The sequence below is a fragment of the Boleophthalmus pectinirostris genome, unplaced genomic scaffold, assembly GCF_026225935.1.
Source record: "Boleophthalmus pectinirostris isolate CB_2022bp ecotype Guang Dong unplaced genomic scaffold, ASM2622593v1 HiC_scaffold_12, whole genome shotgun sequence".
NCBI classification, from domain to species: Eukaryota; Metazoa; Chordata; class Actinopteri; order Gobiiformes; family Gobiidae; genus Boleophthalmus; species Boleophthalmus pectinirostris.
Window position 1 is genome coordinate 21,027,384 of NW_026571018.1, and position 288,358 is coordinate 21,315,741.

At 38.4% G+C, this 288,358-nt stretch overlaps 1 protein-coding gene across 1 annotated transcript; it reads left to right on the forward strand.

Annotated features, from left to right (window-relative positions):
- The first annotated feature begins 7,587 nt into the window (after positions 1–7,587).
- Positions 7,588–130,947, forward strand: pcdh1a (protocadherin 1a). The gene is made up of 4 exons (XM_020930318.2): positions 7,588–8,385; positions 9,741–11,924; positions 88,712–88,931; positions 130,568–130,947. Exons 1-4 carry the CDS (start codon positions 7,594–7,596, stop codon positions 130,945–130,947), a joined length of 3,576 nt encoding a protein of 1,191 aa, XP_020785977.1. The 5' UTR covers positions 7,588–7,593.
- Positions 130,948–288,358: the final 157,411 nt, after the last annotated feature.

The following is a 288,358-nucleotide window of genomic DNA, read 5'->3' on the forward strand; positions in this document are numbered from 1 at the left end:
TTATTTAGTTTTAAAAAAAAACATATTCAGAACTTTATTTCCTAAACATACACAAGACAGGCTTAATCACTGCCATCTAACATTTTTTAACCAACTCTAAAATTTCCTATTTCTCTTTCCAAAGTCTAAACTCTGTTCTAAACCACATGCTTTTTACTGTGACAGGATTGGCAATAGACATCTTGATTAAGAAGACACAAGCTGCTCATTGGCAAATTGAAAATTATGATTTGAATGAGTTTCTCTTTTGCATGTCTTTTGGATAAAGGTACCCTCTATTACTATACTTTTTCATTTTCCTCCACAAATCAATTCCGTACCAGAATTACTTACTTAAATTTAATATTCCTAAGTAATGACTACACTGTGGCACTTTGAGAGGCTTTGTTGAGCCTGTAAAGTGTGTCACTAGTGTAAGGCATTATTATTATTATTATTATTGACCATCCCTAGAAAATCCCATAGTATAAATGTATAATGGTACTTTAGATACTATGTCAGTCCCCTCAGTTTACTGACAGCAGCGGCCCATACCGCAAACACCACACATCTATATTTCAGCTGAAGCATCAGGAGAAGTGACAGGAGTCTTCAGGCTGTCTCTCCTCAGAGCCAGCACTAACTACAGAGGTCAGCAGCAGGTGAAGTGGCAGGTGAAGTGGCAGGTGAAGCGGCAGGTGAAGCGGCAGGTGAGGACACAGGGCCTGAGCGAGTTTCTCCTGCAGGTCCTGGGTCTGCTGTGAGTGAGGGCCATGCTGGGGATGACTCACAAAGCCACCTCCAGTCCATAATCTGCTCCGGTGCTAAGACCTGGCACCCCCGATGGTTCATATTAGCTGGGTACTGTCCAACTCTGTCCCTGGTGTCTGTCCTGAGATGTCTGTGTGGGTGAAGGATGGTTGCCATGACTACAGCATCCAAAAGCGTTACCACAAATGTCACTTAAGAAAAAGTAGTGCTTATTGAAATTGTATCATGTGAAACTAAAAGGTGATAGAATTATTCAAGCTAAAACAAAAAATCCTTAAAATACAAACAAAAAATTACAAATACTATGGAGTAAATGGTATATAATTTTTTGACTTTGAAACCAGTAGAGAATTAAAATGCCCATCAATGAGAATATCAAATATTGAAAGTACAAAACAGGTATGAAAAGTAGTAGTTACGTCTAACGTGCTGAAGTAAATGTAACACATGGCTAGCACCCCGTTTGGGAAGTTAAAAACTCTCTCCACATGAACTAGCAGGCAGTTTGGATGTCTTTGAGGGCCAAACGGTGGTGCAGGCTGCCCTCAGCTTTACTCTGTGTTTGAACCATCTGGAGCGATACGTGATCACAGCATGCAGTGATGGGCTGAGCGCAGCTATGATGCTTAGACATAAAGTTTTCTCTACGGATGTCTTCATTTTAGAAAGAAATACATTTCTAAGCATTAGAAGATGCCTAGGAGCAATTGCTGTTATAATGATTTTGTAAGAATGAAGTGTAACAGCGGAACTAATAGTTGTGTGGAATTATAGTGTGGAGTCGACTGATCAAACATAGCAGAGGGAGGAGGACTAGTGGAGTACTATCTGGAGCTGCGCCCTTAATTAAACTTGTGACTATTTGCTGTTTTTAGTGTACAGTTTTATTTAATTTCTTTTGAGAGCTATTGGCGTTGCAGTTATGTTCATCAGGATTCACTGGGCCCTCTAAACATCCAGAACTGGCATTTAAAAGAAGACTCAACTATAAACTGCCGAACAATAATGGGAGTTATGTATGTTTGTATGTCTAAACATCCAGATTACCAAATTTTTTCTCCCATATGACACTTTATTAACAAAAACTCTGTAGACTTTACAATTAAATGACCCATATTACGCTATTTTCACATGTATGTTACAGTGTTCCTCACCAAAAACATACCCGGAGTTGTGTTTTGTGTCATTCATACTTGTTTAACACACAAAAACTGCATATTTAGGATGAGTTCTTCTCTCAAACAGAAAACACTCCTTGTGATGTCATGTGGTAATACATGACAGTGCTCCTGTGTGTTTTAAACTCCATTCACCGTCAGTAGAATAATTTGGATGATTTCAGCCCTGAAATGACCAATCTCTGAACTAAAGGTAAGGAAGCAGTTAACTTGATAGCTTCCACTATATGACATCACAAGGTGGAACAGAGCGCTTTATGCTTTAGAGGTGTAGACGGCCTAATAATCAAGGATTACTTAAACAGGTGTGAATGAAACAAAACACAACTCTCTGTATGTTTTTGAAGAGATTCTAACGTGTCTTAAATCTCACAGGACTACATTTTTGTAATATAGGACCTTTAAGTAACAATGATTGTGAATAGCAGACACCACCAGCCCCTGTGTCCTCTTACGTTTGGTCCCACGTAGGCATAATCTCTCTCTTGACAGCAGCTGCTTGCATGACGGTCACTTGGACAATATGTGATAAACGAGCCGGACCACCAAAAAACCCACTCCTTGTTCTTCCCGTTTGGATGTTTTTGCTGAGTCGTGTATTAGAGCCCCCCTGAATCCGCTCGTAGTCTTATGGGTCTACCACACCATCTGGGATAGCAGATGATAACCAAGTTTTTTAGTGCAAAAGCGCTGAGATGCTGGAAATGTCATTCCTGGTTGTGTTCAGCAGTTCTAAATCATCCGTTTTGCTTCTCAGGTAGTGGACCTATAGCAGACACACAGAAAGTCTCTCATCCCTCTTGCTTTAAAAAACTCACCACAAGTTAGTCCCACTTTAAGCTGCTCTGAGAAGGGGGAAAGACATTTGATGCTGTCCAGGGTTTTTGATAAAATATTTCTGGGATCGCTCAGCTTTGCAGGTAACACCGCTAAGACCGGGTGTCAGTATACTCTTCAGATAAGGAATTCACACAGACTAATGGCTAAAACCTAGGATTTGAGAAGGAGCCTGAATTTTAATGTGTAAATGTAAACAAGACAAAAGAAAAAGAGAAAAAAACAAAAGAGCACAGAATTTGCTTTGGCTGCCAGGCACGGAGCCATCTGGAAGACAGGCATGAGGCCAACTGGAAGACATTAAGTCATGAGTGTCATCAACCATAACAATCATGTCACTACAATAGCATGCCCATTCATTCTCCAATCGGCTATAATGGGCAAGGGACAGTTGTGGGTAAACACTCCATTATGGCATTAAAAAGGTTTGTTTTTTAAAAGCATATGGTGGATACAGTCAGTTTTCAGGAAGAGAAACAATAAGTATTAGATTATGTAATTATTATACATGGCAAGAAATACTTAATTGAATTATGGTAAACAATTTGCCACCCTGTAACAATTATTTCATTTTTGTCATTCTTATACCTGAGATGATGTTGATAATGTGCAAAAGAAAATATGAAACAGGCATTTAATCAGCCTTTAAAATTAAATGAGGATCTGATTAACTTTAGTGTGTATTGGCAAGTCAGCTAAATATAAAGCATGTGAGGAGTATTCTAGCCTTGGAAATGGACTGTGAACACTATTTACAGCGTAATTGTATACAGACTAATTTTAAAGTAATACAATGTGATCTTATTTATGGCTTTTTAAAATGGGCCATACTCCGCTCATTTCTAATCTATGTTATAATGTAATTTCCTCATCAAAAACACACAAATCCTGCATATTTAAGCTGTGTTCTTCTCTCAGAAACCAGTAAACACTCTGTTCCTGTGAGGTGATGTTGTAATACAGGAAGTGCTTCACTGTGTATTTAAATTCCATATACTTTACTAGAATCATTTGGATCATATCAGCCCAAGAATTGCCAGTCTCTTCTGAACTAAAGATAAGTGGTAGTTTATGGTGTTGACATCACAAGGTGGAACAGAGCATTTTGAGCTTTAGAGATGTAGACACATTAGTAATAAAGGATTACTCAAACATGAGCGAATGAAACAACACAGCTCTGGGTATTTTTGAGGAGATAACATTATAACATGGGTTAAAGCTCACAAAAATCCATTTTGCGTAATATAGGATCTTTAAGAATTTTGTCAAATCCACTTTTTAAATTAAATGTACAAATCTGAATAGGTCTTTCTGTCTGTTTGTTTCCTATAACCGACCACTTTACCAGTACCACAAAATCAATAGCAGGTGTGTATGAGGAAGGTGTTTTTTTTTTTTTTTTTTTTTTTTAAATTCTATCCAGGGATAATCTTTTGGCTCCTGCTGCCCTTTCCTCTGTCACACATGAACACACAAAGCACACAGTCCCCATTTCCGCCACATTGACCACACACTCCCCCTGCAAATGTAAAAAGGACCACGTCGATAACTAAGCAATTAGTGCATCAATAACCAGCACTTCCATTTTTAATGTATTCACAAGAAATTGGATATTTTATTGGATTGGATTGGGGAATATTCAGGATTCATGACTCAACTTTTTCTACACACATTTGGTTTTGCAGTGCTTTGGAACATTGCTTCCTGTGATGCACAATGTACTCATTCAGGCTCAGTGATAATTTCACATATAGGCTGCCCCCATTGCACTCTTGCACATGTGTTAACTGTATTGTAGTGTGCAGTGTTGTCACTTGACCTGTCACCAACAATAACACATTTTGAAGTGTGATGTATTGCTTAAAAATACAGACAATAAATGATGATATTGTACTTAATTTTTGCCACTGACTCAAAAACCCAAGAACAAATTTACGCTACAAAAACTATTCTGAATGAACAATATTGTAAAAAAAAATAAAAATAAAAAAATGAATAAATAAATCATGAGCTGCAATAAATAAACAGCAGAATGAAACACTTTAGTACTTAAGTTGCATCTGTATGAGTCATAGTACAAAGAAAAAGTGTGCATGTTGTCGAACCCCCCAAAATATAGTTCCACCTTTCATATATTGAGAGAATACAGAATACCTGCATTAAAATGTAATTTGTGTCATATTCTGATACATGATCCAATCTGAGTACTGTATTCTGAATACATGGAATACTTTTACACTGAGTTGCATTTAGATAATAGTGTAAAGGTGCAACATAACATCTTATGTTTGTTTCACAATTTTTTATGCATTTTCTATCACTAATTGGAGATGGAAAAATCACACATGCCCTCACCACAAGAGCAGAGCTGTCTATTTTTATCACTGATTGGGTGCAGTTTGAAGCCTAAATTACACGATCAAATAATGTATTCCTTTGATTTTTAGAAAAGTAACTTTATTACGAATACCACCAAATGAAAAAGTAATGTACTGGAATACAATTACTGTACATGTATTCAGTTAATTCCAAACACTGAACGATATAGTATTTATCATGATAGACCTAGTTGTCACAATATTAAAATGTAAAACATGATTTTGATATTATTGAATGAGAATCTAGTTTTGATACTAATTTTAGCATCGTTTAGTACCTGGGTTTTGATACTTTTGATAACCCCAATAGTCATATATGAGGTAAATGGTCTTTAAAAGTACTCATTTGCATTTGCTTTCTTTGGAGCCTGGATGTATGGTGTATTTTAAGAGCATGGTGCGAAGTAGAAAAAGCCAGTAGGAGACATGCCTGGAAGATGCCTGAAGTATGTTCAGTTTCATAGTTAAAGTACCCGTGTGATCACAGTTGTTGTTGTGGTTTACCATTAAGAGCTACAGGGAGCTTGCAAATATGAACATAAGGTTGGAGAGCACATTGAGATTTAGTCAGATTTGCTAACAGTTTTAAATGTAAAGTATTTTAAAGCAGGAAACTCTATAGCAGTTAACTTCTCTCCCTTCTTTATTGAGACACTTGTCTTTCTGGCTACAGATATTATCTATTTTTTAATACATATAATTTTGCCAGACTTCAATTTGTCTAATAATCCTCACGGGACAATTGCCGTGCCAATGTGTTTAAATTTTTAAAGAAAAAAAAAGTTTAAATGCACGAGGTAACTTTTCTGCTAGGGGCTGCCATCTGCTGACTCATGGAGATCAAGATCAAGGCTTTGCATGAAATGTACCACAATACAGCAGTAAAAGCGTAATCCTACATACATTTTATTGCTCTAAAACCTTCAAAAATCTGAATCAGATTTATTTATTAATGACCACATAACAAGCAAAAATATCTCCTTAGAGACACACAGATGATGGACCTCCCACCAAAAATGTTCCATCATGTACCATTAACAGATGAAACAATATTCACTTAATTCACATTTAACACCTTCACGTAGGTAATAGGAGTAGTCAAAAGTACCCTATAGCATGACATATAACATTACAATGGATGCTTGAAAATACAAGCAGTGCAGCAAGTGGTTGAGCTGAAAATCAATAGAGAATTGATTGTAACATGCTGCTGTCTGTAGTGAAACATAAGACCAGAACAGTTGTGGACTTCACACTGCCCACGCAAATGAATGTTAAGATTTCTGCACCTTTTTATATCAAGTACAATACAACAGAAAAAGCCATCTATTGAATCATTGGTCATATTTAAAACAAGTATAAAATATAGCCGCCACATGTACCCAGAGAATTGAACCTTGATATTTAACCTCACTGTCTGTTCCCATTTTAATTACCAATAAAACTCAGCACTTTCTCTCACTCACACGGAGCACTCTCACACTGAGGAAATTATGGTTTAAATTGTTCCAGCATGAAAAAAGGCACATTTCTTTAGCTGTAGGGAATCCTGATCAAAGAAGACCGTCAAATAATGGCTTATAATTACAGAGTTGAAAGGTTCAAAATCAAACACAAAGATTAGAGTGTTTAAGTTAGCCAGTAGCAGGGGGTGCAGGGCGCTCTGTGTAGTGCATTGTTGCAGACTGATAATGGCTGAGTTGCACTATTTGCATGATGAGGAATAGCCTCATTGGCTTTATGGCCCTTAGTGCTGGAGCTTGTATTGTTCTGCCACCTCTGTAACGATAAAGCAGCTTTGGATGGCTCATTTCTGTCTTTATTTATACAGATTTGGTGAGGATATTCTGTAAACTATACATTATTTTAGGCTACATTAGTTTCCGCTAAATGTGCAGTGTAATATTCAAATAATGAGTCTCCCAGGCTATATGGGATCTCCAAGATTTTATATTACATTTTTATTTGATTAGGCAGCTGCAACAATCCACATCGGCCCTCAAGTTTGTTTTGTGCAAGCACACAAGATATAATTTCTTTTTCCAACAGAAATTTGTAAAGGCTGAGACATCCATTGAAGTTACTGAAGCTTAGGGATAAAACGGAAACCATGCTGTGTTATTGCAGTGATTGTATTTTTTTAAAGAATCCTCTTTCCCTTTGTTGTTCTTCTTGTTTAATTATTATGCGGCGCTCACAGGCTTGCTGTAGGTTGGTACAATGTATTGACAAATACAGTTAATTTTACTGCCTTAGCCCTAGTATATAATAAAATGAAGACAGACCTTTTTCTGTGGGTAAATTATTTGTTTAGCCTTCAGCACCAGCACAGTCCTGTTATTTCCCTCTTCATTTGTACTTAAATAATTACTATGAAGCATGATGTATTCCTTGGGCTCAGTGTTCTAACAGACACTTGTTATTTTGCAGGCAGACATTCTGATGACCTAATGGACCTCCAGTGTGGCCTTGTGCTGTGTGCGCTGCTGCTGCTGCGGGGAGCGGTCAGAGGCAGTATCCTGTACAGAGTGCCCGAAGAGCAGCCGCCCAACACCCTGATCGGCAGTTTGGCCGCAGACCAGGGCCTGCCAGACTCGGGGCATCTGTACAAACTGGAGGTGGGCGCCCCCTACCTGCGTGTGGATGGAAAGACAGGAGATATTTTCACCACTGAGATCCCCATAGACCGAGAGACGCTGAAGGACTGCCGCACTCTGCTCAAGGGGAAGCTGTGCTACTTGGAGTTTGAAGTGTCAGTGACTGACCTGATTCAGAACCAGAGCCCCAGACTCATCGAGGGACGCATCGAGGTGCAGGACATCAATGACAACACCCCGCAATTTCCCTCTTCTGTGCTCACCATCTCTGTGCCTGAAAACACCATGATGGGAGCGCTCTTCTCCATCCCTCTTGCCACCGACAGGGACTCGGAGAGAAACGGAGTGGCCGATTATGCCCTGACTGCAGGGCTGGACGCTGCCACTCTATTTGGTTTACAAGTGGCTGAGGACAGAGGAGAGAAGCTGCCACAGCTCATTGTTCTGGGCAACCTAGACCGGGAGCTAAAGGATTCCTATGATCTCACCATTAAAGCAGTGGATGGAGGGAACCCGCAGCGCTACAGCAGTGCCCTGCTCAGAGTGGTCGTGACTGATGCAAATGACAACTCTCCCAAGTTTGAAAAGTCTACTTATGAAGCTGAAGTCTCGGAGAACAGTCCAATGGGCCACTCTGTGCTGCAGGTAATACTGAAATACTTATAACTGCCCTAGCAGATGGCCTAGGGGTTGGGTTTGCAGTCTACATGCAGGGCAACTTGTCTTTTGAGTCATGACTCAACAGAGACAAATGTTGCTCTCCACTTCTCAGAACATTTCACCTTGTATGATTTAGTCCAGTGTAGCCTAGTAGCCAAAGAATAATATAACTGTAGTAATGACTCATTGAAATTGGAATTTTAATTAATTACTTTACATTTGACATAAATAACAAATACAAAAACAACAGTGAAAATTTGTATAAGGACTATTTTGTGTTAGAGCTGACCCAACTCAGTCTCGCAACGTGTGACAGACATACACAGCACAACATATAGCCTCAGAATCCCTAAACTATTCATCAGTATTCAGCTGTTGCTAAACCAAGGCCGCAGCTCTTGTTGACTCATGTGTCTGAATTTTAAATTGAGTAATGCACAGCTCTACATCTCTAATTTTAAAAAGGGACTTCTGCTTGAATTATTGAATTAAAGCATAACTGGTGCATGCGCCGCTTATCACTTATACTCTATTATAGTGGCAAAATGATGACAGACATATATGCGAGTGTGGGAGTAAAATCCTCTTGGGAGAATTTGAGCTGCCCAAATATCTTGCTTATACTTGCTATTGAACATTTCCACTAGGGCATTTAACCACATAAAAGGAAATCAGAGAGAAAAAAATGCAGACAGAAATAACAGTAGTTTTAAAATACACCTGTACATGAAAGCCAGTTCCCTGCTGAGTTCAGTTCAGATTTATCAATTCTGTTGCAAGACTTGACAAAGCTCTCTCACTTTCTGTATGTAATATTTAGAAGTCCAGTAGAATATGAAGTCAATGTCTCCTATAAATAAAACTAAATAAAACATACATGTTGTGTCAAACTACATCAAAAGATCAAGACTAGATTGAAAAAATATATACACACTGGGTCAGGTCTCTGGTAAAGGTGATTACACAATTGTATTTGTGGAGATAAACTTCTAGTTTCTAAAGTATGGCATTACGCTTCTGTCTCATTTGCTGTTGTATATGTTATTCTTATCTTAGAAATAAAAGAGTAATTGACCCTCAACCAGAAAATTTGCTCATTTAGTATCATAATCACTCAAGTTCCTACTTAATCAACTGTAAGTTTTGCTTTAGTCAGTATCTTAAAGAAAATAAAAAGCTATAAGGAAAAAGTTTGTCAGTGAAGAACAGTGAATAGGATTACATCATTGAAGGTGTCTTTAGATTATTTTGTCAAATTTAAAGTTTTATAAAATTCTTATTATTTTCTTGTGAATGTTTGATCTATCACCCCTAACCACACACCCTCATTCTGGTTCCAGGTCAAAGCAAACGACTCTGACATGGGCCCCAATGGAGAAATCGAGTACACCCTTCACCAGGCAGTGGACCCTGTTCCCAGGCTGCTGCGCATCGATCGCTCCAGTGGCGTAATCTATGTCAAAGGTCCACTGGACAGGGAGGAAATCAGCAGCTTGTCATTCTACGTGGTGGCCAAAGATAAGGGCCCTCAACCTAAGAGTTCTAAAACATTCGTCACCATCGAAGTGACTGACCAGAACGACAATGCTCCAGCCGTGGAGATTCGGGGAATTGGTTTGGTGACTCACAGTGAGGGGATGGCCAATATTTCCGAGGACATGCCAGTTGGTACGGCTGTGGCTTTGGTGCAAGTGTCCGACAAAGATGAAGGGGAGAATGCAGTGGTGACTTGTGTGGTCGCCGGAGATGTGCCATTTCAGTTGCGTCCGGCCAGTGATTCGTCCAGTGACAATAAGAGAAAATACTTCCTCCAAACCACTACTCCTCTTGATTATGAAAGAGTTCGAGACTACAGAGTTGAAATTGTGGCTGTCGACTCCGGAAACCCTGCTCTGTCAAGTACGAATTCTCTCAAAGTCCAAGTGACGGATGTGAACGATAATTCTCCAATATTTTCCCCGACGTTGTTCGAAGTGGAGTTTGCTGAAGAGAACCAGTCCGGTGAAAAGGTTTTGGATGTTACCGCCTCAGACGCAGACAGTGGCACTAATGCGGAGCTTGTCTATAACATTTTGGGAGACTCATCCATCAAAGGTCTGTTTGAAATCGATCCCAACACCGGAGAGGTGCGAGCCAGGAGCCCTCTAGATCGTGAACACAAAGAGAGGTATGAATTTAGAGTGACTGCTGCTGATAAGGGCTCCCCTGTGCACAAAGGGACAGCTACAGTTGTCATAAAAGTCCTCGACCGTAATGATAATGACCCCAAGTTCATGCTTAGTGGCTATAGCTTTTCAGTGTTGGAAAACATGCCTCCTCTCAGCCCGGTTGGCATGGTGACAGTCATGGATGTGGACAAAGGTGAAAATGCTCATATCCACCTCTCTGTGGAGCCAGATGGGGGGAAGTTTGTAGTGCAAAATGGAACAGGCACCATCCTCTCTAGCATTTCATTTGACAGAGAGAAAGAAAGTAGTTACACTTTTAGGCTTAAAGCAGTGGATGGAGGAGAGCCCCCTAGGTCCTCATATGTCGGAGTCACTATTAATGTTCTTGATGAAAATGATAATGATCCAGTTGTCACAAAGCCCTCTAATTCCTCTTTCCGGCGCTTGTCTCCGCTGGCTTCCCCTGATAGTCATGTAGAGATAGTGGAAGCTGAGGATTTGGACAATGGGCCTAATGCGGACTTGGTTTTTAGCATTGCTGGAGGTAATCCTTATCAGTTATTCCGCATCTCCCCCACCAGCGGAGAAATCACTCTAGCAAAAGAGATGACCCGAAAGCACGGCGGACTGCATCGCTTAGTAGTCCGAGTGAGTGACCGGGGAAAGCCAGCACGCCATGCCACTGCACTGGTGCACATCTATGTGAACGAGACCATTTCAAATGTCAGCTTAGTGGAGGCCTTGGTCGGGCACAGCCTTTACACTCCACTGGACAGAGACATTGCAGGTGATCCTGACAATGGATTTGCTGCACAGCGAAGCAATATTTTGTTTGGGAGTCTCGCTGGTGTGGCAGGTGTTGTCATGCTGATTTTGGTGGTTGTTTTTATCCGCCACCGCATTCAGAGAGAGACTAAGAGTGGCTACCAGGCAGGCAAGAAGGAGACAAAAGACTTGTATGCACCCAAGCAGGTACCCAAGAACACCAAAGGCAAACGAGGCAGAAAGGGGAAGCCCCAGAAGTCTACTAAACCACTGGGTGAGGACGAAGAAGTCAGTCTTCAAAAGAGTTTAAAGTTCAATCTAGATGGAGTCAACGATAGCCCGAGAATACACCTGCCCCTGACATATTCACCGGGCAGCCCCGACATAGGCCGGCATTACCGCTCCAACTCCCCCCTGCCCTCCATCCAACTGCAGGCCCAGTCGCCCTCAGCCTCTCAGAAGCACCAGGCCGTGCAGGACCTGCCCGCCGCCAACACCTTTGTCGGAACAGGAGGAGACGACAACTCCACTGGCTCAGACCAGTACTCCGATTACAGCTACAAGACAGGCACGCAGAAGTACAACAAGCAGGTAAGACTAGACACACAGTAGAGCGCAGACAAGCAGGCTCTCAGATTAAAGGCTTTTATATAGTACAGTGCATCTATTCTGGCTGTTAATATGTGATGTTTCCAAGGTGACATTTAATTTTTCTGTAATAACACAGACATACCACAGTCCTCATCCAATATCAGAAAGCAGAAATACAGTAATATATTAGCGCTCTCTCTGTTTCATGCCACAGTCTAATAATGAATAAATGCTTTCAAGGCTTATTCAAGCTTCAAACTTAGTTGATTTTACATCATTCATTTTCTATTCTACCTTTTGAAATATTATCTTACTGTAGTCTCTTTGTCTATACTGCTATTAGTTTGTATATATATTTTTTGTATTTTTATATTTTGAATACAAATACTAATATAAAAAATTACAGTCTCTAAGTTTTCTTCTTAGCAAAATGCCTGGAAAGTTTCCCATTTGAGTAGTTGGTAAAGTCTAGATGCAGCTGTCCTTGCTGCGTGTGTCCTGGGGTTAGCGGTAAACCCAGTGTTGAAGGTGCGCGCAGTGTTGCTCTGGTGCCTGACCCTTCGTCCTGTGATCTCTGCAGGTCACTTGCTCTTATCTCCCCGCTCCTTCTGCTCTTATCTCCTCTTATCACTACAACATTTGGCAAGGCTCAGATCGCCATGGAAACAGAAATATTAATAGACTCCCAGGGATTACGAACAGGAGATATTGTTGCGTCTAGGGATAGAGAGCTACTGTGTCTCTAGGTTTCTGTGTCATCCGACAGTGTATGCACGTGCATCCCTGACCGCATTAGTTTGTGTTTGGATGACTGTGTGCGAATTCCTCCTACATCTTGGCCTGTCCTACAGTTCTATAGTAGCAATTTGCATTGCACAGATAGGTAGGTGGGTTAGTTATGCTCTAGTATTTTCATATTTGCGTCAGTAATGTTGGCAGGTGAAAAATATGACATAATATTAAAATATACACACACATAGCCTTTTAGTAAATGAGTCTCCACTTTTCTCTAGTGCAAAGGAGAACATCTGCCTGATCTGCTGGGTGCTATAAGCTTTTAGCTAATACCGTACATATTTTGGCATAAGGTCTGTAGATGCTCGTTCATTTTTACTACTGTTGCTTTTCTCAGGGAACCAGACAAACTCAAACAGTTGGTTTCTAGAACTTTTATGTCGCACTGAAAATGGCAGTTCTCTGCTTAGATGCTATCACTTATGTATGCTCGTGTAATTTGTAACAAAAAATCAAGGCCAAGCTCTGTAGTTCTGCACTCCCCCTATAGTTTCATTATGTCTTCTTGAATAGCATCTTTTCATTATACTCAAAACCACTGCTGGCTTCATCCACAGCTAAGCAATCATGTCATTATTGATTATTTCTAACACTGCTGTATTCTTGTTGACAGTATTGTGTTCAAAAGCAGCTATGTGTTATAACAGCGACAGCAATTGTATGTCATCTGTTTTGGACCTTGACAAGTCAGACACTGCCTTTAAAGATGCTCCCATGTCACACCGTGCAAAGCAGCCTGACACCCCCCTGTGGATTTTACAGGCAAACTTTACACCAGAACAATTAGCAAAAATAGAAGTCGTAAAAATATACAGCTGTAAACACGTGTAGGTGTCTCTTTTTTCCAGAGGAGCAATGCACACAGTTGTTGGCTGGGGGTTTGAGCAGATGCCACCTGACAGCTGAGGTGATCACAGCCGTAGGTGGGTGGAGCTTATGTGGTACTGAACAGTCGCCAGTGTCTCTGTGATGGACAATATAAGGGACCGAAATGACTGCGAACCACGGGGTGTGCCTGGATCCCTGTGTGTAGTGCCAATCTAATGTGTTTGTCTGCTTAGAGAAAAAAAAGTATTCATTGTAAGCGTGGCCAGATGTAAGCTCTCAGCCTTTGTACGGGAACATAAATTCGTATGAGATGCAATGCGCATGATTGACAGCCGGTGCAAAAACACGGCCAGATGTTGGAAGTCGTGTGACATACCTCGGCAGATGTTGTCTCATGTATGGCATCCCCTCTCACATCGGGAAGAACAGATTGACCAAAATATATAATTAAAGGATCTGCCAAGTGAAGAGACAGATGTAAAGTGGCGCCCTCGCTTTAATTAACTGTGCTACATTCGAACAATGGCTTTCATTGGCAGCGTGGCGTGGAGGATCGGTTACTGCTATGCCTGTGATATCATTATTTACATCTAGTTGGGTCCGAGATGAGGGCTGCGGGGTTTCAAGTGCCCAAATGGTGTCGACTGTGAGAGAACCGTCCCTTTTCTGTTGATGCTGTTTACAGACCTGCAAAACAATAAACCTATGCTAATGGTATTGAATAATGCTACTCAAAATGCTATGGTCAGATTAGGATGTGGTTTCTCCAAGAATCCCGTAATGCAACATAGTGGTCAGAAAATTATTACTCTTTATAGTTTAAGATGTTTTATGAGCCTTTAAACCTTTATTGATGTACATATTCTTAGGTTATACATATGCAGTCACACTAGGCCTACAGGCTTAAGGGCTGGCCTGTGTAATGGTCTCATTATAATATAATAAGAAAATAAACTGTTCAAAAGGCTACAGAAGGAGCTGGGGCTTCATTTATAAAACTTAACATAGAATTCTTACTGAAAATATATGTAGGAACAAGACAAAACTTAGATTTGCTAGTTCCTTGTTTCTCTAAGCACAGATTCCCTTCTGTCTCATGTCTGAAACACACAGATTTAAAATTTTTGGACCAGACCACATTTTTACATTATTTTTACATCGTCTTTTCATAGGTCACAAACTTAACGTAGAATGTCATGTATATAACATTTTTGTAACATTTTTATAAATAAAACCCCTTATTACAAAATTCAGTGCAAGCTTTAAAACCAGGAACAAGGTGATATTTCCGCCCATTTGGACAGTATATTTGAACCTCAACCAAGCTGCTTACAGGCATGTCTGATGGATTTTCATAATATTGTGAATGGTGAATGCTGCCATCAGGATAGTTATTAAAATATATTGAGATAAATATTCCCTATATGTACATTGAAACTAAGCTAACCATGCAAACTAGTTCCCCAAAACAGTTTTCTATCCATCCTTATTGCTCCCTCAAGATCTTTATGATGTAATTTTCATTCTCCTGATTTAATAATCAATACTGTGTTAACTGTATAAACTGTATTAACTTGCTTGCGCTGTAGAATACTTTTGTTTACTTTCTCAGCTTATTCCAAGCGATAATTAAAGTCTAGTCACAGACATGTCATTGTGGAAAATATGTTTTCAATAAGGGCTTCTCATATGAAAGCTGTAAAATGAATGGGTCTGCTCATACCATTTGCACAGTGCGTGTGGGTACATGCGGCTGCACAGATCAGTTTAAGCCTGTTTACCATGTCAGGGTGTAACTGCAACTCTGAGCTACTTTAAAGTTATAGTATAGTTAAGTATAGACTACATCAACTCTTAATGACTCTGTAATAAGCAGGGGAATGAGAGGTGTGAAGTGTGAATATTGTACTGAAAATCAACCATTAATCAGGAACCCTAATCAATAATGAAAACACAAACAAGATATTACTTTACAGCGGTTGTGCTTGAGCTAATAATATAGAGCTGATTATAGGCATATTCCTATACAATGGCATCAGATTGCACTCAACCGTTTTCCATCTTGTTGTGCCTCCTTACCTGGAATTTAATCTATTCTCATTGTAAAATAGTCCCGTAAAGCCCTTGATGACTAAGTGGTGTTTAATAGCAATATACTCAAATTGATCTACCCGCAAAAGCAATTGGCACCTTCGTCTAGAAAAATCTATATTTGTTTGTTTCCTACTCATATTGTGGAATCAATTCAAAAAAGATTGTAATCTCCAAGGATGCAAGAAATTGTCAGCTGCATAATTGTTGTCAGAGTGCTTTGAATAGTGAGTGGTGAATACAGTGGTTTGGTGTCTATAGCCTGTCAGGCATTTAAAATAACAGACTCAAAAGTAAAGGAAAATACTGTAAGTCTGATCTGTGAAAATATGTCCCTTAACATGTCTGCTTTGACTTATTTTGTGATTTAAATCCTGTTGTTTATGGTCCATCAGCATTCACTACCTAAGTATTTGTCAAAATAAACTGAAATAATTTTTTAGTTGTTCATGGAAGTTAGATTTTCTGAGAAGAAAAAAGAAGAAAGAGCCAGGGCAGTTTTCCAGAACGCAGCCTTGGATTTCAGATGACGTCACATTTTATAGGCCGATAATAATATAAACAGATGAAGGGCAGCTAAAATGCTGTTCTTAAAATAGATGTTGTAATCTTGCCATGGTTTAGTCATTTGTTTAGTACATATTTCCATTAGAAAAGGGCCAATAGATTTAGTTCTTGTAATATTCAAATTTATGTTATATTAAAAAAGACACATTATATGCACATTATTAGATCAGCTCAGATTATAAATATATATTTTCTTTTTCAGTTAAAATAGCAAAATAAATTCTTCATTTGTGTAATCTTGTCCTAGTAATACAGTACCGCTATGGGTAGCTGATTTCAGCACCTTGGACAGCACCTTGTAATGGCAACTCCAGCCTCTCAAGAATATATCAAAGGTGAAATGATAAGACTTTCTTTTGACCAGGGGACACTTTTCCAATAATATTATGAATTCTAACAAGCTCTCGCTCTCTGTGTTTGAAAAGCTCAATAAAAAGACAGTGTTTTTGTATTCCATTGCCTGCCATTACCTTGAAAAACAGCAAAAAAAAAAAAGAATGGACCAGGGCAATTTTCAATTTTTTCCCCTCAAAAGTGAAGAAGCCCCCTTAGCAGGTGCAAATTTCCCAACAAACAAAACACGGAATGCTTGTGCCGTAGATTCAAACAAATGAGATGGGCAGCGAGCGTGATAGGGTGAGTGGCTCCTGAATAGACTTCCTTTCACAGCGCCTGCACCTGTTTAGGTAATATTGTAATTAAAGTGGGGACACTGGGAATTTTCCTTCGGGCCTTGGAAAGTCAAAGTAGTCTCAGGTGCATGCTATAATTCTGTTGCCGAGCCTGCATAGACATTTACATAAAGTGTGGACATTTTCAAAGGTATTTCATCAACGCTAGTGCTGCAGGGTGGAGGTATATTTACTGTAGATTGCTTTGCTTGGAGTAATTACTTTAGATACGAGTTTGATTTCTAACTGTATTCCACATTAACCTTTTATTATGACAAGATATTATCTATTTGCATTTATGTGTAAGCTGGAATACGTACCGCATCCCGATTATATTCTTACTTTTCTTCGACATGTCCTCTACCAAATTTACAGTCTTGGTCATTAATGGGACAATTCTCACTTTGTTGTCACATTCTCTCGGCTGCTTCCTGAGATGATTTGCTATAGCTTAAACATGATAAGCACGAGTCTGTGCACTTTTTACAGCCACTATTTTTCTTGTCCCCTCTCCCACCCCCTCTTTCGTCACCTATTGAACGTGTGATATTGCATGATGGTTGCTGCAGAAACCAGTGAGTCACATTAGGCCTTGGAGCTGATAATTAGCCCTGTTGGGTCCAAGAACTAGCACCTTTTTTCACACCACACTTAATGAGAAACCCACATTTGCCATCAACGCGACATGTCGTCTATGCAGCACAGGTCTACAGAAATAATTACACAATCATGAACTGTTATTTAGGTTTTGGTAAACTGCAGATAATAATGTGTAAACTGAGAAGTATTGTCTTAATATCATTTTTATTTACATAGACAACATATGCAGATATATAAGAATACAATGCACATTTGTATTCAGAAATATATCATGCCACAATATATAACATAATCACTTTTCTGGTGGATGCTTTTTTTTTTTTCATTGTATATGTTATAGTTCCGCCTGAAATCTTCCCCAGTATGACACTGAACATCTACCTTGCTCTTATTCAATTACAGGCTGAAGTAGGTATTGGAGCAAAACACTATTCATTCAACTATTCATCACAATTCTCAATAGCCACCTTTCAACCTTAAAGACATAATACTCGCACATACACATCTTATATCTCTTAATGCTGAAAGATAGTTTCATTCTTTGACCCCATCTCGCAATTTTCATTCCACCTGAATAACATCCTTGACCAATTACTGACCCTTACTGAAGATGACATTATGTTTTAGTTATAATTTATTTTCAGTCCACTCACACAGTCTGCACACGGCTAGTTAATTGATCAATATTCCACCATGTATCTCTGATTGACATAAACTCACATATTTGTACACAGTGCAACTCATGAAGCTATCTCTAAATATGGGATTAAGAAATGCCTAATAATACACCTGGCAGATGTATAACTTGGCATATACTTAGTCACAAATCCTTGCTTTTCCAGACGACACCCGATTTGTCACCCATTTCACCCTGTTTTTGTAGAAGCTCCATCATCATGACAAGATGCTCCTTTGTGTGAAGCGCCCATAGACAGAAATACCTGCGATTAAAATGTCACTATAAAAGTACATGCATGAGCCATGATATTCTTGTCCCAGTCTGGTGAATTCCAGAGACGGGAGCAACTATTTTCACACCGTCTTAATTAACCTGGCGCATTGTTAAGCAGAGCCCACACTTCATGAACTTTGCACATCCCTTTGAGTTTGGATTAGCCCAATTTGGCCCAAAAAGTGCTGCATTAGCTGTGCAGAGGTGTATTTTACAGACAAGGCCGCTGGCAAAATTTGTACTTGTTCTACACGGTGGTGACACATTATTCTCCTTTGCTCCTTTCCAACACCTTAAAATAACTTAAAATATAAGTGTCATCTACATTTCACCGAGGTGCAGGCAGAGCAAGCAGTGCAGCCCTATCTCTCTCTTCCTATCTCAGCATCCAATCTGCCAGGTTTTTTTTTCTCTTCTCGCGCTGAAACCCCCTCACACAGGGCTCTTTGTGCACCACATATTCGGCCCCAGTCACTGATTACTCAGGAAAAGCAGGCTACAAGCGAAGTAAGGTAAAATACATTGTCGACGCTGAAATAATTTACCAGCCCCATACTGCCTGTTGTGCTTACCGCTCCAAAGCATAATGCCATGATGCAACGTATTGTGCTGCCACTGTATTGTATGGAAACTATTTTTTCTTTCATTGCAGCCATTGCTTCTTATTCTTATCACTCTACATTCAAACATGTTTTTTTCATGATTCTTCGCTCTACGAGTTCTATTTAAATAACTCACTATAAGAGACTATATCTAAGAACAGTCTTTAAAAGGAATAGAGTATAATATAAATACATGTGCTCTTGTATAACAGTGCTGATGTTAAATATAAAATTACCTATTTGCACTGTGACTTGAACTAAATACTGATTTTCTAGTATTTCATGAATTCTTTTTATTATCTATGTGTACATCAGAACTGGCTGCTATTTTTGTATATAAAGAGATTTGTGTCTAGGAACAGCGTTGTCAGTGTTTGACAACATCTCGGAGCACCTGAAATGTCATGTAAACAAGACTCATTATCATAAACTCATCAAATGTCCTTTCATGAGACTAGCTCAAAAAGACTCACTTTGCCTTTGTGATATTATTGGTTACAGCAGTTTGTACATCTGAATATTTCTTCATAAACATCAACCTACTTAAAACAGCGTACCTGCAAATAAGATATAAAGATCACGGGTTCATTTGGGTGTTGGCTTCTTTTTACACTTACACATGTTGTATATATTTTAAAACTGTATGGCCATTTTTGCATGGACTAGAAGGTTTCTGATTCATGTCTGGACCCAAAAGTGTAGAATTGTTGTTGCCTTGCTATTAGAGATGTACCTATCCATTTTTTTTTTTTTTTGTTTCGATACTGATTCCAATACTATGGGTTTAGTTATCTGCCAATGCCAGATATTATCCAATGCTGATGCAGACTGAAAACAGCATTTATTTCCGTTAAACAAAATAATATAAGACAAAATGGATCCAAATGTATTATGTATTTCTCATGTAACTTTAGAACAACTTTGTGTAAACAAACTTGGACCGACTATGACCAGGAAATAATTTATTACATTGATTTATTATGTCCAATCAGGATATTGGCTGAACCAATATTTAGCAGCTGATATCCAATCTAGCCATTTTTGTAAATATCGGCACAGATATTCGATATTAGTACTGGATCAGTGCATCCCTACTTGCTATATTTTATATCATGCTGTCATGCTCTATTTGAACTGGTTATTAGTCTTTTGCGCTTGAGTTTGTTTGCCTATCTTCTCCCATCTAAACCTTACATCACACAATTTAATTTCAAAACAAATTTCATTTACAATACATCTTCCTCTGCATGGATTATTGCCTTCATTAAATTAGAAAAATATGATAATGGAACTTCACTTCAAAACAGACTAGCAAATAGATAAACCCCATAATAAACAATCTCCCTGGTTGTGTAGTTCGTGACATGGAGGCTCTGATAAGACACTAATAAGACGGGAGCTGTAATGAATGTATAGGACTTTGAAGTGCACTTGATGGAGCCAGGCCTCGTTGGATCAAACAGGGCCACTTCCACTGCAGGCAGCCTCCACTACATTTTAATTGGGAATCCTGCGCTATTGTGGAGCAGGCACAGAAGAGGGGGCAGAAAAGAAGGAACGCTGTGAACTTGTTAATCAAACTGTCTCAAGCTTTTTTAGCCTTCACAGAAATTGCATCCCTTATTAGAAGCACTATATGGGTTAATTATTTCATGGAAAGTTTTTGCAAACTCAAATGTGAAATTGTGATACAATACGGGCGATTGAAGTGGTTAACTGTGGCTTGTTGATCAAAACCTCACTGACCAATTAGTCAAGCAAAATCGGTTATGGCAACTTTTCTGTGTACTAGTAGTTGAAAAAATAAAATAAAAATTCTTGACATTGTGTGCACATACATATGATGAAGTATTTCTCCAATTGGAGATTGGATTGGTGGAATAACATTCACAGTTTGTAAAAGCAAACATTTGGTGTTTGATTGTTACACTTCTACATTTCTGATTCTGACACATTCAACTAGGGATGTACTGTATCAGTAACCAAAATATTGTGATATTGTATCGTCAAAAGTCTCACAATAATACCAAGGGTTATCACAATATTTTGAACCATAATCACAATCCTTTGCTTAAATACAGTGTTTTATTGTAACAATAGCTAATAAATATAGGCACCTTCTTATAACACTATCAATTTCAGTGCAGACAACATGAAGAAATTTCATTTATGTTAATTCTTGGAGTTATGCCAGTAATGATTTACATCAAACTTTTGTCAAGGTATTTTAAAACCAAAAAGTGGCCTGTCTACAATTCGGAGGGCCCCTCCAAAATATCTCAATAAATACCATACTGTGAGATGCATATCATGATGATATTGTATTGTGAAATTTGGATATGTCTACATTGTACAACAACGCAAACTAATATATATAACACAACATGTAGGAATAAGAATATTGAATCTTCCTGAATGCCACTTTGTGACCCTAAAGCATTGAAGTTAAAGCTTTGGCAGTTGTAATAAATGTGGATTTTAAAATGTTCAAGTAGCGTGTCTTTATGTTGACATAGGTGTGCACCCGAGCGCATGCTGTGGGAGCATTAAGCGGAATGACTGACATCAACAGGAAAGAGATGTAATCAGGGAAATTATTACTACCGGTGATGGAAGCCGGAGAAATTGCTGGCAGTACATCCTGAAATCATAAAAAGAAAGCTTTTGTAAAAGCTTTTCTAACATGTGTGGAAATTGCTTCATGGGGAAGGCACAAAGGTACATAACCTGCCAGCAGCTGTCCTCCGCAGAGAGTGGGCCTGATTGCTGATGAGGAGGTGCTCAGTGGAGAGGTGACAGGGTCAGCGCATTGGACAAAGGGGAGGGGGGCCCTTGGGTGCTGCACAGTGACACACACAGGCAAGATTCCTCTGACAAGAGAGCACACGTCCAGGGCTATGTCTGTCTCAAACAACAGGATATACAGGGAGGCGAGGCAGAAGGAGCGCCAAATAAAACAAAGCAAGTTCACCGAAAGGCTAGAGGCTAAACGGTGGCAGTCCGATTGTGCTCAGGCAGTGGTAGCCAGGCTTATTCTTATCATCACAATACTGCAGTGGGGATTCAGTTATAATTTTAAATCAGGTATGGACCTTTATTTGATCCTTCTTGTTTTTAAATGAGACCTGATCTTATCTTGTTATATACCTTCCTTTTTTATTTGATGCAGTTCTGTTTTTATAGAAGTTTAGTTCTGATTTACCTGGTGTAGACCTAATTTTGACCTGAGGTGGCCCCTGATGCAAAAACACAGGAGCTTTGTTCACATTCTCAGACTGCTATGTGCGTATGTGTTAATAAATCACTGATTTAAGAATAATTGGAGATCATTTTGAGATTATACAAAAGAAAGGATAGAAAGGTCATGCGATTTAAAAATGACTTGTGCCAAATATAAAAGTGCTACTGAAGGAATCGGCACTTGACTGAGCGGGTTAAATGAGAATTCCCAGCGCTCATTATGAAACCAGGTACATCCAGTTCTTGAGTGAGATTTTTTTTCTTTGTACTTTTTGATTGAAGGAGTCACACATCTTGCTAGAGTCTTGCTAGCGCACTTTTTCCCCATTAGTGAGAGAAGCCCTGGACTCCCAAGCCTTTTTCATTATTTTCTGCTGAAGCATTGCCTTTAAATACACTCTGCTTCTAATTTCATTTTGTTTGGGATGGCTGAACATGAAGACGGAACTGGCACCCGCCCCCCGCGGGACAATAATTAAATTAAAGCATCATAAAATATTCCTTACGCACACTCAAATCATTCACACATGTTTCCACCAACCATTTGGAATACATACAAAATAATGATAATTAAAAAGTGTCAAAACATTACAAGATAAGTATCGTAGTGGGCTGCTTTCTGCCCGACTTGCTGCACATCATTTCCGCTTCAGGACTGTCACGCGCGGTTACTTCAGTGAGCACTCGGAGTTGTCATGGGGAAGTGCCACTACAGCGTCAGCTTAGGCAGTGGTGCCAAAGAGACAGTTGCATCGTAGCTTACGCTCACATAAGATGGGGAGATGCTTGAAGGCTTTTGCATGATACTCGCCAGAAGTTTTGAGACTAATAACAAATAGTTTTCAGCTAAAGTTGACTGGCAGTGTTTGGTAATTCAAAACAACACTTTCTTGGCAGATTTTTAACAACTATAGGGTGTGTAAAGAGTATGTCAGCAAGCTTTATGTAATGTTTTTTTTATTATTATTATTTTATTTATGTAGTATTTAATGTTTATCCCCCCAAAATATCTTAATTTTAAATTAATATATTTAAAGGTGCACTATGCAACTTTTTGACTGGGGGTCCATCACCTGCTTGTTTCTACGGATATGCCATTGCTCTGCTTGGAATGTTCCACAGTATGACATTAAACAGCTCTGCCTTACATTTGTGGTTTTATAGCTCAAATATAACTAGAAAAAAAAAAAAAACAGGCATTCTGACTGTGAGGAGGTTGCCCCTCCACAGATCTGACCTGTAACTTGGTCTGGTTTGGTCTCCATGAAGATAGAAAGGTTTAATGCCATACTGTGGAACATTCCACGCCATTCCAAGTTAAATGCAATACTTTTGAACTTTTTCTGTAAAGCTATAGAATCAACATGGCAACACGCAAGTTCCAGGCCTTCAACCAGAAAAGTTTCATAGTTTACTGTACCTTGAATTTTTGAGTGGCGTCTAAGATCTTACAAACAGCTGAATAACTTAAGCTTACACTCATTGTAAAGAATGGCAGTGTATGTAGTGTATGATATCAGCTTGTTCATTATCAAAACGTAGCCAAGCTGTTTTTTTCTGGCAAACACTAAAGAAAGCAGGACTGTATTTTTTTCTTTTTGAGCATGAAGAAATGTATAGGAACTACTATTTTGTGCTGGTAAGCCATGTGTCAGTTGAAATAAAAGACTACAAAGACTTCCACTGTTTTTGTTGGTCTGGTATTCTCAGAGACTATTCAGCAGATGTGGCACTCTGTATTATTCATGTCTCGAGGTTTGGTCCTTTTTCTCACAAAAAAGAAAACAAACTTCTCAGTGAATCTTTAGTATCGCAACAGGGTATTTATATTTTATTCTATAGGTTAAATGAATCTTTTACCCGTTATAGACATCATATATTATTCAAATGCAAAAAAATGGAAGAAATGTGAGGAACAGCATTTTAGTTAACTAACTAATCTATTTGTATTCTTCACCTTAAAAAGTTTCAGAACCACTTTAGGTTACACTGCCAGATGGGTATAGATTATCTTATACTAAGGAGTAGGTGCTGGACATAGTGTTTGTTTGCTTGCTGGAGGTACAAAGCACTCATGGCAAAATTCTTGTTTAGTTAGTTGATTAGAAGCTATAGAAGTAAATTAGATATTTTGTTATTTAACAAAAATTTATACATTTTTTTGTGCAATCTCATTTACTGGTAATTGTCGTGCAGTTGCATTTACCTGTTCTTTGAGGTGATTTCTCCCTTGTTTGCAATGTTCAGTTTTCATTGTTCAGTTTCAGGTAAGCTCTGCTATGAGTATCTTAAATGTGCATTGTGGAGCTTTTCTGATAGAGGATTCACTACCTACTTCTCTGGAATGTTCCATGGTATGACATTAAACATATCCATCTAGCATTTTTTCATTGCAGGTGTTTCTGTGCTCAAAATTGTTGCACTTGCTTCTGTGAATAGAGGCTCCTTTCCACAGATCTGAGTTGTAATGTAGCTGTAATCTGCTTTGTTTCCCTGATAGAAAGTTTTAACCTATACTATTGTTGAGGAAAACGACCTTTTCCTCTTGTGTTGATTAGTTTCTGCTTAGATAAAAATACACTTGAAACAGAAATAAAGTTCAGATAATTTACTTATTCCAATATTAGAAGGTCATACTTGTACAAGGAGTCTGTGTCGACATTCTCATTCAGACACTCCATGTTTTACGCCTATACATTGACTTTTATACACAAACTATAGTGGGAGGCTACCGTGGTTTAGACTTAGCGCCTCTTCGTTGGTGCACAGCCCAGCCAGGCCTCTTGGCATGTTGCACAGTCCAATCAGGCTCCATCAGGGGTGTTATCTGGCTACCAAGTCATGACACCATCCCTATCAGTAGTTCTTGTCCTATTTAGTTAGTTTGCTATTAGATAGATTGGAATATCATGCATTTGTCTTGACATATATCAATGAGTCTCACAGCTGTGATCAGAGCCCTTATCTTCAAATGACCTAGGTACAAAAATGAACTATAAAAGTGAATATATAAAGAAGCCTAGTTATTTATCCTAACACTGTGAAACATTACATTTTCATGGAGACAAGCAGGTGGCGTACCCTCCACTTGAAATATGCACAGTGCACCTTTAATCGAGCAAAACATTTTCTATATTTACTTTGTCGAACTTTATTAGGGAAGTGCACATGACAGGTGGACATACCAACCAAAAATCCCCCTGCTCCTAAACATGCTTTGAAATCTTCGCCAGGCGCGCGTTACCTTGAGTTACAGTAGGCGGCTGTCAGCTTCATGATCTGGCGAAATATAAAAGATGGCACAGCTCGATAATCAAGGCTCAGGCAGGAAACTGTGGACTTCTTCTCCACTCAGCACTTCTGCACTCACTTGGCACCCTCTTCACACCACGCTGCCATTTGTGTTTCATGTCCACTTAAAACTACGAGCTCCCAAACAACCGGATACGTTTTATTTACTCTTAGATCAATCCGCTGTCCAGACGTGAAGGGACTGTGTGTCTTAAAAGTTCCCGCTGCTAAGGAAGTCCGGTGCTGTTTGAAGCATGGCGTGATCATTAGTATGCAAATGTGTGTTTTTATAGCCGAGTACATAACCCCCTGATCCCTATTAGCGCACATCTGGCACGGGGCTTTTGGGCGGAAGTTTCTGATAGGCTTGCGTTGTAAAATGTACAGTAAGTTTTTATGCCATTGTAAAATAGCAGAAGTAAGCAAATGCACCTTGTTTGATTCATGATGTAAGAAGACACACTGCAGAATGAGGAAGGTGTATTGTGTAACTTTGCAGGTAAATGGTGCGCTACATGGGGATGGTATTGCTTTGTCTGAAATGTGTCACAGTGTAGCATTAAACTTATCCATCTACCATTCATTCAGTTATGGGTATTTTTATTGCTCACAGAACATATACGCATAGAGCCAGTGGCCCATCCTTTGCACAGATCTGACTGGTATCTTATCATGTTCCCATGGAGATATTTAAGTTAAATACCATCCTGTGTAACATTCCAAACAAAGAGACAAAAATGTAGGCAGACCCTCCACCAGACAAGTTACAAAGTGCACCTTTAAAGTTAGACCTTATGAATATGTAACCTTGCAGAAGCAGAAATATAGCATACCTTTTGTATCTGTGACACTGAAAGCCTGAGTAAATGTGCACATACAGCGTTGATTGGCAGCATTGCTTGAAAATTATTTCATATTTTTAACTATTCACATTTTATTCAAAGCAGGCACCACTGAAAATGTAGATATATTGATTATAGCTCTTGGAATTCATTTGTCAAGGCAGTGATGGCTTTACGGTTTTGTTTTTTTAATAGATGTTTTTGGAAGGGAAGAGTATATATTAGTGTGTTAATATGAATCCATACATTTTATTTGCACTATTTCAAAGCATTTTCTCTGTAGTAAAGAAAAAAAAATATGGTTGATTATTTACTACTTGGAGATAGGAGTTTGCGACTCACTTGATAGCACATTAATCTCCGAACTCAATTGGTTCAAGAGCAGATCTACTATATCTTTATTGATCTGTGGTTTCTACACTTTCTACTCTGAAACTATGGTTAGTTCCCTTTTCTTATGTTTAACTTCTTGGTTGACTAAAGACGTGTCATACACATTGATCAATAAAATGGGTGTGATTATCCCTGGCAAAAGCTCTCAGAATTATTATAATCTTTCACAAAAGCTACTATATACATAGAGGAGCTAAAGCATCAGAAAAGTGTCAAGACAGACTCCATGCCCCTTTCCCCTTCCTGTTGTGGTTCATATAAATCCTTATAATCTTAACAAAATAATTAGTTGACTAATACAAAATTTGGTCAACTACAACACCATCAAATGAATGAATCACAGAAAGCATGTGTTAAATATATACAAAATAATAACCTAGTTTAAACCCAGAACAGGTTTTGTCATTAACTCTGGAGAGTTAATCCTATCTCAGATCCCATCTACTCAACCTACTCTTAGTAATTGGTTGATTTTTATAATTATTTACACTTGCTTGAACAGCACAAAGTGGACTCCAGTATAAAAGGGTGCAAGTATTGATCGGGAACATCTCTGATTAAAAAAAAAAGAAAAGAAATCCTAACTAGAGTTCCTGATCAGTCTGGTGGGGCGAGGGAGCGGCAGAGAGAGAGACCAAAGCCTCATGACTTCAATTAGCAGGCTGCCCTAATGAGCAACCCATTCATTGAACTTAGACATGCCCATTGATTTCTTCTATGGCAGCCCCTTTTTGTAGACAGCGGCTGGAGCGGCTCACTGCTGGACTGACAAGTGTGCATTGGATTATTGCCTAAAAGATGCTTATTTGATTCCATTCAGTTAATATATTTGGACAAATTTAGTGTGTTGGTCACTTACACCTTACACATTTAACTCTTGAAAAAAAAAGGAAAATACCTGAAGAGGTTATATATGTCAAGCATGCATGTTTGAGAATTGTAGCGATCTCTCCCGCTCTATTGGGACCCTCCTTACAGTTAGTTGTAAGATTCTGTGCAGTTCTCAGCCCAGACGCCTACGTCATCCATGTTCCTGCACAACAATTCTCCATAAATATACAAAAATATGATACAAACACAGCACAGCAACTTGACAAACCTGATGTAATGTGCAATAGCTTCATTAGCGGCATGCATGCTGATTGTGCTGTGATAGCGCAAAGGGGAAGCAAAGGGAAGGGAGACACAGAGTGTCCTCTTTCATTTTTAAATTATTTTTTTTTATGTTTGAAAATGGGCTTATAAACCACCTGAAGAACTTTCCACAAGATAGCAAAATTATTTTTGCAGTTACTTAAAAATCATGCCACATTGTTCTAGCTCCAGTCATACACTAAAGCAGAAAAGACATAATTTACTCATTTTGAAAGAGTGAATCAAAACACCTTGTAATCTCAGTTGATTTTCATATGAAACTCTGATCAATGACAAACATGTCTGAACTTTCTCTATTCACTATTGAAGTCATCAAAGTGGCCTACGTTTCAGCCTTGCACTTTGATGCTGGCTGCAAATAATTAAAAGGATGCATGTGATCTTTAGAAAGGGTCTCAGCGTGAATCAAACAGCCTGTGGGAGCCGGGGGTCCAAACATTCTCCTGTGGTTGGTGTGTGGGTGAGTGCCACATGAATTGGATCCCACTTGTGTGTAAAAATAAAAAAAATAAGTATTCCTTTAGGTTTTGCTGTGTTGAGGCTCAGCTCCCTGATGGCGTTGCCTTTAGCCGAGATATTATATCGCCGCACATCCTTACCTTCTGCCAGCCAGATTAGTGCTTTTATCAATAAGCAGCTTAGCACCAAAGTGTCCCTCAATATAATATGCCATGGTATTTTTTCTCTGCCTCTGCGTTAACTCCTGGGCCTCTCGTTTTCATGTCTTTGGCTCTGAAATGTTCTCATAACCTCACCATTTCCCCCTGCCTTAACTTTGGGTATTAACCTCTGCCTTAAAGAAAGTGCACGATATTATGCATTCCTCTTTGCAGGTCGCATTAGGAACCTAGAAGCAGCCCCAGAGGTCCACAGAGCTGTAGCCCCACCAGACACTCAACCCCATTAGAATCCAGCCGAGCTCCATAAAAGCCATTAACATCCATTAGGGAGGAACGGCCGTCCACACACACCTAAGACAGCCAGCAGCCACAAGGTGCACGGTTACACATGGAGCTAAACTTATCTCGCTTTCACATGTTGCCTTACAATAACCAAGTCATTTATAATAACGCCACAAAGTATGGGTGAGTTTCATGTGGCAGTGGATTTGCACTCAAATGGGTCATGTTAGGTTATTAGGTGACATAGGCCAGTCAGCTACTCTCCTTGTTTTTAGCATGGAAGGATGCACGCTATGAAAGTCTATGCTATTCTATTTTATTACAGTTCAGAGATCTGGTAGATCATCTGTCTGCCCCACCTATGTCAATGGTTAGCCAAGACATGTGCTGTTGTAATATCCTAAGTTTTTGTCATTATACACAATATATTATGATGTTTAAAGGACCTATATTATGCTGAATTGACTCTCTTGGGAGCTTTAAGCCATGAGAATGTTGTTACCTCCTCAAAAACATACCTGGATTAGCGATAGTTTTCAAATTTACAAGTACTTTTACCTTTAGATAAATAGAGATTGTCAATTCCAGGTTTGAAATCCAGTCCAATCCAAATGATTCTAGTGAAGGTGTAGTTTAAAAACATAAAGGAGCACTCCTTGTATGGTGCAACGAGTGTTTTCCCTTTGAGAGTAGAACCCATCTTAAATATGCAGACTTTGTGAATTAAACGTGTGAATGAACCAAAACACAACTCCAGGTATGTTTCTGATGAGTAAACAACATTATAACATAGATCAGGAAATAGTGTAACATGGGCCCTTTAAATTATAATTTATTTTTTTTTTTTCTTCTTCATCAAGTACTGAGGGAAAGCGTGCTTGTAACATTGCACTGATTTAAATGATCTGAATGTGATTGTTTGGGGACACACATTTGAAGACATCACATCATTAGCTGAAGTTGGCAAACCGATGCATAATCTTACATTGTAGCTGTAAATATAAATTAGCATAAGCCATTTCGAGATAGAACAAATCTCAGTTAAGATTTGGCTGCCATCTTTTCTTACTGAACACATACTTGAGCAAATGGCATCTCTTTTCACCCTTCTTCCACTCATACAATCGCACACAGCTGCATCGCAACTGCCGCTCATGTGATTACTGCTCCGCTTAGTGCATCTGATGAAAATGACCCAAATCTTTAAACGTGTGCATTTGTATTTATTTATTTATTACCGTGCATTTCGCAATCCTCTGAGTCAAAGGTGAATCCTCATATTGGTCTGAATATATTTATATATTTATTGCCAGTTCAGCAGTTAGTCTTAGTGCTTTGCTGATAATGTTCCACAATATGGCTTTAAACATAATTTTCTCCATGGAGACAAGCAGGTGACTGTCACGATAATTACTATATTGTCTTATTCAATATATGAAATCTAGAACTATATATTTTGGTGCTCAATATTTAGTAAAAGTGTTTTTTATTTTTTTTGTAATACCATAACATTTGAGCTGTTAAAGGTTTATCTGGTGCAGCTCTGGGCTTTTACTATACTATACTGTACATTTAAAAATGGTTTACAAGGATTATCTTGTATTATTGTTATGATCTCAGTGGCCTAATATAGTTTAAATATGATCATTTATCGCAGTGTATCTGTGTAGCAATATGCTTAAACATTTGTTATCATGACAGGCCTTGCTACCAGGCAGAGTTATAGGCCAGATCTGTGGAGAGATGACCCATTGCACCGTAAAGATATAAGGGAGTTTTGAGTAATTATTTTGAGCTGATATTGAAAAAATGCTAAATAAATGAAGTTAAATGCTGTATTGCAGAATGATCAAGGTAAAGGTAATCTCCATGGAAAAAAGCAGATGGCTCACCCTCCACTTGAAAAGTTATAGGTATAGATTACCATAATTGCACTTTAAAGATGCTTATTATTATTATGCAAAATTGACTCTTGTGAACTTTAAGTCATGTTAGAATGTTGTTACCTCCTCAAAACATACCTGGACTTTGGTTTTGTTTCATTCACAAATGCTTGCGTAATCTTTATTATTTGTCTGTCTACATTTGCAAAGCTGAAAATTTCCTGTTCCACCTTGTGACATCATGTAGTGGTAGTTTTCAAGTTAACAGGTACCTTTTACCTTTTGTCCAGTAGAAATGGGCAATTCCTGGCTGAAATTATCCAAATAATTAATAATAGTTTAAAAACACAGTGGAGCACTTCCTGTATTACCACATGACCTCACAAGCAGAATGTTCTAAACACATCTCCAGGTATGTTTTTGATAAGGAAATAACGTTAGAACATAGATCAGAAAATAATGTGATGTGGGCCCTTTAAATGAACCTCATACAAGGAGCTGTGTCATTCATTTTCCCCATACACAGGCTCTTTTGGGGAATTTGAGCACAGTTTAATGAAGTGCATCCAAACTGTGACAAATATGCATAGCAACTACATTCACTCACATCCACAGCATTGTACAGTAAGCCACACACAAGGCTTTAAACGCAGCCTAATGAATGCTTTTAATTAGCTGAGGGAAAACATTTCTTTTTTCTGACAAACGACTACAGCTTTTTATTTCATTTTAAAAATAAGAGGAAGCGTGCCTCTTGGTGGAAGACGAAACGTTTGCATGAGAAATATTTAATCATTTTTCAATCCAATTAGCATGTGTAAAGTTTTTATGATTGACTGGTGTTGATGCCCTGTTTTATTTGAAGATGTGAGCTACTGATTCACCTTAAATGAATATATATTGAGTTTTTGTTGTTGTTTGGCTTGTTTAAATGGTACATATCACGCTGTTTTCTGATCTGTGTTATAATGTTGGTGTTGTTTTGTTTCATTCACACACGCAAACACTCTGTTCCACCTTGTGAGGTCATGTGGTAATACAAGAAGTGTTCACCTGTGTTTTTATGCTCCATACACCTTCACTAGAATCATTTGGATAATTTCAGATCTAGAATTGCCAATCTGTACTGAACTAAAAGTAAAAGCTTGTAGTTTAATGTGAAAACTACCACTTTATGACATCGCAAGGTGGAACAGAGCATTTTGAGCTTTGGAAATAAAGACAGATGAGTAATAAAGGGTTTCTCAAATGTGTGGATTAAACGCAACACAACTCCAGGTATGTTTTTGATGAGGTAACTTTCTAAAATGGCTAAAAGCTCAAAGCGTCAATTTTTTTTGTGCTATGGAAGCTTTAAGGCCAGACAAAGATGTATTTTAACAGGGTGCTTTTTGCCCTAGTTTTCTAAACAATAGCACAATGGAGAGAATTAATCAAAATGACATTCTCAGGTCAAGGCGCTGCGCAACAAGTCAGTGAACACATCTACAAAGTTGACTCTTACTTCATCTTTAAATACCGCAACAGCAATTCACCACAACACCAACACACAAATAAAAATGTGACTTCCAATACAATTTCACAGTCTTCCTTTTTTCCTTATCAACGTAACAAAAATAATAACTGCCTTTCCGATATTAATTATACGCCACAGAGTCAAACCAAAATCCCTATTATTACTTATTGTATTGTTATAATATATTTCTATTTTAAGGTCAAGTAGTACAGGACAATAACACTGTAATTGGCTCAGCCACTGCTTTGTTTTCATCCTTAATGCTGAAGCAGTGGTATGATTTGACAGGGTTTTTGTTTTGTTTTTTGTTTTTGTTTTTTTATCATACCCTTTAAAATCAGAAAATACAGTATGACTAAAGTAATCTGTTTTGTCTCTTGCATGGCCTAGGTTTGTCAAAAATTAATGTCCAAATAGTCTCGATAATAGAAAACCACATGGCAAGATGAAAGGGAAAAAAAGGAAACAGTATTATTTTGAATTTAAAATTGCATTTCTAATATATACATGCTTTGTAATAACATATATGGTTTCAAAATTGATATTAATGAGTATCATGAGAAATTTTAGTCCTATTACAATCCAGAGAAAAAAAGACTGTGTGATTTGTGCTCTCTTTTAACCTACTGTTCGACTCATGTCTAAAATGTAGCTTCTTCGTAAAATTCATAAATTCAGCTTCAACACTGCAAAACCTAAAGGAATAGAATATATCAAAATCGTTGGAGTACACTCATAACGTAGCTATAGTAGTAGCAGTAAAAGCATGTGCTTTTTCTCCATTGTTATGATATAGGACACCTGATAGTGATGGGGCTCTTGTCTGTGTATGAGTTATACTAAGTGCTGCAGTGTTTTCCACATCAGTTTCAGATTACTGGAAAGACAGGTGAACCGACTCAGCCATAAAACCACCAGAGCTCCCATACATTTACATTATAGCCATCTCTCTTCTCACTTGGCTCTCTTCACACCTAAAATGTGTGCCTAGCTTTCACCGCAAACACATATTTTTACTTGTGAACTTTCTAAACTTGATATATTCACATGAAATAAAAAAGATGGAACACTTCTTAAATGCAGTGTCAAATCACCTTATATGACAAAGACTATAATGAATATAATTTACATCCAGACGCTGATCCGTCTGTGTTATATTCAAAATTTGATTGAGTTCAGCATCATTTGAAAAAGCCAGAGGAAGGAGACAGACTTCAATTTATATAAAAAAATGTTTTTTAACACAAACAAACCGTGAAGGCCAACTCGTTTCACATGAACCTTAACAGAGTTTAGCCGTTGATCTAAACTGAAAGAAAACTGTTGAAGTAAAAGAAGTGATCGGAATAAATTTAAAGTGCACATTTTTGAGATTACAAAAAATAAAAAAATTAAAAATTAAACTTCATGGGCACTGTGTATCTTTTCGTTTCATTGAATTTCATCCTTTCAGCCTTTTGTTAAATATATAATTGTTCAAATTGTAGTGATTATTTTGATAGTTCAAGCACATAAATGTTAATAACAAGTTAGCTAAAACAAAGTGAAACATCTGTGTTTGATTAGACTTTTTTATTCATATGCACAATAGATCAACATGGTGCCAATTGTTTTAGCCAGACACAAACTGTCTGAAACTTTTTTTGTGTGACTTGTTTGTTTTCAACTTAAAAAAAAAAAAAAAAAAAGGAAACAAAACAAACCAAAAATGAAAAGCTGTCACAAAAATATGTTGCTTACACTTAAAATGGTGGGTTTATTTTTTTTGGTGGAGGGTCTTTCAAATGCTTTTATCCATGGAGATGTTATTACTTTATCTGGAATGATTCACATTATGGCATTAAAACTTTCTATCGCCATGGAGACCAAACCAGGCCAAGTTACTGGTCAGGTCTGTGGAGAGACACCTGAGTGAGAATGCTTGGTTTTTTTAGGTATTGTTGAGCTATAAAACCACCTGCAGTTGAATAAATGCAAGGGAGATATGAAGCAGAAAAATGACATATTGATAGAAACGCAATTTAAGTAAATTAAATTGTCTTAAGAATTATTCATAATAAGTAACTTGTTTAGTTAGTCTCTTGAATAAAGGATTAAAAACAAAGAATTTGCCACCCTTCCACTGTATTATTTTTGTGAAATACCAGAAATAATAGTAAGTGCAGATGTCTTAATGATGATTGCATTGAGTGTCTGACTTCCTGAAACTGAGCTGAACATGACAAAAGTAGAACAAACTGTAGAGCCTTGTACTGTTGTAGTCTGTAGTATAACTTCTTTCCTTCCTGTCTCATGGTGACGACTTCATCACACGGGGGGCTGATTAACGCTATTTTCACTGAATAGAACAGTTGCTTTGTGTATGCTTCTCAAATCAACATTGTGAAATGCCATTAATCAAGTTGTACCAGCCTGCATAAATGAGCCAATTTCTCAAGATTAGTCCTGGCATTATCGTTTGACATAGGCTTTTGTTAAGTGGCAGTGTGCGTTTTGAACAGGAAATACTAAGTGATCAGGCATGCGGGAGAAAGATAGTGAAGGAGAATAGAGGACATTTTTTATATAAAATAAGCTAGTCGGGTAAGAAAGAAACTCCTGACTATTGGCATTATTTGGGACAGAATAGCTGGTCCAATAAGTGCAGGGGCAGCACAACCACCTCGCAAAGGTCCAGTAATTGCCAGCTTACCAATATATCACAGATAATTTAGGTTAATTACACACTGTGAAGGATGCCCTGCTACATTATCCACCAGGGACCAAACAGGCAATATGTCTTTCAGCTCTACCTCGCTTGCAAAGTGTTTTTTAACCTCCAGCAGAGCAGCTTTTCACTGAGGAAGCACCAAAACGGCGCTCATTACCGGGCGCAGGTTGGGGTAGACACTTGGGCCAATAAGAACTGATTTCTGCCCATGATGCGTCTATGTATGTGCTGCATCAGCAAACTGCCCTATTCAATGCGTATATAGTACAAAGCCAATTGAAAAAGAAAATGTTGGGCTGCTATATAAGAAATGGAAGAAATTGTGTAAACAGTGGAACACATGGAAGTATATGCAGCACACAGTAATATAGGAGTTGTAGATGAGATATATAGGCTTTTATCACAACAGATACGCCTTTTTCTAACAAACTAAAATGATAAATTCCTGTTACAATATTTTTTGTTGTGCAGTTTCAACTTTTTTGACATTGAAGGAATTAAAACTTTTGACTTTAAGGGTGCACTGCGCAACTTTTCTGAAGGAGGGTTTGCTACCTACGGTTACTGCTTTGCCTGGAATATTCCATGGTGTGACATTAAGCAAATCCATCTAGCATTTAGTCCAATGAGATTCATTTGGTCTTCCAATATTTTATGTTTATAGGTTTTTTTTTTCAGACCTTTATTCATTATGGTTGTTTCTATTGCTCAAAAATACAGTAATTCCTTTTGTGGAAAGGGCCGACTCTCCACAGATCTGAATTGCTCTGTAGCGTGGTACTGTAACCTGTTTGTCTCCCTTGTGATACATAGGTTTAATCTATACTGTGGAACATTCTAGACAAAGCAATAACATTTCCATGAAGACGAGCGGGTCCTCCATCACGCATTGCACCTTTAAGTAGTTGACTTTTTCATCACAATTTCGCATGTCTTTCCACATTTTATATTTTTACTTTGACAAATGCTAACATCACGAACATATCAACTTTCCATATCATCGCAACTTGCATTTCACACAATTAGACATATAGATATTAAACCGTACACAAGAAAGTCACACAGCTGCTGCATTATAATCGCCCTGTATCAAAAGCCGTCTGCTATTTAGAAAGAGAGCTTTGTAAGAGGCTACAATTGTGTCTGTATGCCTCATTACCTATTAATTTTTCCTCTGAGAGAGATGGTAATATCGCTGAGTGCCTTTGGGTATGTGATTCTACCCCAGGCTGTTGGTTGGCGCTGTTAGTGCGACATATATTCGATTAAGTTCACTGAGCATGTCCGCGCAGGCACACACAATACTGAAGTGTATTGTGGTGAGGTGGAGGAGCGACAGCAGTGAGTCCAGGTGCTGCCAGAGTTTGGAGACTATAGATGGAGATGGCTGGTTGGTTTAAGAACAGGCAGGGGATTACTGGGGTCCACATCCGTCCTTGCAGTTATGAAGGAGAAACAAACTGATCTGACAGTGACAAATGAAGCGTCTCCTCTCCCCCAACCACCACTTTTCTGCCTCTCGGTTTCGCTTTCACGCCCTCGCCTCTTTTCCACCAATTTCTTCATGAACATCTTCGGTTCTGGTCAGCGGCTCTTGCACCTGTGAGGTTTGTCTGGTGGAGGAGATTTGGGTTGAAGAGTAGAAGCAAAAGATATCATTTATCTATATGCACTCCTCTACTTTGCCAGTTGAACTACTGCTTAAATAAGGGCACATAGAAAATATATTCTAGGTTTTGGATAAAAAATGCACTCTTTTTTTTTTTTTTTTTTTTAATATATGAACTACTGCCCATAGTCAAATTTTTGGCTGTATAAAAATAACACTTGCTTATTGTCATAAACCATAAATAAATACAAGAAACTTAATGTAATCTTTAACCAGTCCATTATTGATTAAGACAATAAGTGACATTGCTTGGATCACCATAGTCTTGTAAAAACTTGAGGGAAACATAAGGGTACATATAAAGTTTTTGGATGTCTGATTGAAAAAATATGCACTCTTCTATTTTACTTGCTGAACTACTGTTTAAATAAGGGCACATGTAAAAGAGATTATAGTCTGATTGAAAAAACAAAACAAAACTATTATTAATTTTACAATAGAAAGGACAAATTGAAAAGATAAGACGTGACTTTATTAATCCCGAAGGCATTTATTGTGCCTGAAAAGCCATTAAAAGATAAAAGATGAAATTCCATTCTATAAAAAAATCTATAAAAGGGCTACAAAATCAACATCAGCTTGCATGAGTAAATGCAGCCCAAAAAGAAATTCTAGCTTTTTATTCTCAAAGTACAATTTATTGAAAAACAAAAAATAATCCATCGCATCTATATCTGTGTAATCCCTCAGTTGTCCAAGTAGGATCCATAGCAAAAAAAAAAAATTCTGTCAGCTGGACAAAAGTTTTTTGTTTTTTTTGAGTGAAGAGAATTTCACAGATCATCCAAGCAGCTTCTTCATTTCTGGTCACATTGCTGGTCGACACTGCCTTATATTTTACAAGATATGGACAAGTTTGACTGTAGGGTGGAACCTTCTTGGAGCTAATAAAACATGCGACAGCTCTCTGAAAGTAGCATGTCTCTGATTGGCTGATCCAAAGCTCTCCTCTCTTGCCCCACCTCTACGATTCTGCTTTTCTTGTGAAACACTGTGACCTGAAGTGGCCCGGATGTGTCTGAATACACCTCCATCCTGCTGTAATATTTGATCCATTTATTGGATCAACAGATCTTAGCATACCGTAATTACCTTTGCACTTGTGTTTCCTGTCACCTGTGAGACCAGCGCTGCATTTAAACACTTGGAATGGCCTTGCATGTTTCACACTTTTATTATGTTTGAGTGGAATTGTCCAGGTGCCATTAAGCAGGACTCAGTGAGGAGCAGGAAGGATGAAGGCATAGCTCAGCAGTGATTATTGTTGAGGTTTAATGACTGTCTTGCTCCTGTAATAGACCTTCTGGGGGGGCTGAAATGAGATGCCAAGCAGAGAAGACAATTAATTGCTTGGCTTGCTTTTGTCCCCACCCTCATTCCCTTGTGTATTGGTCTGAAACCTGATAAGATAAGGCTTAGGGCCACCCTAATACCTTAAAACACTCCACTGTCTTCATCTCTAATGTCCCGGTGCATTATGTCCATGATGAGCGGCAGAAATATTCCTGAAGTGTCCTGTGCATTTGTCATCATTTATTTCTCTGAGCTACACCAGCTTTGGCTATCTGATGTGTTTTGTTTGTGTTTTGTTTGTCAATTACAAATGTAACAGTCAGTTATGTGCATGCTGAAATTGCAATGCATACATTTACTGCACATAACAAAATATATATAAAAATATATAGTATATATATTTTTCAACACTGTTTTCTCCATCCTTTTACTATAGTTCTGGTGGTAACCCTAAGTTCACAGACCCTGTGTTGCTGTTTAAAGGAGAGTGATAGATTATTAATAATATGCAGATACTGAGATGACAGGTTGCCCTTTTCTTAAAAGCAGTGCTGATACGCATCATTTCTCCCATTTCACTAGAAGTCCAGAGAGTGGTTATGTATGCAGCTAGGAAGGATTAGCTGAATATTGTAGCAGCCCCTTAAGCTAATCGATGCAATTTAAATGTTTGGAAAAAAAGCTTGAGAGCCAGCAGTGACATGCATAATTCCCTCAAGTTTTTCAAAAGCTGATAAGTATCAAAACATCAGGTCTTCTCCGTTTCCAGACACACTATTAATTAGAAGTTTGTCTCTGAGGCAAGCGTAAATCCATATCTGAGTGCGTGCATGGTTGACCAGCGTTGGCAGAATTTGAAAACTTGCCTCACCTCTGAGCTTTTAGAAATCCCACTTAAATGTTTGTCCTTGTACATTTGCTAAGGCACATTTTTCTAATGATTATTTTCAGGCAGACACAGGAGAAGGAAATAGCTGGAAATGTCAGCGCCACATCCACTGTTAAGTGGAGGAGTAAACACATTGGGTGAAAAAGCCTGCAGTACACTCTGCTTATGAGCATTAAAAATGCATTGGTGTTCTAAATCATTATAATGCAAATTCCAGTCGGTTAAGCAGCAGTGCACTGCACACATTAGATGAGTGCAAATCCATCAGGCAGAGCTAAAAAAATTCTGTGTACCCAGAGTAATTGGAATAACAAATAGAAGGTTATATAATTCACATGTGGTCAATACTATGCAGACTCAAGTCCAAATGAATGGCAAAGTGTGCATGTTTACCACACACTCTCCTTCGGCCAGAGCCAATATTTAGAGCCATTATAAAAGAAGAAGTCTGATAATGGAGGTGAGATGAATTCTACAACCACAAATAAGTACTGCCAATCACTTAGGGCTACAATTAATAACAACATGGCCAGTTGCACAGTCCATTTTAATTCCAGCATGTATTGATACTGTACTGACCTCGCACAAAAGCATTGATCTAAATCCAATCTCTTTCTTCCTGCTTTATGTGTGTACAAACAAAGCAGTTAGAATAAAGACTTAAGTGTGACCATGTGGAATCGGAGCCTTGTATAAGGACTTGTGGGTCTGCTGCAGCTCACAGACAGAGAAAGCTTCTGTACGTCACATGAAATGTCAGCTGGACTTTGACAAGATACAACGCCACAATCCCCTTTGAGCTCCCACTGAGCCCCACACTGCTGTATAGTGCTCCCTTATTATAATCAAGCCCGCACGACTGACCCATGTCTTTGTGTGATAATAAAACTAATTATTTGCCACAAGAATTATTGTGCACCCAGCTGTCTTGAGGTCAGAATAACTGGCAGCCTTCATACACTATTAAACTGATTATACCGTGTCACTAGCCAAGAATTTGCAGCATGTTGGTATCGCTAAGCTAAGCAAATGCCATGGCTGTTATTTATGATTGTGCTATTATATTAGACACACCATATTTTATGCTATAAGTGATGTTTTTAGCAGTAGGTCATAGGGCAGCCTTCACTGAAATACACAAAACATCTGTAACTGAATTGATATTATTATTTTTTTTAATCACAACTTTGCATGCATCTGGCTCATGTTTTTGGATGCAGTAGTTTTTAGAGCACTCCCTCAGGCTGAGTATATAACCCCAGCCAGTGCCAAAAAGAAAGACTAAGAAGCAGCAGGAAGGAGGAATACTTGTGCACTTTAACTTCATCTTATTTTTAGCCATGTTTCGGAGGGAAGTTTGTCAACCTTTTTATCCACAAGATCAGTTATCCATTTTGAAGGGTTGAAATGGTGCACCTTTTTGAAACTATCTAGCCGCAGTACATCAGTCTAATTAGAGTAGCAGTGGTAGAGAGGTCCTCCCTGTTTTTGCCTTTGAAGTCTTGTTCACAGTTGGGCTTTACGTTCAACTATGGAAAGGTGCATAGGGCTTTCTTTCATAAATTTCTTACATAAATGCATGAGAAATGTGTGGGAGATTGTAGACTAAAAAAAATCAATAGTTGTCAACTTTTGAAAAGCCGTATTTGGTATTTGTGCTTTTTTGTATTCTATATAATTTACACACTGGCCTACACATTAGATTCAGTTACTAATGGTGCAGAAGTTCCAGTTAAACTAAGGAATAAAGTTGTTGAGATATATAGCCCTGACATGTTAATTACTAAATAAATTATCATTCAATACACGATAGATGGAATAATAATTTATTTTTATCGTGGATCATTTTTGCACTAATTGGACATTTTGGTTTATTTTTCTGTATTATGATACTATTTGAACTGTAGAAAGTTGAATTGTGACTCATTACAAACACAAACAAACTACTCAACTGTTGCATTCTGTCATTTATTTATTGTAGGTGATAGTTTTTAACATTTTAATATTACATTTAGAATATGTTTTGGGGCTAATCCTGCTTTATGGTTTAGTTTCAGTGATATCATTTGTATTTACTTCAAAATGTATCACAGTTCAAAATGTGGCTGGCAGTGGTTGGTAGTAAAAGTCTCTCTAGAAATGTAACCATGACGTGCATCAATCTTGCCACATCAAGTCAAATTAAATGAAACGCCTTGGGTCGGGATGGCGTCTGGCATAATATACACACTTAACATTTCACTACATCCTTTAAAAGCAGATGTTTTGCCATGGACCAAGAATCAAATAATCCAAATCTAAATGTGTAATCCTTCAGTCATCTAGGTAGGTTCCATTGCCAAAGAAAATTGATTCGTGTTAGGTCAAACTAGTTTAGAGTGAATAGTTTTGTCACTCATCCAAGAAGCTTTTTCAGTCCTGGCAGGTCATTGCCTTATATCTGTCTGAAGGGAGGAGCAATATTGAAGTGCATACCTTCCCCAGTGACTCATAAGGGGATTTCAGAATATTCTCTCTAAACAATTTGGTGTGTTTTCTGATTAAAAGTCCTATATTATGCAAAATTTACTCTTGTGAGCTTTAAGCCATGTTAGAATATTGTTACCTTATCAAAAACATACCTGGAGTTGTGTTTTGTTTCATTCACACATGTTTGAGTAATCCTTTTTTTAATTAGTTTATTACATTTCTAAAGTTGAAAATGCTCTGTTCCACCTTGCGATGTCACGAAGGGGTAGGTTTCCAGTTAACAGCTACTTTTTTGTTTCAATTCCAGGGCTGAAATTATCCAAATGATTCTAGTGAAGGTGTATGGAGTTTATAACACAATGGAGCATTTTCTGTATTACCACATGACATCACAAGGTTTAACTGAGTGTTTGAGAGAAGAACAAAATACAACTCCAGGTATGTTTGTGATGAGGAAACAACACTATAGCATAGCTCAGGAAATGCCACAATATGGGCCCTTTTAAATTAGATTACAGCTTTCTGAAATAATCATAACACCAGTGGCCTCAAATTCCACATTTTTAATTCACTTCTACTTTCTTTCTGGCCCATCCTAACTCTCGATTCGAACTCCAGCAGGTCTACTTTGTAATTACTCGATCAGTTAATTGCATATAGAAGCAGATGTATCTCATAATGTGGTTGGCCAATTGCATTTTCCTCTCTGTATTCACCAGCAGCTTTGTGAATTTGGCTTTGGGTTGCTTGCAGTGAGAGCCGTAGCAGATTGAGGATGGAGTGGAGAGTGCCAGCGCTCCTGCCTGGCCTCCCAGCTGCTGAGGAGTTGGGTGGCACAGCTGGCGCCTCTTTGCATCTGAGCCCTTCCTCTTACCCTCCGCTCATCCCGATTTTCATGGGTGCACAGTTTGAGCTTCGGGGGCTTCGGCAGAACAGGGCAAATGTCCAGCACCCGATCACGCTAACGCACTCGAAAAGATACGCCATCACACGCTACCGTAATATCAAGCAGTGGCTGTACCCAAGAGGTTTGAAGCAGGATCTATAGTGTACAGGTTTATAAGGGCTAACCTGATTAAGGCACTTTTTCACCCTGAACGCGCCCTCACAGGCAGCTCAGTGCAGGTTTGTATACCTAAGCCCACTGCAGGAAGAACGAGCTGTATTAGAGAAGAGGGAAATCACTATTTAGGGAGCTTCTCAAGTGCTTAAAGATGGAGTATATCTCACTCCATATTTCCTTCAAGTTTGATTACTCATTTGCAGGGGAAGTTTCTGTAGAATAAACTGGCACTCTGTCAATGTCACACACAGATTTTAATAGAAACCCAAATAAAACTATCCTCGTACTCGATTTTTATTATTAGGCCAAAAGAATTTGCAATTTCATAAAGAATCTTATGAATGTAATACTCAGCTACATTTCAGTTTAGTTTATTTTATAATTCAGTTTGTTTATTGATAAAATTATCCAAAAATTGATAGCTTTTCTGTGGATTTTTTTTACTGCATTTCCCTGAATTTTATTGAGCCAGAATACAAATTTATGTAAATGAATAATGCATATTTGAGCAGTTATAAACTGCATTTATGTACACTGGTGGATCATTTTCCAAATGCTCCAAAAGTTTGAGCTAAAAAATACATATTTGTGCCCTCTACATTGCCATCACCTTTGCAAAATCCTCCGCAATGTCCTTTAGCCCACCCAACCTTCACTGTCCTTGTTTTTCCTCTTATAAACCCTAAAAAATGTTAGAGACCACCTTGCATCAGCATTCACAGTGCAGCGTTATGTTTCTTTGACATGATGATAAAATTCACACTACATCATGTTTCGCTGCTTTAGGGCCATATGAGAGGCTGTGTGTCTCCACACACGGGCAAAGTGAATGCAGAGGTGTACAGTCTTTCACAGTCAATAATACTGTTTGCAGGAGGATTAGACTGTGGTTCAGGTGCTTTGGCAGGTCCATGACTTCTGTTTTCAGTTCTGTACAGAGAGAACACATGTATAGACTCACAAAATGCACTGGTTTGACTTGCTTGTTTCCATGGAGATTTTAATTGCTTTCCATGAAATGTTCCATGGTATGACATTAAACATATCCATGTAACATTTCTTCATTAGGGATCTTTCTATTTTGGAAAAAAAAAAAAAAAAAATCCTTCTATGAATGGGGGTGACTCTCCACAGATCTGAAATGTAATGTGCTGTAGTGCTGTAACTTGTCTCCCTTGTGATAGATAAGTTCAATCTGTTGAGCATTCTAGATAAAGCAAAAACACTTTCATGGAAACAAGTAGGTAGTGGACCCTTCACTAGAAATATTACGCATTTCACCTTTAAAGAATAAAATATAGTTGATAGTATTTAGTACACAGAGATTTTAAAAGGCACGCTCTATTTCAGCCTTCTCTTATCTTCTGTGTGAGATTGGCAGTAACATAATAATCAAGGGTGTTTTCAAAGTCAAAGTGAAGATAAAGAAAGCCATATAATAGTGGTTAAAGCAGTAAAGAAGATAATTCTCGTTTATACCCATGCTTCAGTTACTCAATTATGAAATGTTGACTGTGTATTTATATGAATGACAATAATTCATGTTGTTCCTGGCAGCTACAAGTTGCCAGTTGATGATTTGTGTTGTCACATTGCTATAAGGCATTTTGGCAAACACCTTGGCTGACAATTCGTAACTGTAGTGCACTTCACAATAGCTAGTGACACGAGCCTGACGATAGCTAAAGGCTCGGAGAGGATCTCTGTGGTTGAAGCGAGTAGTTGTCTCCGGGTTTGATTGAAAACATCTAAATTGTGCAAGAAAATATTCATAAACATCAAGCCTGTATGGTTTTGCTTTGGTATGTGGTGAGTTGAGTGACAGTTTTTAACAATGTCTCCAACTAACTATGAGTTTATATTTTGGAATTCAGCACAGCTATGATTTATGGTTTGAGTGACACTTTTGCTTCGTCAAATGCAAAATTATCTAAGTTTAATACACACAATAACACAACTGAGTAGAGATACATCAATCCAGCGTTTTTAGGTCTGATACCAATTCCGATACTGCAGCTTCAAGTATCCACTAATGCCCTATATCAACCAATACCAGTGCAGAGAGTGGAAACAACATTTATTTCCTTTATTGCAACAATTCATATGTCCATACGGGATATTGACTGAATCGATATTTGGAAGCCTATATCTGATCCAGCAAATAGTGTCAGTGCTGTTATCCGATACCAGTATTTGATCTTTACTACTGAGAAAGAACTGAGAAACCAAAAGCATCTCCACGGAGCAGAGCAGCTTTAAAGTTATTTCATCTTTACTTATTTACTTTTGAGGCTTACTCTCAAATCAGATGTTATTCATTGCAGTACAGGTATGTATATATAGACCTCAAAGGTTTGTCAAACTAGTCTTTATATCTAAGTGTATGCATATACACTTAGATATAAATATATATACCGCCTGACGGGGAGGACCTTTGCAATTTGACTAATAAGTTTAAGTACTTGCTCTTTTTGACAGTTGTTATTTCAACTCCATGATTTCCCATGCAGTGATGTTAATAACTTATATCTTTGTTATGAGAAGAAAGTAGGCTCACACCTGGCAGCTACATTACTCAAACGTATTATCCCAACTCTTCTTTGTATTAGTCACGTCGAGAGCTCCTGTCAGGCCTGCAGTGTTGCATGACTCCAGCGGGGGCACTTTTCGCACACCAATGATTAAAAAAGCAGCCTGCACCATCTAATATATAGGAGTGCACACAAGTAGGTATTGCTTTCTCCCCACGTGGCCTGTTGAAGTCAGGAGTGCTTACCAAAAGAAATGAAGTAGGTAATCTCCCCTTGAGCTTGGCGCATCAAAAAATCCACTCGATTTGTGAAGGCGATATACTTTATGTCAAAAATACACCTGAGCTATATTGTTATCTAAGGAGAGCTGCTTATGTGCTTCTCCCAGTTATGTGCTTCCTTTGACTATTTTCACCTTGTTAACTCCATGGCTGGCACAGTGTAGAGATGGATAAGTAAGCGCTACAGTATCTTAGGAATGCAGTGATTTTCAGCCCAGGTTTGACAATGCCTCCACCCCTGTGTATGGGAAAAGTGTGCATTTGTTAGTACTTCTGAATGTGTGAAATCAATGAGCTGGGAGTGTGCGATAAGCCTTACATTTGATTAGCGTCCTCCCGTAAAGCTTGCTCCTTTGATCTTGTGTTCTTTTTGCATTAAACATGTACTCAAATGTGATCCAACTCTGTGTAAGTTTCTTTAAACCCACTGATTATTGTCTGCATGACGAGTGTTCATAGAGGGACTTAGTGTACGCCTGCGGAGAGCACCTTGCATTTGGACTGCCAATCAACACGGTACAAAACACAATTACAGACCTTCACACTCTTAATCATACCTGGTTTACAATACCAATACTATCAAGATGCGAGCCATGTTTGGAGTAGAGCCTAGAATAATAATAGTCCTGAATAACCTTTTTTGCCTGGTAACTTTCTTTATCACTGTCTCAGGATCCACAACCCCAAAATTTTTACTGCAAACTTTTATTTGGTACTAATAATACCATCGCTTTTATTTTTATACCACTGTTGTACCAATTAACTGCCCTACCCTTTATGAATGAAATCTAATCTAAAAACCCCAGACTTAATAATAATCCATTCCCCTTATTTTTTTGCAAAATGTTTCATTAAAGACACACTTTTTGGTAACTTCTTTGGTGCAGGGCCTGCCAGATGCTTATGTACATGAAGATGTTATTGCTTTGCCTGTATGTTCCACAATATGGCTTAAAAACTATATATCTGTTTCTGTTTTTATTGCTGCTAATACGTAAAAAAACATGCATTCATATTAATAACCTCTCTAAAGACTTCACATACAACTTGGTCTGGTGTCGCTTGCTGTGCTCCACAGAGATAAAGTTTAATGCCATACCGTGCAACATTTTATGGAAAGCATTCAGCGATAACATCTGCATTGAAGCAAGCAGGTGGCAAACTCTCCACTAGTAAAGTTATATAGTGCACAATCAGAATTTAATTGTATTTTCAAGAGTCAGAATGGAGACTGTTTCTAAATAACAACATTTTTCTATAAAATTCCCAATGAGCACAGACGCAAATCTATATAAACTTGTGTACTATCTGAATAACTAACGCACAGAATCTTCAGACCTCAGCTATGCATTGCCTGGAGCCTGCACAATCAATGCAGGCGATGCTAGGCCAGAGTATTTGACTGTAAACTCAGCTGCATACGCTGATGTTTGAGAGCCTTTAGAAACACTGCATGTTCATTGATTTTCCATCGAGCTGTACTGTTACACAACATCAAAACAAAATAATGTAAAAATCCAATTTATTTCTCTGCCTAAACAAAACCCTCTTCTTAAACAACCACAATCAATCAACCTCTCCGCCTTATGCGAATCATTTAAGGACATTAGCATATGCATAGCACGCACCACTGAAGTCTATATTTTATTCTCATTTGCGATTACCACAGCGAGTCCTGTTGTGTGGAGCAGGGAGAGCTATCTGAAGCCAAATGTCATCCTGCTGGTGTAGAGATGCTGGCACGCGATAGCAGGACCAGATGATGCCTTTCATGTTTTTGATAAAGTTCTTTCTAATGACACAAAGATAGTCTCCGCGCCACGTGTCTTCGTATCATCATGCTATGTATTTTATTATCATACGCATTTGCAATTTGCTTTGATTCTGTGAATTTGTGTACGTAGCTCTCCAGCTGGGAGCTTGTTTGTGTCTTTCAGCCTGTCTGCATCGCTGTCGGAAACACTCATTGACTCAGAAACAATTACCCTTATGACTTCAATATAATTCAATTAATTTCCTTCATTTCACAAGTAATAACGCATAACACTGTTTCCTCTTTACTATGAAAGACGCCACACAAATCCACTGGCATTGGCTTTGGCGGTTCCGCTTTTCCCGAAGACACGCTGCTATAGAGAAGTCCTTAATCTTCTCCACTCATTTGGCATGATTTATGAGTTTGCAGTCAGACCTTACTTTGTTTAGCCAAATGTCCAGCAAGCGGATAATGGCTAAGTGAGCACAGCCAACTCAGTCGCTATGGTTACAGAATAGATCAGGAAGTAAATTGGCTCCCTAGTTTAAATTTAACATCTCTTTAATAATTATGCCACGACCTCTTTGTGGAGAACTGTACTAGCCTCCATCTCTGACATTTGGTCCAATACAGAGAAACGCTCACACAATGAAAATCTATACACAGTGACGTCGGCCTATTTATATGCAATACAATAGCCTATGAAATAAAAATATAATTTTAGTTAATACTGAGTGGCTGTATGTCTTAGTGATTGTCCATTGTGATTCAATTGCGGTAAAAAGCCGATTTTTACACAATATAATAGAGTTTTAGACACAAAAGAATAGGCTATTAGTTATATTAATATTACCTTGTGGTTTTATACTAGTTCTGATATGGATCAAGACCATTCTGAAACTATTCAAGAAAGTTCAAGAAAGGTCCAATTTTGTCTTATGTGATGATTTTTAGTATCTGTACTTGCTCGAGTAGATATAAATTAATATCTAATTTCGATGCTTTTAACAACCCTAATATAGGCCTGTCAGTATAGTTACAATATTGACTTATTTTCAATATATGAAAGCTGGAACAATATATTTAGTTCAGCCAAAATAAGCAATTCCAGGTATTTTGGGGTTATAAAATAATATAATAGGGTGTAACAAAAAAATGAGTCAGTGATATATCATGATAATACATTGCAGAATTCTGAAATCGATTAAAAATGCATCAGAATATATATTTTTTTAAAAATCATATAAAAATTCCTTAATTGCATTTACTGTTCTCATGTAAAAAAAACAACTTCATAAATAGTGTTTCATACAACGTTGTGCACTTCACTGTATTAAGTAATTATTGATAAATTGCAAAATACTTGTCCTTTGTTTTTGTATCAGGATATATTGTCATTTGTATCGTATTGTGAGACTCATGGCCATGCACACGCCTAATATTTAATGGATATGCTAATTATTTAACATAATATGTACTATGATGTGCTGATCTTATGCCATTTTTTTCAGAAAACATTAGAAGTAGTGTTTCTTTCTAGCAGACCTCCCTGAATGTTTCTGTCTGGAGGATATGATCGGAGGTTACACAGTGTCAGCGTGATGCCCCCTGGTTTTTACAGTGCGAGTAATGATCTCCTCCACTGCCGACTCCATCTCTCGCCTTGAGCTTTTTGTTACTGATTTTGTGTCTTGTAATTGATAGATTCTTTCTGTGGTATTTTTTGGCTGCTCGGTCAAAGTTTAGACCTTGCATTCTTGACATGCAGCCTACAAGAGATAAGAACAAAGGTTAACTCATCTTTTGTGGCTTTAGGCATTAGGATATGACAGTTAAGCCTTGTACGCATCAAAGTTTGGACTACCCTCTATCACTCAGCTTGTCAGCACGCATCCCGGGCCTTCTCATCTCAGAAATATGAAACGTTCCCTTCCTTGTTGCATTAGCATTTCATTGATGGTTTAGAAGCTGCTGTTAAGGTCCTTTGAGTGAAGTAAACAATTACCTGGTGTGCGTTGTTTATCAAAGATGAGACTAGGAATTAAGTGGTAAAACAAATATGTCAAACAAAGTAGAGCCCTAAAGGAAAACTAGGGGATAATAAAATGACAGGGCATGTTTGGGTTTCATTAAGACTGATATGAGATTGACTCGATGATGCTGATGTTTATGGGGGTGGTGACTGGATGCTACAGGCGTTTTAGTGTGGTGTTTAGTGTATTCGGTCTCCCCGGACTTTTGGACACTGCCGCTGGATCAACACTGTATAAGCAGAAAGACTTGTAATCCCATCCCTCTCTCTCTGAGCACTAATTAAGTGCTTTAGCGCTAATTGATTAGATTAGAGAGGTTACTGGTTGCATTGGATGTATAGGAAATTATCATAGCTTATTGGCAAATATAAGGAGGGGACTACTACAGGTAATACCTCAACACAATATTTGGAAATGTAATATAAATAAATATTAGGGGAAATAACAATTTTAAATATTTCCCATTCAGTTTAAATCTACATTTCTGCAGCCTTATTAGTGATAGTTATTTTCTGAATGTAAAATGTTTTTTATAATTAAGGAAAGTTGTACAAGTTATTGGAGACAACTGTTTTTTGCAAACTTATAACCATGAGTGTTTTGTTCTTTTTATTTGTTATGTTGTGATTTGAGACTATAAATAGCCATAACACTGTTAAAATTAAATTGGGAAAAATAACGTAATTTGCACATCTGTCAGAAAACGTGAAACATGTGAAGCAAATCTCTGCAATACAGCTGCTGAAAATACTTCTCATTCTGAATGTGTTAAAGTCCTGCATTTTAATGACAAGGTCAAGAAAGCAAAAAATAGTTGTTGTTGCAAAATTTATATAATTTTTTTGCGATTTGTTTATTCAATTCACTGTTCTGGTTTTAATAATGCATTTTAAGATGCCAGCCACATGTCGACCTTTGGGCTGTTCTTGGCTCCGGGCCCGGACTTGTGTGCTGCTCATGTTGTCCCACCTGGTCTGTGAAACTGGGTCATCTCAGTTCTGGGTGAGTCCACTCCAATTAGATTTACCACCTGTTTACGTCTGCTATAGCTGAATAGCTGTCCAGTAAACTTACATTGACCTTATCTTCCTTCATCCCAGGGCCACTACTACTACCCCCATGAAGGCAACCCATGTATTTTTAAACAAGTCTGACTCAGTGTGAAGGATTGCACTAGCAAATCACAGCCCAAAACGTGTGTCAAAGTGTACACAACATATAAAAGTACTTTACAGTTGCAGTGGCAAACACAGTCGGTAGAAGGAGCTGGGAGAGAGGCAGCGGATACTTGCTTGTTTATTATTTTATGTATGTGTGTTTCTGCTCCAAGTGAAAAGAAAGTAGCCGACACTGAGTGGGATGGGGTAAAGGTGAAGTTAGAGTCTAGTAAGAGATTCAGGGGGCGCGTGTTCACCTGGGGATTGGGGTCAGGAACAGAGAGCACCCACAGCGGTCCGGAGAGAGGCATGTGGGCTGGAGGAGGAGTGGGAGGAGGATGCAAGTGGAGCGTTTGAAATGGAGGGAGTTGCTAGGAGACCGAGCTGCTTTGAAAAGGGCACACTCGCACAGATCCTGCATAGGATTTGGCATCAGGAAAATTAGCAGCAACGATTATTAGTTGTTTACAAGGTGGGGAGAAAATACCACACGTTAGCATTTCTCTTTAGAAGTCAGATCAGCATATTTTATGGTTTATTGCGAAGCCGTGCAGTGTTCATGCCAAACAAAAGCTCACACAAGGTCCAACTGTGAAAGAGATTTCTATGCGGCAATGAATGAATAGAATTGACTATATACTAAATATTACAAACACAGTGCACATTTTAACAAATCAGTAAAATAAGTCCGATTCACATTGCATTCACTTGCATTTAATAGTAGTGACCCTGGTTGTTCTACAGCTCTTTTGTTTACTCTTTTATAATGTTTTTGTTAATGCATCTCTATGGACAATTGACACATGTGCCCAGTAAGTTTTTGATGTTCAATTCTGAGCTCTACTAACGTTGCTACTTTTACTACTACTACTATTACTATTACCAGTATGCTTTTATTCTCACATCTGATATTGCCACTACCAAACATTAGCTGTTACTACTACATGTGTTAATCTATGAACACAGAATGGCAACTATTACAACTACCACACATTTTAATATGTTTCACTCAGATCAGCGTTTTGTATCTGCAAAGCAGTGCACCTCCATGCCAACAAAACCCACACGTTTGATTTCAATTTCAGGTGAGAGAACAGCTCTGAATGCGAAAATACACTGCCCAAATAGTTGGGGGAGTTTTTATACCCATGAATGAATAAAAGAAACATATTGGGTGCTTCTTGATTTTTAGGGAAAGTTAAAAACACAAAATCTGACACAGCAGAATCTAGCGTGTTGTGTCAAAGGGAGAAATCGCTACACACAACCTTATCAGCTCGGCGTATGCATAATTTAAAGGGGAGATGTTCAGTAATTGGCAAGGTTTAAATATCTTGAGCTATGGTAATTGAATAGTCTCCCCACTAATGGAAATGTGTCAGACATGCTCTTACACCCTGCAGACCACAGACAGTGAGTGACAGGGGCGAGAGACTAGAGCAGGCAGGGAGAGAGGCGTGCATTTTTTGACTGGCTGTGAAGCTGAAAAAGATGTCATGATGAGGGAGAGTGGTAGGGTCATATTCGGACACCCGGATTATTCCATCGTTCTCCTCTAATATTTGTCTTATGATAAAACCTCTGTTAGCTGCAGGGCTATTGGAGCGATATTGGTTTGTTCTCTTCATAGCCCTCCCGGCTATTTAGTTAGCGCTGACTGCAGAGTGCACTATTCTTTCCACTGGGAGGTTTTTATATCATGAAGGAAAGGAAAGTTGTCGGGAGTCAAAGATGTCCAAAGTTTGGCACCTGGCAAGACTTCATATAGGCTTTCTTTGAGGAGTAAATCTGTTATATGGCCTTCCAGCACCACCAGGCAGCTCAGAACTGTCTGTACATGAATAGCTTTATCACATAAGGAGTGAAATCCTGTTTATATTACACTGTTTTCTGATCTGTGTTATAATGTAGTCATCATCATGCACATACCTGGAGTTGTGTTTTGTTTCTTTCATACATGTTTAACACACAAACCCTGCATATTTAGGCTGAGTTCTTCTCTCAAACAGAAAACACCCTGTTCCACCTTGTGATGTCATGTGGTAAAACAGGAAGTGCTCCAAACTTAGGTTACTCAAACATGTGCCAGTGAAACAAAAACACAGCTCCAGGTATGTTTTTGAGGAGGTAACATTCCAACATGACTTAAAGTTCACATGAGCCAATTTTGCACAAAATAGGATCTTTATTTTTATAGATTTTATTGATGTATTTATTTTTAATATAAATTACGCTAATTTCATTTTTCTTTTGCTTAAACCCATAACAAATTCTGTGTGAAGCTCATCATCATTAACAAGACATACTTCTAATTAGTGCCAATAAACACAAAGAACAGTCAAATTTATTCCCCCAACATTTGTACTCTGCTTCAAACAACATACTTTTACTACAACAGGATTAACGGATTGAATTTTTATTTGATAAAAAAAATGTGTTGAGAGATATATTTGTATTACGAAATTTCAATTATTTTTTTTCTTTGTACATATACATGTATATAATTATGCCTTCTTTGACTCCAGCCTCTTACTTTTGCTACTGATTTTTTATTTATTATTACCATTTTTATTTTTGCTCTTTGTTATTTTATCTATTGTGATGCATGAGCTACAGTGTCCAAATAATTTCCCTTGTGCATAAGTACAGTTTCTCTAAGTCGAAGTTTAATTGCACTGCCCTAACTACAACAATTACTAATGCTGTTACTACTTATGCAAATACTTCAGTAACAAATTATATTACATACTCGTTTCCAATAAATTTTAGCAAACAAATTGGTTGGTTATGTGAAATAAATCCGTGTTAAAAATGTACGCCATATGAAAAACTAAATGTGCCTATCTTGTTGATTTGAAGCTTCCTGCTCTCCCCTGGGTGTATTTATTGTATAGTATCTCTAAAGCTCCAGCGCTGGTGGTTTCAGGAAATAGATGATAGTGTGTTGTTGTGGCAGTGGCGTGCTTTGATGTGACAGATCAACCTTATCATCATCTAATGCATATTAATTATGGCTACACGCACGTTTGAACTATATCATGTGCACTATATCATACTGCGCAGTTGTCAGACGCTTCGAAAATGTGCTGCTGTGTATCCCGATGTCGCCTTGTTTGTCATTTTGTCAAGTCATTTCAGTGTCTCACGGGGACTATATCTTAATGTGTACATGATTACTCTGAAATATATGTAATTGTTTAAAGGTCCTATATTATCCAGAACAGATTCTTGTGAGCTTTAAGTCATGTTATAATGTTGTTACCTCCCCAAAAACATACCTGGAATTGTGTTTTTTTGCATTCACACATGCATAACTCTTTATTATTAGTCTGTCTACCTCTGCAAATCTTAGAATGTTCTGTTCCACCTTATGATGTCATGAAGCGATAGTTTTCAATTTAACAGTGACATTTTTCCTTTTTCATTATTCTTCTAGTGAAGGTATATGGACTTTAAAAACAGTGGAGCACTTCCTTTATTTGCCACATGACATTACAAAGTGGAACAGAATGTTTTCTGTTTGAGAAAAAAAAAAAAAATGCAGGGTTTGTGTGTTAAATGATGAAACAAAACACAACTCCAGGTATATTTTTGATGAGGATCAGAAAATAGCGTATGTGGGTCTTTTAAAGATTCACCGTGTACATTTTCTGTGCACCTCCTGCTTGTTACCATGGAGATATAAAGGCTTAACCTAGGATATTCCACTTAATGGCACTTACTTATCACTGTGGAGACAAGCAGGTGACACCGTCAGGCCAAATTATAGTTCAGATCTGTGGAAAGGCATCACCACTCAGTAAAAAATAAATAAATGTATAAAAAGAGGAGTTAAAAGTGACTCAACAATAAAAACACAGATCATCTGACAACAATGAGTGTTACGTAGGCCGTTCATAATAATTACTGTGTTTTGGGATTATCCTGCTTTGTGTCAGTGGAATAAAGTAGATTGAATACTATCGTTTATTGCAGTATATCTCTGCAGCAATATATCATGCTTCAAAATTTGTTATCATGACAGGCCTAGTGTTATGGTCTGTTTTTGCAAAATAGAAAACAATTCAGGAAAAAAAATATATATAGCAAATAGCAAATCACTTTGTAAGGTCTCAAAAATATACCACAGCATATAAATCTTCATAACAGTTTCAGAACCTGTTGAAAATCAGACTTTATGACAGAAGAAAACATTGCAGCCTCAGAGAGATCAGATTGGGTTGGTGTTGTAAAGATGTAATCTGTAACCCTGTCCACCGATCATTCACAGGGTGTGCCGGGCCTTTTTCTGCAGTTATTTTCTTGAGCCTTTAGTAATTGCTAAGCTCAATACATCTTGTTCTTTATAAATCACATTAACACATCGATCAGGCAGGAAGCTGTCTTACCACCCCATTGAACGGGTTTGTGGTAAGTGGTGTGATCAGTCTTTTCAAGTTTAAAGCACTCTCAAGTCATTCGCTTCTCAAATTCTGTCAAATTTGTGAAAAGAATTGTGTTTTAATTGCTAATTGTTGCTTTTGCTACCTTTGTGCCAAAAATGAGTCAGCCTGGGTAACTTTCATGGGTTTTTGCGTTGTTTTGTGGTATTGGTTGAAAGTTATTGATTCATATCTCATCTTGGTCAACCTTGTGTCTCCTTTCTGCACCAAGAGTCAGTGTTTTCTTGTGTTTATATTCACATCCACACGTTATGAAACAGGGCAAAAGAAAGAAATGAAGCAGAAAGAGCCATCCTGGCCTGGTCTGAGAGCCAGCCAACAAGACACTGAAAAGTCCTCCTTGAATGGACTTTTCAGGTAAGGTCAAGGGAGGATGTTGAACCTGTCTGATGCACTGAGTTTGAATTGATTGGCTGTATCGCTGGATTTTTGGTGAAATGGCTGGGTTTTAAAAAGACTGCAAGTATTTTTAGTGAGGTCAATTGCAACATCCTTTGCCTCAGACACTTGCTTGTGCTTCTATGCCACCTTTTCCGTAGGATTCTTGAAACTATATGTGAGTGATTGACTGACATGTGCGCGCAGAGCCTCCATCAGCAGCTGCAGTAGTAACCCCACATGGGGACTCAAGCTGTTTGTTTTGCCTTTTTGATTTTTGTGGGTCACGGTGCAGAAGGAGCGTTACTTGGTAGGGAATACTTAACAATCTGCCAAAAGATAGATATCTAGGGAGGCATAGTTTTGAAACCAGGACATATCCGTCTCTTTCAAAGAGCCCTCTGGACACCTACTGTGTCAGTGAGAGGCACATGCGATTTCTCAACTTAACAGTCTGCCACTTCGAGCTGTCACCGGACACCATTTTTCTTTATTAAAAGGGCTTCCCCCCATTATAATAAAGAGGACAACGCACTTTACTTAAGGGGGCAGGAGCGAGCATATGCACATGAATAGCATGGTTTCATTCTGTCCCATAACCATCCATAGTTTTAATAACCTGGGTTTTGTTTGACATTATTTAGATTTATTCATGCATATATACATAGCATTTATTATTCAGTGTTCATGGACCCATAACTCCAATATGTGGAATGGTACTACATAAATTAAATGGAATTTCACTGGAATAGTATTACAGGACATCACAATTGTATATTAATTAATGCCAGTTCAGCTTTATTTCTTTGTCAGTATGATGAAAAAGTAGAATGAAAGAATCACGCAACAGCTAAAACTTTAAATGATATTCTTCAGAAACCTTGCAGCAATGAAAGAGAAAGAACAAAAACATTCCCAGGTTTGAAGAATCCATTTGGAGTCCAATTTGACTTTTTAGGCGACAGGAGACACAAGCCACTTCTCAACTTAACAGTATGCCTCTTTGAGCTGTCAGCGCTCCCAGTTCTTCTTTATTACCTGGGCTTCCCCCGTTATGATAAAGAGGACACTGCTGTTTACTTAAGGGGGCCGGAGCGCACCCATGCACCGTTATAGGCAGGACATATAATTGAGCGGGACTGCATTAGCTCGGCCTTGATATACGGTTTCATTCAGTCTTTTAACCTTCGATCACACAGCGCCGGGGGATAATGGGCCCACTGTTCTTCCTGCCTCAGCCCTATACTCCAGTAATGAAACCTTATATAAAGTCTGGAAAAAACACACACACGCCTTCGGTCTGACCAGCAGCTTCTAAATCATTACGGAGCACTGCAAAATATAAGCAACAGTATATCAGAAGCTTCCACTATGGTTAATATTCGGACCATTTGTCAAGCGGGCGACAAATAATTGCGCCTCCCACTATTAAACTAAAGAAATGGGGAAGTCATGGTAGATAGAGGAGAGAGGAGTGAGATGGATTTGATGGGGGCTGGGAATAACGGTCTGACACCAAAAGAAATTAATCCTCAATATCCACTGCTCCCAATGCACCTCCACAATTGCATGGCTCAGGCTTGTCTGGTCCATTCATGAATCACGGGGCCTGGGAGAAAAGCACCATCTCTCATAAATAAGGCAAGGATCTGCGCGTGTAGTGTCCAGTGAGTCACCCGGGTCTCTGCTCCTTCTGTGGTGGGAGAAAAAATAAAAGACAAGCCAGTTTCAAAATCTGTGTGAAAAGCGCAACGGCTACAAAATAATCGAAAATGAAACATGCAATGTAACATGCATGCCAGTATGTATTTGCATCCCCATTTTTGACATTTTAAAGTTAAATTTAAATGTGCATTATGTCACTTTTCTGGTGGAGGGCCTACTTCCTGTTATTATATCTTCTTAAAGACAACCAATTGAGGCCATCTCGCCAAGTTACAGGTCAGAACCTTGGAGAAATGACCCCGCTTACAGTAAGAATACATACATATTTTTACAATGTATTTTTGAGCAATAAAAAACTGTAAATAAATGAAAGACAGATTTATTTAATGCTGTATTACAGGAAAACTGGAAGCGCACAGGCATGAACCCCCAGCCTGACAGAAACGAAAGGGGTCATGAGGTCAGATTGTCTCCAATGCAAATCTATGCCCATATTGTTACAGCAAAAATGCATGCCTACTTTAGCAGATTAGCCTATTTTACATATATTTTTAACATCTAGCTACCGCGCCAAAAGGACAAATAAATTCAGTTATTGTTAGCACAGTGGTCGTTTTATCAGTTATTTATCACAAATTGTCAAATCAGCTTATTTCATTTCATTACTTTCCCATTTCAGTATAATAGTAATATAAACCATCATTTAGTAGCTTCAAAACCTACCACAACTGTCTTCTGCGAGAGTTTTGGTTATGAGAAGAAGAGCTATGAAGATTAGATAAAGAGCACACGTTTAATTTCCTTTTATTGATCTGAAGGGGCAGGTGTCTAGATTTGGGCTTTAGGGATCGATCCGAGATAGACGACGCAACCACTTATCAAATCCAAGGAGATTTTTTTGTACATTTTTATATTTGAACATATACACACCAGCTTCCTGCACAACTTGGCAATCACATCAAAATGTCACTAAAATGCCACCAGGGAAATAGAGCTATTTTTTCCAGTCTCTAATGTTTGAAGGGAGGAAAAAAAATATTTGAGTGCCTGTTCATTATCTTCATCAAATACCATGTTATCAAGATGGTACTATCTGATGCCCACTCTGTTTGAATTTCAGAAGCTTTCACATCTGATTTGAAAGAACAAAAATTTTTATTGAAGGAGACATTGCTATAAAAGGAAGGTATACCGTGTTAAATACAGTAGCGGCCTGGTTTAAAACATGCATAATAATACGAAATTGCCAGTGAGGACTTTTAAGACTGGAGATAGCGGTAGAAAATGCAATGAACTTTTTTATTGAAGTTGGCGTGACATTTAAGGTATCTCCTCCACTATGCACCATGCAGTCTTACAGTAGTCAGCAGATCCCCGGTTGTATGGATTTTGGATTGCAACCAAATAAGATCTCACCAAGCCTGCCCTGGACTTTAAACATTTCAGAATTTGACAACTTCACCGAATTTATTTTGCTTTAAAGATCGGCCGGGTGAACCCCTTTTTACCGCGGCTACTCTGGGAATTGTCTCGTCTCGCTTGTGATCAATACACGGAAATCATTACTTCACTGCAGTCGAATAGTTCAATTTAAAGCTAATTCAAACAAATTCGCAAACTGGTTAAGGTGCCAAGATCTGTAACAAAGGGCGTGATCGTGGCTTATAGCACTTCTGTTCATTATGTACAGAAGATAATGTATTTTTTACCACTCTACATGAGCATTCGCATATTTTATTCCGTCAGGGGACTGCAGCAGCTAACTGTAAATGCCAGTGCACGTGTTGCCACTCAGATGTGTCGCGCTTGTAGAAATAAACATGAGATGCGAGTGGTGCTTGTATGATGCACTGCCACCTAACTGAATAATTAAAAGTCCCCCATGACAAACTAATGTGGACTCTGTGTTCTTTACTGGGGCTATGCAAAGACCAGGCTGTTCCCATTCAACTGACCGTCTTGTGCTCTTTTGCTGCACTTAAGCTACATAAAGAGATGCTGGGAGTATTGCAATGCTGCTTTTGTGTGAAAACCTAAGATCTCAAAATGTGTGTTATTTTTCCCTCGGAATTTCAAATGTGGTGTTTTTCAAAGAACTCAAGGCTCCTTTATCTGGACTGGCATGCTTTTTTTTTTTTTTTTTTTTTTCCTTTTTAAAACATGTTTGGAAAGGGAAGCCAATAGAGTTGCTTTATATGGTGAACTAGTGGATCAGAGCCCAAAACAGTGTATATAGAGAAGGTTTAAAACAGGTTGGCATGCCGTATCACCTACAAAAATGTGAATGAATAAAACTGGGTCAAATTGACAGAGAACAGTCTAGTTAGTGAGCTGAAAAACATCAATGAAAGGCTGATGAAAATAGATATATTAACTGTCGTATATTACACAAAACAGAGGGTCTCATTTCCTCATGAGCCAGAGTGCTGGAGACTTGTGGAGACACTTTTATAAATATTCCATCCAGTCTTTGTATTTGCAGAGGTCGCTGGTGCTAGGCTAGCGCATGTCAATGGCCATAGTTAGCCTGCTAATTAAAACATCCTTACCCACTCCACAAAGCACCCAAAGCATAGCAATTATAACACCAGGCTGTCAATGTGAATGTCTGTGTCAAAATAATAATTTTAGAACTAAAACCAACCTTGAATTTGAAGGATTTATGTCCGAGCAGCAGCGGTGAGTTGTCCTTCCTGATAGAAAACTTGGCAGCAGCGGACTGATATATGAGAAAATAGTCCCACTTCAACATGCGATGATTCATCCGATGCAAGGTTAGTTTTATTTCAAATATCATTCTATCAACACAGACCTTTATATCAGTCTGGCATAATAATAGATTTCTTTTGGGTGTTTTGTCAAGTGGGTAAGACCGTTTTTAGTGGCAGGATAACTATGGTCATTGTCATGCACTAGCCTAGCACCAGGGACCTCTGCAAATACAAGGACTGGGTGAAATATTTATAAAAAAAAAAGTGTCCACATGTCTCCAACACTCTGGCTAACTAGGAAATGAGGCTCTGTGTCCAAACTTCTGTACTGTCCCATTAAATCCATCTTAGAATGTTGTTACTTCATCAAAAACATACTTGGAGTTAGTCTGGATTAGTCTGTCTACATCTCCAAAACTCAGAATGTTCTTTTCCACCTTGTGATGTCATGTAGCAGTAGTTTTCAAGTTTTCAATGCCTTTTACCTTTTTTCAGGAGAGATTGGTAAGCCCAGGTCTGAAATTATCCAAATGATTCTTCTGGAGATGTATGGAGATTAAAAACACAGTGGAGCATTTCCTTTATTACCACATGATATCACAAGGTAGAACAAAAAGAACAACTCAGCCTAAATATGCAGGATTTGTGTGTTAAACATGTGTGAATGAAACAAAACACAACTCCAGGTATGTTTTTGATGAGGAAACAACATTATAACATAGATCACAAAATAGTGTAACATGGGCCCTTTAACTTAAACAACTATTTGTGTGTTGCCTTGTGAGTAGAAAATAAGATAAGCACATTATTTTAACATCCTGGTTAAATATAGGTTTCGTGAGAATTGTGGTAGGCGCCTCAAAACGACCCCAAAGGTGATTGTTTCATTGGAAAATTTCAAACTCGATTTTACAGTATTTGATTTAACCAAAAACAATCCCATATAATACACAACTACAGAACTCCAGTGTGGATTTTGCACCAGAACTGCTGCATCACTCTGAGGTGTCGAAAGCCACCATTTGCGTCACAAGGGGAGAGCTGGCCTTTTGACCAAACATCCATAAAATATGACTGGGGCTGAGAACCTGTTGGAAAGGCATATTTCTCTTTTATGATGTGCTTTACAATCTAATACATAAAGTCAAAATGAGTTATAGATGCATGATGAACACGACTCTTCCCTTAATTTACAAGAACTATAAATCATTTTTAATCAGCAGTTTGCAACTTCAGTCAGAGGAGAAACTACCAAACCTTTTCGTAAAATACTCCATTATATTTTCAAGCAAACAGCTCAGAAGAAATAAGATCTTTTGAGAGTGCCCTTGGTGCAGAATATCAATAAAAATATATATTATTTCTTGTCAGTTATTAGAAGGTGCAGGTTAGCTGTGTGCTACGCCGCGAGTCGAGCAGTGCACACAGTTCACAGTCCAGTTTGCTCAATTAAATGAAACCTCCATTGGTCCACACAGAGGCCAATTAAAGGTCCCAGATTGATATCGCCCCAGGAACATCTCAGGGTTCGCATCATAGCCACCATTAGGGATAGCCACAGAGCATGTCCATGTGTTTGGCCAGAGGAATGGTGCGCCTTATAATCTCCAAGTCAATTCCTCTAAACCAGAAACATACTCCTGAAGATGGTGATCAGTATTGACATTTTGAGGTTGTTGTTGTTGAATCTTGTGAGGGGAACAGATATGACATGAAAGCTTTTAAGAAGGCCGCTCGATTCTGGTGGCATGCAATAAATTTTCAAGTTTGAAATCAGCTGGTTTTATAAAGGTCATATTGTAACTTTTAAACTTTTTCTTTGCTTTGTCTCAAGTTTGTGCTGTTATTTTGAGGTAGTGAAGTGCAGTATCTGACAGTGTCACAGGAGGGGGTTTGTCATGCATTGTATTGCTGTGGTGCTGAACTTGTCTCTAATAAAAAAAAAAAAACAAAATAATAAAATCCAAATGGCTAAATGTTTTGTTTTATTATAATATCTTTACATTATTGTTTTGGTGTTTTTTGGTCATGTCTCATTTTCTGTCATTATGTCTTTTACACTGGACACAAAATTTAAATACTACTGTTTAAATTTAATCTGGACGATGGACTGCCTATAATCTCTTTGTGACAATTCATCTGTTGTTGAATGTTTTGAGGGAAAATGCATGCCAGCTTTCATAAAGACAAATCTAAACTCTATTCTGTTTTTATTGATGAAATAAAAGGTCAGACAGTTGTGGAAAGTTCCACTTTTCTCTTTGTGCTCTGTGCTTGTTATTGTGAGGCAGTGAAGTGCTGTGCCTGATAGTGACACAGTAGGAGACCTGTGACTATAGTGTAGCAGCCAGGCCTTAGCAATGTAGTGATGGACAGGGTCAAATACCATGATCTGTATTTATCAGCAGGATGCTACTCCTGCGCTGTAAATGTGATTTTAAAGCCTCTTTATCCTCTTTCGGAGGATTTGCAGTATAGCGGGATCACATGTGACTCTCTTCCTGCACTTAAGCTACACTATCTGCTGCCCAGTAGGCCAACCACACAGCACACACATGCACGCTATTCTACACTGTTTGTATTTATTGAGAAGCCATTGGAAACTATTCAAATTCATGAAGCAATCTGCTAAGTGCCTTAATGCCGGGGACCTCCGCATTCCTGCTACTTTAGCCGAATGAAAAGCTTCTGGAGTAAAAATCAGCACTGTTTTTCTTCTGTTCTGTAAATCATTTGTTCCCTGCTTTAATAGACCCCAGATCGAGAGCGTCACTTGGTCATCTGTACTGTACTGTGAAATATGAGTGTATATGTAGAAGAACTTCACTATATGTTACAGTACAAAGTACATGGCAAACTATGTAGATAAGAATAGAATATTATATGTTGTCGAAAGCTCATATATTTGTGTGTTGATATAAATGTATCTATATTCTTTTTGTATTTCAAGTGCATCCACAGCAGACCACAAGGCCACGCAGCTCTTACAGTGGAAGTAGGTCAGACAGTTGAATCTATGTCTAAATAAATTCATAAACATACAGTATCCTTCATACATTATAGCATATTTGTGTTCATTAGTTTCTCTATTAGACACAGTTAGATAAAAGAAAGTATGCAAACCCGTATATGTTCTCATTTAATCTTTGCTGAAGGTTACAGAAAGCTTTTTTAATCTACTTCAAAAGAATGCAGCGCCTAACCAATCTGTCCCATTATGTTTATGTGGAGGAAGTGGAAGCCTTGTAATGTTTCCTCAGTAGCATAGAAAACATGTGTTGAATTATTGACACTTTGATTAATTAATGCTTTTGATGCAACCTAAAGAGAACATTTCATAATAGCAGTACAAGGATATATTAACTGTAAAGACACTAACCTTTTCAAGTTTCATTGGCAGGTCAGTTTGTATTCTAGCTTAGTTATATCATTATGAACATTATTTCATTTGAATATATCTTTTGCTAATACTTGTTAGTTTTTTTCAGGTTCCTTGAACTTTTTTTCCTCTATAGAACATAATATAGGCCTGTCACGATAATTCATATATCGATCAATATATGAAAGCTGGAACTATATATTTTGGGGCTTAGTATTTATTATACACAGTTTTCGGAGAAATGCATTATAAAAGTAACAAATTACTGTAATGCATTGCTTTTTAATGTAACACAGTAATGTAAGGCATTACAGGGAACAAATGGTAACATTTTTCAGGACAATGCATTTTTAACCTGGATTAAAGTGGTGGGTTTTTTGTTTTTCTGTATACAAATTCACTAAAATCACTGCGATAGCGGAGAAACGCCATTATTACAGTCCTGAATGTTGGGACAGGCCCGGAGGTGCGCCTGTGTAGACTGTATGGTGACTGCAGGTGAAAGGACAGACTCAGAAGTCCGCGCTCCATGAGGCTAATCGCAACCAATGCGCGATCGTGCTTTGCGGACACCCACTCAAGTGTGGTCCTAGATTCCAAGTCCCAGTCCAAGATTAGTCCTGGTTTAGTCCTGGTTTAGACCTGGTTTAGGCCTGGTTTTGGCCTGGTTCAGTCCTGGTTCAGTCCTGGTTCAGTCCTGGTTCAGTCCTGGTTTAGTCCTGGTTTAGTCCTGGCACAGTCCTTACGTGGTGTAAAAGTTCGGCATCTTCGCACAGTTATTTTGGTGAAAGTAACTTAAAAGTAATACAATAGTTGTGTAATGCTTTACATTTTAAATACACTTGTAATGTAATAAATTACTTTGAAATGACAGTAACAAGTAATAAATAACACATTACAGTGTTTAAGTAACTTGCCCAAAAGTGATTCTGCGTATAATTTCTTTGCAATTTCTTTGATATTTTTATTTTTTTATTTAAGCTGTAGAGGGTTGCATAAGTGACTCCTATGATTTATTGGTTCATTTTGATATTTTTTTGCTGCAGCTCAGGGTTTTTAATGATACTGTATATTTAAACATTGGTTTACTGGGATAATCCTGCTTTGTGTCAGTGGCATAAAGTAGTTTCAATATTATCATTTATCACAGTATGCCTCTGTAGCAATATATCATGCTTGGATGAAATCTTTCCCATCTATTAATACTAATATCAATTTTAAATCAATATCTCTCTGAAAGACCTTTGAATATCAAATGGATATGATAAACAGCAGTTCACTTTAATGACACCGGTCTCCCATGTTAATTACAGCGCACTTATGCTACGATAAACTAATGAATGTCCATTTTATTAGACCCAACATGCCACCTGCCCAGTTCATTCAGGCTTCTTCTTTGATATCTCTGTCTGAGTAGCCAAAAAGCAGCCATTTGAATTGTAAAGGTTAGATTTCAATGCGACTGCGGCTGTGACCTGTTGGTTTAGATGCAGATGTACGACTTGTGTTGCTTTTGCAAGAGTACACTCGCTGATATAAATAACCTGTGATGTCAGAACAATATGAAAATGGCTCCAAATCAAATCTTTTCCTGATGACTTCATGGCATTATTATTACGTTCCTCCAGAAGTGCCACTGTAACATCCCATTGTCAGAATAGCTTTCCAACATGAAGCGATACAAGCTTACTAAAATAGGTGGTATGTAAGTGAATCTGTTTTGGCAGCATGTTCGGTAACCCCCCAAACAGACATGATAGGGAATAAAGAAAGTGTGGAAGCGGAGACAGGGGGAGGGGGGAGCCAGGGAGGAATCATAGCTGTCAGTAACATGTCTGTCTAAGCTTCAGGAATCTAGGAAGTTAATGCTGTTTGATATATTAAACATGATGGAGAGGGCAGAGAGTGTGCACCCATGTGCTCACTCCTGGAAGGATTTGAGTCTGTGTGTGTGTGTGTTTGTGTGCGGGGGCGTGCGTGTGACGAGAAGAGGAAGGAGAATTGATGTTGTTTGATGTATTAATCATGCATATGTGGGGTTGAGAGACTGTGTGATGGGCTGCGCGGGCACTGATTCTATCTTCAATCAGAGTCTCATTTGGGTCCCTTTGTGTAAAAGCTTAACCGTCTTTAGTAGAAAATAAACTGTGTTGCATACAACTGTTGTTTTCTATGTGGGCCAGTGGAGACGGAGATGCAGCCAGAGTGCTCCTCCAGTTTTTCATCTTGTTCATACATAAAGCATATTAAAGGCATTGTTTATCCATGAAGCAGTCTACATGATATTTATCAAGCCACAGCGCTCTGTGGTCAAATAAAAACCGGAAATGCTTTTTTCCAGCTCAGGCAGCCGCAGTAGCCTCCGACAAGTGTGTATGAGTCAATCAATAATTCAGAGGAAAAAAGGTATGACACTGATCTATATGCAATGGTGATTTATCAACAACAAGTCCGCCCTCACAATACATCACAGATCCCACTTAAAGACACATGAATAACGGCCTCTATTAAGCCGTCACGTCTGAAAAGTACACTGTTAATTAGTGATTGTGCACTCATCCGCATGTTCACACACAGTTACCAGGCTCTACTCTTCATGTTAATAGGGTATAGAACATTATTTGCTTTTTCCCCACTCCACTTCGCCCACCTTAAGCTATTGAAATCATGTCTGAGAGGCACTCCTACTGTCTAAAATTTAATCCATGTTGCCTTTTGGATTACAAATGTATTTCCATTGACACTTTAATTCACTGCAGAGCTCTACTTCCGTTGCCTGGCAACTCTGTTAAGGTGCACACAAAGGATCATTATAGATTTCTTGGGTGCAACTGTTAACTTGAGTGATATTATACCATTCTGTAGATAAAGCCAGTGTTTGTTGTATTTGCTTAGGCACGCAGTATCTCAGTCCCTTCTGCACAGCCTGTGTTGTAAAGGAGTCCATTTTTATTGGAGCTAAATGGGACTTTTCTGTTGCTGTTACTTGCCGCAAAGCCTAAGAGAGAATCAAGTTGAGTGCCTCTTCCCCTGCATCTATCAGATATATGCTACTAACAGGAAGTGACAGCATGGCCCACAGTATTTAAATGGTTCATGGTACTTGTTCTCTGATGGCTACAATATGACATGATGAGCCATAAATATGTCATCTGTGACTCAAATGAGCTCTGAAAGCATACAGCAATGGAGTCTTCGTAGGAGATATGTGCTTTGGGCCTCTGTCTAAAACCCATTGTGCAGCTCACTGCCCAAAAAAGTATCAGTGGATTAATCAGATCTGTCATCAATATCCTTTCATATCTGTATCAAGTCCAGGCAAGCATGTCGACTGTGTTTCCCAAACGCATTATCCAGGCTAAACAGAGACTGACGTTCTTTCCGCAATGACAATTGCAGTATTCCCAGTTTACAAAGATATCTTAATATTTTCTTCTACACAGGGCAATTTTATCAGTTCATTAAGGATTTGTGATGCAAGTGCATAAACAAATGGGTTGCCATATTTTCTCCAATAACAACAAATGGTAGACACAAATATTGAAGCATAAAAGCGCTGGATTTACTGCGAAGTTTAAATTGAGGAAACACAAATATGAAACCATGTTAAATTGAGAAAACAGTGTGACAAATTGGATTTATCTTTAGCCAAACCTCTGATGTACAGCTTGTTTCCCTTGTACTTAAATTAGTTACTACATGCATTATTTGCAGAATTACCTGTGGTTCCACTTAATTACAGTTTGGCCTGTCATGGTAATTATTATATTGACTTATTGTTCAGTATATAAAAGCTGGAACTATATATTCTGGGACTCAGTATTTATCTTGAGCATATTTTTGTTGCAATAGTGGGGAGGCTTCTGCTTTTTTTATGTAATATGATTTTTTTATTTTTTTTTGTCAGTGGCATAAAGTAGTTTCGATATTGCTGTTTATTACAATATTTCTTTGTAGCTACAAATCATGCTTCACATTTTGTTATCATGTCTAATTTCAGTAGGGAGAGTGTTGTGTAATTTTTTTAATGTTTTTTTTTTTTTTTTACTCCAAACAGTTACTACTACCACCAGCACTGTTATATTTTATTGAAGTAAATATATATATATATATATATATATATATATATATATATATATATATATATATATATATATTCTCTGTATGACAACTACAAGACTATTATGAGATTTATTGTAAAAAAAAGGCTTGTGTTTGAAGCTCTGCCAGACCACTACTGAGACCAGCAGAATGGCAAGATGCAAACACAGTAGTAGTGTTTGGATTAAATATTTGCATGTCTGGCTGCGAAGGTGGTGGAAGCTATAGGACTTTCTTTGTTGATTGAGATTGCACTATGGATTATGCCTTCCTCCTTTTTGTGCACAAATCACGCTCGCTCTAGACAGTTTCTCCCACACTTGAAGCTGTTTAGTCAAACTGAGGTAATCTCTTCATCTCATGATTTCTGATACGTTGTTTTTTCTTCCACCTTTCACAGCTTGGCTTGTCATGATAATTAGTTACTATATTGATTTTTTGTTCAATATACGAAAGCTGGAACAATATTTTTGGGGGGTCAGTAGTTATCGTGTGTACATTTTTTTTGCACTAATGGGATTTTTTTTTTGTTATTTTTTGACTATATGATTAGATTTAAGATGTAAAAGACTCATTACAGATGCAGACTAAGTACTGAAGTGTTTCATTTTGTTATTTATTTATTGCAGCTCATTATTTTTTAACAATATTGTGCATTTAGAATGGCTTTGGTGGTTTAAATTTTCTGTTGGGTTAGTGTGTCAGTGGCATAGATTAGTTTAAATATTATCGTTTATATTTACGTACTCAATATATCGAATTTCAACATTTGTTATCGTGGCAGGCGTGATCATAGTTCAATCCTGTTGCTTTTTGAGGGGCGAGATCAATGCCGAGGACACATCTCCCCACTTGTGCCCTGACTTAGAGTTGAAAAAGGTCACTATGAATCTAATTTGGCATGATTTTTTTTTTTCTTGATAAGATGGGAGATCTTAAGTGCTCCCCATCTAGTTGAATCAAAAAGGGATTACTTTGAGAATGAGATGCCGGCACGTTCCTACCCTCCCCAAATCATGGCGCTAACCCCCCTGCCAATCTGCAGCATCGTGGGTGCTGTGTAACAAATCAAGACAAGCTAGCCCATCAGAGAGGGTATTTTTAGCAACATACATTCGCACACAAACAAAATGTATGGAGCTGGGCCTGCGCGGTAACAGGAGGGAGAAGTTTGGAGCATGGTTGAAGGCTTTTTTTCATCCTTTCCCCAATCCAATTATGCCTCATTTCAAACAAGTAGAAGTCTAGGCATGCTTGGGAGCCAGATGCTGCAGCAGTGGAGATATTAACTCTGGAGATGGAGTTGGAGAGGCAATAAGGTACCCAGCAGGGAGTGGATATTGAGGATTAATTTCTCCCGTGTCTGATTCTTTACTTCCCCCCCATCCTCCATCAGCCCATCTTGCTGTCTATCTCTCCTTTCAACATTAACTATTTGCATGTTTGATGGTAATGAAGGGGTATACTTTGGGGTCTATTGCAGAAAGAGGGAGTTGATAAAATTAGGGGGGAAAAAAAGACATTTTTCCACACGTATTGAGGTACATTATTAGTGGCATATGAGCTTATGATTTAGTATTTTTTGTGCTGGTTGATTGGGGTGATGCAAAAATTACTCAAGATCACACATTTCATTCTCACAGATGGGAAGCCTTTTTTAGCTTCCTCTTAGGCTTAAGCTAAAGATAGACTGTATTGGCTCCGTAGGGATATTTGCCCTCTGCATTTGACCCATCCTTCAACACCACTGGGGCAACTGAGGAGGAGCCACATCACAGCGCCCAGGGACCCATCTCCAAATCTTGAGTGAGCCTTTGTCTGAACTACATAAGCAAAAAGATGAAGAAGGTATACTGTAGCCTTGAGTACTTAAGAGAGATTAGAGACACATTTGATCACTTATTTATCCCCACTAGTTTTCATAGTTAAAGGGCCCATATTATGTTTTTGATCTATTTTAATGTTGTTTCCTCATCAAAAAGCATACCCAGTGTTGTGTTTTGTTCACACATTAGCTTTAGTTCTTCTTTCAAACAGAAAACACTGTTGCACCTTTTGATGTTACAGTATGTGGATATACAGGAAGTGCCCTATTTTTTTTTTTTTTTTTAATCCATACACCTTCACTAGAATCATTTGGATAATTCCAGCCCTGGAATTGCCAGTTTCTACTGAACTAAAGGTAAACGATAGCTTGAAAACTACTGCTTCATGACATCATAAGGTGGGACAGAGCATTTTGAGCTTTGGAGATGCAAAAAGAGGGGTACTCTAACATACAACTCCAGGTATGTTTTTGAGGATTTAACAACATTTTAACTTAGCTAAAAGATCGCAAGAGTTGATTTTGCGTAATATAGGACCTTTAATAATATCTTTACAATATCAACACAGAGTCAATCCCTTTTCTTTTTCTAGATCGTCGTGCTTTTGTTCATTTAAAGGATAATAAAGGAAAAGAAAAAGCATCTTGTTCCATTGGCTCCAGTCAGTGCTGACAGGGGGACTGTCACAGTGCATAGTGGCCCATGGACAGCTATTAAGTTGTGGTGACTGTGCAGCTCTGGACTGAGAACAGTAAACATTGATCGGTTGGGCAGGACTTGCAGCTAAACAAATGCCAGATATATAAAGCTAATGCAAATGCCAACTATAATCCATGTCAGATAGGGCTCTCTGCTGTAGCCAAAGGAAAATAGAGATGCCGCCTTTGCAAAGTTGCTCCATTTAGATTAGTTTCTTGTACTACATCGGACATCCTCTCATGCTGCTCTATTGCCTTTAAATTGCACCTGCTGAAATTCAGTTTTTGTTTAGCACTGTTTTAGAGATTGGATTGGAAACTTGCCCTTAGGATATTATTTAGACAACAAATACCACTGCATTTGGGTGTAGATGAGCCTTGAACTTAGAGGCAAAGCAAAAACAAATAAGGGAAATATGAATAATGAAAGATGACATACAGCAATTTAATAAACGGTTGAGTTAGTGCATTTATTACCAGCACTGTAGTTTTAGTTCTGAAACTTCTACAATAATATAACAGTAACACAAAATTCAACATTTTGCTGGAGTAAAAGTTAAATATTTTCCTCCCCAAAATGTGTAAGATATTCAGAAATTAAATAACGTGACTAAAAGTATCTTGTGTTTTCCCATCCCTTCATATTTCTGTATTTGAATCCTCACAGCGGAACGCCCCCCATGCGTTCTCACAGTGTGGGGTTTGACCAAAGCGTTTTATACTTTAGAGTATTGTAATGAGGAGCGGATTGAGATGTATTATCTATAGCTATCTTTGCAAATCAAATAAGCCTCGCTGCTGCTCCCTTTCCTAACTGCACTGCACTCCTCTGGCGCTGCACACCGCGATTCGCACCCACAAAGAGAAGACATTTCTCAAAAAAAAAAAAAGAGAGAAGAGAATCTACACAGTTGTTCCTATTCGGGAGTCACTGTGGCAAGGTGCAAATGTATGCCACCAAAAATATCCTGCTGAGGTCAGATGGCGCCTGGGTTTCGAGTCAATGAAGTTTGCTGAAATATTTGAATTGCTGACTTGTTTATGAAAAATAATGAGTGTTATGTTCCCTACGCCCCATCCGGGAGTCGTGCAGTATCCAGCTTGTGTGGCAATATATAACAACTAAACAGCCTGTTTTGTGGACACAGATTTGCTGTAAACAGTGACAGAGCCGGTTCTAATCATCTGTCTACTTTCCGAGGCATCTCCATCGTCTCCTCTCACCCCTCGCACCCCCTGGACAGTCTCCAAGCTACATAGTCACTTAATTCACAGTTCATTGGTTCAATTCTGAATGCGACGCTTGCTTTTGCTTGCTTGTAGTTACTGGAATTTATTTGGGCTGCAAAAAAACACACTTTTGCCTTAGAGGTATAGTCAATTAAGAGGGTCCAAAGAGCAGAGGAAAACATACAGAGGTTGTTAAAACTCTGGGACTTAGTGTGGTATTAGAAATAGAAGGAATAAAAGTTAGGGTTTATGAGAGAAAACGTTTCATATTCAAATGGTCAAAAATTCAGTTAAATCATTTCATAGAATGCTTTTGGATTTGTGCAAAATATCAAGTCTGAGAATTCTTAAAGAGATCATTTAGAAAGTGAAGCTGAATCATCCGCTTTTATTGTGCTTTATGAGACTTAGGCATTCTAACCAAATGCCATTGACTAAGTGTGACACGGGTGAACTCTTACTCGGCCGAGGCAGTCTTTTTCCCTCTGGGGCCAGAGCTGCAGACCCATGCAGAGGTCATCAGGGTCAGAATTTCTAAAGTGGAGGAGACATGTTTGCTTGTACCAGATAAAACTGACCAAAAGGCTAGCCTCCTCCAAAGCTCTCCTTGTGTCTCTTAATCTTCCTTCTTTATTTTCTGCAAAATTCAGCTGCGGTTTTCAATAATTCTTTCAAGTTTTGGTAAAATAGAAATGGTTCAAACATCACAGTACTCCTGAGTTGGCCTGATTTTTTTTTTCCTTGAACAAAAAGCTTTAAGAGTTCATCTTTTTTGTTCAGGCCGCCCATCTCCTCTCTTCTATTATGTGGCTGATTTGGCCTGTGTACTTTCAGCTCTCAGTTGAGGGCATCGATTCTCCTCCCAGACTACACAATGTCTGCTATAGCCTGGCACTTGGACACCTCCAAAGACTCCAAATATTACACTCCGCATTTCTAGCTCACTTTAGTACAGCAAGTCCCCAGCAGTTTAACTAGGAAAGCATGGGGAAAAAAAGACATCATTTTCTCATACCTTAAACCAATCAAAAATTCAATCCTGGTGGCCTTCCCAATTAAGTTCTACCACTGATCCCCGCTCTGACTTACTAAAGGCTGATCCTTCAATACCAGGTCCCTCTGGACACCCGAGAATATTGCATTTGAGGTCCCTCATTTCATCATCTTATTTAATTTTTTCTTATAAGAAATACAATTCAAGCAAATGACATTATGTGTCACTAAGCGGCTTTGACTCATGCACTATATCAAATATCATCATGCCCCAAGAAAGTTAGAAGGATGGTTTTGAGGACATGGTATTAGATGACTTTTGCCTAATTCACAATATTGCAGTGAATATTAAGTGTATAGCATAGCGTGTTTTGCAGCCCAGTTTACAGCACTCTCAACTGTTGTGTGTGTGTGTTTGAAGGACAATTTTGTATGTTTACATAAAATGTTTGTGTCAAGCTGAAAGAAATAAACGTCAAATTCATTGAGTAAATTTAAAGTTGTGCTACTACATCATTTAAGTTGTCAAACCCTCTGTATATTGCCTGCATATTCACTGCAAACTTTAATCAATCAACTAACACCCAACACCCTGCTACAAAGCTGTACAAGACATTTTCAAGATAAACTGACATAGCACTAAATCTCATCCACAAACTTTGAAGTTAAAACTAAATTACTTCAAACTTTAAAGAGTTTCCAAAAACGTCAAGTCCTTCTAAAATCCTTACCTTAAATATTTGTAAGATCAAGACTCAGTGTAGACATTTCTGAGGCTTCTGCTGTCTCTGAGCATTATTGTATGTAGTTCTAAGTCTAAACCAGGTCAGTGGAGTGGGCGTTTCGAAGGTGATGACTATGGCAGTGGAACAGGAGTGCTTACCTTTGCCAAAACTGCCACTAGGCCCCACAGCGAACAGCAGTGAAGCGACCACAATGCGTTTCATACACTTCCTTGAAATATGCTCTATGGTCTGGAGTGTTCTTGTAATGGAGGGAAAACGAAGACATCCATGGCTCATTGTGGGACTGAGAGCTTTTTGTGGAAGGGGTGATGCATCCTCGCCAGCACTCCCACATCCTGTCATATGGAATGGTGCGAACAGTCAGATTTGTCATTAGATGTGGCAGCTATATTCACACATGGTGGCTTTGGCTCTGCAGTAATACTTTGGTTTTGTACTCTGACAACATTATGGTATTTCAAGGCCCCGTGCTTCCATCCAGTGAAATGAAATTCTGCGAGGGGGGGAACACGCTGAGACAGTGAAGAATGCGAATTCACTCTTGCCTATCAAGACCATTAGGGCCTATGTGATTGTTTTTTAATGCATTCACTCAATAGCTCCCTTTTTCTCTCCCCATTTACAGTATGAACAAAGGCGACTTCTGCTCTTTATCCACCCTCCCCTGCGCTGTCTGATCACTTCATCCTCCACCCAAACCCATGCTGACTCCTCTTCGCCCCCACCCTCCTACACCCACCTACCCCGCCCCCCGCTTATGTTCAACCCTCCCCACTCCCCTCTCTCTCTCTCTCTCTTTCTCTCTTTCTCTTCTCTCCAGTGTGTCCCCTAGTTTTCTGGTAGCGCTGGTGTCTCTTTGATAATCCAAGAGTCTTTGAAGACTCCAATTCCACGCTGCTTGCCTCGAAGCCATTGCACCTACAAAAACAACTGCGCGTGGGTGTGCGTGTGTGTATGTGCGTCTATAGTGGTTGAAAGGGACCAAGTGAGAGAAGCGTGCGGTAATATGGGATGAGAATGCAGGACATAATGGCAAGGCGGGGGGAAAATAAAAACAGTTCCATATGCATTTCCTTTGCAAGCCCGCGCGCTAGTCTTTATGGTTTTCTGCTTGCTGCGTACACTGAGAGGTGCACTCCTTCATTGTCATATTTGTTGGTGCAGCTCATTTTTCCTCTTGCGTCTTCAGAGTGCAGCAGCTCATTGATTCCCCGCATACACGCCCAAAAATGCCAGCGATGCCAGGATGTACTCACACAAAAAATACCAGGACTAAATGGAAATCTGAGTCCGCTTTCTCCCACACAACAGCGAGTACAGGCATATCACAGTTGACTTTTGTATCTGATGCTTCACTTGGAAAACATAAGATAGATAGTAAGACATGGGAAGAGTTGGGTGTAAGTTTTGGCATTTACAAATAATGTGTAGTCCCTCAGCAGCGGGGGTTCTTGGCTTTGAGATGCACTGACTGAAATATCAGAAAACAACAAGTCCATAATATCATCTCCATAGTTTGGTATTTAGGAATCACTGCCTCTTTAACAGACTACTTCAGACTGTTTTATTCACTATTTAACAGATAAGACAAAGAGCTCAGGGATAAATGTCTTATTGTTTGAACTTAAACTAAATCTCAATCTCAACAATCATCATATAATCATCCAAACATGCAAAAAACATAATAATAAATAAATAAATAAATAACATGCACACAAAAACTTTACTATAAAACATGGTAAGAGTAGTTGCATAACAAAATTTAGAACAAAACACTGTTGGAAATTTATACTTTTACGATTATCATGATCAAAATAATTGTGATTAACAGTAATATCACAATAATTATTACAGTTTGAAACCTTATGGAAACTAATATGAATTATAATTTGTATGTTATGAATAAGCTCCATGTTTCAACAACAGTTCATTGAGAATGGTATGCATAAGTAGTTTTTTTCTGCATCGGCTGGTAATATAATTTGCCGATAATCACAGTGATAAAAACGCACCATGAACAATGATTATTGCTATAAACAACATTATTGTTTATTGTTCCATAGTTGGCACATAGGTCTTTTAGGGTGACAACATCTCCACCCCCGCCCCCTTTTGGTCGTATTATTAAAACACAGCTACTCTTTGAAAACATTATTGATTGCTTGCGTCACACTGGACAGACTTGCACCAGATGTGCGATCTCCAGAAGTGATTTTATCTAGTGTCTGTCAAACACTGAGAGGTTATTACGGGAAATTAGCTGCGTACACTAAAAATGCCAGTGTGATCAGAATGAATCATTGCCAGTGCGCTGTGTTCACCTTTCAGCTGCATCTGCTCTTCCCTCACTCTTCCTCTCACATTGTTTCAGTCCAAATCTGCGCGTCTCTTCCTCCATCTTAGTCTGTAGCCCTCCCTTTTTGTCTCTGTCATTCCGCCTCTCTTTTGGCACAGACGCTTGCCATTGGGATTTAGAAGAAATTGAATTGAATTATGAAGGAATTTCTCTGCCGTACGATTGGCATCATTTCCTCCACACAATAGAACATCATTCTCATATCTTTCAGTGTGGGGGAATGAAAATAGGCCGTGCACCATTCTTTCTCTCATCCTTTTAAATTGAATTTTTCATATCAGAGGGGCACTGAGACATCAGCCGTTTCCTTTAACATGGGCAGAAAACCCATTTCATAATCTCAAAGACACACAACCCAGATCCAGGGTGGAAAGTCTGGCTTGGACTTCCAGGACTGTGAACTTGTGAGATGCGATTGATAAACAGGCCATATAGAGTCTGGCATCTCACTCAAGGTTTTCTACAAGAGTTTGCTCTCTCTGGTTAGCCTTGGTACCTGCTCAAACTTACGCTTCTTTTTCAAACTTGAGGCACTTGGAGCAAATAAATATCAATGCATTTCAGTCAGACATAGCATCTAATTTGTTCTCTCACAATAGTAAATAATACTGCAAACTTTTCGCACCAAGTAAACATAAACATATTTGGGTTTCTAAGCACCGCCAGATCTAAACCCACACTATATCTGGTCTAAAGTATCTACAAACATGGTCTAAAATGAGACTAAACCAGGGATAGGAGTTCTAAATAATAAATTACCCAAAGGAAGACATTATTAGATTTGTCTCTAAATAAAACAAATACTCCAACTGAGGACCCAGCATACCACATCTGAGAAACACTTGAATACTGTATGACTACCTAAGATCCAACAATATACAAACCAGACGCCAATGACATCTTTTGCATTTTTATAGCAAATAAACTACATCTCCACATGAGATGAGTTCTGAATTGTGTAACACCACATACTCTCCCCCTTCTTTTGCTTTTAAAGTTCTTAAAAGTATTGTATTATCTCACATTTGTGCAGTAAGCTGTATTTCTCCTGTTGCCCAGTGCACCCCAGACACCATAAAGCAGCATATTACCTGTGTTTATTTGGTTATTATTTCCATTGATGTGTCTTCTTAGAAAGTTATAAAACTGTGGAGCTTAGTGCTGTGCTACCTCAGCTGAATTTCTGAATATCAGCGTTCCTTTTGCCATTGTGACTCAGCTTTAACAATGTGTGCTGTGTATTAAAGAATTTCGAGTAAAAAGAAGTCTGGCCCCTACAAAAATGTTATCTTTAAATGGATACAAGTGACATCAGACTTCAATAGACTTTTAGGAAACTTGATGTGTTATTGAGGCTTTGGGAAGGGAACATCTTAATTCCGTTTAAACCAGGCAAAATTAGATCACATTTACTGTGCATTGCTTATCTGTTCACTGCAAGATGGCTGTTTGTCATCTGGAAGGAAAAAGATAACAGAATTGATTTAAAAAGGATTATTTTTATGATTAATTCATAAAAGATGATGCAACATTTTGCTTTGATCCAAATACGTTTGAACACTGTCAGAGGAGCATAAACAGAGATGCAATCAAAAAGGCAGAACTGGGGTAACAAGGATTTCGGCTCCAAATTTAAGAATGAGACGCTTTTGCAGACTTTAGCTAGTACTATCCCAGTGACATCCAGACATGATATTTGAGGTTGTGAAAATGTTTTGGCAAAAATACAATAATTCAGTGATAGCACAGCACACTGATCATCTTAGTGTGATGGCTATTGGCAGACAGTCTTACTTCATATAGCAACATAAAATACAAATATAATATTCACCGTGTTTCATTATGTGCATTAGAGTTTCTTATCCACACTTACAAAGTGAAATATGACTATGACTTCAGCATAGCTACTTCTATATTTAATATTCAAGACAACATTTAACCTGAATATATTTCCAATGAGGCAGGGTAAAGGAGGTGACAGGGATGCTAATTTGATCCAGGCTCACAGGCACATAAGCACAATGTGAGCTTTTCAATCTGCTCTAAGACAAACATTGGCAGTACATGTCTGAAGTGTCACAGATACACACGGAATCATGCTAATGTGTAATGTCACAACCTAAGTGCTAATAACTATCTACATATCCTTTTTCCAGGTTAATGTGACAGGAAGGTGTATTGTGCAGTAGGGCTCCTGCTTTACATTATTGCTGTGTCATAAGCAGTATTAGGGATATAAACATACAGTTTTCTCACTTCTTGATACTGAATCTGAATCTTAGCAATATTGATCTAATTTCAAAACATTTTAGGTCTTAAAGAAACAAAAATGTATGTTTAATCTATTATTTTGTGGTAAATAAATATAATATTTTAATGTATTCAATTACACTATCTCTTCTCTGTTCAGATAAAGCAGTTACGCTGTTTTGGAGCTGTTTTCTTCTTGTATCTGTGAAAGTATGGAATGTTTAACGTACCGGAGAAGTGACATATGCATATTTAGTCACGCTTGTGAATTGTATTGTGAGGACTGTACTGAATGATTTGATATTGTATTGAGCGTTGCTGCATGCCTAGTACGTCTATAGTCTGCTATACCTATATATTGTATTTCTTCAGCTTGCTTCTTTTTTAAGATAGTAAATGTCCCTGAAAATCACAAGCCAAAAAAGAAGCCACATAAAAGTTAGTTCTCTGCAGGAAGTGGGTCTGGGAAAGTGGAGGAGCTGATAGAAAAGCCCCCCCATCTGCATGAGCAGCAGCAGCCCCTGTGCGCAGCAATCAGTGAGGCCTGGCTGGATGACAGGACACCTGACGTTGGAGTGGTGTCAGCCTCCTCCAAGGCATTCACAATGGGAACTAGAATCACTGTTGTCTCATCAGGAGTCACCACCGAAAATCAGCAGTGGCAACAAACGCGCACCTCAGCAGCCAGAAATGTTTCCCTGATGCACTCGGAATTCCCCTCGGTACATGATGGTGGAACAATATTTGGGAAATAAGTTGTTGGGTGTTGCAGTAAAAATATATTCCATAGTGTTCTTTTCTTTTTTATCTTATTATTTCCTGTAGATTTAGCACAAACAATTTCAGTTAACAACTGTGTGGTATCTTGCTTTTCCATTTATGCATAAAGGTTTGTCCACTTTTTGACCCTACTTAAAACCATAAACACACAAATGTTGGGTTTCTGTGCTTTTTTCGGGCATTACATTGGCTTAAATTCGTTCTCTAGAGACTCATCCAAACTGTAACCATGGTTACTACTTGCCTGACCTTAACCTTAACCCCAACACTAATTTATTTAAACCCACAACTGAACTTTAAATCATGTTGTTGATCTAATAATAAAGGCTTTTAGTCACGGGGACCAAATTTCTGTCCCCATAATATGCAAATGTGTGTGTATGCAAATTCAGTACAATGTAATATTACACAGATGTGTTGAGTTGCAGTGTACGTTTACTTTTCAAATGACCATAACTTGTATCACAAAATATAAATTCTTGCAAAATTAATAATAACCAGGAGTGTAATGTTATCCAAGTCTCACTATAGGATATCGTCACAGTAGGAATCTCATGGTACAATATGTATTGCAGTATCGTGGGAAAGCTCACGATACAGTGGGGAGGCTCACGATGTAGGGATGTAACAATATCCAAATCTCTCGGTACAATATTTTCACAATATACATTTCATGGTACGATATTTATTGTGATATTTTGTGGAGGCTAACAAAGCTGTCAATATGCTACTTTTTCCTCTTAAAATGCCTTGACAAGACTTAATCCAAAGAACTAAGATTTAAAAGTGCTTAGAACTATTAGTACTGTTCTTCATATAGATATATATCTACACTGAAATAGAGCAAAGGATCATGGTCTATGTAGTTCCCTCTGTCTTTTTTTTTAGCTATTGCACCATAACTCTTAATTAAAGCAAACAGACTGTTAATTCGATATATTGTGATGGTCCAGGATATTATTGTGAGAACTTTGACGATACGATATCACAGTATTTCGGTTATTGTTACATCCCTAATAATAACAGAACACATGGAAGTTATACATTCAAGATAGATAACCAAAGCGCTTTACATTGCATTATTCATTCATTCCATATACTGTAGAAAATCTGGCCCCATGTCATATTTGATCGAATCTAAAACCCAAAATGACAGTGAATAACGTAATCTAGAAATAATAGGATTCTTTTTTGTTAGTTGCTGTGGTAACAACATTGGCGCAACTATTCACAAGGTGCATTTTCTCCCCCCAATACAGATGCAGAGGCAGGCTGAGGGCTGGGTGAATAATGGAGATGCAGCCTCTCACTCTTCACACCATAGCAATATCTAGTCTCGGCGCACAAGTCTTCCATCACTGCAGACAACATTAGTGACACAGGCCGCTGATATATGTATTTTGCAGCAGTCGTAGCCAGCTAGCGTACAGCGCAAAGAGACCTTCTATGACGTCACCGATGTGTCCAAACGCTACTGATGCAGAGGGCAGCTTGAAAGCCAATTTAGAGATCAGATATCAAGCCCCATATGAATGTGTCATAAATCTGATTTGATAAATGAAATATTCTGGTGCTCGGGTGTGCTAAAATGCGATATGAGCTGTCAGTCACGCCTTGACCTCAGATGCACTGGTATGGAATTGGCTCGCTGTGCAGATAGTTTTTTTTTTCTGTAGCATAACTTTAATTACGCTGGCTGATTTTCACTTATGATAAAGAGGTGTTGCTTGTCAGTATAAGGGAGCATAAGAAAAAACACCTGTGTTGCAAAATCTTTTTATAGTAACAAAGCCTTATTCTATTTAAAGTTGTTGTGTTTTGTTTCATCGACACGTTTAGCACACAAACCTTCATATTCAGGCTGAGTCATGATATCATGTGGTAATACAGGAAGTGCTCCACTATGTTTTTAAACTCCATACACCTTCACTAAAATCATTTGTATGATTTCAGCTTTGGAATTGCCACTCTTGACTGAACTAAAGCTGTTCACTTGAAAACTATTGCTTCACTACGTCACAAGATGGAAATGAGCATTTTGAGCTTTGGAGATGCACACACAGCAAAAATAATAAAGGATTACTCAAACATGTTAGAAGGAAAACAAAACACAACTTCAGGTATGTTTTTGAGGAGGTAACAAGATTATAACATGACTTAAAGCTCACAAGAGTCAATTCTGCATAATGTAGGTCCTTTAAATAATTCATAATTAACAGTTCTCAGTTAAGAATGATTCAGGCGTAGTAACTACTTAATTAAGGGTTTAGGGTGGAGTTAGGGTATAGTGTTATAAAGTGTAATTATCTCTCTTAGTTCTTACTGACTTTTGCTTTCATTAATCTCAGTGGACATAACCAAATACTATTAAGCAGTTAAAAGTCAATTATATCCCTGTTATGTATCTGGAAGAGGGACCAAAAAAAAAAAAAAAAAAAGAGTAGCCACTTTAACCAGTTCTTGCCTGTGACTCTTAGGGAAATGCTTGAGTAAGGATCAGATGTTGTGTGTGACTCAACTAAATCTTTTGTGCACTTGTGTTAAATTGCCAATGTAATTAAACACTTTAGAGACAAAAGTGGTATTTTTATCTCAAAATGAGATGAGACTTTGACAAGAGAAGTGTCAACAAGTGACCAAGGACAGCAAATTAAATATAAGGATGTATTCAGTCACACCCGTGTCGATGCTAGAGACTGCTTAGAATGCACAAGGTAAATCATTACTAAAAAATAGGGCCGGGCACGTTAACGTGTTAACTTTGCATTAACTAATTAAGTCATTAACGCCGACAATTATATTAACCCCGTTAACGCAGTTTTTATTATTTATTTATTTATTTTATTGTAACCGTCTGTTTCTCACTGACTTTTATTTTGAAAAAGTCCACCGCGAGCATTTCTTTAAGTTTGACGTCTTTTCTTTACACTTTTTTCACTTTTTTCTGACCACGTGAGATGCAACGTGCCCGAGCCTCCGCGAGACGCAGGCCCGGCCTCGGTCTCGGCCGCAGGCTCCGGCTCCGGCTGCGAACTCAGCCGCAGGTTCGGCCGCGGACTCCGGCTCTGGCCGGACCAGCCATGCGCTCTGAGCTGAGCTTATTTCTTTAGTTCAGTGCTGGAGTAACTGATCTACCCAGATACCATTGGAAGAAAAAATGTGATTGGTCTATTTCCATTCCATTATATTAACCCTTTGTTTCCCAAGAAATATCAGTCCAAGTTTATAACACTGATCTAGAAATGATTACTAGTGTAGTGTTCATTACTTACAGCATAAAAAATATTCAATAAATATATTAGTAGTACAAAAGTCCATTCAGTATTTTTTCTTGAGCCTTCCCTGAACACCTTGAAGGCTCTGAGGATTCCCCTGTGAAAGAAATGCTGTTTGCACAACAAATGTTTGGCTCTTTCGTTTACATTTTCAATAAAAGTGCGCTATACTCTACTTTTTAATTCATTAATTGGTTTTGCGTATAACATGCGATTAATCACAATTAATCGCGATTAATTGCGATTAATTGTGATTAATCGCTCGAACTCATGCGATTAATCGCAATTAATTTTTTTTTTTTTTTTGCCCAGCTCTACTAAAAAAATTATGTCTAGATTTTGATGATATTGCAATTGCAAATATTGCAAAGTTATCAGTCTCAAATTTGCTCTGCAAGTACTGTTCTTATTTTTTTATTTTTATAACTATAATGATGTCAAAATTATTCATAAAAGGTAATATACTATGCAAAATTTACTATTTTTTTTAACCCATCTTAGAATGCTGTTACCTCCTCAAAAACATACTTGGAGTTGTGTTTTGTTTCATTTGCACATTTATCAGAACTGAAGAAGCAGCGTGGATAAGCTGTGAAACGTATTCGACCAAATAAACTTTCATCCAGTTGACAAATTGAATTTCTCCTTTGCACATTTAAGTAATCTTGCATTATTAGGCTGTCTACGTATCCAAAGCTCAAAATGCTCTGTTACACCTTGTGATGTCCTGAAGCTTTTGTTTTCAAATTAACAGCTGGATTTTGTCAATTCCAGGGCCAAAATCATCCAAAAGCTTCTAGTGAGGGTGTATGGAGTTTAAAACACAGTGGAGCACCTGTATCAGTACATGACATCACAAGGTGGAACAGAGTATTTTCTGTTTGAGAAAAGAACTCAGCCTAAATTTGGTTGTGTTTAAACATGTGTGAATCAAACAAAACACAACTCCAGGTATGTTTGTGATGAGGAAACATTATAAAATAGATCAGAAAATAGCATAATATGAGACCTTTAATGTAGCTGAAACAAGCTTTTCAGTTATATTCAGTTTGTATATTTTCTAACCTGGGCAAATATAAGAGATTGCATTTTGGAAGGGCATCCAGTGCTGACCTATAAGTGAATGCCTAATTTGTAAAAGTAGCTCATGTTTACATATTGTAGTCACTTGCAGTCTTCGAATCTAAGGACTTTACATCTGAGAGTATGGGAGTCTTGAGTCTAGTGTGAAGTGTGCTCACAGTTAAACAGCTTTGTTTGGTTGTCGCAATCAGATCCATGCCATTGACGGCTTAATGCAAACACTCTATGTGGCCTCTTCTCTTTCCTCTTACACTGTTATTAGCTTAATGCACTGGAGTTCTGCTAGTTGTCCATTATACCAATAGAGCCAGCCAAGCCATTCGTAGGAAACTGTCTCTTTACATTTAATACTTGACCATGAGACAACTTTTCTTGCTGAAAGTCATTGATTTGAGCAGCACTGTAATTGTTCTGTTAGCTGATTGTGTGTCTGCCTATACCAAGGTTTTGTTAACAGTTCTGTGGAGAAAATGGTGGAAATATTGTTAACCACATCAGAATACTTGTATTGTATTCTATATTATATTCTTCTTTTTAGAAATTAATTCAAAAGTCCGCTGTGAAATGCCCTACATGATGTTGTACCAGATTTTGGAATGAATCTGTGGAATGTATATGTAGAAAAAAAATCCCTAAATTGCCATCTGATGACATCACAAAGTGGAAAAAAGCATTTTGAGGGAGGGAGATGGATGAAATGTCTAGTCTCATGAACCAAAACGTTTATTTTGCTCAGGACCTTTAAAATGTAGTGTCTACATAAGTCAGTATGCACATCTGAGGATTTTTTATTTTATTTTTTTTTAAGATCTACCCATTAGTGAACTGATAGAATTGTTATCCTCCCTGCATCACTTGTAAGTAAGTAACATTTATTTTTAGCGTGCCTTTCACAGAGGTCAGCTCACAAGGTGCTTTACAGATTAAAAATATTCATACTAATAAAAAAATCTAATGGAGAAAAATAAAATACTAACAAATATAATACAGTTAAAACAGGCCAGCACAGAAAGGCAAGTCTGAACAGTTGAGGCTTTAAATTAGTTTTAAAAGACAAATTTGACAAAACGACAATGCTGTTCTAAAATCAAGGGACATTTATTCCATAATACTGATGCTAGTATGTCCACTATATGTATACCAATGTGTGCTATAGGTCCAGTGCATTCTTGTGTCTGCATTTTAACATTGACAGACCTCTTGTGCTCACCCCTTTCCTCTTTCCAACCTGTCCCAGACGCAGAACAATATATTGAGTACAGTAAAACGGTCTGGGGCTGCAGGTATGGATGAGTGCTGTTTATTACCACACTAAAGCATTTCCTGTGGGCCGAATGCTTCTGCCTCTTCCCATCTGCTTTGGGATTGGAGCATAAACGAGGCCATTTGAGTCCATAGGAAACAGTGGGTTATGAATTCAGATGTCACCGTAAATGCCTTGTCTTTGTGTCCCCCATTGCTTCTTACTTTTCCTTCTTCTCCTACAATGGCCAAACAATGCAGCTCTCGCGCCTCCAGTCTCCCAGAATCTAATCCCTCTGCCTGTCCCCCGCAGCCATAGCCATGTCCCCGTCTGCCTGACCCACTCACCATGTTCATGTCTAAGCTGCTCCCCTTTTATCTATGTGTATTTATTTTACACTAAATAGAAATGTAGGTTTAACTAAGAAAAAACAACAGTGGCCGGCAGCACCAACTAGAAAAGTCTAATAATCTGGATTATATTATAATCCGCCTAATATGTAGTAATCCTGTCATTAGAAATAAGATACACAATACAAATAAACTATTGCCTTGATTTATTATTTTACTTCTTCAAAACAAGCTTGAAAACTTTTCTTTTTTTTTTTTTTACCTTCTTTGTACTTTGTAATAGGACATATTTCGTTATAGCCTCTTGAACTTTACTTCAGTCATTAATTCATGAAGATTGAGAAGATGACAAAATAATGAAGAGTACTTATGTTATATTACTGGCACATTTAGTCTCCTGTAATCAATATTTTATTTGAAAATGAGACCTTAAAGGAGACAAATATTATGTAAAATGTAAAAAATGTTTAAAAAAAAATGTAAAAATTCCTTCATGTTTGGGTAATCATGTATCAAGCTTGTGAGTGCTCAAATGTCTGTTTTCACGTACACCCCATCCCTGCCCACTCCTCTGTACCTACTTGCTATTGCTAAAAAAATAGTAATAATAAATCATACTTTGAGTCATTCTTGTAGGGTTCCAAATTTTATGTAGCCCCCTAAACAATATAATCTATAATAAAAATCAAATCTGATGCTTGCTATGGTGAAATTAGATTTTGCAGAAGTCTGTCAGTTCTGCAGTTTTAAACAGGAAATTGATTACCTTTTAAAATCAGTATTGAAGTTTACAATAAACAAAATGTAAAATAATGGTCGATGTAGACACACATCTAACAAATGCAGATTTTGTTAATCTGGTCTCTTCCTCTTCGATGCATCCTTCTCTACCTCCCCCACCTCCTTCATGCAAACACCCACCCCAGCCTCCAGGCCTGGCACAGGATTTGTTGCTCTGACTAAAAGGGGAGAATCTATTTGCCATCTCTTAGCTCTCCTCGCTATCATACCCAGGAAGCATGCTGACTCTCCAGAGTGGTGCCCCTAGAAACAAGTTTAAGCAAGAATCCATATTTAAACAGCTAAATACCCCCTCAAAAACGAGAGGTGGGCCCTGGGAGATGATTTTGAAAGAATACGTCATAAATATCTGGCTCTAACTCCTTGATTTTAGGTGTTAGTTTCTAAATTCATTGGAGTGAATCAAAGTCACGCTGCTGCAGCTGGGTGCAGGGACAAAAACAGTGAGCAGTTTCAGATGATGATTTCAAAAGTGAGACAGTCACATAACAGTTTGATTTTTATTTTTATTTTTTTTGCACCACTGAACAGTGTAATTCATAAAAACTCAACATGAACATCATACCTGCAAAACAGCCGCTTTCATCTTAGTGCCCTTTGTGTACCACATGTAAAACATTTAGAGGACACATTTGACTTGACTCTTGTGTTTTCAGTCATTTTGCGACTACGTGCAGATTTTTATTTGATAAAGCCGTTGTGGAATAACTATTATATCCACCCACACTTAAGTATTTTTCATTTATTTCCGGTAAATGGACTCAAGGATCAGTCTGTAGAGACTACAGACTGATCCTCAAATGTATCTACCACTATTCTTACAGTTTGGATGTTAAAAGCAGTTTAGCAGTAGCAGCATCTTGACTCCTAACACAAGTATGCTCATATGCTTTCATGTTTTTCAGGCTTAATTATATTAATAGCTTTTATTTTTTAAAGAAGACAACAGTATTTGCATACTTGTGGCCGCCTCCTTTAAGCATGTTTCACCAAGCTGAAGAATGAAATAAGGGAATGCTGCTTACACTATTTACATCCTCAACTTGAATACGCAAAATTTCATTAAACTATGTACCCAGATTGTTTTTGTTCCATTTTCTAAAGCTCTATATTTCAGTAAAATTTGTGTTTTTTCATAGTTTGCGATGTTTGGTAACTACTGCTTACTCACATTGGCGCTAAAATATGGAGCGCTACCAACCTATAATGCAGATGTTCTATTTATAAATACTATAATAATAAATAAATAATATAAATAGAGTCTAGAAAAAAATATAGTTTATGTTATTGTAACCAATACACCATTTGTTCCATTCCTTTTTGTCATTTTGTAACTACTACTACTACTACTTCCGGCTCTGACATGTTATTTCTCACAGATGTTCTTTCATCTCTAGTGCAGCCTCCCTCCTGTAAAATGAGATTGGAGCAGAACCCTTGTGTAGCTGCATTAGGATGTATTCTGCTAAAAGGTTACAACTTGGTTAGAAGTGTGGTGGAGTATAGTTGCCCAGGCTAACTACATTACACTCATGGTGTTGATGGCACTTACCTGAACTCTGAAAACCATTTCCCTCAATATCTGCCCCTGTGTATGTACTAAAGAGATGATGGGCTCAATGATTTCCACCATGGATCTGTTTGCCACAAAAGTACTGGAATGGTGAGGAGCGCAGAAGCATGGTATTGATCCACTTTCGGTCTCCTCTCCTCTCTACACAAGGCCCTACGTTTTCCCTCCTCTTTTTGCTGTCTCAGTGCTTTCCTGACTTTTACGAGGAGAGGTGTGGGTGGGTGTGGGAGAGGTGGAGAGAGGGGGGGTGGCCACGATTGCATTGCCAGTGCCTAGGTGTCATCTTTCTGTTGTGGACCGGTGGTAAGTAGCCATTAGTAAACTGATCTTTGCAAGAGGAAATTTAATGGTCTACTAACTGTATTTACAAGACATTCAATTTGATAAAGGGTGCGATCGTGAATGATTTATGACACGCCGGCCCTGCTCTTCTCTTTACTATCAAATTCTGGGTTTCATCCAGCGTACATCCTTTGATTCATCAGTTTTGCCGGTCATTCATCAGTTTTTATGTAACAGGGCCAGAGAGGGAGGGTGCAATAATGTGGGCTAATGCAGGCAAATGGTGACTGTCACAAACTATATTCCCAGAGCTCTGTTTTGTACTTCTAGTTAGCCTTATTTAGCTCTTCTGAAGATCCACTGCTGGTTAAGTTGCAAAAAAAAAAAACAGCTTTCAGCTCAGTTTAACATCAAAAGCAAAGTGGGAAATAGAAAATATTAAAATATGGAGATTGGGAGTCGCACACTGGGGCAACTGATTAGCGTACCAGTGGTTATCAGAAAGCATTTGAGAATGGCAGATTTGAGATGTAACAACTTATTTTATTTGTTTATTTATTTTGACACACAGCCCGCAGTCACTTAAAGGATGGAAATATGACTGGCTTTACTTTTTTGTCCATGTATTTGAGCAAATCTAGCTAGTGCCTTCGCTCAATTTCATTTCTCTCCATCGACTAGGTCAGGAATCGGAATACACTAGACGGATTGCAAGAACCCCGGAAGTGTGAGTTCGGGCATCAGCGAAAAGCCATACATTCTGTGTTGGCAACGATTTCCGAGATCGAAGACTTAAAGCCGGAACAAAGAAAATGTTTGGTGAATTTTATCAAGGGGAAAGACGTTATTGCTCGTCTTCCTATTGGATTTGGGAAAAAGTTAATATACCAGTTAACCCCATTAGCGGCGCATTACATACGTCCCGTAGTCCCGTAGTACCCGCCAACCGTTGAGCAAACTAATTCTAATTCTTCGAGGTGAAACGGTTTCCATGAGGTGAAACCGGCTGATGAATCAGACTAGATCAAATCAGTCCCAGAACAGAAATATTGTAAAAGTAGCTATTAGAGCTATTGAGACCACTTTGTGCTGTCTGCATCTAATTATAATATGTTTTATTATCTGAGAACCAGGAAGTGTGGCATTAGCATGCTAGTTGGGTTTTGTGATGGCAGAAGTCCGCTCTGGTCTCTTAAAGTTGTGAAAAGCACATGAGGAATCACTTTGGATAACTGAAAACCATTTAATATAAACTAATTGAGTTTTCATCTTTTTTAAGGCCGTAAAGTTCAGGTACAGTGTCTTTAATAGTCTACTGACACAAACAGGGTCTCTTTGTCAAGTTACTTGGATGAGAAACTACCATTCCAGTTTATAGTAGAACATTTTCAGGAAGAAAGCACTGCCCTATAAAGCACAGTGTTTTATTATTTGTTAGCAAAAAGTTATAGCTACATTTTATTTATTCTTGTGGGTTGACTTAATCTTTGTAAGTTTTGATCACGTAACTCGCGTACATGTGTGCGTGATACTGTGAGAGCAAAGTAAATTGGGTGAACAGATTTTGCATTCACTTATCTCTTTTAGCTCGTTAGTGGCCCACACGCTGATCAAGTTCCTAGAGTTAGTTTGATACAGTTCATTGTGTCTTCCGCAAAAGTTAGTTCCATGAAAGTTTATTTTTGTTCAGCGGAGGCCAACTGTGCTTGGTGTGCTAACTATGTGACTCCTCTGAGGAAGTGTAGGAAGTGAATAGTTACTGCAAGTCAAGGTAAAATACACAATGTTCTTTCACAATAAGATAGGCATTATTTGGTTCAGATTTTCTCTTCCTACTGTTTGGAATCAAATTTATGTGACCGGGACATTGGCACTTAACTGTATGTTTGCTTTTGATAGAAATGCCCCATCTCTCCAGAGCTCTTGATAAGAACAGCAAATAGCACTGACAGCACGAATCTGCGACTTTATTGTCTGATATAACGCTTACTTTTAAATCATAAAATGTTAGGATTCTCACTTGCAAACTTTCTTTACAATACATAGAAAAGATCTTCACTCTATAGTCACAACGGGTTTTAATTATTCTAAATATTTAATGTTTGTAATGTAAACAAACTCACTATGCAGTATTTTCCATATTTTTCTTCATAAATGTATTCCATTCTTACCCCATTAATTTACTCAGGCTTTCTCATCAAACTGACTTCATTCATATACCATCCCCACCTTATATAAGCTGCGGAATAATAATAGTGCAAAGGACTATTTAATATTTAAGACTGCTTAATATTTAATACTATTTTCTGACTTTTGAAGAGTGAACTTTAAAAGGCCAGTAAAAAAAATCAGTTGGATAAAGCGTCCATTGTGAAGACTTCTAACATGGATGAGATGACAAAAAGTTTTTCTTGGGGCTCAGTGGTTGTCTTTGTTTATTTTGCAGCATCCCCATCGACGAGTGACCTTCTCCACCACTAACCCGGTCCAGGACATGCAGGATGCCTCCCAGCACAGTTACTATGACAGCGGCCTGGAGGAATCGGAGACCCCCAGCAGCAAGTCATCGTCAGGCCCCCGTATCGGCCCCCTGACCCTGCCCGAGGATCACTACGAGAGGACCACCCCAGATGGCAGCATTGGAGAGACCGAACATCCCGAAAACGGTACTGTGACAAGTGTGTCCATGTTAATGAATCAGAGAGATGGGAGTGTGTGTGTGGGGGGGCTTTTATGGCTTTTGTAAGTGGCTTTTTATCAAACTAAAACAGGCTAACAGTTGGCTAAAACTCAAGCAATGCACTCTAGACCACATTGCACCCTCTCCTCCTCGCAGTTTCATCCTGTGGTTTTGGAGTATGGGTTGAATGTAGAAAACTTATTTCCTTATAGGGAATATGAGCCTCCTGCCACCTAAATAATTAACAGTGGTTCTCAAAGTACCACTCAAAAAAATATTTGGTTTTCTTAGTACCAACAGAGCTAAACCAAGTCAATACTAAGGATGTTCCAAGTCTAAACTTGGGTTAAATCAGGTCAGAATAGAACATTATCTTTGCTACAGTAATCCTAAACAAGCAAAACAGTAGTTCTAAGCAACCCAAAGGAAAATAAATATGTGTACACAACTGACTAAATAAGCAGCAGTAGCTCTGTAGAGGAATCTGCAGACGGAGCCAAGAGAGCTTTACTAAAGCACAGTATATAAAATCATATAATATTTAAAAGAAAAACAAAAACTCACATTTGTGAAATACTAGTATCCATACAATTAGGAGCCTTGGGTATTGTACAGAAGACAATAGAAGACAGCACTTATTTGCATACATAGATAATCTGCCTCAGAAAGAAAACAAAGATGTGATCCCAGTGGGTATGACTTAATAATGATTAAAAGGTAGCCCCAAAAGTGTCAGAAACCAGACCTAGCATCATCATAAATCAACTGCACAGATGATAAGTGCATCATAACACTTCCCAAAACATAATTTCATGACTTTCTGCTTATTCTCTCTGAATATATCATGTCTTCTACAATGCGTTACAGCCAAGTGTGAAAGTTAGCCATGCTGTTGTCGTGTTTGGTGGTTGGTGGTGCAGCTCGATGACTGTAAATAGTAATGTGCGGTACACCATTTGCTGGGGCTATTTCTTTGGGGAAATGTTGTAACCGTGCCTGACCACTGACCAGACCTTTGTGCTGTGTTAGTTGGTCACTCCACGGACCATTATTGGATTTTAAGCAGATCTGATTGTGTGTGTGAGTGTGTGTGTGCGCGTGTGTGTCTATGCGTGCGCGTGTGGGTGTGTGGCATTAGGTCCGGAGTTAGCAGCCTTCCCTTCTCCTCATCAGCAGGTCCTCCGTCAGACATCCTTAACGACTCTCTCCCTCACAAGTGCGCTAATTAAAAAGCCCAACTAATGAACCATTTGCCCTCCAAATAAATCTGAACCATGACATCTGTGCCGACAAGGCTTGTGTTTACCCATTGCACTTCCTCTGGCTGCGTTTTTGGACCCAAGGTAAACTGTACGGCTCGGGCTGTGCAGTAGGAGCCATATTTCCCAGGCACAGTAATCAATCCATGAGGTGGTCTCAGCGTAGGTCTATATAAAAGGAGCCAAAGCTGGAAGTCCCATTCGGCCAACTGTGGATCATAATAGCAGTTTTGCCGCTATAAGCTGCCAAACCTAATCCATTACCTGTCTTGTAGCAAACTACGATAAGTGATTCACACGCTGCGTTTCCAGTGATTATAGTACTCTGAAAAGCACCACCCTCTGGATTAAGCACTTTTACACTGTGGTAATTCAACGCGCGTCCTTTTAATGCTGCGATTAAAATGTGTCTTCTCCAGCTCATCTGCATTACATTTAGGTATGAGGTTGTGTCTCATGTCGCTAATGTACTTTTTATATATATGGTAATATTGAGTGTATTCATTAAAGGGTGAAAGCTTAAGTTTCTTTTTATTGGTGACAAAAATATATGGAAAAAAAAAAAGATCTCTCACATTGCAGTTGATGGGGTTTCTGTGTCTTCTTGAAATTGTTTGCGCCATTTTGATGGACCAAATGCAGTTCCTCAGAAATAGTGCAAGGATTCAGTCATTTAAAGGTGCATTATGTAACTTTTCTCATCCAGCACCTGGTTTTGTCCATGGAGATATACTAAAGATAATTTTCCCTAGAATGTACCACAGTATGGCATTAAACTTGCTTATTATTTAATTACAGTTTTGTGGTTGTTGTTGTTGCTGTTTTACAATAAAACATTACCTTGTGAAATATGGAAATATGCATTCTACTGTAAGCAGGCCCACCTCTCCACAGATCAGACCTGTTAAACTGACATGGTTCTTGTCTCCACAGAAATAGATTTATTTAATATCACAGTGTGAAAAATACCAGGCAAAGCAACATCTCCATGGTGGCAGACCCTCCTTTGGGAAAATTACTCAGTGTACCTTTAAGCTTAATTTTGAAATATAGATAAATTGTAGAAAATACAGCCAATCATAGCTAATCGAGTTTAGTCAAAGAAAACATTATTTATATTATAGAAAACCAGTTTTAGTCAAAATATTGTACCTTAAAATATAACATTCATACTGATGTGCTATCTCAAAGCTGAATGAACATAAATGATCTAAATATTACCTCTTTGCACAGTTTAAGTGCCTCTAGATATTGTAACTTTCACCAGCAGAGCTCCACTCATGATGCTTTCCACTAGGGGTGTCTGAAAGTGTGAAAGCACTTTGTTAAGCTGTTGTCATATTTTACTTGGTAAATGAGGATGAGAGGTACCAGATGACACAGTACTTTTGCACCAAATGCTTGAAACCGTGTTTTAAGACAGTCACAGAAGGTAGCAGCTGTGGAGTTGGTGGAGGGAAACCAGCCGCTCCACTCTTTGAATGGAAACTTAGCACAGAGCAGGCTTCACTTGTTTTTATGAGCATGATCTCCACCATTTCCCTGGATAAGCAAGTAAAAAGCAACATTTCTGTAGACCTGTGAGACATCCGTGCACAATATGTTATTCCAGAAGTACATGTACTGCATGTGGCTGTAAGTAAAAGTAGACTGGTATTTTCTATAACATCCCTGACATGTCCAAATCTACACAATGTCATTTTACATCTGTTACTGTACTGCCTGAGATGTTCCACAGTATAAACTTGTCTGTCTCCATGGAGACAAGCCAGTGATGCTTGCACAGTAAGAACGCATGCTGTTTAATGACTTAGACTTAAATTTAGACAAACTTTATTGATCCACCAGGGAAATTACTTGAACACAGTAGCTCACCCATCACATTATGTAAATACACATGTAAATCGCAATACTAAATTCTACTAAGCAGCATAATTATATAAATGTATATGTACAAGTAAAAATAAAATTAAGTAATACAAGTATCTCAGCTATATACAAGAGGTTGTAGGGAAAACAGTGCAAAGATGATATGATGATTGACAGGACATAGGGTTATCTGTTACATAAGGCTGAGTCGTTGTACAGTTAATGGTGTTTTATTTGTGCAATAAAAACAGCAGGAATGGAATAAATGCAAAATAGAAAATAAGTCCCCACCGCTTATATAGAGCACCTTTAAAGCAGAAATCAGTTGGTCTTAAAGAAAGTCATGTTTAAATGTTATACAAATTAGTTAAACTGTAAAAGGAAAACAGGTTTGTAAAAGTTTCCTAATCTTAAAACCCTTTTCAAATCTTTTTCAGATATGACATAAATTAAACTGTGTGTGACATGAATATAATGCAGTTATATTTTCTATTTTCTAGAATGCAGAAGAAGAAGTAAAAGCTGAGATTTTCAAGAGTCAATATTCCATCTTCATCACACACTGATTAACATTTTGTACTGACTGTGAAAAAGGGCACTCCATTTCTTCTTTTCACAACAGCTTTAACATTTTATACTTTTTTATTTAAACAAAAAACAGTCCTCCAAATTGCAGTATGCCACGAGGATCAGAGGCTAAAATCGTGTCTGGAAAGTTGTGTTTTTTGCTTGCGTGTGTTGGAAGCTTTCGCCAATTAACAAGCTGATGCTGTTGTTTCATGACAAAAACAAATAAAATAAAAAAAAATTGTATTTGTTTGAGCATGTCAGTTTAGCTCGCTATAATTTGAGAACACAAGAAGGTGGTGGGAGAGAATGAGTTTTTGCTTTTGTCGCAGTTCCCCGCGGCCCTTTGGAGATCTGAAATTACTAATATCCCATTTAATAGATGGATTTAGTCTCCCGTATATGAACAAGCAGACTGTTTATACCCCAGCAGGCAACAGTTGTCTATTCTGCACGAGGCTTCCTTCTCAACACTTTGTAATATATGCATTTTCCTCTCATTTTGTCCTTCCTATTGTTGATACCGCTTATTGTGTTCTTTCCCCATCTGCACAACACAGGTTTTTTTCTGTCAGACAAGCCTCTCTTTGTTGTCAGCAGCAGGAGAGCAAGATTGCAAACGAAGATGGAGCAGTTAGAGAATGAAAAGATGGCACTAGATGGGGGTTAGATTACGACAGGGGCGCCACTGACGGAAAAGTGTAAACCCAACGGAGAAGCTTGCGAGACAGGGACATATTTTTTTGCGCCAGTGCTAACTTGAGGATAGACCTAATTAAAATGTGATTCCCACTCTGGGGAGATAGCAGAACAAAATGGAATTCAAAATAGGTACGGAGAAAAAAAAAGGAATTCCTCCCCGCTCTTTCCCACCTGCGTAGTGACGCGCCGCCCTTTATAAGCGCTTGAGTGACAGGCTGACAGGTTATACTTGGTGCTAAGCTTTATTCATTGCGGTAGAGATGAGTGACGGGCACAAAATGGGGAGGTGAGCGCGCCTTGTCACTCCATTTAAGTTGTATGAAACGCAATATACGCAGCCCGAGCCTGTCAGCCTTTGCATCTGCAGGCCCGGAAATATCGACACGGATATGTGTTTTTGTTATACGCGCTGAACTTTGACAGCGAGGGGGGACATACATTGTGAGACATGGCTGCCGCAAAGCCACCTCGCATTTCATGTTATTTTGTTTAGAGATACATGTGTTATAGATATAGAGGGTTTGAAACAGAAAAAAAAACATATAAAAGAGAATAGCTTGTGGGTTGTAGCAAATACATTTAAACCTGTCTGTGTCACTCCTGTAATGTTGGCTGTTGTGTAGGCGTGCTGGTCAAGGTTAGACTGCAGTATCCATAAGCTGAAAGATCCAAGCCCAACACAGTAACTACTTCTTTTATTCTAAGGCTCATGCAGCCATAGAGTTACATGGGACAACATTAACTTCAAAGGCCGTTTTCTCAAAATACATTTCCTCCCCACAGGGATGAAAGAACCACCCCACCAACAGACAGCAACATTTCCAAATTTGTACTTAAGATGTACAGAAGGATTTTTTTATATCCATTACCTACTTTTTTTTTTTTTTTTTTTTTTTAAGCACATTTTTAGCCAGATCTAGTTTATTCAAAATCCAAAACTTATCCAAAATCTCCTCTGTATAGTTTTTAGTATCTAATGTGTCAAAAGAAAAAGAAGCAAGAATTTAAACTTGGCTTTCTTCGTGTTTCTGTTTTAAATTATACATAATTTTAACAGTTTTTACACATAAAATGGCTTATTTTTGTGTGAAAACATTACATAAAAATGAAAAAAAAAAAAGAATAAACTTTTTGTTCTTACATTTATGTGAGTAAACTACAGAAGAAGTTTCAAATAGAAACCTCTAAGTTTAAGATTTTTCACCTGCAGTGTCTCACCTTAATTAAATGACATCCCACTGGCAAAGAGAAAGCACTTTTCAACATCAGGACCATACATTGTTAAAGTTCTTGGCAGAAGCACAGAGGTGCAGAGAATAGCATGCTTGTTATTTTATCTGTTAACACAGGTTGGACTGTGCCAGAGCCGTGCTGTGTTCTTTATGAGCTGTTCTTTGTAGAAGCTACTCCCATTAGCTGATTAGTCATCAAGCATAATTAGAGTTATGGATTTTTGAAGGGAAATGGGCAGAGAATTAAGCAATCAGTGCTGCAAATGTGGTAAATCTTTGCTAACTTAGAAATAAGTGGTAATAATAAGCACAGCAAAACAAAGAAGTAAGTCATTTGTTAAGGCAATTTTCCCTCTTGTGCAAAATAAAGTGTGCTTTTAACAATAAAATTATGTGTGTGCAGTTTGCATGTCAGAACTTTTACATTAATAAACCTCAAGTGTAATTGCTGCAACTGTCTGTTGAACTATATAACGCTTTACAACTTATAATGGTGTTTAAATATCCTATATTACGCAAAATTGACTCTTGTGAGCTTTATGTCAGGTTATAATATTGTTACCTTATCAAAAACACAACTGAAGTTGTGGTTTGTTCGTCACACATGTTTGAGTAACACTTTATTATTGGTCTGTCTACATCTCCAAAGGTCAAAGTGCTCTGTTTCTCCTTGTGATGTCATGAAGCGGTAGTTTTCAAGTTAGCAGCTACCTTTTACCATTAGTTCAGAAGAGATGGAAAATAATAGGGCTATAATAATCCAAATGATTCTAGTGAAGGTCTTTGAAGTTTAAAAAGTTTAAAAACACAGTGGAGCACTTCCTGGTGTAACAGAGTGTTTTTTTTTTGCTTAGAAAACTCAGCCTAAATATGCAGGGTTTGTGTGTTCAACATGTGTGAATGAAACAAAACACAACTCGAGGTATGTTTGTGATGAGGAAACTACATTATAACATAGCTCAGTAAACAGTGTAATATGGGTCTTTAAGTGTTCACCAAATGAATAATTGGCACCTCATTATTTTAGTTATGCTATGGTTAGTTTAGTTCACTGTACACTGTTGCAATGATATCATATATATTTAACTCAAACCATATAGCATATACTTTCTCCTTGTGTATTTTTACTCACACAAACAGCGGAGGAGCTCATTAAATCATTCATGTATATAATGCACAAATGGCCATGCTGAGTGGCTAGAGCCAAGTTTGCCCACACATTTTGAGAGCTGCTGTGCGGAGGTTGACTGAGGCGCTCACTTAAACCGCATCCTGCCTTTAATTAATAATAACGGCCCTGACCCAAAGTGATTTAGAGATGCCACCTTCTCATCGACTAACATTTGGTCAGCTTTAAAGCAGCAGGCCCAGCTCTGACATTTAATCTGCCTATAATAAATGCTCATTTGGATACAGCGATTTTACCAACTCATCCCTGCGTTTTCTGCATTGACTTCCACAGAGTATAAGTTTGATTTACTGTTTTACATTTACTTGAGTAACTTACTACTCGTAGCAACTATTTAAATTAGCCACATACTTTTTTTTTATATATTCGATTAATACTGCCTGATCTTAGTGTTGGGAAGTAACTGAATACGTCGACAAAACATATTCTGAATACTAATTTTGAGTAACTGTTTTCCTGTACGGTTACTTTTTCATTTGGTGGTATTCATAAAACTGTTACTTTTCTAAAATCAAAGGAATACACGGTGGTACTTCATCACTCAATTTAGGCTTCACACTGCACATAATCAGTGATAAAAATAGATAACTCTGCTCTTGTGGTGAGGGCATGTGTGATTTTTCCTTCTTCAATTAGTAATAGGAAGTGCTTAAACGTGCAGTGTGTAACTTTTCTGGCGGATGGTCCGTCACCTGCTCTGCCTTGAATGTTCCACAGTATGACATTAAACAGCTCTACCTTACATTTATTCAATTAAAGTGGTTTTATTGCTCAAAAATACGTCAAAAAACAGACAGTGAGTAGGGTTGACTCTCCACAGATCTGACCTGTAACTTCGTCTGGTTTGGTCTACATGAAGATAGAAAGGTTTAATACCATACTGTTACACATTCCAGACAAAATAATAACACAACAAAAAAGAATTTGACGGACCCTCCACCAGAAAAGTTAGACAATGCATCTTTTATTAATACTATGTTGTATCTTTACACTATGATTTAAATGCAGTTCTGTGTAAAACTATTCAGAATACAATACTCTTTCTGGACCATGTATCAGAATATGTTACAAAATAAATTTTAATGCAGGTATTAAGTATTCTTTAACTAAATACATTTTAGTAGGAAGTATTCTTCCCATCACTGCCTACTCTACCTGAGTGCATGTTTTACCTCTTAATTAGATTCATGAAAAACTGAACAGACTTTGTTATTTTATGCAATATTATTTGACTAATAAATGATGTAAAATGCTGAAACTCTTACAATATTTTTCCTTCTCCATCCACCTCTTGTCTTGGCAATTTATTCTCCCCATAATTTGCAGTGATTCACTTACTAATTTGGCAGAGTACATTTTACAAAAAATGTCCGTCTTGGCATAGCCCACTCAATAGTTTTGGGCGTAAGCACAAAATATAAAGTACACTTGCTGAGCCCTGTAGTTTATTTTTATCGTTTTTTTTTTTTTTTTTTCTTTTTTTGTAAATTTTGATGGCACTAACCTGCAATCAGAAATCCAATGCTGTAGTAATAGTTGCTCTTTTTCCCCTTTTAAAAGTGAAATATTTAGACCTTGATTTCTGAATGCCCAGTGCAAATCTTTAATCTTTTTCTCTTTTTGGTTATCCATGGTTTTCTTCTTTGAAAATTCTCAATTCTCAGAACTGTGCCGTACTCCAAGTCCAAGTCACTGTATTTTTATTTTTTGTGATTTACCGAAATTAAATTTTCCGTATGCCTCAACAGCTGCCGCCTGGTATTTTCTCTCATTCTTATCTGCGAGGCACGTTTGAGAGCCTCATTTCAGATTTCCCATGTGTGCCCTCTACTCTAATGTTCATGAGAGTAGCGCGCGCATTGCTTAACTGTTTGCTAATTTCATCTGGAATATTTATCCCCTTCCAACGCATACAGCAGTATTCAGTGGTGTGTCCATGGCCAAAAAGACTTGCATCACAATCTCACTGTCTCTAAATCATTTTTGACTACACTGCTATTTTACCTTAATCGACTCTCATCATAATCACAGAGGCTCCATAATTCTGCTGAAATTGATGGCTTCAGACACCATGAAAAGTGCTTATCTCGTGCGTCTGCTTGCCGTCACCAAGTATGATTTGTCATCCAAACTGAAATCAAAGGAGTGGATTGAGTTCTCCCCGTTCCCCATCTGTCCACATCGCGCTTTGAAGGCTCGTGATCATTTTCCGTTAGCGGGTCAAGGCGAATCAACTTGTGAATCTCGGTTTGTTGACGTATTAGTCAGCAAATTTACTATCACAAATTGCAGTTTTGATTTGATAGACGCTGCGGTTCATTTCGCCGTGGTGGTTGTGAGTCAAACAAAATAGAAATAATGAACGTAATATGACAAATGACTTGCAGCTTGAGAGATCCATTTTTTTCTCCCTTGTTACAATAGCAAACGTGTGTACAGTTTTGTTATGATCTCTCAGAACAGCACCTGCATCTCGTACTGTGTTACCATAGATTCACTATTATTCTTCTATTTAAAGGTGCGCTATGTACCTTTTTGTCATTGCTCTCTCTGGAATATTCCACAGTATGATATTAAACAGCTCAACATTACATTTATTCAATTACAGGTGGTTTTATAGCTCAAAAATACCTACAAAACGTGCATTCTGACTGGTTGGCCCGGTTTGGTCTCCATGAAAATAGAAAGGTTTAATTCCATACTGTGGAACATTCCAGATGAAATAATAACATGTCCATGAAAAAAAGCTTTTGATGGACATACAGTGCCCCTTTAAAGAGCATATTGTATGAAGGAAATCACCAAAAACGTGAAACCAAGATATTATCCCAGCAACTAACTACTCACTGATACAGAGGAGGATCTGTCACCTCCTTGTCTGCTACTTACAGGTCAGATCTATGGAGAGATAACCCCTGCTAACAGTAAAATGTATGCTTTTCCTTGTATTTTTGATCACTAAAAGTGTGTAATTGAAGAATATGCATAATATGTTCCATGCTGTACTGTGGAAAATTCCAGCAAAGCATTAACATTTCCATGGAGACAAGCAGGTAACGGGCCCCCAACCAGAAAATTTACATAGTGCACCTTTAATTACATCAACTTGGGAATTACCATAACAATAAAACTGTACTAATCCTTGGAAAGGACTTAGCTCGCGCAGCCAGATGAAGTCCCTTGATATTTGTGAGTTCACAAATCAGCTTGAAGCCTTCGTCTTTTCCCGATTGCTTCCAGCGTGAGCCGTTCCAGATTGATAATGTGTGGAACTGGAATCATGAGTGCTACACATATCAGACTTTTGCCAGCTGAAAAGACCCTTCTTATGTTTTATCGCTTTGACAGTGACCCAAAGATACTTGAACAATATTTTTAGCCTCTTATATTCATTCATTTATTCATTCAAATTAATTTTAAAGGTGCATTTTTTCTGGTGGAGGGTCCGTCACGTGTTTTTTCTCCATGGAAATGTTATTGCTTTGTTACAGGTCAGATCTGAGGCAACTCTGCTCACAGTCAGAATGTCTGTTTTTCTAGATATTTTTTTTTAAATAAATGTAAGGTAGAGCTGTTTAATGTCATACTTCCACACAGAGCAGTGTTATGTCCATAGAAAAAAGCAAGTGACGGACCCCCAACCAAAGAGTTACATGTACATCTTTAACTTACTGCAGAAACTTGATATACTGTATATAAACCCTTTCCCTATTTTTTTCTGTGCTCAGACACACAATAGAATGAAGCATTTTTGTGACAATGAAAGTGTTTACAGGGCAATTAAATATCGTTGGAATTCTGCCACTTTGAGCATTTTACACTACATTATTTTATTGTGTGATGACCTTTATTTGGGGTATTATAGTGCATTGCATAGCAGTATTATATAGCATTCAGCTCACTCAGCGTATGGGGAAGAACACTGCTGTGAACTTACAAGAGTATCCAAAATAAAAGCCCTCTCTTTGTTTAAAAATGTTTTTGTTCTTTTCCCTGACTCAAACTTCTACTGCACTTTGCAACACAGAGCCTGGCCAGTTCTGCACAAACAAAGATACTTGAAGTTATATTCCAGAGCCCGGCACAAAATTTCACATGTTTTTGTACTTTTTGAAGTTTTTTCATTATTAATTTTGAGGTCAACTTCAGTTATACCAGTGGCAAAACACCAGCATGTGCAGTTTCTTCTTTGTACTCTGCTAAATTAATATATATAAAGATAAATTGCCATGTTCCAGTTATACTGCAACTTAATTCCGTTATTATTTTTATTGTATTCAATAATTCTGGTCTTTAAAATAGTATTGCCAAGGTATCTACACTTCAAACTCTGTCCCTACAGCCATGGGTTTGTAAACAGAAACATCTCACTGGACTCAGGGCATTCTTTCATGATGTCTCTAACTCCTGGAAATAGCAGAGGGCACTGAAGAGCGCACAAACTTAGATCTAGGCATTTCTGATACAGTTTAGTAGTGGAAAAAGAAAACAAAAAAGGTTTAGTGTTTAGTTCCACTTCAATGTAATAGTTCACTTCAATAGTACAAATGCAGAACTAGTGACAGACATGTGCAAAGGGTGTGGCTAAGCCCTTTTTCCCTTCACTGCCCTTTTCTATCTGGTCCTTTTTTACACTGGCAAAATGCACAACCTGTGCCCTACCAGTGCCCATTTGTTGAGTGTTATAAAAACATGGGCACTAGTAGGGCATGGTAAAGTGTGAGGGATACCTCTGTTAGGATAGACTTCACCTTTTTGCCTCCTTGATAAAATGCCTGACTGGTTTCAGCCACTGCCCCAGTGATGCTCTGCACAGCCCTGATTTACAAGTAAATAGTGCTTTTTGGCTCTTATACACTATTTATTGGCAACACCAATAAAGGACAGTGTATTGGTTAGGAAGGTCAAGGTCCTCATTTCAACTAAAAATAGAAACAAAAACTAAAAGAAAGGAAAATGTGGTAAATACTGGAATCCACCTGACCAGAAGAACAAATATTTAACAGTGAATACAGAATTGCCAAAACAAGATTGACCCTTGTGGTTAGAAATGCATTTTTAGTGTAACTGAAATTGCCTCATTGAGGTTAGATCTTTCCAAAAACAAGAGAAAAAACGAAACAAAAAAATAATTCTGTTCTCAACCTGACCCCTTGTGGCTGGAGTTTGTATTTATTTCAAACTTCCAACGGCACAAAACATCCCTAAATCCTCCGTTATCCCAGTGATTGTAATTGTGCACATTCCTCCTGTCTAAATGGCTTAACTTTCCTTAACCCTCTCTCAAGTCTCTGTGGGACTACCATAGGGGCCCTGGCGTGCTAGCATGATCCAGATTTTGACCCTCAATCCCCCTCATGTCTCCTCCAACCCGGCCCATAATCAGTCTGGTGGGTGCGGGCAGTGGCTGTGATATGAGGGCTACCACCAATAAGACACTGGTGGATTGAAGACAGGTATGAGGTGAGAGAGAGCATGCGCCCACACACACTAACTCCCATTGACCACAGATGGAGGAATTCTTACATGGCCGACTGCCCAGCTTGAGGTCTCCCTGTGTCTTCCCCACTGCCATATGGGCTATTGAGAAGGGCGAGATAAAATGGAATAAATGGCATTTGCATGATAATGAGTCTCTTTAGTTATGCTGTCTGATTTTTCAGGCTTTAGATCTCTCCGTTGATGCATGCGGTGTTGTATATTTGTTCTTTTAAAAATTACCGTCAAGGATTTTAAGCTTTCGTTGCTATCGGTACCACACAGGGGGGACCACAGTTTTAGCAATTACGCTTCAGAAACTGCGACTTCCTTTGCATATTCCTTTGGTGTGTCAATTTAAATATTCCCACTGATGTAAATGAGTGAGAATGAGATGTACAGGGGTAGGTGTGGAACATGTGCCTAATGGGGCTTTGCTGGTCCTAGCATTGCCAACCATCGTCTATAAATAAAAATGAGCCAGGGAAAACAGAGAGTGCCCTAGCTGCCATTGACTTCCATTCAAAAGTGATAAGAAAAATTGTGATTTTTTGCAGTTATGGTAGGATTTTCTTTCTGTGGATGGTCATGTTACCCCAGGTGGAGGCAATGGAGCGGAGTGATTGGCAGTTTCAAAGAGCGTTTCTCTTCTGAAGATGAAAAATGATGAAAGCTATCATTTGGGTCTTTTCAGAGCGCTACTGCACAATGTGTTTCACCGGTACTTGACTGGCCATTAGCATCTGCTATTACTACTCTTAGCATGAATTTGTATCGTGTGAAAATGGCTCAAGGTTTTTAACAAATAAAGAGCATTCGGTTCATATTAAACTGCTTTCAAGTAAAAAAAAAAAAAAAAAAAAGTGCAACCTTGCTGAGAGCACAGATGTTTGACCCTTTCTCAAAATGGTAAAGATTTGCATTTATTTACAATAGTATGGATGCCTTTTTTTTTACACATTCTGTTAATAAAATAACTAACAAAAGAACCAAACATGCCAAAGCAAAGGCAAATCAAGTATAATATAGAGACAGACTGATGTACACTGATATATTGGCTCTTTTTAGAGTATCTACCACAAACAGCCGTCTAAAAAAAGCTGCATTAAGCCTCATTTCAACACTTTAGTTCGAAGGGTACACTGCACAAAAGCTGACTACACAGCTTTCTTATCCAATTTCTATTAAAACAGGGTGGTAGATGAGTTTGTAATCAATAAACATTGTATATATGGGGGAAAATATCAAAATCTATCTATAGTGGCCAAAGAATATGTGCAGACTTTATCGCTCATTGGTTTCGTTGCATTCTAAACAAATGGCAATGATCTTGAAAAAAGCCTGTATCGGTCAATCTTTAATATAGATTGGTAGTATAGAAATTCAAATGCTTATTCATTTGACTGTAGCTGAAACAGTGTTATGTCTGATATGAAAACTGTACATATAATCATTTTATTTGGAGAATGTAAGCAACCATATATAACCAGTGCCACATGCCACTGTGGAATAAAGCAGTCCTTATCAGACAATGTTACCTCCACATCTTACACCGGTGAATAAACAGCCATTTCTGAAAATATTAATTAGTATCATTTACTTGTGTAAAAAACAACCGGTGTTATCTTTAAATGTATCATCCTGGTTGATTACATCGTATTATCCTTATTACAGATTATTAATAGCACACATTAATAGAATTACTTAGATGTTACTCTGTGTTTGCATGGACACAGGTTCACAATTCTAATACTTTTAGATCTGTTTTGACCAAGAATTTTTTTTTTTCTTCTTAATTGTTTATGTTTGCTAATAGTAAAGATAGTGAACATAATAAGTAAACACCCAGTGAATTCTGCTAAAACTAGGCAACAATAAATGTTATCTCTGCATGGGGGGAATGTTGAAAATCATTGACTCAATAGTCAATCAACCTGTTATCTGGGCAACATATAACAAAATCACATTCAACCACAATGGCAAAAAATACACAATTTGTGATTTTTATTAATAATATAGTTTATTTGTAAATATTATCTAGCTAGAAGCTTTCAGGCAGCATATTTTGCCTTTTATCTAGTTTATCTAGCTATCTAGTTCTGTATAAACATTATTAAATTTTCAACTACTCAACTGCTCAAAATCGAAATTGTTAGTTGCAGCCTCACTATAACAAATCATATAATTTTACTTTATATTATGAACGCCTCATTGGTCATAACACAGCTTTATTTAACTGTTGTCACAAATCAGTAATCACAAATCCAGTGTTATAATCCTCACATGTGCTGATGATTCGTGCAGAACACGCTTGTACGCTCCAGGGCCCTGCAACAGCACCAGACACCTGCTCCGCCCGGCACAGGTCTGAGGAGTGGCACTTTTTTGGACACCACGGTGGAAAAAGTCCTTACAAATGTTCCCTGGAGGCTGGTTGTCATGAGTAACACAACCATAATCCCGAGCGCTTTGTTGCACACACATTATGCTTGGCGCGCATCAACTGCTGTAACCTCTGTCCTTCTCTTCAAATATTTGTCGTCATTTTATTCCCAAAGCAAATAGGTCACTGGAAGAGCAGAAGTGGAGCAGAATTAAAGCCTCTAACCTGGATTAGGCGGAGACACTATGGACTATGTGTCATTATGGGGCACTTTCCTAATGGCTTTCTGGCACAGTGAATTCAAAATGCTTCTCGCCTTTGATTGTCCACACATTTCTTTTGGCCAATTTAAACGAAAAATGCATGCGCGCTCGTGTGGTCACTAACAATGCAGGCCTCTCAGTTTGTCAAATGAGTGCAGACAGGTCAGACCTTTGGACTGAGGAAAAGAGAAAAGAATGCATCACAGTTCACCCCATTAACTCGCACAAACCATGGAGCGGGTTTATAGTCTTTTAGCAGGCATTATTATTGTGTGGCTGGAATTGCAGTCACATGTGAAATCAAGATGGAGGCCTCAACAGAAGTGTCATTATCCCAGTAAATCTAGCGCGTTGCATTTCATTTCATCCTGGCGTGTTTTTACAATAATAGTGATTTCTGTGCAGTTTCATCATTTTGTCCAGCTGGATCCAAACACTTTGATAATGAAACAACTGGTGTGTTTTGACAGAACATGAAGTCGAGTCTTTATGAATTAGGGTTAATGTTAGTCCTGGTTTAATCCACGTGTAGATATTTTGATGTTTTTTTTTTCTTTGTAATAAATTCTTAGCTCATATATGTGCAGTGGTGAAAGAAATGCTCAGTTTACTGTGTTACTTAAGTAGAAGTACAGATACTGGAGTCAACAAATATTCAAGTAAAAGTAACACATGAAAAAATGTATTTACAGGTGTATTTTATTTTCTAACATTTCTGGTGGAGGGTCCATTAAATGCTTGTCTCCATGGAGATTGCTATTGCTTTGTCTGTAACCCTTTACAGTATGGTATTAAACCTTTCTATTTTTATGGAAACCAAACCAGACCAGGTTACAGGTCAGATTTGTGGAGAGGCAACACCACTCACAGTCAGAAGGCCTGTTTTTCTAGGTATTTTTGAGCTATTAAAACACTTGTAATTGAATAAAAATGAGAGCAATGACATAGCCATAGAAACAAGAAGGTGACAGACCCCTAACCAAAAAGATACATAGTGCACCTTCAAGTAAAAGTAGTAAAGTATGTGTTTTAACATGTACTTAAAGAGTAAAAGACTAAAACCTAGACTAAGAACTAAAAGTATTTTTCCACAGATTTTGAGATCTAATAAAGCTTCAAATGTAGTGATTTTGTTACAGATTTGTGCTAAATTTTGTTCAACAGAAACAATGGAAACTTTTTTAGCTGTTTTTTTAATTGTATATTTCTGCAGGTCTCAAACAGTAATAAAAAAAAAATAAATACTTTTCAGTTCTGTTCAAAAATGTAGTGCAGTAGAATGTACAGATACCTTCTCTCAAATGTAGTGAAGTAAGAAAGTATCCACTACAGTACATTACTGCTTTTACTTTGTTACATTCCACCACTGAACATGGGTTAATTCAGATTGAGCATATTTACTCTAGATTTACACTGTTTGCATCCTATTATAGATGATATCATTAATCCCTGTGCACTGGAAGAGTTTAGAATAAGGATTTAGAGCATTTTCTTTGCCAAACTGATTTCCTGTGCAGCTCATGTTTTATCCACATGTTCAACATGCATGAAAACCCAGATGAGTGTTTTGAATTATGGCTTGGGAGAAAAGTACATGCATATAAGAACACATTAGGCTCAGTAAATAGTGCTTTTAACACCAAGCTGCTGCAGTGATGTCCGGTTTTAGCACTAAGCTTGCAAAATGAATGAGGCAGGCTGTCTGCATAAGTCAGTGTCCCTAAACTGTAGATGTGCATTTGTATTTCTTTAAAGGTCTTACATTACACTGAACTGTGAGAACTGAACTCCTGTGAGCATTTAGCTGTGTTAAAATGCTGTTGCCTCATCAAAAACATGGAGTTGTGTTTTCTTTCATTCACATATGCTTGAGTAATCTTTTATTATTAGTCTCTCTACATCTACAAAGCTCAAAACGCTCTGTTCTATCCTGTGATGTCATGAAGTGGTAGTTTTCAATTTAACAGCTGCCGTTTACCTTTTGTTCAGTAGAGGTCGGCAATCCAAGGGCTGAAATTATCCAAATGATTCTAGTGAATTTATATAGAGTTTAAAAGCATAATGGTGCACCTATTATTTTGTCACATGACATCACAAGGTGGAACAGAGTGTTTGAGAGAACTAACCTAAATATGTGAATGAAACATCACACCACTCTAGGTATGTTTTTTATGAGGAAACAACATTATAACATGGATCAGAAAATAACCTAATTTGGGCTCTTTAACACAAGTGAATGGTTCTCTCTACTTAAAAAAAAAAAAAAAAGGGAAAAAAGTTGGATAGCAGACACAGACTTTTGCCACACCAGTGGGTCCAGGCGAGGGCCCTGCTGAAGTGGCAGGTTTGGAGGTGGTGATGTGTGGTGGAACATTGGACAAGTTCACAAAAGTACAGGAGAAATGGTTTAATTAGCTCTGTCGCTGGCAGCTATAGACTATAGACTCTGTGGTCAGAAATAGAAAATGGTGCGTTTAATGCGTTACTGCCTTTATCCTGAAATGACTTGAGAATATGAGGCAATGTAACGAACGGCCTGTTCGTTACGTAATAATTACACATGCACTTTCATTCACTTCGCACTTTATATATATTTACATTGCACAGTATAGCACGAAGCACTTATAAGATACGCTAATTTGCACATATTAAGAATTGCACACATTTGTATTGTTTTAAAAAATATATTTATTGAAAACATTTTCGGGTGTCACGTGGGCCGGTCGGACGGGCACTTCCGGGTTTGGCGGCCGCCGGTCTGCGGAGATACACCAAAAATTACAATTGGATAGTGTGCAATATATGTGCCGTGTTTTAAATTAGTTGTGTCTTGTGTGTGTTTGCGTGTGTGCCATGTGGGTATTTTAGAGTGTGAGAGTGGTATGTGCGTGCATGTTTGGGATGTGATAGTGCTTTTACTTACCCGTGTCTTCTGTCCAGGTGTCTGGCGAAAAGATTCCCCGGGGAACCAGACACCATTTAAGAGTTCCGGGCCAACTCATCACGGCGGACATCGGGGGGGGAATAGCACTCGTTTTAATTGGAATATTCACGTTGGGTTTTATTAGGAATTAGTTTTAGGGTTTTATTATTTTTGTATTTGGGTTTTATATAGTTTATTTGGCTATGGGTATTTTATTGGAGGATTTTAACTTAGTTTTATACCGCTAATGTTATTTTACACCCCTTGGAGTTTTAATGGTTTTATCCAGTGGTATATAAGGCGCCTAATCCGACCATTCGATGTTCTGCTGCTGGAGAGACCTGCTGCTCCGTATCCTCCCTGCACTTTTTGCACCGCACTTTGTTTTTGCACTGGCACTTTGGGAATTTTGAAAAAAAGAAATTAAAAATCTTGTGGACCACGCTAAACCTGCCTCCATCATCTGTTCTTGGTTTCTCACTGCAATCCAGCCGCTCTACCCGTCTTGGTCACAGGCAACAATTACAAATAACCCATATTATGAAGCCATTTATAAACAGGATTTCTTTATTTACAGAAGCAAACAATACTCTGTTGTTTAAGAGACAGATGTATGTCATATGCTGGGCAATAAAAATGTATTTTTTTCCATAATATTGACTGAAGAAGAAGTCATATTATGTTCCTGAGCATACCCAAACTTCCTAAATATTTCATTACGCATTGAAAAAAGTCAAATTTCTTTATCCAAAGTGTTAAAGCTACCATCTGCCCGCTGTTGTATTCTCACATATCACCTCCAGATGCTCTCTGTGTTCTGTGCATCTACTTTTTTTTTTTCTTTTATGTAAGTCTAACATGCAGTATTTCTTCTTTCTTCATGCTTTTTACTCTCTGTCTAATATGCTTATTTACCTGACCGATCACCATTTTGTTTACTCCCGCTGAGAGCCCTTGTCATGTCTATCTCAGGTAGCGCTCATATATCTGGGAGGGGTCATGTGTCTGGAGGCTAGCTCACTGGTCTAGCATCTTGATTCGGCATCACATGGTTTCCCCGGGGGTCATCTCTCCATCATAGTGCGCGGGGCCGGAGCGCCGCTGAACCTCCCTCTAACTAGTGTTCTGCCCTGCCATGATGGATGGCACTTGAGGGACCGCAATGGAACTGTACGCCTCCGACATGCATTTCCTTATTTCTCTGAGTCACTGGGGGACTGAGCTGCTCCTGCTTTAAGGCTTTCTCGAAGTCAGCTGAGGATATCCCAGAATTCACTGCTGTTCTAGGTCCCCACAAGTCAAGTCTACTCAAAAATGAACAAAATGGATGAAGGTAAAGCAGGTTTCACATGGAAATATCCGCTCAGTGAAACGATCAATTCTTAATTTGCTGCATCACATTAACGTGGCGTATTGTGCTGTCAATATTGTATGTGCCTAAAGCAAAACAGAAATTTCTTGATCTTGTATTATTTAACCTCATGTCTGTCGCGTGTGCATGTCTGGCATTTAAAAATCTATGAGGAATAATTTACTAACTTTCCCAAATCAACAACCACCTCAAAGAGTATTTACGTACAGTTTGAAATAGCAACAAATTCAATTCAATCTTGATTAAGAACACATAATATCTGGTTCATAGTATAAAACATAAGAAGAATAGAAAATTTTTAAATATACAGCACATGTTATAATGTATACAGACAAGACCGCCAGTGTCTCCACAGCTTAGAGGTGAATCTGACCGAGGTCCTCACAGGACACACTAGAGCTTGAATGATTTGATTGCTCAGATTCATGGCTCCACACGTAAATGAATAAATACAACATCTGATTATGAAAACACAGGTTCTCACGCCGCATTTTACAAACATTTCACTGCTGCTACAGAACCTCGGCACTTTCAGTAATATTCTCAAAGAGTCATTATAGGCCACTGTCAAATTCTGCAAAGTATTTTTCTTGTAGTTGTGCCAAAGATGCACAGTATACAAGGCGAGCAGAAACTGGAGCACATGGAGAACATACGGACAAGCATATTGACATATTGACATGTCTTATTGGCATAAGACATAACAAAATGAGAATACATCTGAACCATGATAGCTTCCAGCTAGGACAGTCACAATTACACATTTTGAAGCACGATATATTGTTACAGAGATATACTGTAATAAATGATAATATTGAAACCATTTTATGCCTCTGAAGCATTGACAGTAATGCAAGATAATCCCAGTGAAATATTTTTAAATAGACAGTATCATTAAAAGGCCTGAGCTGCAACAGATAAATAACAGAATGATGCAATAATTAGCCATAGAAGTTACTTTTTCAATTCTCTACAGCTCAAATCTTTTTGCATTACAACAAAAATAACAAAATTCCCTGTTATTGCTAAGAAATTGTACACATGATAAATACTGAGCAGCAAAATATATTGTTCCATCTTTCATATATTGAAAGGTAAGTTATATAATAATCACCATGAGAGGCCTACTTCAGAAACAATAAATACAGTAAAGCAAGTGAATATGCAAATTGTGATGTATACAGATTTTACCAAGAATAAAACTTCAAACTAAGCTCAGAACTCTTACCTCGTACCTTCACAGTATAAACCACTGAATTACAGTACCCGACAAAAATCCACCCACTATTATAGCAAGTTTTTGTCACTTACACAGATCCCTTTTTAACAAAATTTTCTCAAAAGGAAATGCTAATTCATGCAAGGTTCCTGCCGTGACTGATCTATGGCTATGGAGGAGTGCCCGACAAGAGGCCTTAAGTGGGAGAATGCGAGTCAGCACTAAAGTTATAGTCCGCTGTGCACTAGGAACACCTATATTCTTTTTACAACACTCTGTCTCTATCCAAAATACAGCTTTTACTTTTAGTGCACTTCTTCCATTGCCACATTTAATTAAAGAGACTTCCTTTGCTGTCTATTTCCTTTGACATGTCAATCTTGGGTTTTTTTGCTCCCCACTAGAGGACTGTGTTACCTAGCCTACCTCCCCATACCAATGTGTTTACTTTCCCTTCGGCTAACTCACTCACAGACGGCCATGTCGCTAGCTAGACCCCTACGCTTGTCAGTCATCTTGATGAGCTATCTCCTTTGAAACAATGTCTTGCCCGAAGATACTGTTCCCCATCATATTCGGAGCCACCGCAGGCAGTGTAAACAAACAGATGGCAAGTGCAGCACCACTTTTTAGAAAAACTCAATTCTGATATTTACCCGTGTTCTGCTTGGTTTTTATTGCTATCTCCCGCTCATTGCTGCTGTTGACCCCATGTCCAAATTGCAGCTGGAATCAGACTCACAGCGAGGCGGCAGTTATAAAAACCGTCCATTTTATTGTATGGCAATAGACAGAACTAGAGTGCTTTAGAGTGACCTAATTTAACCATGTGCTTCATCAAAATTTAACGCTATTATCATAATGTAGTGCACGCCCAGGTCATTTGTGTTATTTGAATGTGATCAAACATTTATGACTGCTTTAGTGCTTTTTTAATACACACAAGGCACGGATAAAAGGTCTAGGTGTGGCCAGCAAAAAAGCTTTTCACATCTCCAACATGCCACTTTTTTTTAGCATGAAGAACTATATTGTTAATAACTATACTGTCTGTTCTGTTTCTCAGTGTATGATTAAGCCCACACAGTCTTCATGCATCTATGGTTACATGCACAGACAACGCTGTTAGCCTATGTAGAGCAATCATACAACCAGTAATCATTGTTCTAGACATGCTACACTTCTTACACAGTTTCTTATAAAGCAGTGAGAGCATCCTTTAAAGAACACGTATTGTGCCTGTTTTATAGTTATGACCAACGACACCTGCGGATCATTCTGTTATAATCTGCACATTTTAAATCGTAATATTCATCTAACAAAAGAAACAAGTTTGCTGACTTCTGTGTTAGAAAACTGGGAGCAGCTGTCGCTATAAACATCAACACAACAACGTGCAACTTGGTGGATAGCTGCACATCATGCTAGCAACTAGGTCATCTATTTGTTTTCATTTGTACCAAAATGACTATGCAACACTGCTGATCCCTACGTGTATCACTTATTAAGAAAAAAAAAAAAAAGAAAAAAGAAAAGAAAAAACCGGAGAATGAAATAAGGTGGCAGTGAAAACAGAGGTTGACCGCAATATGACATCTTGAATATAAGGGCCAATCCCATTTCTAATTTCTACCCCTACCCCTTGCCCCTTGAAACTGAGCAACAAGGGGTAGGGGTTGAAAGTAAACCTCTACGAACTGGGACACCCCTTCAACAATCACATACGTCATCAGTAGTCTCACCCAGCTTTTACGTAAGCAGACGCAACAGGCTTTTGCCAGAAATCCAGCATGCAGTCTACAACTGTGGATTCTTTGGTCTCTGTGGTCATGGTAGCGGCCATTTTGCCCGTGATTCGCAAGGCATTGCTCATACCCCTCTGTTCGGAGTGTGCCTCTGAAAAATCTTCGTTTGGAGGGATATACAGTATAGCTCTACCACTTCCCCCTATCCCTCTGCCATAGCGGTAACTGGGACACCCCTACCCCTACATGTGAACGCACAAAACAAAGGGCTATGGGAAAGTGGTACGGCCAAGGGGTGTAATGGGATTCAGCCCAAGTGATTAAAGATTGCTCAGACATGCACGAATCACTCTAAATACAACTTTGATGGGGTAAATGAGAAAGGAATCAACTATAACTTGGTTAAAAGCTCTGACTTTTGCATTTGCACTTTTGCACTTTTTGCATAATAGGTCTGCTTTAAAACATTTCTGAATTGAAGCGTTTTGTCTTTGGCCAAATCCTTTTCAGTAGTATTATGTGTTGCAGTATGTCAGTCATACATGGCCAGTATACATTGGTATTGAATATGTAGTGCCTCATAGAAGACACCTTACAGACATAGTCACTTTATTGATTGAGGTTGTAGTGGTCTGTATTTTTCAAAGTGCTGTTATCTCCCAGATCATCAGCTTATCATCTGACAGTAAGCAACAATATTAAAGGGCCTATATTACTATTACTACTATTTTCTGATCTGTTACAATGTTGTGTCCTCATCACGAAAATACCTGGAGTCGAGTTTTGTTTCATTCACAAATGTTTAACACATAAACCCTACACATACAAATTTAGCCTGAATTCTTCTCTCAAACAGAAAACAGGAAGTGCTCTGCTGCATTATTAAACTTTGCACACCTTCAATAGAATCATTCAGATAATTTCAGTCATGGAATTGACCATCTCTACTGAACTAATGGTAAAAGATATCTGTTAACTTATTAACTATTAACTATTGCTTCATGACATCACAAGGTGGAACAGAGTGTTTTGAGCTTTGAAAATGTAGACAGACGAATAATAAAGAGTTACTCAAACATGTGTGAATGAGACACAACACAACTCCAGGTGTGATTTTGAGGAGGAAAGAACATTATAACGTGATTTAAAGCGAGGCAATTTTGTGTAATATGGGAGCTGTAAATATCACAATATTACATTTCTTTTCGGCTACTATGGGACATTTACACAGGAGTCCTGCCAAAGGGGTCATCAGCAAGATGCATTACCTGAAACCTAGATGGAATGCCCACTTTTTTGGTTTAGACCGTCTCATGGTGAATACATTGATTATTACTGACGTGTGTAAGCAAAAATAAATAAATAAAATAATGAAATCCCCACACCAATCACAATAATTTTGTAATAATCTTTGACAATGATTCCAATGTCCCTTCTTGCATGTTAAACACTTTGTAATTGCTTGAGGCCGATTACTTCACTCACACCCTCCCCGTAGAAAGGCTTCAGTATTGACCTCCGTCGATATTCGTGGCTCTGTTGTAAAGTCAATCCGGGGCGGTGCGTTTGCAGATCAGTTAGCAGCAGCAGGGGAGAGGGCACCACGCTGCGTCTCTGTGCCCAGCGCCTCTCTTTATGTCCATATTTAGAGCTGCAAATTTACACTGAGCCTTTAATAATTACACACTCACTCACACTTGCGTACACTCCTCATGACGTCTTCCACAACCCTTTATTCTCCTAATAAACCATTGTCACCATCGCAAGAGGCAATTTTATTTCCATTTTCTTCAATCTATATAAAAGGTCATTTTCCTGTTTCATTATGGTATAAATTGTCCAGCATTGTGATAGACAACATCAGTGTCTCTGTGTGAGTATTTCAGTATGTAAAAATATATGGCATATAAGGAGATGCACTGAACTGAGTTACAGAAATATTGTACTAGGACTATACTTTACAGGTGCACTGTGTAACATTTCTAGTGGACAGTCCACCACCTGCTTGTCTCCATGGAAATGTTATTGCTTTGTTCCACAGTTTAGATTAAACCTGTCTATTGGCATGGGCATGATTAGTCAACTAATCGATAATTGATTGTTAAGAATTTTGTTGATCACGTTCATTTTTAATCAACAAACTGAATGAAGGTTGCTGTGCGTAATGTAAGGAGACAAGACTGCGTCTGACAGTGCTAACACTGGAGTTGCGACCTCGCGGCTCTGGCACACCTCCTCGGAGATCATTACACCACTCAGTGAGTGCGTTTCCATGCACATCAGTATCCCAAGTATGATCGGGTTTTTTGAGTTCCCGTTTTCATCATGGTACATGTATGCGCAGTATCCCAGTTACTACAACATAAAGTTGAGTGCGCATGCGTCCAAAACACAAACACTTTTCAGTCTTTTCATCACAACAGTAGCCAAAATAAATAAAGTGATCAACATAAGTAAAGTGAGTCAAATGACTGTTAAATAAAGAGCTAAGAGCAGCGCTAATAGTTTATGCAAATGAGCCATGCGGGTTTAAGTTTTGTTTCTGTAAAACGTAAACAAATGTGTCAAAGCTGCATTAAACATATTATAATCTTAAATGAGCTGGTGTGGCTCTATAGTGGTTATGGTTTATATGTTGTAAAGTTGAGTTTATTTATGCAGATTAGTAATAGTAATAATAATGAGGATAATTTTAATTTAAAAATAGTGATTAATCGAAAATCATTAATTCGTTAAAATTGTTAATTCTCAGGTGGTAGATTAAGAAAATTTAGTCGAATGCCCATCCGTATGGTCTATACTATTAAATCGATCCCAAGGGAAACAAGCTACTGCAGGACACCACATTACAATTCAGATCTGTGGAGAGTCGCCTTTATTCACAGAAGGAATTGCTGTATTTTTGTGAAATAGAAGCACACGTAATGAATAAATGCTTGTTTATCGTATTTACCATGGAACATTCCAGGCAAAGAAAAAACATCTTTCTGGAGACAAGTAGGTTGCAGACCCTCCACTAGAAACACTGTGCAGTGCACTTTCAGCATTTAAATTAAACCACATCCCCCAGTATATTTCAGTCCAGAAAATAGCACAATTCATATGTTGTTTTCCTTCAGCAGGATTTTTTTTTTTTTTTTCATCAATTCACTATTTATACACTAATTATAATTCATACTGACCTTTTCATATTAAGTTGAAAGTCTGTCGTCTACAAACAGCATAAAGGCTTGTTTTTTGTTCCCTTCAAAATCGAGATATTTATAATTAACCTGAAAATAACCATTATATTATATACTGTACTATTAATATTTCATTATGTTTTGCGTTTATCCCTCTTGCCTGGAATGCGCCCAAACTGCAGTGCTGTTTCCAATGTGATTAGGTGAAACCCTGACCACCGGGGTTCTAGTTGGGAGAGATGATGATGTTATGATGAACTGATAAAAGTTGTGTGCAGTAACCAGCGCCCCAGGCTAAAACCAAGCAGTACACAAAACACAGTGGAGTGTGGCTACAAAAGGTGGCAGAGTCAGCCTCTCCCCGTACTCTCCTCGATGCAGGTGTGAAGGCTAAAGAAGCTGTTGAAGAAGTGATAATGTTATGTTTGAAAGTAGAGACAAAACTATAGATCAGGCAAGACATCTGTTTTACATGAGTTGTTTTACATTTTGTTCTTTTTGAGTAGCTTCAGGGCCTGTTTACATGAGAACACTTGCGGGTAAAAACGACAAAATATTTTATTTGAAGTGCCTTTGGTTTAGACGGCGATGGCGTTTTTGGGGCTTAAAAATGCAAAAATCTGAAACCACCCTCCAGAGTGGAAAAGTTGAGCATTTCCATCTACACTGCCCAAGATGCAAAACTCAGGTCAGATCTGCTCACGTCACATATGCATTTACGTCACATACACGCAGTACACAGAAACAAACATGTCAGATCATTTCCATGCGTCGGGCCTTGTTTGCTCTGGCAGGAGGCATCCCAACAAATGTACAGAATATGCAGAGATACTATTAGTGAACAGAGAAGGATCTGCAATTACCGCTGTCAAATTCTGGATGCACCAGTTCGTTGCAGGCGAGCCAGACAATTATGGACGAGACCTGGGAGAACCAGTTGATGGTGGGACAATGTTGTGGAAGGAGTAGCTGATGAAAATGTGTGGTGTGGAAACTTCTGTATGTCCAAAGACGCCCTTGTTGCTTTAAGTTCAAGCATATCTAATAGAATTCCACACACTTTTGCATCACCACCTGAAAACGCTTATCTAAATGCAGAATAAAAAGTGAAGACGCGGCACCACTTTTACGTCTTCTGTTCAGACCGCCATCATATAAACGTAGCCTTAGTTTAAATATCTGAACCTGAGTAATTTTTTATCTAAAACCATTGTCAATTACATTCTAAAATAAACAATTTACTAAGGAATATTGTTGTATTAATTATATTGTAATCTGCAGACAAAGTAGCCATAGTGATGGAACTAAACAGTGCTATTAGGAAGTGTTTACAAAGGTTTATAAATAAGATTAGAAAATCTGTAGTATTTATAGTGTGTAGGTGTAGACATTGTTTCCACTCCAATATAAAGGCTATAGTGTAAAAGTAAAAACAAACTAACAAAAAACTAAATTATGAAATTATGTTTACAGACCTTTTTCATGTAAGTATGTTAAATGTGAGTTCATAATTAGCCACATTTATAAATTTTTAATCTGTTAAAAAGTGCTGAAGAGCTGTTAAAGCAACTTGAGGAGCACTTTTATCCTTCCTCCTGGTGTAATTAAGCAAGCACAACTTCTGTATTTTTCTTTTTTTTTTTACTTTTTTACAAAGAAAGCCTCTCCGCTCAAGATTGGTACGGGGGCGACAAATAAGAAGGTAAAAGCAGTTACTGTAGTCCACATATTGCGCGCTGAAAGTCCATTACTGTAAGTGTCTCTCCATGAGTCTAAAAAACAAGCACATCAAATGGAAAAGACAGGAGAAACCCGCTGGTAGGAGGCCACAGACGTTGGTAACGTGGTGAAAAAGAAGAGCAGAGTGCAAATGTAAAAGCCTAAAGCACACGTAACTCTTCAAAGCCTGCAAGCAATAAAGACACGTGAGACAAGAGAAGAAGAAAGGACAGTACTGGGCGTGTGTGACAGGAATAGACAAGAGACTCCTCCAGTAAATGTCACTGCCTAATCAGACTGGGGTTGTGTGATAAAACAGCTCGTCTAATTACCTTGACAGTATTTGCGCGTACCTAAAAAAATATCATATGTATATTTTTGGTGTCTGGGGCGTTCAACCTCTGAGCTGTCAACAACCATTAAGTGTGAGGTATTTTTATCAGACAGGAGACACAAAGGAGACGGGAGTCAATGGCGGCATTTAGCTTGTGTTTTTGTAAACCGGCTGTGTCAAGAGGAAAATGATCAAATGGACCATAGGTTTCAATGTGGTGTTTTTAAAGTGGATTGGTGGATCAAAATTGGACTGACTGTTTGAAATGTTTACTTCATCACAAAGCATTTTGAGAAATTATTGATTATTTCAGTTAAGGGTTCTCTATTGGAAAACACTGTGCACTTTAAGCCATGTTATAATGTTGTTACCTTCTCAAAAACATACTCAGAGGTCTTTTGTTTCTTTCACACATGTTTGAGTGAATTTGGTTTATTATTTTGTTTGCATCTCCAAAGCTCAAAATGCTGTGCTCCACCTTGTGATGTCATGTAGTGGTAGTATCCAACTTAACAGCATCATTTATTTATTGTTTTATAGATTATTCCAGGGTTTAAATTATCCGAATGATTCTAGCAAAGGTCTATGGAGTTTAAAAACACAGCGGAGCACTTCCTGCATTACGACATGACATCACAAGTTGGAACAGAGAGTTTCCTGTTTGAGAGAAGAACTCAGCCTAAATCTGCAGGATTTGTCTGTTAAACATATGAATGAAAGAAAACACAACTCCAGGTAATATCATTATAACATCAGAGGAAACTGTAATATGTGACCTTTAAGAGATTGTATTTAGTTTGTTTGTTTTTATTAGGTTATGAGCGGGCTTGCATCTCCACAAACCTGATTCTTATTTGGCCTAGGGGACGTTGTTTGCTTGGTTATAATATTCCACAGTATGGCAAAAAAAAAACGCAAATCCCCATGGAGAATGTTCAGAAAGTTTCTCTTTAAATGTCTTTCTTGGATTCTTGTATACGATTTGTGACACTATACTTTTAAAGGCGTACAATCAAAACACAAAAAATAGCTGTTCTGTACAGAGCTTTCATTATACCTTTATTTGGAAAAAAAAAGAATTAACTCTATTTTTATGCTGGTTATGTTTCCTGCATTACTATGTCTATGGTCAAAGTCATTACTGTCATTTTGATGAGTTGTACTCTGTATGTATTCGTGAAAACAGTGTGTATTCTGATGACTGGCCTTTCTTTTCTCTATGTTTTGACCTGTGCAGAATCCACAATGAAGCCTGGCTAATGCAATCACCAGCACTATTGAGTGTCCAGTCACAACCCTCACCACAGGGATTTACTCTGCATTTCTTTGAGGCTTTTTCAATTAAATTACACAGAATAGAGAATGTAATCCTTCCCAGTTCAGTTGTATAGTGTGGAATGTGCGTTGGAATATGCTATAGCAACACAATCATACGTTTATTTAATGTACTACCACTTGTTAACCTGCACGTGTGATCAGATGACTATTTTATAGAGCAAGGTATTTTACATAGTGATGATAAATATTTCACAATACATTATTATGAGAACTTCAAATATTTAAACATGTCAAATGAGATGAGGTAGCAGTAGTACCCAGCTTTTAATAGTGCATGGGCATTATTATTATTATTACCATTACTGCTTTATTACTTATAGCGCTAATCTATATGCTTTTTAAAAATGTATTTTCACATCTTTATTTTTATGTCTTTAGAGTAAAGCGGTAATAATGGCAAATACTATCATTATGTCACACCCCGTTCCATTAGTTGTATCTACATTTTGTACTACACTGTGTCCAACCAGACATTATGATGAAGTGTCTCGCAATGTTAAATTATATATATACACATTTGCATGGGGAAAAAAAGATTTCACTGTTACTTAGAGCAATGATTCAAATTAGTTTGCATGTGGAAATGAGTAGTAGTTGTAGTTGTTGTAGTAATTGCTATAGTGGTCACAGCAGTGGTAGTACCCATTAGTAAAATAGTGCTGTACATTACTGTAACATACCATCACATTAGCTCTATCCATATCTTGTACCTCCATTTATTCAACTAGACAAGTGTGATTAAGCATCTGAAGGTGTTAAATAATTCACTTTTACATTAGCAACAGGAACAATAAATATTCCACTGTTCATTCCCCATTACCTGCAATTCAAATGGATAAATTTAGTCTGTAGCCTTGTCTAGCTCTTCCCTCCTCAACTCCCAGTCCACATTTAAGTGAGAGTCCCTGAAGCCCTCCCTGCATGAATACAAGATTGAACTGCGCGTATAATGTTGTTTATCATCCACGCTGAGTGCTCTAATAAAAGATTTAAGTTGAGCGATGCAGGCGTCATTTCCTCTCAGCGGGAAGTTATCTTGACAAACAATGGCTCAGCTGACAATACTGCCTATATATAAAATAATATATGTAAAATCTATATAGTCCTTTATTGTCCCATGATAGAACTTTGAATAAAAACTAAATAAATCTAAAAGGTAGGACTGCTAACAATAAATTATTTTAGTTTAGTCTTTTTTTTCCCTCTGTTGGCAGCCAGTGCAGATCAATACTGTGTTGTCAAGGTTCAGAATGCAATTTACAGTTGGTAATTGGCCCGGCAAGCAAAACATAATGTGGAGTGTATCTACAATGACTTTTGAGCCGCACCTCTGAGTTGTGATTACACAAGTTACTACTGTAATTCACCAACCTCAACTTCTTTTTATGAGTTGGTGTCTCAACGTGTGTGCTCTGCAATTTTAGTTCTTAATGAAAAGTGCAGGACATAGTTTAAAACAGATAAACAACCAAAGCAAAATGTATTTATAAGTGAGATATACAAAAACATATCATCTACAGGATAAAAAAATATGTTTAGAATGATCTGGATCTATTTCAAAACTAGTATGGAGCTCCAGTGGCAGAGTTAGAAATTTGGCGAACTTTAGTTTGGAGGCCCTCATTATAATGCATGTTGTTGTTTTTTTATATGTATATGTTTTATCTGTTTTTTCCCATTGTTCATGAGACATGCACATCTTTATTTGAATTAAGGTGGATTGTCACGTTGTCAACTAGATAACCTTACATATGATTATGTTCAGATCAGGATCGAGCTTACTAGTCCATTCTAACGTGAAAGGGGGGATGCTTTGACAGTTCAAATAGATTTGACAGTCAGATAGTATTTTGATGGTGTTTTCTTGTTTAAAAGTAAACTACTCTCATTTAATGTTATATTGACAGAAAATCAAATTGCTCTTAGGCCTTGACCATTAGTGGCACTGAGGGCAATTGGTTTGGGGCCCCTCCATGTTCGGGGGCCCTCAGCAGCCGCCTACTGTTGCCTAATGGTAGCGCTGCCTCTGTGAAGCTCAGCGGTGACAGCCTACTCTGGTTCCGGAAGTAAATTTACCATCCATTTTCCCATTAGACTTATCAAAAAATGTAAATATTAAGAGACATCACTGAGGCAAAGCAGCTATGTTTTAAGTCCAAAAAGGCTGTTTAAAATTCAAGATTCTGCACAATGTTTTAATAACTTTGTAGTTTATAAAGTTTCAGAAACAGATTTGAAATAAGATTATTGGCCTTGTGGTCATTAGTTACCACATAGCTGATTATGTTCAAGCAAGTTTTTTAACTTTTAATTACATTTTTCGCAAACTCAGTGAGAAAACTTAATGGGGAATTTAGTTCTGGAAAATTCTATTGTCTATGAAAATGTTTATTATCATGGTAGCATAGAAAACACTATTGAGTATCAAGACTTATCCTTAGTTTCAAAATTGAATTGGTAATTTTAGCATCGTAACATCACTAATTGCAAGTTTATGAAGTACCTGCAGACTGTTACCTGCTGTCACTTTGCCTCTGCCAAGGGACTACAGATGATAATGATCTGGTAGCTAAATCTGGTCTGTGAAATACATGTACCGTGCATAAGTAAATAAATACATAAATCAAACAACACTTTACATTTTTAACACTACTTCTGCATTTTCCTTATTGCACCTGTGTTGTGTGCTGGTTTGACTTGCTTGACACATCACCCCAGATATCAACTGTTCAATTGGAGTGGCTGGTTGCATTGCGTGTTCTGTCAGTTAGGTGCTATAAGGCAGTGTCGAAAATGCTCTGTCTACACAAGGCAGGCTTTACAAATAAAAACAAGCCTGAAACAAAATGGTGGACTGGGAGAGAACTGTCAAGAAGGTATATGTAGACTCTTCCTTCTTCCCAACCAGCTCCCAGCCTGTGTCAGCACACATACATCTCAGTGATGTGCACTTTGACACGCGTGCCATTAACATCAATACTAATTCTGGACCTCGCATCACTCTAGGCCGGACAACTGGAGTGAGAATTGATTAACTTGCTCTCACCAAAAACAGTTAAGAGCTCACAATTAGAGACCCACAGTTTCTCCCCTTGGGTTTTGCATCCTACATTTGCAAGCCTCTATTGTCTTTTAATTGAGGAGAAGGGTTTACTAAGAACAGTGTAATCCGCCTTCTTAGAAAAACATAATAATTGCGTTTAGAAGTCTTGGTTGCTGGCTATGGAAGTGTTATTGGTGTATAATCCTTACTATAACCCAACACCTAAATTTTCTAATTAACAGTATTTCACTTGCTAGCACTGCAAATTTAATTACTATATGAAGTCATTTCCGATAAGTCATCAGTCCTGCAGTTAATAATAAGGGCTAAGGGTTATAAAATGAACTTGTTAAATTAATATGGTCAGTAATACATAATTGATATGACTTATTGATGGAATAGATTATGTTAATTGGAACAGGAAGCCTTTTACTGGAGTGCACCGATTTAAGAAATTAACATCTTTGTGTAGCTGCAATCTTTCAATGAACAAATATAGCACCAAGACTTGAGCACACATGAGGAAATAACTATGAAATAAATATCATCTACATAGAACCACATGCCATAGTTAAAAAGTAATAACCAGTAAACCTATTATGGTATGATTTAGTACCTAAGTGGCAACTTAGAGCTGCAACTTTCTACTGAAGCTATTGTTTTGCCTGAATTATTATACCATATGGTGTTGAACTTAGAAATCTTCAATTTATTTAATTTGTGTTTTTATTGCATAAAAATATTTACTGCAAGGAGGCTCGCCTCTCTACAGATATTGACCTGTAACATGGCCAGGTGGCAACATTTGTTTGTTTTTATGGAGATAGATACCATACTGTGCCACAATGTGGAGCATTCTTAGCAAAGATCTATGTGGAGACAAGCAGGCAGAAGTTACAAAACCCTCAGAATATGTGTCTTAATGTCTTACTAAACAGAAAATGCAATTTTAGGATCAGCAGAGAAGTGAGAGTTAATCTCATAAGATGAGATGTTTTAAACATTGTTAATTATATCATATAGAAAACATGTAATTTTAACTTGATGTGTATATTTTCTCAGATGATGATACAGTGAAACATTTGCTCTCAACATTTCTTCATCTTTTGCCTTCCATGCCCTAGCAAAGGAAATGATTGAAAATGCTAATTAACCTTCAGCAGAATGTTGCAAACTATTTTCTGTAGCCTGACACAGTAGCTGGCTATATTATGTGTCTATTTACAAGTACTGCACAAAGCTTGCCTTTCCAATGAGCACATTCCAATTATCTCCCAAATAAAACTGGGAAAAATGAATGCTTAAGTTTATCTCTCATGTCATGTCGTGTACGGCAAGTGACAAAACCCCGCGAGCTTACACATTCTAATTTTACTTGTGAGTTGTGGAAACGCCAGTCTGGGGTTACAAACTCCACCATTGTTCCTTTTGTATTCTGTTACAATGAGCAAGGAAAATGTGCATGTCAACACTGTTTTGTTTGTGTGCATCGTAGCTGGTTTCTCTTCTTAAAAATGCACCCCACTGGAGGACCAAAAAAGCCTTTTTTTTGCTTTTTTTTTTTTTTTTTTTGCTTACAGTGAGGAACTGTTCAGAGCACCTGTATAACAAGATTTGGCATGTCGCAGCTAAAGAAATACAAAACCCTGGTGTTTCTTGTTTTTGCTTGTGGAAGATGACAACAACAGAATGCATTCACACAACTGATAGCCAGCACCAGCCATGACTGCTCGGTGGAGAGATGTCCCCTCTTGTTCATTTTGTTGCTGGGAACTTTCGCAGTAATTTCGCCACACAAACTGTCTGCTGATACTGCAGAAATATCATTAATATCACTCTCCCAAAATGCTGCTAGCTAGCTCGAGTTTCCTTCCCTCCCTCTATGAGCTGTTGGGTCTCTCATATTTGTCCGCCATCGATCATAGCGCTATGGCACACGACCGCCGCTGGGTAAAGGCAGCATTTGCAATCAAACAGAGAGGAGCGGTGTGAAATCTCAGGAAGAGGCTGCTTCCCCCCCCAAGCCCACGGGCGGGGGATCAGACGATGTGCACGCCTGCCTCAGACTCCCCCCCCTCGCCCCCCATCGGCTCCCTGATGCAAGCCGCATGCAAACCCAGCCCTCACATGTCTCTGTCAGCCGCGAGGTTAAGGCATGGCGTGCACCCCCGATCCGTGTTGTGCTACTGCTCTGGAGATGCTTTGAGGAGGTTCGCCAACAGTCACCTGCGCTACGCCGGGTGGTAGCAGGTAGAAGGTGGAAATGAGTTTTTTCTTTACATAGTGATATTGCTTTAAGCGTGCAGATGGGACTGACCCACTATAAAGCAAAGGGAAGCTGCAGGTGAAATCTATCTCCAAGTGTGGGGGGAAGGAATTCAGTATGGGGCACATAGGAAAATGTCAGCGAGTCAGTGCTCTTTAAAAACAAATCACATCTCAGAAAATAAAAGCAGTCTATTTCAGCCAAATCTAGTGATAAGTATGCCGAATAAAAACATAGAAACACTTCAAAAGATGATAGTAATACCTAGGATTTATAAATGTGTCTTACTGTTATACTTACTATACTATGTTACTATCAAAATACTTAATACCAGATGATTCTCTATTGCTAATGTATGCACAAAATATTACTTATGTACAGATATAAGATATAATTCCTATGATTTATGTGGTGTCTTTTAAGATATTTAAAGCCCTTCAAAATGCTTTATTTATTCACTCCTTACTCGGTGGTGGTGTAGGATCTGTACCCATAGCTGCCCCGGGGTAGACTGACGGATACAAGGAAATCTGCGATAACGGTCCCTCTGACCACCACCAATCACTCTCACACATCCCATTCGCACTATGCAAGGTGGATGAAGTGTCTTGCCTAAGGATACAATGGTAGAGAAACTGTCATTGAACATATAGATATTTTTAATACCCATTTCAAGCAAAAAAAAACTATCCTCCACTTACTGCCAATCATCACATTATTTCTGCTTTACTGAGAACAACACACGCTTGTCATTAGTTCACAGTGATGACCATAGACATATAAATAGGCACAGCTAACCCACTAACCACAGCGTTCCAAACAGGAAGTGACCATGGGCACATTTCCGGCTCCATCGACTCTTGCTCCACTTGAGTACATTGAAAAAACGTTGACACTGTCTCTGTAACCGCTGCAGTGAGCCTTATCATTTTGGTCTTAAAATGTTCATTTTAACCTATTCTGCATGATCCTAGTCTTAATATAAATAAATACAAATAAATTCCTATTCCTAATGTGGAACTCACCTTCAAATTCGCCCTTTTAACTTCTAGCATCGTGAGCTTCTTTTGACTGAAGCTGAGACTTGCAGACGGGACTCCTTCTTTATACACTCTATGGTCATGACCCACATTTTAGATTGAGCAATTTACATTCTTCATAAGACAAAAAGTTTTAATATCAAATAGAAAAACAATTTGTAATAATTAATACTTTGACATTGACCATCTTGATGCATGAAATATTGACTGGTGTTATAAGATGCCAACACTTGATGATGGCATATTCACTGACCCAACATACAGTAAAGGTAGAACAGCTGCAGGTGCAATCCATCTTCGAACTGTAGTGAAAAAGAATTGGACCGCACAAAGAGGGGAGGAAAAAAAGTGTCATTGAGTCAGTGCTTCTCAAAACCAAATCACAAGCTCTCTAAATCCAAGTCGCCCGTTCCAGCCACTGGCATAATAGTCCTGCGCTTTGCCCATCTGTTCTCCATTGTCCACCCTGACTTACCACCCATGACATACAAGCCTATAAAGTCCAAAGGGTTTGTTCCGAGACCCTGAGCAGATTTATTTCAGGTATAGACGCAAGAAAAAAGTGGGAGAAATACCAATTTTCCCAGGGTGCCTTTGGCCGCGCTCTCACCCTGCCTGCCTGCCTGTCTGCCTGCCTGGTTGACTCATGAGCACTGTTGTGTCCACCAAATATTGAAATAATGGTGATTTCAGTTTGAGTCAAGAGTGGGAGTGTGAACTGTGTTTTTAAGCAAGGCAAGTGTACTACAGCTACCAGAACTCACCAATTTAATTATGTCTGTTTTGATTTTCAGAATGGGAAGGTCAGGAGGCCAAGTAAAAAGTACACACTTGCGAATGACGACAGCGTGTTCCATTATTAATGTTAAGTGACTGGAATTGATACGCAGATGGCTATGAACCAGCAATTAGGGCAGAATAAATAGAAAGAAAAAAAAAACATTGTGATTAGATTTGTATCATATACATGTTTAAAAAGTAGGATTCTGGTCATTGTAAACAACTTCACAAGCATTTGAGAGAATACTGAAAGATTAACTGATGAACTAATAAAATAATCAAATGAATCACAGCTCTAAAAAGATAAAATGTTAGATTATATTCTTTAAAGTGCACTGTGTAACTTTTCTGGTTAGGATCCGCAACCTGTTTGTCTCTATGGAGATGTTAATAATAATGTTACAAATATCCACTAGGGATGTAACAATAACCAAAATATTGTGATATTGTATTGTCAAAAGTCTCACAATGATACCGTGGGGTGTCACAATATATCGAATTACAAAATCCTTTGCTTAATTGCATGGTTTTATATTACCAATAGCTAATAAACATCGGGAACGACATATCCCATGATTCATTTCAGTGCAGACAAAATGAAGAAATATGTTTTTACTTGAATTCTTGGGATCAGAATAGTAATAATTCACATCAAAATCTTGTGAATTGACAGAAAATTAAAAAAAAAAGTGTCCTATCTACAATTATATCAGCCTCTCCAAAATATCGCTAAAAAATATTGAGATGCATATTGTGATAATATCGTACAGAGAAATTTGGATATTGATAAGTCCCTAATATCCACAGTATGGCATTAAATAAATCTGTCTTGCATTTTTTCAACTACAAGTGTTATTTATTGTTCAAATATATCTTTAAAAAACTTTTTTTTTTACTTTGAGTGGGGTCAACTCTACACAAATTTAATCTGTAATTTGGCTTGCAAGTCCATGAAGATTCTTAAGTTTATGGCTATACTTTGGAACATTCTAGACACATCTCCATGGAGACAAGAAGATGACGGACCAGATGACGGATACAGTAGCTCACATATTACATATTATAATAACAATGAGAAAAAATATATAAATGGTAATAATAAATTGTAAATAAGTAGCAAAAATAGCAAGAGACGGATGTCAAATGAGGCACCAGTCTCAAATGCCAACTCAAATGTTGATTTTGATTCAATTGCGATATACTGTGCAACCTTACCATCTACAAACAAAACAAGTTCAAGGTATTCAGTGTGAATCGAATGTCAAATTGCCTCCCAGGACCAAGCAACATGTCAGAGCATTCATAAATAAACCATAGAAAATGTCAATAGACCCCTAACAGACAGGGTAATGACCTAGTTCAATAGCTGGCATTCGGGCAGCCATGTTGTCTTCCCTGATGTGCAGCGCGCGCCTTGGCACTGCTGGAAGAAAACAGGAGACTTTGGCAAGCGTCATGTGGTATTTAGCTGTCACTGCTAATTTTCGAGGCCTTGATGATGATGAGCATGGCTTTCCAATGTGCTTTAATTCCTGTCACCGGTATGCGCTATCGTTTTACATTCGGTGTTTTCTTTTGCTTTGGCGTCTCATTAAATAAGGATTGGTGGTGTTTCTCTAAAAACACAGCCAACCTGGAGTCAATTATCCAGCTGACAGTCACACACCGTTATCAAGGGCGACCTTTGTTTGTGTTTCATCTTTTTTTTCTGAGGATTAATGGAAGTATAAGAGAAATGGGCTTCAGACACCATCTAAATATGGACATAGTGTTTGAGAATGACCAAAGCTCTCAAGCACAGACTGACATCCTTATCACTTCTATAAAAAGAGATGAAAGCACTTGGAAGAGGCATTGACCCCACTGCTTTATGTCAAACTCATCACACACAGATTAGAGCTAAAAACAATCTTGCAGTGATACAAAAACAGTAGCTATCTAGAGTAACCTGCCCCAATATATATGTCCCGTTATGACAAGTGTTAAAGATGCACTGTGTACCGTAACTCATCTCCATGTTCCATGATATGGCATTAAACACATTTCATAGTTCAGTTGTGGAACAGGTTTTTTCTACAATTTTCCAATTTAAAGATAGATACAAAGAAACTGTTTTATTATCAGTATTTATACAAACACTAAGTACAAAACTGTAATTATGTGAAAGCAACCACCTCACAAACTGTGCACTGGGGGTGGAAGTAAAATTTAGACAGTATTGTAGGTGTACAAATGGTACAGAAAAATGTTTTGTAAGTATTCACTGCCATGTCAGTAAAGTGTGAAAAATGCATTGAACAACCAAGCACGAAAAAAAAAAATAGACTAATTGATACTTGAGCTGGTGACATCACCTCCTTGTTTCTGCGGAGATGATGAAAGTTTAATGCCATATAGTGGAACATTCCAGGCAAAGCAATAACAGTGTATGGAGACAAGCAGTAAGCAGACCTTCCACTGGAAAATTCTGTGTACCTTTAAGAAGAATTGTAGAATATGGAGGGATTGTCAAGCCACATATTCTGCAAGTCAAATTGATGTTAATCGCCGACTTCATTATTCTTGTATAACAAAAGATAAATAAAATATTTCTGCTGTTAAAACATTTACATTAACAAAATGCGATCCACAACCGCTTCTACTTTCAGAACTGTATGCATAATTCCTATTTTATTATTCAAAACAAAATCACAACCAGATGACCTGTTTTAGGGAAGTACAGTGCAGCTTGTTATGTACACAGACTTAATGAACTTGGACCAAATAAGTTTATTACCCAAGATGGAAGTTGACAGTATACAGTAAAAACTCCAAGCGAATATATATTGAGTGCTATACGGAACAGTGGGCCAACAGTAATCTTTATTCTCAAATGTTACCTGAGGGGCTGCATAAATAACAGCAGAATATGTTATTATGTAAAATATGTATTATGCATTAGCCGTGAGCACATATAGGGGTTGTTTGGCAGTTGTATTGTCTTTGAACGCTTCACTGAACATACTTATAAATGTGACTGTGCTGTATTTTTGTGTAAAATTGCCATTTTAAAGTGGTAAAGTATAGATTTAGTCTCAGAGCTCCTCCTGGTATTTCCACCACAAAACTTCAAAATGAGACATTCTGCTGCTCCTGTGGATTTTCTAATGGCGTTTCAAATACATAAAGAAAGAGACACGGCGAAATGTTGCATGTAAAGTGTTTTAGATACCTTTATTCTCCCTTTTCCCAATAGACTCATTTTGGCATGTGAAAGCTATGCAGAATTTTATACTAGGCTACTTTGGTGTGGCATAAACCTCCTAGAAGCTGTGGAGAGGTTTTAATCAAGTGTGAAATCCTTTTGGAGGAGATGCCTGCTCTCCCCAAGCTGCTCCCCCAACTCTTCCCTTCAAGTTCTTTTGTAGCTATTGCACTGCACTGATGCATACATGCCGAGTTGTTAGTCTGCTAGCAGAGAAGAGAAGTCCCCCATCAGAATGCATGAGATGGGGTGAAGGCAGTCTTGGTTTGCTTCCAGTTAGGCAAAGCACAACCCAAGTCCTGATGAAGCTGGAGCACTGGAAAAATTGAATACAACCGTAAAGTTATAATCAAATTCTGATTAAAGGGCCCAGATTACGCTATTTCTGATCTATGTTATAATGTTGTTTCTCCGTCAAAAACATACCTTAGTTTTACACACAAATCCGCAAAAGAGTTCTTCTCTCAAACAGAAAACACTCTGTTACACCTTGTAATGTCCTGAAGTAATACAGGATGTGCTACACTGTGTTTTTAAACTCCATACACCTTCACTACAATCATTTGGATAATTTCAGCCCTGAAATTGCCAAGCTCTACTAAATTAAAAGGTGCTGCTAACTTGAAAACTACTGCTTCATGACATCACAAGGTGGTACAGAGCATTTTGAGCTTTGGAGATGTAGACAGACTAATAATAAAACAAACTCAAACATGTGTGAATGAAACAAAACAATTTAGTGTAATATAGGACCTTTAACTTGCTTAGTAGTATGCTTAGTACTATTCCTCACCCATTTATAAGGTAACTCAACACTCAGTTTGAGATATGTTGCTGCTTTCAACTTACTTAAAAGGAAAAAATATACATATACATATATACATATATATATATATATATATATATATATATATATATATAACATTAAAAAGCAATATGAAGAAATTTTTAGTTATTCATTTATTATTTTTTTACTTTTTTTTTTTTTCAGAAAGGAAACCTTTACTGAATTGGGATTATAATTCATTCATTTCAAACAATGACACTGGCCTGGTCAACACAAAATGGATTTTGCCCTCTCAGCATAATGGTATAATGAAGCTTGAAAACAGCAAAGCAGGGCTCAATTGTTAATGCATGTAATAGCCATAAACATCTACCAATTTGGCATTACAGGAAAAGCGAGATTATCACTGACAATAGACTGGCGATGCATTGTGTGGTAATTATTATGTAATGAACAATAGGGTCCATTGTCCAGGGATTCGCCATTAGAAATAGATACTGTACACACTTGGGGCACGTGTTAAGCAGTTTAGGGTCTGTAGCCCAGTGAGCAGAGTCTGTGCTGGGACTGATTGAAGATTCTGTGGGTCGAATGTGTTTTTTTGAGCTCTGACATTTTGTGGGATAATTATCTCTCCTCTGGTCACTGAGTACAATACTGATGGTACGTCTCATAGGCTTACTGTCAAGCTGGCATTTTCTCCATTAGTGCTGAACTTGCCTCTTGCTGCCCATTACATACGTCATCCCCAACAGTTGCATCAGTCTCTTCTTACTGAGCTCTTGTGTGAAAACATTTCTCCCCCATCCATGGTGTCTTTTATACACCAAACTTGACTGATGTACTCTTTCATGCCGTGGACTGGGCTGTGCTAATGCATTTATCGCAGCTACCACGTCTTTTCAAAGCTCAGATACTCATTGTCTGCTGTTCTTTTAACTTGTCTAGCCTCTTTGACTGCAGTTGCATGGCTGAAAGATAAACTCAAGTGTGGATCCCATTCACTGAGATGTAGTATCTCAACTTTGTCAACAGGTGGTGGTTTGTGAGGTGCCAAAGATCTCTCTCTGCTAAATAAACACCAGAAAGTTTTTTGGAAAGTAATATTGAGAGACAAACCTAATTTGGAGCTCATGCAGTAAAATGAGGTCACTATGTCATGGGCCCATTTATTTAATTAGGCGCAGTTGAATAAAAAAGTGGATACAAATCAAGGGCAGGGAACTCATTTCAGTACTGTCAATCAATAACTCATTCAACAGTGCTTTTGCCCAAAGGGATACATGGTTCACTTTGTGCGCAGTCTCTTCATTTGGGATGTGTTTGCTTTATCTAATTCTCTGTGCTGTCACATATTTGAGGCATAGGATTGATATGAAATTGGAAATAGCACTTTACCAAACGCTGTGACATATTTGAAATGTGCAGACAAACTGCTGTTGGATACTACTCAATCACACGCGGGATGCATCACATCAGCGAGTGGACAACTACACACAGAGTCGCTCATTACACAGTGCATAGCAACTGCTACATAGCAACTGCTGCCGACTGCTTAGCAACAGCTGCAAAGACCTCCAGGAGGGGGGTGGGATTCATGGGGTGTTTCAGATAACACCATTTCAGTTCACAAATGCCTCTTAAAAGATGTTGCTTCCTTTCTAATAGTTGTCTCTTGTCACCCGCAGATATCCGCTCCATCCCAGACGTGGCGATGACCGGAAACTGTACGACGGAGTGTAGCGAGCTGGGTCACTCAGACGCCTGCTGGATGCCTGGTCACCCCTCCCCCATGCGCAAGACCAGGAACCCTCCCAAACTCTCCACCTTCGTGCCTTACCAGGAGAGAGGGAGCCTAGGTCGCCTGGCCAACGGCAGCGCCAGGCAGGGCTGCGAAGAGCCGCGGGCTCGCCTGCCCCCGTCCCGTAGTGCCTATTCCAGCAGCAGCAGCGGTGTCCCGGAGCCCGGCTCTGACTGCCCGCTGGAGGAGATGCCCCTCAGTGTCGCCACAGAGTACCCGCCCACTTCTCCTACCACTCACACGCCCAAACGAGAAATCTACCTGTAGATCTGCACAAGTCAACAAGTACACCTATCCACACGCAAAAGCCAATGCCCCTTTTGTCATGACAACAGGCTGTGACTCATCCCATCACTGGCATGAACACTTGTTTTTGTCATTCTTCTCCTTTCTAAATTATTAATTTATTAGAATATTTATTCATCACATGCAGTTGACCATTTATTTATACAACTCTTCAAACAGATGTAATTCCAAATGGAAAAAGTGCAGAGTGGTAATAATTGCAACTTTAGCGGTAACTAATTAATGTTGTAGTTAGCCGAGTCCCATTATGTGAAGTGATCTCTCGAATATGGAAGTTGTGATCAGTGCTCTTGTGCCATTATTAGATAGACAGCCACAAACACCCGAAGGCGTAACGTAACTAAACAATCAAACAGAATGGTCTTATCTTAATGTACAGTGCTGTAAATACATTTGAATGGTGTGTTCTACATATATTTTGTCTGGCATAAGCTGAAAAAGATTGCCTCAGACTTAGCATATTTAAGCTTTTCTTTGCTGCTGCTGTTTGAATCTTGACTGAAAGCGTCTCCGCCGGTGGAGTTCAATCCCGTGGGAAGGCATTTATGTGGTCCTCGCAATCACACACACACACAAATACAAACCTGTGACCCCCCCCACAATCACAGTCGAATGGCCTTTACCTGTGCCCCCCGTAGTGCCCCCGCTGCTGCTGCTGCCGGGGAACTGCATTAGAAGTGACAGAGCGCTCCCCGGCTCTGTGCAGCACTGTGACCTAAAGCCTTCATCATTTGAAACGGCTGATTCGGCCACGCTACTACCCCGGGAGTCACAACAGAACAAACACACAGTACTTTACAAGATGGTTTCTAGATTAGCTTTTCAGTTCAAATATCCTCCCGCTAATGGACTCATAACAGTGCAAAAGCTCTCCTCAGTGGCGACAATCAGACATAGTGAAACTCGCAATCCTCTCGCAATCCAATTCTCCACGCCTCAAATTCCTTTTCGCTTTCAACAACAAGACCTTGTCAAGGGGGAATAAATATTTGATGAGATATTTAGATGAGATGTGAAAGAGCACTTGATTACTGAAAGTCTCTGCTAAAAATAATTTGAAATATTATCATGTTGTTATCCGCACAGAATTCCTTTCTTACCTGGTAATTTATTAATTGCCTCATATGGAATTCACTGCACATTAGCACAAAGAACAAGGCAGACTAGACATAAACAAATTGATTTCAAACCTAAAGGTCAATCAACAAATCCAATTTGGAAAATAAATATCTTCACTGATATCAATAATTAAAGAGCAACTTGTAAATTTAACAGCCACTTTACATTTTAAACAGAAAATCTCCACATTTGTATGACTGTGAAACTGGAGTAAAAAGCACTTAGAGAGGTGATTGGGACATGGAGAGAAAACACCCGTCATTTATTCGGACCATGTATGCTAATAAGAATGCAAAACAGTTAGTAGGTCAATGCCAGGTTAAAAACAATGGTGTTTTCTAAATAACAAACAAACAAAAAAAATGTTGTGCTGAATGTTCCTACTGCTATAATCTGTAACTATTATCCTCAGTCCATTCTGATTTTACTGCACACAGACAATAAAATTAAACGACAAAAAGAGCCGGTGAGGATAACAAGTGGAGCAGCAGGTGTCCTGGTGAGCTAGCAGTTTAGCTAACACTACATGCACTCTTTTCACACTGTTTTTCTCACATCGCACTAGCCGCAAAAAGCGGGCCGTCTATTAATGGAAGAAAATAAGTTTTGTACTTGCCAAAACTTTGAGTTTTATAATGCTTACCCTGCTTTGTGGTACTTACAAGTTGCCCTTTATTTTTTATTTTTTTCTAAAGAAAACAGCCTTCTGCCAGTAATGGTTTCAGTTGTACTAAGGACAACATGTTTAATAAGGCGAAAGGCATTTTTGCTCCAGTGAAACAGTGAAAAATAGGCCATGCCCGTGGGCTTCATTTATCTTTGAAAAGATTTTCCTGGTGAATCTGAAGGATATGTGTGAAGGACACGATGTATTAGTCACTAATTGGATGTTAATGGTGACTACACTAGGCTTCTCTATACAACATGGTTGAGCTAGCCACAATCTTTGATTTGAACATTGATTTGATTAGATTGGTAGATACCTTTCACCTTCGCAGAGTATTTCCATAGTGAGATTGTGTCTGAGTGAGGGTGGAGGAGCCAAGAATGGACATTTCCTAATTAGGGTGAGTAATGAGTCCTGAGCTAGGCCATGTGTGAGCACACCCCCAGGACAAGGCACCCACTGGATAATGCAAATCCACCCACAGAGCCACAATCAGTTAAAGGGGGTATTTTTATCTGCACTTACCTCATCACGCCACCATTGAGAAGCGCATTTAGAATAATTAAAGTGCAAACATATGGAAATGACTGGACATGGCCGTGATTAAATAAGGTGGGCGATTATCCAGCCTTGAGGGGGAGCAAGCACATTATGCCGTTTTCAAAGCCATTTAGCGACTGAAATCAAATTCAAACAACAGCCATGATACACTGTGATTAAGCCCCCACGGCTCCCCCTGAGCGACCCCAGTGAAAGGCGCCGCAGACGGGCCTTGAGCAGCGGGTGGGACCACTGACCTGGAAGTAACCACAAGTGAGAACCACGAGTGATAAGCCAGCTTCACATAGCCTCAACTTCCATCTCTTAACACCCCATTCAGATCCTCTTACTCCTGCTGTTCTGGGGGTGAAATCTCAGCCCTGACGCCAGCCTAAGTATACTGCTTCAGTCAATCTGGAATGTATCGTCATTTTTTTTCTGTCAATTATTTGTGCAATTAAACAAAGGCTTCGGACAAAATCATTTTAAACAAGATGGGCCTTTACTCCTGTTTTACTTTTTTGTCTCAAGAGTTGGACTATTCACATTTCCAGCCGATAACAACCTCCTAATTCTCCCTTGGAACAATATTTCACAAATTGACCTTCTTTTGAACTCATGCTGAATGGACTCTACAAACACAAAAACACTTCTTTGGTCTAAGTACGAGGACTCATGAAGCACCGAAACTCACTCAAAATTACCTTGAGTAATGTTTAATTTGTACTTAACATTGATTTAATGTTGGATTCACTTGAGTATCTTTTGCCTCTGTGGTGCGTATTGTATGGTGATCATTTCTGTGGACAGATGGACAAAACTAGAGAAATTGGCGAAAGAGGGGGTTTTGGTACCGATCTTAGCTAAAGTGGTTGTGTGAAAATACAAATCTCTTACTGGTGTTGTGTACATAGATATCCACACAGCCCTAAAGTCTGCTGTCACAGGCAGGCAGCGATTTTAGCATGAATTCCAAAGATAATTGGTAGAAGCTGTTTACGCCTTTTTCGTTTCACTCTCTGTTTGGGAAAATGTTGGTTCATTTTCAAAAAGGCCCTAAAAACGGACTGAAATTAACTACGACATTTCACCCTTTTTCACAGTTCATCTAGAACAAAGACAATTGCCTTGAAAATACATCTTTGCAAGAGAGAATCTAGTTGTTATCCTAACTGTTGGTATATTTATATAGGATAAAAATGCTTGTGATGCCATGTTTTTGTACAGTTTTATGTACATACAAGTGACGCTTTCTAAAAGTTCTGAGAAAAGCCGATGGCATATAAAAATTGTAACATGTTTTTTTTCTTGAGCTGTGCACATCTTGCCTTGGTTTGGATTGACCTTTGCTGAGTCAGTGTGAATGTGGCCGTTTTATGCCTGCACTGTAGTCATTCACGGGCCCCACCTCCTGAGGACTTCTTCAGTTTTTATGTTGATCGTGAACAGTGGATCGTCTCTTTCTCTTTACCAGTTTGTTCCAAAACTCCTGTGTTTCGGCTTTGTTCTGTTTTTCGCATGTTGACAAAATTCTCTTGTAATACTGTAAGTCCTCATGAACTTTGTAATAAAATCACTTCAGGGAAAAAAACACTGTCTTTTTTATTCTTCTTCTTGAAAGTTAAACAAGGACTGGATTGTTACATTTTCATAATATGGGTTTGCAGCCTTCCAGCTACATTGTGTCTAACTCGGGCTCCTCATTAAGATGTTCTGCTCTTCTTGTTATAGTGAAACTTCATTTCCAAGTCGGGATGTGAGCACATTTTTGAAAAACGAGGATGTATTTCAGCACACAAAAGAGTCCCAGGACCTTAAGTTCACCACTTCAACTAGCAAAACAACCTGCCAGAAGTGGTCTCTGCTGTGCACTTAACATATTTCCCTAAAACACGTACAGTTGCCCTGAGCTACACACTTTGTCATACACTTTACAAGCTCAAGTCTTGTAATGGTAATTTCTGTGTCTTTGTGTCTGACAGAAGCAGACTGTTTCTACTTCAGCCGGACAATGAGCCACGGTTGAGAGCGTCCAATGAAAGAATAACACAACCCATGTCTGGATGTTCACGCTCTGTTACTTCTACCATGTTTGATTATTAGAACATTAGCACAAAAGTTAATTGAGTTAATCATTTTAGCAAAGATACTGTATTATTTAATCAAGTGTGAACCACTGGAATGTAACGTGTGTGATTAAGAAGTTTTCAGCCCGTTTCACAAACAATCTCTTTAATCAAGACTGTGAGGCATTTACTGCAGGGCACTGTCTCGAGGTTACTATGACTTTAATGCGTACATGCCTAATGTATTCTCAGGAACCACAGACTTTAAAAGATGAGATGGAAGCAGGAAGTCACTATATAAAAGCATACATTATTTGCTGAAATGAGCAGTTTTGTGCTTGAGTGGTTAGCGCTGTCACCACACAGTAAGGTTTCATTTTGAACCCTCAGGCGATCCATGGCCCTGCACATGTGGGTATTTTGAATTTACTCCATATTTCAGATACATGCTTTGGGGCCATAGGTTAATTAGGAACTCTAAATATCCCCAAATTTAACAGAGGTCTTTGAAGCCTTCAAGTGAATTGAAATTAGAAATATCTTCTAGAAACATTTAGCCTTAGATATAGAAAAAAAAAACTCTTTCAAATCTCAGTTAAGTTGGTCATGGTGTCCTTTGAATATGTTTTATATATGTTTATTTGGATGTAACAAGCTTTTTGATTGGCTGAGGACAATTATGTCCCCTGATAGTTTTCAAAGTGAAGAACAAGGCAAAATAATTGTAAGATGTCAATGAAATTGCAAAATGCCTGCTCAAATGTTTAAATTACTCAATGAAATGATTTCCCAGGTTGTTGTTGAGCAACGGTCACTGACGATGGTTACACAACATCCCCACATGACTGTTTTTTCTTCTTTCCAATCAATTATCTATTGTTCATTATGTATTGTTCATTATAGAAGAGGCCATCGTCGATAATAAGTGTGTGTTGCTTCCTAAGAACAATGGTACAATGATCCAGGACTCTCTTCACCCAAGGAAACTAATTAAAAGCTGAAAAATAGGCATAAACAAGCCAGACTAATCTCATGTCTCAGACATTAATCTTAGACCACTCCCCGGATCCCCCAAGATTATAATGAGAAGTGCATAATATGTGAAATCCAGCCAGCTCTGGTAGTTGGCTTTACAAACTGTTCCTGTCTAATGTGCTGTGAGTGCGCCAACCTTCATCCAGGTGTATCTTGGTGATCAAACATGCTGAACAAGTCCGCAGGCTACCCACACTAGAGGTATAACCCACTCTACAAGGTGATAACAGCAACAATGTGTCTTGTATAAGCCTGCTAATCTTCATTCATTAAGAGCATCGTGCTCCGTCATAGCTGCCAGTGCGAATTATGCACTCCAATTCCAGCGCTCTACAGCTTTGTTAAATAAAGATTTTCCGTCAATAATCTTGCCTCTTTCCTTGCACATTATCTCGGCAAACACGGGTTGGAAAATGACATTTTGTATGAAAACGTGTCTCATCACCGTTAATTGGACAACACAGGTGTTAAAGATCACGTTCTTTTTTTTCAGCTGCTAAATGAATTCTTCCCTGCGCCGCGACCACATGCGGTTCAGAATTAGGTCCAGTCATTACAGTGCGCTGCATATCCGGTACGGTCCATCACTACATAAACATTAGCATTAGGGCGCGCTGCTCAGAGGATGCGTACACACTGTGAGAAGGCTGTACCGCATATTACTTGTCGGCCGGTGAGAATTCTTCATCTTTATTGTATTCAGGTTGAAGGTCATTGCGCGGCTTGCAATATATAGTAGTGATGGGGAAGTAAATTTGAGACCGTGGGCTAATTGTGTAAGCTGTCAACACTTACAATTACAGTGTAGAATCATTAAAGCTCTGGAGCAGCTTAAAGGCTCGAGTGCTCATTTACGCACATGAGCACGCAAGGCCCCGGCATCTCAGGAGAATCCAACATAAGCAATGCTACTGTAAGTAGTATACAAAATGGAGACAAATGTGCTTATCCTATTTTGTTTTTTCCTTACCTTTAACACTGTAGGAAGTAGAAAACATTAAACTTTTTAAATAGAATAAAAATGAACTAAACTATGATGGTGGAGAGAAGTAAACCGGTAACACTAAACAGACTGATGATACCAACCAACTGATGAAAGCTGCAGATAAACATGTGTGAACTACAAAATGTTTTTGATTACTATTGATGCAACAGCCTTGGATGAGGTGAGGCAATTTGTGTGTGTTTGTTTGTTTTTTGATTGATTAATTTGTTTTTTGGTTGATATATTTTCAAATATTTTTTTAAAGGAAGAGGCTGAAACAAAGCTTACTTTTGGCCTATTCTTCTTTCAAAGCAGCTTAGTGAGTTCTTTCTCTTTGACGAAATTCACCCTCAGTCATAACACGTAGCTTTTTCAAACTTCCAAATCTAAACTCACAGTACAGCAACATTTAGCATAACCCATTGACCTTGTCCACCCTTTGGTGATGAAGCAGAGGAGGATGAGACAGCTCTAGTGAAGAGTTGAAAATGAGGCCAAGAGCTCCACTAATCCGGACCACCGGCGCTCCCATAGGTCACTCCCGTGGACCTCTACAGACCTTCTGGCCCAGCCCAAGTCCAGCCTCACTGCGAGTGCACCCTGACCTGCAGCCCACACCTCAGTGCGCCCGCCCGCATCTGTTTTGACAAGACTTTATCATCCCTGACAGGGTAATAGACAAAAGCTGCCATAGCCGGCGTGTTTGTTGCACCGCTGCGGAGAGATGTGCCCGGTTGCCTTCGCTTACCTTTTGTGTGTGATCCGAGTGGACTGTCCTGGAACGTAGATGGAGTCAAAACACTTTTAGGTGAAGTCTGGGCCATGCACTGTCTCCGGACCGCTCTGACAGGTGGAGAGGCGTTATAGAAGAAGACAGCAAAAGTTTCACCCTTGTCTAACTGAGCGGTGTTGGCAATCGCATAGACTGAGGGAGTAGCAGAGAAGTGGGTTTAATGCCTTTCCTGAAGTTCGGCCTATGCATAATACATAAAGTTAAAACAAATGTGAAAATTGTAAAAGTGTATTAGTTTGGTGCATGCCTGCTGCTTTTTGCGACCAGCTGTGTGTGCATATTCAAGTGTGCACTCTGCCCTTGGACACTTCAGGGTCACGCAGCTATTGTCCATTCACAGGTATCCCCAACGGCTTTTTACAAATGTGGCTTCGCTTGTACTGATTTATTAAGGTTAAGAATCCTATGCAACCACTACAGTCAGTCACATCATAGTAGTTAGTAATGACTTATCAATTAATATACATTTATAAAAAGAACATCTGAATTAAAAAGTACTGCGGATTCTGCACAGCCGTGGCACATTTGTTGAACTGAAGGTAGGTCAGTGGATAAAGTACAGAAACTGGCAGAATAATTAGAAAGCTAAATTGCACATTAACAGTGTTACCAAAACCAACTGTTATCATTCAAAAAGCGACACTGACTGCTTTTAATTCACCATCTGTTATTACTCAAATGTAGCCTACTTGTGAAGTTCCTCAGGAAACTGTGGTCACCTTTATCAAAGATTAGTTTGGGCAACCTCCTGCCTGTTCTGTTAAATGAAAATAAAAATTGATGGATTTCACTTTTTCTTTAACAGAGGTACTGAGCCACAAATCTATAGGAGCAGACAGGGACTTTTAAAGGAAGCCTTGAAGTGTCTGAGACGAAGGACAGACAAATGTAAAAGACATTTCTTATTCAGTTTACAAAAAGAAACTCTGTTGTGCTTCACACTTCTACAAAGGTTTAATCTAGAAGCTTTGGCTTGTATTAGGTGTGCTCAAGGCGGCTGCAGACAGACGACACTATACACCACTATGTGGCACTGGTAATATTAGTGTTAAAAGTAATTTTTTAAGCCTATAAGTGTGTAAACCTAGGGCTTTGTGTGCTGTCACTTTTAACATTGTATTTAACATGTGTTTTGAGCAATTCAACACCTTGCTTTTGATCATGTGATTTGATTTTGAAAACATCGTTATGTCCTTTGGTAGTGAGTGTAGTATGTTGTATGTACAGCAGACCACAGTTGGTGTAGTTAAGACATCTCCTGTGCCCATGCCTCATTCCTGACCTTGTGTCCATGACTCAGACACAACCACTTGCGTGTGTGTGTATGCACGCAGATGACTGTGTGGTACAGACATGGGGAAATGACGAGCATAGAGAAGACCTTTGCACACATACCTAATATGCCTGACATGCGTCATAGAGCTTTTCCACGTTGATGCATGTTTATTTCTGATTGTGGAAAAAAAAAAAAAAAAAGCTAAGTATAGTCTTAATTCATTGTAACTAACGCAGCATCTTTAAAATGAAGATGAGGTGATTCACAATGATGAGTTATGCTTAGGCAGAATAGAGTAAACACTCAGGGAGAATGACAACAAAAGAATGGTCTGACATAAATGGTTTGTCAGATGATCAGAATTTCAGTGATATTTTCAGAAAAAGGTCATGATTCAATGAAGACTGTTTCCTTTTGGTATGACTGCCTTACTGCCGGAATTCTGGATTCTCTTTGATTTCTCTTTCTGTGCAGGGTGAGATCTATCGATATCATAAATTAATCTATGGCCTGTGAACAACTGTACATGTGTTTAAAAAGCTGTGGTTGTTTGTGAATGGTAAATCACTTAAAGCTTTATGCCATGCACTGTGCTAATGATTTTGTAGAGTGTGACCCCACATTAGTACAAACCTCGTCCCACTAAAAGGCTGTGACGTGGAACAGCCTGTACATCGATTGGCTGGAATTCCTCTGTGTTTTGTTGCCAAAGGGAACTCACATGAGTGAATCTCTAGAGTTGATCAACTCAGATAGCATGCTTAACAGGCTGCTAATTTTAGTCCGCGCTGCTGGCCGGAGAGCGAGAGGAAGCCGATATCATCAATATCAAGTAACCTTAAAGCTGGACCAACGGAGCGGACACGCTGTGCAGTGTGCTCCTGCCACACAACCAGAGCAGCCTCCAGACGAGATCTTAACATTTCACTATATCGACTGGAGCTGTTAGCTATCAAACACTAGCACATTTACAGTCTGGAGTGACAAAAATGAAAGGTTAGAAGCATGGGCAACACTTAATAAGCTTAGTCAGCAATACAACAATATTTCCACGACATCTCCAGTCCGTGGGTTCACTAATAGGATTACCATTCATACAGTGATCTCTGTGACACTGCCTAAATTGTTAGTCGGCCTTAACACTCCTACTCTCCTATGAATTTTAACTGAGGGTGAGGGGCTCCATTTTCTAATTTATTAGTCTATTACACTAGCTCAGGATTTCACTTGGGCGCTGTAGTGAGCGATGACATAACTGGCACCTCCAAGACCTATTTGCTGCAGAACATTCCTCTGGTGGCAGGCTTCTCAGAACCTGAGCGCTGCTGCACGGCCATTAATTATTAATGTTGGCCTGTTGTGGAGACCCTCTGTTGAAGGATGGGCTGCCTCTGCATCTGGCTATTGCTGCGTTCTGACTCATACACTGCGTGGCAATAGCACTCATATGACATGTTTACATATGTGCTTTTTTGTTTGTCATTCGCTATTAGAGTTCACATTTCAGCATGCTTTGCCTTTCCCCTGATGTATATCAGAAAAATATTTGCTTTCTTAATTTCATTCAAACTACATCTGAAGTCTACAGCTATAATAAGCTGAAAATCCACCAGTATAAACGTACCAATCTCCTAGTGATCCAAGTGTGTATTTATTTCCAATATGGGCAGTAGTTAGGGCACAGCAGGGGGTGCTGGCTGGACCATGGCCTCTGTGTGTCCCTGTCTGTGAGACAGTGTGTTCACTTTGGCTTTGTCCACTGCTCCATCTGGGACCGCCATGATAACCATGATTAAGAGAAGAGGGCTGTCTAAATGTTACTTCTTCTTGTGAAGCACTGGGAGCCTCAACCATGTGATCCCAAAAATGGAACACAGCAGACAATGATCTTAACGAGAAGTTTGGATTTGTTGTGTAATTCATTTCATACATATTCCTGAAGTAAAAGATTTCATATTATAAGATGCAGATGTAAATGTATGAATTTAGAAAGCATATTTTTTGAAGTTCAATTACTTCCAAATATTATTACACTTTTGTTAATGTACCAGTATTTTAGTAAAGAGGTTTCTCTTGTGTACAAAAGATGCATCAGTTTAACTATGACTCAAAGATAAAATAAGCACAAATAACATTTCTGAAGAAGACCTGCCTCCATGGAAATGTTATTGCCTTGAATGTTCCACATACTAAGCTACAGGTCAGCTCTGTGAAGAGGCAGCCCTACTAACAGAAAGAATGCATTTTTTTCTTAAGTAATAAAAACAATTGTTGTTTCAATGCAAGATCAGTTTCATGTCATTTTGTACATACATATCAGACAAAGCAATGAATACTTTTTTTTTAAATAACTGCAACACACAAAACAGTCAATAACCATGTGGACCTTCATAAAAACAAATCATCCGTTTATCTGGTTCATCTCTTGTATCCACGGCGACCTTTGCAATGTTCCATATTGTTTCTGATTACAATAAGTGCTTTCATTCCTCACACTCCACTGAACAGCTGTAAATGTAGGAAGAATAAACATTGTCTTATGAATTCAGAGAGCCGTTTTCCCTCTTTGCCTCCAGTCTCTTGTACATTGTTATCAAACTTCTCAAGTCTGAGCATAATTATAGCCCACACAAGGTCACTACATTCTCACACTGAAACTTGCTCCATCTAAACACTCTTGGGATCTGAAGTACGCCCCTTTAGCATTTCGTTTTTTGTTTCATTTCACCCATTAGTGACCGTCAAACTAATGCAGCCCTGGCTACGCTCCGACTCTCTTGATGTTCTCCTGCTGGGCATTGTATGTCCTACTTGGAACACATGACACCCACATAGTAAAAACAAAAGGAAGTGATTGCTTAATGAATGAACATAACAAATATAATGCAATGTGCACAGGACCGCGGCTTGCTCCGGATTTAAAATTAGTGCAGAGGACTTTAGAGTGGAGCTTATAGCAATCCACACATTCTGGAGGCCTTCTGTCAGATGGCACTCATGTTTATGTATAAGACTCAGGGGAGAGGCTATATAGAGATGTCAGCTTTTAACTTTTCAACTGGCTAAGTCACCAGTTGGGAATGGGCTGCAAAATGGCCCCTGTAGAAGTCCTGTACTATCTTACAAGTAGCAAGAGACTCTGTTAAGTAAAATATTAATTCATTCAGTATTTAATTCATTAAAATTTTTACATCATACTTTTTTTTTTTTTTTTTTTTTTTTGGCAAATGGCAAATCCAAAAAAGGATCAAAAGTTTTCTCTGCTTAAACAACAGAATAACTACAGGGCAATATCTCAACCACAGTCGTGGGAATGTTGGATGGTAACCTTAAAAATAAATTGTTACATCCATTATGCCAGTTTAGTTGAATAAATCTGTTATATATAAATATGTTCTGTGTTGCAAGGGAAAACAACTCTCCCTCTTCCATAGAGACGTGAAGGATAAATGGTGCTGTGTTAATGAATCCAAATGCACGACCGATCTGTGCATTCTTTGTTCAATTCTAAAAGAAAGGTTTGAAAGGGCTCTCTCTGAGCCACTTTAATCTAGTGCACTTGTAGCTGAGAAGTGCTGGACTCCAAGCTCATTTGCCATCAGGTTTGGAGGATAAATGTCCCTCTGTTGGTTGGAAAAAGCCTTAGCCACAGGTTTACCTAGTGTGTTATTCTCCCTAATACTGCATCATTTCCACAGTAAATATATCTATTAGTGTATAGATATTCATTATGGAGCTGCAGGAGGCACTGCAGAGACACTGCTCCCCTGTAGCCCTTTCCTCAAGATGAAAACACACTCGGCTAGCACTGCTGTTGCCGTGGAAACCTGGTCACTCTCACTCTTTACCCACACTCTTCAGCTCTCGCTTCATTAAGTGCATTGCTGCTGGCAATTAGAATAAAACCAGCGGCAGGACTGGCTGTCTTGAAATGCAGTCTCCAATTAAATACTTTGAAAAGGCAATGTTTCTCCAAGCTACATCTGCTCTGTATATTCTAAAGCATGCACCTGGGAGCTGTGCACTCTGCTGCTACAGCGATGGATGACTTCACAGTCCGTGTGTTTGAGTCGCGTGAATACAAATGTACAGCGGGATCAGGCGCTGCCTTGTTACTCGGATGCTTTTTACGCCTGCGCTCACTCAAATAAGCAAAACAGCCGCGGCGCAGATACTGTCGTCACGGTGACTTCACACAGGCATGGAGCAATGCCTGAGTGATCTGTCCCAGTCATTGTGTTCCAACAGACAGGTTTAAATCATTGATAAGTAGTGCAGCACAGGGGCGAAACGTCCCATTTTGAAGTGTCGTTAACTTTGATTATGTGGCAATGTGTTGGCACATTAAAGTTGATGGTGTACGTATAAGTTAATCATCATCTACTATAAGAGGGCCCGCGCGTTTAGCTCCACACTGAACTGGATGTTGAGCTTTAGGTAAAAGACAGCACTGCAGAGGGCTGCTTTATGACTGCGCTGAGAGCCTCACCCTTTTATTTCAGCTGAGCCTGTGAAGCTCTGCATCACTCATTTAACAGTCTATTACCTCCCACCTGAGCACACTCCGTCATTACTGCATTACCTACAAGCTATCCATTTGCATCCACACAGCCTTTGGAATGGCCGCACACACAGTTCAAATGGGACTCTTTGATTTCCCCTACATTTGAGCTACACCAAACAGTCACCACACTTCATCCGACTCTAACTGGGCCTTTTATATGTGGCTTCCTGACCTTTGCACCAGCTGTACTTATTCTAAAAGTGTCATGTCTGATCTCTATCCGAGCAGCCCACAGAGTCCTCCCATTCACGTACATTCACAGCACCTGGGCAGAAAATAGCAGAAAATACATCTCCAAGTCAATATCTGCACTTCAATAAATCATTGTCTAAATCGAGCCAGCGGCAGAGAGACTTTCAAAATTAATTCACATGATGAGACACGCAGTGCCACTGAGATTGAGTACTCATAATGGTGCCATGGCAGCGAGAGGAGAGGAAGATGCATTTTAGAGCTCTGTGATTGGTCAACCAAGGAAGAGGTTTAATAAGGATAAGGTCAAAAGGTTAAGCCATTTAACTGATTCAAGAATTTGTTTTACCAGTAGTAGTAACTTCAACAATGCTTAGACTATTCTCAGGGAAATCCTAGAAAATTATAGGAAAGTGCTTTTTAAGTAAAATAATTGAGTGCTTATTGATCACAATGCTTTTACAGATATATAAACAAAATGGAGCATTTTGAGAGGGATTTAGAAATACCACTAACAATTATGGCCATAGCAAAATATGTAAAAATTGAGACAATCCTTAAAAAAGGGGTCAAATGGTCTTTTTGGCAGGTTAATACCATGTCTCCTCAAAAACATGCTTGAAGTGGTTTTATATGTGATCCATGCATGTTTGAGTAATCCTGTGGTCTCTGCCAGCCATTATTGGAACCCTCCTTCTGGTTAATAGCACAGGCTTGCACAAGCTGAGCCCACAAGCCCATGTTACCCTTGATTTTCATAAATGTACAAAAGCAGAAAACTAAACAATACACTAAGGTTTCAAAGTACTATTTAGATCGAAGTAAAAGAACTTTCAATAGCGGTGTTCTTGGGCCGTTGTGAACCCAGCAGTAAATAGTCGCTCCAGGAGCACTTGAAAGTGCATGTGAAAGTGTCCAACTTCACATCGACATACTTTCACTCGTCCAGTCTGTTGTGAAAGTAGGATGCTGTTCGAATTGGATCCAAAAGCACTTCATATCTCATAGGCTATAGGCCCTGAGTATGAAAGGGCACTGCAGAGTGTTTTGTTTGCAACCTAGACATGATGAAACAAACTGAATTAACATCACACTTCTCTTCCTGCCTCCTCCTGCCTCCGTCTGTGCAGATAAACCTGGGTCTGCCTTGGTTTGCCTTGTTCTACCTCGGTCTGCTTTGTTCTGCCTTGGTCTGTACCACTCTAAATGCTCTTTCTCCTCCGACACCAGTGTGCACAGTGTACTTAGCCACATGTGAAAGACCACCACGTATAGCACCAGGGAATTGAGCATCATTTCTCTGGTGAGTGGTATCAATGGGCTCAGTTCGCTTGAAGCTCGTTGTCATGGATACATTCAGCGGTCAGCTGACTGCTTCTCACATGGCTCATGGTGTGGCGTTTGGAGTGAATGATGCGCAGTGCATATGAACAATGACCAATCCAATTAGCAGAATGTACACTTTGAAGACAGAGTGACTTAGCACGGAGAGCAAGGGGAGCAGAGACTCTATAAAAGATACCCCATAGTGTAATATCCCATCCCATCAATCATGTTTAAGAAGTTCTCCATATTTTGTTTGCTTACTTAATCAGAGATGACTACCTTAATAGAATTGTCTAGTCTGTCTCACTCTCCCACACAAGAAGTACTTAATTTTCACCATAGCATGGAGATTTAATTAACATGATGTTAACTGTGTTGTCTCAACTTTAGTGTTCATATAACAGTCTTTCTTGACAGTACAGAGACATGTGAGTGCAGCCTCAGAGCTGTGGATGGTGCTAACATGAGCAGGGCTGGCTCCAGGCAGCGCCAGTCATTTCAGGTGTAGTAATTGAAGATTGCCACCAGCTGGTGGGGGCGCCGTTTGGCAGGCCGTGGTGAGAGAGAGAGGAGCGCGACAGGTGAACCCTGCTCACAACAAGCCCCTTGTTCCCTGCTTATGTAGAGAGCCACTCGTGTCTCCAGGCACCGCACACACATAATGACCGCACCACAGTGAAAAGAGAACAACAAACTCTACATTGAATATTTATACAAGACTGAAGATGCTCTTGAGTTAAAACCAACTAACCTCATTAACATCATCACTCACAGCATTTAAAGAGACCGAAACCCAAATATCAACAGCAGTTCTTTGACCAAACACTTTTCAGACAGCCATAATGTAAACTGGCCACGTCGTCATGTACGATCCATAAGGATTAAATCAGACTGGGCTTGTGCTCCACTCAACAGCAGAGTGCCGGCCAAAAACAAGGCTCACTTTACCATGCCTTTACATGCTGCTGTTAAAGATACTTCTAATGCTTTCCATTTACATCTGTAAACCTGATAAACATGACATTCAAGTGCTAATGTAATAAAGCAACACTGCAGCTCCAAATGGAATTAAAACATTTGCTAAGAAGCATTTGGCGCTCTCCAATGTCTTCAGATGTTCCAAACTACATTAGCAGTTTCTTCCATCTCTCATTTCCATTAGACGCCTAAGCTGCACATTTACAATATGTGCTGAGGCGCACTAACTAATAACAGCTCTCGACATCAGAGGTCAGAGTCGGCCTCACTTTACCCGTCAAGTGCCCACTTACATTTACAGTTACATATAGAGCTGGGGCTGCATCACTGCTGCTTCACATATATGTGGAACTGCTGCTCTGAGGTTGGTATACATTAAGATAAATTGTACGTCTATCACTCCTCACTCATCCACATACAAAACTGCTCACTTGACCAAAGAATACACAAATTAATTTCTCAAGCATTTGTAGATTAGATTACTAGTATTCACCGATTACATGTTTAACCAAGAACACCACCTTTCTATGACAGGAAAATAAATAGGAAAGGGCAAACACAGGCACGTAGGACTCATATGACAGACAATGAGTAAAATTAGCAATTCATTTATTTAAAGAACATATTTTCAATCTTGCAATAAACCATAGACTGTATATATCAATGGATGTAGCTAATGCTTCAATAACTAGCTAGTCTCATGAGCATCATTTAACTGGAGCCTAACGCGCTCCCACACATTCTCCATTAGTCCACTTTTTTATACAGTCCATGGCAAAAACTCAGATGTCATTTGACAGGCCATCACACACGACATTTCCTCATATACAGAGGTCAATAAAATAAAATAAAATTTTTGCATGTCAAAAATACAATTAGTTTTGAATTATATCAATGCCTGTTTGAAGCATTGATGTAGTCACGTGTACTTTAGTACCATCAATAACGTGTCTACATGTGTCATCGTCCACATTGAAAAGGACCATCTGAACTGATCTGTGAAATTTTTGTTTTTGTTTTATTTTTGTCAGAGAAATTAGGAAGGAGTAAGAAAAGGGGCAATTATGCTTCCTTTCATAGCTCCTTTAGCATAGGAATCTCTGGAGGTTCCTAACCAGCTGTAAGGAGCCATGAGGTATCCCATTATCCTCTGCGCAGATCAAGTTTCCAAACACTATTTTCTGCATAAATAAACTCAATTTTACAACATATAAATCATAACTACTATAGAGCCACATCAGCACGTTTGATATTATAATCTGTTTAATGCAGCTTAGCACACATTTGTTTATGTTTTACAGAAACGAAATTTAAAACCACATGGCTGATTTGCATAAACATAAGCGTTGAGAAAAAGCTGCTCTGCCCTTCTGTCGTACAAAAGGACAGGACTCAGTGGAATATGTGTGTACTTTCTGTGACAGAGGATGTGCTGCTGATGGTAACCCTGCCTTCAATTATCTTCCGGCTCCCTCTTAGACCTCAGATTTGGATCACATCTGAGCTTGAAGCGTATTCTTATGTTGCGCGTGTCGGATTCGGAGAGTAGCATGTAGCCTCACCCCAACACTGACTACCATACCCATAGGCAGTGATATGGATGCGGTAAGGTAATGCAGTAATAGGAGTGACTGAATTGTCCTTTAAACCACCTAAGTATCCAAACACAATGAAAACAGTTCGTATTTACACGTCACAGTGGGCGTAGCTATCTGGGATTCTGACTCAGAATCCTTGCTCGGTCTACTTTTCCTGCCACTGAGGTCCAAGTCATGCTGTCCCAGGAAAAGGGGCATGTGACGTGTGGCGCTAGGCAACTTCCTCGGAAAAACAATTCAGAAGAGTAATTGAATGCAGGGCAAATCTGTTGTGTGTTTATACTGCAGTGGAGGAGATTCATGTTAAACTTTTCAGAGATTATAATGGAGGTTCAGCATGGCTCTTTACTTAACAGTCATTTCACTCATGTACATCACTTTATTTCTGTCGGCTACAGTTGTGATGAAAAAACTGAAAGGTTTAAATAATTCTCATAAGGCACTGTAGTGGAGGATGGTGCGCTTGTTGTAGTACGTTTTCTGGGAGCTGTAGTTTTGACTGTTGTTCCCGCCGCTGGTTAGGACGATCCGGACCCACCTAAAGCAGCGATAGCTCCTTCTTCTCACTGTTCCTTCCTCCTCCTTGGTCCTTATAGTTGACCTCAGGACATAGCTCTCAGAGGTCAGCGATAAGGAGAAGGAAGGATAAGGAAGGAGGTATTTTTGCCCATTTTCAGATGTAACCCCTGTTCTATGAATTGGACATGTGAGGCGATTCCACGTGAGTGTGCATGTGCAGCAAGAGACGACAACAGCCATGCCAACTTTCAACACTCTAAAAAATAATTTGCTTTGTGTTTGTAATGATTACATGTGTCCTTTAAAATGTTTGAGCCACCTGGGTCACAACAGTTAGTTAGAAATACAGGCAGTCATTTACTCAAACATCTAGTTTCAGGGCTTGTTTGTGTGAAATATTGGATCCGGACAGAGGCTCGTCTGTGACCAGTGTGCTTGTGAAGGAGTGACAGTGTTTGTGGAATTACTGGACTGTAACACAAGTGTGGAGGAACATGGGCTAATCTGGATCTACCCCTCTTCATGGACATACGGGACGTTTCTTCCAGAAAGACAGTTTTGATTTGCATCTGTGAGAGGTGAGTGATAGCGTGCAGTTCTAACAGGGCTGTGTTTAAGGGGAAGTTTGTCTGTATTATAAGTGCACCTGTCTGACCAGTGCCCTGTCAAATACAGTCCAATATATACAAATGACAACAACAACAAACAAACAAAAAAACTGTAGGTCTAGGCTTGTCTAACTTATTATTGCTTTTGTGTTCACAATCACGTGCATAAACACATATGGTTTGCAACAGTACCAAAATATGCATTGCATTTTAATTCCTTTTTATTTGCTTTGCTACCTTTTAGATTTCTAGGGTGTTTTAAACTTATGCTTGTACTCCTGATAATGGTGAAAGTTTTTGAGTTGAATCCTGGGTGATGGACATATGCTCTGGGAAACCTTGCCCCAAATGAACCGCTACAGCTGCAGAATTTTGATCCAACTTCTCATACAGCCCACTGGCTCAACTTGGTGAAGTTTGCATGTTCTCTCTACACCTGTGGGTACTACAGCTTCCACCCACAGTCCAAAAAGCTGCATATCATTAGGCATGGTTGAGTCCTTTTTGTGCTTATAGGTTTAGTAAATGAATAAATGGGATCTTCGTGTTTTTTTCTCTAATATCTTTATTGATTAAAACATTGTATACATTAATAGGCAACTGAGTAAAGTCACAGGCTGTAGTTCACTATTTAACTTTTCTGATGGAGGGTCTGCAGGTTGCTTATTTCTATGGAGATATTGTTTTTAGACACGCAAGTAATGCCTCCAGGTCAAGTTAGTCAGATCTCTGGAGCAGGGGGCCTGTTTACAGTGTGCTTTCACTCTTCGTCCTTTCTCTCATAATTATCCATCATCTTTCACATCCAAAATCATTACTATAATTATACTGGAAGCGTTTTTTGTAACTATTTAATGGTTTAATGTTTAATTAATATTTACGTTTTAATCACATAAAAAAGTAAACAAATGTTATGACAGCCTTTCAAATAAGTAAAATAAAAACATTTTGTCGACTGCAAGCTTGAAGAAAGAGCCTGAAACATAGGTAAAAAGCTTTTGGGATGAGAACAGTTTGGCTGTGTGAGGGTGGTCTCAATTGCTTTGCTTTGTTGTCTGAGAAAGAAGCATCTAAAATTTAATGCACATGAATACTATATGTGGTGAAGGGCTTGTGGAAACTAGAGCTGAGTTGGCACCAAAGGAACAGTGGGTATTAAAAAAAAACTGATATCTCACCAGGCAGAAGTGTTTAACTCTGGTTGCGCCATGGCAGCCCATCTACTTTTGTTTGCAGTATTTCTTGTTTAGACTTGCCATAACTTTTACACAATTTTTTCCCTGAAGACAAATCTCTATTCCCTCCAAGTCTTTGCATATTTTGTCCAGCGGTTGCACAGCAAAAAGTAATATCTAGGTAAGTTAAAATCACTTAAAGGTGCACTGTGTAATTTTTTTTTAGTAGGGGGTCCACAATCTGCTTGTTTCCAAGGGGATGTGATTGTTTTGCATGTCCATCTGTCTATTTTGCTTTTATTCCATTACATGTGTTTACTACTTTAAAAGCACCATGAAAAACTGTTATTCTCACATACACTGAGACACCTCTTCACAGATCTGACCTGTAAAGGTCTAGTTTCATTTCTGCTTATCTTCATGGAGATAGATGAGTTTAATGCTTCACTGTGGAAGATTCCAGGCAGAGCAATAGCAGCTCTTTGGAGACAAGCAGTTGGCGGACCCCCCAGAAGAAAAGTCACACAGTGCACCTTTAAATTAAGAACATTTTACTTTAATTGAGTAGATACAACTTAAAATGACCAATGGAATAAGTGTTTGTTTTCTTTATTCAAGCAGTATTGGATTTTGTTTCATATTTAAGTGGATTTGTTGTTTTCATTGTCTTAAGTGTATTTTCATATTTTAAGTGGAAAAAGTTAAATTGGTAGATCACTTTACTTGTCAAGAGAAAGTCATCATCCAAATCATGATAAAAAGTCATTTTAACTAGATTTTAGTATTTGCAGTGGGGGCCAGCACAGTACACTAACTGCTGTAACCCCTTGTGCCTGGATGACTGTGCAAGTCTTTTCAAATCTATAGAATGCATTGTCAGATGAGTAATCCGATAGCTTCCTTTGAAAGGTCACAGTGGCACACGTTTGATTTTTCACTTTCCAGGCCTATGTTTATGTGCCAGCCAGTGATTCTCTCAATCGATGCTTGTGTTTCCAGTCGGTGGCACTTGGGTGGGCCTAGGTGCACAACACAACCTTTTGCCTCTCACACTCCACTGTGCACATAGACCAGTCAATAAACAGTTACTCCAGACACCAGGCTGTTTGTCAAGTGCAATTACAGTAACAAAAACATTTTTCCAGCCTGATGTGGGCCAATACGAAGTGAATCTATCTGACCGGGATGGATTTGTTTAGGTAGGGCATCTGAAACACTTTACGCTAGAAGTTAAACAAGGTAGAGCACCAAAACCACAGAATTTGATCTCACAAAGACAAGGACAGACAGAGGCCATGAAATATGCATGTCTTTGCTGGACCAGATGAGTGGGGCTTCAACACAACAGCCAAGGACTAAAAATGGGTAAATAGAAAGCATGCATGCTAAAAAGGCTGTAAGCGCGACAGCTCATAATAGAAGGGAGAGAAGTGTCATATCGGATTGTGATTTTTCATTAAGGTTGAGCAGCGAGCGGATCAGCATGACACATTCACAGTCATGTGTAGAACAGTAGAAGGCTCAGCAGATGAAATGTTAAAGATGTCGATGTGTGAACACTGTAGGGCCTCAGGCTTACTGTCTGCTGCTGGAGATAGTCAAGATGATCTTATCGCTAGCCACATGGCTAACAATTAAAATCTTTCTAATTATTCAGAGCTCTCCTGCTGAGTTACTTAATATTCAAGTAACCAACTGCAGGTCAGACTAGATCAATGACTTAAAAATGCACTGTGTAACTTTTTGGATAGAGGTCCGTCACCTGCTTGTTTCTATGGAGATCAGTCATTGCTCTGCCTGGAATGTTCCACAGTATGACATTTAACAGCTCTGCCTTACATTTATTCAATTACAGCTTTGGTCTTATAGTTCAAAAATGTCTAGAAATATAGGCATTTTGACTGTGAGCGGAGTTGCCTCTCCACAGATCTGACCTGTAACTTGGTCTGGTTTGGTCTGCATGAAGGTAGAAAAGGTTAATACCATACTGGGAAACATTACAGACAAAGCAATAACATCTTCACGGAGATAAGCATTTGACAGACCCTCCACCAGAAGTTACACAATGCGCCTTTAGCTCATAACTGGGTTTGCTAGACTTGCTTCTAAATTTTATATTCACAAATTCACTGGAAATAGCTGGGAAGAAATAAGACTCTGCAAAACATCAACTGCATTCCACACTGGGATCAAATGAACGTGGAGTAGCACTAAGTATTTGTATTATGTAAAAAGGACCCCTTTCTAACACAGCACTTCTGAAGTACCCGAAAAACATTCCCAGCAAGTTGAGATGTTTTACTTTTTGCAAAATGAAGCTCATTTTTTCCCCACCCCCTTTTTACACCTGAATTGGGAATTAGACTGAATCTGCAGGAGTCTCATAAATCATGTCGTATAAGCAAACTTGTGCATCGACAAGTGCAATTACAAGGCACCTGTGAATTAGAAAGACGGCGTTGCATAAATGACTCACCCGTAAAGGCTAACAACAACAATTGGTTCACAAAAGAAAAAGATATATTTACCACTGTAAGATTTACAGTTCCCATTTAATAGAGGTTTTTAAACATTGCAGAAGTTTTATTTTTTTTACACAGTATATTTGTTTTTCCTCCATTAGTGCCTTGTGTTAGCTTTCTAAGTGTAGAGTTCACCGCCCAATCATCTGACACTTAAAACTAATCACCTGCCTGGTCCTATCCCTCAGCCCTGCACACGCGCCTCTGGGTGATGGAATAATTGGTTGTTCTTCTCTCTTCTCAGACGGAGGATGTTGTATTGCTTTCTTTTGTGGCTCTCTTCTTTTCCTCCTGGGCTGTTTTTGGGAAAAGGGTTGCTGTTGGAATCTTACTGGAAAACCAAGACACCAAGCGACATTTAGCAGCAGCTTGTGCAGAATGGTGAGAGCCAACTGTCACCGGAGCAGATCCAAGTAATTGATTGGCTCATTATCGTAGCTCCATATTTTCTCTGTGTGAGCCTTTATGTTGTTTGCAGCCTATTATTTCACCGGGGGTTGTATTATGGAATTAATTTGCACCAGTTTCATAACTAGTCAAGTGGAAGAGTTTAAATGGTGCTGATTTTGTTCAAATGATTTTATCTTTAGGGTATGGCGTCTTCTCAAGGCAAGGCTAAATGTTGCTAAATTTAACAATTCAGCATTTTACTGACCACAACCCAAAGCGTATCGACTAGGCTTGTGCTGAGATACTCTTTCAGGCTAGGATCAATACTAGATAGCGGCATGGTTATCCATTGTCATGGCAGATTTATTCACAAGCTTTCATGTACTATTTGTTTACTTAGAGTAGTGTGGGTTAGTGTTTCTAAAGCTTTCCCAAAATTTAGAATAATGAAGAGGATGCCATGTGCAATACTTGCATATTCAAATCCAGATTCAGTGAACACAACTTCAAAAACTGGGAATGCACTTTGATGATTTGGTGCAAACGTAAAACATGGTGCAACAATAATATAATGTACTGAAAATGTAATGGGCATAATGATACCTGGCATACATTGTAAAATAAAGAATCAAAACAAAAATGGAGATAGATCTAAATACAAAACTGCACCATCATTTGGGCTGGCAGCTTGGCCACAGGTGGACTAGTGATGTGGTGCCCAGGAAGTGAAGTCCACATTGGGGATGGGAGTGTCTGTACGGCAAGCTCAAGTCCACTCCAACTCTGTTTTTGTGTTGAGCCCAGCACTGAACCTAATGAGAGTGGTGTCATCTGCAAATGTCATACGTTTTACTGAGTCGTGGCTGGAGGTGCAGCAGTTGGTGAAAAGGACAGAAGAGAAAGTACATAGCCCTAAGTACAGCCCTGAGTACTGTATCTGAATCTAAAAAAAAAAAAACATTTAAAGGTGCACCACTGTGCAACATTTCTAGTGGGGGGTCTGCCACCTGCTTGTCTCTGTGGAAATGCTATTGCTTTGTTTACAGTGTTACAATCTTTCACATTTACATTCACATTCACATTTTAACCTACCTAACAGGAGAGAGAGAAGCAGGTCAGAGCACCAGCTATTCTTTTAGTCAGACAGGAGAGCCTTTCATGTAAAACATGTAAAACAGGCAAACAAAGTCTCTTGTCTCACTAAAAGAATCACAAATTCTAAGTTTATAACTGAAGACAGAATTAACCTTTACTAAAGGTTACAGCACTACATTACAACTCAGATCCGTGGAGAGTCGTCCATTTTCATAGAAGAAATTATTCTATTTTTGAGAAAAACATAGATGAATGTGTTTCTTGTCATATTATGGAACTTTCCAGGCCAAGCATCTCCATGGAGACAAGCAGGTAGCAAACCCTCCGTCAAAAAAGCACCTTTGACTCAAACCAGCTGGCAGTTTGAATGTACTTGCTATTTAAACACCGGCAACTGACCAGCTTCCCTCTAACTATGTCCTTTTGATAAGATTAACCTTATTGAATTGCCTCCACACTCAATTCCCTTCCTCCACTCAGCACCGCACTGTATCACTCATTCAGATCGGGACCACCAGCAGCTGCCCGCGTTCCCTGGAGTGACGGAGACTAACCTTTTAGGAGGAACTGACCCATCTCCTGCGGGGGGACCAGTGTAGACTCCCACCCCAGTCTTTTAAAGAGGCCGGCGAAAGGGCAGGACAGGGATATGCACACAGCTCACGGATGTCAACCCCTTAGAGCTTTCCCTGTTCACTACTTGATAATTGGTCATCTATCTACTCTCCTGTGATCCCACTTTAGTTCCAGTTGCATGGGCCTCGGTACTGGCTTGCTTGGCCTGACTTGGCTTGTGTAGTCAGCTGTATACTTGTGCTGCTATGATCAGAAACATATTTTCAATGCTGCAGTCTGTGCTTTATGGCTGGCCTCAAGGACATTCTGTTGCTCTCGCCAGTTTTCTTGTCTTGTTTTTTTATTATTAATTGGCTTCACACCAATTTATTGCAGTGGCAGTGTGGTGGTTTGAAGATAAATCCTCAGATGAAGAAACAAATGTTGGGAGATATAAAGGGGATGTGAGGAGGAAACTGTTGGCAGACACCAGTGGACCCAACAAAAGCAGTCACAGAGAGACACAGATGTTTTAAAATAACAACATGGCCAAAGGCGCTACCATCTCAATATGGCCGACACGGATACAATATTTAGAATAGCAATATGGCCAATGGCAGTACAAATCGTTACATCAAAGCAGGTTGTTTGTGAGCATTTAGGCGGATACTGAAATACACTGGAGAGAGAAATCCACAATATATTTTCAGTAAAAAGTTGCACCATTAAGACAAACAATTGTGCTTTTTTTGTTTGTTTTCTTTAACAATGTGTTGAATATGTGCAATTGATTTATTCTGATGCATTAAAAAGGCATGTTGCCAACTGGCAACAAAGTAATAATACTTGAAATCAGTTACCCATTAGAATAATCACTCCAAACCAAATACATTATCATCATTGACTTCAATGTACAATAGCTTCATCTACTGGACACCTTATTCTACTGTGGGCTATACCACCAGTAGATGGACTCAGTGTCTCTTACTCATAGTTACTCATAGTGTCGTTTATAATGAATTTCTGTCTTTTAATATTATTTCAAGCTTTAACTGCTAAACTTGTATAACCTTAAATCTTTTACTGTATTCAAATATTTAACTACAACCTTTCCACATCACTGACTTCAGAACGCATGTATTCCTGAGCATGCTGCAGGTCTACACTTCACAGCTGACATACCTTTAACTGACTGTATGAGCATTTATATTGAGAAACTAGCACATGTCAACAATAGGCTCTATTCATTTTACGTTACTAACCAGGAAGACATTTGGAAAGATGCAAACTTCCGATGTAGTTACTGACACTGGGCTCGCCTACCGACTGTGATAAAACCATGAAGTAAATGTCATCAGCGGTAAAATCAAGGCTGCATACATGTGTGCTGTCTGGAATAATCTTGAATTTGGTTTCCTCATCTCTTCTAATCGCATGTACCCAATGCGCATGGAGTTGTGTGTCAGTGGGGAAATGATAAACTTAACATAACGCAATGCCACAATGATATGTAGATGAAGAAAACGGGGCCTGGGCCATCGCATCTTTCCAAACGTCTTCCTGGTTTGTGACGTAAGCTTAAATAGAGCCTATTGTACAAGTCTGTAGCTGATTATTTTACACCAAATCTATGTTTTCTCCCAGCTCTGATGGTTTATTGGGCAGTGCCTTGGACACTGAAGACGGATTTCAAAGTCTGTTCACTGACACCAGTTTAACTGATTAGATGTTCACCTAGAACAGAAACCATCCAGGAACTCCAGCAGTCTTCTTATCTCCTGTGTAAGCAGTCATCGAGTGCAGGGGCCCCCAACCCCCAGGCCATGGGTCATCTTGTACAGGCTCCAGAAGAAAATGTTACATATCTTTTAAAAGGAGTTTGTTACCACCATATCTATGTGTTTTACTCTGAAAATATAGGGCAAATTAACCTGGTAACAGCAAATGAATCTTTAGACCATTTTTCACACACTTTGAGACTGTCATTATGTTAAATCTCTCACAATGGGTTCACTTGTTGCACTATATCTGTGAGTTTTTTTATTGCACAACTGAACTGCTTTACCTATCCTTGTCTACACCAATCAGATGTCTGCCATATAGTCCATGCTGTGCTTTCATAACACACTTCTGTTCACAGCAGTCTTATCTCCTGTGTAAGCAGTAGGTCGAGTGATGTACCATACTCCTTTGAATCTTTGGGGATGCAGGTTGAACCATACACTGTATAAAGAGTGTTCCATCACCCAGAGCGTTTGACTCCAGTCAAATGAAGCTCATGGGGCTCACAGTTAATTTGCGAATTTGGAGCAGAGTTCTCTATTAGGAATACAAATTTATGGTATCAACTAAAATAGCAAATAAAAAAAATTGTGGGCTAATATGAACATTTTAAGATCAAAATGACGAGGCTCTCTGCAGTTTTTAGTGTAAAGTCAGCTGGAGCCAGAGTCGGTGGAGCTGGAAGCGCCCCCATAACTATGTCCATTCAAACCCAGACTCAAACATGAAATCTGAAACTGAAATCGTCACTATGCTCGCAATGGCTTCAGCTGTTGTCCTGTATCTGTTTTCTATTGCACCACTGAACTGCTTTGCCTATCCTTGCCTACACCAATCAGATGTGTGTTTGTTTGCCATATATTCTCTGCTATGCTTTCATAACACACTTCAAAGACCAATATAACCATCTCCCCTCCCTGTATGCAATAACACACGCACCTTAAGTAGCTATACAGCCGGCGATGACAAGTGCAAATATCTTGGCACCTGAGAATATAAAGATGTATTTTCTCCATAGCGAGGGGTCACAAAATGAGGTTGAGTGCCCCCCTCCTGTGATCATGGCGGGGGTGAGTGAGCTCAGTAGACGTACACACACGGACAGCTGTGCAGTGAATATGGATGTCTGTGATGTCTGTGGAGAGGAAGATATGAGGTCGGCATGGCAGCGGTACCTCTGGGCTTGTCTCAGGATCCTGTCAGGAATACAAACCTTTGCTTAATCAGAGCTGGAGGTGCGCCCTATTTCACAGTCTCTCCGAAAAGCTCAACTACTGCCCTGTATGAGAAAGAATTATTGATCGTATCTAATATTTGCTGCTATTAAAAATACTAGTCTCCAAATCGCTATGGAGAGATGTTTTATTTACACATAATGATTGGTTTGACTTCCAAAATGGCAGCTGGAGAGATTGAAGACTAGATCCGTTCTTTATAAAATCATTAACCTATTCTATTGACTTCCTGCAAACTATTAAAACACAATTTGGGAGAGAGAAGTCCCCAAGCGCAGGAAGCACTTGTGTTGAATAGTCTAGTGATAACGCTTTGGATTTCTAATGCATGATTCAGCTCTTAGACTGTAGGTGTTAAATATTCATCCCCTCCTATCGACAAGTGGCCCAGGGTCCAGCGGCGACATCCTTTTTACATGAGAACGGAGGTCTGGCTGCGCTTTTGGGCAGCTAGAGGTTTGATAAGAGGAAAAATCACTTGATCCTGACATGGCTTATGTTCCCAAACTGTCCCTATATCAACTTAACAGGCAATGACTTTAACTTGTGGGCATGTACAGGTTACATTTGTTTACATGGGTGTAAACAGCCGCAGAGGTGAATGTATTTACACACCCACTAGCCTCTATCTGATTTTCTGTTTGAGTTTTTTGACCTACACAGAATGTCAATGCTTAAATATTTAGAGTTGGTACAATAGTGGATGATGCAATGGTGATTTGAGTCAATAACAAATAGCCAGGGACAGGAATAATACTGAATTGTACTGAAAATATATGGTCCAATAGGAGTACTGTTTTCTGAATACTTTTACATGGCATTTCATTTAAATTACAAGGTAAAAATGTAACATTAAAAGCAGTTTTATGTTTGTTTTACCATTTGCTGTGTATCTCCTATCACGAACTGGAGATGGAAAAATCACTACGCACTCACCACAAGAGCTGTGTTTCATATTTTTCTCTAGTTATGTGCCGTTTAAAGCCTAAATTGTGTGATCGAGCACCGCATTGTGTACTTCTTTGAAAAGAAACTGTATTCTGAACGCAATAAAATGAAAACTTGACTGTACCAGAATGCAATTACTCAAATAATTCTGAATTTGCATAATCTTGGTACATGTATTTAGTTACTTCCAAATAAAATCTGTCTTTGTGCTTGGAAACACAACTTCATAATGGAATATGTATTCATTCTAAAATAATTGTTGAAGAGAATTCTATTAATACAGTAACTTTTCACTGTCAAAATAAATGCTTGAAAACTATACAGTTATTTCCTGCTATTTGCCATGTCTGTGTCCAAAATGTGTTTGTGTAGTATGTGTAGTACCTCGAAGTTATTCACCTTATTCTTCCCCACCCACTTTTGTCTCTAAATCTTCCTAAACAGCACTTTCTATTTGAATAGTGAATTTGAGATAGGTTTTGGTGCTTAAATATGACATAAAGTAGGTTCATTTGTGTAAAATATTCAATGTCCATGTGCACCAAAAAGTCAGCACTGCACTGATTCTCTGGGGTGCTTTAAAGTTGCTTTATAGTCCATATTGAATTTATTTGCTGTCAAGAGCAGAAGCCCCAAAATAATACAATCCAAATGATGATGGCGGCAATAAGGTGAATATGCTGCAAGTGCTGAACCAATAGACAATCATTTAAAGATTATTAACATGTCATATAAAATAAATGTTAAATTACAATATTTTTCGAAAAACCGAGACACTGTTTGTACATTTAATTTTGATCACCGCTGACAAACGCTTTTAATTTACCAAGTCCTCCGTAATAAATCTACATCCCCCTGGGCCAAGAGAGCCATTCAAAAGATGACAAAGCGCAAACACCGCCCTATCTTCAGCCTTTTATAACTGCGAGGCTCAAATGTCCGTGCTCAACTATCTGTATTGTAGACATAATTTGAAAGAACAGTGCAATTCATCAGCCGTTTCTGCTTGTCAGTGGATGTCCAGAACCCAGACCGCCGAACTTGTATGATCAATGTCTCGGTCATCGATGTCCAGATTAGAGCTGGGCCCAGTGGCTATGATATCACCCTCATTAATGCGTCATTAAGGCTTTGGCATGGCCTGTGATTTATTACATCCCAGTGATTCTCTCTGGAGGGATAATAGACTATTCCTATAAATGTGAAAAGGAATATTTTGATTAACAATTACAGGCTGCTAGCATGTATTGTGTGTGTGCTTCGTCATGTATTCTCATCATTGGACTAGTCAAAATGCTGCACAATAGCTTCCATTGTGCAGAGACAGCCCAAATTTCAGTGCGGTATGATTCCAGATGACAAAACCATCTATTTGTATCGGCATGTTTATTTTTTTCTTTTTTGGTTGTTATAATCTTTCCTTCAGAAGATTTCCATCCAATTACTGGTCCTATCTTGCAATGTTCTGCTTCAGAGGTAAATGCTCAGTGGTACCAGCATGACTAAAAGTGAATATTCCCTATCCCTTTCCTTACTGCTTCATTTGAATAGTGCAATATTTGGTACACATATTACCATTTCCATTAACATGAAAACTGATTCCTGCTCCTGCTGAATCTGATGCATATTGCTGTGTCCTTTGGGCAAGACTTCACCAGTTTAAGTGCGTGTAAGAGTGAATGCTTGAATGTTACTATCATTTGCTTTTCCCTATGGGTTTGTAAATGCACTATTCATGGGTTTCAGCTCACTCTATATGCAACATTTTGAGGACTTTCTCCCATTCAAACGATATAATATTAGGGTTTAAATTGTCACTATGGCAACACTCCTAATTATTCATCATTTTTAAACCCATTGATAGACAGAATCAGCTGTCAGATGTAACTTTTACTGTGCCTATTCACTACTGTTTTCAGTTAAGAACATATTATTCTACCTTCAATATAGTTTGTTTGATGTATGATAATCTCCAATATGGTTCAACAGTCACAAGAAATTACCAAATGCATTTTTCATAAAGCCTGTTCACTTGGTGGAACTCAAAATACCTCCAGCATAATATCGTTTCACAAGGTCATTACCGGGACGCGTTCAGGTACAAATTGCAGCGCCCCTTACATCCTCGATATTAACCTGACAAGAGACCAATGTGTTAATGAAACAGACAAAGGAACAAATGGCTTGCTATCTTGAACGCAGCCTGTAGCGATTTAAAGAGAATGCGCCGTCCATCTCCGGCGTTCACTTGCCTGTATAGTCGTAATGAAAGTCTCTCATTCTTGCCATTCTTTGGCGTTGACATTTCTAATTAGACTTCACAAGCTCTCACCGTGGATCCTGCCTAATTAAACCTCTTTCATTCTTCCCCTCACCTCGCCTTGTCAAATCGAGGTCTTATTCTCACCTTTTTTAAACCAGAAAAATAAAACGTGTTCCTGCTTTGTCTTCTCATCTATTTGGCAAATGGAATATCACTGCTTTGCTTTTTTCAGTCTGTTTTCGCCCACAATGCACCTCTCACCTCAGTTCCCAGCCAACAGGGTTTTGTACTTGTTTACTTCCTCCCAGAAAAGTCTAAAGCTGCTTTTGGAACACAACCGTTAGATCCGTAAGATGTGCCTCTCACAACATCCCACTTTTCTTCTTCTTCCTCTATGGCTGCTGAAGGTTTTTTTTTTTTTTTTTTTTGGTTGTGTCTCTCTCTGGAGGCCCCTCTTTTGTTGGTCTAGACATATGGGACGCAAAGCTGTTCAATGAGCAGCGCATCAAATCTTATCTCCTCCATAGTCCCCCCCTGTTTTACAGTCTGCACCACGGCACAGCCAATACAAAATGTAGTGTTCTTTTCATGAAGCGCTAGCCTTATTGTAGCAGATCTATGAGGCTAACTTTCAGGTTGCCCACCTCGGAGTAACACAGCATTGCATTGATTTTTGGTATTTTGTTTGTTTTTCTGTGGTGTATTATTAAAAATAACTCACGAAATATAACTGTCAACACTCATGGAACAGAAATGAATATGCTGAGTTATCTGCACCAAAAATGCCGTCACTTTTGGTTAGAGTTGCGTCATTACGTACAGTATACCAAATGTTTTGTAGCATAAAAGGGGTTTTAGAATCTATCAATACAAGTTGTCAAAAAGACACAAATGATCAAAGCCTTATGATGAAATGGCTTCTTTTCATCTTATGTGAGATCTTATCTGTCAAATGTCATTTTGGTGATAACCTGTTTACAATCTCTATTCTCTCAAATGCTTTGATTTTGTATGTCATGCTAAAAATATACTAATACTATAAGAGATTATTGTAATGACTGCACAATTCTTCATGTAGTTTTGATTTAACATGTGTAGGAGTGTGCAGTGTCCAGCCGGGCAATCATTCTATACATCTTCGAGTCTACCACCAGCATAACAAAGCTTAACAAAGACATCAACGCCTTCTTTACCTTCTTTAGTCAACCATTTTAAAGTGCTAAAAATACTCGCTAAATACTTTACTAAACCTTAAAACTCTTAAAGGGTTATTTGCTCTATTTTCTAAACAATGAAATATAGGGATGTAACATTAACCAAAATATCGTGATATTGTATCGTCAAAGTTCTCACACTAATATTGTGGACCATCACAATATATAGGATTTACAAGTCTCTTTGCTTACATTAAGAGTTATGGTGCAGCAATAGCTAAAAAAAAAAAAAGACAGAGAGAACTACATAGACCATGATCCTTTGCTCTATTTCAGTGTAGACTGAATGAAGAAGTAACAATTCTAAGCACTTTTGAGTCTTAGTTCTTTGGATTAAGTCTTGTCAAGTCATTTTAAGAGGACATTAACAGTTTTGTTAGCTTCACAAAATATCGCAATAAATATCGTACTGTGAGACGTATGTTGTGAAACTATCGTACCGAGAGATTTGGGCATTGTAACATGTTTAATCGTGAGCCTCCCCACCGTATCGTCAGCTTTCCCACGATATTGCAATAAATATCATAGCGTGAGGTTCATACCGTGACAATATCGTATTGTGAGACTTGGATATCGTTACAGCCCTAATGTTATAATGTTGTTTCCTCGTCAAAAACATACCTGGAGTTAACATTAGAACTTGACTTAAAGCTCACAAAAATCAAATTTGTGTAGGACCTTTCAACAGCTGAAAAACCTGCTTAGAAGTAGTACTTTTTGTTTGCTGCACTATAGCCTGAATCTATTGTTAGCCTGTTAGCCTTGTATATATTGTTAGCCTGTTAGCTTATTAGCCTGTACACCTGTTCATGTTGCTACATCTGGCTTTTCTCTTGTAGCTCTCCCAGCGTCTCACCAGACCGGGTGCCAATAAGAACTGTGTTAAAGTTAACTACCCTCCCAGCGGTCGTGCCATAGATTTAAGACAACTGGATTTGTTGCTGACTAATGAGCCTGTAAGTTTCTGCTTTGTATATTCAGGCCTCTCTCTCAAAGATAGCATACAGCTCACAAAACTTTCCTCAAGTGTAGGTGCTTTAATGGTATTTCTTGAGAAAAGTTCACAAAGAGACAGGATCTGAACAGTTGGGGACGCCGCTTGCCAAAAACCCGAGTGGCAGCCGGGCGCTATCAGTTTTAGGAAACAGTTGATTACAAGTATTTTTGGAGATGGAAGTTCTGTCGGTGTGGTAACTTCAAAATCCGACGGCTATAACTCATTACACAAACGTTAAGCGAAAGCAAGAAGCGGTGCAGAGCGAGTTTAGTAGAGAATTTAGCACAATACCTGCTGTTGTTGACAAGGATTACAGCTTCCTTGTTTCTTTATCCTGCCTCAAAGTTCGGAGCAAAGCGGCTTTTAAATGCAAACGCGGGCCTAAAGTCGGCGATATTTGACATGAGTTTTATTTTACGGAGCCAGAGTGAAACAAGTTCCTGCATCAGTTAAATTTTAATGTGCATTTCATCACAAAGGGTATGATTTGTTAGTCGTGTCGCATCAGATTCATTGTTGGTCTCCTGGAGCTCATTACAGGTCAGCTGTACTCAGCATTAATGCATTTATCTCACTGGGTGGCTATGTATTAAACATGCCAGAATCCATGAAGGCTCTCAGACGCAGCCATGAAAAAGTGCTGAGGGATGGCTCTCATTAAGATCTGCCCATATTTTACATGACAGCACTTGACTCTGTGCTCCTCCGCTTTATTTGTACTCTGCAGGGACGTAGTTACAGCAGACACACAGAGCACAAATAACTAAGAATAATTGGATTATAAAAATTAAATATTTTACAAATCGTGCAGGGAATGGAGGAGTCAGTAATGTCAGACTATTTTGCTTTCATGTCAGTCTGATTAAAGGGCCCATATTATGTTATTTTCTGATCTGTTATAATTTTAATTTTAATTCCTCATCAAAAACATATCTGGAGTTGTGCTTTGTTTCATTCACACATGTTTAACACACAAACCCTGTATATTTAGGCTGTGTTCTTCTCTCAAACTGAAAACACGCTGGTCCAAGTTGTGGGACCACCTTGTAGTAATACAGGAAGCGCTCCACTGTGTTTTTAAACTACACACACCTTCGCTAGAATCCTTTGGATGATTTCAGCCCTGGAGTTGCCAATCTCTACTGAACAAAAGGTAAAAGTAGGGCTGTCATGCTAACCACAAAAATTAATCACTGCGGTACTAAGAGGCCCACAGTGGTGCATGTTGGGCCACTGCGATCACCGCACGTGACCAATGTGATCCGACCCAGAGTCCTGCACAGGTCCACCCACCCGGACCGATTAACATTCCACCTGTTACCCGCCCGTGCCCGTGATAAATCAGACACAAAGTAAATCATTCTAACTGAAGCATTCATCAGAATAGTCCTACGAATTGAAAAGTTACGATTTAAAGAATTACAATCACGAAATGAAATTAAACTACACTTTCACACTATGAATACAAATTCACAGAATCGACTAGCATCACTCCACAGACATTATTTACTGAAGAAACACTGATGCCAGACTTTTCCGCTGTACACACCACATACTGAACCAAGACTAAACCAGGACTAACCTAGGACTAACACAGGACTGATTCCAGGACTGAACCAGGAGATGTAGAGAAACAAATAAAGCAGGATTACTCAAACATGCGTGAATGAAACAAAGCCAAACACAAATTCAGGAATGTTTTTGATATGATAACGTTATAACATGGTTTTAAACGTAATATAGGACCTTTAACTAAGCAATAGGGTCATTCTATTTTCTAACAAACCTACATTGCTAAAATAAGGTTGCATGTGTAAACTTGTTGGCATACCGTTGAGGAATATATTCAAAACACTAATAATTGACAGATGATTGAAGAAATATTTTCTGGCATCTGTGACAGTCGGGAGGTTACACCGAGACCATCTGCTTTTTTCATCACATGAGATGGAATTCAGTAATTGGTGTACAGACTATAAGAACGCAGAGTGCTATATATGTGGAGAATTGGCGCTGACTTTGGAACCTTATCTGAACCACTTACGTAAATGCTATATTGGTCGTCAACATGAGTTCATAAATACAGAGTGGTGGCTTTAATCAACAAATTGCACACATTTCCCAGTGACACAACATAAAGTCCACCTTTACGGTAAATTAACTGAAAAGTCCAATTCTGAAAACGTCAATTTACCCTTAACCAATATGACACATTTCACTTTCATAACGAGACACTTTTTCACACTCCAATAAACCTGAGTTCCCTCCTCTCTCCTCCTTTAAGAGACGGACGCCATTTTTTTCTCTCTCTCTTTGGCCATCGCACAGTCAGGGAGATTTGACAAGCATGGCAGGTTTCTCCTACTCAGCCACGAAATGGATGATGAGAAAGCTGCAACTTCTGAAGCCAATTACTCAAGTTTTGCCTGTTTTCTTTCATTCTCTCCTCCACCTCTCAACACAGTTCTACGAAACAACTTCCTGTCTCCTAATACATTGTTGTCTGCATGTTTTTCTCCAAGACGTCACAACATTTATTTCCTCTTTTGCAGTTGAGTCTAATCTCTCTAGGTAGGAAAAAGTGTAATAGTTAGAAGATACAGCAGCTATCTGGACTGCCGGAGTGAGCCAATGGGGAACGTTTACTCAGAGATTCTTTGCGGTGTTTAGATAAGACTTTGGCTACTGGTGACAAATCAAATGCATGTCTGTGGGAGTGTGCGAGGACGCCACTACAGCCAATCATGCAAAGCACAACAGCTCCTCTGCCAAAATGAGATTCATACGCAGAGTGGAGAGAGGATAGTTTCTTGGAGAAAATAGCAATGCTGAATATATGTGTAAATATGATAGGAAAAGTCCATGTGGAGGATACTTGCTGTTCAGTATTAAATTTGTCTTAAGTTCTATAGAGAAGTTTGAAACTGTCTAAAGTAGTTTATTTTTGTGTCTCCAAGGAAAAGTGTTTAAGGCAGATGCTTTGTAGAATGATCTAAAGCCATAGACACTCAAAAATGGAAAATGTATAAATTCTTTAACTTCTTAGTTCCTTTAAAAAAAACAATACAGTAGTACGTCTTTACAACTAAGACCACAAGGCGATAGGAGGTGTGGTCAGTCTGAGTGACCAGCCAGGTCTCTCAGGCTGACCAAGCCCACAGGAAGTAACAACAGCTGATATATGACAAATCACCAACCACCAACACCGGTGATAGTTCTGAAGATGGCTTGCAGCTACCATGCAAAACAAGTCAAAAAGGTATTGTATTTTTCTGACTATAAATTGCTCCACAGTATAAGTGGCACCAGTCAAAAAATGCATGATGAAGAGGAAAAAAACATATATAAGTCGCAACGGACTACACGTTTTGGAGGAAATTTATTTTATAAAATCAGAGACCCGGAACCGACATTTCATCTTGAAAGACAAGTTATAGTAGTAACAATAGAAAAGAGAACAACAGGCTGTTAATGTAACATATGAACAGTTATTCAGATAAACAACAGAACAGAACAATTTACCAAACTCTCCGTCTACTCCAAATCACTAAATCCATTGAATTCTTCATACTCGGTGTTACTTCTGAGAAACTCGGCTACCTCTGGAGGTAAACGCCGCGTCCTCTTCTGCGTAGCTGTCGTCAGATTCAGCATCAGTTCCAGTTAGAATTATCCCGGCTTTTCTGAATCCCGACAGGATGGTTTCAGTTGTCTTTATGTTTGTTTAAATTTAAAATTGTCAGTGATACAGAAGTAATGGTGCAATAGACTGATATGATACAGACAAGACAGTGGCGCTTTCGCTTTCTTCTGCAGCCGACATGCGCAGTAGAGTGTGAAGTGACAGTGGTTCAGGAGTACACAAGCCTAGAGCGTCCTCTCGCAGATGTCAGTGTGAACATTTTAACATATAGGACCACCAATACCATGAAAAAAGTGTGATTTATAGTCAAAAAAATATGGTAAATACATCTCCAACTGTATTGTCTGCAAAAAGAACCCAAGAAGTTAGTGTACATACAATAGAAAACAAAATGAATGTTTTTGGATTGATATATATTCTTTTCTAAATAGTTAAGTTGCTGAATAGTGAAGTTCTTTGTTTATCTATACACACGTAATCCAAACATTACATTGCCAGTAATTTATCATGGAAATATCGATATTTTGGATTTGAAAAAAGAAATTTGCTTGCTGTTCCTGTGACCTTCTTTGATTTGGAAAGTTTGATTGCTCTGACACTTGCTTTGACTTTTGAATGATTAATGATATTCAATAAATCATTTATACTGGCATGGTCCCAACATGAATTTGTATGATTTCATATTTAACCATAGGGAATATGCATATCAGATTAGACGAGTTGACACTATGATTTCCGTCATTATTGGTTTATTTAGTTTTTTTCAAGAAATCTAATTTGTTACTTTTGTTTGCTTTCTTTGTGTTACTATGTGTTTCAGTTATACCGGAATTATACACTGTGGTTGTATCCTTGAGCAAGACACTGATCCACCTATAAATTATTTAGGGTGACCGTTATTTCATATGGTACCATAATGTAACTTTGTGGGCTGTCTAGAAAGCTATAGAATGAAATGAGCTGAAAATCCTCTCTAAAACTGTCCTTGGCATAGAATCTATTGTGTGACTTTTTAATATAAATCGAGTCTTTTATTGTGAGCTACTTAAAGCAATAGACAAAGCAGACAGTCTTTTGAATGCATTATTGATCGCGGCTTCGGAACATTGCAAACCTTTTAGATTTAAGCTGTCTCATTCTCTCACCGCCAACTGAAATAGAAGATAAAACTATTTCCACTTCAACTTTTCAAACTTCCATTAGATGATATGAAACAACACGACAAGACTGCGATCCATATATATATATATAGACTTAACAACGGACAATGCTACATCCGGTGTTAGCATATACTCAGGACATTTGAAAAGCATTATGCACTTTTACCTTGGAGTGTGAATAAGAATAATGATGTCTGCAGGGTCCTTGGCTCTGTCAGAGGTCCAGTAGAAATGGCCTCTTTTGCATTCCCGTTGAGTTGGTGTTGTTGTTTAACTAGCCAGAGGGAAGGCACGCAGCAGAGGATGGTTTTGAAGTTCAGAGCAGGTTGCGTATCATCCGTCTATGTCTCATGTAACTCTCTGTCTCTCCTTCTCTTTCTCTCTTTATCTCTCCATCTCTCTCGACGCCTTCTGTGGGGGTAGTTAAGAAATTATAGCGCCGTCTCAAACAAATTGCTCATGTCAAAATGCACTCGAGATAAAAAGTTTTGGGGCATTTCAGGAGGAGCGGGGATGGTCGTTGGCTGAGTGCTGCCATATTGTGGTGTTTTCCGACATTTATATGCAACAAAGCTTCAATTGCACCTTTTATGAGGAAATAGACAAAATGCATTTCCAAGTATTGCTAATGGCTTTTGAGTAGGGAATATCAATATCAGCCTTATTACTATAATGAAGCCATAACACAGCAAAATAGTTGTTGTTGTCTCTTTGCATCTGTACCATGTGTATACTGTGAATGATAAAAGGATGGAACTTCTAAAACCTATAATAATAACGGAAGGTGATTTAATGTGTCTAAGTTGCTGACCGGTCCCTTTTACATTCTGTTTGAAACTAGAAGAGACTGGGATCAGACAAAAGAGCGTGAAAAACCTCTGTCCAAACTTGAGATTGTCCAACCACGACCCCTAATTTGTATCACGTGTCTCAAAAACGCAGAAGACATCTCTCCAAAATTCTCATGACATTCAGAACTAAATTTATAACTTCTTATACCTGAGATAAATAATAATAATTCTGTAAAAATCTGCACCGTTTCTTTGTACTTTATGTTGTTTTTTCCTTCCTTTTTTACGTGTAAGACATGTTTGTTTTTGGTGTGAACAGACTCTCTCTCTCTGGTTAATACTGTAAGCTCCAGATCCAGTCGTCTTTGTACAATTTTGCCAAAGTGTGTGGTTCTGGCTGGTCAGGTAAGTGTTTAAGGAGAGATGTGAGATGTGAGATAGATAGATAGATTTTCTGTTGTTTACAATGTATATGTAGTGTATATGATTATTGTGCTCTCTTGGCACAAACTTGAAATAAAAACCAATCAATCAATCAATTTTGTGTTTTAGGGCAGGGACCTTCAACGTTTTTCAGGCCAGGGACCCCCAAACTGATGGTGAGCTGGAGCAGGGACCCCCTACTATATAGTATATGGCATACAGTTGTGTTTAAGATTAAATTGGACCTAGGGTCATGTATAAACATAACTACTCTGTTATTGTATTTTATTTCCTATGAGGAGGACTCATATATACATGCAGCTTTGAGCACATTTCTTTAGTTTTACAGAAACGATACTTAAAACCACATGGCTAATTTGCATAAACTTTAAGTGCTGAAAAAAAAGCCAGCTCACTCCTTGTGCGCTGATGCGGTCAGTTTCTGTCGTACTAGATCAATGGAGCATCGACAGCACGGAAAATGGGCTCAAAATGTGACTTTTTTAATGATTAGATTTAATGAGAGAGGAGCCACAGTGCGCAATGACAAAAGTTCGAAACGGGACACTGAACTTTTCTGATCTGATCTGATCTGAAGAAGACACGGCTCCCCCCCTGCTCTCCTGGTCGCTCCTTGGGTAGAGAGGAGGCGGGCTGTGTAGTGCGGACTCCGAAGCCCTGGTTAATACGCTCAGACAATGAAGTTGCCTGACCCCTTTCCAATGTGTGGTAATAAGTTCCGCTGTGCATAAAAGTAAAGCTGTAATGGACCTCTGCCTAGAAGAAATGATAAAATCGTGTTTGCAGTTTGACAAGGGAATGATGAGAGAGAGAGACAGATGTGATGAAGGAGTGCACAGTCAGAATCCACTGAAAATCCTCATCCTTCAAAAATGAAGAAATATATATGTAAAAAAAAAAAGTCGCAGTACCTCCGCGAGCCCCGTGTTGAAGATCTCTCTTTTAGAGTACTTAGTATTAAGCTATAGCATACATAGATTTACATTTTATATTAAACAGGTCCATTGACCCCACGCTTTTTTAAAATGGCATATCATTGGATATGGTTTTTATGTTTTTTATCGTTCGAAAATGGCTATGTGACATTTTTTGACTCCACATGTATGCCCGCAGTCTAAAGTTTTCGAATAATCACTAAGTATAGAGCAGCAGTCAGAGATAGGGGCAGGATAAAACTGAAATTTTCTGAGCACTCAAGCCTTGAATGTTAGACAGTTAGTAAAGCACGCATGATTCTATCAAAATACAACTGAGTAAGCTAATGATGCAGAGACACCATCATGATTAAATGCTCAAGAAAGTCTATTTGCTTAAACAGTGCCAAGAGATGAAATATTTGTTCATAGTATAAACACAACATTTACATCACCATGTTACCTTTTATGTTTTGTTTTGAAAATACTATATACACCACAAACAACTGGCACATTTTATAAGTTTCACTTTAGTTTTTTGATGCCATGAATCCCTCCTCCATTTGCTTTCCACAAAAAGTCACTCCTCTTTCACAGCGGTATCGCTCAACACAATCAGCGTGCATCCCACTAATGAAACTGCTGCACATTGCATCAGGTTTCTCAAGATGTTGTGTACAGTTTTGTATCATGGTTTTGTATATTTATGGAGAATTGTTTCACTGAGGCTTCCAGGCTGAGCATTGGACAGGATCTTACAGCTAATGGTAAAGAGGGGTTTGAACAGGGCCCAGGAGAGATTGCTAAATTGCTCAAACATTCATGGGTGACATCTCAAACCTCTACAAGCACGTTTTTGATACAGGAATGTGGTAGAAAGCTTATAATTGATTGATAATTGATTGTTCATTTGCTTTATTTTAGAATATTTTTGCATTTTGAAACAACAGAACAGAAAAGGTACATTTTAGTATAAACAACTCCAGCAAAAGTGTTGTTTCTTCTCAGTAGTCTTGAGTATGTACTTGTTCTGTATAGATTACATCTGACATAAAGACAAGTCTTGTTTATTGACAAGAATGAACACGAAGCTTTGGCAGTAGCATACATTTAAAGGTTATGGCACGGGCACTACAGTCAGTAACAAAATGCAGCCTTTTAACTTCAAATAAAGAAGAGGTAACAGGTCTCCATGGGAATAACCTCACTGTGAATAGAACAAAAATAAGAGACACTCCAAAAGAGAAAGAAATCAATAGCACATACAAGGGCAAATAAAGCAAATCACAATATTAAGCCATGTGTCAAGTAGCTGCAGTTATTGTACATAGCATAGAATGCTTTTTTCATACAGTCTCATATGGACTTTATTAACTTTACAGTAATAACAGTTGTATTGAACTCATGAAACTTATGTCTTCAATATTGGTCTGCTGTAGTGTTGCTATAAAACCTTCAGTCTGACATTGGCATTATATTGGACTGAGCACCCCATGTGTTTTAGGTTTATGTGGCTATTTTAAATGTGATACTGCAATGGAATATGCAGTATTCATATTATTTTATTTTAAAAATGAATGAATTCTTTAAAGTTTAAACATATATTGGAGAAAACAAGGTCAGGGTAAAAAAAAAAAAAAAAAAAAAAAGAATCCCTAGTGCATTTAAATGTGGCTCTATTGTCTGTTGCACTATAAACTCACTTTTAAAAATGTTTCAACCTTGAAAGAAGTTGGACATTGGCAGACAGCAAGCATATCATTTTAAGTTGTATTGATTGATTTTCTTGTAATAGACAATCGCATTACTTAATTTTATTTTCAGGCGGTTCAGAATGTACAAATGAAAGTTATGCATTCATTATTTATTTTACTACATTGTCATTTTAACACAACATTTACGTTTTTATGCTTGGTTTACCAGTACCATTATCTATTGGAAACCATTTCCACTGCTATTTCTTTTTAGGGTTGCCTCCCCCTGTGATTTTCATTTGCTTATAGCTTCTATTTGCTCCAGGTCTTGAATACTTTCTTTTGCCTCTATACTTTGATATAATGTAAGCAATATAAAACTGTTCAAACTGCAGAACCTGAATGTCTCCAATAATTAGTGTTAGATGAGGCCTAAAATATCCATAAAGGTTCTATATTACACAAAATTGACTCATACCCGGAGTTGTTTTGTTTCATTCACACGTCTGAGTAACCCTTTATTGTTAGTTTGTCTACATCTCCAAAGCTCAAAATCCACTTTGTGATGTCATTGAGCGGTAGTTTTTAAGTTAGCTGCAACCTTTTACTTTTCACCTTTTTTTTTTTTTTTATTTTTTTTATTTACAGGATTATAGTTGCATATATGTATTCATGCAAAATACAGCTGGGTACTGCAGTGTGTTTCTCTCCCAATTAGCTGTGTAGGAACATAAAAACCAAGGTTAACTAAAACAGTACATGCCTCATGGCTAATGTATGTATCATGTAATCACACAAATCCCATTTATTTAATTCATTTTTGGAATAAAAGTAAATGTATCTCTTTGGAAGCAAACAGTGAATACAGTATTAATTTTGAAGTGCTGCTGGAGCGCTGCTTAACATCAATGGGGTTTTCACCGGCAATTAAAAACCTATGCTCCTTGCTTTGGAATAATTGAATAAAAATTGATTGGATTGCATTGTCTTGCCTCTGAACCGATTTAGTTTATAATTCTCAGACAAACAGAGCTAATTGACCCAGTGCTTTCGTTTATTTATCAATCTATTAACATGTGCCCAGCTTTTGTTGCACCACTGTTTGTTTCTTTGTTTGTTTTCCTGCCTGGGGGGACATGCAGTATCGGATATGAAACAGCGTTGTTGACCAAGATGCAGAGAAGTCTTAGAGGAAATGATCAAATATGTATTCCCCGAGCTGGCGAAATATCCATGGTGATACATTAAAGTCTGTTTGTGACATTTTCCCATTGGTGCAGTCATTTAGCCGCAGTTGGACGGCCAGTCGCTTTGCTCTGCTCGAGATCCTAACCTTTTGCAGAGGATGCTCTCCCAATCATGTGTGTGACCTTTGCTCAGACTGACAGTCAGAGCTGGGAATATTTAAACCAGATTATTCTTTAGTCTTTATTTGCGCTCTACTATTTCATCATTCACAACTTTCTGACTGGTGCCCTTCTAGTTTTCGATTGCAGCTACCAGACAGTGATTGCAAAAACAAAGGTAAACACACCTGCGGATGTCTATGGAACTCATGAGGAGAAATCTGAAACTCACAAAAAATAATCTTAATATGACTGCGAAATAAGATGGATAAGTGGACAATGCCTGGCTCTGTGCTGTATGACTGCTGTAGTTATGTTGTATGAAACCTGTCTTGTGGTGGTCTTGTGTTATGGTCATTAATTTACACCACTGTACTTTTAAAATGTCTTGTTTTTTGAATGTGAAACACTATAAAATCAATCAAATCAATGACTTTCTCAACTGATAAAGACCATAGACTGTATAAAGAAGTAGATTAAGGGAGTGTGACGTCACCCACAGCATTCAGGTCCATTCAAATTAAAGAGACAGTCCAGAATTTTGGACATAGGGCCTCATTTCCTAGTGGGCCAGAGTGTGGGAGACGTGTGGAGACACTTTTTTTTTTTTTAATATTCCATCCAATCCTTGTATTTGCAGGTCACTGCTGCCAGGCTAGCGCATGTCAATGGCCATAGTTAGCCTGCCATTAAAAACAGTCTTACCCACTCCACAAAGCACCCGAGGCAATGTAGATGTAAATGTGTGTCAATAGAATAATTTTAGAAATAAAATCAACCTTGCATTTGAAGGATTTATGTCTGAGCAGCAGCAGTGAGTTGTACTTCCTGATAGAAAGCTTGGCAGCGGCGGACTGATATATGAGAAAACAGCCCCTCAACATCCGGCGATTCATGCGATGCAAGGTTAGTTTTATTTCAAACATTATTCTATCAACACAGACATTCACATTGACAGACTGGCGTAATAACAGATTTGCTTTGGGTGCTTTGTGGAGTGGGTAAGACTGTTTTTAGTAGCAAGCTAACTATGGCCATTGACATGCACTAGCCTAGCACCAGCGACCTCTGCAAATACAAGGACTGGATGGAATTTTTAAGAAAGTGTCTCCACACGTCTCCAACACTGTGGCTCACTAAGAAATGAGACCCTCTGTCCAAAATTCCAAACTGTCTCTTTAAGCTAATCGAGGGTGACGGCTATAAGAGTGAATTTGGAGCCAAGTTACATTTTAGGAATTCTGACCATCTGTATCATAGCAACCAACTATCAAGCAAGCCGGAGCAAGGCTGTTGAAGGTAACGCCCCTTTCCGCCCACACCACTGGGAATCAAGGTACTCGAGTGGTCTGTTACTAATGTTCATATCTTTATTTACGGAATAAATATCAGGATCACGTAGAGCGGGTTAATATACACGTTTTTATGACCAAAATGACGAGCCTGACAGCAGCGGTTATGTAGAAAGGGGCCACAGTTTTTCAATACAAAGTGAATTGGATCTAGAGTCAATGGAGCTGGAAGTGTGCCCATGCTCACTTTCTATCTGGAAAGCAGTGGCTATAGCGAGTTAGCATGTCTATTTATACAGTTTATGACAAAGAAACATTGAATGAATTGACATCAAAAGAATATCAACAACGTTATGGGACTGGAAAGCGCATGTACAGACAAAACAAAAACTTATCTTCTCAGAGCTGTAGGTAAAGTTGAATAGCCCTGACTTATAGGCCATCATCACCCAGTGGTGTCTTCATTTTGTTTTTCTCTCTTCAGCAGAGCTCAGGTGCATGTTGTTGCGCTGTGTGTATTCTCACACCCTGAACACCAAAACCCAAAGCATATTGTGCTCTCTAAGGTTTTTTACAGAAACCTGTAGATCACACCACAGGCCGGTCTTCACGGCCCATGTGTGAACTGTAGTTGGTTCACCACACTTTATTTTAGCTTTAGTTTGATTCTGACCATTGAAATAAAATACCAGCACACCACAGTAAACACATTTAAACTGTTTTCCAGCTATTTTACCCATTTTATTTGAATCTAGTATACTTTTAGTTCATCGTGACTATTGCCCCAACTCTATAATTCCAAATATTATACAGTTTATTAAGGGCTTACAATGTTATGCTTTATGTCATGCTTGTTTTTATTGGTGATTTTCTGTTTATTCAACTTCAAAACATTTGCTGACCCTAAAAAAACCTTAACCAATTGCTTGCTTTTTTTCTTTTTGGAACCGGGTACTATCAGTGAATATAATATCTAGTTTATTTTATCAAGGTGAGATGGAATAATATTTTAACATCAGTAAAATACATTTGATTTTTGAAAATATTAGTATACCAAGAGTAACCTGAAAGCCGCGGACGACTTTTTCAAATGGCACTTATCTGTTTTTGTAAATGAAATCATCAAATATATTGAGCTGTAGATAATCCACAGGGAGACAAGTTTTACACACTCAGTCTTTTCCATGTGAACTCCACATGCTCTGAAACAAAAATAGTATTTACTTTTATAAGTTTTTGAGTTTTATGAAATCTTTTCTATTAAATGACTACGTGATTGCATTTTATATTTCATCATCCGCTTTTTGACATGTGCCCTTCTAGCTCAAGTGCAACTACCTGGCTATGATTGCACATCCATAAAAAACAAAGGTAAACATAGATGGTGTCAGTGAAAAGCGCCTAAACACCTCCTCTTGTCAGTCAGTGGGACCTGAGGAGATTTTTAAAGCTCATCACGGGGAAAAGGTAGTTGTTGTTTACCCAAATAAAAGCCGAGGAGCGCTGGTGCGGCAGCCTCAGGGCGGAGTGGTGCCATTGTGTGTGTGAGATGAAAGGGCCAGACGCGCTCGCCTCCAGAGATTCACACTTGGCCCTCGGTGGGCTGTTCCGCTTCTAATTAATTCCACTCTGTGCGCCGGTATTTTCGGAAAAACTCCAGCAAATGGATTTGTTAAACTTCCAAAAACTTCCCCTGCAACATCAAGGTCTATAAACCCTCCTAAACCAAGAGATAAAAAGTCAATACCCACATACTTTAGGATTTCACATTTTGCAATTTCAGAGTGAATTTAATTTAAGGTTCTGTAACCGACTTTTATTTCTTAGTGAATTCAGAAGAAAGGGTAAAAGGTCAAGTTGACTGATAATTACAGTAACACTTTTTCTAAATCAAGGTGCATAGTTGGATGGGATAGAAAAAACTCACTGTAACTATCCCAGACACAGACAGTCGTTTGTGAGTCCTGGTTCAACATTAGAGTGAGAGATGGTACAATGAGGGCGGAGCTAATCAGTGAATCTAAAACACGATCTTCACTCATGGTTTATGTTTGTTTACTAACTATGGGACAGTACACATTTATCAATGTGTGTTAGTATAGCATGTAAATGTGCCAGAGTTAGCCATGCAGGATCTTTTACATCCATAGTCCCACTGGCAGGTTGACGGCAAGACAAAAAACAGGACACAAAACATTTGGTCCATACACGACAAAGACAAGATCAGTGAAATGCAAAATTTAGTCAAATGAGAACATGCTAAAAGCAAACAGTGCACAGATTAATGATCATAGACAAAAATAACAATCTCACAACGAGACATTTGCTATGTGATGTTCACATACATATTAGTCCATGTTATGTTTGCACGTCTTAGCCACTGTTTCACAGATACTAAAGCTATGGATGGAGGTCATGTTCCTAAGTTCTGTGAAGACCAGATGCCAGGAGTGTGTTCAAACTGAGTACTGTGCTTTTTGCTTTTTTTTTTTTTCATTGAAGACAAACAGTAGCCAAGAGTGAATAAAGGGTAAAATATTCTTAGTACAAGTCATAGCAAGAGGGAAGTTGGGACATGTATTTTCCCTTCTATTGCAGAAGAGACCACGATTCTGACTAGTCCAAATTTTAAAAGCTAGGCTAAGATCAACGAATTTGAGTAGTACTCTGAAGGGACACTGGGTTTACTAAATAAAAGTTTGTTAACAGTGAAAAGTGACATACAAACCTCCTTGTTTGTACAGTACTTCTATTCCAAATGCTGTTTAGTTTAACTGTTCTTTTACACTTGGTGCATATTCATGATCCAGGCTGTGTCCTTCCTCTGGTGTGCCCGGGCATTTGGGACGCTGCTAAAAAACCCAGTTACATCAGCCAGAAGCTCCTCTCCTTTCCTTTCATCCTCTCCTGCACAGAAACATTTCTTTTGGAGCCCGTGAAACCCACAATTTCCTCACACACAAATCTGAGCATCGCAGCACTGCGTGAATGAGATTTTTCATGTTTCTCTTTGAGACTGCGTGAAGAAATGTTATTCTCGCTGTCTCGCCCCTTTCAGCTTGTTTTAGCTTCTGGAAGAGCCATAGAAAACATGTCACTTCCTGGTTTTACATGGCATTTAGAATACATTTTGGTAAATGCTTTTGCAATAGAAAATATTGTGTAAATATGTAACAAGTTTTACAGTTTGCAGCCAGGATTTGCTTTTTGTGGCACATTGTTAATACTGTGCATATAATAACTTTTTGCCTTCAAATTCAGCTGTCAAAGGAGCTGAATGAGAAGTTACTGTGTTACTTGGCCACAACCAACCACACCATTCTAGCACATTGCCAAAAACACAACAGCAGTATGCAATCGAACCAGTCTTGAATTTTGACTTTATTTACTGCTTTTATTTTCATTTTTCTTTCTTTCTTTTTCTTTCTTTTTTTTTAGTTAGTTGTTTTTTTTTTCTAAATAGAAACACCACATGTAATAATTCTACAATTGTAAGTGATTCTTCCTTCCAAATAATGACAGCAAACCATACTGACAACGCTGACCTTTGCAAAATGTTGATTGGCTAAATGCTCGCTCCTGTGTCCATCAGATCAGAGCAGGTCAAGTGTGTAGTGTGTGTGTGTGTGTGTGTGTGTGTGTGTGTGTGTGTGTGTGTGTGTGTGTGTGTGTGTGTGTGTGTGTGTGTGTGTGTGTGTGTGTGTGTGTGTGTGTGTGTGTGTGTGTGTGTGTGTGCGTGTGTGTGTGCGTGTGTGTGTGTGTGCTGAACAAAACTGTAGTTATTTATTTATTTATTTTTTATGAATATTAGCAGGTCTGAAAACTTAACTTCGACTACTACTACCACATTCATCCTCTGAAAGTAATAGTACTAGTCGTAGTCAGTAGTAGGTAGTAGTAGTAGTAGTAGTAGTAGACAGTAGTAGTAATCAGTAGTAGTAGTCAGTAGTCCGTAGCTGGTCCTCATTTTAAACCCAGGCCCACCCAGTGTGTACTGTTTTTATACTGATTTTACTGAGGGTGCCCTTTTTACATTTGTACTTCATTTGAACCTTTTTGTAATAAATAATTTATACTTTTTATCTGGTCTTTATTGGTGCTTTCAGTTTCTCTCTCCGCTTCAGATTTTAACAGTTCTACTACATTTGTTCTACATTTTTATCAATAACCCCCAACTCACATTACATTCGGAACTGGTTGTAGCTAGTAGTAGTACAATGACTATATGAATGTGAGGGGTCCTGAAAAGCCCTAGTGACAGCAGCAGTACAGTATTGTAAATAAAGTGCATGAGGCAGTGTGACAGCTGTGTCTCTTTAGTTTGCACTGTGCTGCTCTACACTGTGTGTGTGGCACCAGGGACACGTATTTCACTCGGATCGGCCCAAACCGACTGACACCACACTACTGTGTGTATGAGGGCTTCTGTTACACACACTGTCTCTGGAGAATAGGGATTTCCAATGTGTCAGCACAACCACATATAATATCATATAGCATCTCTGCGAACTGCAAATTGTATCAAATATTTCTCTGTCATAGCACGGCCTTATCCTCTTTGGTTGTTGGAGCTTAGGAGTCGATAGTTGTGTATGGTCTCAAATGTATTTGGGCTGTTGGCTTTTTATTTGTGTTGAAATGGTGTGGTGGAATGACAAGTATCTTCTTTAGAGTCTTGCATTATGTTTTGGAATGAACCAGGGGTCAGTGGAGACTTTGTTTTCCACAAGTGCAAATAACAATGTACTGGATATTAAGGTCCTTCATACGCCCACAGCCAAAATGCTAAAGTCCCACACCACAAGGCACAAAACCGTTTACTGTGAGATTTTGAAAAGCTACAGAAATATAACATGATAACAGATATAATGGGAACAACATTCAAAAGTGAAACAGAAAAACTGTAATTATTTAATCAAGTAATTATGTAATTTATGTTGTGATGCTGACTTGAGGTGTAAACAAATCTGTCAAATCAAAAGCTAATAAAAGAAAATAGCTAAGGTATGAGTTTTTCTATACATATACCCCATTTGAAAATACATATTGTGATCCAGCAGTTAGAGAGGAGTCACAAGGTCCAGGAAGACCTTCTTGATGTCAGTCAACAGCACTAACTACACTGCTTTAACAACTAGACTGATTTATGTAGTACATTTTTCATTGGTCAGATGATCTCGCACAGAATGATTCAAGTAACATAAAGTAAAGGCCCGGTATTATACAAATTGATTCTTTTGAGCTTTAAGAAATGTTATAATGTTACCTCATCAACAACATACCGGGGGTTGTCTTTTGTTTCATTTACACATGCTTGAGTAAACTTTTATTATTGGTCTATCTGCATCTCCAAAGCTCAGACTGCTCTGTTCCACCTTGTGATGTCATGAAGCAAAAGTTTATAATTTAACAGCCACCTTTTACCTCTAGTTCAGTAGAGACTGGCAGTTCCTGAGCTGACGTGTGAATGAATCAAAACACAACTCCAGGTATGTTTTTGATGAGGAAACAACATTATAACATAGATTAGAAAATACCGCAATATGGACCCTTTAACATTGCACTGAAGCAATTCCAACAGTTTCTACAGTCGAATAGTCTAAAGCTTATAACATTATAGTTTGTTTTAATGTGACAAGGCACCACTGTTGGACAATAGCTTTGATTTGGTTTGTTGTTTTACAGAGATAAAAGAGGCATCATTGGTGAGCTTTTTTAGTTTGTTTAAAAAAAAAAAAAAAACATATTCACAACTTGTCCAATCCAAAATAATTTCATCATCCTCTCTCATTTGAGGTTAAAATTTATGAAAACAACACTCAAGCTAACCCCATGCTCTGCTCTGAACGAGTTTTGATTCAACAGACCAGCACCAAATCGACAGAGAATGAGTCTGATTTCATTTTTTCTGCAATATATTTTTTCATAAGAAAGGAATTTGAGCAGAGATTTGAAGTGCTATTGTTGGATAGAAAGTAGTCCTGCTGCCTTTGTCTTGTGGGAAAAAATTGCAGCGCGTTTCTCAAAAGCACCTGTCTTTGTGTTTCATTGTGTGTGGATCAAAGAATTTCTAACAAACGAATCAACTTTACTTTTTTCACTTTTTTGTTAGTTCTAAAATCAGATGTATTTGATGACCAATGAATACATAGCACTTAACAGAACTTCCTCATTGAAAAAGAAGAAAGAAGTAATGAGTTTTAGCCTTTGTTTGCTTTGTTTCGTATGAGAATATTTCAGTTTCTTGTGTCTCACTTCAGACATTTGAGAAAAATAGAATGCTTCAGTGATAATCAGATATCAGGAGTCAACAGTGCTGACTCTATGACCTCATGTCAACATGCATTACTGTTCACACCAACCCAGATGTGATGTAGTGGTCCAGGCTAGTGTCCTCTCTGATACAATCTCTCAGTGCACGGCTGAACACTTAAGATCCAATCACTCACTGTACGCCAATAGGCCTTGTGCATCGGTCGTCTTACATTATAACACATTTTCTAGACAACATGGGTGTAGCTGTTGTTGTTGTTGTACAATTTAATGCAATTTTTTCTTCACTCACACTCATTTATTTATTTGAGAAAAGGGGGGAACAGTGCATGTGCAGTGTTAATATGCCAGATTATAACCTTGGGCTAATTTCCATGTGCAGACCCCACGGCAGGTTGATGTTATGAAAAACAACATCTAAACACGCTAGTTACAGAAACTATAAACAGTTATAGGACAGACGAACAAAAACGTGAACAGTGATTACAGTGTCCTATTAATGCAGACATTTATCAGTAACGTGTTAAAGGGACAGTTCAGAATTTAGGACATAGGGCCTCATTTCCTAGTGAGAAAGAATGTTCGAGTTGTATGGAGACACTTTCTAAAATATTTCATCCAGTCCTTGTATTTGCAGAGGTCGCTGGTGCTAGGCTAGTGCATGTCAATGGCCATAGTTAGCCTGCCACTAAAAACAGTCTTACCCACTCCACAAAACACCTGCGGCAAAACAATTAGAACTCCAGACTTAATGACTGAGGGATTTTTCACATAGCCAGGCTGTCGATGTGAATGTCTGTGTCGAATAGAATAATTTTAGACCAACCTTGCATTTAAAGGATTTATGTCTGAGCAGGGCAGCAGTGAGTTGTACTTCCTGATAGAAAGTTTGGCAGCGGCGGACTGATATATGAGAAAATAGTCCCTCAACATGCAACGATTCATGCGATGTAAGCTTAGTTTTATTTCAAACTTTAGGGCCTGTTTACACGAGAATGCTTGCAGGTAAAAATTACAAAATATTTTATCGCAAGTTCCTTTTGTTTAGATGGTGACAGTGTTTTTGGGGCTTAAAAACTCAAAAATCTTAAATCACCCTCCAGAGTGGAAAAGTGGAATAGGCGCCACTGTAGCGTTTCTGTCTACACTGCCCAAGAAGCAAAACTCTGATCAGATCTGCGCAGGTCGCGTAATCATTTACATCACATACATTACCAGCTGGCTGCCTGGCATGCATAACCACCTCCAAAACCACACTTTTGCGTCACCGTATGCACATAGATTTCCTCCTGAAAATGCTAGTCTAAACACGGAATAAAAAGTGAAGATGCGATGCCACTTTTGCGTCTTCTATTCAGACCGGCATCATATAGACATAGCCTTATTCTGTCAACACAGACATTCACATCGACAGTCTGGCGTAATAATAGATTTGCTTCAGGTGCTTTGTGGAGTGGGTAAGACTGTTTTTAGTGGCAGGTTAACTATGGCCATTGACATGCACTGGCCTAGCACCAGCGACCTCTGCAAATACAAGGACTGGAAGGACTATTTAAAAAAAAGTGTCTCCACACATCTCCAACACTCTGGCTCACTAGGATTTAAGGCCCTATGTCCAAAATTCTGAACTGTCCCTTTAAACAAGCTAGAAAGTGACATTTTTAGAAATCCTATTCACTACATTGCACAGCTTCATATTGCACTAAGTTCCACTGTGCTTATCCTTATATTGCACATCTTCATATTGCACAGAGTTCTATTGTACATACTGTTACTCTGCACAGATTCATATTGCACCAAATTCTATTACACATATCTCTGTATTGCACTGATTCCTCTCGCATTTTTAACAAGATGCTGTGAATTGAACCCTAGCAATAGCAAACAGGACCGAGACTTTTTCTGCAAATGCTATTGGATTTGGATTTTTTTTTGTTTGTTTGTTTTTTCAGTATCTCTTACCAAAAACATGTGCTTTGTCCATATCCAATTTGATTCCCTACTGTCTTGGTCTCCATATGCTGTAACATTACATCACAAATTATCTCTGTATAATGCTGTTTTCTGTAAAATGAACCGTCTTACCTCTCAAACTGTGCCAGGAATGCCATGCTAAGCAACTCTAATGCTAATATCTGCTTGGCTACAGCGCTCTGCTCTACCTAATCGCTGTGGTTTGTTGGTTTTGGCCGGGAGGCAGGCACAAACATGTTGCTGGGGGAAACGGCTACTTCCGCTGTAATGTATTTACTGTCTAATTTGTGTCTCAGCAAGGGCCCATATATCCTGTTTAGGGAGTGACACCTCTCCTCCTCCACTTTATGTAGCGGCGCAGGCATTTGATGGCGACTCCAACATGCTGGGCTGATGGATGAGCTTGTCAGAGCGGGCCCCCGTGATGCCAGGGCTCCTGCAGAAAGCACACGTACACCATAGCTAAATCACACGCGGCAGCTGTGGCACCAAGCGCACTTACTATCTTATTTAACACCTGGGATAATCTGACGTAAAGATAGACACTTTCAGGACTGAGCGGTTACATTTTTGAATCTATATTTTGGGGTTTTGTCTGTAGGTACCATAGATTGTGTAAAGAAATGAACTAAGGGAGTGTGACATCACCCATAGCATTCAGCTCCAGTCAAATGAAGCTCACCAATGTTAACAGCTGTGAGGCAAGGTTTGATTTCTTATTAGGGATAGGTACTGATTTACAGACAAAAATAGCAAAATAAAAATAGGCTCATGAAGAGTGGGTTAACAAGAATGTTTTCAGGCCAAAATGATGAGCCTAACAGCAGCAGTTACAGAGAGAGGGATGACATTTTCTCAGTACAAAGTGAATTGGAGACTTAGTCATTGAGCCGGAAAATCTGTGTATGTTTAACGCTCACATGCACACTGCTTCACTCCTCAGTGTATTAGCAGGGTGAGTCATGGCGCCTTCTGTTGTTAATTATGGCATTTTGTACATGTTGTCCTAAGGTGTCCTAAAATGGCAAAATAAAAGTTTGCTGTAAAAGGGGACATATCATGCAAAGTTGACTTGCAAGAACTTTTAGAATTGTTTTCTCTTCTCATTTATCCACTTAAAGTTGTATTTAAAGTGATGTGTGTTGTGATGTCATTTTTACAGTAGGGCTGGGAATCTCTCACAATACATGATACATGGCTCACAAAACAATATTATCACAATATACACAATATTTTACAGTTTACAGTTTTTTTTTAAAGAACCAAATACATTTTTGCAACAATTTAATTAAATGTATTTGATCTATTTTAATCATCAAAACAGTAAATATGTCAAGTGAATTACATAAAGTTTCCTTCTACTAAATAAGCAACATTATTGTGGTGCGGTCACAAAAAAACAAGCTAAAAGACTTGTGCAATACTTTGATACAGCAGCCCATGATAATGATAATGTATCGCCAAAATTAGTATCACGATATATGTTATCTTAATATTTTAGTACACCCCTAATTTACAGTAATGTAACAAATGGGTAGGTGGAAATCAGCTCTGCAGTTTTCAACTCTGAGGTCAACAGACTTGTTTCTTTAAATGAGCTGTTTAAGATCAATATTACGAATTAAAATGTCCAAAATGTAACATAATGATCCACGGTTGTCATAGATTATAACTATAAATCAGACAAAAATATAATATGTCTTCTTTAGCTTAATAGAAGCTAATAAACTGCACTCATAAATCATCAGTTCTATCTCAGCAATAGCCTAATGGCGCCTGTAACTTTTTGCAAGTTTGGTTTAAAAGTAGCAAAAAATGTGTGTGTTGGTTTTTTTTTTTTTTTTTTCAGCTGCACTGCACCCTGACAGTTCCCTCTCCCAATAAACTTGTCCAATACTGAGCCCATTTGTCAACACCAACTAGCTTGTTTGTTACTGGTGCTATTTATTGCACTGTTTAATCTACCTGCTGGTGTGTGTACCCTGCTCCACATTGTAACGTCAGCTCTCCGCACTCTCCCCATTCCCCCAGGCACGAGTTCTCCATCGATGACAGCTGTTTCAAAGACTTCCATTTGGGAGTGTTCGAACTTGAATTCCCAAACCGCAAACTCCAATACAACTCTTTCAGTTTATTTTTGGCTGTTATTTGCGATAATGAGAAAAAACGTAATCAACATCACTCATTGTTCAGATGGAGCTCAAGGCCATTCTTTATCACTGGCTATGGCTCACTACCACTAAAGCATTGTATATTGGTATTCATGACTTGTTGCTGTAAGATGAAAATAGTATATTCCGCACTAACCTGAGGCGAGTGGACAGAACAGCACACAGGCTCCTCCCAGTTGGAAGCAACAAAGGAGACGGCCATATTTTATTCACAAAGTGGACTGACCCTAGAAGTGACTTGGCAAACATTACTTTAGCCCCTGCCCCTTCTCTCAGCTCCCAGAGGCGTCTTGTGCCTATAGGAATGTACAAGACATGCAAACCAAATTAGCAGCTGTTTTTATGCTAAAGCTAATGTGTGATGATGTTTGTTTATGTTTTTTTTAGGACTTGAAATTGATGTTAACACTACCTATAGACATATTTTACAATATTGATACCCACTTTAAACTGTGTATTTAGAGCTAAAGAACAGTATTAAAAGGCCTATGTTGTGTAAATTACTCATCTGTGTTATGGTCTCCTCATCACAAATTTACCTGGAATTGTGTTTTGTTTCATTCACATGTTTAACACAAAAACCCGGCTCTGTTCTACTATCAAACTGAAAACACTATGTTCCAACTTGTAATGTCATGTGGTAACACAGGAAGTGCTCCACTGTGTTTTTAAACTCCATACACCTTCACTAGAATTATTTGGATAATTTCAGTCCTGGAATTGCCATCTCTGCTGAACAAAATGTAAATGCTAACTTGAAAACTACTGCTTCATGACATCACAAGGTGGAACAGAGCATTTAGATCATCAAACTAAGGCCCTCGGGCCAACTCCGGCCCTCCATACCCCTCTGACCAGTCCCCCAGCTGCTCTGCCCCCCACCACCAAAACTGGCCCTATGAGGCAATCCTCAAAAGTTGTCATGGCCTATTTTTTTTATTACTTTTTGACAAATAATAACACATCTGCATCTTGCATTTTGTTGAGTTTTTCTGTTTAAAAATATATTTATATGAAGTATTTATGTTTATATTTATATTTATATTGAAATAATTATATGACGTATTTTTGCGGCAAAATTTTCGTCACCTGACAGACTTGAGATGAAACAGTGACAAGCAAAAGAATTTTGTAGTGCAGTTAAGGACAGCAAAACGGCTCAGGGTAAAGTACAAAAAGTTGACAGAGAGTGCTGAGTTTTCAAAGAACAGTGGATGACCGATAATTTTTTTGTTCAGTGTAAGGACTGTGCAGTTTGTCTGATATGTAAAGAAAGTGTGACGGTTTTCAAAGAAAGGGTCATACCATTCTGTTATAAGGCTGACCTGACCCCGGCCCCAAATCACAGTCAGAAGAGATAATGTGGACCCCAGAGAAAAGTTTTATAACCCCTGCTTTAGAGCTTTGGAGACGAAGACAGTCTAATAATAAAGGATTACTTAAGCATGCAAGAATGAAACAAAACAGAACTCCAGGCTTGTTTTTGATGAGGTCACAACATACTAACATGGCATAAAGTTTACAATAGTAGACCTTTTAAAGCTTTGTGAATGCTTCATTGTCATTTTACATGCACTAATTGGATGACAAAAAACATCCAATTTATCTTGCATTAAGGTCAATTCATACTTCAGTAGTAGTCTGTTCTTGCACCTGGGCCTGCAACAACAAAAGAACAGGGATGACAGTGACTTAGTGGTTCGAGCCTTTGCACAGCTATTCTACATTTGATTGATTGGGGAAGAGGCACTGAGTAGTTTGGCAAAAGAACTTGATATTTTCTTACTCAACAATGTTTGTCCTATCCTCCATTGATAAAGCAACATGTAACATAAGGGATAAATTGGAGTGCCCTTTGAATTAAAAAATGTTTTATTTTTAATAGAGATGTAACAATAACCGAAATATCGCGATATTGTATCGTCAAAAGTCTCACAATAATATCATGGGCTGCCCCAATATATTGAATCACAAGTTCCTTTGCCTAAATGCATGGTTTTATAGTAGCAACAGCTTATAAACTACATATCCCATGATTCATTTCAGTACAGACAACATGAAGAGATATGTTTTTTGTTTTTTTTAATTCTTGGGATTATGACAGAAATAATTCACACCAAAATCTTGTCAAGGTATTTTAAAAGTAAAAAAGTGTCACATCTATAATTATATCAGTCTCTCCAAAATATCGCAATAAATATTGTACAGTGAGATGCATATCCTGATAATATCGTACCGAGAGATTTGGATATCGTTACATCCCTAATGATCAAATTTGTTTAAGGTGCACTATGTAACTTTTTGGTTAGGGGTCTATTACCTGCTTGTTTAAACAGCTCTACCTTACATTTATTCAATTACATGTGCAAAAACAGGCATTCTGACTGTGAGCTGGTCGCCTTTCCACAGATCTGACCTGTAACTTGGTCTGGTTTGGTCTCCATGATGATAGAAAGGTTTAATGCCATACTGTGAAACATTCCAGACAAAGTGTTGACATCTCCACGGGGAAAAGCATTTAACGGACCATCCACCATAAAAGTTACATAATGCACCTTTAACATTGATAGTGACAGTATAAAGAGACGACATGACTGACAAACGTTTATAAAAACCCTTGATCCGTCCAGTTCAGTGAGAGTACTCGTCCCTGTCCTATGCAGCCCAGTTTACTTGAAACCTTGGGACCATTAAAACAGTCAAACTCTATTCATTGGCAGCTGCACCTCCGAAGGACACTGATAAGTCCAGAAGAGCCAGTGTGTCCTTTACCCAACAGAACACAAACAGGAAACAGAGGAGACAGCAGGAGCTTGAAAAGCCTCAAACATACTCAAAGAGCTCCAGGAAATGCCTGCCTTTCACAAACCCATTGTCACAGACTGGAAAACCTGGAAATAATTTACAACATAATAGTAAATATATGAATTATTTTGTTCTTCTACACAGAATTCATACATTTTCAGTTCATTGACATAATTGCTGCCTTTACGCGCTTCTATTCAAATGTAAAGAAACACGATCAACATAATCCATTGTTGAGGCAGTGCCCAAGGCGATCCTTCATCTCTCCTGTACCCCACCTCTTCAATTGCGTTGTGTATTTGCATTCATAACTTGTTGCTATAAGAAACAAAAGCTGTATGCACTAACCCGAGGCTAGTGAACACAGCACGGCTCTGGCTCCTCCCATAACTGAAGCAATCGTATATTTTATTCACAAACCAGCCTGACCTACTCTGAGCTCCTGCACACAAAAATCGCTCAAATATACTATAAAAAATGCACTACTATTGATTTGTTTTTCTTGTCTACCAATTAAATGGAGGTATAATTTGAAATATGAAATCATGTTCAATTTATACTTGGTCTAAACGGAATAATCACATCAGATAATTAAATATGGATTTCTTTGGGCTTTTTGAGCACTCATATCGACCACAGTTAAATTAGCAAGAACACCGAATGTTGTTTGAATTTCCTGCAAAGACATTGTGTTAATGTTATTTATGCTCTGTGTAGATACCTCTTCATTGCATTATTACTCGGGGCTTTTTATTGTATATTTGTCATTTCAATGGCACAGACATCCATCCAAACTGCAGTAATGGTTTCCCACTTGGAGCGACTGCCTTGTATGTTAAGTGCTAGCTTGTCTTGTAACGTGTCAGATTGCCCCTCACTGTAACATGAGCCCTAATAGCTTTATTGACTGACACCCTATCTGAAATCCAAAGTGCATTAACGCCACCTCCAACGTAAAGCCTAATTCGTTAACCCACTATCTTAACACCACGCTGGTATAAACATTTTGCAACTTGGCAGCTTCCAAACAAATTGTCAGCGTACAGAAGGCGTCCCACTAAGCCCTGACAGCTGACAGGTAAATTGTAAAATATTATGAACCATCAACAAGCTTTTATGCAGTGCCTCTCCCTCTAAAATGAGTCAGCGGCGAATGCATCATGTCCTCAAGTTATACCGTAAAAATATTTTTAGTTTGTTTTTTGCAAATTATATTATTTATTGGCATGACACAATGAAAGTGACACAATTAAAGCCACGATGACAGATATAAACTTTAGTGGAAGTCTTGAAGTGGAGAAAGAAAAGTTTTTTTTTGTTTTTTTTTAGAATTATACATTCACTGAGGCAGATAAAATGATGCTGTGCTATTCGCCGAAAACAAGTTTTAAGTTTCACTTTCATTTTTGACACAGATCAGCATGCATCCTGCTAATGAAGCTACTGTATATCACATCAGATGTATTTATTTTTTATTTATTTATTTTATTTATTTGAGACAGGGACAGCGCACAATTTTCGCATTAACCTTGACAGGAGAGATGCATTGGCATCAGTGCTAATTTCCACCTGTAGTCCCTGGACAGATTCATTGATTGATTGTATTTAACTGACCTTGACTATCAACTGTTCTGGAGATCTGTAGCATGTTTTGGGTTGATGGGGGAAACCCATCCAGACACGGGGAGAAACATGCAAACTCCACACAGAAAGGCCCTGGGTGACCTGGGGATCGAACCCAGAACCTTCTTGCTGTGAGGCATGAGTGCTAGCCACTCAGCCATTGTGCTGCCATTTGTCAAGTTGTTATGTACCATTTTGACTCATGCTTTTTTAAATGATTTTTACATGATGACGTAGGCTTGTGGGCTGAGCATTGGACAGAATCTTACAGCTACACAGCAAATTCAAGAGTGTCAATCCAACTCATACATTGTTAATTTGAACACTTTTACCATGCCATATGGGGTCCACATTAGAATGGGGTAAAACGACGCTTTCCAAAGTATCGAAGGCTCAACACTGGTAAAGTGATGTAACCACACTCCACAGACTTCAATGTGACACTGACTAAGATTTTACTTTTTTTACACTAATGTACAGTGAAATACTAATAACACTATACTCATATGAATACTTTGTGAAGTAGAAATACTGTAGAGTGTTTTTCATGTTACACTATTCAATAGTAACTTTTTCTTCACTAAACAGTGCCAGTGCTGTGGTCATTCTAGTTCATAATCCCTTTCACACATGTAATATTGAGAATCACCACATAATTCCATTTCAGCATAACCCACATCATACAATCATACTACCAAGATATTTCATAAGTTGTAACTCAGGTCTCCGTACATGTGCCCTGCTCCCAGCACCGTCCAGCTCTCAGGTGAAATGGCTGTGCTCTCCCATCGGAAACGTTACAAAAACCCAACACTGATGTAGTGTAACTTTCAAAACACCCATCCATCCATTTTCTTCCGCTTATCCGGGGCCGGGTCAGGGGGGCAGCAGTCTAAGCAGAGACTCCCAGACTTCCTTCACCCCACGGGGGGACCCCGAGATGTTCCCAGGCCAGCCAAGAGACATAGTCCTGCCAGCGTGTCCTAGGTCTTCCCCGGGGCCTCCTCCCGGTGGGACATGCCGGGAACACCTCCCGAGGGAGGCGTCCAAGAGGGGAACAGGTGCCCGAGCCACCTCAACTGGCTCCTCTCGACATGGAGGAGCAGCGGCTCTACTCCGAGCTCCTCCCGTGTTACTGAGCTCCTCATCTCTAAGGGAGCGCCTAGCCACTCTGCGAAGGAAACTCATTTCGAGTGCTTGTATCCCTGGCCATTATTTCGGTCATTACCCAAAGCTCATGACCATAGGTGAGAGTAGGAACGAAGACTGACTGGTAAATCGAGAGCTTCACCTTTCGGCTCAGCTCTCTCTTCACCATAACAGTCTGATACAGTGACCGCATCACTGCAGACGCTGCACCGATCCACCTGTCAATCTCACGTTCCGTCCTCCCCTCACTCGTGAACAAGACCCCGAGATACTTGAACTCCTCCACTTAAGGCAGGGACTCTCCACCCACCCGGAGAGGGCAAGCCACCTTTTTCCGGTCGAGAACCATGACCTCGGATTTGGAAGAGCTGATTCTCATCCCAGCCACTTCACAGTCGGCTGCAAACCGCCCCAGTGCACATTGCAGGTCCTGGTTCGATGAAGCCAACAGGACAACATCATCTGCAAACAGCAGAGATGAGATCCTGTGGTCCCCAAACCGGACCCCCTCCGGCCCCTGACTGCACCTAGAAATTCTGTCCATAAATACAATGAACAGAACTGGTGACAAAGGGCAGCCCTGGCGGAGTCCAACATGCACCGGGAACAGGTCTGACTTTTTTTTTAAATGTTTATTAAGGACATCACAATCGCATTAGACAAGCCAGATGCATTGCTTTGAGTGTTTTAGCACAAGTGCTAGTTTTCAACACCTGTCCATATAAAAATATAAACTACATGCATAAAAACAGAGAGTACAAGACACATAAATTACATACAGATAAAATATATACAGTAGATTTTCAGTGGATGCAGTTTTGACTGGAAACATACAATAACTTTAATTTCCTTTTAAATTTGTTGTAGTTGGTTTCCAATTTTAAATGAGCTGTTAAACCGTTCCACAGACTAGCCCCTTTAAAAGAGAACGAGGACTGACCAAGAGCCATCCTGTACCTAGGAACAACACAATTACCACTAGTAGCGCCTCTTGTGTTCGCTCTGTGTGAACATTTTATGGTCCTGGCAAATTCTGAGTGTAATGGTGTATTGCGGTTAAGACACTTAAAAAATAATTTAAGATTGTTAAAATTTATAAAATTTTCAAAGTTAAAAAGTTGATGTTTCTTTGTAATTTCACAGTGGTGCCAGTTTTTGGGCTTTTTGTCAAGGATCTTAAGAGTCAGTTTGTATAATGAACAAAGCGGTTTTAATGTAGTTGAGGAGGCCTGGGACCATGAGGTGATACAATAAGATAGATGAGAGAAGATCATTACTTGACTTACTGCCAGCAATGCGAACACAGCTCCTGCTCCGGTCATACAGGGACCGGACAGCTCTTAGCAAAGGGCCCCGGACCCCCTACTCCTAGAGCACCCCCCACAGGACACCACGAGGGACACGGTCGAATGCCTTCTCCAAGTTCACAAAGCACATGTGGACTGGTTGGGCAAACTCCCATGAACCCTCGAGCACCCGATGGAGAGTGTAGAGCTGGTCCAGTGTTCCACGGCCAGGACGAAAACCACACTGCTCCTCCTGGATCGGCCGGATTCTGCTCTCCAGTAGCCTGGCATAGACCTTACCAGGAAGGGAAGGTCTATGCCTTCAAAACACACACTTTGTAAATGTTTGAGATTAACACTGTGGATCAACAATTACTTATTTGACTCTATAACACTGTCAGAGTTGAAATAACTCTTGACTATGTTGAAACATATCTGGATTTTCTTCACTTTACTCACAACAACACCAACACCGTGAATTTAACACTTTTTAATTTGCTGTGTATCTGTAAGGAGGGCCCAGTAGAGATCACTAAAACACTGAAACATGCATGTATGACATCTAAAACCTTGTCTGAGTTTTTTGATGAGGGAACAATGTTATAACATGGTAGAAAGTTCAAACAAATCTATTTTGCTTAATACCCCCTTTAAAGATATTTTTAAGAGTTTCAAGGGAGATTTTTAGCTGTATGTGCAATAACCTACATTTGTTGGAGTGTAATTAGCATTGAGTATTCATAAATAAGTTTTTGACATGTCAACAGTGATTTGGTATGATTTTCTTCTGTTGTTAATTAAGATTTTGGCTTGCTAAAATAGTATTCCAGATAATTAGAAACATCAAAACATACCTGGTGCCAACATCTGCTCAAACCAACTTAATTACTCAAACCCTAAGTGTAAATACATTCACAAATCATAATGATTCAATTTATTACTTTTAAAAGTTCTCTGTCAAGGACAAACGGTGGATTTCCCAGGTCCAGTGAACGCTACGGCTGATTTCTGGTGCAGTATATACACAGCAGTCCTGACCCTGAAAAAGTGTCTGGGAGATTTTATGACACCCACAAAAAGATTTGCCAGTTTTGCTGACTGCAGGTCGTACACTGTCACTGGTGCATAACATATTCCGCCGTTCACTTGTGCTAATATATACTGGCTGTACACATCGTCTGGAGCAGTGAGAAGGAACCACTGTTTGGTAAAGCCCAATGACACATTAGAAATACGTCAGCGCAGGGTAAGGTTAGAGGCATCCACCTGCAAATACAGAAATATTTCAGGATAGGGCATATCGCTCCTGACAAGATTTCCAGCTCTGTGTCTGCCATTGTGATAAAACTTTACAAAACACTAGGCGCTGGATCAACTTTTCTTAAGCAATAATTCAGTAGTGTCTGCCTGCTGTGGCTTTGGGCCTCTCTGTGGGATCCTGTCTGCTTCCACTGCTACACAGAGAGAAAGGCTAGCTTGATTCATGAGAGATGCTAGTTTATTTATTAGCCATGGTGGGAGGCACGTCACACACTGATTTGCGACCGCTGTAATGTTCCTTGCTACTGTTGATTTGTAGATTTTTAGTCTAGCGAAAACAAGCTGGGAACAGATTTGGATGACTTGTTTCAAATTGTCAAAAATAAGGCAAAGATATTTCAACCTGGAGGGATAAACTTAGTGTTTAGGGGCATAAGCAAGAGAAGACGGAGAAGCTGAGGTGGCTGAGGGTTAGGCTCTGGAGGAAATGAAGCATACGAAAGGAAGGATTTGAACAATTTAAGGTGAAAGACAGATGTGTACTTTTAAATACTTGTGCACTTGTATGACAGTTTTTATGATTTTTACATTTTATGGAATAGTTTCTGTGGTAAACAGAAAATATAAATGCATAAATCAAGTGTGTTTAAGAAGAAAAGTTCAGAATTACTGACCTTCTAAACATAAATAACAAAATTAAAGCCTTGTCATTATATTATTATGGGTGAACTATAGCCCAGTGTACAGTAGGTTATGGAATTATGAGTTACGTCTACAAAATAATAGTATTTTTGCAATTTGAACAAGTTCCAATTTCCAGCTGATGCCAAAGCACCAGCCACAAACTGTTAGAATATAGTTTATCTGTTGAGTTAGGTTAGGACTGGGATGCACCGATCCAGCCTTTTCCGATTCCGATATTATAGATTTAAGATTACGTTTATAATGAAAAAAATCACCACCTGAAATTCTAGTCACATGACTAGGCTGGCGTCACGTTGTCATGACGTCATGTGGGCGGAAAAACAAGGAAGTGGTGCACCGTGTCTGAAATTGCAGCAGCCGAGACTGTGTATCAATGTTTTCAGGCGTCCACACAGTGCCAGATCAGATTTGTACTCAGATGAATTTGTGGGAGCTGGCGGCAGCAGATCGTTCCATCTCTGGAGCCGTTTTCCATCGGATTAGTGTGGACAAACACTGCATCCACAATGAAAATGTCTCGAATATATACTAGTGTGGATGGGGCCTAAGTATCTGCCAAATCTGTCAATACCTGATATCAGCTAATACTGTTGCAGAGAATGAAAGCAGCATTTATTTCCTTCAAACTTAAAATAAGATGTAGTTGATCCAAATGTGTTATGCAGCTGTTATTTATTTCTCAAGTAATGACAGAAGAACTTGTAAATAAAAGTTCAAACATTATGAGACTTTCTTTGCCCTTATGATCAATAAATAGTTTTATTACATAAATCGAATCTTCCAACAGGATATCGACTGAACCAATATTTGGAAACGATATCCAATCTAGTTCAATCTAAGCTCTAGTTAGGACCATTGTTTTGAAGAGTAATACCTTTCTCAAAATTGAAACCCCAATATTACATTTGCCCTTTAGCAGTTGTGTTAGATCGGTGCGCTTAATTGGTTTTATGTCAGATGCCCTTCCTGGTGAAAACTTTTCTGTCAAACTTTTTCTTTTTTTTTTTTGAAACAACCAAAATTATACAAATGTGATTGAAGAGGACTGCAGTGCTTTACATAATATATGCTCGATTTTTCTTTGGAATCACTAAATTGGGAATGAATTTCAAGCGTTACACAAATAAAACAACTCTTTGTGGCAGCACATTCAAAGGTGTATATGAACATTTCCCAGCAGAAGCAGTCAAACAGCTTCTAATTAAACTCTTTTGCTTGTGTTTAATAGTCGATAAACACTTCATTTTATGTGTCCCTGTGCAATTCCCAAGAACAATAATTTGAGGTTAAACGCATCTGCAGTCTGGCTACATTTCCCTTTTTATTAAAACGCCAAGTTCGGTTTTAAATAATTCATGTCTCGCTGGAATGTTATTCTCACCGAAATGACCCTAATTTTAGAAGTGTCAAGATGGTATAAGAATATCAGTACGTTTGTCACTTTTTGGGTAGCACAAGTGTAATGCACACAGTCAGAAATATGTTTGAACAGATCAAATGGTGATGTTTGTATTTATTGAATCTGATGTGAGGTTTGACGTCTGGTTTCCCCGTCATTTTCTTATTCCTACATTTGTTTGAAAGGACGAAATAGAGGGGTTATAGCTGATGCAGTCACTCGTCAAAGCATGCTGTATTTTACAAGTGTACATGGCAGATAGGCTGTTGTCAAGGGATTCTTTTTACTATTTAAAGGTGTACTCTACCATGAAAATGCTATTGTTTGCCTGTAATGTTCCACAATATGGTATTAAACTTTATAAGATATATTTATTCAAATATGGGTTTGTTTTTAAGGCTCAAAAATACATTTAAAAACATGCTTTCTTACTGTGAGTGGAGTCATCTCTTCACAGATCTCACCTGTAAATTAGCCTGTTAGTGTCTCCTGCTTGTTTCTGTGGAGCTTGAAAAAAAAGATATGCTTAAGTTTATTTTCATTAATTCATCTATATTAATTATTGATTCTTGGAATTGGCCATCTCTTGAACTAAAAGTAAAAGGTAGCTGTTAACTTGAACCTTGAACTACCACTACATGACATCACAAGGTGAAACAGAGCATTTTAAACTTTGGAGATGTAGATAGACTAAAAATAAAGGATTACTCAAACATGTGTGAATGAAACAAAACTCAACTCCAGGTATGTCCATGAGGAGGTAACAGCATTATAACATGCCTTAAGCCTCACAAGAGTCTTATTTTGTGATTTTGTGTCATATAGGACCTTTAAAATTCAGATTAGACCTTTATTACTCCAGTAGCAAAATACAAGAAAAATGTATGGAATCAGACTCCAATTCAATGGACTGAACAATTTTGTTTTCATCCCCCACTCTAAGAAAAAAATGAAAAGGGTAAAAAGAAGCAATGAGGACATCTTAAAAAAGTCCCCTCTGTGCATTTGAATGTGAGATCCTGGAGGCACTTTGGCATCCTTCCGCTCGGCTGGAGACGTCAGGATGACAAAATGGAGCGCATCAGTGTATAAACTTGACCGCATGAAGCCGCATCACTCAGGCAAATGACGGCGCGCTCGTGAGGCTACACCAGGAAGTGGAGGATACAAGCCCTAGGCACAGCGGCGCATTGGAATTCAAAAACACAGTGCTTATGATATGGGGGTGTGCTTTTAGCTGCACATACAACAAGAGGGAATCTTTTAGCTGTGTTGTGACCTCTCTAAAAGGAAGAGATTGTATTATTTTTTATAATGACTGCATGGTTTAAGAATTTCATCTTTAACAATATGATTCAGGATAGGATAAGGATCTTGACACAATTGGGAAATTAACTGCAAATTACAACGGCAGCAGCAGAATAAATATTATTATAGTAGCACTACTAATATCACATAATCAAGCTCACCCTTTTTATGATGATGGTTTTAACACTTAATTAAAGTTGCATTATTCATGCACTCTCCACACTGGTGGTAAGCTTCATCTGTATGGCCCTGGGGCAGGCTAAAGGAGGAGATGTGAAAACCACTCTATAGTCTCTTAAACATGTTATTACTTATGAATTCATCCTGCCAAAGCTGAGCTACCTTGATGTGCACTATGCAGTAGTGCGTACCGGACTGATGCTGTTGCAGAAATATTCTGTTGGACTTTCCACAAGTGCTTTAGAGATAAGTCTGCGAGAGCTTCCACTTTCCTGAAAAATTGGTAGAAAATAGTTTCCCAAATGGTGCATTATTCTGGCAGTACCCAGGTGGCATATTTAGTCCAATTGATCCAACTTTAGTTAGCCTTTATATTTTAGTCCTGCTTTAAAGTCAGGGCTCATTATTTAGGGATCCTTTAGTACAAGTCTGGGACCCCGTTTAGATACTTTATTTGCAATTGTAAACACAATACAACAACATTCAAGTGGACTGCCAGAATGTGGATTTGGCTGAGATGTAGACTAAAATATTGATGTAAAAACATTTCTATATTAATCACTCAACAGTCATTTCAACACTCCCTCCAAACTGTGCCAACATGCATTTTACAGCAGCAGTATCTGTGAGAATATCACAAGATCAGGAGCAGAACTGGTTCTAAGTTTATTGTTCAGTGGTCATGGCTTTATATTTCATGAATAGTTCTGGTTCATACAGTCTGTACAATAGTTGTGGTCGTTTCAGTCAACCACAACTACAACTACTACCACAGCTACTACAGTTACTACAGTTACTACAACTACAACAACTACTACGGCTACTACAGCTAATACAATGACAACAACTACTACAACTATACAGCTACTACAGCTACTACAACAACAACTACTACTACAGCTAATACAACAACAACTACTACTACAGCTAATACTACAACAACAACTACTACTACAGCTAATACAACAACAACTACTACTACAGCTACTACAACAACAACACTACTACTACAGCTACTACACAACACTACACTACTACAGCTACTACAACAACAACTACTACTACTACAGCTAATACAACAACAACTACTACTACTACAGCTAATACAACTACAACAACTACTACAACTATACAGCTACTACAACAACAACTACTACTACAGCTAATACAACAACAACAACTACTACAACAGCTAATACAACAACAACTACAACTACTACAGCTACTACAACTACAACAACTACTACAACTATACAGCTACTACAACAACAACTACTACTACAGCTACTACAACTACAACAACTACTATAACTACTACAGCTAATACAACAACAACTACTATTACTACAGCTAATATAACTACAACAACTACTACTACTACAGCTAATATAACTACAACAACTACTACTACTACAGCTAATATAACTACAACAACTACTACAACAACAACTACACTACTACAGCTACTACAACTACAACAGCTACTACTACTAGAACTACTACAGCTACTACTACAACTACCCAAACAACTCCTACTATACTACAACTACTACTACTGCAACTACTACTACACTGTGGCTATAAAGATGTTTTATGCATCTCTGATCAGCTCTCCATGACCTTTACAAAACCTTTTTAAGATAACGTGAAAAAACTTTTAATGACCAAAAACTTAGCAGAACGTGTTGCACTGATGATTAATTGCAGCGGATCACTAAAACACATATCCAATCTACTGCTCAGCAAATGCACACTTTGTTTTGGCTATCGACTTTATGCCACCGTCTGCACTCTGAATGTTATATGAAGTTGTATGCCTCCAATGGTGCAGACAAATACTTGTTACATGTATTGATGTTTTTAGTCAAAAGGGGGCATTTGGATGGGAAGCACTGACACTTGCGTATTGATCCAGCCATTACAACACTCCACAAGGTTCATCACAGGAAAAACACAAAGTATTCCCTCTGACATTTACACCTCAGAGCGCCTATTCCCTTATACAGAGCTACGTGGGGACAAAAGCCCAGGAGTGTGTATGTGTGGTAAACATGTTATTCACAATCTACATGTACACAAACAGTCACTCTAAATTTGAGTTTTTTGTGTCCCAGTTTTATAGAATGAGATCATACATAACAATAAGACCAGTGTTCTGTGAAATAAGATATGTCCCCATCATGACAAGAGGTGGGCAATAATAGATCAGTAATAGTATCGCTGTAGTTTTGAGGGTATTTAATCTTATTATAACAAAAATAAATGCTGCAAAAAGAGAAAATAACAATGGAGCAAACTTATCTTGGAAACTTTTAAAGCTGACCTATTATGCAAAATCAACTTTTCAGAGCTTTTAACCATGTTTTCCCTTCTCATTTATGCTTTCAGACTTGTATTTGGAGTGTGTTTGAGCATTATTTGATAACTTATTTACAAGTCGCCATATTGCAATCAACCCATTTTCACTGCCACCAGCATACACCCACTGCTCTGTTTTGTTCTCCAACCTTATTTTCTTAATCGGGATAGGATTGAGCAGCGTCATGTCAGATAAAATTTTTTAATCGGGATGTCATTGGAGTTGTTACTTTTGTTAAGTTGTTTTAGATGAATATTGTGATTTAAAATGTGCAAATTATAACATAATGATCCACGAGTGTCGTATAGTATAACTATAATAGGCTGAAGCTCAAGCACTATGTCTTCTTTAAGGGTATGAGAAGTCATAATGTGCATCTTTAGAGTAATTTTACTCCCATTTCACATTTATCTGATACCATAACTAGTACATTTTAAGACATGTTTTAGCACATTTCTGTTGGACCTACAAAATATCATCTGAATACCAACATACAAAGAGATACTACAGTAGGATAATGAGGTATTTGTTTTTGCATATCTACAAAACCACATACAAAATACAATATACACCTTTATAATTCTACACTGTTGATGTCAAAATGGAGCACCACTGTCACTAAAAGGGCTCTATAAAGTGAATCTGGTTCAAATCAGAGGTTGTCCAAATGTACCCATGTACCACTTTCGTCATACGGACCTCTTCTATACTGATGGACCTCTCCCTTTTACATCTTGAACATTCCAAATGCCAGAATCAGGGAGCTTAAACCCCCTGACTTGACTTGAATTGTCTGTTCTCCGGTCCCATTAAAGGATCCCGGTATGTTGTATCATTCATGACACAGAGCACTCATAAATTGGCCATTTCTGCCCCTGTTACCAAACTAGATACCCCCTCTGCTGTCACTTCCTCTTCTTCTCCCCCTTTCAACTCCCACATCACATACACATCAAAGTCCTCTCCCAGCAGAGCTCCACGGTAATGATTGCCCCATATTTCTACTGCTTTAAATTTGACCATCTCCCATTGACTTTTAGGTTTCCCTTCATGTTTCTAATTCAATCAGGGATAAAATATGCGCCTTATATCTGCTATGTGCAATTACCTACATTACTGTGATTGTGGGGCACTTCTTTCAAAGGTTTTCAAGTATATGTTAGTGTTCATCGTGTAAGAGCTCAGATGAGAATAAAAACTGTGAGAAAATACAAGAAATCGAAGGGAGTTTGTTACAGCACTTAGGTTTCATGCATGCAGGCTAAATGGGAAAGCTACAGACCTTAATGCAATATCGGCCTGCTTTTTCCAGTTCATGTACCAACTATATTTGGAAAAGCATGATGAGCTGCAGTTATACATGAATTCTCTCCATACTGTCTGGCTATATGGGCTTTCAGGTCATTTGGGGAAGCACTCGGAAGGCGGTGTGCAAAAGCGGCTCGGCCATATTTTGGTATGAAATGTGATGGTGTTATGGCAGGTTAAATGGGAGATCAGCGCATTTACAAGTCCAAATAAACCGTCAAATTGTGACATCCAGATGGTCGATGGATCTGTGCAAATAGATTTCCACTGTGGTGCAGACAAACATGAGCGGTGCACAGAGAAGAAACAGTCAGGCTTGAATACATTGTTGTGTGTCAACCTGACAGCTTTATAGATACAATTGTATTTATTTATTTTATTTACGATTGTTTTTTTTGTTTTTTTTTTTTGTTTTTTTTTGTTATTTGTTTTTTTTTAATGCTAGACAAATATTGATCTTCTGCCATTCTATGCAGTAATAACTTCTGGTTTGTTAAAGACATGTTTTTGGTTTTCAGTGTGTTACATGGTTGAAAATGGTCGACCATTCACATGATATATTTTGTTTTAAAATGTTAATTGCTATTTCAGTGGCTTAAGTTAACTTAATTGAACTTGTTTTATTTTTGGCTCATGCTTCTTGCATTGTAATAAAAGTACTTAGTACAGTTAATTGGGCATACGTCATATTCTGTTCCTCTTGCACATTACGACCATGATCTCAACTTCCTTACATCTTGTACGAACAAAAGCCCCACTCCCTTTTCCCAGACTTTATATATAAGTACTGTACTAATCTATATTACAACTCCTCTCTGGCACACTTGCTGAAAAGTTGTATAACCTGCCAAGTAATGTTAGCTCAGGCATCTCAGAGGAGTTCTCTGTTTGTAGAATATAAGGCAAGCTTGCTGTACACAAGCTTACTGTTCTCTGCCCAAAGCAGGTCAGTAGTGCAATAGGTCATCCTGGTTTTGCACAAGGTACATAAGTGAGTCTGTTTGTGGGCATAACTCTTGGATCATCTATAAGATGTGTATGAGAGTGGGATTTGTGATTGATTGTTGGCACACACTGGCCATCACATTTTCATCATTCAGCCCCAGGGCAGCTGCAGAAGCAGCCTCCTTTTTGTCCTTCTCCTGCTGTTCCTTCTCCTACCACTTAAACCCAGTGTGAGGAAGCCAAATCACACCCATTTCTCTTGTGCCGCACACCTGTGTCTGTGCACTCCCCATGTCCTTTCCCCTCCAACCTCTGTCACTGCTTTGATGCAGGTATCCTTGGGTATTCCTCACCGAAGGGCATCTCTGGAGGTGCAAATGTGGTCATTACAGCGGTAGGAGCTAACCTCCTGCCTTATAGTGGTGTTTATGTGATGTGATGGATGTCTAGTGTGGACAGGGGTGGCTTCAGTCCTGACATGTTTCCTGTTTAACAACACCACCTTTATCCTTCAGACTTGCAGTGTCACATAAAGCATATATGGCTCATTAAAGACCTTGAGAATGTATGCACTTTGAGTGGAACAGTATAGTTACAGGGCATCAGTCACACTTAAAGTTTTGTTTTTACTTCTTGCAAAGTTCTAAACTGACTTCACTGGGATGGTAAACAAACAATACACTGTTTAATGGGATTGTTTGTCATTGTGGGATAGCAGACTGGTGCCACAGTGGATAAAGCATCATTACACTTTGAGCTGAATAACTTGGTGGGGCCCTGTACTTTATCTATTGCATATCCAGGGTCGCATGTGCTACAAACCCAACACGGAGGTGTCAGTGGAGTCTGTATTTCTATCTCTACATCTGGAATACAGCACGTGTGTATATTTACATACCACACTTTGTATTTCCTTCACCTAGTGATGGAGGGGGACTTTTTTTTGTCTTACCTGGCTTGGTCTTTGATGAAAGCATGTAGCTCATAAAATACTGGTACTTCTAATTGCCTCAGTGTAATTTCAACTCACTTTATGAAAATCCAACCAAAATGAACATGAACAGATTTACTATAAATAGCGTGGGAACATAATTAGGATTGCTGTTATGGTCTATTAGAGCCATGCTGTAACTCATTTACAGTAACACACCTTGTGTCTCTGGTCAGCTCAAACTTTTACTCTGGGCTCTTTGTGTACTTCATCAAACTGTTCGATCAAACATTGGGAATTTTCATACCATCAGAAACAATTGAATTAAAACTCCTCTAAGAAACTTTGTTGGGGGGTTCTGTATCTGCTTGTCTCCATTAAGATGTTATTGCTTTGCTCCACTGCAGTAAACTTGAACTGTTTGCATTAATTCAGAGTAGGTGTTAATTTTGCTAAAGGGAAGGAAAACAAACATTTCCTCTGGTGTTCATAGGAGAAGCCTGGGGTCTTCTAAATCCCTCGACACAACACCCCAGGTCTTATCCAAGGTGTAAGTCCTGGCTCTAAATTGTAATCTCTGTGAAATGTGGGGAAGAGGTCTTTTCGTGACAAATCCTGCAGCACTAACTTAATGGTCACCCAAGTTATTTCAGTTAAGCTCATCTAAGTTATAAAAAGAAACCATCACGGTGCCCATCTTGCTACACCACCATAAGTAAGTCCTTTGGGTCTGCCGCTCTGACAATCTAGTGTTCCCAGAGCACACAGAGCAAGTTTTCTCCCTCTTACTTAGAAACTTTGGAACATCTTGACCATATTAAAATGTAAGCATGTGATAAAAAATGCCCACTGTGTGTTTTAGTCACTTAGAGCTCATGAAATATTTCCCAGAGTGCATTGAAGCGACCAAATGAGGCGAGTGGATGACTTCTTCCAGGCCTGGCCACAGCTCAAACCTACCGCCCGTCCACAGGCTCCGGAGCGCAGGGAGGAGGGAGAGGAGCAGTAATGGAGTGATTAGGATAAAGGTGAGTCTCAAGGCCTCAAACCAGTCTACATCCTGGCATCAAACTGTAGAGTCTGTATTCGATTAGCACAGTTGCCAGATTTGTAAAATGTATAAGTTTGCATGAAGTAAATACAAAGTTAATACACATTTTTATATTTTTATTTGACTTTTTTTTTTTTTGAATGAGTAAAGCTGACTTATTCTAAACTACTATCCTTATATTCTGGGGCGACTGGGACTTATACTGTAGTCAGTAACTAATATGATTAATGTTGTTAATGACACTTACATTATTAGAATACTCAATAACAAATACAAGTACATAATACAATAATCTATTTAAAAAATGTCCCCCAAAATAAATGATTGATTTGATTCAGTTACTACTTTCCACTCCTGTAAATCTGTTCTACAAATTGTATCTTAAATACTAAAATGCATTTGGGGAATTACAAGCACTCTAACGTTGTAGTGTCCAAGATTTTCATCTAGGAGCCAAAATTTTTCTAATACTACATGTACACAATAACCTGCCTTATTAATAATGTCTTTATCTATAATCTGGGTAATCTTAATGTCCTTAAACCTCTAAACCAAAACCAGAAGCTGCTTTGTAATTGACAGTTTTCAACCTACATACTATAGCAAGAACTTTTAGCATACAACTCTTAACTTATGTTGTTGTAATTGATCTTGTAAAATAAAATATGGCAAATACTGGCAATGAACTGTGTTTGTCCCCAATCATTGCAGCACTTTTAGCAAGCACCAAAACATGCACCAAATGTTCCAAGTTTAACTGGCATTATCAAGCATTAAAACTCAGTAGATTTTACAACCGAGTCGTGAACCTGGAGCGATGAAAGAAGGATCTGTTTCAAATCTTTTAATCCCGGACATTCTGGGCTGCAGTGTAAATGCAGGATGGGGGATAAGGCTTCTCCGTCCATCTGGGTTCAAAGATCCACAACAGCTGTGTATGGAAATCCACCGTTTGTGCTAGATACTGTGGGAGATTAACAGGGCGCATTAGTGACAGGAATGTATGATTCAAGAAATAGTCTGCGTCACTCTCTTCAAACTAGGTCTCTCCTTTTTAAGACTGTTGAATAGATTTGGATTGACTAATGAGACAACTTGATGGAACTACAATGACTAACAGACTGTACCCCCAAGACCATCAGACTCCTCAGTGAGCACTGTTCCCTTCTACACGTCTGCCCGCCTATAGATTCCCCCGTAACCATCCACTTTCCACACCTGCCATAACTGTGAACTGGACAAACAAACTCATCTGCACCTTATACTGCAAATATCTACCTCTGCCCTTATGTCATGTTGTGTTACTCCTATAAGTACCTCAGCAGTATATATGATGGCATACTAGTATTTGTACTTTATGAAACTGCACTGATACTGTTTGCACTAGCCACACTACTGTTTTAAATACTCTAAATGTAATTTCATTGTTACTTGTGACAATTACAATAAATAATAATGAATTTTGAACATTTGGAAATCAGTTTGCATAAGTTCTAAAAATATTACTTAAAAACTATTGATAATAAACTTAATTGAAATAATTGTACAAAAAAGAACTATTTCTTGTGTTGATGTGGATAATTCTGTTTTAATTGGTTATTGCTAATGATGACTGGTAGTACATATTTAACAGCATTTAGACATTTGCATTGTAGTTTGTGCAACCATAAAAACCCGAAAAATTCTGGGTATCATTTATGTGGTAATAGACAGACCTTCATTTGACTTATTTTCTTGTTTCATATTTGAAGTCTTTTGATAGATCAGAGGAAGCCTGCCTTATTAGAGCACATGTAGTCCAACCAGACTTGCAGAGCAGAGGTCAGTATAAACTGTTATTACATATGTTATAAGCTCCTCAGTCATGATGTTTAGTTTTTCACTACACTGCTTTACCTGACCTCACCTCCAACACAGTGGCATCCAGGAGTTACCAATTACAGCCTACAGTGACTAAAGTCAGGATATGTCTGTTTTTAAATCACTAACAAATGTTTATCTGAAAAGTTTGGATTTGTGGCTTAGTATTTTCCTTGTTAGTGTCATCTTTTGCCCTGCCACAATTGCAGACACACCATTTTTAGCCGGGTAATGATGTCTGTGACTGTATAGAAACTTTCTATTGAGTTTCGTAATACAAACTTTGCAGAGCAGCAATATTTAGGGTTTGTGTAGTGTGCTTGTGGTATCAATAAAAAGAACATACTTTTCGGTCATGGGGCATTGCCTCCTGAAAATAACTGCATTTTTGTAGAAATTTTATTTTTTATTTTCTTCCATTCCTTACAGAACTTGGGATCAAACATGGCACAGAGGCTGAATGGCTAGCACTCACGCTTCAAGGATGCGCGTTTGACTTCTGGGCATGTTTTCTCTGTGTGTGGGTGAGCTTCCTCTGGGCACTTCGCTTTCCCCCATCAGCCCATAACATGCACTAGTGGTCCAGTGTGAAGACACAATCTCAAGCTCTAAAGGAAACTCTAAAACTTCAGTTTTCGACTGAAAAGGAGATAGAAAAGAGAATGTTTGGTGATTCAGATCTCCGTGTTTTGCCGGAGTCACATTTTCCTTGTGTAAATGGCAGGTGAGTTGGTGATTGTTTGAAGTGGCGCGGTGCTGCAGAAGCTGTCCACAGCACTTTGACACAATAAGAGCAGAAGAAGAGCACAAGTGGAAGTGAGGTGCGCCACATGCCTTTGTCCATTGTGCTCATGGTCCTCCCCCACAGGCTGCACACACGGCCATGTGGCAGCACTACACAGCTCTGCTAACTCACTCACACAGACACTTTCATGAGCATCCAAATGTTCCTAGAGAGGAAATCACTTCTTTACTGTTGTTTCCCCAAACATGGCTTTTGTTTGTGTGTGTACAAAGGCGGAAGTGCTGATATGGCCCACAGAGGATAAATGGAATAAAACAGCAGTCTCATAAAAAGACGCGGTCTCGGGCAGGCGGGTGGCACAGGCTCTGTCGAATAATAATAATAATAATAGTGTGCCAGAAAGCCTGGCTGCTCTCGCTGTGGCACATGTGGAAAAGAACTAATAGAGGAATGATCTTCCCTCTGTCATCAACTAGCTCTGAATGCCCCTGAGCCACGCATTAAACATGGGGCTGTGTGCTGCGCTCCGCTGTAGTACATGAGCAGCACTGCTCCCAGCTATGAGTGGGTACACAAAGCCTAACTTTGCCCCACAGCTATTGCTGCAAATAGGAACATATTTTAGTAAACATGCCCTGTGAAATCAGGATAAGAATGTACTGTATTGAGCCCTCTCTGCTGTGACAATGGAGTCAGTCATATCCTATCTCAAAGGTGAATGCCTCTGTGTTCAGAAAGCACTCACTTTATCTCACCTCTGTCTGTAGATATGCAACTTTTATAAGTCAAGTGACATTTCAGCACTGTTTTGTCAGACTTTATCCCAGTATCATGGCCTGATCTGATACACAAGTTATTTTTCAGTCTAAAAACACTTTTGTCAGTACAATACAAATCATTGTGCCCAAAGCCTTATATCTAATTTCACAACATTTTACTCTTGCATTGTCAAGAAATCCACATTCTAAAATCTCTCTTCATACCACAGTTAATTTCTATTCAACAAACAATGGCATTGTGTCCCAGTCTAACCTAGCTAAGGGTGGTCCTTGGTGCCGTTATGACAGTGTATAAGGGCAGTGTCATTAGCGCTCCTGTAAATTTGACCTGACAGTGAGTGTCACCGTGGCGACATCTTGAGCGCAGCAGGAAGTAGCTCGGCTCCCTGGTGCCAGCTCTGTGCGGCCTCCATAGCGCTGCTGCCTGCTATAATGAATGATATGCTTGTGGCGTTTCCTTAGGAGTTAGCTTCACTGCGGGCACATATTTGCAGAGTGGAATGTGTAGCAGTGTGGGTGGAGGAGGGAACTGGGCTAATTGTTTCAGAGCATGTTATATCATCACAGAGTAATAATTGACACAATTAGCAAGAACGAACAAGCATCTCCTCCGAAAATGGGGATACAAAAAATGGACAATGGGGCAGATAGATTGTTTTGTTTCCTTGATGGCTGCAGTTTGAAATCCTATCAGATCTCCTCTGGATTGGCGCGGGTGGAGATAAGGAGTCTCTGGCGTCTGTAATGTTTGTCAGCTGTAATTAAGTGGAGGTGAAGATTACAGTAGATTTCCAATATGTACACACCATGCACGATTCATATTCTGACCTCTGCTCAAACCAATAGGCCCTGGTTTGGAGCTTGTGTTGCTCGCTTCTCCACCAGGACGTGCAGTAATCTTCCCAGCTGGTATTTGTCATTGATGCATCACCATGGCAACCGCAGCATACAGAATTAAATGTGCTTTTCACGATGGAGCACTGTGATAAAAGGTTTGATGGTGCTATTGCAAGAAGTGAGCAGGGCTTTATGATATTGACTGTCAATATAGAGGTAATCACAATATGTCAAGGGCTGCTCTACTCTTTTATATAGGCAATTGTACGCTGCTGTGTCTCAAGCTTTATTGATTGAATTTGAGTGGTATAGCGCATTGAATATGTTTTAACCTGCATTAGATTGTTGTTTGGTCTTTGTATTGGTCTATATCAGTGAGGTATTGAACATATACTGTGCTTTTTCTGGTATTTATTCAGTGGTAATTTATTATATGTGTAGATCATGATTTTACTAAAACAAATGAATAAAAAAAAAAAAAAACAGGTCCATTGACTTTTGGAAAGCATAAGGTGAAAACAGACATTTTCTGACTAATGAAACCTTGAATTGAGGACCAAACAGGATTAATGACATGTATGAATGAATCAAATCCAATCGCCCAAGACTGTAAGAGTGGACTAATGGAGTATGACTCACAATGCTTGTGGTTAAAGAAGCAAATTTGGAGCCGAGTTCCATATTAGGAACAGGAATTTATTTACGGTTAAAATAGAGAAACGAAAACATCAGAATCATGTAGAGTGGGTTAATACAAACATTTTAAGACTAAAATGATGAGTCTCACAGCTGCAGTTGCAGGGAGAGGAGTTAGTTTTTCAGTGTAAAGTCAATTGGAATCAGAGGCAATGGAGCCAGAAGCGCCCCCATGTTCACTTCCTATTTGAATGCGCAGGTTATTGGGTTAGCTATGTCCATTTAAAAATAAACCATTGGCTCATCATTAGCTCTCATTTGCCATCTCTCATGTACTCTGCATACATCAGCAGACATAGTTTAATGGTGTTACACAGAGGTGAAAAGTGCTGCCTTCATTTTTAGACCATTAATAGAGAACATGCCAGACTCCTCACACATAACACAGGTTGTCAGTCACAGCCGCAGGTCTCTGTCAAACCTACTCCTCAGCATAAAAGTTGCAGGAATACTTTGTATTGCAGATGTTCATCTGATTAGAGAATTTGTTGTATTTAGGGGTACACTATATACCATTTCTGGCAGGGGGTCCGCCATCTGCTCATCTCCATAGAGATGCTATTGCTCTGCGGGAATGTTTCACAGTATGACATTAAACATATCCGTCTTGATCTCCCTCAATTACAGATGTTTTTATTGCTCAAAACCCCATCAACATACAGAATTCTTATTGTGAGTGGGTCTTGCTTCATCACAGATCTGAGCTGGAACTTGACATTGCTTAAAAGTTTGTCTCCATGGACTGTCTTCATGCCATACTTTGCCAACAGTCCAGGAAATGATTAGCAGGGAGCAGACTCTCCACTAGACATGTTACATGGTAGACCTTTAAATTGATCAGTTAAAAATAAGGAAGTATGAATGCTGTAAATGAGCAGTAAACATGAGTTAAAAACTACTTATTACTATGGATTCACTGATCAATCACAATTATCTACAGTATAAATTAAAGGGCCCATATTATACTCTTTTCTGATCTATGTTATAATGCCGATCTCTACTGAACTAAAGGTAAAATATGTTGAAAAACTACCACTTTGGAGCTTTGTGGAAGTAGACAGACTTATAATAAATGGTGACTCAGACATAAAACAAAACACAACTCCAGGTATGTTTTTAAGGTAACATGGCTTAAAGCTCGCAAGAGTCAGTTTTTTTGTGTAATATAGATCGTTTACACATATATCAACCATTAGCTTCATTCACCCTGTAGAACACCTAGAACTAAACATGAAGCCAACAGCAGTCAGATCTTCTACACTGTAACGAAAGCAGGTAATTATATGGACTACAAATACAGCTATAACAATTGGCACTCATTAGCATACATTCACTGTAGTGCATAAGAATAGCAACAAGATTAGCATTTGGTATAATTTTGCACGCAGTTCACGTTGCGGGTCTGTTCTTCCGCGTGGACTGTCAAAAATCGATGTTAATGCAGTGTAGGGTGAAAAATATCGATGGAAGGTCACATGACTTTGATTACCTCCTGATGTGAAGCATGTTCTGTGTGTGTCAGGGATTCAGCCCGCTGTCTCCGCCTCCTACATTACCAACGCACACTAATGAAGACCTAACACACGTGCACAAATTATTACATCTCAGAAGGTAGACGTGAGTGTTCATCTGTGGTTGCTGGATATGCAGTTTTCCAGTTTAAACTCCAAAATTAAAAAGCAGTATAAAAAAGCTAAATGTACTTGAAATCAATGATCTTTTGTGCTTTAAATCGCTTTTGTGTTTTATGCCTCCCGCGATTATGTGGCTCAGTGATAAAACTCATATTGACACTTTGCAGCTGATGTCATGGACGTTCCCCGGTGGTGTGACGCTAACTGTAGGCACTGCTCTGTCTGAGGCATTATTCGACTTTAATCAATGTTTTATTGTAACACAATCTGACCATAAACACCTACACCTCTGGACCTGACCTGGCTACACCTATTGTTCTCTTGTTTGTTTTGAATTAAGTTTGAGGGTGGAGTTGTAAATAGGAGATAGATGGTGTCTGAGGCCTCCATTTCTGTTTAGAGAAGGATTCTCTTTCTTAACAAAAATGGCTTCTTTCACTCCCCTCTCAAACCAATTCTTTTCTCTGGCTAAAATCTGTACCTCACTGTCCTCAAATGAGTGGCCAGTTAGTTCCATTATGTCCATGAATTGTTATGCTAATTGGACCCCACACCCGGTACAGGTCAATAGGCCTAACTAACTAACAGAAACTGTAAACAAGTAGATGTATTAGTTTCAGAGTAGTTAGTTAGCTCCTCCCTGCAGACAGATATAAAGAAGTGTCCACGAGCATTCTGGCCAGAACTGAAGAAGCAGCTTGGATGAACTGCGAAACGTCTTCAACCAAACTACTTTTGTCCAGTCGACAAACTGAATTTTCTCCTTGCCATTTTCAGATTATTTTTAAATCTTTTTGACAGTATTTGCTAATGTGTGCATTGTGTTACCATGGTAACTCCTAAACATTTCACAATTAGATATGCATGACACTCTGAGCATGATGTCACTGCAAAGTAGTAATATTGCTGGGTTAGTACAGTAGGGAGGTAACTAAAATGCACAAATCCAGTTTTAAAAAGTGAGTTCCTGGGTAAGCCTGTAACGATAATCAATAAATCAATTAATTGCATGATAACTTTTAACAAGCTTGATAACTTTTTCGGCCACGGTAATTTCTATTTGCATTCTTGTTTGATAGAGAGAGCGAGAGAGAGAAGGTAGACGTGATTGTTCATCTGTGGTTGCTGGATATGCAGTTTTCCAGTTTAACTCCAAAATTGAAATGCAGTATAAAAAAATAAAATGTACTTGAAATCAATGATCACTTTTGTGTTTTATGCCTCCCGCGATTATGTGGCTCAGTGATAAAACTCATATTGACACTTTGCAGCTGATGTCATGGACGTTTCCTGGTGGTGTGGCGCTAACTGTAGGCACTGCTCTGTCTGAGGCATTTTTCGACTTTAATCAATGTTTTATTTTAACACAATCTGAACTATGAACAGATTGATCACAGGCTTCTGTACAGTACTGTTTAAATCCTTGGAATTTTTCTTGAGTTTTCAGAAAACTTTTTGACAGTATTTGCTAACGTGTGCATGGTGTCACCATGGTAACTCCTAAACATTCCATCATTAGAGACACATGTATGACACCCCCACCCCCCGTGATGTCACTGCAGGGAATGACCGGACCAGTGGTTACAAGTGGAGTGGTAACATATAAGGTTGATTTGTATTGATAGAGGGCTATTTGACACAAACACACACACCATCATTCCATATTTATTACAATTTTAATTACTAACATGGATCGTAAAACTCAAATTAGGTCTTTGATAGAGAAGTGGCAGGGCATGAAGAGAGACCATGACACTGCAGAGACAGAATGGAGTGAAAAATTTCAGGTCTGGCTTTCAACAGAGGCTGATCTTCTGAGCAAGGAGCAGGCTACGAGTAAGACGGACCTGCCTTGGGGACAGATTGAGACAGATTGGGAGAATAGGGAAGTCGAGTACAAGAATGTGGTCTTGGAAATTCTGAGGGATGCCGATGCTAGACTCCAGGGAAAGCCAGAGATGTTCCCCAAATTGCCTGAGCTCCAGCAGCAATTTGAAGATAGGCTACAGCACCTGGCTATCCGGCAGTCCCTCAGGCTGCAGACTGAGGGGTGGTTTAAAGGGAGGGAACGTCTTTTAGGTCATAGTAAAATAAAGGCACAAAAGCTTAAGTCAAAAGTCCAGATGGCAGTGGCGCAAAGGTTGGACGAATTGAAATCAGATGAGCTCAGCAGTACTAGCAGTGACTGGAGCTCAGGAAGTAACCAGGAAGACGACAAAACACTGAGCGATAAATATGTGCAGTTAAAGCATGAACATTCCACCCTGCGCAAAATGTATTTGGAAGAAGAGACAACCTTCACTGAGAAATTATTGGAGGAGCAAGTCGTGTGTAGGCAAAAAACGTCGGAGCTTGAAACAACATTAGAAAAAATGGAGGAAGAAAGACGTGAATCTGAAGAAAGACACAAAGAGCTGTGCGATGAAATTATTGCATTGAGGCAGGAGAAGGAAAAATGGACAATAGAATACCAAGAGCTTGAGAAGAGCTGCGATGAGAAAGCAAAACAGATACATGACCCTCAAAACTAAATGGAATCTTTAAAACTGAGGTTCCAAGAGCACGAATAATATTTGCAGACTTATTATGAAGAGAAGAGAGAAAAGGATCAAATGAAATGGCTGGTGAAGGAGGCTGCATACCACGAGAAGTTGAGCAAAGAGATTAAGGAACATGCAAAGACAAGCATGAGTCTGGCCGATCCGAAGAAGCAGTGGAGGAAACGAGATGTGGCAACGAACCTGGCACTGGAGGCTGAGGAGAGAGAGCGGGCAATACACTTCAAAACACAGAGGAAAATTGCAAGTGGAGAGCGCAGGTCCAGCAGGAGTTTGATGAGAAAGAACTTGAGCTACTTAGGAAAGAGGCACTTTATGAGAGCAGAAAGCTAGAGATGGCTAAATGGGAATGATGTTTATCCTCAGAGTTATTGGAGCTCCAAAAAACCATAACAGAAACCCCACCTACATGTATGAACCAAACTGAAACACAAAATAACCCTGCAACAGCATTGTCGGTAGAAGTTCAGTTGACCAAACCAAAAAAGAAGAGAAAGTTCTGATCCTGGAGCTGGTTCAAGAGATTTGGTGGGGAGTAAGGGATGATGCTAATGAACAGTTAAGAAACTTAAGTTAAGAAACCAAACTTTTTATTTATTTGCATTTTTTCATTAAGACGTAGTCGTTACATGTTAACAAGTTAGCTTTTCCATTTCTCATGAGCAAACTGTTCTTGTTGTCTCAGGTTTGAAGGGTGCCTTCTCCAGACTGCATGTTTCAGCTCCTTTCACAGATGTTCAGTAGAACTGAAATCTGGCTCACAGAAGAACACTCCAGAACAGTCCAGTGTTTTGTTCTTAATCATTCTTGGGTGTTTTAGCTGTGTGTTTTGAGTCATTATCCTGTTGCAAGACCCATGACCCACAACCAAGACCAAGCTTTCTGACACTAGGCAACACATTCCAGTCCAAAATACATTGATAGATTAGAGATTTCGTTGTACCTTGCACGGATTCAAGACACCCTGTGCCAGATGCAGCAAAACAGCCCCAGAACAAAACCAAGCCTCCTCCATGCTTCATAGTAGGGATAGTGTTCTTTTCTTTGTTACGGCCCCAGGCCTTAGTTCTAATTTGTTTTGTGTGATTTTGCTGAGCTCTCCTGATTCCTACTGTGGGAGCCCTGACCCGTGATTGGTGGGGCATGTCTACGCCCACCTCACCTGCAGCCACTGCCCCCTATTTAAAGAGATTACCAGCACCTGATCGGGGCTGTTGGCCTTGGTGGCCATTATGCCATTTTGGTTTCGTGTGTGTAGTTCTGTTTTCTCCCTTTTTTGATTTGGTCACTCGATTCTGTTTGTGGGCTTATGTGGTTTAATTTGGGGAACTTGTGTTTTTGTGTGATTGTAGTTTAGTGTGTGCCCCTGTTACAATGCAGCTCATTTGGGGTGAGGGAAGTAACAAAAATAACCAAGATGGAAAAATGGAATAAATTAATGTAAATATATATATATATATATATATATATATATATAGGGCCGGCCATGATAACAAATTAATTCATTATTATTGACAATATTACTGACAATGATTTTTCTCCCCCTAACGCAGTTTTTATTATTTATTTTCTTTTTATTGTTAACGTCTGTTGCCCACTGGCATTTATTTTGAAAAAGTCCAAGCATACTCGCCAGCGAGCCTAGAATTTCTTACTGCTGTGGCGCTCACAGAAAATGGAGAGAAAGAAAGCGGGATAAACAAACATAGAGAAGGTTAAGAAACTTTTACATGGCTATTTTCATTTTAAAGTTCTTCCAGGCAGCGCAGTTGACAGAGCCAAAGTCATTTGTAACACTGCAAGGCTGAATTCTTATCACTGGAGTTTTGTATATTGGTTAGTACTTGGATGAGAGACTGCTGAGAACACCAGGTGCCCCAGTGGGGCACCAGTTGCAAAAAAACTGTTGTTGTGTCCTTAGGCAAGGCACTTCACCCACATTGCCTAGTATAAAAGTGATGTGTGCGTGAGTGATGGTGATGGTCAGAAGGGTTGATTGCGCACATTGGCTGCCGTGTTTCCGTCAGTCTGCCCCAGGGCAGCTGTAGCTACTATAGTAGCTTACCACAACCAGGTATAGAGTGAATGAATAATGATCTGTAAAAGTGTCTTTGTGACGTATATCTGTGAAAAGCACTATATAAATAAAAACTTAGTTATTTACATGGATTTTTATTGACTTAGAAACTTGTATTCTTACTGTGAGTGGACTCACCTCTCCACAGATCTGACATCTAACTTAGCTCTATGGTGCCACCAGATGTTTCCATAGAGATAAATAAGTGTAATACTATACTGTAGAACATTCCAGGCAACATCTCTGTGGAGAGAAGCTGGTGATAGACCTTTGACCAGACAAGTTGCAGTTTTAATATAACAGTCATACTAAAGAGTAGGATGTAATCTAAATACATGCCCATGTTGAAGGATTTCTCAAATAGAATACTCCCTTGAAGGTGAGAAATTTACTATATTGATTCAATCCAAAACCAAAATAAGTAGCATTGCAAGCAAGAAGCAAAACTGCCATACAGACATTCACACCCTTCTCTTAACATCATTATCATTTCTCCAGAGATGGCTTGTGCTGACTGAGTAATGAGTTTTCCTCAGCTTTATGCAGTAAAAACAGTACATCTTTTAAAAAAACTGTGCATCTTTAAATGTGAAGAGCAAAGTTCCTCCATGATTACACATTAGTGGCTGGAAGAACAATAGTGAGCTGTACGCGCTGCTTCCCAGTTAATCCATTAAACATCCATCAGGCTGAGACAGGAGCCCCCTCTCCTCTCTCCACTCTTTGGACAGGCCAATGAGAGGCGCTGACGGTGGACGCTCCTGCTATTAACAGAATTAAGTCCAGCCAGCAGCACAGCTCAGGGAGAACACACCAATTCCATTATCGCGGCTGGACCCAGGCCATTCTACTGCAGCCAAAGTGCTAGGAGCGCACAGCACAGCACAGCCTTTGTACAGACACACAACATGAAGCAACTCTCAAATGCACTCCGCCAAACGCTGTCCGACTGAAATATTCATCTAGCTGGAAAACCGCATTTAAATCTGTGAGAAAAAAAAGAGCTGCTAAAAAGGTACAAATATTTAATTTGTTTGGAGTTTTACAGGGAGTTGGGTGAACTACAGTGAACCCTCCAGTTTGTACACTGTTTTATGCATCCTTGAAGACAGCTCAAAAACTCTTGGGTGTTCATTTATACATTTCTCTCGTTTTTTTTGCTGACAAAGCTGTTATATTTATATATGAAATAAATATAATTTATTGACTTACCCTATTTGTTTATTTTTAATCAATTGTAATCTGAAATATAACAGTGGAAAGAGAAGCATAAATGAGGGGACAAGACTCAAATGCGTCATGGAGTGAAAGGCAGGCCCCACAGGAGGGAAATGATCTCTCTGCTCTGTATCGACTTGAACAGCGATCAATGTCTGTTCATCATTTAAGTCTTCAGAAAATGGCCTAACAGCTTAAGCCTGGGATTGTGGGCTGCTATTAGCATCCGACTTTCAAAAATCACTTTTTATTGAAAAGATGTTTTCAAATCAGTTTGATGGTTTTCAGCTAATAAAAGTGTGATTTTATGTTAGTCTCCTACTGCCCTTAAAACATGCTCAAGCTCTTTCTCAGTACAGTATTACTGCGGTAAAAACATAAGGGTTGTATGAAGATTTATTCAGTTTCTTTCTTTTTTTTTCGTTTGCTTTTTGAAAAAGCAGCCTCGTCTCCACTCCTCCACACCAGACAGAGGTAGGTTTGTTTGTCCGCCTGCAGAAGCACACCTCACATATAATTATTCTGATTACTACTTCAGACAGGTTCTGTAGATCATGGCAAAGGTTATTCTTGATCAGGGGGATCATTTATTGTGCTAAGTGATGCTGTTGCCATGGGATATGGTAAACAAAGATGTGATTGTAATTAGTTTAACATTTTTAATGTAAACATTCTTTAATTCCTGATTTCTTAACTCCATAAGGTACATGTAATCACAGAAATAATGCTTCTGTAGGATTTCAGGCTACTTCTTTCAGTAGTTTGTGTATCTATCTATACTGTGATATTAAAATGCCACAGTATCGATGGATAGGCCTCTGACAATGTTCACAGAACTCAGTATTTCCAAGGGTCCCACAGCCTTGGGTTCATGATTTCATTATTTATGTTCATCATATATGCCAATAAGGCCATGGGTACTGAAACAGTCAGGAAGGAATAGTTTGAAGTCTGTTTTACACTTTTTTCACTCCAGAAGTCCCTTATATTATAAAAAAAAAAACTAAACAAAAACCCCCACAGAACTCTGATAGTTTTGGTAGGGATGCACTGACCCAGTAGGGGCGTTAGATATTGGTGCTGATACTGAAATTTGCTGGATCGGATATCGACCTCCAAACAGCAGATATCCTGGTTGGACATATGTGATATGTAAGATTACTTAATGACCATATTTGGGACAGAAAGTCTCTTAATGCAAGAACTTTTTTATGCTATAGTTGAGAGATAAATAACAGCTACACATTTGTATCAGTTTTGTCTTATTTTATTTCTGTATGAAGGCAATAAATGCAGTATCAGTCTCTGCACTGGTATCAGGTATTGGCAGATACTTAAAGCCATGAAGCCAAAACCATACTATTGAAATCGCTATCAGAACTGAAAAAGCTGGATCCCATTTCAAAGCCATTCCTATGTGCTTTATCCACTGGTTTAGTTTATTTAGCATCTCCACTGGACCACAATCAGATATTTAGGTAATGTTTTTGATTAACAATGTATACCCTACTTTAGGGGCAGCCTTTCTGTATGTTTATTTGAACGCTCAGGCTTAAATGACACAATACACTTACTGCTACTTGCTTTGAGGTTCAACACGGCTATAGTGGACGACAGCTGTTCATTGTGCCTCTAACCTTGACTGACTGAAAAGCCCCAACTCTGTATTGTAACAAGCAGCAAATTTAGTTCTAAGTGTTTTGATTGTTGAAAAATGTCTGCAAGTTATGGAACAGGAACCCTATGTATTACCTTCAGTCAGATTTGTTTGAATAAGAGACCTATGATAACATGTAAATCGGATATATCACATGTATACATACATGTAAAACACCCCCAACATGATGTCACTGGAAGTATCAAGAAACTAGCTAAGCTAGTGCCACCTAGTGCCTCCGCTCAATTTCATTTCTCTCCTGTGATTAAGTCAGGAATCAGAATACACTAAATTGTTTGCAAGAACCCCGGAAGTTGTAGACCACACACCGACCAATCAGCGAAGAGCTGTGAAGCCATGACCTCAAACTCAAGGTGCCTACCTGGGTCCCTTTTGAGGTAGAGTTCAACAGTAAACAAAGCGGCTGAGATGGATGTAGATGAAGGATTTAAAGCCGGAACAAAGAGAATATTTGGTGAATTTTATCATGGTGAAATACGTTTTTGCTCTTCTTTCTATGAGATTTGGCACATTAATACATCATGGCCAAATAGCAAAGATTGATTAAATAAAAAAAGTACCAGCCTACTGTTGGGGGAACAAATTCTAATGCTGTGAGGTTAGACAGTTTCCACAAAGTGAAACCGGCTGATGAATCAGGCTATCACGAAATATTCTCTGAAATGTGTATCTTGTAAAGCTTGACAGTTCATATTTCAGTCTTTCTGTTACTTCTTCTGGATGAATTTAAAATGTGAACAGAATCATATTAAAACATAATTTGCAAATCCAATCGCAATCATAATCTGTGAAAAATATTAGATATAGCAGTTAGATATTTTTCTCAAATCCTGCATCGATCTTGCTGTACTTGCCAAGACTCCTTCTGCTGCTCACAAAGATTTCATAGTTATGTGTACATACACCAGCAGATGTGTTTATATGTTGCTAACTGCATAGGTATTGTTTACAAACATTTACATGAAAAATGTTCTACATTTTTTCATCTAACTGACATGTGGTAACCCTTAAGCTGTGCTACAAATCATATGTCTGTGTGAACATATGGCAACACCATAACAATTTACACCTGGCATTTCCATATGACGAATGCATAAAACAAGAATTATTGGCAGAAGCTATAAAAAAGAAAAAAAAAAAAAAATCACAATCAGTTCCAAGCATGTGATACAGTATTAACAGTATACCACCTTCCAATGACAATCACTTTGTGCTTTCACTGCATCCTTACGCAGGAATGCCTCTTTTCTTTAAGTCTTACACCCCATCATGTTGATAATAGCCAAGTTTATGGACAGTCTCTTACCTGGCAACGTGAACGGCTAATGGAATCCGCTGTGCACTTTAAAGTTTGCCATTCCCCAGACAAATAGCTTACTCCGCACTATGCATAACCAGTCTATTGTGTCTGTAGCAGCGAGCAATACAGCATTAGCATCGCCTTAATAAGTAATATTTATGTTCGATTTTAATGCGGAACTCATAACAAATAAAGAGGTGTTTGCATTTTCTGGCGCTTTAGCTGATGTTAATAGCGGATCACAATTCGATGGAGGAAAGAGTGGTAAGCCCTGAGGCGAGGCAGACTGGAGAGGAGACCTGGTGAGAAATGCGATGCAGCCCTATAATACGGCGTTATCACATAGAATCTATCATTAGTATTTGACGATTTGCCCTATGGCTATACAGGCTCCTCCGCGAAAGGTTGTGTAACTTGCTAACATGGCGAACCACTCTAGTACTAGAAAATATCTCTGCTCAAGCTATAGGGAAAAAGTCAAATGTTGTCTTGTTTACAATATTGCACGTCTTGATACAAATTAGCTGGCGTTCGTTTGACACTGATGCAGCATGAAAACTGAAAGAATGTAAAAAAAAAAAAAAAAAAAAAAAAAAAAACACGCTTCCCTTTCCAACGTGGCAAAAGCAACACAACAAATTTGCGCTTCTTGCTGTTTGTCAATGCAGGCATCAAAGGAAAATGGTGAGGAAGGAGCAGAGCTGCTGGAGACTCCACACTGAGAACCACATTGTTATTTCATAGGCACTCCAGTGACATTTCTTGCAACATACATGGGTAATTCATAACAAGACCAAGATCAAAACAATAAAGTAAATTGTCGGAGGACGGTATTGAGCTTGTCAAAGGCAGCGTCCCTCGGGAGGAGCATGGAACGGTGCATAGAAGAGCTTTGTACATAAACCAAGTGACCAGGAAGAATAGAGTATGAGACAACACCGGGAGAGAGTGCTACTGTTCTGCAGGTCTATACAGGAAGGAAAGCCAAAATAGTCTGTGACAAGAGGAGGTCTTGCTTAAGTACTTTGAATATATTTACATTAGTAATTAGGTATGTTATATTAGCTCGCATCGATCGCGCATACACAAGCAGCAATAAACAAAAGGCTAAAATACTAACCAATGAAAGTAGTTGTTTACTTAACTAACTGTATTATATAGCTATATTTGTTATGGATAATTTACCAAAAACTATACTTCCTGCACTTCACCAAAATGTGTTTAAGTACTCCTGAATCAAATATTCTTACAAAGTAGTAGTAGTAGTTACATTTATGAGAATCACTTAAAAAAAAGATGCCATACTTTTGCTCCTACTTGAGTAATAGTTTCGGTTACTACCACTGCAAGTAAGTGACAGAAACTTCATGTTGACTATATTGAATGATTTGAACATTTGTTTCTTATGCCACTCTTGATTTTGTTTACATTTTTTGTGCATTATTTAATTATCAATATTAACGTCAAACTATAAGGTGTTACGTCTACACAGTTACTCTTTACTTGAGTAGTCGTTCTCTAAATACTTTTTAAATCTTAAGTTCTTGTAACCACTAAGTTTTTGGACCACCACTTTCTGCTATCTGAAGCAACATTACTTTTTATTTAAGTACAATTTTTGGCTACTCTACCCAGTACCCACGTCTGTCCTTGGAGTATAATATGAGCACATATTTTTGGTACATTGTATACTGTGTGTAGTATAACCCTGTGTAAAACAAACCTGATCTTACCAAAAATAAGAAACCTAAGCTTCATTCACAAATACGTATTGTCAGCTCTTGAGTTAAAATGGTACCATGATGTAAAGTAATTAGTTCAATTTGTCGATGTAATATAAGTGACCTACGTGAACTTAAATCGTGACATTGTACGCTGCAATTACTGCTGATAGAAACATTGCGGTGCTGATGAAAGCTAAAAGTTTATTTAATGAGGCGCCCCTTGCAGTGATTCTCAAGGTCCAACAGTCTGCACTTCGCAATTTGCCCTTAAAATGTTTTCGAATCAATGAAAATGGTTTGTGTGGTGTGTCACAGTGTGCAGTAATGAAAACCTGCTCTCATGTGGGCTGCTAGGTAAAGAGTGGGAGCTCAGGAGAGGAGGGGGGTACAAGTAGATGGTAATATTAAATAACAGTACCAAATGTATACTGTAGGTAATAGCATGTTTTGAGGGTCAGAACCAAATAACATGCTGGTTAAAAATTGAAAAACTATTGATAAAAAATAAATGAATAAAAAAATGAAACTATATTGGAGAAGGTTACCATAGCTAGAAAGCCATTTTTAAAGAACACATATTATGTATTTGTGTGGCTTTAATTTCCTTTTAGACATGCCTTTAGTCAGAGTGGTATGAGTATTTCTTATTTTCTATCTTACACTGTAGAAACTTCACCTCTGTTTCCAATGAGGCATTTAGTGGTTAGAGCTCCCCCAGCTGTCAGCAATGGGAATGAACACCCATGAAAAAACAGGACCTTATCTCCAAATAAAGGTGCTTTTTGACACACCAGTGTGTTGTTTACTCATACCTTCTGTGTAAATCAGCTGGCAAGACACGTCACTGTAACATCATGACGCTCTTCTGAAGAAGGATGCAGAAGGCATCCGAAACATGTCAACATGTGTAAACAACACACTGGTCTGTGTGTCAAAAGAATCTTTATTTGGAAATAACAGTGGAAGACCAAAATCAAACTCTTTGAAATGAAGTCCTTCTCCTCCGTGAATGCTATGCTAATGGAGCTAAGCATTTGTACTGAACTTGCACAACAACAAGTGCTTCTGACAAATCACAGCGCAGCAGTTTGGGTGGATGCCAAAGGTGAAGCGCTTAAACAAACATGGCGACGCCAATGGTTGTACTTCAGCCTATTAGTGCTACACATATCATTCTGGCATGAGGCAGGTTAATTATGATGACCCCTTTTGTAAAATGTTTCCCCTGTACAGTATTGTGTTTATGTAAGCGCTTCTCTCTGCTGAATTAAACACACTGTATACGTTTACAATGGCCAGTCCTTTCCTTGATCCAGTATTTGTAATTAAATCCAGAAGATGTTTCCTCCTAACTCTTGTGACTGTCCAAGTGCACTGAGCCCCTGCAGCACTGGCTCATTTGATTCATGATTAATTCCTGTGAATGTGGCTGATCAACCACATTTTTTGGAGCGCGCCCAGGCAGAGCCCCAGTAATTCCCCAGGGGTATAGGCACAAATAACGGTGTTTGTCCCGAATGCTTGTTTTGTGTTAAGGAAGTTGACTGCAGACTTGAGCGTAACGGGTAGACCGCTGCATGCGTTCAGACATTGATCTATTTGCAGTTTCAGCCGACTTGAGTTCACCATTCAAAGTAATGTATGGTGCTAGTTAGTGATTTACTGCTGCTAATTCGATTAAAATGTGCCAGAGCTCTATGCTGTTAATAGCAATTAGAGAGCAAGCTTGAGAGCAAACTAAGCAGAGTTAAAGTGCACTATGTAACTTTTCTGGCGGCGCATCATACACCTGCTTTTCTCAGCATAGATGTTTTTACTACTTGGCCTGGATTTATTTTTTTTTTTTAGAAATTAAAACATCTGAATAATTGCAAGAAAGTTTATGATAGTTATGTGTAGGTATGTATCCAAATTTCACGGTGCGATATGTTCACGATATGCCTCTCACGGTTTGATTATTAATGCAGGCTAAAAGAATTTGGAATACGCTACTTTTTCCTTTTTAAATGCCCTGACAAGTCTTCAGTGTGGATCATTATTGTCATATTGCAAAAGAATTACAATCAAGTGCTTAATAACAGTTATTTTATCATGTAGTCTGCACTGAAATGAAGCAAAAGACCATGGCCTATGCAGTTCCCTCTTTTAAAAAAAATACTTTTAAGTGAAAAACATTGCATCTCCAGGAAGACAAGCAGGAGAAATGTTACAGAGTGAACCTTTTGAGGTAATTGTTACGTGTATGTTAAGTGAGATATTTTAGCTGTTTGCAGTACACCTTCTTTGTACAACTATCTGAAGTTACCATAGTCCACTTGGCCCTCTTGCAAGTTACTGCTCATAGGTGCAACTACTACCAATTGGAATGATTTGTACTACTACAACTAATCTTGACTTTTCATTTCATTCCCAATAATCCTGTTTAAATTACTCATCAGTCATCAGCACCGTACCTGTGTGTGGTGTGATTTAAGGTGAAATTGTGGTCTTTTCATGGTCCGAGTTCTCTTGACGTAGTCGAGTACCCTGATGTGGCTGTGGGCGATGTCCAATCACAAGGTCAGAGTCCCAGGCCTCCCAAACGCCACTCTTTGATTTGGATGAAAGCTGGAGAGTGGAGAAGGCACTGCTGGGCCTTTTTAAGCAATGCTCCCTCAAGGCTCGATCTTGACCACAGTTTTTATTTTCCTGTCTAACATGCTAGCTAAATTGCTAGCAATTTTTAAGCTAAATTAGTCATTTTGGACATGGAAGAACTGCATTTTTGGTTAAACATAAATGTCAAATGTTTCTTACAGTTGCTTTAATATTTCATGCATTTTTTCTATAAAAGTATAACATTTCTTATGGAGATACCATGAAAGTTAAAGGTCAGATCTGTGGAGAGGCATGTACACTGACAGTAAGAATGCATGTTTTTCTTTTCTTTTTTTAAAAAAATACCTAAATAAATAAAAACAAGACAGTTTCAGGCCATACTGCACCAACTACAAGTGGTTCTTATGGTTTTGTCCAGATTTATGTTTAGTTTTTTTTCTCAAAAAGTAGTACACTCCTGATATTTCCTTTCACTGATTGGTTGTATTAGCAATTGTTCAGTGTGAAAATTTAATCTTTGTATCATACTCCATATCAGAAAAAAATTGTGAAATAGGATGTTTTGATCTCATTTAGTTAAATGAATTCGATCAGTTTTGGAAAGCCAGAGAATGCAGCACAGTATGTTGTTGTACTGAGTGGCTGCAGCAAATTGATTTACTTGACACAATATCGTCTTATATTTTCCTGTTTCCTCCTTAACCATATGTTCATTGTATAACACTTTAAGGCTGCACAATTTTGGGGAAAAATCGATTTAAGTATTGCCATTTTGATTCTCAGAAGTGGAAGAAGTACTCAATTTTGTTACTTAAGTAAAATTTCTGATACTAGAACAAAGGAAAACTTTCTACAAATATTTAAGTACCTGTTTAAAAATGTTAACTTAAAAAGTACTATATTTCCCACAGATTTTCTGATTTGATAAAGCTTTAAATGTACTGATTTTGATAAAGATTTGTGTTGAATTTTATATTCAGTAGAAACAACAGAATTTTTCTGCAGGTCTCACACAATAAAAAAAAAAAATACATTTAGTTTTCAGGTCTGTTCAAAAATGTAGTGGAGTAGAAGTACAGATACTGTCTCTAAAATGAAGGGACATAAAAGTAAAAAGTTTCCACTTTCACATTTCGAATCAAGTACAGATTCCTAAAAACTGTACTTAACTACAGTACTTTACTACTTTTACTTCGTTATGTTCCATGGGTTTGCAATTTGTTGAAAAAGTAGGATTTGTTTCGATTTGGACTGCACATAAACAACTCCAGTATAGAATTTGGTAAAAGTCAAACCATAATCCTATGTATTTCAGTAATTTAGTAGATTTAGAGATTTTTCTATTAAAACAACAGAATGTTTTGTTCTTTGCAGAGCACATTCTAGCATCTAAATAATTGCAGCTTTTCAGAGAGATTGGCAGTAGTCCTGTCCACAGACACAATTAGTGCATTGTTTTGACTGTGCACACAAATCTTCTTGAAAGAACATTTGGAGAGACCTTTATGGCTACAAGGTTGAGACATTTTTCTTTGTAAGAAAGAAGTTAAAATTAAACACTCATTTTTACCCCTAAGCAAACCACTCCCCCCTTTGTCTTCTAAATGACTTCACAAATGCTCATTTCCACAGAACTGTTGCAATCACCAGATGTCATCATTCCAACTCCGCACACAGAGTCTCTTCCATAACCATAGCAGTTGTCCATCGCGCTGCATGTAACAAATGGAGAATGGTTGGTGCAATGTTCCTTCTGCTATAGAACATTTGGTAAAAGTAGATTTTGGCTTTGGAAATGCAGAGGAAGTTGTGTTGCACAGACTTTGTTCTGCTGATTCAATGTGCAGTTCTGATTTCCTAGTTTGATAACAGAGTCCCCATGTAAATGCATGTTCATTATTATCTGCATCTAAAGTGAGCATACTTTAATGTAAATGGAAAATGTCTTAACATACTATAAGGGCAAACTAGCACCAGAGGGCCCGCTTGATTTAACTGGATTTTAAAAGTGCATAATGCAACTTTTCTGGGAAAGCATCTGCCATCTGCTTCTCTCCATGGAGACGTTATTGCTTTGCCTGGGATGTTTCACTATATAGCAATAAACATGTGTATTTTTACAAGCAGGTGGCAGCATGAGACCAAATTACAAACCAACTCTGTGGAGAGGCAAGGCTGCTCACAGGATTTTTTGTTTTATGATTGTTATTTTCCTTATTTTTATGTTATCATACATTATAATTACTAATATTATTCATTGTTTTATTCTGCTGATGCAGGTTCAACAGCAATGACAGTGACACTAAACCTATTGTGATATTTATTTAATTATTTATTTAAGAATGAGGAGAACAGTGCATATTAATGAACATTTAGGAAAATGTAAATATGCCAGATTATAGCCATGGGCTCATTTGCATCTGCAGACCCGCTGGCAGGTTCGCGAAAAAATGTATAAAAATTAATACGTTAACACTGGGATTAATTTGCCTTACTTTGCAGGCAAAACAACATAATCTCCATGGCAAGAACGTGACCCTATTCGTAAAAGTTATCTAGTGCATCTTAAACATACATTTTAACACACCAGTAACTATTGCAGTAGCTGCTGCAGCATGAGAGATAAGAGGTAGTTTTACAAGTCAACAACTTGTCACTACTAATAGTTAGTAGGTAGTGAGTAGTAAGTACTAGTAAGTCAGTCAGAACAGCTCTAGTAAGGTGTTAAAACAACAAGCAACACTATTGATGATAGCAGCAGCAGTAGTAATTTTTATTTTTTATTTTTTTTATTTTTTTTTTTCAGTTGAAGTTTAATTATCCCTCTGTCATAAAAGTCCCTGCTCCTTTCCCTGGTGTCCCTGTTGCAGCAGTGTGAGCGTGAGTGTGAGATTTTGAAGTGGCGTGCACAGTTTTGGGGCGTCTCTCGCTCCCTCTCTCACTTCAGTGTACACAGCTCTTTAAATGAGCCCTGGGAGATCAGTGCCTATGATCTGTGATGTCACATTGATGTAGTGCCTGCAGCGCTTCGGCTTCTTCAATGGACGGGAAACTCACTCCGTGCATTTTTAACCGTTATTTATTGAGCCTCCCAGCACATTGTACAGTCTGCTGTCTCCACTCACTGCCAAACCGAATGTCAAATCAGAATGTGTCACTGATCCGTTAACTTCAGCATTTAGACACCATCAGGTTCTCCGGGTATAGTCTGACTTAGCCCAAAGACTTCCATTGTACTGAAGGTGAAAAGACAGACTGATATGTGAATTCACTGTTGGAAGACAGCCACTGATCACAGACTAAACCTTTTTTTAAGTTTTTTTTTGTTTTTTGTTTTTTTTGCACGAGACATGAGTACACAGATTTCTGAATGATCAAAAATTAAGACCATTGCCATAGTGATTAACAATTTCAAAAAGGTACATATACAAAATTGTCAAAATGTTGCATATAACAGAAAGCAAATGAATAGTGAACTTGAAAAATTATAAAACTGAGCTGCAGGTCAGGTCAGAATTCTGAAAGAATGAAAGAATTTGCTGTTAAACTGTCAGATTGCAGTTAAATTTGTTGACCTGGTTTATAATATCTCTGTAATTACTGAGCCTATGTGAAACAGAAACTGGCACAAAGTTCAAAGTCTCCTCTCTCAGCATAATGAAACAAAGGTGAAATTTAAGTGGTGCCATTATTCAACACCAAAAAATGTAATTATTGTCAGTTGAAAAGGACTTAAGGTTAATAAAACACGTTTGTGAAGCAAATACTCAACATTTGCAGGTATTTATTTCAAAAGCCTCTTCAAATACCCCCCCATCTGAAATTCTAACATCAAATTTGAGAACGTGAACACAACCTAGTAAATATATATATATATTATTTTTTTCGTCTGTAAGGAAATGGCTGTTACTGTCATTCTGCCGATCGACATTTTATGGATACTGTTGGCCAATATGCTAATCAATAAACTAATCAGCTCTCTTTTCGTGATGTTTCTTATCTGTTCTCCAAGCCTGTTTTTACTGTTGTTAAATGGAAATGATGCCATCCAACATTATTCAGACCAGAACAGAGTAGATCATAGCTGAGTGGAGTATAGATGCAGTATATAGAGTATATGCCAGGCTCTAGAACGGGCATCATTGTCTTCACATTTATTCTTGACTCTGACAATTTGTTGAATGCCCTCCCCGCTCTTCATTCATCCTACTGTCCTGTCAGGCAAAAAAACGTTTTAGAAAGTTCTAATCTATCACACCCCATTGCTAGCATGTGTTGTTTATTATTATATTGGGCATTGTTATGTAATATGTAGATTTATCATTGTGGCTGGATCAATTTAGCAAGATCATTGGCTGAGTCACTATAATAATTAATCAGGGTGGCATTTGTAAAACTCATCAAGAACACAGTACATGTGTTAATGAGTTTTATAGCTTCACATTTTGGACCAAATCCAATGGCATTTCAGTTTATATTAAGTCAGTGATATACACACATCTAATCTAATAATTTAACTTCTCTTTTCGCAACCAAATCCACCTGTGATTGATGGACCACTCTGCAGTCCTATCTCCTCCATCTGCTTTCAGCCTTATCTATGAGTGAAATGAGTTGAGCAGTAAACCACACATCAAACAAACGTCTGCTTGTCACACGTCACACATCTTATTTTTGTCCTTTACCAAATCTTTTACGTTTCAGCAGACTTTCGCCACTGCCACTCCGCATTTGGACAAGAAGCCACCATCTGAAGTATTTTTACATTTAGCGGTTGACCAGATGGAGAAAAAAAACAAAAAGCTGAATGTACCCAAGGGCAAAAAGGACGGCTTCTTGCAATTCACAGGTATATCACCAAATGTATTTAAATTTCAGGCTCGGAGCTACATTCAGCCGGTTAAATGGGTTTCTGGAGTCCAATAAGGCTAGGCTGATTTACCTATAAAAGCTTTGAAATTATCTACCTGGCGTGGGGAAAAAAGTAAAATGTCACAATCTTTTTTTCAATGCTCTTATGCAGACCCAAAGGTTAAAGGCGCTTCAACCAAGAGGAAAAATGCTCTTCCATGCATTTATTTATGCTAGCTGTTATGGCTTTTTCAAGTGTCCCTACAGGGCTGTGTGCACTTCTGACGCACTCCCCCTCCTGGGTCCATGTTCGGGGGCTCGCAGCTCTCGGAATCTCGCAGCACTCCGGAATCTGCCATGGGAACTACACCCGCTGAAAACACCTACATGGAAAAGCAATTAAAAGGATTCAGTCTTGCAAGTTTTTTTTTTTATTTATTTATTTTTTTAAGGAGGACCATGTGGGGCATTGCAATCGGGTGGATGGGCGGAGTGAAGGATTGTGGGAAAAGGGGAGGAGGTAAGGGGGATAGGAGGCGTTCTATCAAAACCACTCATCTTCAATTCATCAGCGCAGCACTCTGTCTTAATCTAAGTGTTTGTCTCTGGGTGATTCTAGCTAGGGACCACTCTAACTATTTATAGGGAAGTGCCACAATGCGCAAGGGACTAGACACTAAATGGAGATGTATTGAATTAATTTGGCTTATCTTTTCATCCATAAGGAATACCGGGCAGATTTGGCCTGTTTTGTTGGGGGTAAAAAAGCATGATGGTGTGATTTTTGGAGACTGTAAAATATTTAAGTACTATGTTGTATCACACATTTATTGGGGACTAAGCTGTGCAGATGTCATTTTACTGCCAATTGCTTGTTTAAGACCAAAACAAGGTTGCGGTCAATAAAAATCTTCACAATTACAGCATAGCACGCAAAGTGATTCATCTTTATTATAGAAAAGTGAATGTGATTTGATGTAAATTATGCAGATTAGCTCTTATCAAAATAGCCTGCCCACTTAACCACTTTTAATTCACGCTCACATTACTTTATATCATGATGGTTTCCTGTGCAGCGCTAGAGGTTAACTGTGGTTCAGTTTAGACACGTCCAGCTCTATCCTTGACATTTAATCGCAATGTGTTAGTTTTATAGAGCACTTTTCCAGAGGCTTGAGTTAGAATTTCATATTGGTATTATTCATTTGTTTTACTGATGCTTTCCAGCTGAAGACCGTAACTAATTGTAGACACTGCTCTGTCTGAAGCTCTGTTACTCAAGTTAGACTTTAATCTGACCATAAAGAACTGATTTAGCTGGAACTACAATAGATGAGCTGATTTGTGCTGTTAATCAAGTCTAAACAGGACCATGAACTGTCGTATTGATCTTGAAAATATGTTATCTATATCCAACTCGGCTAAAAACCTTTATTTTAGTTATTGCTAATTTGCGCATTGTGTCACCATGGCAACTGATGAAAAATTCTGCCATAGAAATACACCCCCAGCATGATGCCACTGTAAAGTATCAGTACTCAGCAACTCAGCCACAGCTGCTTGAAACCAAAGTTGGTTTACGTCATTGGCTTCTCTGACCACCACTAATTACTCACTCACATTTCATACAGACAAGGTGAGTTATGTGTCTTGTAGGGGTGTAACAATAACCAAAATATTGTGATATTGTCTAGTGAAAGTTCTCACAATAATATCGTGGACCATCACAATATATCGAATTACAAGTCTCTTTGTTTAAATTAAGAGTTATGGTGCAGCAAAAGCTAAAAAAAAAAAAAAAAAAAAAAAGGCAGACGGAACTACATAGACCATGATCCTTTGCTCCATTTCGGTGCCGACTGCAAGAAGAAATAACAGTTCTAAGCACTTTTAAGTCTTAGTTATTTGGATTAAGTCTTGTCAAGGCATTTTAAGAGGAAAAAGTAGCATATTAACAGTTTTGTTTCAATCAATCAATCAATCAAACTTTATTTGTATAGCACTTTTCATACATTTGAAATGTAGCACAAAGTGCTTCACATGCAACAGAAACATTTTTAATACATTAATTAACACCCCCCCCCCCCTCATATGATAAAAGCAGATCAGATAAATAAATAGGACTAAGACCATTAAGAGCTTTATAAACCAATAAAAGAACTTTAAAATCTATCCTGAAGCCTCCACTTCATTCTGTATATCATGAAAATATCGTACCGAGAGATATGGATATTGTTACATCCCTAATCATGAGCCTCCCCACCATATCGTCAGCTTTTCCACAATATCGCCATAAATATCGTACCATGAGGTTCACACCATGATGATATTGTATCGTGAGACTTGGATATCCTTACACCAAAGGACACAATAACAGGTTACACTAGACTAGAGTCACTGCTGCCCCACTGTGGCACCTAGTATTCCCACTGGTCTCCCGTCCATGTGCTTCAAAGATCAGACAAGATCGGACACTGACAAAGTGGTCTCTTTGTAGTTTGCTCTATGAACTGAGTCATCCTTGGATATAATTCCTCCTACAATGGAAGCATGGCCCGACTTGAATGGACAATGTCCTCAAAGGGTTGGGTGTTCATGTGTGCTAGACATACAAGGTCTTCTGCCTCTTTACAACTCTTGGGCTTCTTATTTCCACAACATTCTAGGCCTGTATCCTCTGCTACAACTCAAACAAATCCAGTTAATCCAATTAAACTATTCATTTCACTAAAACATAATTAATCTAATTATTTACTTTATTATTATTAGTTTGTTTTTTTTTTTGTTTCAGTTTTTTGTTTTGTTTTTACTTTAGAATTTTTACTTTCTGGCTGAACATGTGTGACATCCATAACTGTTACCTAGCAACCATAATGTTAACATGGGGCAAAATGTCTAATTTAGCCTCTACAGTAAGTTATGTTTAGATAAGGCATCATAACACCTTTACTTTGTTAAATGATGGTTTAAATTGCCAGGAAAATTACCTTTTAAATCTTTTTGTATGTTTTTTTCTCAATTTGTTTTTCCACAAACTGACACTGAACTCATAACAAATATCTGCCATTTGACTATCTCAATAATAATAATAATAATGAAAACATCTGTGATATTATGTAAAACTGACCTGTGGGAGATTTAAACCATGTTATAAAGCTGTTACCTCTTCAAAAACATAAGCTACCTGGAGTTGTGTTGTGTTTCATTCACACATGTTTGAGTAATCCTTTATTTACAGTCTGTCTACATCTCTCAATCTCAAAATTCTCTGACCCACCTTGTGATGTCATGTAGTGGTAGTTTTCAAGTGAACAGATTCCTGTTACAATGTTCATGAAATCCCTCAGTCATCCTGGTAGAATCTAGCCTGATTCACCAGCTAGTTTCTCTTTGTAGAAACTGTCTGACCTCGCAGCATTCGGATTCATTTGCTCGACAGTAGGCAGGTACTTTTTTTCATTTAACCAATCGCTGCTATTTGGTTGTGATGTATGTAAAGTGCCACTAATGGGGCTAACTGGTAGATTAAGCTTTTCCCAAATCCCAAAGGAAGAAGGACAATAAAGTTTTTCCCCTTGATAAAATTCACCAAACATTCTCTTTGTTCTGGCTTTAAATCCTCAATCTTGGGAACCATTGACAACACTAAATGTTTAGCTCTTCGCTGATTGGCTGGTGCCCGAACTCGCACTTCCAGGGTTTTTGCAAACCGTCCAGTGTATTCTGATTCCTGACCTAGCCGCTGGAGGGAAATTAAATTGAATGGAAGCATTATGTGGCGCCAGCCTGACTAGGTAGGATAAATAGCAAAGGAGAAATTCAGTTCTTCATTTCTGAACTGAAGATGCAGCTTGGATGAGAAAAGCTGACAGCTGACAGATCTGAATTTCTCCTTTGCTATAGCTCCCTTTTACCTTTAGTTCAGTAGAGATTAGCTATTCCTAGTGCTGTAATTATTATTCTAGTGAAGGTGTGTGGAGTATAAAAACACAGTGGAGTGCTTCCTGTATCACATGACATCACAAGGTGGAACAGTGTTTGAGAGAAGAACTCAGCTTGAATATGCAGGATTTGTGTGTTAAACAAAACCAACTCCAGGTACATTTCTGATGAGGAAACAACATTACAACATAGATCAGAAAATAGTGCAATATGGGCCTTTTAAGATGCACTAAATCTTTCATACACATTTGACCCAATACTCCCAAATGTCATATAACAGCAGAGAATATGATCAATTTGTGCATTTAATTAAAACTTAATAATGAGTAGTTTCTGGCAGATGTTCCGAAGTTATCAATCCTTAACCATCTCTTCATTATTTTCCTCCTGTTTGGCCCGAGTGTTTTAAATGAGATGGCACAAAGTGTTCCCATCTCGTATCTGATGTTGGAAACAAAACATTCAGCTCGAGTGTGACAGACCGAACCATTAACACCTCCATTTTTAGAGCCCGCCCCCGTCTCCCTTCTCCCTGCTCGCCGTCCGCCTTGTCTTACTAAAATGCTCGTATTTGCCAGATCGCCAGCCCAAAGCTCCGCCAGCACGGTTCGATTGTGCATTTTTGGGATTGATCCGTAAAAACGATGATTCTTCTCTGCTGAGGTGACCTACAAATTGGCCTTGCGTGCTCTTTTCCTGTTTGAGGCCGCTTCAATAATTAGCAACAGTCTGTGCACCAATTTACAAGAGACGGCGTGTAAAATTTGGTATCACGGTGAAAAAAATGAAACATGTTTGGGCTGTTTTTTTGTTTTGTCCTTCTCGGAATAATTATTTTCAAAGGCCGATCTGAAGATTTTTGGAGTGTTCGACCCAACAAAATGAGCATACTTGTCATGACTACAAAAACAAAAAATACTTAACAATTCCAAGTATTATTGATGGTTTAACCGATTTTTTATGGTTTTCGGAAATCAGTTTTTGTTCCAATCTATTTTGGATTATGATATTGCAATTCGTGGCCAGTTCATGATAGAGTTTTGGCTACACACACAAATCCCTAACACTGTTGCGTCCTGCTTTTATGAAAAGTACGGCAAATTTGTTGTGAATGAACTGAAAGCAGCATCGAGACAAGAGTTTCTAGTTAAAAATCTTTAACCACTGTCCTCCATAAATGTTTTTGTTCCTACGCTTTAAGTACTTTGAAGTTGTTTTGACTGATTATTTCCTTCAAAAAGGTCTCGCTACCTTAAGTACCTCCTTTGAGCGGGAGGCAGTGAGGGAGCAGGGAGAAAGGCAAGCCAAATATTTAATTGCGCAAATGTTTCTGTTAAGGATTAGACAGTCTCTTAAGAATTCTTGGAAGGACATATCCGCCATGTGTGTTTGAGCGTCACTTTCATAGACTCCCTCCTGAGTATCATATCACATAGGATATTTACAGCATATTAAAACTAATCCTGATTTTCGAGAATGTGGCCAATTACCCAATATCACAGCTATCAACCTTAAAGCCTCCCACATGCAGAAGAGCATTATTGAGTTTTTCCCATGGTTAATACGCCCACTGCACTCGTATGTGATTAGCAGCAGTGGATGCAGCCCAGGACTCAACGGGGGCTCACCAAAATATGGGGTCAGTAGCATGCTAAATTACAGAAATACGGACAAAGTCACCACAAATGACGGATGTATTTTTTTATATATCACTTTTTAATTATTTTTTGGGGGGTCTTGTTTGTAAACAGGCCTGTTTTCAATAGTCCATCCAAGTGAGCCAAACATGGATAAACAGAAGTAAGTACCAAGAGGAAATAAAAGCTGCACTATGGATCTTTTCTGAAGGAGGGAACACTACCTGCTTGCCTCCATGAGAGAAATAGATACGTGTAATGCCAGTGTGGAATATTCCAGGCAAACAGATCATATCTCTTTTTAAGATTTTCTAATTAATGTACAGTATACAAGTAATGTTAATATTGATACTTTAGTAGTAGTAGTAGTAGTAGTAGTAGTAGTAGTAGTAGTAGTAGTAGTAGTAGTAGTAGTAGTAGTAGTTGGTAGTTGTAGTAGTAGTAGTAGTAGTAGTAGTAGTAGTGGTAGTAGTAGTAGTAGTAGTAGTAGTAGTAGTAGTAGTAGTAGTAGTAGTAGTAGTAGTAGTAGTAGTAGTAGTAGTAGTAGTAGTAGTAGTAGTAGTAGTAGTAGTAGTAGTAGTAGTAGTAGTAGTAGTAGTAGTAGTAGTAGTAGTAGTAGTAGTAGTAGTAGTAGTAGTAGTAGTAGTAGTAGTAGTAGTAGTAGTAGTAGTAGTAGTGTAGTAGTAGTAGTGTAGTGTAGTAGTAGTAGTAGTAGTAGTGTAGTAGTAGTAGTAGTAGTAGTAGTAGTAGTAGTAGTAGTAGTAGTAGTAGTAGTAGTAGTCATCGTAGTAGTAGTAGTAGTCGTCGTAGTAGTAGTGGTAGAGTGGTAGTGGTGGTAGTTGTAGTAGTAGTAGTAGTAGTAGTAGTAGTGGTCATCGTAGTAGTAGTAGTAGTAGTAGTAGTGGTCGTCGTAGTAGTAGTAGTAGTAGTGTAGTGGTAGTAGTAGGAGTAGTGGTAGTAGTAGTAATAGTAGTAGTAGTTGTCATCGAAGTAGGAGTAGTGGTAGTAGTAGTGGTAGTAGTAGTAGTAGTAGTAGTAGTAGTAGTAGTAGTAGTAGTTATAGTTGTTGTAGTAGAAGTTGTAGTTGTAGGTGTAGTTGTAGTTGTAGTAGTAGTAGTAGTAGTAGTAGTAGTAGTAGTAGTAGTAGTAGTAGTAGTAGTATAGTTGTAGTAGAAGTTGTAGTTGTAGTAGTAGTAGTAGTAGTTGTAGTAGTAGTAGTAGTAGTAGTAGTAGTAGTAGTAGTAGTAGTAGTAGTAGTAGTAGTAGTAGTAGTTAATTCGGTCATTTTGCAGCACTACAAAACACTACAAAGCATAGACTACAGCTTCATAGATCATGACTGAAAGGATTTAGGCTGAAGTAAAAAAGTACTTCTAATGCTTAAACCTATTAAACAATGTCAGTATTCCAAGAAAGAAAAGAATTGTATGAACAGCAAGTTTACATTTACAATTTCACTTACGACTTCCTGTATATATAAGAGACAAAATGTACATTAAAACAAACAAACCTGAATGCATAATTTATTCTTTCCAGAGCTCTACAGCTTTCAAAACATAATGCTTTATATCCCTTTTTAAAGGCGTCTACGGTGTTAGACTTTTTAAAATCATCCCTCAGATTGTTCCATAACCCCTCCACCAGAAATCACTGTTTATCTTAGTTCTCAACATCTTTTTTTTTTTAAGATGCCTGTTCTTCTAAAATTATACAGACTTTCTCTCTGCTCAAATAAATCCTGTATACAAGCAGCTGGTGTCATCAATTCCCTGGGGGTGCGATGCTAACTGTAGGCACTGCTCAGTCTGAGGCTTTGTTAGACTTTAATCTGAGTTTTATTTTACCATCTGACCATAAAGAACTGACTAAACTGGAATTACAACAGGTGAGCTGATGTGCACCATGAAACTCTCATACTGTATAATATTACCATCACGAGTTAACCAACCCTGTTTCTGTCACTCTCACCTTTTTGCTGAAAATCAAACACCTAAACAAGACCATGAACGCTTGTGTTGATCACAGGCTCCTGAAAATGTGTGCTTTAAATCCATTAAGTATTTTTTCAGACAATCTTAAAACGTATTTGGCAGTGTTTGCAAATGTGTGTGTTGTGTCTTCATGGTAGCTGGTCAACATTCCGCCCGTATACATACACGTAGAACACCCCCAGCGCGATGTCACTACAAAGTACCAACACAATGTACATATATGTGAACACGTGCAGTAGGTCAGGGGCCTCACATTCCACCATTCCACTGATCCACGAGGACTAAATTATGAAATAAAAGCCACACTTTAATGGTGCATTGAAGCCACAAATACCTTTTTATTTGCCACATTTTCACCAATCCTTCTGGCAAAATTCATCTGCTGAAGAGAATCAAACTTGCTTTTTCACACTAGACAATATCACAGGCAGAAGGATCCCTTTATGGGCACTAAACAGCACTCAGATGTGACGATCAGAGCCCGGCCTGGTGTCCATTGTGTGAGCTGCATATTACAGAGAATTCAGTAGTAAAAGCCAATGCATTTCTCTTTACCTGAATCTTGTGCTTTATATTTAGACTTGAAGGTTTGGAGTCCTATAGAATATTTTACATTTTCTACTTATATACGGCACAAGAGGCTACACACACACGCACTGCATTTTACACTAAGCTAGGATGAGAGTCCATTGTTGCAACACAAAGTTCAAAAACAGAAGTAAGAAAGCAAATATGCAATCAGAAAATGAGATTGATTGAGATAACTAACTAGACTAATTAGACTCAAATCACTGAATAGTTGAGTTAAGATACAAAAAAACCACGAAGATATAAAACAACACACAACACTATATAAACATACGGCTACAAAATGATTATATACGCTGAGTGGCTATGAATATGTATATACAGTACAGCATATGAAGCAGAATAAATAGCATCTCAAAGTGAATTGTATTAAAAATGAAAGTGAATGACACATGTCCAGGGCTAGCATCATATAATAGAGGTAAAAATGTGTATGTCAAAGCAAACTGTGGACATGAGAATCAAATGACAGGAGAAAATAGAAAATAGCAACATAAAGCAGCATCTTTCTCAGCACTTGCAAACTACAGCTCGTCTTAAGCGGATACGAAACATTTTGATAGAAAAGAGACAGATGAGATCACATTCTTCCCAGCATCACTCAGCCTAAGTCCAGAAGAGTGAGAAATCTGAAAACATGTGTCTCGGGTGCATTAGAAATTCTCTGAATAATCAATATACGTGTGTTATTTAGGGAGAAAACACTTAGCTCTTCCATTCCCGTGTGGACTGATATAGAGGGCGTTGGTATTTTTAGGCCTGTGACTTTTTTTTTTACATGTAAACTCAATCATTAGTTCAATAATGTATTTTCTTACACAGAGACAAGTTGGCTGGAGTTCTGGATTTTTTATTTTTTTTTTTGCTTTAAAGTGTCTATGACAGGTTGGACTATTCATTTTACTAAAACACACAGAAGTTATTATTGTTATATTTAAGATTTTACAAAAAATGTGTATATTTTTTGCTGCTTTTAAGGTTTCAGATTTCAGATTGCTTGGAGAATTCTATAGCTGTTACTTAGCAACCATATTGTACACTGTGACAAAACTCCTTAAGTGTACACAGAAATTTATATTTGTTATTGCTAAAAAATTGTCAAAAATATCACATTATTAATAAGTTAATGCAAAACTATTTTAACGGCATTCTTTTATTTTTTTCAAAAGCTGTGGCAAGTGCTAGTAACATTAGAAAAACTACAAGATTGTACTGTAAACAGGAAACAAAACAATTAGTATGAAACTGAGAAGCCCTGTCAGGTGTGCTGATGTTACTTATTTGAGGAAAATATAAAATAAAGTCCGCTCCAAAACAGATGGCAAATCCGCACTTACCTTCGATAAGGACTGTGACAGCAACAGACGTTTTGCGAGCTCTCTCTTCTGGCTGTTGTCACTGCTCTGATAGTTGTTATATCCATAAACTCACAGAGAAGTGTGTTTCACAGCAGGACTCATAACGTTCTCACTATTTAATAGATATTTCTGCCGCTGGACTTATTTATTCTGCTGCACGACATGTAAACAAACAGCGCCGTGTGATGATGTCATCGCCCTTAGTACAGCTGACACTGGCGCAGACAAAGACTGTCGCAAACACATTAGCTATTTAAAAAAAAAAAAAAAAGTCAGCCTATCCACTTTCCTTTGTTGATAAGAGTATTCAAATGATTATTCAAGGACAAAAATGTGCGATAAATTGTGAGTTAACTATAACATTCATGAGATTAATAGTGATTAAATATTTTAATTGACTGACAGCACTCATATTTGCCATATAAAAATGTAACCTTTATTTTGTCGAAATTATGTTTAAAGTAATAATGTTTAAAGGAAAAATGTGTTAGTAGAGTGTAAATTGTTATTTTTGGATAGAGCTCTTCATTCCATGATGTCATCAACTCTACTTTTTGTACTTTTCAACATATTTTTCACTTTTCTTAATCAGTCTCTTAATCATTCGCACTTTAAAATGTACCCAGGTAAAGCAGCACTTTTACATTGAATCTCACGTTGCCTTTTTGTTACTTCTGTTTTGCCACTGCTGCTCTCACAAACAATGTGTTTTTGTTTCTTGCACCTGTGGAGAGCAGTGGAGCCACCGTATTATTCTGTTGTAAATATGTCTCTAACATCCAGTCGCTAATCGCTTGTTTCCAAATCTTCTTTTTACAATACCGGTTCCAGCAAAACTGAATTATTTTATCACAAAGAATGCAGTATTACATCTCACTATGTGGCACTGCATGGAGTCGTAGGATTCTAATAACACAAATAATACACAGTTCACATATATACAGTGAGTAGGGTCTGGGATTATGCAGTTTTCCCCCAAACAACCAAAAAATCCAGGAGTTGGTTAGTGTTTCTTAAATTTGCTGCACACCCCAGTAGAATTCAGATAATCAGATTAAATGTTTTCAAATATTTGTAAATGCTCTCATTGGACCCTACATCAAATTGAAACGTACTTAGCACTTTTCTGACACAATTTAAAATTTAAGAGCACCACTTACTTGAGTCTAAATAAGCCACTGAAAGTATATGAATGCACAGCAGGCTAAAACCTTCAAAGAGTGTGGAGCAACTGCTGCTAATGATTTAAGAGTGAGGCAATTTAATCATTCACTCAGCAACACCACGGCTTTTCAGACAAGATCTTTATAAAAAAAAAAAAAAACCTGCAGCACGCACCCCACCGTGCTGCTCATTTAATCCTTCCTATGAAGAAGCCTGGAAGTCCAAAATACAGTACAGTGCTGTAGTCGTTTAGTCAGTTTGCCAATTAATCAGTTGATGGAGTGTTAAACTTATTCTTGGTCGACTCATTATTTTATTTGGATTATAAGAATTTATGGACAACAACAGCAAAAAAGAAAGCAGGGATTGAATTTTCTGAAGTTTTGGGAGTGATCGGACAATTTTATTCGCCTTTTCAATAGATCCTAGTCCTTCTCTGTTTACACTGTATGTTTTTTGAGAGCTTTTGCCCTTGTGCCACACACTGTTCACTCTGGTGGTTTCCAAGGCACTGGGCTGGGGGTCAAAAGATGATTTCAAGATGTAAGTCAAGATGTATACATCATTTCACAGTGTCCCAAGTCAGTTATTGGAAAGTTGTGGGAAGTGGCATGTCTAAAGTTACATCATACATGAGTCTATAAACTGTAAACGGTTTATAGGCTCATGTATGATGTAACTGTCTCATAATTATTGTTTGAGAAGACCATTGAACAAGAGGGATTTGAACTCTGCCATATGTGATTGGAAGTCTTGCATGTCTTCTGGACGATGACCAATGAAATGGTGCAACACCCTGTAAGTGTCTCCATGACAACTGGGACCCCAGCTTGATCCACAATGTGTCAGCTCCAATGAAGGATTACCGACCACATCATGTGTTACCAGGCGTCCAGGGCCCACTTAGTAATGTGCAGTTCTGCTTCGTACACCATGTAAGTCGCATACAGTGTTTTGTAAAGGGGGGTTAGGTAACTTATTCCAGACACAGCTGCTTTTCTTATGTGCGCTCCATGGAGGATACAGGCACAATATGTGGCTGAAGAATGGCCCATTTCATCTCCGACTGACACATTGAGGTGCTGTTGCTGGGGTGCTCTAATTTCTCATTTTGAAGAATAAGAATTAAAAACACACAAATAGTATGCATTATTTAACTTGTGTGGTAGTACTACAAAGCAGTGAACCAAGGGAGCCTTGAGGGCATGGGTCCGAAGCAATGTTGAAAGAAAAATAAATCAAGCAGTGTTTACCATAATAAAGACTAACTCTAGTTCCAAGGGCTCTCTAAGGAAACTAAATTATTAGTTTCCTTATTAGTTAGAGTGAATGAACCTAAGCATCCATTCTAGGTGCTCCTGTCTCTTCCGTGTGCCAATGAAGGATGGTTCAGTTGCACAATAGTTAACTTTACCTAATAGAGACACAGGGACTACTCCAGGTGCATGTCTTTGATACGTATCATGTTCAAGAACAATGTGGGTAACTTCCATGCAAACTCTCAATTATTAAAGGTTTTATATTATGCAAAATTGACTCCAGAGAGCTTTTAGTCATTTTATAATGCTGCTACCTCGGCTAAAGCATACCTCGAGGTGTGCTTTGTTTAATTCACATAGGTTTGAGTAACCCTTTATTATAACCCTTTATTATTAATCTGTCTACATCTCCAAAGCTCAAACTGCTCTGTTCTACCTCGTGATCTCATGAAGCAGTAGTTTTCAAGTTAACAGCCACCTTTAACCTTTTGATTAGCAGAGTTTAGCAATTCCACATCTGAAATTATCCAAATGATTGTAATGGATTGAGTTTAAAAACACTTCCTGTATAACCACAGAACATCACAAAAGGGAGCAGAGTGTTTTCTGTTTCAGAGAATAACTTAGCATGTAATACGCAGGGTCTGTGTGTTAAACATGTGTGAATGAAACAAAGCACAACTCCAAGTGCGTTTTTGATGATGAAACAACATTATAACATGGATGAAAATAGTGTAATATGGGCCCTTTCAGTCACGTTTGTATTTGGAAAAAATATAAGATTAGTCTCTTCCTCTAATGTTTTGCTAAGATGTTATATTGCATCATATCTCTTGACCACTGGCACTGTGCGAAATTACTCCACACTTATATCTGCTAAGAGCACTGAGAGCACAGAACCCTTTAGTACCGCAAACGTTTTTACTGTATATTTCCAAATCTCAGCGTCATATTGATTTGAAGGATTTTGATCTATCCCTTTCTCTTTAATGATTTCTCTGCTCTCAGGTAATGATTCTGGCCTACTTTAGTCCCTTCTACTGTACAGCATACAGTGGATGAGTTAACCGTTGCAAAACATTCAATACCAACTACATTCTACTAGTCCAAGGGCAATAATCATGTTCAAAGATAACATAAAGCATCCTGAAATTACTGTTGGCCTTGGCGGGCTGTCCTATTGATCTGATAATAATGGAAGACTTCTCTACAATAATCTTTCCTTACATTTTATCCAACACTAATATTCATTGACTTATATGTGAATGTGGAAGTGGATGGTATTCTAAAGGTCATAAGGATATCGATTTAGCACATACACTGTCACTTTGGGGCTATTAGTTATTCTTTTATCATTGATCAGTGAAGTCCAGTGCTGATAATGTCGTGTATGTGGGAAATTTGTTATTTACCACTGATTCTCAACTGATGTTATGAAAATCGAAACTGGCTCACTGTAAGGTTGATCGAACTGTTCACTTAGTTTGCAGTGGGTTCAGATGGCGAAAATATATCTGTACTTCAAGTAAAATCTGAGAGTTTTATGGGTAATATATGGAGTAGGTTAATGTTAAACTGGTATAACAAGCGGCTAGCAAAAGTCTGGCTCATGGTGAATATAGTCTCAGTGTATTATATTGTATATTTAGTTTACTTTCATACCTGAAAGTTTTTACTTACTCAGAGTGGTCACATGATTTTGGCACTGTCTTCCTATTGGTGGAAGCAGGACATCAGCACAATCTGCAGGTCTGACTTCTTCAGGAAAGTATCCCAGGTGTGTGAGAGTGAAAAGGGCCCGTCCCGGTTTAAAGTCCAGTGTCACATTTGTTGTCCTCTGTCTCATTTATGCTTATCCCTTTCCAATCCATAATGTTGTACTCTAAGGCTGCATTCAGACTGCAGCCTGAAGTGACCCAAATCCGATTTTTTGGCCCCTATGTGACCTATATCTGATCGTTTGATGACAGTCTGAACGACACAGATCCAATTTTTTCAAATGCGACCCAGGACACTTGGATATGTGCTCCTGAAACCGATAAATATCCGATCTTTTGACATGCGACTTCAGTCTGAACGGCCGAAGCGCATTCATCTGGCCTACACGTTATCAACAAGCGACAAACACTCACTATTCACTATTCTGCGCTGAAGTCGGCGAAAACTGTTAATGAACTCCGTGTCACTGAAGCGAAGCACATCACCACTCACCACTCTTGGCTACATCTGCGCATCCACACGTTCCTTTCAACGGACGTCGCTGCCGCTGTCCCACAAAACACCACGGCCAAAAACCTCGTCCTTCTCCTTCTCAATCTCCTCCTTAAAACAAGTAAGTTGTTCATGTTCTGGCTCCGGTACGAGAGAAACTTTAAAATCTCCAGGTGCTCAATGCTCGCGTCCATGTTTGGACAACTTCCGTAAACACAGAGCACGCTCGATGTGGATGACGTCATCGTGTCCTCCATTGGGACACTTTCGGGCCGTTTAATGTTCACACTGTAGTTCACATACAAGTCGTTTTTAATTGGAAATGTGAACGACCTTGCAAAAACATCGAATTTCACAAAAAAATCGGAATTGAGCATTAAGCCCTGCAGTCTGAACGTAGCCTAATATGGTTCAAACTTAATCTGACTGAAGTTTGTGTCTTGTGGTCACAGTAGAAAGACTGAACAGACTCATGCTGTGCTGTTTAAATCGATTTTGTATTTTTTAAACTTTCAAATCTTTAAACTTCTTACTAATATTTGCATTGTGTTTCCATGGTAACTTCTGAACATTCAGCCACACACACAGATGCATAACACCCCCAGCGTGATGTCACTGCAAAGTATCAATAACATCTACACAGTCAAATGTTTTGCCATTGTCCAGATGCATTCATGCTGATATTTTAGGTCTTTTATGTACTCAACAGCAGGGTCAGTTTCAGCACATGGGATTCAAAGTGGAGTCTCTGGTGAGAGAGTTCACAAATGGGTGTAGGACTGCAGCAGGAAAGTGAATGATAGTTAAAAGGATCATTACAATCTGAGTAAACATGGCAACTAAGCACTACAGGTCCATTCATTTTTTACTAAACTCCTCCATGCATTGGTATCAAGATCTCTGCAAATTCACAAATATCACATAATGCTGATAGGATAATCTCTTTGGACCAGATGCATATGTTTCCATCTTTACTCTGCATCTTTATCTGCTGGGTGTTTTGCGAGTGACTTGAGTGAGTCTCTGCCCAAAGATATGGAGCGAAATCTATGACTGTGCTTTCAGTAATACATTGTTTACAAAAAGTTAAAGTTCCTATCTGACATAAAACTCTTGTGAGCATTTAGCCATGTTAAAATGTTTTTTGTTTTTTTTTACCTCATCGAAAACATACCTGGAGCTGTGTTTTGTTTCATTCACACATTATTATTATTATTATTATTAGTCTGTCTGCATCTCCCAAGCTCAAAATGCTCAGACCCATCAAGCTGTAGTTTTCATGTTAACAGCTACCTTTTACCTTTTGTTCAGTAGAGATTGGGAACTGAAAAGACAGGGCTGAAATTCTCCAAATCATTCTAGTGAAGGTGTATGGAGTGTATGAGTAAAAACACATGGAGCACTTCCTGTATTACCACTTGAAATCACAAGATAGAACAGAGTGCTTTCTGTTTGATAGAAGAGCATGTGTGAATGAAATAAAACATTATGATGAAGGAACAACATTATAATAACATACAGTAGATCAGAGAACAATGTAATATGGACCTTTTAAGAAATGTATTGTTGGAACATGTATCAATCAATTCACATTTCCTTCCTGTGTAACAGTGCTCCTGACAATGGAGGTTGATTGAAAACTGAAAGAAAGCTTTTTATCTTATCACATTTCCATACCTCATTCATGCAATAATTATTTCTCCCACAACTTGCCCTACCATTCATTAACTCAAAATGAAATTGTAAGAGGAAGATTGAAAACACAGACTAATTGCGTGACATATACATTAAGATTATCATGCAAATTTTGAAATAATGTGTTTTTTATTCAAATGCGATGCCATAATTAGCTGTCAAATATAAGGCACATGAGGCAGTTTTGGACTTCCTGCTGTGAGGGAGCTTCATTGCGTATAGCCTACATACACAGGATTTGCATCACAACTCGCTCCTATTGCTGTGAATAAACCCAGATCAGTTCTTTTTGTTATTTTCTTTTCTGTTTTTGCATATTTGTTTTTTGGGCGCTAATAGCCACAGACTACTCAGGGTACTCAGTCGTTGCTTAGATGAAGGTTAAATCTAACTCAAAAAGCCATTATTTTTCCACAACAACATCAAAAGAAATGAAAAGACGGTAATGAGCGATGAATCAATAGCGTGATCGACTGGGAGGCAAAATCTGTCACACCACTCCTGTGTCATTTACTACACCTCCCCATTAGGCACTAACAAGAAACCGCTCGGAAAAATAACTCTGCATAAATATTCTTTCTCACACGCCACAAATGAGACGACTGTGCTTTTTGAGGCGTGTTTGCTCCTTTCCATTCATGTCTGTCCTCCTTTGCACACTGCGTCTTAACCCCAGGTTCACATTTGGTGAGCTGGTTCCCTATGCCGCTCTAATTGCTTAAAATGCTAATTGGCCAGTGGAAACAACTCCCTTGAACTTCATTGGGGATTTCCACAATCTGAATATGAAAATAAAAAGCTAAAGAGATTTTTGTACTTTATTTTAAGATTGCCAGTAGACATCTGGATGGTGCTGCCCTGAAAGCACATTCATAATTAATCCACACAGTCTGGTGAAGGTGCCTCTTTTTGATAGAACGGTCTTCCTGCATTACCCTGTTAAATATGGAAGGATGTAAACTGGGCTTGCACGCACATGACATTTGAATAAAAGCATGCGGCTCATTAAATTTACAGTAAAAAGGCTTGATGGCTTCTTCAGTCCACAGTCCACTTTTGAAGCTCCAGTGTGCACAGAGGAATATTACTAAACATGTTTCACTGCTAAAATATTACCAAACATGTTCCACTCTTTGAATATTACCAAACATGTTTCACTCTTTGAATATTACCAAACATGTTTCACTCTTTGAAAATTACCAAACATGTTCCACTCTTTGAAAATTACCAAACATGTTTCACTCTTTTAGAATCATGAGGTCATTCTTTGGCTTGTTTTGTTGTAGAATAATAGCTGGATAATAGCTACAATAGATTTTTGCACTAATTAATAGTGCAGTTTATTAATCAATGGATAGTATAATTAAGAATATAATATACAATGGAAAAATTGCTGTTTAAGCTGCACTCAAAAATTTGAACATTGATAGGAATTGTTAACTTGGTTACAAAATAGTGGGAAAAATAACTTTTTTTTATAAAGTATCCAGTGAAGGACCCACTGGACACCCATACAAAGTACATCTTAAATATGTTGGCTGGGCTAAAAATGTGTTGATATGGTCTGTTTTGTGTTCTCATGAGATACAGTTTGACCTGTAATTCTACAGAGAATCTGCTGAGAGAGCTGCTCTTTTTCAAGAAAACTTTCTAACTGTCTTTTAACAAAGACAATACAATAACTTGTGTACTGACCATGTTTGGATTCATAAAGTTATTTTTGAACAAATTGTATGGTACACCATGAAACTTTTTTGGTTGACGGTCTGCTATTTTATAAGCAGGTGATGCCAACTCCAGGTCAAGTTACAGGTGAAATCTGTGAACTAAGGTCCTCTAATTTCAGAAACTAGGAAGCATCTGCATAACATAACTTCAATTCAGTTATTTATTTTTATTTTTAATCCTGCTACAATCCCTATTCAGTGCAACATGTTGGAAAAATAAGACATTTATTTGATCAAAGGCTCCAGCTCTGCGGTACTTATGTGGGCTTTTTCTGGTGTCAAATATAAATGTCATATACAATGTTATGCTATGTCAGGCTGGTAGTACTGAGGAAGCTGATTGTTGATGTGAATGAGTATGTGAAAGAAGACAGTGCAGCTAATGCAGACAAGCTCTTTCCATTACCGTACCATCTGTTCCTCCAACGTTACTGTGCCAGATGCACAGAGCCCAGAACAGAGGTCTCAGTCCCCCTCCCCCTCGCACTGTGAACACCTCATCCAGACAATTATTGTACCACAAAGATTCAATTGGCTGACCTGATCACTATAGTCTGCTGTGCGGCCATTTGAATTAGATGCGAAAAAGGGGTATTTTATTGCGCTGTAAGAGTTCCTCAGATAATACTAAGAGCATCAATGTGTACAATAGAAGACTTCGGTTCATGGACATTAAACAATCTACTAAAGAAATAAAATGTATTGGGTAACACTTTAAGTAAAAGTTATTGGCCTTGTAATTAGTTTCCATGCTTATTTCTCCTACAAACTTGGAGGAGTTGTTACAGACAGCATTACCTCAAGGTACATACTTACAGAAGAAAACTTGTTGATGTTATGTTAAGTTTTATAGGGAAAACAAAAGCTAATATGAATCCTTGCTTTTTATTGGCAGCTCCCCAACAGAATAACAATGTCTCCTGTATTTGATGAAATCAAATATCAGTGCATAATTCAAGGAAAAGCTATTAGGTTTTGTTGCATAATACTTCCCAGAATCTTTGCCTGATTCCAAGAACATATACATAGTACATGCTAATCTGGCACAGACATGTCACCTATGAAAGGAATGATGCAGTAAAGCAATTTGTCGATATATATTGACCCAACATAAGTTTTGTTTGGGTGTGTTATCTGTGTTGATTTTATATTTTCTTTCTTTTTATTTTCTATTGCATACTTTATTTAAAGATGCATTGTGTAAATTTTCTGGTGGAGGCTTTGTCAAATGCTTTTTTTCCATGGAAATTCCTTCTAGGTATTTTTGAGTTTTAAAACCACAGTATTTGAATAAATGTAAGGTAGAGGTGTTTAGTGTCATACTGTGGAATATTCCATGCAGAGCACTGACATATCCATAGAAACAAACAGGTGACGGACCCTCCACCAGAAAGTTACACAATGCATCTTTAAGTAAAACTACAGTATTTGACATGGAGACTCGCATATCTTACTATTATGTTATCGATTAAACTATAATGAATAAAGTGCTCATATTGGGAGAACCTTACTGTTCCTTTTCACGTCCAGTCTCTGCCCAAACAAAAACAAACGCATTTGGTGTTGATTTGGCGGGAGAGAGTCACGTGAAGCCATCTTTGAGCATGAAACATTTATTGGTGCTAATTCTTGTGGCTGCATCCCTGAGTGGTAATAGCATGTTCCTTTCCACTTGCTTGTTCCAGACGAGCGACAGGAAGACTGTAGGCCATAATTATAGTGTTTGTTCAGAGGCCCACTGCTTTTATTATTTAAATCTCACAGGGCTGTTGAAAGTGCTGAGGGGGACTCTCTCTCACCCCCGCCCGCTCTCCCCCATGCTGAGCTACAACAGTGTTAATGCTCTTTGGCTTATTTCCTGGTCCTGTGTTTGCCTCGTGTTTATCCAGAATGTCAAGGAGCAAAAGCTAAACCGGAAAACATACTTCAACATTCGGGTTACATGTAATGCATTTTTGTAGAAATAACAATAACAACAATATGCACTACTCTTACTGGTTTGCAAACAGTGGCTGCAGTTCTGTGTGCGCAGGTATCAGATATCTGGAGTTACAGGATTATTAATATGTAAACAACAAAATCATCTTATTTCTTTCTGATCATGGTCCCTCTGATCACTCACATGAGATTGTGTGGTTTGCATGTCATTTAAATAATCTTAAAGGTCCACAAATCAGATGTGTGTAAACTTTGCCACTAAAATGATAGAATAATTGAAAATACTCAGCACAATTTTTTACAATTGCACATCGATGACTACAACTACTACCACTCCTACACCTACTACTCCTACTACTACTACACTATGCTCTTTATTCCACTGTTGCTGTTTCTTGTACTTCTACAGCTACCGTTAATACAATTGCTGTTATCAGTCGTGCTTCTACATGTTTACTTACCATTAAACAAATCACAAGGACTGCAATATTTATCAAATAGATATCACAAGTTGATGGGCACAATTAGCAAATACTGCCAACAAAATTTCCTCCACAAACAACAAAACATCTACTCTTATTGCCAACTCCAGTCACGTATTACTGGATTAGTTTACCAGTTTTAATTGTGTTCTATCAAATGTTTTTAATCCTGGCTTTAAAAGTCCTATATTGCACAAATTAAACTCTTATGGTCTTATAATGCTGCTACCGTCTCAAAAACATCCCTGGAGTTATGTTTTGTTTCATTTACACATGTTTGAGTAACCATTTATTATTAATGTGTCTACATCTCCACAGCTCAAAGTGCTCTGTTCCACCTTGTGATGTCATGTCGTGGTAGTTTTCAAGCCAAGTTACCTTTTGCCTTTTTTCAGAAGAGATTCGCAATTTCAGAGCTGAAGTTATCCAAATGACTCTAGTGAAGGTGTATGGAGATTAAAAACAGTGGAGCACTTCCTGTATTGATATGACATCACAAGGTGGAAGAGAGAATAGGTCAGTCTAAATATGCAGGATGTGTGTGTTAAACTTCATGTATGTTTATGATGAGAAAAGCACATCATAGCATAGATCTGAAAACAGTGTAATATGGGCCCTTTAAGAGAATTCTAAATGGCAAATCTAATCACTACACTCGTCAGAAAAATTGCTATTACATATTTCTTCCAAAGTGCCAGCTGTACTTCTGGCTTACCTTATCTCATATCTTCCTCCACTATTACCATTGCACTGCTATTGTAAGCTCTCCAGCAGTTCTGGTTATTGCTTTCCTCTGTGGAGCTCTGCAGAGATGGCTGCGTCTGCCTGCAGTCCTCTACATCATCAATCTTTGTGACCAGGCCGGTGCAATATTTATAACATTTTATGACCTAATAGACTGTTTCCACCTGTCACTTAAATGATTTCATAACACCGCATAATGCAACACCCTCGGCTAGACAAAAGAATCTTATAAGTTATATATTTCTCCAGCTGGTCTTCACACTATACCCTCAGACATGGCTCCTATTTGATTTGTTAAGAAGATGTTTTAGTGTGGACATAGGATCTGATGTTTTAAATTACATTCGGCCCCTGTGCGCTCACTCATATTTGCGTCACCATGGCTACACCGGACATGGTCAAATTAAAGTATCATGTAGTCGGTCAGACCCATTCACTTCCGAGTGGTAGAGAAGGTATGCATTCAATTTCATGCATTTTTACACTCCATTATAGTATAGTAGGTGTCGTGTATCAACATAAAGATTGGAAGAAAAAGAAAACACCCTAACCTCACTACTGCAAAGTAAAGGCAGTTATGATAAATCAGTATGGGGAAAAATACATATAAAATATTATTAGTAGCATTATTTTTTAAACTTTGATGACTTATATCACGCATGTCAAACTCAGGCCCAGGGGCCAAATTTTGCCCGCGATATAATTATATTTGGCCCTTGAGATCATATCAAACATGTATTAGAGCTGGCCCACCGGCTATAGATAGGCTATAGAGACATCATTTATTTAAAATTTTGTTATTATTTTATATTTAGCTTTTTCTGGATTCAATGTTTAAGCAAAATTATTATTAAACATTCATTTTAATAAGAAAAGTTTTAACATTACATATCTTGAAATAACAGAAAACATGCAATTGTGGTTGAAAATGTTCAATACATATTTAGTTTGGCCACGACTTAGTCCCAGTTTTTAATTTAGGCCCTCTGTGAATTTGAGTTTGACTTATATATTTTGGTTAAATTTGAATTTTATTGACTTTTTTATCAATGTGGAATGTCTTTATTTTGTGGTTCAATGTAAAGACCATTAACTCATAAACTATTTAAGTACTCTTCTAAAGATGTACTTAAAGTATTGTGCACAGATTTTTACATTTAAGAAAGCTTCAAATATAGAAATGTTGCTAAACATTTGTACTGAATTTTGTTCTCTAAACAACTGAGTCAGGTGTCTGTGTGTTTTGTTTTGTTTTTTTGTTTGTTTGTTTGTTTTTTTTTTGTTTTGTTTTGTTTTTCAGATGTTTCTATTTGTATATTTTTATTAGCTCAAACTACAAATGTGTTCAAATTAAACCCCTCAGGCTTCCCTGCAGGTCTCACACCATGATAAAAATTACTTTTACTTTTCAGTCCTTTTCAGAAATGTAGTAGAAAGTACAGATACCTGGTCTCAAATGGAGTGAAGTACAAGTAAAAGTATCAACATTAAAATGAAATTAAAGATACCAAATATTTATACTTAATTACTACTTTTACTTTGTTACCTTTTACCACTGATTGCTAGTATTATTAAAATAGGGATCGTGGCTGTAAGGGACCAAGTTATTCATGTTTGAGATAGTGTGAACACATTTCTAACTTTATCCAGTTCACGGAATTCAACCTTTTTTACTCTCTATACTGTCGAAAAAAGAATGTTATTTTGTTTCTGTATGGTACCATTCTAAAACATACAAGTAACAGCTTTTTCTAGCCCCGATGTATGATTCAAGGCCTATATATATAGCAGCTGGTTTAATGGAAAGAAGTATTTTCTTTCTGTTTTTCTTTGGCACTATGAAGGCAGCCAAGGTTTCTTCTCACAACAATTACCACCTCCGGATGCTTCAAACTCTGTCTGTGGACTTGTTACCGTGGCGCTTTTGGTTGTTTTTCTGCGCATTTTTTGTCTTATCTGAAGCCGTTCCTTCCATTTCTGCATATACCGGGACTCTATAGCACACAGAAAGGTTAATCTCTTTAGTTGTCAGTCCGAGTGAGGCTTGTACAACAGGTTTTTAATGGCACCAAATAAAGGTCACCAAAGTGTGGCAGACATATTGGACAGGGCTGAGGTGGTGAGAGACACACTAGATTTACAGACATGGAAGAAAATGGCATTGTATTAAATAAAATACTTTAAAATAGAAGTTCAAGTAGAAGTGAAAGGATTCTACAAAGCTGTGACAACATATATATTTGATACTTCTTATTGTTAAAACTTCCAGCTACTTGTGCTGCAACTATCCCAAAAATGAATGAATATATAAAGAATACTATTTGAACTTTCACTGGGTTGTCAACTTATACTTTGAAATACTATTACTATTATGACAACAAGCTTCTAAATTACATTACTACTACCAATAAATTGTAACCTCTACAAATATTTACTTTGTACCTACGTTTAAAGTGATAGTTGGTAACTTTCTGAATATTAGCATGTCACATGTCTGCTAGCCCGATTCATCAGCTGGTTTAACTTTGTGGAAACGGTCTGACCTCGCAGCTTTAGGATTCGTTCTCTCGACGGTAGGCAGGTACTTTTTTAATTTAACCAATCGCTGCTGTATGGTCGTATGTAATGCGCCGCTAACGGGGCTAACTGGTATATGAAGCTTTTCCCAAATCCTGTAGGAAGAAGGAAAACATCTTTCCCCTTGATAAAATTCACCAAACATTCTCTTGGTTCCGGCTTTACATCCTTGATCTTGGGAATCATTGTCAACACAGAATGTATGGCTCTTCGCTGATTGGCTGGTGCCCAGACTCCCACTTCTGGACTTGCAAACCATCTAGTGTATCGGGCAGAGACACCAGGTATATATATATATATATATATATATATATATATATACATATATATATATATATATATATATATATATATATATATATATATATATACATATATATATTCTATTGCTTATAATATTTCCACAGCATATTCAACAAAAGTATTGCTTTGGAAAACGTATTTATATTATATTAGGAAAAGTTACCCCACCTCTGCAACTTGTCCAGATCTTTGACACTGGTTCGATATATAGTCCTAGGAGCCATTGTATAGACTGTTACCTCTGTATAAATGTGCCTCTCTGTGGAGCAACGTTTGCCATGGACCATATCTTTCCCCACTGTCTCGTGTCAGGCCTCCCCTATACAGTTAGAAGAGTGAATTCAGGACCATGGACAGTTCCTCTCCCTCTGACACAGCACACCAGCATCTGTACTGAAATTATAAGAGAAGGATATCCGGGCCCTGGAGACATGATATATTCTGGTGAAAGAAGAGAAGACAGCAGTTGTGCTCTGACGGAGACCCAGAAAACAGCAGTGTGTTCTGGGATAGCCAGCGCCGAATTCTTGCTGCCATCCCTCACTCCCTTTGAGCTCCAACAATTCACCGCAGACTGGTTTATTGCCCTACAAAGGCAAAGAGCAGTAACTATTACTTCTGTCCCCACTTTTCTTTCATCTTGTGTTCCCCAGCCTTTTTCTCTTTATTTTGTTTTATTTTTTATTTTTTTGCTCTTCTGTTTATTAGTTTGCTATAACTTCTTTCTACAGAACGCAAATGAATAAACTTTTCACATGGCAACTCTCTAGGGAAACTTTGTACAGAGAGATTTTGTTGTTGTTTTTATATTTTCTGCTACAACAAGTATGGACTGTATATATAAATGGACATAACTAGTCTGCTAGCCGCTGCATTTCAAATATGAAGTGAGCATGGGGGAGCTTCTGGCTCCATTGACTCTGGATCCAATTGACTTTACATTGAAAAAATGTCGCCCCTCCCTGGTCGTTTTCAGGCCGACAGAGAACCGTGCCAGTGCCGGTTCCCACACCTAATCTTGAACAACTCACGTGTTCACATCTGAAATCAAAGCGTTCAGGAACCGAAAAGTGGTGTTGCTGATGTGATCCATGATTTTTATTTTCCATCTGTTTTCGTAAGGCCTTGTTTTTATTTGGTGGTAAATCCACACCTTCTGTCGATGATGCGTCATGGTTTCACGTAAATGGTATGCACATGGGTCGTTCACCAGTGAGCACTTTGGTTCCCAGTGGAACTGGTGCGGGAAATGGCACCAGCACCGCTCTGACCAGCCTAAAAACAGCTTAACTGCAGTGAGCCTCGACATTTTGGTTTGGTTTTGTGTTAACCCCATAGACCGTATAAAAAAGTGGGCTAAGCGAGTGTGATGTCATCCATAGCGTTCAGTGACACTCAAATGAAGCTTGTAATGCTAATGGTTACAGGAGCGAATTTGGAGCCAGGCTCTATGTTATGAATAGGATTTTTTTGACAAATAAAATAACAAGAAAGAAAAACACTAGGATCATGTTAACTGGGTTAATACAAACATTTTAAGACCAAAATGACGAAACTCACTACACTGTTACAGAACGAGGGGCTACAATATTCTAATGTAAGTCCCTGGAAGCCAGGGTTAGAAGGAGCCAGAAGCGCCGTATGCGAACTTCCTATTTGGAACACGACGGGTAGCGCGTTAGCTATGTCCATTTATATATACAGTCTATGATTAACCCGCTCTGTGTGACCCTGGTGTTTTTATTTTGCTATTTTACCCGTGAAGAAATTCCTATTCCTATTGTGGAACTTGGCTCCAAATTTGCTCCTATAACTGCTAGCCTTGTGAGCTTCATTTGACTGGAGCCAAAAGCTGTGGGTGATGTCACACTCCCTTAGTCCACTTTTTAAAACAGTGTATGTCTTGCAGACTGGTACCATGTTTTAGTAATGATATGAAGGCTTTTGTTGTAGGTTGGACCATGTGATTTGCCATTACCACTGCTAAAAAACATATGTTTTTAACCATGTTAAAACAGTGTTTGCTCATCATTACTCAGGGTGGTATTTTGAGTTGTTTTTTCATGCCTGTTTTTGTGAGTAAAGCTTTTTGTCCTGTATTTGAGGCTTGAGTGGTCACGAAATGTCTGCCTCTCTCCTACCCCCTCTCACCGCACACTGCTCTGTACTGCAATTATGAAAAAAATTCAGAGTCCAGGTCATACATGTAGGGTTAAAAAATACCACATAGCCATTTTTCAACAGTAGGCAAATGAAAATACTACAGTGAAATGTCACGAAGTTCTGCAGTTTTGAACTGCAAGTCAATAGGCCTGTTTCTATTGTTAAGCAATTTTAGATACATTTTTACAATGACTAAAATGTAATGAACCTAAATGCAAGACTGTTCTTTAGAAGGCACTCCAAACTTGCATCTTGCTAGTGTTGGACCACGGAGGATTGTATTGTGTTTCTGATTTCAGTGCATAAAAACAATAGTATCCAATATTTGAAGATAGAGTGTAGGCGAGGAGAGGCAAAATGAGGCAGAAATAATATGTTTTTTATGATTAACGGACAACAAATGCTTATGGTTTTAAGTGGTTATAACAAAAATAAACCACAACAACTTTGAATTTACAGGGTGAAATATCACTTAGTTTGTCTCGCTCTTAATAAGGCTGGAAAAAATATGATTTTCAAGCAATTTGAGCTTCACAAAAAGTATAATTTATGGTGAAATGTGTAATATATCTGAAGATAAAGTGAAAAACTATAGCAGGCTCAGTAGTGAAATATTTTTCTTTCATTTGAAAGGCTTAGTGTCTAGCACAATCTCCTACTGAATAAACAAATAACAATATATATACTTTCATATACATATGTAAACCAGGCTCTGATATCACATGTAGCTCAGTGATTTTCATTTACCAAAGCCATCCTGACTTTTCATATTTTGTGATGTTTTATGGTTAATTCTTGTTTTCCCACTGAAACTGCATTTCACTTTTGCCTCCAGCTGCTTCCGTTCCATAATTTCTATCTACATTTAAGGAGCTATGCAGTCATTCACTTTGCCTTGACATCCGTTTTAATTTATTAGCTGAGATATAAGGATTAACCTGGACTCTTAACTTTAAGATACACCTTTCTTTAAGATACATTACAAGCCTTGAATCTTGCACTGACTCCTTATTTTATACATACTTTTATATTATCTTTTTCATCTTATCACCTCCAACCATCTTCATAAGTGTCCTCTTTTCTCTCTGTTACCGTGGAAACATATGAGCACTAAGCACATCCCACGTGGTCAGCATTTGCATAGGATTTGGAGACACCTGCGCAAACTTTGGGGGGAGGATATTTGATTTACTTTATTGGAGCAGGTGAATTTACAGTTTTTGGGCCGTAAAAAAATTCCGCTGACACTGCCATCTAGTTGTAGCCAGCAGCAGCGCATTAACAATATTTCACAGAGCTGTCACTTGGCTGCGGATGTGGTCAGCAGCCGTATAGACCCAACATAATATCAGATGAAGCATTGCTCTGCCTTGATATATTTGTGTATAGTCAGTACATTAGTCACATTTCTGTCAGGTTCAAAAATACAATTAACAGAACAAAATAAGAAAATACTGTGATTGCCGTTTGAACAAAGGATGACTTTCTTATCATCTTGACCCTGGTCAGTGAAGCTGTCTCCAAAATGGTTCTGCGATTGAATTTACTGGCCTTAAAAGCTATTTGACAGTGGGCTGTAAATTAATTAGACATGTTTATAAGCAGCACACAAACCATGTCTGACCACATGCATCAGTGGAGACAGGGAAATATACACGCTTTTGTGCCCATTTACATTGGCTCTGTGAGGTTACATTATGGTGATTATTGTTACTCAATGTCCATTCACCAAACACATATTTATTTATTTTATTTTTTTTATTTACACAAGTTATGATTCTATTGTGTAAGTGATACTTTGCAGCTGATATCATAAAAAATATTCCCTAGGGGTGTGATATTAACTGTGGGTTCTGCTCTGTCTGAGGCTTTGGTAGACTTTAATCTGAGTTTTGTTTTAACACAATCCAACCATAAAGGACTGGAACTTCAACAGGCGAGCTGATTTGTGCAAGTCACTCTCAAATAACATTACAGTCAAGAGCTAGCAAGCTTTAGCCAGCAGTTTTTCAGTTAATCACTGTCACCTTTTTGTTGAAAATCCTAAACAGGATCATGAATGCTCTTATTGATCACAAGCTCTTGAAAATGTGTTGTTTACATCCATGTTGTATTTTTTCTATAGTTTTCAAATGATCTAAAAACTTGTCAAACTATATTTGCTAATATGTGTATTGCATCACCATGGTAACTGATACATAAACATGCATGTAGAACACCTTCAAGAGCTTCATCCATGGGCCATAAAGAGGAAGATAATGGATTAAGACAAATAATAGTGATCATTCACAGTGTTATCATGTCTGTATACAGTTTTCTTATTTCAAAGTTGCATTTATTTCTGAATACAAATCACAACATGGGAATCGTAGCGGTTTTATTTAATCTTTACCATGACCCCATTCTCTGAGTGCTCTGTGCATACACCAGCACACATCAATATATTCAATATTTTATTATTGCTGCCATTTATTGATAGACAGTGCAGATTACCAGCCCACCCCTGGACAGTGCTAATATACTGTATCTCCAATTAGTTCCAGTTTTAAAAGGTCAAATGTTTAGAATGGCCATAAGGTATATTTGCATAAGTAATGGCCTTGGCATGTTTGAATAATAACATTACTGCATAGTAGACTGCGATTCCCCCAGCAGAGGGAGGGCATCTGTGTCGATGCCTGTGAGAGTGGACTTATTGTCTTTTTCACAATAATCTGTGAGCAGAGGAAGGATATTAAAAATTCATTATGAAGAGCTACCAGGCATGAACCTCTTAACTAGCATGCCTGTCTCGGTACTATTACTGCATAATATAATACGTTATGTGTTATTCCAAAAGTGCTATTGAGTTCATGAAACCAAAATGACTGGAAAAAGTGTTAGGCAGAGAAATTAAATGTAGTCAAGACAATAATATAACATAGACAGTCAATTAAGCAACATGAAAACAACACTTGTTTCTGTCAGAACATCTCAGCTGCATTTAACTGTGTTTAATGTAATATTTGTCTTCCCTTTTACTGTGACTCACCATGAGGCCACAAGAAAATACAGTCATTCAAATCATATATAAAACTACATTTAAGATTAATATCTAATATTTTATGAGTGTAGCTTTCATCAAAAATGCTTTGAGATTGTATAATCATATTGTACAACCATAAGAAATCACAGTAGGCATTTTGCCACCCATCCAAGTGGCTTCCTCAGTGCTGAACAGAAACAGTTTGCCAGTTTGAGAATGGTGAGTCTTGGCCAAAGGCTTGTCTGGTGTATTAAAGGACACATATTACGCTATTTTCTGTTAAAACATATCAGGAATTGTGCCTCATTCACACATGTTTAACACAGAAACCCTGCATATATTGTTTTCTGTTTGAGTTCTTCTTAAACATTTCCCCCTTGTGATGTCATGTGGTAATACAGGAAGTGCTCCATTGTGTTTTTGTACTCCATACACCTTCACCTGAATCATTTGGATCATTTCAGTGCTGCCATTGCCAATCTCTACTAAAGAAAAGATTAAATGTAGTCGCTGACTTTAAAACTAGCACTTCATGACATCACAAGGTAGAACTGAGAATTTTGACCTTTGGAGATGCAGACAGACTAATAATAAAGGGTTACTCAAATGTGTGAATGTAACAAACCACAACTCCAGGTATGTTTTTGATGAGGTAACCACATTATAACACTGCTTAAAGCTCACAAGAGTAAATTTTCTGTAATATAAGACCATTAAACTACAGTGAGCTCCAATCATTCATTCAAATTAGAATAATGGCTGCCTCAAATACAACCATTACAGACCAATTTATTTAAGTATCTGTTTGGCTCTGAGATGCTGATGAAGAACTCTTATTATTTCAACAAACAATAACTATTAGTCATGCATTTCCAAGAATAAGGAATCATATTTGAGTTGATCAACTCTCTCGGCTGCGTTGCCAGATCCAGTGGTCTAACTTACAGTATCCATGACATTCTACTGCAGACCTGGGGGTAGCACTGTCCTTTGATGAATGCTGAGGAGGCACAGCTCGCCTCTCTTCCACTCGGCTGCCAGTAGTTTACAGTGGGCTGACTAATGCACAACCGCGATTTATGTACACTTGTGATATGAACGCTCACTAAGACATCAAAATGTCACTGTGCTTGTCAGATAGTTCGTGACCCGGAAAATGTAGCACTATTTACAAATCGGGTGGAGCGCAGGCATCAGTCCACGCGTCAACAATATGCATGCTGCAATTATCGATCGTCCATATATTTGAATGTGATTAAATCTTGTGCAAGTCTTAGGAGTGTGTGTGTGTGTGGCTGTAGCAGTTGTCGTTTCCCATCACGCCATGCACCATTGACTTAACTAAATAATTCAAGTGAGAAGTAAATCCGTTCATGGGCTAAATATCTGTGTTTTTGCTCTTTAATAATGTATACAAAGTCAAATATAAGACTATCGAATGGAAAGAGTGTAAAAGGCAACATTATTGGCCATCCGTCACAGCTGACCACACTATTAGGGCTCTAAACACAGGTGATCAATAATAATACACATTCTATTGACTTCTATTGACTACATTTTGTCAATGTTTGATTTGCCACACATCTAAAAAGACATTTAAGGTGATACATATCAAACCAGGTGTCAAATGTACTGCTCTCAGATAATCCCAAACACTAACCATTAGAGCCCGACCGATATGGATTTTGCTGTGGCCGATATGAAACCGATATAATGGAAGTTGGAGCTATCGATTGCCGATATAATCGCCGATATGTTTAGTGATGTAAAAATTCACTGTAAATGTTGAATTGTTTAAAAAACTTAGGTTTGGCTCTGGTGGATTTTAAATTGGGTTTATTTAGGCAACATTTATTGTTATTCTGCCTCTTTACATCATATTTACAGACAGTAGGTTGGCTTAATGGCATTTTTGCATCACATTCTAGACACTAGTGATGGGTATTCCAGTTCTTTTTAGAGAACCGGCTCTTTTGGCTCGGCTCACTAAAAGCTGCTGGTTCTTTTGGCTCCCAAGTGGCTCTTCAGATTGTTTTGTTGCAAGCAGGACTAAAGCACGTTTAAAGCAGGACTGAATCAGGACTGAACCAGGTCTAAACCAGGACTAAAAAAAAGGACTAAACCGGGACTTATTTATTTTATGCTAAACTACAGTCAAATATGCTCTTTTTTTTTTTTTTTTTATCTTACGTACACGCAAATTTCTCAAAGTTTCGTTTTCAGCCGCTGTCAAACTACCACGAATCTGCACGCGGCGTGAAGAGAAAAAAAGTGAGAGAAAGAGAAAACACGGCTCCCAATAAGGATCAGGCTCCCGTCGTTCCCTTCAAAGAGCCGGCTCTAAGAGCTGTTTCGTTCGCGACGGACCCATAACTAGTAAAGAAACTAGCGCTATTAGCCTTTAGCCGTAAATACGTGTGTGCCGCAGTAATTAATTATATGCGCAAATGTCATAATTCACACGTCTGTTCACAGCTCATTTACATATCAGTGCAGGTCCAGTAGCAAATATACGGCCAATATAGTCACTTTAGAACAGACCAATAGAAAACAGTCTGTTTATGTGCGGGAGCTACAGCAGCTAACCCATAACAAATGACAAAAACTTGCTTCAGAGTCGACATATTTCCAACACCCACCGTTCATACAGGCTCCTCCTCACATCACAAATCCGCACTAATAAATGTCCTTTTAATCCAGACTCAAACCGATTGTCCGTAAAAAGAATATAATCTCAGTGTTTGGATCTGTGTCTGCAGGTGTAAACAAACACACGTGAGTGACGCGACTCTGTGGTGTGTTCAGGGACAGTACAGACACACACAGACAAATGACTCCGTAGATAAATACTGATGTGGAGCCACATATTATGACATTTATCTGTCTGTAAATTGGATTAAATGAACAGAATGTAGAGAGTCTAAGCTTTATAACGAGGTAAAACATGCCCACGTGAAATATCGGCCCCTATCAGCAAGATAGCCGATATGCCTAAAGTTGCCCATATCAGCCGATAATATCGGCCAACCGATATATCGGTCGGGCTCTACTAACCATATCTTTTATCATTGGGATAGTATGGTATGGTGCGATTTTATTTGTTCAGTAACAGTGTGCAGTGTTAACCAAAGAAGGAAAGACGCCTTTTACCAGATTATAGCAATGTTGTATGTATATTTTTTACTAGTTGCTAGACCAGCCAGTCCAATCCAATCCAACTTTATCTGTGTAGCACATTTTATAAACAAGACAGCTTCCAAAGTGCTTCACATAGCAATGTAAAACATTTTACTTAAAAAAATAAAAAAATAAAAAAATGCAGAATTATGTTTCAACCATGAGGAAACTAAAAGAATCAATAAATAAAATAATAATAATAAAATCAATGAACAAAAATAATAAAATCAATACATAAAAGCAGTGCTAAAAAACAATAAATAAAAAAAAGAAATAAAAGACACAGAGGAGCCCCTTCCACATTCAATTGGAACTGGACCATAGAGGGTGAAAAACCTATGTCCAAATTCTTGAGACAATCCAACCAGAGCCTCAAATGCAGAAGACATCTCCTTTCGACAATTATTTTGTTTTACGAGAGATAAATAATAGTTTGGTGCTTTGATTCTGAGAAAACCCACATTGTTTCTCAGTCCTTTATGTTGCTTTCCCCCCTTTTTGACATGTATACTTTAAGCAGCCATGTTTGTTTTTGATGTAAACAGAACATGCACCTCTTTGATTGGTTAATGGGCCTGTCAATCACACCCTTCAGACCCACTCATCTTTGTAAAGTTTTGTCAAAGTGTGTGGTTCTGCCTGGTCAGGTAATTTTACAACGCAGAGAACAAGATGCAACTCTATACAATAAAACATCTTATATATAGATCCAGATAATTATATTCAGTGTTCCATATGTTTATAGTAGTTGTGCTGCATTTGGTTTACATAATCCTTCATTCTTGAATCCAAAAACATTCTCATTATTGGACCATTACTGACCTTTCCCAAAAATGTCATTGGACAAGCACCAAAACTCTGGCAAACAAGATTATTCCCTTTGTGGCCAGAGAGAAGGAGAAATCAATTACTAATTTATGTGAAATTGTGGATTCTCTGAATATGACTTTGTCTAAGAAATGCCCTGAACCTTATTTTAGAGTTACATGTAACTTTGGTCTGTTTCCATGGAGAGGTTAGTGCTCTGCCTGGAATGTTCCTTCATATGACACTGAACTGTCTTGCATTAATTCAAGTATATTTCTTTTGATTTCTGAAAAATACTTTGAAAAACATGCAAACAAAGCAGGGTCTAGAGTCTAGTGGTTAACTACAACTGTAATTTCAGTGTCATACTGTGGAACATTTCAGGTAAAACATCAATGTCCACAAGTCAATTAGACAAGCAGGTTATTACTATTGAGAGGACTCTTGTGAGCGTTAAAGGGACAGTCCAGAATTTTGGACATAGGACCTCATTTCGTAGTGAGCCAGAGTGTGAAGACCTTGTATTTGCAGAGGTCGCTGGTGCTAGGCTAGTGCATGTCAATGGCCATAGTTATCCTGCCACTAAAAACAGTCTTACCCACTCCACAAAACACCTGAAACAAATCTATTATTACACCAGACTGTCAGTGTAAATGTTTGTGTTGATAGAATAATGTTTGAAATAAAACTAACCTTGCATTGCATGAATCGTCGCATGTTGAGGGACTATTTTCTCATATATCACTCCTCCACTCCCAAGCTTTCTATCAGGAAGTACAACTCACTGCTGCTGCTCAGACATAAATCCTTCAAATGCAAGTTTGGTTTTACTTCTAAAATGATTCTGTCAACACAGACATTTCCATCGACAGTCTGACATAATAATAGATTTGCTTCAGGTGTTTTGTGGAGTGGGTAAGACTGTTTTTAGTGGCAGGCTAACTATGGCCATTGACATGCACTAGCCTAGCACCAGTGACCTGCAAATACAAGGACTGAATGGAATATTTTAAAAAGTGTCTCCACACGTCTCCAACGCTCTGGCTCACCAGGAAATGGTCCTGTGTCCAAAATTCCAGACTGTCTTGTTAAGCGATGTTTTAATGTTGTTACCTTATTAAAAACATACCCAGAGATACATGTTTGAGTAACCCTTTATTATTAGTTGGTCTACATCTCTGTAGGTCAAAATCCTCTGTTCCACCTTGTAATGTCATTAAGCAATAGTTTTCAAGTTAGCAGCTACCTTTTATCTTTTGTTTAGTACAGATAGATGATTCTAGGGCTGAAATCATCCAAATGATTCTAGTGAAGGTATATAGAGTATAAAAACACAGTGGAGTACTTCTTGTATTACCACATGACATCACAAGGTGGAACAGAGTGTTTTCTGTTTGCGAGAAGAATTGAGCCCAAATATTCAGGGTAACATAGATCAACAAAAGAGTGTAATATGGGCCCTTTAACTGACTCAGTAAAGAGAGTTTTATAACCTATAGCTTTTTCTATTTTAGTGCAAGAGTCTTGAGTATTGCACTTGAGGGAAAACATGACAAATGATTTTGAATAATCCAATAAAATCAGTGCCAGTGTTTCGTAACATCTGAAAAAATGATAGATTCAAATATAATCTCACTAAAACAGCTCTTGGAAGTCGTGCTCTGAGTGCATCCAGCTTATTATGATTAATCTTTACAGTAGCGCTACTTGTATTGGCACTGTCAACAAAATTACATCTAATTATATGCAGCCAGACACAGACCGGTCTTTTTAACAAGGTTTTCTCAAGAGTTGTAGTCAGGAGTAAATATTTATAGAAACCTCGTAATGTGGAGAAAAATGATTGTCAGGCAAATACACGGCTTTGTTTCATTGCTGCCTTGATGATAGATGGTATAATTCACAGCCATTATTATGAGTGAGTGCAATGTCTGATTCCACTATATTCAGTCTAATAGACTATTTATTTAAAGATAATATATTTACACAAAACTATAGTCATCTCAAAATGCTCTGTTCCACCTTGTGATGTCATGAAGCTGTAGTTTTCAAGTTAACAGCTTACCTTTTACCTTTTGTCTAATAAAGTGATTTCAGGGCTGAAATCACTGAAATGATTCTAGTCGAGATGTATCTAAAAACACATTGGAGCACTTCCTGTATTACCACACAACATCGCAAGGTGGAACAGAGTGTTTTTGTTTGAGGGTTTGTGTGTTAAACATGTATGAATGAAACAAAACACAAAATTGCGTAATATGGGCCCTTTAATAAAGGTACATTATGTAACTTTTCTGGTTGTGGCCCTGTTTGTTTTCATGGAGCTGCTATTGCCGGGACTGTTGACCACAGTGCGTCATTAAACTTTAAGACGTTTAGTCCAAGTGACAGGTCAGATGTGTGGAGAAGTCATTCTGCTCTCAGTGAGAGTTTTTCATGGTTTTCTCTTGTCAATAAAAGCTCTTGTTACTGAAGAAATGCAAGATAAATAAATGCGACGCCATGATGACAAACAGCTGGCGGACCCTCCACCAGAAAAGTTCCAATTCCTAACCTAACATGATAAATATTCACATGTCTGGTTGCATCTATTTGAGATGATTAATGAAGTAAGTAAGTTGTGCTGACCAGACCAGAACCAGAGCAGCCACCAGGTGTTACTGAGACAGCAGCTGACTGTGCTGACAGAGGCTGGGCCCAGACTGGACACAGCAAGTTTATGCTGATTCTAGTCTAGTGGACTGTACATGGGCTGTGAATTTTGAAAACAGAACGGACAAAGATACAGACTTATGTGAGGGGCTGTGGCACAAAAACAACCAAGCCCATACGTTGACAATAATTCAAACTTCTTTTGTTCTTTTTCGTAGCTCTCAGGTGATGTGAATTTGCCGGAGCAGCCAGTTCCTTCTTCATTCTATCCAGATTCAGATGAGTCTGGAATTGGACCACACAACAGAACCTGAAAAACCTCTATCCAAACCTGAGACAGTCCAACCACAGCTGCTAACTTGTATCACATGTCTTTCAAAGGTAAGGCAAGTTTATTTTATAGCACAATTTGTACACAAAGTAATTCAAAGTGCTCACAGAACACACAGAAACACAGAAGACATTTCCTATTGAAAATTCTCTGAAATAAGTAGTTTGGTGCTTTGATTGTTGATTCTGAGAAAACTCGTGCTGTTTCTCAGTCCTAATTAATTGTTTAATTTGTTTTTCTCCTTTTTTTAACGTGTAAGCAGTCATGCTTGTTTCTGACTTGAACCAAACATGCCCTCTGAAATCAGTGAGATGGGATACAACTCCAGATCCACTTGTCTTTGTAAAGTTTTGTGAAAGTGTGCGGTCATGGCTGGGCAATTATGTGAATTGTGAAAGACAGGAATTTAGAAAAGTTTGTCATTTGTCATTGTCTAGTTTTTTTTAATGTGTAGACACCAACTACCGCTCTGGTGAAAACGTCTCCAGCTATTAGCTATGCCCATTCATATATACAGTCCATGCTTAGTAACTGTGGTCTGCTCCCAAGTTTTTACTTAATCTTAACATTAAAAAAGTTCAGCTCAGTATTTTTAACAGCACTATAGTTCCAGTTGTCACTTTCAATCTCTTCTCCCTTGGCCTCTGATGCTTTCATTTCAGCCAATTACCTTGCCCGTCCCACGCGGGGTTAACGCCAATTAAACGTTAAGAAACACACAAACCCACCATTGCGCCCTCAGTTATGAGCGTGGCCCCAAATCAAAGTCCCTCTACTCTAGATTTTTAACTGACTTATTCCCAGTCGCCCAGACCATCTTGTGAAGCGCCATGGCATAAAAACGATATGAAAAGATCGCAGAGCCGTGGAAAAGGTCAGCCGTTTGTGATGGAGTTTAATAAGAGTTTTAAGTTGTTACTTGCGATCCATAGAGACTGCTCTGTTTATTACAAGGACTGGGATTTTTGGTGGAACAAACAACATTGATTTGGACGCCTTCCCCTGTCAGTCTTGGTTCTGCTGTCTTCAGATGATAAGGGCCCGTGAATGTGCCTCCTGCTGGTTTAAGGCGCAACCAAACGCCAGCCCCCCCAAAGAGAAGATTTGCCCACACTGAGATACACTGGTGGGGTTGGCCTAGTAGATGTAACAGGCATGGCCAAGTTTTTAGACTTACATTTACAAAGATATTATCAGACACACAAGGAAATCATTAATGAATTGTATGCACGTAGAAGTCTAAGCGGGCTTTTTAAAACACTGATGAAGGTAATGCTGCATTTAACACACAATGTTAAAAAATTCAAAACCTGCTCTGAAAAAGACAGACAATCAAACTGAAGTCAGGTTTAGTTGTCAGGTACCAAAAGCTATGAAAAGAGCTTTGGTCCTGCACACTTTCTGCTGAATGGTGTAATAAAAAACTGACATAAATCAAACAAATACAATATATATTATGCAAAACTGAGTTATGTGAGCTTCAAGCCCTGTTAGAATATTTTACCTCATCAAAAAAATAACTGAAGTTGTGTTTTTGTTTCATTTACACGTTTGAGTAACCCTTTATTCCTATATTTAAACCCTTTATACCCTTTATGTATCAGTCTGTTTACATCTCCCAAGCTCAAAATGCTCTGTCCCCCCTGTGATGTCATGAAGTGATAGTTTTAAGTTTAAGGAGATTCCAGGACTGAAATCATCCAAATGATTCTAGTGAAGGTCTATGGAGTTTAAAACACAGTGGAGTACTTCCTGTATTACCTCCTGATATCACAGGTGAGTGTTTTCTGTTTGAGAGAACTCCTTCCTTAGTATGTAAAAGTGTAATCCTGACCCTTTAATGTAGTCTAAAACATATGTCTCTCACGCTCCAGATTGTTTTTTCTCTCTGTTAAATTAAACTTGCACTATGTAACTTTTCTGGCGGACAGTCTGCCACCCGCTTGCGTCTAACTCCATGCAGACAAGCAGGTGGCATTGTCATTATTATAAACACATTTTTTTTTAGCAAATAAAGAAATCCCACGGCTGACCACGGCTTCACCTCCATAAAGTCAACAAATGAGTTGACTTTGTGGAGCTAATGATCATTGCATGTAATATCCCCATGCGTCCACCAGATGGGAGCAAACATTAACTCCTCTTCGCCTCTTTCCTCTCCCTGTGTGAGACGACTGGCTGATCCGTTTCATTGTGCTCTCTTTCTCTTTTTGGATGCAATGCAGTGTCAACGCCTATTTCCCCTGTACGTTACATTAGCAGCTTTCCCCACTCTGTATCTATCTGCTGATGCACAATTTGGCCTATGCCTCATTCCTCGCATTGCTGTAACGACATGAGTAAACAAGCCTGGCATTGGGGTACAGTAGTTTTAGTCTTTACACTTAATTGTCACCATCTGCTGCTCTACACTATCTTAACTGGCCTCTGTGCTGCCAATGCTATAAAAATGCAAATGAAGTCAGCTTTTTTTGCTTTTTTACAACGTAGTTTATTCTGTCTTTACAGCGGGGTAAAAGTTTAAGGTAATTGTCATCTGTTGTTTTGCAAAAATCATATGTCAACAGAGAAAGAGCGCGTGTATGCAGATGTAAGGGGGGTGGTAATGTATTATGACAAAGACAGGTGAAGCACAGATCAATGACGGTGTTCCACCACTGGATGGCAGTGCAGCTGAAGACATGAGCAGAATGACTGAGTTGAAGCCAATGCGCATTAACCTATTGTCTGTAATGTATGAAAGATGTACGCAAATGACAAAGCACATGAGTGCGAATATAGTAGGAATATATAGGTTTCTACTGCTGAGAAGAATGTTTATGAGTAAAACTGTCAGTTCTTAAGACATCCAGGAATATAGCCATTTGTCCAAATACATACAAACTAAATTATGAGAAAAATAACGCACCAAAGACACTAAATTTCACATTTCAAGGCCGTTATTCTGTGTCATCTGCCTCTTCGACCACCACCAGCACTCACTCACACACCACATTCATACCAGACTATGTGGGTGAAGTGTCTTGCCTAAGGACACGACAACAGTTTCCTCTAAAGCCACTGCTGCCCCACTGTGGTGCCTGGTATTCCCAGCAGTCTCCCATCCAAGCACTAACCATGGTGCAACCCTGCATAGCTGCCCACATCAGATAAGATCATGCATTGGCAAGGTGCTATGGCCACAGTTGTCCTAATATGAATTCAGTAATTCAGGAGGACATGTGTTTCCTTAGAAATATATAGACACTAATGTAATTCATTTAATTTTACGCTTTCACCAATATGGTTATCGTTATCTTTTTCATTTCTACTGGGCAGTGCTGTACCATGACAAGTAACGCTAATTAGAAGTATATTTTTCTTTTTAACACCTGTGTAACAAATCCAAAACATTTCAAATGCTCAGGTCCAGCTCTACTGTTGTTTTAAAAGTCAACATCCCTGGACATGATGAGGACAGTGTTCAGACAGGAGGCGCCCTGCTGCTCACGGCTGATGTTAAAGAAAGCTGTAGTACTAAATCCATGCTCAGATAAATATTTCATGGATAATGTCAGCTCACACTGAGAGCTGACCCCTGGCCTGTAGAGTGACTGGTGTTTGTGCTCTCATAAGCTGCTGTAATTAGATGGAGTCAGACTCTGTGTCCAGGCTCAGGAGATGCGGAGGAGATACACAGATACTCACATGATTTGATGTTTCCATAGCTTCTGTATTCTCACATCTGGATGCTGCAGGTCCTACAAAGGACTATCATTTCACATATGTGATTTTAACAGGTATTTTAAGACACAAGGACACCTTAACATTGGTTTGGCATTTTTAAATACTCTTTAATTATGGAGAAAATAATTCAGCAGTGGCTAAATTACAGCACTCATGCATCAATCTGAAAGTCAAAAAAATCATGTCCTGCTTATACCAAGGCATACTATTCTTGTGTCTTTTGGCAAGAGACCCAGAGATGTCCACAAACCATTGTGTACCACAAGGCAGCAGACCATCACCATGGATTGAATGAATAATACAATGCCATTGTCCCAAAAGCACTGCATAAACCAAATGCATTTTTATCATTAAAATGCACTCAAGAGACACTCATTGTAGTGGAAGGTATTTGGACAAACTTAAAACATAGAGGAGAACTTCCAAGTGAAGGACACTACTGTATGACATCATCTGGTGGAGTGAACTCTTGTGAACTCTTGAGAAGTAAATGGACTAAATATGTCAGAAACATGCATGAATGAAACCTGGTATGATTTTTTATGAGTGAACAATATTAGACTATGCTTAAAACCTTAGACCACTGGGCCTAATTAAGACTTTAAGAACAGGTCATCAAGTCAAATAGTGGTCATGCTTTCAAATCCATTTTCACCATAGAGTTTGGCAGTGTTTTTCATTCCTCCGTGAATGTGAGCATCTGAAAGCCACACATTCATCATACCTTTATAAACAAATTAGGAAAATTGAGAAGTAATGGTGTTATATATCAATGTCATGTATATTATTAAACTGTTACAGGCAAAGACCCTCATGCATTCAAAACAGGTTTTTACTATGTTCATTTCTGGAAGCTAAATGTGACTGATGCTATTACTATTTCTCTTGTGTTCAGATTAACCTTGCACCCCGGCAAATACTTCAAGAGTCCTTGTAGTTTATGGCTACTACAGCTATATTAAAGGCTCTCACTTTTCCCATGTATTTGAGCAAAATCTGTATTGCCCCAGTACAAATATATTGTACTGAGGAAAAAATAAGTACTCCGCTTACTGTCTATATCTAATCATGAGGCATCTTCTGGTAATAAGGAAGTGTGCGTTAGCATGCTAGTTGTTAGATTTACCATAACAGCAAAACTCAGCACTGGTTTTGAGAGTTTGAAAAGCACTGAAAAACTAATTGCAGTGAATAATTAAATAGCTCAGAAAACTAAAACTCAGGTACAACAAAATTAAGGAAAACCAATCCATGTTTAAACAACGTCAGTTTTGATAGAAAGAAAGCATATTCACTATCAAATATAAACTCATTTTTAAACAAACACATAAACACATTTTTTACCCACAATTAAGTCATTATTTTTAGCATAGTTAATTTATGCTTTTTAACATTTCTTTTGCCAAATAGAATCAATCGTGTATGCTTTTATTTTAATTTTGTTCACCATAGTTTAATAAAACTTACCTCAGACTTTAAATTGTATTATACAAATGATTACTTTTGTTTAGAGAGAGAGAAATTGACCTGAACCAAAAGCACAAGCCATTATGAATTACCCATCTCTGACATCTATGAATAATGCAAAAGATTCTCCACAATGAGGTCATATATGGCAAACTTTAAACGCCCCACTTTCTCCTGTCACATAAACACACCACACCTCTCCAAACCCACTTGAATCTTTTTACCTCCATAATTCAAAACTTACAGCCCCACATATCGAAAGTTTATGCTGTCAAAATTATCTCCAAATGAACTTTTCTCCCAGCACCACATGTCAGATCAACTTAGTCTATGTGGCCGTCATTCAGCGGGGAACGCGGGCAACTTTTACAAGGTGTGTCAGTTGGCCCCAGCGCAGTCAAAAAACCCCGGAGGCCGACGACTGTATTACACTTAATTTGAACTGATTAGATTAAGCAGTGGGGGATGTGTTACTGTGTGTGGTGAACCCTACCGTGAAGAATTATATATCTCGCGTAGTGGCCCTTGTATTATGGGTGCTACTTGGTGGTACTTGGGGAAGGGGGGGTGGGGGGTGCGGTGGAGGGGAGAGGGGGCTTGTCACGCTTGATGGCAAAGTCAAATTGGCACTGTGAGGAACAAGAGAGTGTCCTCGGAGATGCCTGTAGTTTTATTAATAGTGCGATCCTCTCTTGTGTTATGTTTAATATATTGCATTCTCTGTGTTTTCATCTTTAGAGCCACTTTTTCCATTATGTATTCTGTCCCAGGCGTGTTTATGTCATATAGCCCTCAGCAGGATATGTACAGTGTATTTTTTTATGTTAATATTGAGTTAAATGTTGTATTTAAATGTACTGATGTGTATTTTAGCTTGAGAATTGTGAGTTTCCCTTGCAACTTTACCTATAATCTGAATTCAGAAGAGTTACATGGTATTTTAAATAGCATTAGTTAGTCTGTTTTACAACAACCAGAAATATTTAAATTATTATTTTCTGATCTATGTTATAATCAGTGTTGGGAAGGTTACTTTTAAAATGTATTCCCCTACATATTACAGATTACATACCCTAAAATGTAGTTTGTAACGTAATCCATTAAATTACTTAAAGTGAGTAACGTAATCTGAATATTTTGGATTACTTGATAGTGTCATGCTTTTTAAAACTACATGAACTTAGCAACCACATCTTGAAAATTCTTGTTTGTTCTCTTCAAATTTGCTGAGCCCAAGTCTCCATGAACAGGCTTTTGTTTACTGTAAAGTAGCAAAGACTAGAATCTTAACATAAGATGGTTTATCCGCTAAAAGACAATAAAAAGCCCAGTCTTTCCTTAACCATATTAAAAATATTATTGATAGAGAAATGATTTTTATATAAGATCACTGTTGCCTTAAAGTATGTCCACCTACTGTTAGTGTCATATTGTTTAAACCTGTAGTCCTGATTTAAACCTGGTTTAGTCCTGATTTAGATCTGGTTTAGACCTGATTTAATCCTGGTTTAGACATAGTTTTAGTCCTGGTTTAGTTTTGGTTTATTGCTGGTTTTAGTCCTGGTTTAGCCCAAAATGTGAAAACAGGAAAATACCGCCATGTAATCTATTTATTTAAGCAAAGTAACTGTAATCCAATTACCACTCACTGAAACAGTAACTGTAACTGAATACAATTACTCATAATTTGTACTCTGATTACGTAATGCCGGTACATATAATCCGTTACTCCCCAACACTGGTTATAATGTTGTTTCCTAATTGTGTTTTGTTTAAATCACACATGTTTAGAACAAATCCTGTATATTTAGGCTGAGTTCTCTCTTCTCTTCATGTGGTACTACAAGAAGTGCTCCACTGTGTTTTGAAACTCCATGCACCATCATTAGAATCTTTCAGCCTTGGATTTGCCCATTTCTACTGGACAAAAAGTAAAAGGTAGTTGTTAACTTGAGAACATCATGACATCAAGGTGGAACAGAGCATTTTGTGATTTGTGTGAGATGTATTCAGATTAATAATAAAAGATTACTCAAACATGTGTGAATGAAACTAAAACACAACTCCAGGTATGTTTTTGATGAGATAACAACATTGCAACATGACTTAAAGCTCACAAGAGCAAAATTTACATAGTATAGGACCTTTTGCATTTCCAATAAAGAGCTATGTGTAAAATTATTTAAATTTACATACACTTGTTATCGTTGCTGTGTCCATGGCCATGAAGTCCGACCAATATTTATATATATATATATATATATATATATATATATATATATATATATATATATATATATATATATATATATATATATATATATATATATATATATATATATATATATATATATATATATATATATATATATGTTTTAATGTACATAATATTGTGAGATAAAGCTAGTGCCTTGAAGCAGAGAATGCCCTTAAGGTGTTGTTCACAAATAGATTTCACTACAATCAATATCACCCTAACTTTTTTTGTATTTAAAACCATCAGTGCCACTTTATTTACTGCTTTTATTTTGCTTCACTTAAGATTTAAGATTTAAGTTGTAATGAACTAGTAGCTATTTAACCCTTGCTTCTAACCCCTTAGTTATGTAGTTACTAAACCTGAATCATTCTTAATAAATGTTTTTAATTAAGATTTAAGTCTTTGCTAAGACTTATTAAGGTGTAATTATTATTTATTTATAATGAAGTGGTATCAAAATGTGTTACTAATACTACTTCTTTTGTATGTTTTGAAATGACACGAGCTTCTTCTTTTTTAGACTTTTCCATCACTGTAGAGACATCTGACCCATGCTGTAGAAAGCAACATTTACTAGAAAAACCGCACTTCTTGGTTTGTGCTTATTTTTGTTTGGTCGCTGTAGCAGTTTTCACTTTTCTTGCTCTGTGCGCTGAATAACTTTACAGAGGGCTCGACTGGAGGAGCAGACATGGGGCTGTTGTAGAGATATGCAGATTCACTGGCATTAAGGAGGTGACACAAAAGCTGCTGCCTTCCTCAGTCAAAACGCAAAAACAACTGCTACTGGAGGAAGAATTAGCAATTAGGAGAATTTGTGACACATCAGCTTGGCTCAAAAGATGATGTTTCTGACAGATAGCGTCTGAGCTGAAAATGGAATTACCAAAGTGTGCATTTACTCTTCCGTGTTTACAAAAGGACTGTCATAACCGATTATTATGGCCGCCGCTGTTTTGATGAAATGACAAAGTAGTTATTCAGTAGCATATAGTACCAGGCAAAAGACTTTGGCATGTCAATGCATGTGACAATATAGAAAGAGTGAACTGGTTAAACTGAAAAGGAAATCTTGTCTGTGAGTCAATGACATGACTAAGCCTATAGAATTATGTATAAATATGTATGGGTTTCACAACTATGACAAATTAAGATTACATACAATTATATTACATACAATTGACTCTTGTGAGCTTTAAGTCGTGTTATAATGCTGTTACCTCGTCAAAAACATACATACATTTTGTTTCATTCACAGATGTCTGGGTAACTTATGATTATGAGATTATTATTATTATTAGTAGTAGTAGTAGTAGTAGTAGTAGTAGTAGTAGTAGTAGTAGTAGTAGTAGTAGTAGTAGTAGTAGCAGCATGTCTACATCTCCATAGCTCAAAATGCTCTGTTCCACCTTGTGATGTCATGTTGTGGGAATTTTAAAGTAAAGTAACAGTTACCCTTTACCTTTTGTTTAATAGAGTGGGCAAGTCCTGGTCTAAAATTATCCAAATGATTCTAGTGAAGGTGTATGAAGTTCAAAAACACAGTGGAGCACTTTCTGTATGACCACATGACATCATAATGTGGAACAGTGTTTTCTGTTTGAGAGAAGAACCCAGCCTAAATATGCAGGGTTTATGTGTTACACATGTGTAAATGAAACAAAATACAACTATGTAGGTATGTTTTTGATGAGGAAAATAAAAAATAGACACATACATAGATCAGAAAATAGAGTAATATCAGCCCTTTAACAATTTTAATGTGAAAAAGTCCTCAAACATATCAGGGATCTGAAACCCAGATCCACTTACCCCATATTCTCTTTGTGATTGACAGATATTTAACAATGACAATAACCATTTAGGTGAATGTGCTCTTATATCTGCCATCAGTGAGTCTATGCATTGATTCGATTGATTTGATTGAGGACTCATTCAGCAGCTATAATATTTTGTTTCAAGTTTTTATTGCTATGGCAGCTGGGTTCATTTTTGGTATGTGGGAAATGTTAACATTTTTATATTCAAACAACATTTTTTATACTCAAAATGCTTTACGTCACCCATTCACGCACACACTCATACAAGATTGTACTCAGACATTAGGGGTGAGGTGGGTTAAATGTCTTGCCCAGTGACACAATGGCAGCATTCATCTGTAGGAGCTGGAATTGCACTGGGTCAGTGGATCTGCCCGCTCAACTAATGATCTTTTATGCCGAGAGAAGGATACGAACCAGCAACCTTCAGATCGGTGGACAAACATTCAACTGTTTTCAGTCTTTGAAACCCAGTGATTCGTAGTAGCTTCCATTCCATTGCTTATTCTTCATCTCATAGTGCAACATAAATCTAGAATGTACAAAAGAAAACATCTAAGTGTATTGACATTTGTGCACTGTATGAATCAACTGAATCAAGTAAAAAATCTTCCAATTTGGCTTACAAGATATTGATATTTACGACATATTCTAGAGCCTTATTTCTTCATTAGACAATGTTAAAACCGAGACATTGCTGTAGTTGCAGCCAGGTCTGCTACAACAGAAGTCATTTGTACCATCCCATATTAATCTTTTCAAAATAACCTTTACACACAGACATTGATTAAACCCTGGAGACATGGCTTCCACCTTCTTGCTGTGTAATATCCATCTCCAAACATACATCACAGAGGGAAAATTCAATCTCCCGCGACATGCCAGGATATGGCCGGTAACGGTGAATTAATGTCCCCATTGTGTAAAATTACTGCAGTCATGAATACAGTATGTCTACATTTCCAATCAAGTTTTAAATCCTAGAAGTGAACTAGCAGCAGCAGTGGATATATTTCAGATGACTTGGTTTCATTCTCTGAAGCATTAGGTACATGTAAAGAGATGGGGTTTTTGGTGGAGGGTGGGGGAGGGGTAAAAGGAAGCCAAAATGAGACTCTTGATGTCTGTAAGCGTCTCTGAACTCACTGATGACTGAGCTGTTTGTTGTATTGATGGAGGTTTTTTGGTCTCCCAGCTCCTAATCATTACTGCAAGTATGTGATGATTTTTGATATGGGCTTCATTAAGACGAATAAGCTCTGGGATCCCTGTGTGCAGTTATTGATTGTTTATGGTAAAACGTATGCTCAAAGCAAAAGTGGAATAAATTAGTAAGTGAAAATTGAGTTTACTGACTGACACTTATCTGTGGAATGCTACTACAGAAACTGTGTCTACTGCTTCTATGGACTACTACTACTACGTGTGTCTACTACTACTTTACTATTGATTACTATGTTTACTATTACACTACAAATATGATTTCTACAACTAAAATTGTAATGACTGCTAGTACAACCAGCATTACTACCAAAGATGGGACCAAGTCTTTGTTTTGCAAGTCTCAAGTAAGTCTCAAGTCTTTGACCTCAAGTCCGAGTCAAGTCCCAAGTCACATACAGGCAAGTCCAAGTCGAGTCTTGTGTCATTGGCCCATAAGTCCAAGTCAAGTCCAAGTCGTCTGCTTTGAGTTGTAGATATTAATTTAGTTTTTTTTTTTCCTTTTTAAATGTCTTGACAGGATCTTAGTGTAATCATTATCATCAGAATAGAAAGAATTCAAGTTCTTCTCAAGTCACAGGCCTCAAGTCCAAGTCGAGTTCCAAGTCTTAGTCCATTTTATCAAGAAAAGTCTCAAGTCCTAAAAATAGTGACTCAAGTCTGATTCGAGTCTACGTCACAACTTGCAAGTCCCCACCTCTGATTACTACTACCTCTACTACTACTAGTACAATGGGCTACTATTACTAGTACGTCTGCTACTATGTCTGCTACTACTCACACTATAAATATTATTTCTACTACTAAAAATGTATCGACTACTACTAGTATTACCACCATCACTACTACTACTACTGCTACCGCCACTACTACTACTACTAATATTACAACTACTGCTACATGTTAATTTGACTAAAACATCACAATTACTACTACTAATATTATGTGTTTATTTGACAAAACCTAAACTAGCATAACAATCCCTACTATTACTATGTTTTCAGCTACTGCTACTACTACTGCTATTACTACTACTATTACTAGGGATGTAACAATAGTCAAACGTCAAAGTTCTCACAATAATATCTTGGACCGTCACAATATATCGAATTACAAGTCTCTTTGCTTAAATTAAGAGGTATGGTGCAGCAATAGCTAAAAAAAAGACAGAGGGAACTACATAGACCATGATCCTTTGCTCCATTTCAGTGTAGACTACATGAAGAAATAACAGTTCTAAGCACTTTTGAGTCTTAGTTCTTTGGATTAAGTCTTGTCAAGGCATTTTAAGAGGAAAATAATATAATATATTCACAGTTTTGTTTGCCTCCACAAAATATCGCAATAAATGTGAGATGTATATCATGAAAATATTGTACCGAGAGATTTGGATATTGTTACATCCCTAATCGTGAGCCTTCCCACCATATTGTCAGCTTTCCCACTATATTGCAATTAATATCATACCGTGAGGTTCATACTGTGACGATATCGTATCATGAGACTTGGGTATCGTTACACCCATGACTATTACTACTACTATTACTACCACTGCATCTGCTACTATGGGTATAACAACAATAATACTTCTACTACTGTTACTATAGAACAATTACATATCTGTGTCCCTCTTTTTTAATTACCACAAACTCCGTTAACTACCGCTGTTAAAGCTAGTACTAGTATAAGTACACTATTCCTCAAAAACACCTTGTAAGTTTCTACTCCCCCCACTCTACCCACCTCCTCCAGATGCTTGATTTATATATCCACAGCTGCGGCTACTCATCAAGACATCATCCAAGCGTAACACAGTACACTTAATATACGCCGTCTTTTTGAACACCTCAAATCTAAGAATAGTCCATTTTTGTTCCGGTTGGATGTGCAGTATGTGGTGAATATTCCTCTCCTGGGAATGAATGCAAATGTGTGGGATATAATATTCCTTTGTAGGTTTGTCAGTGTTGAGCGTGCCTGCTATTGTACGTGATGTATCTTCTCTCCCTCTGTCTGTTTGACACTCCAAACAACATTGCTGAATGAACAAGTGTCTGGGCCCCGCTGGAGACGGTGGAGGTGTCTGTCATCTTGACTTTTGTACACTGTTTGGAGAAGAATGTGAGATTTTTATGTAAATGTAAAAATGTTCACATAAAGTCCTGCATATAAAAAGTCTTCTGGTTATATTTTACATCTTTGACTAGAAGGCAGAATGATGATACTTAAAGCTTCACTGTGTAACCTTTCTGGTGGGGGTTAGTCTTTGCTGCTTTGCCATAAATGTTCCATAATATAGCATTAGGGACTATATTACACTATTTTCTGATCTCTATTATAATGTTGTTTCTTTATTACAAACTAGGCTGAGTTCTTCTCTCAAACAGAAAACACTCTGCCTTGTTCCACCTTGTGATGTCATGTGGTAATACAGGAAGTGCTCCATTGTGTTTTTAAAATCCATACATTTTCATTAGAATTATTTGGATACCTTCAGCCCCAGAACTGCTAATCCCTACTGAATTTAAGGTAAAGGGTAGCTGTTACTTGAAATCACAAGGTGGAACATAGCGTTATGAGCTTTGAAGATGTAGACATAATAATAAAGGGTTACTCAAATATGTGTGAATGAAGCAAAACACAACTCCACGTATGTTTTTACAATGTTAACAACATTATAACATGGCTTAAATCTCACAAGAATCCATTTTGCGTAATATAGGGCCTTTAAATCGCCACTGTTTTTATTGTTCATTTCCTTTTTCCTGTAAACAGTGTTGCTTCTGCTGCCTGGTGGTGTCATGTCACCTGCTCGTCTTCATGGAGACAGATACATTTAATGTGTGGAGAATTCCAGGCAAAGAAATAACATATCCCTGAAGACAAACCTTTTCTGCAAACAGCATCAGAAAAGTTACATAGTCCACCTTTAATACATTCCCTGACTACCATTGCCTTAAGATAGGGGGCAGTATGGTAATGTAACGTGACATTAATAATTTCCGAATTGAGAAGATTATCAACAGAGAAAAAGCAAAACAGACATACCCCTGTGACAAAGCTTTAACAGTATTGTGCTTATTAAGTGATGCCAAATATATTAAAATGGCCAAATTAGTGAATGTGGAACAGTGATAAGCAAAAGCCCAAACTGGAAAGCCTATTGATGATAATTAAAGTCAGTATGATTTGTATTGTACTGAAATGGTGTGTCGCATGCTCTTGTGCTCTCTTGGTTTGGACAGGAGCAAACTAATGTGCAAAGGGTATCCAAAAGGCTTACTGGTGCAAGAGTTCAATCCACACCTCTTATCCGCAGCTTAACTCAAATCTGAGGAAAGCTCCAGTTCACAAAAAAGTGGGTGGAAGTCTGCAGTCTTTAGTTTACTTAATTTTATAACCATTCAATTAACGAAGAACACTTTAAAGGTGCGTATCCAGGTTTGGAGTGACTAAAATACTTATCAGCATACATGGATTCAAGTACACAATATCTAGGCCTACTGCAACCAACATATTCATGCTTTGCAGTGACTTCAAGCTGGGGGTGTTCTACATGTATCTTTAATGGTGGAATGGTGAGGCAATGCACGCATTAGCAAACAGTGTCAAAAAAGTTTTAAGATTAGGTGAAAACTAAAAAAAAAAAAAAAAAAAAACACACAAAATGGATTTAAACAATACACTTTCAAAAGCCTGTCATGAATACGAGTGTTCATGGTCCTAGTTAGGTTTGATTGTGATAATGACAGTGAATAAATGAAAAACTGTTTACCTGTTGTACAGTAGTTTCTAGGGATGTAACAATAACCAAAATATTGTGAAATGTTATTAGGTTCTTTTTTCAGACCCAGAGTGTTATTTCATACCTGACAGTTTCGACTGCTCACTAGCGTCTTCCTCAGAGTGGTCACGTGATGTTTCTGTGACGTGTCTGGTCAGCTGATTTAAACAAGTTTTGGCGCTGTCTTCCTACCCGTGGAGGCAGGACGACAGCGCCATCGACTTCCTCAGGACAGTATCCCAGGCGTGTGAGAGTAAAAAAGCCCCCTCGTCCCGGTTTACAGTCCTGTGGGCACTCTGAGGAAGACGCTAGTGAGCAGTCGAAACTGTCAGGTATGAAATAACACTCGGGGTCTGAAAAAAAGAACCTAATAACATAGAATATCGGAAGACCAAATGAATCTCATTGGACTAAAATATTGTGATATTGTATTGTCAAACATCTCACAATAATATTCAGGACTGTCACAATATATCGAACTACAGGTCTCTTTACTTAAATTCATTGGTGTGGTGCAGCAATAGCTACAAAAAAAAAAAATAATAATAAAAAAAAAATGAGGAAACTCCATAAACCATGATCCTTTGGTGTTGTCATTGGAGACTTCATATTAATAACACTTTTAAATCTTAATTCTTCATATTACAACAGTACCATTATTAACAGTATCAGTATGTTTTTTTTAATTTATTTATAATTTTTTTTAAGTGTGTGAGTATTCACATATTCACAGTTTTGTTAGCCTCAACCTCAAATATCGCAATAAATATTATATTGTGCATAACGTGAAAATATCATATCGGGAGATTTGGATATCGTTAAATCCCTAGTAGTTTCAGCTAAGTCAGTTATTTATGGTCATATTGTCTTAAGAAAGTTGTAATAAATCCTGTAATAAATGTTGCAAGGAACAAATTCCACAAATTAACTTCCATTCTGGGTAATTCGGGGTGCGGAAAAATATCAAAATATCGATATATCGTATCGTTTAGTGTAATATACAGTATAGATATCGTGGGCTGCTGTATTGATATATCTCTAAGAGTATTTTTTGGTATATTGTACTAAATTATTTTGTTACAGCACTACAGTTTTTTTGCTTGTTCAGAGGACGGAAACTCGTTTATGACATTTTCACTGTTTTGACGATTAAAATGTTTGTGTTTCATAATCACTTTGCACAAAAAGTGGTTTAAAAAAGACTTAGTATCACAGCCATGATTTAGCCTTTATTTTTGTTTTGAACCATATCGAATTGATTTGAAATATATCGTATCGAATTGAAAGCTCACTGTATCGACATATGTATGGGACTGTGGCCTATGTATATATCGTATCGGTAACTTCTTAATGGTACCCAGCCTTATGGGTAATGTAGTACTATCATCAAAATGGAAGGCCTTACCTAGATACACATACAGCATGGAGCTAATACAGGTATTAATGAAAAGTCAGGAGGAGTTGGGGGGAAAAAAAATCCTTAGATGATACATGAATGCTGCCTGTAATTTGAAAATAACTCATCTGCAAAAAAATTTTAAATAAAAAAAGCCTCAAAATCACATTAACAAACATGCGAACTCCCTCCTGGAATTGCACTACCATAACCCCATGGCCTAGTCGATCAAATACTTCCAAACCAGTAGCAAAATATGCACCACAATGGGTGTTCAATTCTTAAGTTCTGGATTTGCAAAGAAGCAGGAGAAAGATTTGTAATTCTCCAAATGATAGAGTGTGCCTGAGGGGAAAATGAAATCCTTACCCACTTTACATCTCCTCCACGTTTCTCACAAATCAAATATCTGAGCTGTGGAATATTCCAGAGCCGCTGTCTGCCTCCGAGCCATGTGTAGGATAGAGGCGTTATTGAAGTGGGCTTGTCCCGACACAAGTGGGTTTAGTGCACTATCTTACAGGGTGGGGAGTGCTCCTTGACCTTGAGAAAGTGCAATAATCATTCCTTTAGTCTGAGCTATAAGGGCTGTAACTAAACTTAAGAACAAACCAGCTCAAAGGTGCACGGCAACAACTTAAGATGTACAGTACACAACCATTTTCAAATGATTTTATGCACTATTAATGGAAGGCCTATTGATAATTGATGCTGAGGGTGTTCTACATGTATGTGTATGGTTGGAATGTTCACCAGTTACCACAAAGACACATTGCGCCCATTAGCAAACAGTGCCAAATACATTTAAGATTGTCTGAAAGCTCAAGAAAAACTATATTTTCAGGAGCCAGTGATCACTGCGAATATTTATGGTATTTTTTAATTTTCAAAAAAAAGGAGAGAATGCCTCATTGAAAAACAGTTGGTTAATGCTGGCTAACATTGGACTGTAATGTTTTTTTTTGAACTGGACTTATTTAACAGCACAAATCAGCTTTGTTGTATTTCCAACTAAGGGCCTGTTTACATGAGGACACGGGTAAAAACAACAAAATATTTTATCGGAAGTGAGTTTGGGTTTTGATGGTGACGGTGTTTTGGGGGCTTAAAAACGCAAAAATCTGAAAGCACCCTCCAGAGTGGAAAAGTTGAATACGCTCCACAGTTGCGTTTCCGTCTATACTGCCCAAGACGCAAAACTCTGGTCAGATCTGCTTACTCCGTGTACGTGTTTACGTCACATACATACAGTACACAGAAACAATGGCATGCATACCCAATTGAATTCCACAAACTTTTGCTTCACCGTACGCACAGATTTCCTCCCAAAAACCCTCGTCTAAACGCAGAATAAAAAGTGGAGAAGCGACGCCACTTTTGCATCTTTTGTTCAGACCGTCACCATATAAACGTAGCCTAAGTCAGATTACAGTCTAAGAAGCCTCAGACAGAACAGTGCTCACAGTTAGCATCCCAAGTAATGTTGATGACATCAGCTACACATCTGTAGGCTAAAAGAAATGTGATGGCTTACCTCCTCCAATGCTGACCTGACTTCCCGGTAATGCGTTAATACAAGCACTCTGTACTACAGCTTCCTGAAAATGTCCATCAGTCAAACAACATCGTCAGTAATGGAGTGATGACAAACCCTCCGACCCCTCATTTGTCCAGGAGAGCTCCATCACGCCACAACAGGTTTTAAAGGTGGTCATTTAGAGAATGTTTTTGTCCATTTCGATGGCCATCCAGAAGTCATTTTCAAACCATTATCAGACCACTGTCCATATGGTATATTCTACACACCTTGTTCATATTTTTGGTCTTTATCATGACATAACCTAATGTGTGTTTTCTTGCTTTAATAATAGAAGATAACAGGTTGAAGCATAGATCTAGAGCATTTGAACAGTCTCCTGTACCACTTGTTCTTCTTCTGCTCCAGAGGATGGAACTTTTCTACCACATGCAGGTCCTCCTCCAGTTTTTTTTTTTTTTCCTGTGCTCCACATCAACAGAGTTCCCCTCCTCTGTTCTTTGCTCCTCCTCCAAAGAACACTTCTGAAATGTGGTGGACTTGTGGGCATCTTCTGCCTTCATGTGGTCCATTGTGTGAAAATTGTAATCAAAATATAAAGTACAGAAATTTACATTAGACTTACTTTACATTTAATGTATTGCATTATTTGCAACAAGAACCATTTCATTATACAGTTTAAATGCTCTGAGACTACATAAACTTTATTTATAAATGGTAATGGTTCAAAATAAGTAGCAAAAACAGCAAGAAACTCGTAGCATTAGAATTCAACAATGGTGAAATAACTAATCAGTAGTTCTTTGTTTATATATGCTCAGTTTAAATGTGTAGATTTGTCTTTTACTTAATCACCTTGGGCTCTCTGTGATTAATTTAACTTCCACTTTTAGAAGATGAACCTAAAGTTCTAAAGCAAACCCATTTTCTTCTTCCAACGTTCAGAGAGAGAGTAATCCCGTGGACTTCAGCCACCAGAAAAGTTCAAATTGCTGTCCTGAGTTTGGCCAAGTGCCAGGATTCAAATGAGGCAACAACAGCTCGCACTAGAGCAGGTAAGCTAATGCAATACATTCTCTGTCTGCCAATGTTTCATGCTCTTTTTTGTTATCACTTTCAAAATGCGTTTCGTGGAATAAAGGCAATTTTTTCCTATTTCCTGCAAAGTGTATCTCTAAAAATATATCATACCATAGGCCTAACCTTTTAATGGATAAATATCTCCTCCATTACCAGGCTGTACGTGACATTAACAACATTCAGTTCTAGGCCTATAGCTTAAAGGGGTATAACTTTTCTGGTGGAGGATTCGGCACATATCTGTCCCTATGATGTTTTTGGTGAGTCTGGGATGTACCATGGTAATAAACTTAACGTATCTATTTCCATGGAGACAAGATAGTTGTTACAGAGCAGATCTGTGTAGAGACGGGCCCGATTACACCTCCACACAACTTTAACTTTAATGTGCACCTCTATGTTGTCTCTAGCTGGGTTTCAGTTCTGTTTTACATGTGACACTTTGATGACATTTCACCATTCATAAGACATAATATTTAGTTTAATATTGTTAATTGCTATGGCGACAGACCTAATTTGTCATCATTCTGAAATCCATGTAAAGTTTCTCTGGCAACACAGCAAAAAAGAACTAATCCTTCATCATTCCTTCAAACAAAGTCCGCCTACACCAAACTTGTTACTTGTGCCTGTTCTGCATAATAAAAGCATGTCAGTTTTTCTATTCAGAACTCTGAGGTTGTATCGGAATGACATTTACCATTTACGGCGCTTAACTGTTTTACATCTCTAAGGCCAGATCTGTCATTCTTTTATCCTCACATCAACGTAATAGAAAACTGCAGTTCAGCCATAATGCAATGTACTGACAGCTGCGGCCATCACAACAGTCTCCTACCGGGCTTGATAAATTGGTTTGTGGGCTTTTAGATTTCTGATAACCACTCACTCGCCTCTTGTCCCTATTTCCACTTTAATTTCTGCTCTTGACTGTTTTAGCGGCGACTAATCTGGTGGTGCTGGTTTATAACCTGATTTAGGCACATTAATGAGCTTCTCCTCAGACATTGATCTTTTTAATGAAGATCTACCAAGAGCTGTCTAATCCCCCTCGCACGCCCACTCACCTCTTTCTCTCTCTGACCAAACCTGCCCAGAGATTTATGCACCCATAGCCTTCACCCGAACACCAGCAAGACTCAAATGGTGTGACTAGAATTGTTACAGGATTTTGTATATTTTAACCCACCAAGTATGTATTTCATATTCAACAAAGACAGAAAAAAACAAGGAGGCATAACATGTACAGAATTCACATAAAAACCCATTTAGACAATAGACATTTAGGGGGAAAAAAACCAAACAAAAAAAAACTGTGTCATTGCTCACTCTCTTGTTCATCCTTTATATTTACCCTCCCCAACATCCCCTCACACACAGCCATCAATCTTTCCTCATTTTAAGAGTATTATGTTCCTTGTACATTTTCAAAATGTCATGTCACCACTCCACCGCAGTATTTCTCACTCTGAACAGGTTTTCTCAGTTGTGGAACTTGTCCCTTGTAGTGTGTTGACCTCAAATACTGTAGCAGTAAAAGTGGGAATGTTGTGCAATGTGGTGGATGGATGAACATGATACTTTTAGACTTATAGATATAAACACAGAGTTTAGAATCACACTGCATCACATCATATTATGACAAAACATGATAAAACTTGTGACTTTTACCACAACATATGTTAATCTGTTGTCTATGCAAATCTCACATGTAAAAGGTGTGACATTCTCTAAATAAGTGTGGGACAGTGGCACACTTGACTGTGCTGGACAACCAAAAGAGGGATGGGTGGCCACCCTAGATTCTAGCTCTGCAGATACAGCCAGGGTCACATGGGACTGGCCCTGTATGAAGTCCAACACTCAGAATCTTGTGTACAGTATCAACCTTGTGTTGGTTCATGGCAGAGAAAAAACATTTTTGGGTATCATGGAGAAACTGATGAAGACCAACAAAAAGAAATCAACTAAAATGCATACTACATTCTTAAAGTATGTAAAGTAAAACCTACTAAACCTACTTAACCTACTAAAGTAGGTTAAGTAGGTTAAGCATGTAAAGTATAAAGTATGAAGTAAGATAACTATGAATTCTCAAGAAACAACAGCAAGCATGATGAGAAGAACACTTTCAAAATGTATGTAGTTACATTATCAAGATATATCATAAGATGACAGTTCAGTTATAAGCACTGCAAAGACACAACACAGGATTAAAAACAGCAGTGTTTTATATTTTTCTTACTGTGCATGTGCACTTTGAAGCCTACATTGTGTGATTAAGTACATATCAACTAAATGTATTCTGACACGTGTATTCAGTTACTTTCCAACACTGCCCACGCACATATTCAACTGTTAAATAGCTAAAAAATAAATAGAGTTAAAAAAAATCATTTACCAGATTATACAATTGCACTTTTTCACTAAGTCCATGTTTAATTAGCCATAGCTGCTCCTTGTGCTTGCCTTATCAAATCATTGGATGATTATGTAAATTGTAATGCACCTCTGACCTTAAAACAGTACTCATTTGAATGTAATTTGGGAATATCATTGTGCAATTTTAAAGTCTGTGAAGTTTTGCTAATCACTTAAGCCCTTAATTATCTTATCTGCAATTGTCATAAGTGACCCACTGACCGAGTCTTCTTAAAATCTGAATTTCCAGAGTTTTGTAATGTTTAAATAGTAATAATAGTCTTTTCAATTGCAGTACAAATCTCTACTCTTCTCAAGTGCTTGTACTTACTGTGTGGTTGTGGAAAAAAAAAAAAAAAAAAGTGTCTCTGAACAGAAATGGTAGGTTATGGTATAATTTGCCTTCTGTTTACAGCAGTATCCTCACACCTAACAACAGTGAAGGAGAGTCAGACAGACAGATCACAGTACGTGTAGGATTATTCATAGGAGAGTACAGCAGGTAAACAAGGGCAGAGACATTTCAGGTTAGAGCTCCTCCTTTAGGGGTAGGACTTATTTAACTCAGTGCAGTGTAAATAGTGTATTAGACCAATGCTCTTAGAGTTTACTTGTTTTTAGTGACTTTGGCTCAGCTTATTTATTTTTTTGTGGTGGGGATGGTTGTGTATTAACAGTCCTCCTTGTGTTTTCTTTTTTCTGGGAGGGGCATCAGTGTATATTCCATTTCATAATATTTAAATAGACAACATGTACAAGATATGGCAGTAAACAATGACACACTCACAGATACAACACTACTACTACTACTACTACTACTACTACTACTACTACTACTAATATTACATACTATTACTATCACATACTATTCTTTGTCAAGAATGCACACCTTCTCAGTGTTGTACTCTTTGTCCTGCTCCTCTTTGTCCATGAGCATGCTCTCAGCCTGGATCACAGTCCTTCTTCACTTGCCTGTGTCTCCATGGAGATGTTATTGCTTTCCCAAGAATGTTCCATACTATGGAATTAAAAGATTCTTTTTGCCTTTTTCAGGTCTGTTTCACAATTCGCTAATGGTCATATACCATATACACAGTGTTGTGCAAGTTCACACTTTTCATGAACTAGTTCAAAGTTCAGTTCACACTTGTTCAAAGTGAATAGTTCACGTTCATAGTTCACAATTTTAATTTTGAACTAGTTCAAAGTTCAGTTCATTTTATATTTAGATGAGATCTGTAAATGAAAGGCTGCTTTTATTTTTCAAACTGACTTCTAGTTTACAACAACTTTACAAGATCCACTGTTGGACAAGTGACTTTAAAACTGTAATGTGTTATTTATGACTTGTTACTGTCATTTCTAAGTCATTTGTTACATTACAATATTACTGTATTTAAAATGTAAAACATTACACGACTATTGCAGCACTTTTAATTTACTCTCACCAAAAGAACGGTTAAGATGCTGAACTTTTGCGCCGTATATGGACTAAACCAGGTCTAAACCAGGTCTAAACCAGGTCTAAACCAGGACTAAACCAGGACTAAACCAGGACTAAACCAGAATTGAACCAGGTCTAAACCAGGACTGAACCAGAACTGAACCAGGTCCAAACCAGGTCTAAACCAGGACTAAACCAGGTCTAAATCAGGATTGAACCAGGTCTAAACCAGAACTGAACCAGGACTAAACCAGAACTGGACCAGGACTGAACCAGGTCTAAACCAGGAATAAACCAAGACTAAACCAGGACTGAACCAGAATTGAACCAGGTCTAAACCAGGACTGAACCAGGACTGAACCAGGACTAAACCAGGTCTAAACCAGGTCTAAACCAGGACTAAACCAGAACTGAACCAGGTCTAAACCAGGACTAAATCAGGTCTAAACCAGAACTGAACCAGGACTAAACCAGAACTGAACCAGGTCTAAACCAGGACTAAACCAGGTCTAAATCAGGAATGAACCAGATCTAAACCAGAACTGAACCAGGACTAAACCAGAACTGAACCAGGACTGAACCAGGTCTAAACCAGGAATAAACCAGGTCTAAATCAGGACTGAACCAGATCTAAACCAGAACTGAACCAGGACTAAACCAGAACTGAACCAGGACTGAACCAGGTCTAAACCAGGAATAAACCAAGACTAAACCAGGACTGAACCAGAATTGAACCAGGTCTAAACCAGGACTGAACCAATACTAAACCAAGACTAAACCAGGACCAAACTAGGACTAGAACTTGGAATCTAGGACCGCCCCTGAGTGAACCCCGAGTGCGGTCGGGCGTCAGCTGCGTTTATCTCGGTGGAGCGCGGACTTCTGCGTCGGTCCTTTCGCTCAGGATCACGGTCTACGCGGGCGCACCTCCGGCGTTTCACCGCTGCTGATATCGCGGTGATTTTAGCAAATTTGTATGAAGAAAAACGAAAAACCCACCATTTCAATCCAGGTTAAAAAAGCATTGTGACGCGCGTTACTGACATTTGTACCAAGTAAAATAATACGCGCGCGGAGCAGCACGTCCTGTGCGTGTAGATTTCAGAAAATAGGATCCATCCTATTTTTTGACGCTCTACACGAGCGTAGGCGCGTATCCCCGTCAAAATCCACAGAGAGCATGAATCTATTGTTGTATTTGTGCATTTACCATCAGCACATTGTGCTCCCTGGGCAGTTGTGTATCATGTGAAAGAGCCCAGATCCACATACACTGTTCATTAGTGCTTTGAAATTAACTTTTGAAATCCTTGCGTTTGCCGTGGTCAACCTGTACAGAAGGTAAATACAAGCAGCTAAACGCGCCCAGTCAAGTTTAATTGACTTTCCCATTGAGAGACACAAGAGCCCGTATGTTCCGCTAAAGCTGCCGGTGGAGTTGCCTTCGCGTTGACACGCGGCTGTGGTTTCACGAGGTGAAGTGCGAGCAGATCGTCACTCGTCAGGTGAAAACAAATTCCGACGTTTAACTGAACCCCAACAGTGACGTACGTCGTTCATCACACATAATCTGAACAAATTCACGTTCAAGTTCTTGATTTACAAAAGTGTTGCGTTCAGTTCAAAGTTCACTGAAAAATGAACGTGTTCAATGAACGCGTTCTTTTGAACTCGTTCATGCACAACACTGCATATACAGTATACCACTATATACACTACATACAGTCCATGGGAATGACTGAAATACAAGCTTTTCACAAGCTGTTACTGAGATTAAATATAGTCATAAAAATGTGCACGTGTCATTAGCACTCCTTCATCAGTGACACAGAACATTGATCTAATTCCTTTGTTTTATCTTTTTTGTGGGGCTCAGATCGATTGTATTGTCCTTTTTATTTAAACACTTGGCTGCTTGTTGCTCTCTGAGAATATGCCAGCCCTGACCAGTATCATCAGACTGAAAATGATATCACATCAAAACAATGTGAAAATGACTAGCTTGGAAACCTTACTACCTTACTGTATAGTGCTCATTAGAGACTGCTGGAGTATCAGAACTACTGAATTTTTAGAGCTGTGTATCTCCCACTAGCCCAGCTCCATCCTGGCTCTGCTGCTGTCCTCACCTGGGACAGTGATGGATGCAGTGCAGTCCTTCAAGTGCACCTCTGACAAGATTTAGCGAGTGTGCTGCACCAGACTCTATGAGAAGAAACTTTGTCGACCCAAAACGTCAAGTGCAGAAAAATATTATTTTCTTATAGGCCCGTGAAGCACCTCCGACTAGACTTTCTCCAGGAACATTAATCATAGAGCTAGTATATCTTACTTTGACACAAATATCTGCTTTCTCTTTCTGCTGGATAATTACTGTCTGAAATTCAATACAGTTTTGAAACCAAATTAATGTCTTACAGTATGAGTCTGAAGGTGC

Excerpts from the sequence above, each read along its gene's own strand:
- pcdh1a (XM_020930318.2), top strand. The coding sequence starts at position 7,594 with ATGGACCTCCAGTGTGGCCTTGTGCTGTGTGCGCTGCTGCTGCTGCGG. Across the intron at positions 8,386-9,740 it reads TGGGCCACTCTGTGCTGCAG|GTCAAAGCAAACGACTCTGA; the intron begins GTAATACTGAAA and ends TTCTGGTTCCAG. Across the intron at positions 88,932-130,567 it reads GACCGAACATCCCGAAAACG|ATATCCGCTCCATCCCAGAC; the intron begins GTACTGTGACAA and ends TGTCACCCGCAG.